At 38.4% G+C, this 252,222-nt stretch overlaps 2 protein-coding genes across 4 annotated transcripts; one reads left to right on the top strand and one right to left on the bottom strand.

Annotated features, from left to right (window-relative positions):
- Positions 1 to 69,125: 69,125 nt before the first annotated feature.
- Positions 69,126 to 109,462, bottom strand: PURG (purine rich element binding protein G). Its single transcript, XM_003412549.3, has 2 exons — positions 108,514 to 109,462; positions 69,126 to 71,444 (listed from the first exon to the last, which is right to left on the bottom strand). Exons 1-2 carry the CDS (start codon positions 109,375 to 109,377, stop codon positions 71,307 to 71,309), a joined length of 1,002 nt encoding a protein of 333 aa, XP_003412597.2. The 5' UTR covers positions 109,378 to 109,462; the 3' UTR covers positions 69,126 to 71,306.
- Positions 109,463 to 110,350: 888 nt separating this feature from the next.
- WRN (WRN RecQ like helicase) lies at positions 110,351 to 235,106 on the top strand. Of its 3 annotated transcripts, none has more exons than XM_010592469.3 (35): positions 110,351 to 110,518; positions 141,968 to 142,075; positions 143,985 to 144,097; positions 145,989 to 146,134; positions 146,628 to 146,776; positions 147,509 to 147,658; positions 149,222 to 149,291; positions 151,965 to 152,079; positions 156,429 to 156,852; positions 160,153 to 160,233; positions 162,764 to 162,896; positions 163,965 to 164,040; positions 165,530 to 165,597; positions 166,004 to 166,112; positions 166,699 to 166,767; positions 167,570 to 167,652; positions 173,462 to 173,568; positions 184,533 to 184,720; positions 187,361 to 187,535; positions 192,176 to 192,357; positions 194,629 to 194,730; positions 195,015 to 195,107; positions 200,275 to 200,416; positions 207,275 to 207,445; positions 207,523 to 207,620; positions 208,171 to 208,246; positions 209,028 to 209,101; positions 210,709 to 210,796; positions 211,218 to 211,330; positions 213,390 to 213,504; positions 216,887 to 217,018; positions 219,325 to 219,487; positions 225,526 to 225,722; positions 229,005 to 229,130; positions 232,266 to 235,106. In XM_010592469.3, exons 2-35 carry the CDS (start codon positions 141,980 to 141,982, stop codon positions 232,383 to 232,385), a joined length of 4,344 nt encoding a protein of 1,447 aa, XP_010590771.2. In that variant the 5' UTR covers positions 110,351 to 110,518; positions 141,968 to 141,979; the 3' UTR covers positions 232,386 to 235,106. The 3 variants fall into 3 exon arrangements, with proteins under 3 accessions (XP_010590771.2, XP_010590770.2, XP_023406901.2); XM_010592468.3 differs by having other exon boundaries at positions 209,025 to 209,101; XM_023551133.2 differs by lacking the exons at positions 225,526 to 225,722; positions 232,266 to 235,106 and having other exon boundaries at positions 209,025 to 209,101; positions 229,005 to 229,114.
- The last annotated feature ends 17,116 nt before the right edge of the window (positions 235,107 to 252,222 follow it).

Below are 252,222 nucleotides of genomic sequence, written 5' to 3'. Positions count from 1 at the left end.
GTCTGCCCCAGTGTGTGCCTCTGTGTCTATTCTACTCTTTTTATAAGACACCAGTCAGAAGTGGTTAGGTTTAGGACCCACACTACTCTGTTATGACCACTTTAACATGACAAATGATCCCTGTTGGCACAGTGTTATGACCACTTTAACATGACAAATGATCCCTGGTGGTGCAGTGGTTAAGAGCTCGGCTGCTAACCAAAAGGTCTGCAGTTCAAATCCACCAGCTGCTCCTTGGAACCCTATGGGAAAGCTCTACTCTGTACTATAGGGTCGATCTGAGTCGAAATCAACACTACGGCAGCGGGTATAACATAGAAGCCCGTTATTTCCAAATAGGCTCATATTTACGGGTACAGGGTTAGGACTTCGATATAACTTTAAGTGACACAATTCAGTCTGTAACAGTCTGTCTTTTTTTTAATTACTTTATTTCTGGTAAATGATGGACCCTTTTGCCTACAGACAAAGGACTTTCCTGAGATTAGCAAAATTTTATTCTATGACAGTATTCGTTATAGCACGCATTCTGTTAGTTCTTGTTCAGGAAAAGATACGCGGATGTTTTTGTTCTTTGTCCTTCGTTTCTATTAGTTTCCTGGTTATCATTTTCTCTCTTTGTTCTGTTTTTCTGCGGTCTGGGAGATCTTTTCAAGTTTGTTTTCCATGCCCCTAAATCAGTTTTTATTATGTTTTAGTTTGACATTTCCATTTTGAAAAACATTTTTCCAACCTCAGAGAGGTTGCAAGAGAATACAGTGAAGTCCTGTATACTTTCGCCTGGATCCACCATTGAGACACGTTTGCTTTATCAGGGTGTATATCTAAATAGACATTATCAGCCCTGGTTTATTTCACTAAACATGATGTTTTCAAGGTTCTTCAAGGTGGCGGTGTGTATTTTTACAGCTGAATTTCTCTTTATAGCTGAATAATACTCCACTTGTATGTAGTTATCACATTCCGTTTATACATTCATCCGTTGGTGGATATTTGGATTGTTTCCTACTTTTGGCTATTGTGAATAACGCCGCAACAAACATCGGTGTACACGTGTTTGTCTGAGTCACTACTTTCAGTTCTTTTGAGTATATGCCTAGAAGTAGCGTTGCTGGGTGATATGGTATTTCAATGTTTAATTAACTTTAGGAACCTCCAAATTGTTTTCCACAGTAACTACGATTTTCCATTCCCACCAGCAGTGGACAAGTGTCCAGATAGCTCCACATCCTCTCCGACACTTGTCATTTTCCATGTTTTGATAACAGCCATCCTAGTGGGTGTGAAGTGGTATCTTGTGGTTTTGATTTGCATTTCCCTAATGAGTAATGATGTTGATTATCTTTGCATGTACTGTTAGCCACTTGTATATTTTCTTTGGAGAAAAGTGTATTCAAGTCCTATGCTCATTTTTTAAATGGGCTATTAGTCTTTTTGGTGTTGAGTTTTAAGAATTCTTTATATATTCTGGATATTAAACCCTTGTATGATAGGTGGTTTCCAAATATTTTCTCCCATTCTGTAGGTTGTCTTTTCAAGGAAGTCCAATTTGTCTATTTGTTCTCTTGTTGCTTGTGCTTTTGGTGTCACTTTTAAAAATCCATCCTTGTCCAAAAGAAGATCCTGAAGCTTCACCCCTATGTTTTCATCTAAGGGTTTTATGGTTTTAGCTCTTATATTCAAGTCATCGATCTGTTTTGAGTTAACGTTTGTGTACGGTGTGAGGTATGGGTTCAACTTCATTCTTCTGCATGTAGAAATCTAATATCAGCACCATTTGTTGAAGAGATTTTTCTTTTCCCATTGAGTAGATTTGGCACTCTTATAAAAAAAAAAAATCAATTGGCCGTAGATGTATGGGTTTACTTCTGGACTCTCAAGCTTATTCCATTGGTCTATATGTTGATCTTTATACTAGTACCACACTGTTTTTAATACTGTAGCTTTGTAGTATGTTTTGAAATCAGAAGTGTGAGTCCTCCTAATTTGTTCTTTTATTTCAAGATCATTTTGACTATTTGGGGCCCTTATAATTCTATATGAATTTGAGGATCAGCTTTTCCGTTTCTGCAAAAAAGGCTGCTGGAATTTTAATGAGAACTGCAGTGTATTTGTAGATCACTTTGGGTAGAATTGACATCTTAACAATATTAAGTCTTCCAATCCATCAACATGAAATATTTTTCCATTTATTTATATCTCCTTTAATTTCTTTCAGCAGTATTTTATAATTTTTAGTGTAAAGGTCTTTCATCTCTTTGGATAAATTAATTCCTAGCTATTTTATTCTTTTAGGTGTTATTTGAAAGGAATGGTTTTCTTAACTTCCTTTTTAGATTGTTCATTGCTGGTATATAGAAACACAACTGATTTTTGTGTGTTGATCTTGTATCCTGCAACTTTGCTGAACTTTTTTATTAGCTCCAGTAACTTTCTTGTGCATTCTTTGGGATTTTCTATTTATAGTCTCATGTCATCTGAGAAAAGAGATAATTTTATGTTCTTTTTCAAATTGGATGCCATTTATTTCTCTTTCTTGCCTAATTGCCCTGCCTAGTACTTCTTGTACACTGTTGAATAGCAGTGGTAAAAGCAGACATCCTTGTCTTGTTCCTAATCTTAGAGGGAAGGCTTTCTGTCTTTCATCATTAAGTATGGATGTTTTTCACACGTGCCTTGAGGAATTTTCCTTCTGTTTCTAGTTTGCAGAGTATTGCTATCATGAAATCGTGTTGAGTTTTGTCAAATGTCTTTTCTGTGTCAATTGAAATGATCATGTGGTTTTTTTCTCACATTCAATTAATGTGGTGTATTACATTGATTGATTTTTCTTATGTTGAACCACCCTTGCATTCCTGGGGTAAATCCACTTGGTCACGGTGTTCAATCCTGTTAATGTGCTATTTATTTAATATTATTAGTATTTTGTTGAGTATTTTTGCGTCTATATTCATAAGAGATGGTCTATAGTTTTCTTGTGGTGTCTTTACCTGGCTTTGGTATTTAGCTAATGCTCACCTCATAGAACGAGTTAGTAAGTATTTCCTCTTCTATTTTTTGGAAGAGTGTGAGAAGGATTCGTGCTAATTTTTCTTAAAATTCTTGGTATAATCTCCCAATGAATCCATCTGATCCTGGGCATCTCTTGGTTAGGAAGTTTTTGATTACTATTTAAGGCTTGTCACTTCGTATGGGTATGTTGAGATTTTCTGTTCGTGGTGAGCCAGAATGAAAAAAGGACTCATAGAGGGCTGTACCTCTCAGTAATTAATTGACATCACCCAGTATCAAGATCATAAGCTTTTATTTACTTACATAGTGGTTAGGACACAGGTATATTGGGTAAGATTCATCATGGGATTGGTCTTCCTCAGACTTCCATTCCTGAGTGAGTTGACATGGGAAATTTCTTTTGTACATGTAAGGCTCCAAGATTTACATTGCAGGTGAAAGACCATGAGGCAAAGGGGCCCAGGGGCTTTATAGCTCAGAGTATATGGGAACAGCGAAAAGGAGTAAGAAGGGGGGGACGGTTTAGCTGTACCTAGCCTGACTGTCCTGTTGCCAAGGTTTGTTTATGTTCAAATAGCATGGCAGTCCTGTGACCATGGGTGCATGACTGGAAAGAACATTTCTTCCCCACTAGCTACAAGATTAATTACATTACTACAATTACGTAGTCATAAGTAGTCACAGAGATAGAGAAAGTTACTGTGGGTTCAGAACAGGGAGGAACCTTTCTCTGACAAGAAGAGGGGGCTGGGAAGGAGACTCAGTTACCACCTTCCCTATCAGAGAATTCTCTGAGCCCAAGGACTCAGCTTAGGAAGCCTGGATGGGTATCATAAAGGCAGACCATCTTCCCAGAACTATTTCTTCTTGAGTCAATTTAGATAGTTTATATGTTTCTAGGAATCTATCTATTTCATCTACATTATCTTGTTTGTTCTTGAGAATACACTCAGCATTTTTTAAGCTGAAAGAACTGAAGAAAAATTCGAGCCTTGAGCTGCAAGAATATTGAAGAATTCTGTGGAGAAAAATTGAACAATGCAGGAAGCATCAAGAGAAAATGGAAGGAATACACAGAGTCACTGTACCAAAAAGAAGGTCTATGTTCAAGCATTTCAGGAGGTAGCATATGATCAAGAATCGATGGTATTGAAGGAAGAAGTCCAAGCTACCCTGAAGACATTGGCAAAACACAAGGCTCCAGAATAGACAGAATACCAATTGAGATGTTTCAACAAAAGGATGCAGTGCTGGAAGTGCTTACTCTTCTATACCAAGAAATTTGGAAGATAGCTACCTGGCCAACTGACTAGAAGAGATCCATATATGTGCCCATTCCAAAGAAAGGTGATCCAATGGAATGTGAAAATTATCAGACAATATCATTAATATCACATGCAAGTAAAATTTTGCTGAAGATCATTCAAAAGCCGTTACAGCAGTACATTGACAGGGAACTGCCTGAAATTTAAGCTGGATTCAGAGGAGGATATGAAATGAGGGATATCATTGCTGATGCCAGATGGATCTTGTCTGGAGGCAGGGAATACCAGAAAGAATTTCACCTGTGTTTTATTAACTAAGCAAAGGCATCTGACTGTGGATAAATGATGGATAACATTGTGAGAAATGGGAATTTCAGAACACTTAATTGTGCTCATGTGGAAACTATACATAGACCAAAAGGCAGCCATTGGAACAGAGCAAGTAGTGGTTTAAAATCAGAAAAGGTGTGTGCCAGGGTTGTATCCTTTTACCATGCTTATTCAATCTGTATGCTGAGCAAATAGGGATGTATGGAAGGTAATGAGTGACCAGGAGCAATTCCTAAATTGTGCCCTTCCCCACTTTCAAGATGAATGTATGTAGACAGCTGTGAAAAGTCAGCAGAAACACCCTCCTCCGTCATGTCCAGCTGCTTCGGTCAGGTGCCTTTCATATTTGTAGAGACTTGGAATGTCATTCCGAGCCTTGTTTGGCACTCCCTTGGACTTGCACCTGAGGGCAAGTATCCCTCTGTGCGCCCTAGCCCCCCCCGCCCCATGCCTCTGTGAGCAAATACTCCCAGAAGCTGGACTATATGAAGAATGCAGCATCAGGATTGGAGGAAAACTCATTAATAACCTGTGATATGCAGGTGATACAACCTTCCTAGCCGAAATTGAAGGGAACTTGAAGCACTTACTGTTGAAGATCAAAGACTGCACCCTTCAGTATGGATTATACCTCAACATAAAGAAAACAAAAATCTTCACAACTGGACCGATAAGCAATGTCATGATAAACAGAGAAAAGAATGAAATTGTCAGGGATTTCATTTTACTTGGATCCATAATCAGTGTCCCTGGAAGCAGCAGTCAACAGATCAAATGATGTATCACATTGAGAAAATCTGCTGCAAAGACCACTTCAAAGTGTAATAAGCAAAGAAGCCACTTTGAGGACTAAAGTGTGCCTGACTCAAGGCATGGAATTTTCAGTCATCTCATATGCGTACAAAAGCTGGACAAAGAATAAGGAAAACCAAAGAAGAATTTGCGCCCATGTATGGTATTGATGACGAATATTGACTATGTTATTGATTGCCAGAAGAACAAACAAATCTGTCTTGGAAGAAGTACAGCTACAATACTCGTTAGAAGTGAGGATGGCAAGACTTACTTCGAATGTGTCATCAGGAGTACTAGTCCCTGGAGAATTACATCATGCTTGGTAGAGGGTCAGTGAGAAAGAGGAAGACCTTCGAGATGGATTGACACGGTGGCTGCAACTATGGACTTAAACATAGCAATGATTGTGAGAATGGCACAGGACCGGGCAGTGTTCTGTTCTGTTGTACATAGGGTTACCATGAGTCGGAACCAACTCAAGGACACCTAACAACAACATCTAGTTTGTTGTCAAACAATTGTTCTTATAATCCTTTACATTTCTATCAGGCCGGTAGTAATATCACTCTTTCAGTTCTAATTTTAGCTCTTAGTGTATTCTCTCTTTTTTCCTTGTCTGTGTAGCTACAGCTTTGACAATTTTGTTGACCTTTACAAAGAACTGTCACTTGGGCGTTGATTCTATCTATTGTTCTTCTATCTTCTATTTTGTTTATCTCTGTTCTAATCTTTATTCTTGCTGGTTGCTTTGGGCTTCATTTGCTCTTTCTTTTCTAGTTTCTCAAGGTGTGAAGTTGACTTATTCATCTGGGCTCTTCTTTTTTAACACAGGCCTTTACCACTATAAATTTCCAAGTCTTGTCTTCACTGCATTCCATTAGGTTTTGGTATGTTGCGCTTTGATTTTTATTCAATTCTAAGTGTTTTCTGATTTCTCTTCTAATGGCTTATTTGATAGATTGATTAATTGTGTGTTGTTTAATTTCAACATTTTTGTGCAATTTGTATTTTTTCTTCTATTACTGATTTCTAGCTTCATTCCGCTATGGTTAGAGAAGGTACTTTGTGTGATTTCAATCTTTTTACATTTATTGAGGGTTGTTTTGTGATGTAACATATGTTCTCTCCTGGAGAATGATTCCTGTGCTCTGGAGAAAAATGTGTATCTTGCTTATTTGGGTGAAGTGTTCTAGAAAAGTCCGTTAGGTCTAGTTGGTTTATAGCGTTGTTTTGATTGTCATATATGCTGTACTTCACAGCACACCTTTTGTAGTTTTACCAGGACTTGAACTTCATCTGCCTTTTTTAAATTTAAACCTTTTTGATTAAGTTAGAAATGCCGGAATGGTAGAAATACTCTATCTCTCATTTGGCTAATACCGTTCTGTTGTCATAAACCTGCATTACTTAGAAGTAGGGCAGGTTCAGTAATGCAAGTTTTTTTCTTCATCCTCACTGATGTAGCCAGATTCTCTCTTCCTTTAGCCTTCCCCTCTTCTAAGATTGTTACCTTCAAATGGAAGAAGAGATTGATGTATTTCCTCTCCTCCCAAATTCCTGTATGTCACACCCAAGATATTTACGTCCGTAGAAGTGCATTTTCGATTGATTTTGATGTTGTCACTTGTTTCTAGGAATATTCGTAGAGGGTGGGATAGAATTAAGTGAATCTGAATCTGGGCAAGCATACTATAATGTTGTGAAAATGCAATTCAGAGTCAGGCTTGGAATGTCTTACACAGTTTCCTTAAAAGAAGAGCATGCCTAACATCAAGCAGAATACTTTGGACAGAATAAAATAAAATGTTCTCCTTAAGTCCTGCTGCTTTTCATCCTTCCATGTCTCTCTATTCTTCTTTTCTCTGAGAGGCAGATGGTACCAATTTTAAGGAGCTTCTTTTTCATACTTTCTAGATATTTGCTCATATTTAAGTTATCCCAAAACCCCAAACCAAACCCCAGTGCTGTTGAATCGATTGCGACTCATAGCGACCCTATAGGACAGGGTAGAACTGCCCAATAGAGAGTTTCCAAGGAGCACCTGGCAGATTTGAACTGCTGACTCTTTGCTTATCAGCCGTAGCACTTACCCACTACGCCACCAGGGTTTCCCATATTTAAGTTAGACACCTATAAAGTTCCCCCCCCCTCCCAATTTTTGGATTTTTGCACTTATCTGTAAGTTGTTTTTGTGGTTTTCTTTTTTCGGTCATTATTTTCTTTTCAGTTTGCATCTTCATCTTTGCCAATATTTTCAAAGCCTATAATCTCCTTTGAGTGTTGATTTTTTTTTTAAATCATAATACTCAAAGATAATTATTTGATCTGACTCCTTTTGCCATTTATTTATCTTGTTCAACTCATGAAATTGTTTTTCCTTTTTTCCCCACTCAATTAGCAGACCATCTTAGTTAGCTTCCAAAACAAGAAGTATCCTGCAGAGCTTTTTTTCTCTCTGAATCTCACTGGATATGGGTGAAATTTTCATGTTTTCTTCCAATCTCACTTGTGCAACCTGGAGTCTGCAGCTTTCCCATTTCTTGAGTTGGTACCTTGATTAATTAGTATGTTCCCTGGCTGAGAGCTCTTCAAACATTGCCAATTCATTCTTCTTCCAATTTAATAGGATGGCAATTTTTATTCCATATTTTAATATTAAATATGGAAATATTCTGAACTTCTATGCTAATCTTAAAGATACCACTTTAAAGACTAATTTCTGAAGTTAACACAGATTCCTTCCCCTAAGTATAACCAGCCCCCGGATGTCACCAATGTGAATACATTTTTATCAAAAGTTTAAGTCTAAGAAGAACTGGGTGGTGCCTGGCTATCATTACTGAACATTTTGATCATGGATTCTGTAGCAGAATCCTGATCCAAAGGGAAAAATTGTAGAACTTCAAATTCCCGTGGATTGCAGACTTTCTGGAGCCATGAAGGCTGCATGGACCCCTGAAGCTATTGTCTTGAGATAATCTTTAAAACCTTAAACCAAAAATATCCCCTGAAGTCTTCTTAAAATGAAACAATACTTTAGCTGAACTAGTAAAAAATGTCTGCCTTGAGCATTATGCTCTTTTAAGAACTATCTGTATGGGATCAATGTGACAATGGCACCCAGAAAGATTAGATAGAAACCTTAAGGGGCAGTGAGTTTATGTTAATGGGGGAGGAACAACTCAGAAAAGGAGGGTGAGAATGTAATCAAGAATATAACTCAAGGAATGTAATCAAGGTCACTGAATTGTACACATAGAAACTGTTGAATTGGTGTTATGTTTTGCTGTGTATATTTTCAAAATGAAAAAATTTTAAAAAGGTTGTCAGTCTAGTAATAAGAACAAGAGTTGAATAAAGTAATAAAACCAAAAAAACCAAACCCATTCCCATCGAGTCGATTCCAACTCATAGCGACCTTATGGGACAGAGTAGAACTGCCCCATAGAGCTTCCAAGGAGTGCCTGGTGGATTCAAACTGACAACCTTTTTGGTTAGTAGCCGTAGCCCTTAGCCACTACGCCACCAGGGTTTCCAAATATGGTAATGATGAACTGTAAATGCAATCTATAATTCAGGCATTAAAAGTCACGTGTTTTTAGAATTGGTAAGGACTTTAGAGATGCAGGAAACTGAGGTCCAGAATGTTAAGTAACTTGCAGAAAGTCACATAGCTATTATTTTATTAAATATGTATAAATAGATTATATTTCGTACTTCCTATGAAGGGATCTATTGCTCTCCACACAGTCAGTGTACTCCATTTTTAATGACATTGAAAAAGAATGAATATAGAAAGACAGTGTCTTCCTATACAGATACTAGGTTTTAGTTTCTGAATTGTTTTTGTTTTTGTTTTGTTCTGAATTTATTTAATTGTGTAACATCCTTATATTAAGACATATTGGTGTTCTTTTTGTCTGTGTGTCATGTATGTGTTTATGCAATCAGTTGCCTTCACAACTGCGTGTATGTGCGTGTGAGTCCATGTATTTCTCCACAGAGACAAGATAAAAGTAACTCATAATACTTTGAAAAAGTAGGTCAAGTTGATTTTCCATTGAAAAATTTCTAACTCCTGAGGACTGCAGTATATGTTTTTTTGGAGGACATTACTACTTTATATATGTTATCAGACACTGTGCCCTTTATATATATTAATCAATCCCCACAGCAGTCCTGAAAAGTGGCAGTACTGTCATTTCATAGTTGAAGACTCTGAGGCTCAGACACGATCATTTCCAAGCACACACAATTAAGTGGTAGAGCTAGAATTCAAACCTGAGGACTTTGGCTCTGAAACCAACTTCCTTAATACACTAAGTGAAGTTTGAAAAGAACAAGTAATTTTCTTAACCAAAGTCCAAAATTATAGAAAGTTTATTTGTCAAACCTTTAAACTCGTAACAAAGTGATAACAGTTGTAAGTTCAGTTCTTAGACATCTTTTAGGCTAATTACTGTAGTTCCAAGGCAGTGCTGGGCACATAAAAAGCGCCGCTCAACAAATGCCATTGATTTAAATCTAAGTAAATGATATCTTCTGTTGAATGATTAGCTAATGATTCATGTACTGGTGAGTTCCCAGTATCTTTTCTGAATAGTAAGTGATTGAGAAGGAATCGCTTGAGTGGTATGTAACTGAAAGTAAAAAATAATGCACCCAGTTTACTTGGGAAAGGGTGTAGTGGTAATCTTTTTTTTTTTTTTCCCTGTGACCTGAAAATGATTCACCTTCCAGTGTGAAAATATTGACACTGGGGGGAGAATGAGCAAACTTACTCTGTAACCAATGGGTGACCTTGACCTATTTTAGGGTCAAGTTAATTAGAAATTCTCTGATGAACTGAGATGGTCCCTTCTGGGGTGTGCTGGCAAGATATCTCCACTAAGGACTGTCAGGAATGAACACGCCATGAAGGAAGACATAGTCTGTTGATGATGGTCAGAACTGGTACTTAGCCTGGGCTAAGTGTAGAATCTCTTCCTGAACCAGCCAATCCAGTGAAGGTAATCCAGATGCTGTACCTTAAGGGAACAAACTTGGAATACAAGACTGGGAGAAAAGGTTCTTCTCCTTTGGGGAATCTCTGCGGCCTCTGTAGGAATCTAGACGGTCAGTGACTCTATCGCAAACATGAGCAAGGGTGTGGAGGTAATTACACCAGAACTGCTGTTTCAATGGTAAAATGGAGTGACGGTGGCAGTGACAGATGCATTGGCTGCAGAGAAGAAGAGTCCATTAGTGGACTGATCACTCCAGTTGTCTCTTGACATCTTTCAAAGTAAAACGAGCGCCTTGTATTGACTGGAGTTCTTTGATAATTCAGGCTTAGAGAGGTGCCTTCAAGTACAGTTGCCAGATTGAGCAAAAAATAAAAATACAAAATTCCCAGTTAAATTTGTATTTCAGGTAAACATCAAATCATTTTTTAGTTTAAGCATGTCCCATGCAATATTTATCTAAAATTCAAATTTAACTGGATATCTTGTATTTGACCTGTCAATCTGCTGAATTTCTGGATAGTTTTGTGAAGTGAGGTCTCAAACAGGGGTCATACCAAACAAGGGTCATACCAAACAGGGGCCAAAGTAGGCTATACATAGTGTGGTCTCTGTAATCCAATAGTCTACCACTATTACGGTACTTATCACTTTATGTTGTAATCAATCACCGATTTACTTATCAGCCTTCCCCAATTTTCTGTGAGCTATTTAAGGGCAAGCAGTATGCTCTCCCCTACTCTGTATTCCTGAAGCTTAGCACAGTGCCTGAGATGGTCAAGAGATACTTGTTGAATGCTAAAGGAATGTTTGAGTAAATTAATTCCAATACCAATGAACTTGGGCAAATTGTCATTCCATTCAGTAGAGGGCAGCTGTGCACACAGTACTATACAGAAAACTAAAAAAACAAAATCAAACCGGTTGCTATCCAGTCCATTCGGACTCATAGTGACCCTGTAGAACAGAGTAGAACTGCCCCATAGGGTTTCCAAGGCTGCAGAAGCAGACTGCCACATCTTTCTTCCCAGAGTGGCTGGTGGGTTTGAACTGCCAGCCTATCGATTAGCAGTTGAGGGCTCATTGTGCCACCAGGGCTCATTATACTACACAGAGCAATCAGCTCTCTGTATCAGGGCTGAGCAGAGCAGCATTTTGAACTTGAAAGAATCTATACCTCCAGCTCTGTACTTACAGGGGTCCCTCCCCCTACCTGCCCCATGCCTGGGCCAGTACGTACAGAATCAAGATCAGTCAGCCTGATCACATATCCCTCATAATTTCCAATTTTCTTTTGAAAAAACTCAATCAAAATCTCAACCAGTCCTTTCGTCTCTTTGGAAACACGAAACTCTCTTGCCTGAAAACATTTGAAACAAACAAAAAAGGGTCCATAGAGGTGATTTCTCTTTTTCTTTTACAATAGTAAAAAACCCCAGACCTATAATTTCAAAGTCAATTTGAAGATCAGTTTGACTCTTCTAAAGGACCTGGTTGGGTCCGTTATTTCTAAATCCTGTCTTTATGAGCAGTGTGGTGTATAGCTATGGAACATTTTCATAATCATAGTTCCAGATTTCAAACATCTTCAATTTATATATGACAGGTATAATGTTAAATTTCTTAAACCAAAAAATGGAAAATGACAAGTGTTGGCAAGGACGTGGAGAAATTGCAGCCCAAATGCATTACTGGTGGGAATGTAAAATGATAACAGCTGTTGTGAAAACATATAGTTCCTAGAAAATTAAACATAGAGTTACCATATGATCCAGCAATTCCACCCAAGAGAACTGAAGACGTATGTTTGGGCAAAAACGTGTACACCAATGTTCACAGTAGCATTATTCATAATAGCCAAAAAGTGGAAATAACCCAAACATCCATTAACTAATGAATGAATAAAACTAATAGTGTGGCGTATTTTTTGAAGCAGCCAGTCATGGAAGTGTTATCAACCATTGCATAATAGTTGTTTTTCAGAAAAGTCTACTTTTGCTACATTTTTATTACACTTTCATAGCACTTCACCATGATTGGTCGAATCCCCAGGTTTCTTCTCCCTCCTGGCAGGAGGCCGAGGCACAGGCACAGTGACTGTGAATCTACCCACTATAGGACCCTCCTGGAGTGGTAGTAGCAAGCCATTGCCTTTTGGGGGGGCTGTGTGCAGTATTTTTAGAGCCGTGCACAAAAACTCATTCACTAAAATTATGCGGACTGCACACGCCTCACAAGACTAAAGATCCTCCCCTCACTGTCATGCATATGTATGTCACTCCCTATAAAAGGAGCAAATCCGCCCTGGTTCAGGGAGCTGGCAGCCTTAGGTCACAAGACCCTGCCTGTTTGCAAACTGTGAATAAACCTTTCTGCTCTTCCACCCCTGTGTCTGACTGACTTCAATTCGCTAGTCTGCTTTACAAGAACCTGTTAACTGACGGCTTCATATTTATACAATGAAATATTATTCAGCCATAAAAGGGAATGAAGTATTGATACATGCTACCACATGGATGAGCATTGAAAACGTTACATTAAATGAAAGAACCCAGGCACAAAAAGGTGTATATTATATGATTTCATTTGAATGAAATGTCTGGAATAGGCAAATCCATAGAGATAGAAAGTAGATCAGTGGTTGCCAGTGGCTGAAGGGGAGGAAGGAATGGTAACTGTTAATGGGTACAGGCTTCTTTTTGGGATGATGAAAGTGTTCTGGAATTAGATGGTGGTGATGGCTGTACAATCCTGAGAATATACTAAAGGTCATTGAGTGTACAGCTTAAAAGGGTGGATTTTATGGTATGTGAATTATATCTCAATTAAAAAAATAGTCCTCCTCAAAAAAGTCAGATTTCTTAGTTCTTAAGTATATCTTAATAACCTAGAAAATGATGATACAGTAATACAAAGGCCCGCTAAGATTTTAGGACAAGATTTATTTTTTCATAGGGTCGTTCTTCACCTGTTTGAATAGAGACCTACTTGTACTGGTGCTGCCAGCTGAAAGTTTTGTTATCCAGAGTTCTGATCATGTACTTGGCACTCAATAATTATTTTGATTGATCGATTGATTCTTTAATCCTTACTCTTAACCCATAAATTACTAAAAAAAAATGTATCAGACCTTACAGCTAAGAAGCCAGAGACTTGAAACACATGTCAGCTAAGTAGAAGATAGGTGATACCCAGTGGAGGTATCCTTCTGTAGCTGACTCTGTAAGCTTTAACTGGCTCTGCTGTGGTGCAAATTCTTCAAGTTAAAGGTGAAACTCAAAGGTAGATCTCACACTGAAACGCCTTAGAAAACAAGGTGCTGACTCAATGTCATTTCTGTTCCTGTCCTGAAAAGCAATTTAGTTTGCCCCAGCACCAGCTTCTCTGACTCAGAGTTTGGATTCTTACCCTTAAACTCAGAATAACATAGTCAGATTTTGTTTACACTCAGTTATTAAATGGGTGTGAAATGCTGTGCCTAGTCCTTTTATCTCCTCAGAATTTCTTTTGGTTGAAGTGATAATGACTGTTGTGAAATATATGTATATATACATCTGTATTTTTTTTTTTATATACTATACGGAGCCCTGGTAGCCCAGTGGTTAAGAGCTCGGTTGCTAACCAAAAGGTCGGCAGTTCGAATCTACCAGCCACTCCTTGGAACTCCTATGGGGCAGTCCTACTCTGTCCTATAGGGTTGCTATGAGTCAGAATCAAGTCGATGGCACTGGGTTTGGTTTTTGGTTTTACACTAATCCTGCCTCATTAATGTAACAAAGACAACCCATTCCCAAATGGAACTATAACCACAGGCATAAAAAAAAAAAAAAAAAAACCCAGTGCCATGGAGTCGATTCCGACTCATAGCGACCCTATAGGACAGAGTAGAACTGCCCCATAGAGTTTCCAAGGAGTGCCTGGCGGATTCGAACCGCTGACCCTTTGGTTAGCAGCCATAGCACTTAACCACTACACCACCAGGGTTTCCACCCACAGGCATAGAGGTTAGGATTTAAAACAAATATTGGGGGACACAATTCAATCCATCAGAGTCATCATGATGGTCACCCTGGTCAAATCCTTCTGTAAAGTGAAGCTGTTGCACTGGGTTATGGACCTCCAAGCTTCCTTCCAGCTCCTTGTCACTCATCCCAAGGAGGAGGCTGAGTAACCAGAGGATCTAGTTTTGTTAATATCTGGGGCCTCTAAATTGTTCATGCACATTTTTCAATAACAGATTAGATTGCACAGCACAAAAGCTGGCCTGGGTTACCTCCACAGTCTGTTCCATGATAGCTTTTCTCATGAATAGGAGAGTGGGCAGGGAGATGCTGACAGACCGGATTCCTTTCAGAATGAATGCAGAGTGCTCAGGTGGGAAATGCCCAGCTAAGCCCAGGCTCCTCCCTTGCTGCAGTAAGGCGGACTTAATGTCTCTGCAGAGTGCTATAGTGTGTTTCATCCCTGCTTTTTGCTTTGCTTCCTTTATTCCTTTGTGTCTGCTCTGGAGCTCTAAAGTCACGTTGGGTTTTGTTCTACTCTTTCTTGAATGCCAGTGCTTTCTCTGGCCGTCTTCCAATTTATTTAGAAATTTGTTTTCATTATACCTGACTTGGGTGCAAATGTCTCAGCCAGGTATTCTGTTTACAAACAGTACAATTAATTATCTCATTTGATGACTCATCCCAACTCCAAGTCACTGTCTACTTGTGGATCCTCCTAGAAACCACTGGGGAGACTGGCACTCAGCTATGCATCCACTATTTTTGGTTGTAGATTTCTTACTTACAGTTTCTCCATCAGGCAAAGAATTTCCTTTTATGTACTTTCTGTCATTGCAATGCGATTTTGACAGGTGTGAGAGATAAACACATCTGTTCAGGCTACCATCCTGAATGAGTTAAGATGCAAGTTTTACATTTTCAAAGATGTTGTCAAAGTCATCCTTCCAAAATAAAATTTGAACCAGTTTACACTTCTACCAACAGTGGATGAGACTGCCAATTTCCCGATTCCTATGCCAGCTCTGGAGCCTTGGTGGCTCAGTGGTTAAATGCTCATTTGCTAACCAAAAGGTCAGCAGTTTGAATCCACCAACCACTCTTTGGAGACCCTACGGGGGCAGTTCTACTCTGTCCTACAGTGTCACTATGAGTCGGAATCGACAGCAACAGGTTTAGTTTTTGGCTTATGTCAGCTCTGGGTGTAATCGCTCCTTGAAATCTTTTTTAGCCTCATAAATTAAAAATGTATTTTTTTTAATTTAAATTTCTTTGATTGTTAGTGCAGTTATGTGTCTTTTTATCTGTGTAATAGCTTCCTAGTTTGTTTCTGTGAATTTTTGTTTAATCTCCTGTCCATGTTTCTATTCAAGTATTTGTTCATTTTTATTGGCTTGAAAGATATTGTATATACCAAGTGTATGAATTATATTTCTGCCATATGTTGCATATATCTTTCCCAGTTTGTCATTTCTATTTTATTTACGTCTTTGTGCTCTCGAAGTTTAAAAATAAGTTTTATAATCAAATCTGTCAATGTTTACCTGTATAGTTTCTGATTTCAGTGTAATAATTGCATTTCTTTATCCTGCTTTCTTTATTTGTGCTTTTTTTTGTTGTTTCTTGAGATAAGTGTTTAATCGATCAAATTTTTATTTTTCTTGTTTCTTAATAAAATATGTATAACTTTGAAGTTTTTTCTTAATATGGTTTTAGCTATATCCCAATAGTCTTGTGGTGCAATTTTATTTCTATTTTCTAAATCATCTATAGCTTCAGTATTAATTTCTCTTTTATCCAAGAGTTTTTTAGAGGTGCTGTTTAATATTTCCAGGCAATTACTTTTTTTAGCTGTCTTTTTGTTGATGGTTTCTATTTTTTGTCAAAGATTTCTGTATAGCAAAATTTGTGTGTTTTTTGACAATATGACCCCTTCATCTCTATACAGTTGCAATTTTTTTGAAAAACTCATCTTTAACCATCCTCAGGAATCAGTCACACAAGTCATTATTGCTATTCACACATCAGGTCTTTCTAACCTCACCTGAACTACTTTTTGGTTCTTGCTGGCTTCTCTCTCTTCAGAATTACTCTTCTTCTGTATTTTTTTTTTCATTTCTAGAAACATCTGTGTGAATTTTTCTGAGGCATGTAGAAAAAGGTCTTTTGTGCATTTGTACAGTCATATTAGGGATCCCAACTACAGCTGATGGGAGGTTTAGATAGAGACCAAGATTTAGACAAGGTGGTATGGATCCAGAAACCCTGGTGGTGTAGTGGTTAAGTGCTATTGCTAACCAAAGGGTTGGCAGTTCGAATGTGCCAGCTGCTCTTTGGAAACTCTGTGGGGCAGTTCTACTCTGTCCTATAGGGTCTCTATGAGTCGGAATCGACTCGATGGCCCTGGGTTTGGTTTTTTTGGTTTAGTATGGATCCTGCGATGGAAAATATAACAGCATCTGAGCAGTGGGAAGAAGTTCAGACCAGCAGGGAGACCAAAGCTTTTAGAAGACCTGGAAAACCCAATAGGCACTCTTTTGGCAATTATTTTAGGATAATCCAAAGCAGCGTAATGAGTGTTTTAAGAGGCTTGTGGAACAAAGTCAGGTGTCTAAAAAAAAATCACAAATTTTGCATTACAAAAACAAAGAATTCTCTTATCCGTAGCACCGTAGGTCAGCTTGTTAAATGTTAAAAATCTATGCACTGTAATGCATAAATTAGTTTTCACTATCCTTTAAATTATAACAAACCTTTAGAAATAGCTTGCTTTGTTTCACATAACTGTTTCTAGGTGATCAGGCTCGCTGAAACCAAAGAGGCTGGTTTCATTATTTATTAAGTCTCACTTGACACTTGTTCTTTCAGAATAGTCAAGATTAATGAACATATCCTGTTTTTAAAACTTCAGGGGTCTTGTAACCATGTCTTCTGATCTTATAGTTGTTTAGCAAAGTTTTTATTTAAACTTTAATAATGTTTGAACAGAAACCCTGGTGGCATAGTGGTAAAGTGCTAGGCTGCTAACCAAGAGGTCGGCAGTTTGAATCTGCCTGGTGCTCCTTGGAAACTCTACAGGGCAGTTCTACTCTGTCCTATAGGGTCGCTATGAGTCGGAATCGAATCGACGGCAGTGAGTTTAATATTTGAACACACACTATTTTTTAATGTAAATGTCAATCAATCAAAAATTTTGTTCAAAGTTCCTGATAACATTATATATAAACACTTTCAAATCCTAAGTAATCAGAGTGTTGATTTACTCAGTAAGGACCTGTCACCCAATTTAAAAATTGACTACTAAACCTGCACAGCAATTTATTAATAGTGTTCTGAGTTGTTTTTTTTTGACAGAAATTATCTCCCTGAATGCATATAGAATGGCTGCTTGGAATAAACTCTATGTTTTAATTTCTTTTTTTTCCACAAGTGTATTCTGGAGGCAGTGGAAATCAGGGATTCAAGTAGTTAGAAAGCCGGAGAGGCCAACCACTGGAATCAGCAACTAAGAAGAATTCAGATCCCCAGTTATAAGAAGATCAGGGACCTGGAAGGTGACTAATATTCGAATCAGGACCATGGAACAAGGTAGAAGAACACTAATAATCACCATAGCTCAAGTACAGTATCGGTGGTGGGAAAACAGTAAGTTCAATACTCTTGGGTTAGAACCCCTTCAATGCCTTCTTCCTAAGATTGGAATTGACCTCAAAGATGAAGCGTCTCCTGATTTAGGGTAGGGGGTTGGTAGCTGCAGAAGAGATACCAGGCAGAATCTGCTGTAACATATGGAAAATTCATTTATCCCATTATCAGTTTCCCTCTGTTAATGGGTCTACACAATAAGACATTATGTTCAATGCACACATTCAAAGAAATTGGTAACAGAACTGATAATATTATCTTAGCATTTCCCCTAAATATCAAGTAAATATTAACATAGTTATCTTTTTACCAAGTAAAAACTAGAATATTTCTAAAGATACAATACAAAATATAAATGAAAATTCCAGAGCCTAGTACATTTAAGAGCCCTTAATAAGTATTTTTGAATGAATGAATGAGTAAATGAATTGCAGTATAATTTGTAAGAGCAAAAAATGGGAGTAAACTGACCACCTATTAGTAGGGGAATAGAAAATTATAGTACGTTCACACTCTGTAATACTATATAATCATAAAAAAATCAGATGGGACTTTATGTACTCACTCACATTAAAGGATGTTTAAGATACATGTATATATATGTATATAAGCTCAGAGGTAAAGAATAATAAACCCTATGTATCTATTTTCCAACTTCAATTACCCGCATTTTACAACTCTCAATTTAGGTATCCTCTTTTGTTTGGAGCCCTGGTGGCGCAATGGTTAAGAGCTCGGCTGCTAACCAAAAGATCGCAGTTCAAATCTACCAGGTGTTCCTTGGAAACCCTATGGGGCAGTTCTACTCTGTCCTATAGGGCTGCTATGAGTTGGGAATTGACTCAGTGGCAATGGGTTTGGTTTGGTTTCCTCTTTTGTTTATGATGTATTCGAGGACTGAAGCACACACACACAGTATCATCCAATTTTTGTTAAATAAGTAACTAAATGTCTCTCTGTGTATATACAAATACGCGCATACACAAATACTATGTGTATGTATTTAGTAAAAGAGTTGGAGGAAAATACGTCAGACTGTTAACAGTGATTATTGCTAGTGTATGGGAGTGAGATAGGTAAGGATACGATAGGTGTGTAAGATTTTAACTTTTTACTTTTACTCTTGGTTTTTTTTTTTTCTTTTTTAACAACAACATGTATTACTTTGGTAGCTAAAAATTTTTAATGAAAAAGCTCTTTATGTAAAGAGCTTAACAAAATTAATCAACATTATTATTGCTAGGAGCTTCAAATTAATGGCAGAAATTTCATCCAGAATTTACCTATATGCTTAGTAATAATACCAATGATCAACTATCTGTTACTGTCATTTTTACAGGCTGTCAACGTGAGCATATGCAGACAACTTGCGGCGATGCTGAAAAGAAGAGAAAAACTTTGACAACAATGCCTGAGCAAAATTCTGAGTAAGGTTGGGAGCTGTTAGTAAATGATTTGGCCAGTGCAGGCTGCATCATCATGAGAAAATGACCAGTGGCCGAATGCCCTGTATTTGCATTTTATACAGACTAGGAGGTGAATTCAGGTATGGCATGCTTCCTGGAGGCTGATAAGCCCCTAACTCACACGAGGCACAGTGTGGTAGCACAGCTGTTACCCAGGCAACTATTCTTTGTTGCTTCTCTCCTGTGAGCATACTAGACAACTTTCTAGAAAGGAAGTCAGGATAGTACAACACATGATACTGAAAAAAGCAGAGGACGTGGCTCAGCAACTTTCTTTAAGTGCCTCTTCTTAGTGAACCCAGATCCTCTGCTGTCCTTTTAAAAAAGAATTCAACTCAACCTTCTGGTCTCCATCTCTGGTTCTCAATCTCTCTTTCTGTTTCCCTTACTCCCTCTGTCTTGCCATTTTTATATTGCTGGTTGTCATTAAAATATAATCTTGTGCTCTTTAGATAAGAAATTGAGGAAAATGTAGTACAATGTGATTTTGCTCTTTGGAAACTAAGATAGCCGGCTAAGAAAAATATAGCTTGTAACTCTGGTTTAGAATGAACACATTTTCCAAACGCTTTTGCACCGTTTTCTTTGTATTTTATATATTAACTTTATTCATCTGAAACAAATGAAAAAATGCCGAGAGACAGGGAGAGAGGGAAACTTGGTGACGCAGTGGTTAAGCGCTCTACTGCTAACTGAAAGGTCAGTGGTTGGAGTCCAACAGCCACTTCTCTGGAGAAAGATGTGGCAGTCTGCTTCCATAAAGATTACAGCCTTGGAAATCCTATGGGGCAGTTCTGCTCTGTCCTGTAGGCTCGCTATGAGTCAGAATCGGCTGGATGGCGATGGGTTTGGTTTTTTTGGAGATATATCTATATCCATCCATCTATAATTTTTTTTTTTTTTTGTAAATCTCATAAGGAAAGCAAATCCCTGGGTGGTGCAAGTGGTTAACAAACTCGGCTTCTAACCTTAAGTTTAGAGTTTCGAATCCACCAAGAGGTGTCTGGAAAGAAAGCCCTGGAGAAGCTTCTGGAAAATCAGTCACCATTGAACCTATGGAGCACACCTTTACTCTGACACACATGAAGTTGCCATGAGTCTAAATCGACTCGATAGCAACTGTGTTTTTTTTTTTTTCTTTTTTTTATAAGGAAACAATTGCATCTTAAATATTGATAAATGTTTGTTACATTAATTTTAACTGTGTATATACTAATTCTCAAAATTCTCACAGGTTGGCAATAAACTCAACTTAAGAGATAAAAGATCCAACTGAATGTATTAATTACACATTAAATGCTATACTATACATCTAGTAATTCATTTTCAGTCATAATTTGCTGTATGACCTTTGGCAAGTCACTTAGCTTCTGGGATGGTTTTCTTGTCTGTAAAGAGAGAATATCCACTGTTACTGTTTGTGTTTTTCCCTTAGACGTGTGGTTCAGAGAACAAGTTGAGAGCCACTGGGCAGGATGATCTTTAAGATCCCTTCACGTCCTAACATTCTCTCACTCTGTGGTCAGGAGGAGCTATGTCATAACTCCCAGTCCGAGTGAATGGCCTCCTGGGACATTCCAACAAGCAGGCACAGTGAACTAGGGCCAGAAGGGGGTGGTGCTGTGGAGAAACCAGCAGGGGCATTAACTCCCCCTGAGGAAAAGGTGTGCAGACAGATCACCAAGTCCATGGAGCTGTGGCAAACTCCAGGTGAATCTAGGTCAGCAGTACCGTCCAAGAGGGGGAACTTGACCCAGAGGAATGGCCATGTCACTGTGTGCAGGATTTCTGGACGGCAGTGATTCTCAGCATGGGGTGGGTTTCCAGGATCATAGATCAGGGAGGAGTGTCAGAGTCATTGTAAGGAGTACCAAGAACAAAGCCCAGTCCCAAAGGGAAGAGGATGGAATAAACAAAGTGGAGGAGATCTCGGCTATAGCTCCCAAGTGGGGCTTCAAGACCAAGCTCTGCTTCCAGTGGTTCAGAAGCTACATAGGGGAAGAGAGCCCTGGTAGATAATCAGGAAGACTGACTGTCCTTGAAAGTAGTGAGTGTGAGTGTGCATGCGTGTGTGTGTGTGTGTGTGTGTAAGAGAGAGAGACTGTTTCCTGGGGGTGAATAAAATAGGTCTGCTGCTCAGTGCTGACACAGACTTCCGGGGCTCTCTTCACCTTTGGCATATCAATTATTTCCATACCCAGTCACTAGTGGGGAGAGCTTCTCCTGTCTTGCTATACTCAGTTTTCATGGGTTCCAGAACTGGACAGGGCTGAACCTGCAAAGGGCAGGGCGTGAGCAAGCAATGACTGACACTTGGGGAAGAGGGATCAGACTTATCCTGGCCCATTTCAGAGACGGGAACGAGGACCAAATGGTGGAAGTCAGAGCAGGCAGAGAAGGGTATGTTAATTAGAGCTGTCCAGGAAAGAATTCTTTATCACATAAGTATTGGGTAATGTTTGTCTGAAGATCTATGAGGGGTGTATTGAAGGAATTCCTGTGTTGGGTAGAAATATTGGACCAGAAAATCAGAGCGAGTGAGGTCAACTGTGTACTTTCTACCCCTTTCTGGCTACTTTCAATGAATCAAATTAACCCACATGTAAGGTACCCAAGTCGGTAAAAACCAGCTTCAGGCATCGGCCTCTCCTGAAAGTTTAATTCGTTGATTACTTCTCTCTCTCTTTTTTCTTTCTTTTTTTGACCAATTTTGATCAGATGTTCCTCACTTTGAGCTTGAGGAATGTGTTGGTTTCTGCCTTCCTCTTAGCTCAGGTCCTTGAATTCTGATTTTTGCCATAAGTATCACTGATCTGACATCCCATTTTAGATAATATTAATCCAGCCAAATTTTCCTGGACACAATTCTGTTGTTCATTTCCCTGTTGCTGACAAGTTGATTGCAACTCATAGCAACCTTATATACACCTCAAATCATCATCAAATGGAACACTGCCTCTGCCCCAGGGATGTGTTAATTCCGGACTAAAACGAGTCTGTTTTCAACTCAGCTTTACTGCCAGGAGAGGGAATCTGGACAGCACTCTCCATTATCATGTCCTTCCTCCATGCAGATTCCAAATGAGGCAGGAAGTGACCTAAGCTAAATGTGTTTCCTAAGCTACACCTTTCAAGAAGGGAGCATTTGAGGAGAAAAATAAAATTAAAGGGATGAAAGAGAAAAATGGGCTATTTTTGAACAGTGACTGTTGATGTACTTGAGAAGGGAGGTAACTGCATTTAGTTTGAGTCCCCAGAAGCAGAACCCGTGTCAAGGATTCATGTGCAAGTCATTTATTAATGCTTTCATGAACCAATTATCTTCTGCTTTGGATTTTTTTTTGTTGTTGTTGTCCTTTAAATTAAAGTTTACAGATCAAGTCAGTCTCTCATACAAAGCTTATACACACCTTGCTGTGTTCTCCTAGCTGCTCTCCCCTTAATGAGACAGCACACTCCTCCTCTGCACCCTGTATTCCCCGTGTGCATTCAGCCATCTCCTTTCCCCCTCTGCCTTCTCATCTCGCCTCCAGACAGGAGCTGCCCACATAGTCTCATGTGTCTACTTGAGCCAAGAACTCACTTCTCACCAGTATGATTTTCTGGCTTATAGTCCAGTCCAATCCCTGTCTAAAGAGTTGGCTTCGGGAATGGTTCTAGTCTTGGGCTAACAGAGGGTCGGGGGGCCGTGACCTCTGGGGTCTCTCTAGTCTCATTCAGACCATTAAGTCTGGTCTTTTTACGAGAATTCGAGATTGGCATCCCACTGTTTTCCTGCTCTATCAGGGATTCACTGTTGTGTTCCCTTTCAGATCAGTCACTGGTGGTATCTGCTTTGAATTTTTTTGTTGAAACCATGTGTTTTTACTAAGGGAAGCATGCTGAATCATTAAGTATGTCTGAATTTTTGGTATGTAGTGTGGATTTTTTTTCCTTGCTCCTTCTCACTAAGTGTTTAGTGGTACATAGAAGTATCGCTAATTATACTCCAGAGTCCCCACTGGGGCCTGCTGGTATATATTGGTCTATTCTGTTTTTCCTACCAAAAATTGAGATGCCTTTTACCGTGTAAAAACAGTAATTTGCAGCACACACCCATTTCTTCGGTTTCAAACAGTCTTAAAGGCCCCTGCCTGTGGCAACACGCATTGTCAGCGATGGAGCAGCTTCCCAATAAGCCTTCAGAGGCAGAAAAAGTACTTGGCTCAGGATGAACTGGTAAGAGAATGGGGGAAACAGGACAGGAAATGGAAGGAAGCTGAGCAAAATTGAGAACTCAGGGAAAGCATTAATTTCCTACTGCTTTCTAACAAACTTACCACAGGCTTAGTGGCTTAAAACAACTCCCATGTGTTCTCACAGTTTCTGTGAGTCAGAAGGCCAGACATGGTGCATCCGGATCCTTTGCTCAGGGTTGCAAAAGGCTGCAATCAAGGTGTCACCTGGGGCCGGTGTCTTATTTGAGTCTCAGGGTCCTCTTCTGAGGTCACAAATGGCAGAATTCACTTCCTTGCAGCTGTAGAACACTTAGAGGCCCAGAAAGGCCTAAGCCTGCTTTTAAGGGCTCACCTGATTAGGTCAGGCCCACCCAGGATAATCTCTCTTTTTATTAACTCAGAGCCAACAGATTAGAGAGCTTAATTATGTCTGCAAAATCCTTTCACCTTTGCCATGTAAGGTAACATAATCACAGGAGTAATATCCTTTCATATTCACAGGTCCTCCGTATACTCAAACAACAACAACAACAACAACAACAATAAAATCAGTTACTGTCATGTCGACCCCAACTCATGATGACCTGATGTGTTTCAGAGTAGGATTGTCATCAATCATGTTTCCAATGACTGATTTTGTTGGAAGTAGATCTCTATGTCTTTCTTCCGAGGTGCCTCTGCATGGACTTGAACCTCCAACCTTTCATTTAACAGCCGAACGTGTTAACTGTTCACAGGACCCAGGGATCCAAGGGCTCATCTAGTATCTAATGATCAAAATAGGATTCCTCATAATAAAGCTTCAGACCAAAGGGCCCACTTAACAGCCCAGGAGTCACAGCACTGTCCCCATGACCACAGATCTGGTCAAACCACACTCTGTGTTACCCAAGATCTGCTGGCCTGATTGAGCATTGGGATGCTCATAAAGACACAGCTATGGAACCAGCTGGGAGATGATATTCTGCAAGGTGAGGCCACTGTCGTTTAAGAGGTGGTATATATCTTCGAGTGGCTTTTATAATGAGGTTGTGCCCCCCCATAAGTAGAACAGAGGGACCCAGAAGCTGAGGGGTGGAAACAGAAGTGGCATTGTCCACTGTCACTTCCAATGACCCAGTTGTGGGAGTTTCTCCTTCCTTTCTCCATAACTTTAGGTTCATTGTGTCTAGATATCCTGGTTGCCCTTATCCAGCTTAACATATTGCCCCCAGTCTGGTCCAGCACCCTCAAGATCCGCTCCCAGACCTTTTAGCCAGGTGTAGAAGTGCCTTTATTGAATCCTCCCTTTCTTTCCTTGGCGGGAGCAGTACTTCTCCAATCAGGAGATTTGTCCCTAGTTATTTATTGGTCTAGGGACCAGGAGAGAAGGTAGGGGCAGAACTTGATGAGGGTAAGTATTATCCTGAAGTGTACAAGGAATTTACTCATTTGAGGTTCCTGCATAGTGTTCATGCAAGGGTTGGGTCACTGTCTCCTTGTTATGGATTGAATTGTTTCCCCCCAAAATATGTGTCAACTTGACTAGGCCATGATTCGCAGTACTGTGTGGTTGTCCACCATTTTGTGATCTGATGTGAATATCCTATGTGTTGTAAATCCTAACCTCTGTGATATTAATGAGGCAGGATTAGAGACAGTTATGTTAATGAGGCAGGGCTTAATTTACAGGATTAGGTTGTATTTTGAGTCAATCTGTTTTGAGATATAAAAGAGAGAAGTGAGCAAGAAGGAGAGAGACCTCATGCCATCAAGAAAGGAGTGCCGGGAGCAGAGCATGTCCTTTAGACCCAGGGTCCCTGTGCTGAGAAGCTCCTAGAACAGGGAAAGATTGACGACAAAGGTATTCTCCTGGAACCAAAAAAGAGAGAAAGCCATCCCTGGGAGCCGGAGCCCTGAATTCAGACTTCCAGCCTCCTAGACTGTGAGATACTAAATTTCTATTTGTTAAAGCCATCCACTTGTAGTATTTCTGTTATAGCAGCACTAGGTGACTAAGACACCCCTAAAAAGGGGAAGTGGCCACTAATACAGGCTCAAAGCGTTCAAGCTTCTCAAGTCTAAACGTTGCCACCCCAGTCTCAGGGTCCACACTCTCTCCCGATCAAAGCCCTAACTCTGGCATAGGAGACTTGGCTAAGGTTGCAGATTCAGCCTGGTCAGAAGTTCTGCTGCTCTTGGAATTAGATCCTGGCCTGGTCTTTAGCACTCTGTGCCCCCTGGTTGCTGGAAACGAAATTGTCTCTAAATGCTGCTACGGAGGCCTTCTGACTTTCACACCTGAGCCTGCCATATTCAATGCATCAGTGATGCCCAGAAATAACTCAGCCAATTTCACAGTCCTTGTAATTACCATTTTCCTCATATTTCCCAAACAATAGAGAAATTACACAAGTCAGTGTACCTCATCCCACTTTGTCCTATCCCAGCTCACCACAGGTGGGAGCCAGTGATTGCAATTCTGTGGTATGACAGTGGCTGTCACCACTCCACTTACCACCAGCGAGGGAGTCCTAGTTGCCATCTGGCTGGAGCTTCTAGGACCACTTTCAGCACCAACTGTCTTAGGCTGAGCTTCCCAAAAGCAGATGCAGAGACAAGGATTTGTGAGCAGGTGATTTAATACCAGGGTGCTCCCAGGAGAAACCTGTAAGGAAATAGGGAAGCAGGACAGGGAAGGGGAAGGAGCCAAGCAAGTGTGCAAGTTTGGGGCCAAGTCTCAGCTTCGACACAATCCTATTGGGAGGTCTGGAGTGTAAATTATCTTAGAAGTTTGACCCACTCAAGATAAGGCAGATGGGTCTTCAGATATGCACACAAATCAGTCATTGGCTGAGGGTCCCTCCAGGGAGCAGTAAGCTCCCAGGTACATCTGGCTTTCTGCAAGGGCGGGGGCTGGTAGCCTGGGGTAGTCCTCTGAAAAGAGTCGCTGGTGTGGGCTGTTAAAAGCAAGAGAACACAGAAAGGAATCAGAAGGAATCTGGGTGGAGACCCAAACAAGTCAGCCATAGCGATCAAGGAGGGTGACTCTTAAGTGGTGTAGCTGCTAAGAGACAATCCTGATTAACGGAGTAGTTGGGCCTCTGGGTGAGGGAGGAGAAAAAGTCACAGGCAATGGACACCGGCAGTGCCAAGCCAGTAGGTCTTGTCTTTGTGTCTACTGAGCTGGAGTAATGGGGATTCTGTGGGGGGCTGTGTGCATGTGCATGCGTTAATTCTTATTTGGATAATTTCTAAGAGTTATTTCTCTTAGAAGAGATCATTTCTCTTAAGAGATAATTTCTAAAAGACCTTTGCTTTTTTTTTTTTTTTTTTTAGCTATGGTGATATGTGAAGGCATCTGAGGTGCCTGTAATCATGCCTTAAACTAGATTGTTGTTCGTTCATTCTCAGATCTGTATCTACTGCTCTGTTTGCTATGTGTTTCTCTAAATAGCCATGGTGTGGAAACATCCACAGTGAAGCCAAGGACGGGACTAGCCACATCCTTCCTTTATACCACTAATATTGGAATGTGGGCACATTAATCCTGATTGCAATTAAACAGCAGGAACAGCCATTTATTCAGCAAACTTGCACGCTTATTATATGCCAGGCCTTTTGTTAGGTGGGAAGTATGCAGTGATGAATAAGTCTTACTCACAGTCCTTCTCCTTGAGTTTACAAATTCATGAAGGAAACACACAGAGATACAACAATATATACATGCAATATACAGTTGTGTTGTGTGCAAAAATAGAGGTATATATACACAGGTTCAAATGAGGTGTGGCGTAAAGCTGCCTAAAGGATGCCTTGTTGCAGTCTCAGGAATACCTGGTAAAACTATGATTAAAAAAGACAGACCACAGGGTCAACGCTTTTTCCTCAACCAGGAATGAGGAAAGCATAGAAAGGAGTATTACATTGCATCTGCTTCTCTCTGCCTCCTGGGGCTTGATTATGACACAAAGGAGAAGAAAAACTTAATCGCGGCTCCTAGTCAATAACTTAACTCTTGAAGGAACTGTCACCATCACCACCAACAAATATTTATTTGCATCCACTATGCAAGGTGCCGCAACAGATGCTGTAGGAAGATAAGGAGCTTATAGGGCCATCTCCTTTATGAAGATGGAACCCTGGTAGCACAGCAGTTAAGAGCTCAGGCTGCTAACCAAAAGGTTGGCAGTTCAAATCCACCAGCCGCTCCTTGGAAACCCTATGGGGCATTTCTACTCTGTCCTATAGGGTTGCTATGAGTTGGAATTGACTCGACAGCAATGGGTTTTGGGGTTCTTACTTCCTACAGCATCTCTCATGTTATATATTATATGACAACTTTTAAAAAGTCAATCTTGTATTTATTTCTCTAACTCCAGTGTCAGTTTTTTGGATGGAGAGACTGTGTCTCATTTATCCTTGGCTCCCTAATAGCACTTATCAGCTTACATATAGCAGGCTTTTCCTAAATGTTTGTGGATAAGTAAAAACTCACTACAATGGAGTTGGGAAGATAGATTTTGTGCGCCTGACAAAGTAAGTTCAGTATTACAGGTACAGGTCACCAGTAATAGAGTTGGAACAATAAGGAAATGCTTTGCAGCTGTACCACCAAGGATGGGTATAATTGAAAAAAAGAAGGAAGGCTTTCCAGAATAGTAAGTATGTACATGGATAGGTAGATAGATAGATAAGACAGGCAGATAAAATGAATTGAGCATGTACTGTGTCAGGGTCTGAAGATACAAGAGCGAAGACTGATGTGGTCCTGCCGCTTATGAGCGATAGATACCAGCTTAAAGTGTGTACAAGTAATCATATAATTACAATTGTTCTAATATTACAAAGGAAAAGTGTAGTATGCAATGAAGTTGTGCATTAGGAGGACATCATTTGAGTTCAGGGAAGGCATCCCTGAAGAAGTAACATTTAGGCTGAGACTTGGGGGGTGAGGGTTAGCCAGGTGAATGGATATTCTGGAGGAAAGAAAGGAGCAGAGGCTTCTACAAAGAAACAATGTTTGGAGACCCTGTTATAGCAATAACCTTGGAAGCAAGGAAGTAGGGAAAAAAATTCCAAAAAATCCTAACGGAAAATTGTTTTTTATCCTAGAATTCTATAGGAGCCCTGGTGGCTCAGTGGTTAAGCACTCAGCTGCTAACTGAAAGGTCGGCAGGTCAGACCCAGGTAAACTACCAAAAGAGTCTGACAGGAGAATAAAGATATTTTAAGACACAAAATTTTACCTCCCAAGCAGTCTTTCTCAGGAAGTTTCTGCATGGTGTATTCTGTAAAAATGAGGAAGTAACCAAGATGGAGGAAGACATGAGATCTAGGACACAGGGGATCCAACATAAAAGGGAGGTAAAGAGAATTCCCAAGACAATAACAAAAGAGAGTCCTGGGATAACAGTTTGTCAGAGATCAACCTGTTCATACAGTAGTAGAAGACAAGAAGGCTCTAAAAACAAACAACGACAACAACAAAAAACCGAAGCATTTTATCACGCGAAAAATTACGTTAAGTGGGTTTTATAATTCCGTAAAAATTTGAGAAGAAGAGGTTATAAGCACATCATTTACACTAAGCAAAGAAATGAAAGAAGCGATTATTAACTCTAAGTAAAAGAAAAAGTTACACCAGAAACAAAATGTAATCAAATTACATTTTTGACTTAACAGTAATTAATCATTAGTCACAGTAAAGAAAACACAATACCGATTTATAAAAAAAGTTCTGATACAACTAAATTGTCAGTATTATCAGGGGAGAAGGAGTGTTAGGAGAGATGGTATATGAACGCAAAATCCTTGTCTTCCATTGTAAGAAATTAACAGATAATATCTAAAATTAATAAATTAAATAAATTAATAGTATTTGGAGATACCAAAAGAAACACTTAAAAGAGCTGCAAGTCATTGTTTCAGTGAAGTAGAACTGTAGAATAAGTTTGGAACTATTGTTTTGTATTTTTAAAACTTGTGGTACTGTTTGACTTTTTTAAAAATGGTAAAGCCTTGTTTTCCTTACTTTAAAAAAAATTAATCAAATTTTATAAGGCCAAAGTAGCTGAAGCGTAGTGAGCGAGAATGAGGTCACCTGAGATAAAGCTGGAGTTAGGCGGGTTTAGAGAATATGTATGACAACATGCAAATAAAACACACACACAAAGTATAGCCAGGTGACAAATTGTATGAGTACCTTTCATTTGTATAATGCGTTATAAAACGTAGTCACATAATAATTCAGTATGTAGAGAATAATAAGAATTCAATAGGTAGAGAACATGGCGAAGTAAGTAGGTCAGAAACAACCAGCCACACAGGAACACAGATTTACAGATTCATTTATTCATTTACGGTATGTTGTTTAGTTTCCGTTGAGTCATCTCCAACTCATGGCGACCCCATGTACAAGAGAATGAAATGTTTCAAGGTCTTGCTCCATCTCCCTGATCATTGGTACGCTCAAGTCCATTGTTGTGGCCACGGTTTGAGTGGCTGCCAACGTAGGGGGCTCATCCTCCAACACCATATTGTACAATATTCTTTTCTGAGCTATAGGGTCTTCATTGGTGAATTTTCATTTACCAGGCCTTTCTTCTTTGTCTTAGTCTGGAAGCTCTGCTGAAACCTGTCAAACATGGGTGACCCTGCTGGTATTTGAAATATTGTTGGTGTAGCTTCCAGCATCATTAAAAAAAAAAAAAAAAAAAACCCAAACTTATTGTGGTCGAGTTGATTCCAACTCATAGCGACCCTACAGGACAGAGTAGAACTACCCCACAGGGTTTCCAAGGCTGTAATCTTTATGGAAGCAGACTGCCACACCTTTCTCCTGTGGAGCAGCTGGGTGGGTTCAAACCGCTGACCTTTTGGTTAGTAGCCAAACGCTTAACCATTGCACCACCACAGCCCCTCCAGTATCATAGCAACACAACAATCCACTGTAGTACAAGATACTGGCAGAAGGGTGGTAGATTTACCAGGTTATAATGATGACCAAAGCAGACATGATCCCTGACTTGAAGGGCTTATAAACGGGAAGGAAGACATTAAATTAAAAAGTCATAAAAAATATATACCTACCAGGAAAACATTAATCCAAAAGACTAATGGGCCACATGAGCTCAGAAGAACTAGATGGTGTCCAGCTACCACCATTGACCCCTCTGACAGGGATCACAATAGAGGGTCCCAGACAGAACAGGAGAGAAATGTAGAACAAAATTCAAATTCACCAAAAAAGACCAGACTTACTGGTCTGACAGAGACTGGATGAATCCCTAGACTATGGACCCCAGACATCCTGCTAACTCAGAACTGAAGCCACTCCCAAAAACCACTTTCAGCCAAAGATTAGACAGGCCTATAAAATTAACAATAACACACATGAGGATTGTGCTTCTTAGTTCAATCAAGTATAGGAAAGCAAATGGGCAATACCTGCCCAAAAGCAAAGATGAGAAGGCTGGAAAGGACAGAAAGACTGGACGAAGGGACACGGGAACCCAGAGTAGGAAGGAAAAGGGGGAGAATGCTGACACACTGTGGGGATTGCAACTAACATCACAAAACAGTTTGCGTATAAATTTTTGAATGAAACACTAATTTGCACTGTCAACTTTGACAGAGAGAGCCCTCTTTTAGAGAAAATGAAAGCAGACCAGGGTGCTCAGAGCAGAGAGGGATGGGGAAAGAGGCACAAAATGAGACTGGAGAGTGCAGGCAGGCCAGATCGTGCAGGGCTTGCTGGGATAGAATCAGGACTTCATCCTTTTTCTAACTGAAGCTGGAAATACTGAACAGTTTTATACAGGGGAGTGATGAGACCAGATTTTTGTTGTCAAAAGAACACTTGATGCCATTTCCATTATTTTTAACAGTGTACACACATATGCGTTTGTATATGCACACTATATCCAGCAAATCAGTTCTGAACGACCAATAATGAGTGCCTCTGGAGTGAGGCTCAGGGGGCCTGGAGACTTGCTTTACACTCTTTGTACCTTTTGTATTCAGTGCCAAGTACTTGTATGTAGAGGAGAATTTTTAGGCTAGAAAAGAATTTATCTAAGGTCACAAGCTTACTAGCGGCAAAAAGGAACTAAGTTAGGTCTTGTGAACTGTAAGCTTAATGCCCTTTTCACTATCCCACCCTAAGATGCACAAGGGAAGAAAGTTACAAGTGATGCAGATGGTAGCAAGAGAGAGGGAATGGAAAGGTCCTTGTGGTCAGATCAGGAGCGGGCTAAGCAGAGTGCCAGCTAAGTGGTGTGGACGTCGTCTTGCAGACCATAGAATGCTGTTGAGGTTTTAGCGGGGAGAGATTTGAGCAAAGCAATATGAAGGGCTTTATTCCTCTCTCCTTTGACCACTGCTCAGAATCTGTCCAGTCAGGTTTCACAAAGGAAGAATTAGGAGGAAGAGGTAATCTGTAAGAATCGAAAAAGTTAAGATTTAGAATGATTCTCTTTTAATAGAAGCAGGGAGCTCATTTAAATAAGCCTCAAAGGGCTCCAGGAGTGATGGAAACTCAGGAAATGACAGAGGGACAGGCTTGATAGGTAGCTGAGGAGACGGAGTACACATAACCAACAAGCAATTAGGAGGCCAGGAAGGTGGGGGGCGGGGGGCGGGGGAAGCATAAGAAGCAGCTTGAATGTTCCTGCTACCTTTCACACTGACTGCTTTTTTTTTCCTCTTGGACTAAAAAATGGAGGAAGGTATGCTCAGCTTAGAATTACTTCTCAGTGTTGTGAAAGAATCCAGGCTCTGAAAGTCATTGCATTTTTACATGTAAGCCTAGCTATAGTGCAATAATTTGCATTTATATAGCAGCATTCATCTAAGGCAGGAGTGTGTTTCCCCAGCATTAACTCATTAATCCTCACAATGTCTTTGAGAAGGAGCCAGCCAGCGTGATTATCTCCATTTCACAAATAAGAAAAATGGAGCCACTGAAAGCGTAGGTGATTTGGGTGCAAATAGGTTGAGTCTGTATAGGGAATTAATATTACTACAAATCAGTTGGGAATGAGTTACAAATGATGGTTCGACACACTGTGGAGAACATATTCCTCAAAATTTTGTAATAAACGAATGTCCTACTTTGGCTTTATAGCCAATAGAATCTGATTATTACTCAGATTCTATTCACCCTGGCAGATGAGTTACAATATTTGCCTCGTGGGATTCAAAGTCAACTTTCTCTCTAACTAATAACTTTAGAGCCACAGGGTCACAGACCCTATGAAAGGAATAACAAGCTCAGGGTGATAATAAGAGAAAGTCTTTTGGTTTAATAGGTTATTAGGAATTGATTTTAGTTTGGGAATCCCCCCAAAAGCCAATTTTAAGTGAACGATTTGAAGGCAAGTAGTTTATTTGGGTCTCTTTTATGAGTCGGAATCGACTCTATGGCACAAAACAACAGCAAGAGTTTATTGGGGAGGTTATCCCAGAAATGAAAAAGTGGGGAAATTAGACAGGAAAGGGAGGAAAGTCAATAAGTGGCTCCTTAATGAGTAGATTGGAGTCCCTGTGTTGTGTAGCTAATGCACTTGGCTGCTAATCGAAAGGCCTGGCAATCTACTTCCGAAAAATCAGCCATTAAAAACCCTATGGAGCCCAGTTCTACTCTCACACACATGGGGTTGCCATGAGTTGGAGATGACCCCACCCTAACTGGTACTGGTAACTAGTAGATTATAGCTGTGGGTAATGGACTCAGGTCTCTGCCAGACTGCGTAGACCATACCTCAGAATTCTCTCTCCCAGGAGTAAAGAAGTTGTAGTTGTTTTAAATCCACCACCTCTTATCCCTGTTTATTTGAGAGTTATTTCTGTGATACTTCTGGTCTGTTCTGTGCCCAGGCAGAACTGCTCCTGCAGCTGGAGAAAGCCGTTCAGCAGAGAAATGCCGGAAGCCTTCAGCAAGTACCGGGTATCACACCTGAAGCTGCTGGTGACTTAAGGGTGGGCCAAGAGGATAACTTCAAGGCCCTGACTGCATCTGTTACAATAGTTGACTATTCCACACTTTCTGAATACCTACTATGTGCCTGCCACTTTGCTAGGTCTAAAACCCAAAACCCATTGCCAACAAGGCAATTCCGACTCACAGCAACCCTAAAGAGATACAAAATAATCTACATTTCTAAATAACAGAAATTTAGATTTCTCTAAAACATAAATTCTGATCATACCATTCTTCAGAACCACCCTCCAATAGTTGAGACGTACTTCAAACTGCTACAATACTCAAAAATATTATTAAAAAGTCAGAGACTTCGGAAGCTTGGGATGGAAAAAATGTTGCAAAGCCTGATGGTATTTTATTCAATTTGGTTTGACTGAAAAACGGAGTGGTATTTCTCCTATCCCTTCCCAATAGCTAAGGCATAGGGCTTTGGCTTCATGCTAGAGCATACCAGAATCTTCTTGCTTTATTAACCCCCTCTTAGCCACTTTTCAATATTTTCTCCATTTAGCATGATGTAGCTTATTGGTTCTGTTGTGAGGATCTTTGTTTTCTTTATGTTGAGGTATAATCCATACTGAAGGCTGTAGTCTTTGAATTTCATAGTAAATGTTTCAAGTCCTCTTGGCTTTCAGCAAACAAGATTGTGTCATCTGCATATCGTAGGTTGTTAATGAGTCTTCTTCCAGTACTGATGCCACGTTCTTCTTCATATAGCCCATTTTCTCAGATTATTTGCCCAGCATACAGATTGAATAAGTATAGTAAAAGGATACAACCCCAACACACACCTTTCCTGATTTTAAACCACCCTTGTTCTGTTTGAATGGCTGCTTCTTGATCTTTTGTACAGGTTCCACATAAGCACAAAGCAGTGCTCTGGAATTCCCATTCTTAGAAATGTTATTCATAATTTCTTATGATCCACAGAGTTGAACGCCTTCACATCATCAATGAAACAAAGGTAAGCATTTTTCTGGTATTCTCTATTTCAGCTAAGATACATCTGATATCAACAATGATGTCAATGCCCATGGAATCAGAAGTCAAGAAATCAACTGACATGTTGCATTGGGCAAATTTGCTGCAAAAGTTCTCTTTAAAGTGTTAAAAAGCAAAGATGTCACTTTGAGGACTAAGGTGCACATGACTAAAAAAAAAAAAAAAAAAAACTCAAGCCATGGTATTTTCGATCTCCTCATATATGTGTGAAACCTGGACAATGAATAAGGAAGCCCAAAGAAGAATCGATGCCTTTCAGTTATGGTGCTGGTGAAGAATTTTGAATATACCATAGACTGCCAGAAGAACAAACAAATCTGCCTTGGAAGAAGTACAGCCAGAACGTTCCTTAGAAGTGAGGATGGTGAGACTTCATCTCACATGCTTTGGACATGTTATCAGGAGGTACCAGCCCCTGCAGAAGGACATCATGCTTGGTAAAGTAGAGGGTCAGAGAAAAAGAAGAAGACCCTCCACGAGATGGATTGACACAGTGGCTGCAACAATGGGCTTGAACATAGCAACAATTGTGAAAATGGTGCAGGACCAGGCAGTGTTTTGTTCTGTTGTACACAGGGTCATTATGAGTTGGAACCAACTCAATGGCACTTAACACCAACAACAACAATGACAAGCCACATTTCAGTTACTTCTCTAATAGGCATAATGTCTATTTGACTTCAGTTTCCTTCATCTCAGCTAGAATTTAACTACAAATAAAATCACTTGACACCCCATGTATGTCAGAGTAGAACGGTGCTCCAAAGGGTTTTCAGTGGCAGCCGAGCACAGCTAAAAACCAAAACCCTGTCGCCATCAAGTCAATTCTGACTCACAGTGACCCTATAAGACAGAGTAGAACTGCCTCACAGGATTTCCAAGGAGTGCTTGGTGGATTCGAACTCTGGACCTTTTGGTTAGCAGCCAACCTCTTAACTACTGTACCACCAGGGCTCCATATACCAGCCATTCTCCTGTTAACTAGTATCCTATTAACAATTTTGCCCGCTTTTTCACTTTCTAATGAATGTGAAGTCATTTGGGGCTTTTCCTCCTGATTCCAATACCTTTATAACTACTACCCCTCCCTGATACTCTGGTCTCACTTTAAACCTAATAAAATCCTAAAATTTTATACTCTTTTCTGATTTCCAAAGTGCAGCTAGGTGAACTTTTCCTTGGATTAGTAGATTGCTAATGAGAAAAGACAAGCCCTGTTCACTTGACCTCACTAAGACAACCCAGGTAGCATGTTTGTATTTTAGACATGGCTCTCAGGAGTCAGCCTTCACCTTTCTGACCATTGTTTGACCCAATGGAATAATAGTGACAAGATCCTCACCTTAATGTGGAGGCCAAAGTGATATGCTATCTAAACACAAAGCCATTTGTGCTCGGTACTTAAATTATGTGTATTGTATTTCCAGATAGTTTGTGAAGAAGGGAAACGAAGTAATTCTGGGTGATGGGGAGGATTCAAGTCATATCACTGATAACTATGTGGTTAGTGTCTGCTCTTACTGTCTGTTGTGCAACTCTGCTCTTGGCCATCTGTGTGCTTTCTGGTCAAGGTCAGACACTAAGAAGTGTATGTAAGTGTCTGTTCAGTGATAATCCAAAGACAAGCTCAAACAAGCCTGGATTGTGTTAGCTGTCTTGCATTATGAGAATAACTTTTAGGAACTCCAAAAGCTAAGAGTTAATGCCGGGTTTGAACAAGTTAAACCAAAAAAACAACAAAAAACCAAACCCACTGCCGTCGAGTCGATTCCGAGTAGAACTGCCTTGTAGGGTTTTAAAGGCTGTAAATCTTTACAGAAGCAGGCCATCGTATCTTTCTCCCACTGAGTGGCTGGTGGGTTGGAACCGCCGACATTTCAGTTAACAGTCAAGCACTTTAACAACTGCACCACTAGGGCTCAAAAGGCACCAAAAAAAACCCCCAAAACCAAGCCTGTTGCTGTCCAGTCGATTTAAACTCATAGTGACCCTACAGGACAGAGTAGAACTGCCCCATAAGGTTTCCAAGGGGCAGTTGGTGGATTCAAACTGCTGACCTTTTGGCACCTTAACCACTGTACCACCAGGGGTCCAAGAAAAGACACAGAAAGTATAATTATGCAATTCTAGTCAGTGAAAGTTCACTACCTCCTGTATCCATAGAAACAGTCTGAGGAGGTGATGAAGAATGGGGCCAAGGAGACACAGGTTTGATCTATAACACATGCTGAGCATTCTGTTAACTTTGGAGGGCGGTGGGAGAATGGAGACAGGGAGTGGGGATATAGCCCTTTTAATCACTTAAGGAAGCAGTTCTAAATGGAAATAACAAAGGTACATCTGTCTTTTCAGGATATTGGTCAAAAAAGAAAGGAGAGAGATACAGAGTAGTGACTATCAAGAAATGCAGGGTCAAAAAAAAAAAAAAAACCTAGCAAGCAGGCAAACAAGCAAGCAAGCAAACATCTCATCCTAACAGGATATCGACAAATAAAGTTAGGAACTTTTGTCTCTGTCTTTAGTATCTACGTATTTCCGTTAGTTTTTGTTTTTTGGCAAACATGTCCCAGTCTCTCCTCTGTACTCTTGGTGGACATCATCTATGGTTTCTGTCTATCCAATGTCCGTTCTCAATTTTGGGGTAACAGCACCAGGTTGCCAAGGGAGCCACCCTCGCCCCCCACTCTCAGTCCATGTGGTTTAGGTGGCACTGACTCTATCTCCATGATCTGGAGGTAAGAATGTGTTCCGTGCCTGGGCAATCAGAGCACTCCATCCCCCTAGACATGGGAATCGACCCAGGAATTGGCCCTGATCCAAGCCAGGCCAATGAAATCAGCCTCAGGAATTTTATGGAAACTATTGGGAGAATCACTTTTTCTACTGTGGTTGCTAAGGTGAGATAAAATTTAAGCCTGGAGCTTCCCGTAGCCATTTTTCCCATCATCTGGGGAGAATCTGCACGAGAATCAAACTACTAACATAGAGGAGAGCACATCCTAGAGATGGAAACAGAGGCTATGACGTTGAATATTTGCGTCCAGCCACGCCTGAAATAAAAAATTTTTTCTTGACTTTTCAATTACATTTTCTTTCTTGCACAGCCAAATTTGAATTGCCTTTCTTGCACTTGAGAACCAAAGAGTTCTTCTGCCTAATATAACCTTTTCTCGATGGGCGGTTTCTTCTTCGCATTGCACTATTTGGCTTGTTTGTGTATTTTTAATACAAGCTTAGCCTTTAAAAAAAATACAAGATTTCAGATAAATTTTCTTGTTTATAATTTATTTCCTAAGAGGTCTAGTCAATTATAGTAATGCTGGATCAAAACCATTACTTGAAATTAACTTATAAAAGCAACGCTTGCAGGGACAAAGAAATAAACCATTCACAGCTCACAAAGGAGCTATTTCTCCCAAATACATATTGAGTGGACACAATTTTGTTGTACTCTGAATACCTCTTAGTCTAATGTTAGTATCATAGAAAGGCCCAGAATGAGAAACTAGATTAAGACTCAAAATCAGAGATACAAATGGATATATAGACACTGTTGGATTCCCACTGGCGAATCAAACCACTCTAAGTCCTGCATTCTATGATTTGCAGTCTTCTACCATTCTGAGCCCTAAAAAAAAAATTTTTTTTTTAAACATTCTAAAACTTGTAGTAGTGGGGAATACAAGGCACTAAAATGAACTATTGATGGGAAATACACATCAGAATATAGTAAGATGGCCTCTTGGTGTGTGTGCAACAGGAATGGAAATGAGTAACATTTAGAGAAAGCTGGTAAGGATACCAGCTCGGGTTACATCTGGGTAGACCAGAAGTGGTCTTCATAGAGACTCCTACGGGAATTTTTGGAGGCAGTCTCTCACTTCCCATCCTTCAAATACGCTCCTTTGTTTCCTTTCTCTCTATAGGCCTTCTTCTCTTGTCTGACCAACTTTCTCTTCCACGTGTCTCCTTTTCTCTTTTTCTCTTTCCTTTGCCTCAATCCTGCACTCAATACCAGAGGCAGTGGCAAGTACCACTTAAGCGTATTCTAAAAGCCCCTCAAAACTGCAAAGTGAGTCTATTCAGGTCATGAATTGCCTTGATTTTTTTTTCTATTTCTAAATTTATTAAGTAAGATAGCATAAATACAATCCTCAGAACAGCACTTGACCCATAACCAAACCCAAACCGAACCCGTTGCTGCCGAGTCAATTCCAACTCATAGTGACCCTATAGGACAGAGTATAACTGCCCCATAGTGTTCCCAAGGAGTGGCTGGTGGATTTGACTTGCCAACATTTTGGTTAGCAGCCAAGCTCTTAACCGCTGAGCCACCAGGGCTCCCTCCACTTGACCTATAAACCCACTGTCGTCGAGTCGATTCCGACTCATAGCGACCTATAGGACAGAGTAGAACTGCCCCATAGAGTTTCTAAGGAGAGCCTGGTGGATTCAAACTGTCGACCTTTTGGATAGCAGCCATAGCTCATAACCACTATGGCACCAGGGTTTCCATTTGACCTGTAGCAAGTATCTTTTCTCTGACAACTCATGTTTATCTGGACTGTTAGGATTGCCTCCTTAACTGGTTCAACTGCCAACTCAAATTGCTTTGGAAAATGGTAACTTTCTAGTGATAAAGAGCACCAAACTCATTGCTTGTTTAGACAAGTATCTATTATAAAAATTTGACAGTAAACAGATGATATGAATTGCTTTATTCAAAGTAAAAAAAAAAATTCTGTATTCAAAGTGTGGAAAGCCAATACATTATGATCTTTTTATTCCACGAGCAATTTAGTTTTCAAGTATTTTCAGTAATACATTTCCTCTTGTCAGTATAGAAGAGCCCAATTTACACAATAATAGATATACTCAGAATTGCTGAAACATGAGCTGTAACTTTTTGAAAGCTTGGTTGTAGAAACAGTTTACATTTTACATGTGTATTAAGGACAAAAATAATCTTGAAGGCTATTTTTATTAGTTTTAATTGTACTAATAGCTTTTTTAAATACATAATTTAATTTATTTTGTTGTCGTTCTTTAGAATATACACAGCAAAACACACACCAATTTAACAGTTTCTACATGTACCATTCAGTGACATTGATTACACTCGCATGTAACGATTCTCACCCTCCTTTTCTGGGTTGTTCCTCTACCAGTAACATAAATTTACTGCCCCCTGAGGTCCCTATCTAATCTTTCGGGTTGCTGTTATCAATATGATCCCATATAGATAGTTCTCAAAAGAGTGCATGTTCAAGGCAGACATTTTTAACTAGTTAAGCTATTGTTTGGTTGTAAGAAGACTTCAGGCTTAAAGTTTAAAGATTATCTCAGGGCAATAATTTCGGGGGTTCATCCAACCATCACGGCTTCAGGAAGTCTGGTGTCCATGAGAATTTGAAATTCTGTCTGCATTTTCCCTCTTTTGATCAGGATTCTTTTAAGAAAACTTTGATCAAAATGTTCAGTAATGGTAGCCGGCCACCATCCAGTTCTTCTGGTTTCACCATAAAGGAGGCAGTTGTTCATGGAAGCAATTAGCCACAAATCCCACACCCTCCTCCTTTTCCTGGCTCTCTTTCTTCTTCTGTGGCTCTGGGTGAATAGAAACCAATTGTTGTGCCTCAGATGGCCACTTGCAAATTTTAAGACTCCAGGCACTCAGCAAAATGTGGTACATACAAACAGTGGAATACTATTCAGCTGGTAGGAGAAATGAAGTCTTGATGCATGCTACAACATGGATGGAGCTGGAAGACATTATGCTGAGTGAAATAAGTTAATCTCAAAAGGACAAATATTGTATGACCTCACTTATATAAAAAGACAAAAAAAAAAAAAGGGCAAGTGTACAGTCAGTAAAGTTTATTAGCGGTTACCAAGGGCAGGAGCGAGGGTTAACAGTGATGAAAAAATCACATTGATTAAGAGTGATTAAGGGTTGCACAGCTGATTATTGTAATTGCTGTCAATAAGTTGTACACCTGTAAAAGGTTGAAGCGGCAAGAGTTGCGTGACAGGCATATTTACAACAACGACCAAAAAAAAGAATAGCTGCTGAGGCTGCTTACGTACAACCTCCAAACCTTAGTTTGGAGGTTTAGGGTCGTGCTTTCCTGGGACATCCAAGTGAATTGGCCTAGTAACATGTTCAGTGCTTCTGTTTCACCTCCTAGTTTGAATTGCCTTGATTTTTCAGAGAAACGCAGTATTTTCCCTGTTCTCCTGGATAGCTGCGTGGGAGTTCAGAAGTCAGCTGCCTGTTAGATGTGGATGAAATGTCCTTGTAGATACAGGATTATGGCTACTTCAAGAGTTCTGATATCTCACGCCCTGTATCCTGAAGATGCAGGAGTAATGACCACAGTGCAGCCAAGGGTTCTTATTAAAAGTGAATATAATGTAAGTATATGGAGCCCTGGTGGTACAGTGGTTAAGAGTTCAGCTGATAACCAAAAGGTCAGCAGTTTGAATCTACCTGCTGCTCCTTGAAAACCCTACGGGGCAGTTCTTCTCTGTCCTGTAGGGTCACTTAGAGTTGGAATCCCCTTGACAGCAATGGGTTTGGTTGTCAAGTCTTAACTGGGGACAATAGAAGGAATTGGTGGCCAAAGGCAATTAAGAGTAGCTCACAATGGTGGAAATATTTGCCCTGCTTGCTACTCTAGGTGCAAATCTTCTGTGATGTTGGAGTTACCGTGTGGAGTTCTGATTTGGTTAACGTGTTGCAGATGTTGGGGAATACCACACCTTTGCAAATAGGGTAGAGTGTTTTCTCCGATGGAATCAATTATTGCTGTTGTCAGTTATCCAACTGGCCCTAGCTCAATAAACCAGAACTTAGAAAGTATAAATAGGAAACACATGAATCTTTCTGGGCTTTGTTCTTTTTAGGGGTAGATTTTAAAGAGGGTTTTCAGGGAGGTGAGTGTCTTGGTATGGTTTCCTGGGTAAAGGATACAAAGACAGTGTTACGGATTGAATTGTGTCCCCCCAAAAGTGTGTTGGAAATCCTAACCCCTATACTTGTGGTTATAATCTCATTTTGGAATGGGTTTCTTTGTTATGTTAATGAAGCAGTATTGGTGTTGGATGTGTTTTAAATCAATCTCTTTCGAGATATAAAAGAGCAGATTAAGAAAGCAAGCAAGGGTGCAAATGGAGGGGAAGATCCAAGCCACCTGATTGCCAAGGAACGTAGGAACAGAAGCTGAAGATGAGGATCTTCCCTCAGAGCAGACGGAGAGAGCTTCCCCTTAGAGCCAGTGCTCTGATTTCACTAGCCTCCTAAACTGTGAGAAAATAAATTTATTTTCTGTTTGTTCAAGCCCACCACTTGTGGTATTTCTGTTATAGCAGCAGTAGATAACTAAGACAATAGTATCCGTAGTAAATTGGCAATCACTGCTTTCCTATCTGCAGTGCTTTTTCAAGATATTGCTCTATCCACAGCGTCTGGAATATACCATGTGACTCACCCTCCCCAGCACAGCTCTAGGACAAGTTGTGAATACCCAATCCTAGGTGAACAAATTAGATTTTTGCTTTTGAGAAACTGGAATTGTGACAATGAGAGTCTGAATCAGTCAGGTGATTATGGGTGTTTGAGCTAAAAAGTCATGTACATTCAGGGCTGAAGTTTACTTTCAGACAGAGCAAATCCATTTTCTAGCCAAAATGATTGGAAACTGAGAGAGCTGGTCTTCAGAGACAAGCAGGAGAATGGCATAGCAATGCAGGCAATAACAGACCAAAGATCATATAGCACCCCTGATTAGTCAGAGCAGCTAAAACTAGCTGCTATAATAGGTAAAGTCCAGTAGTTTGATAGATCCATTTCAGTGGTCTAACACAATTGAAGTTTATTTCTAGCTACATAAAGTCCAGTTAGGTGCTCTGGGTTGATGGGTGGCCTTCCACTTAATCAATCATTCAGGGATCTAAGGTCCTTCCCTCTTGAGGCTCTGGTCTCTTCTAGTGGCTCATAATTTAAAGTTTTGGTACCAAATTACTATATTAGTTAGAGTAAATAATGTTCTGTAACAGGTAAAGCCTCGAACCTCTTGGTTTCACAAGAGTAATTTAATTCTGGCTCATATAAAGCCCAACTGAGGGTTCCTGGTTTCAGAACAGTCATCCACGTGGTCATTCTGGAACCCAGAATCCTTCTGTCTTGTGGTTCCTGCCCCCCTCTGAGGCCTTAGAGTCCTCTGTATTCAGTGATAAAATGGGGGAAAGAGAGGAGGATTATGTAAGGGTAGGTTTTATAGGTTATGTCCTAAAGAGGTGAGTATCACGTCTGCTCATAGTCCATTGATCAGAGCTTATTCACTTGGCCACCAGGTAACTTCAGGTTGGGAATGTAATCTAGCTATGTGCCCAGGAGGAAAAGGAGGGTAGGTTTAGGGAGCAGACAACCAATCTTTATCACAAAAAACCACTCCAACACTTTGTTTTCTTTTTCTTCCATAACATTTAAGATCATGCGAAACACTATAGATTTCACTTGTTTATTTTGTTTACTGTCCATCTTTACCACTATAATGTAAACTCCGTGAAAGAAGGTGTGTTCAGGGAAATTTTTTACTGCTGTATTTGCGTCACTCAGAACAGTGTCCAGTTCATTGAAAAATGCTCAGTAAATATTTGTTGAATGAATGAATATGATTCAGAACTTATTTTTTCCAATTTCCATTTAGTTTAATCATCTGTGCTCTGTTTCCAGTCTGTGGATACGTTTAGGTTGTCTGTTGTGTACTCTCTTTAAAAAAAAAAAAAGTCACTTGAGCTAATTTGACTGTGGTACTTCTTTTCTCTGACGACTATGAAGAGCCTAGATTGAGACAATACCTGCTTTGTGAAATAGACTAGGAAATGGAAAGAGGTGGAGCCTGAGGGTTTCAGTAAGTAAACTCCATCTTGTAGGACAGATTATTCTGTGGTATACTATATACCATTTCTTTCTCTTTTGCTATCCCCAAGTATATAGTCCTATCTAACATTCCAGCCATGTTTTAGGTGTGTTTAGGATAATTAAGAATGATGTATATGTATCTGGCCACCACCTGTCTGTTTGTCATACTGTGGTGGCTTGCATGTTGGTATGGTATTTCAAATATCGTCAGGATCACACATGGTGGACAGGTTTCAGTGGAGTTTCCAGACTAAGACAGTCTAGGAAGAAAGGTCTGGTTATCTTCTGAAGATTAACCAATGAAAACCTTATGAATCACAACAGAACATTGTCCAACTTGCTTGCTTTGGACCTGTCATCAGGAGGAATCAATCACTGGAGGATGACATCATGTTTGGTGAAATAGGGGCCAGCAAGTGTGAGGGAGACCCTCAGTGAGATATAATGGCAGAATATGCTGCAACAATAGATTGAAACCTACCGACAATTGTTAGGATTATGCAGAACTGGGCAACATTTTGTTCTGTTGAACATAAGGTTGCCATGAGTTAGAGCTGACATTGACAGCAGCTACGTTTGCCTGTCTGTCTGTCTATCATCTCTCTAATTCTGGAGTAATATTAACGAGATTGCTAAGTGTCAAACAAAATCCATTCTCTCCTTCTTCCATAATGAAAGAGCTGTGCTGTTCCATAGTTGCACAGCTAGTCACGACATTTCTCAGCCTCCCTTGTAGGTAGGTACAGCCATGTGACTAAGCTCCCCCAGTGGAATAAGAGCAGAAGTGGTCTGTGCAACTTCCTTCTCACTTGTTTATGAGGAAATCCCCAGCCTTGGATAACCATTCTTTCTTCCTGCTAGTTGCCTAGGATGGTGAAGACCAGAACATCCATGGAAACCACCCATTGAGTTACAGGGAGGCTCTCAGTCCATTCCTGAAGGGTTGTGTGGACAGGCTTGCTTACCAGTCTGGATGAACGTTCATCCTAGGCTTCTGTGACCGAGAACAATAAACTTTTTTTTAATGCTATTTCATGTTTTGGTATCTTGAAACATCAGATGAATGACAGATTCCAAAGGGAAAGTGAGTCTTGGGATGTCCCACTGGCCCCTGCACCAATACAGCAAAGTGATCAAAATCACAGACTTTGGGATCAAACTGCCTGGGTGTAGAGGGTGGCTTCTCCACTTACTAGTTCCAATTTAGCAGAAAAAAAAAAAATTTTTTTTTTTTGGGCAATTTATTTAATTTCTCTCGGCCTCAGTTTTCTGTTTTGCTATATGAAGATATGAACAATACTATTTCAGAAGGTTATTGTGGGGATTCAATGAGATAATGTATATAAAGTACTTAGCAAAGTGCCTAGCATATGGTAAGAAACATTAGCAATTAAGATTTTTATTCTAGGAATTTTTCCTCCGTTGTCAACATTGGGGTACAGAGATTTGAGGTAGAGAGATTGTGGATTTCCTCATAAGGCACAGCTTTGGTTTCTTGAGTCGACCGTGGGTGGACTCAATGCTTTTGATTCCTGATTCTTCCAAAACATAAGGACATTCTCACCTTTTAAATTTTAAATATAATTACATACAATAAAATAAATCTCAACTGTACGTTTCCATAAGCTTTGAAAGACATATACACCCGTGTAACATGCCCGTAACTCCAGAAAGATCACTTAGGCCCTTTCCAATCAATTCCACTCCCAGGGACAATCACTGTCCTGCTTTCTATCACCATAGTTTAATTTTGCCTGCTTCAGAATTTTATTTAAATGGAATCATACAATGTATGGCTTCTTTCACTCAAGGTTTTTGAGATTCATCTACAAAACTAAGCCGAAGACAAAATTAACAAAGGCTCTTTATTCATCAGCTTGCAGCAAGGGAACCTGTTTACTATCACTGTCGTTTCAGCTGGGGTCCAGGAGTGTTAGAAAGGAGAGTAAGTTAGTGCAAAAGAGGAAACACTGAGGTTTCTGATTGGCAAGCCGTTCTATCAAGATGGGATTTTTGGAAGCAGAAGAGACTTTCTAATTGGTCTTCAAGTACATTTGACAGTGCTTGGCTGCAAGGGAGCAAGCAAGCAGCTTGGGACATTTCAAAAGAGGAAGGTATGTTTAAATTGAGGGGCAGAGGGTTTTGTGGCTGGTCGATTTGTGGATTAGGTGGGAGTTGATAGGGTGCTTTCTTGCGGTCAAACTGCTCTGGCGGTCCTCATGGGGAAGGCTGCCTTGGCAGTCAGTTCCTCAATCAGTAGTTCCTTTCCCTGGCTGAATAGTATTCCATTGTATGAATATACCACAATTTGTTTATCCTCTGATGAATTCTCCTGTAAGAAAACCCAATATACTGCCAATAAATTTGCCAAACTGTTGAGTTGTTGCGTGTCATCGAGTTGATTCCAACTCATAGCGACCCTGTATGACAGAGAACTGCCCCGTAGGGTTTCCTAGGATGTCATCTTCATAAGAACTGATTGCTAGGTCTTTTTTCCGAAGAAATATCTAGGAGGTTTGTACCATCAACCTTTTGGTTAGCAGCCCAGTGCTTAACCATTGCGCCACCTGGGTTCCTTAGGAGGCTATTACTCATATCAAAAAGAATTCTTCAATTTCAAAAAGAGTTTCCCCCTGCAATTCTTTAACTAGGAGCAACCCTAACCAAAACCAAACCCAATGCCACCAAGTGGATTCCAACTCATAACGACCCTATAGGACAGAGTAGAACTGCCCCATAAAGTTTCCAAGGCTGTAATCTTTATGGGAACAGACTGCCACATCTTTCTCCTGTCCAGCGGCTGGTGGGTTCGAACCGCCAGCCTTTCTGTCAACAGCCAAGAGGTTAAACAGCACCACCAGGGCTCCTGGAACAACCCTAGTAGCCCTTAAAATGCCCACCTGTATACAGAAAATCAATTTACACTTTTTAATGTAAAGATTTTACCCATATATTAGGATTCTATTTCAGAGGACCATTGGTAAAATTCCTTTTTGAAGTCTGGAAGCTTACTGACACTCACCATACATTTAATGGTTTTCCCCCTATTGGGGAAAAACAAGAAACACAAAACTGCAACTGTTAACTAGGCTTCTCAATCAAATCTCACCAGGATCCATGTGCACTTTTCTTGGAAAACAAGATTTCACATTATCACCACAAATACAACATGTGAAGCTCCTACAAGTTCCTATGAGAAATCTCTGTACAAAGCTGTGCCTTCTTGCTGTTTAATAACAGTACGAAGGAAAAGAGAGGGAAGCACCCACTGAACCCTCCTTAACTGAGGGAATACAAACATAATTAGATGTCACTATTGCCCGCCGTCTTTTCTGTCTCAGACTAGGCTTACAAAGGGCCAGGACACTTTCCTTCTTTCAGGAAGATGCTCTATTGCAAGTAAGAACCACGGGGCTCACCTACCCTTTAGATAAATGCTGCTTCATTTTAGTTTGGTTATGTAGTAAGTATCGGTTGCTGTAGACTTGATTTCGACTCATAGCAACCCTGTAGGACAGAGAACTGTCCCATAGGGTTTCGGCTGGTGGATTCTAACTGCTGACCTTTTGATTAGCAGCCGTAGCTCTTAACCACTACATAATAAATAGGTATTAAAAATACTTTTTACTAGCCTGTGAGTCTTTGGGCATTTTTAAACTTTTTCCTATAATTTATTTAAAAGGACCAAAATGAGGCCTAGCCCAGAAAAACGGAGTCATCTCTGATTGTAGCAAGTGTTTAGCATACGTGCTGATTAATCTTCCACATTTGTCTCTAATAAATCATGACCCCTCCTGAGCAAGAGGAAGAGTGGTAATTTGTGAGATTGTTTTGTCTACTTACAAGTACTCAAGTAAAGTGACTTCTCAGAATTCTCTTTGACTAAGTGCCTATATTTTAAACACCTTTCTTTTAAAAAGTAAGAAATCACTCAGCATTATTATTTTCGTGTAACAAATACTTACGTGCTAGGTGTTAGGAACACAGTAGTAAAAAATCAACAAGGTTATCTTGAAAACACTGACAATGAATAATTTTCAAGCCAAAAATTTGTCAAGTTGAGATTTTTGCTTTTGGGGAACGGATACAGAGAAGTAAGAAATAAAGACATAAGGTGAGACTTCTTAAGGAATGGCATTCACCCTTACCGTCATCAAACCAAAAAAAACCAAACCCAGTGCTGTTGAGTTGATTCCGACTCATAGCGACCCTATAGAACAGAGCAGAACTGCCCCATAGAGTTTCCAAGGAGCGCCTGGCGGATTCGAACTGCTGACCCTTTGGTTAGCAGCCATAGCACTTAACCACTACGCCACCATTACTCTCACAAGATTGGGAAATTGGGACGTTTTCTGGTTTAGAAGCTGAGGTTTGGGACTAAAATTCTCATCATTTAAGATGGTCCCTATTCCTTGAACCCCAACAAAGAACATTACTTAGAAGATATAACACGCACAGGGTGTCATTCTTTAAATTTAAAAGAGAGATGAAAGATGTAGTTTGGATTTTGTGTAAGAAACCCATAGAACATACCAGTGAAATAGCAAAACGAGCATGCTTTATCTTCACAGAAAATGTGAATGTTGTTTGAAAGGACCCTTTCAAGGTAAAAATGAGCAGAAACTCAATCTCGAAGACATGTATTTTTATTTGCAATGACTGAATTTGCTTTGCTCAACAACTTTCTACCTTTTAGTGATGAGAGTGAGAGAAGCCTCTGATACAGAAGGCTGAGCGCACACACTGACCTGTTTCTACTGCTATGTAATCAGCGGGCTGCATGTCCAGAACAGAGGGGGATTGCCCTGAAAGACAAAAGCTACCCCTTGCTGCTTAAGTGACTATTCATGCTGGCAGCAATTTTCACAAAGAGAGAAAACACTGGCTGGAAGGGAAAAAAAGTTCCTTTCCACTGTCTATGCCTCTATAATGCCCAAAGTAATCTTCTGAAAGGCAAACAACTGGTACTTTTCCTGTGCCAGGTCAAATGATCTATATATATATAGAGAGAGAGAGAGAGTATGTGTGTGTGAATTGACTACAGTGAGGGATTGTTTCTGAATTTGGTAGGAACAGTTCAAGACTTACCAACTAACAGATTCGGTGGTAATGGTGGTGGAGGTGGTGATGGTGGTGTTGTTATTAGGTGCCCGCATGATAGAATTTTGCAAGACCAACAACTTATTCATTGGAAATACCTTTTTCAACAACATAAATGGCGACTATACATATGGAATACACAGGAATCAAACCAACTACATCTGTGGAAAGAGACAACGGAGAAGCTCAGTAACATCAGTCAGAACAACGCCACATGTCAACTGTGGAACAGACCATTAATTGCTCATATGCCAGTGCAGGTTGAAGATGAAGAAAATTAAAACAAGTCCAAAGAGCCAAAGTACAACCTTGAGTATATCCTACCTGAATTGAGAGGCCATCTCAAGAATAGATTTGACACACTGAACACTAATGACTAAAGGCCAGACGAGTTGTGGGATGACATCAAGGACATCATATCTGAAGAAAGCAAAAGGTCATTAAAAAGAGAGGAAAGAAAGAAAAGACCAAAAAGGATGTCAGAAGAGACTCTGGAACGTGCTCTTGAATGTATAGTAGCTTAAGTGAATGAAAGAAATGATGAAGTGAAAGAGCTGAACAAACGATTTAAAAGGGCCGCTCAAGAAGACAAATTAAAGTGTTATAATGAAATGGGCAAAAGGGATGAGTAACTTCAGTAACCTGGAGCTAGAAAACCAAAAGAGATGAACATGCTTAGCATTTCTTGAGCTGAAAGAACTGGGGAAAGAAAAAAATCAAGCCTTGAGTTGCAATATTGAAGGATTTATGGGCAAAAAAATTGAATGATGCAGGACGAATCAAAAGATGGAAGGAATACACAGAGCCACTATGCCAAAAATAACTGGTCGATGTTCAACCATTTTAGAAAGTAGTATATGATCAGGAACTGATGGTATTGAAGGAAGACATCCAAGCTACACTGAAGGCATTGGTGAAAAACAAGGTTTCAGAAATTGACAGAATATCTATTGAAATGTTTCAACGAATGGATGCAATGCTGGAAGTGCTCACTCTTTTATGACAAAAAATTTGGAAGGCAGCTACCTGGCTAACCGAATGGAAGAGATCCATACCTGTGCCCCTTTCAAAGAAAGGTGATGATGGTAAAACAAAACAAAACAAAACAAAAAACAAAAAACCAAACCCATTGCCGTCAAGTCAACTCCAACTCATAGTGACCCTCTAGGACAGAGTGGAACTGCCCCATAGGGTTTCCAGGGAGTGACTGGTGGATTCCAACTGCCAACCTTTTGGTTAACAGCCGAGCTCTTAACCACTGTATCTCCAGGGCTCCAGGTGATGATAGAGCCATTATTCACTGAGTGTTTACTATGTGCCAGGCATTATTCTGCACATCATTTAATCCCTGCAATAACCTAATGAAGTAGGCACTATTTCTGTCTTCATGTACAAAGAGGAAATGAGGCTGAGATAGGTACTTTGTCCAAGGTCACACAGCTAATAGGCACAAGAGCTGAAATACTATCCCAGGTTGGTGAGCTCCTAAGCCACGTGTAGAACATGGAATAGAAAAGCTCATCATTTTGGAACTTGAATTCGTACATGCCCAGGAAGACATGTGGCTTGATATTAAAAACCTCATATTAATAGTTAAAAATTACCTTGGATTTACATATTGCTCTTTCCCTCAAATAGTCACCTTTAGAAAAGTCACTGTTTTATACCACAGTCATTTCATTTTGATGAGACCACAGAGGCCAATTTTTATTGTTGTTGTTGTTGAGAATATACACAGCAAAACACACCAATTCAACCATTTCTACATGTACAATTCAGTGACATTCTTTGAGTTGTGCATCCATTCTCACCTTCCTTTTCTGAGTTTTTCCTTCCTCATTAACATAAATTCTTTGCCTCCTAAGGTTCCTATCTAATTTTTCAAGTTGCTATTGTCACTTGGGTCCCATATACATAGTTCTTAAAAGAGCATAATGCACAAGGCAGACATTGTTTATTAGTTAAGCGAGACTATTGTTTGCTTTTAGAAGACTTTAGGGGATATTTTTGGTATAAGGCTTAAAAATGATCTCAGGGCGATAGTTTCAGGGGTTTATCCATGGAAGGCAATTTTTATGTTGGAAAGCTTCTAAAAATCAAAAGTGCTATCCATCCATTTGTGCAGTCATTCACAGCATCTGTAACTAATACTTCTGGATGATTATGTGATGGAGCTGGGCATGGGGTATGAAAAGAAAATAAATATGTTTGGAATGAGACTTAAAAGTAAGGTGTCTGATAATAAATTTTGGTTGAACCAACCCACTGATCAAAATCAAAAAGAACATTTCAAGATCAACCCTGAAGTACAACGCTGTCAGTGATAGGATAATATCCATAGGCCTACAAGGAAGACCAGTTAATATGACTATTATTCAAATTTATGCACCAACTGATAATACCATAGATGAAGAAATGGAAGATTTTTACCACTTTCTGTGGCCTGAAAGTGATCAAACATGCAATCAAATGCATTGATAATTACTGGCTGGCGATTGGAATGCAAAAGTTGGAAACAATTAAGATCAGTAGTTGGAAAATGCGGCCTTGGTGATAGAATTGATGCTGGAGATTGCATGACAGAATTTTGCAAGACCAACAATTTGTTCATTGCAAATACCTTTTTTTCAACAACATAAATGGCGACTATACATGTGAACCTCACCAGATGGAAAACACAGAAATCAAACCTACATCTGTGGAAAGAGAGGATGGAAAAGCTCAATAGCTCAATATCATTGCTCAAAACAAGGCCAGGGGCTGACTGCTCACGTGCAAGTTCATGTTGAAGCCTAAGAAAATTAGAAACAAGTTCATGAGAGCCAAAACACAACCTTGAGTATATCTCACCTGAATTTAGAGACCATGTCAAGGATAGATTTGACCAAATACCATGTTATTATGTCTGTCATTTGCTTTATGATAATTCGGCATAGACTGGGTGTTCTCACGTGTTACTCAGGTTAAGCTACAGCGGAAGTGCAGTTGGTTAACATCCTGATTAGAGAGGCACTAGCGATGGCTACCACAGGTGTTTCTGTGATTACCTGGCTCTTGATCCCCTTATAGTCTACTATATTTAGCATGGAGATCTAGTGGCTCAGTGGTTAAGAGCTCGGCTACTAACCATAAAGGTCGCCAGTTTGAATTTATCAGCTGCTCCGTGGAAACCCTAGAGGATAGCTCTGCTCTGTCCTATAGTGTCGCTGTGAGTGGAATCTACTCGAAATCAACGGGATTGATTGACTATTTAGCAGAGTGAATGTCAAAAATGGTTTTCTTACTGGTGAATTAGTGGCTTGTTAAATAGCATGCATGAAGTTAGAAATGGGTAATTGTATTCAGGATATGTTGACTGGTAAAAGTATTTTAGAGACACTCCCACACTTGGATGACCCAGGTATAAGAATCAAAGGAAACCTGTAGCTTGTATTCTTAGGATCCAACCTTAACCCAAAACCCGCTGCTGTGCAGTTGATTCTGACTCATAGCAACCTTAGGCTCAGAGAATCCTTGTTCCTTATCATCCTAGCTTGTCTGCTTAGAGTGGTTACAGCACCAGGTGGGTGGAGGGGGGAAACAGAGCAAGGATTTCATTTGCACTACAGAATAATAATAATAAAAAAATAGTATGAATTGTTTTTGCACTTGCCTGCTTAATCAATGTTTAGATAGTAAATGTCTGCACATGCAGCAGAATGTGATCTGAGGGGCTCCTTTCCTTCTACCCAAGCACAACGTTGGGGTAGAGTGCTAATCTTCATTCCAGGCACATTTCTTAGGCAGCTCCTAGCATTTTTCCAAAAGGAACAAAGTGGTGTGCGTACCAAAGTGGCTTAGGTCACTTCACAACACCTACCATTTTGTGATACAAAATAAAAGCAATATGAAATTGTAAAAAGTGTAAGGAAGTACAGTTAACTTTAAATGTATAACAGGAAAACTACTAGGTGGTATTTTTTGAAAAATACATAATTGTTTTTATTTTTCCTCATTTGGGGGTCATCCCTGATTTGCTGAGTCCCTAGCCAAAGCTCAATTTGCCTATTGCACTGCCCAGTTTGATGTTGCCTCTTTAGGTTTCTGGAGAAGAAAAAGTCCCTTGGGCATTTAGTGTCTGGTTACTTGAGTTATCCTTCTCCATGCAAGGTGTTCCTGATAGGACAGCAGATCAAGGATAGGGAGGGAAGGCAACTGAAAGTCAAAGGAAGGTAAGAGCAAAGGACTGTGAAGGGACCTATGAAAAGCTGAGAGGAGTTGGGGTGAATTGCTGAAAGACATTATTGCTGCCTGGTGCCCTAAGAGCAGCTGACAATTGGCATGATATTTTTCATATTCCTTTACACAGTGGAAAACCCATGACCTTGTTTTGTTTATGAGGCAACTGAATATTCTTACTCTAAAATGAGCTTTCAGACCTCTGTTTGGTGTTTGATTAATGGAAAGCAAACTATTGGTTTTCACGCACCCCATTTTTTTCAGGCTTTCAAATTCTTTTTGTTGTTGTTGTTGTGAATGCTTCAAAATGATTATCTTTTCACGATATCTATGAATTTGCAGAAATGGAGAACTATATCACCAAATTTAAGGTATAAAAACTACTCACTTTAGCCTTTCTCTTTAGTTATCATTCTAGGAAATTACATAGCTGTCTATCAAAATGTGCAAATAAAAAACCCCTACCTAGACACAATAAAAATAAGATATTTTGGTATATAGCTATATTTACTTTCAATATGCTTTATTCATTACCTGACAAAAATTTATTTGTATGTTGGATATTAAAGAAACAACCCTTCTTTATAAATGATGTAGTGATTCGTGCTACAACTTGACAACACAGATGAGCCCTGATTTCATCTATAGGAATGTCCACAATAGGCAAATCTATAGAGACAACAAGTAGATCAGTGTTTGTTGAGGGCTGGTGGGTGGGGTTAAAGAGGAATGGCGAGCGAAAGCTAGTGGGCATGGGGTTTCTTTTAGGAGGAATGAAGATGTTCTAAAATTAGATTGTGGCAATGTTTGCACATCCCTATGAATATACTAAAAGCCACTGAGTTATTAACTTTAAGTGTATGTGTTATGTCTTTATACAGCTGTTAAAAAACTTTATATCAGATTAATCATCCTTCTGTTTTATTTTCCTTTAAATCCCAACACATTTGCACCAAGGAGTACATACCACTTTAAGTACTGACATAGTGAAATCACATAATTGCATTCGGAGTTATTTAGTGGTGAGACACACTACTGCTTAGACCTCGTTTTTCACAAAATTGGAGTGTGGCCAAACCAAAAAACCCAAATCCATTGCGTGGAGTCGATTCCAACTCATAATGATCCTAAAGGACAGGGTAGAATTGCTCCAAAGGGTTTCCAAGGAGCAACTGGTGGACTTGAACTGCCAACCTTTTGGTTAGCAGCCCAACTCTTAACCACTGAAGCACCAGGGCTCCAGAGTGCAGCCTATGATTTCAAGTCTGTATACAGAGTACCATGTGTTCCCGTGCAATTAACAAGTGAGTATTTAAATGACTGATGCTATCTATGTATCTAGCTTTAGCTCAACCATAAAACTTTCTCTTAAAACCAGGAACCACAACATAAACAAAAATTATATTTAAATAACAATGCTTCTTCTGTAGAAAAATCAAAGCCGATTACACTAACCCTTCATTTTCTCTATGTCTTCATTGTTGAGGACCCAGGCAAGTCAAGGGGATAATTTGTTTGTTAGAATCATTTTTTCCTGCTACCAGTTGTATAATGAATGAATATATGCACAGAAAAAGAGATACGTTGAAGGAGATCACATAAGTGAAAGAAAATAACACAGTGTCTAGCATATGGTGGGTATGTGACAAATAAATGATATAGTAGTTTCTTAATAAGTACTATGGGAGTTGTATTCTGTTAAAGAGAAATCAGGGTTCAACTTGAAGCTCTTCAGCAATACATAATTACTATTTTACTATACGAAAGATCCAGAATAAAATTCGTAATTTTCAGTATTTAGACCTTTGCTTATTGGGGCAGGGGTAAGAGGATAGAACATAGGAAGATGATCTACTCTTTGTTAGGACCTACATTCTTTAGGAGCCCTGGTGGTGCAGTGGTCAAGAGTTTGAATCCACCAGTGCTCTCTGGACACCTTATGGCGTAGTTCTACTCTCTCCTAACTTCCTTAGTATGGGCAGTAGGGGCATGAATATTTAACCTGTTTGGTGGTGTTGGTGTTTTTAATCTTTCACTCCCTGGTCTCCTACAAGAACTGTCAGTAAAATTTCTAATTTTCACTCTTCTGCTTTGAGACCTATGAATCAAGAAATTGTAGAAGTAGTGCCCTGAGAGACCAGTATACTTTCCAACTTCGCAGCCCCAGCCTTTAAGTTGATTTGCAGGAGGTGTTGAGTGCACAGACACCATGCCAGATTGCTTTGACCTGCAATAGTAATGGAAGACAGAGAGATTAGAGAATTCAGAGTAAACATGCAGAGAGCCACCTCTGCAATTTCATTAAATATCCCCACAGTGGGTGTACATCTAACAACATGTTCCTCCTGCCAGGAGTGGGGAATTTCCAAATCACCTCCAGGGGAGTGCTAAAAATAGACCTAGGGGCTGTCACCTTCCTAAAATCTATTTGGTAGTGACAGCATTTAAGTTGCATAGAAAAAATGAGCTGACTTCCTCTAGGCAGACTGTATCAATCATTAATTTATTCGCCAACTTCATTCTTTCATTTAGTTCAATAAATACTGAGTGTAAAATATGCACTGGGTTTTGTTTTAGGTGCTGGAGATACTCTATTAAATCAAGCCATTAAAAATTGATAATTATGCTGTTATGGACTGAATTGTGTCCCCTCAAAATGTATGTTAACTTGGCTAGGCCACAATTCCCAGGTCATGGTTGTCCACCATTTTGTGATCTGATGTGATTATCCTTTGTGTTGTAAATCCTAACTTCTGTGATGTTAATGAGGCAGGATTAGAGGCAGTTATGTTAATAAGGCAGGACTCAATCTACAGGATTAGGTTGTATCTCCAGTCAACCTCTTTTGAGATATAAAAGAAAGAATCGAGCAGAGAGGAAAAGGATATCCTACAGCCAAGAATGGAGAGCCGGGAGCAAAGTGTGCCCTTTGGACCCAGGATCTCTGTGCCAGAAGCTCCTAGACTAGGGGAAAATTGATGACAAGGGCCTTCCCCCAGAACCGACAAAGAGGGAAAGCCTTCCACTGGAGCTGGTGCCCAAAATTCAGACTTCTAGCCTCCTAAACGGCAAGAGAATAAATTTCTGTTTGTTAAAGCCATCTGCTTGTGGTATTTTTGTTAAAGCAGCACTGGATAACCAAGACAGGCGCTAAAAAGGAGATGCAAAGAGTAGAAAAGAGAAATATATTAAAGTATATTTATTTCTAGTCTTTCTCCTCTTACTTCCTAAGAAGCAGCAGCCTGGGTTGTTACTGATCCAACTTAATGAGGATAACGGGCAAAGCGGAAGGAGAAAACTGGGCAATAGTGGGAGATTAGTGGGAATGCATCAAAAGAAAGCAAGCTTTATAGGAAGAAGAAAAAGAATATTCTTTTAACTAGATAAAAGAAATAATGAGGGAAAGAGAAGTACTTGTATAAGCAGAGTTTGCCTGAAATTAATTTTGAAAATCTTGAAGATGAATAGATGAAGGCTTTTGTGGCAACTTCTGTGAATATGGAAATTAGAAAAAGAAAGTTTAAAGAGGGGAAAAAAGGACAAAAATTTTGTTTGACGCTAGCAAGTGGCCATTTAAGATGCATCAATTGATCTCAACCCACCTGGAGCAAAGGAGCATGAAGAATACGAGAAACACAAAGTAATTATGAGCCCAAGAGACAGAAAGGGCCACATAAACCAGAGACTACATCAGCCTGAGACGAGAAGAACTAGATGGTGCCTGGCTACCACTAATGACTGCCCTGACAGGGAACACAACAAAGAATCCCTGATGGAGCAGAAGAGCAGTGGGATGCAGGCCTCAAATTCTCGTAAAAAGACCAGACTTAATGGTCTGACTGAAACTAGAAGGCCCCCGGAGGTCATAGTCCCCAGACCTTCTTCTAGCCCAAGACTGTAAACATTCCCAAAGCCAACCCTTCAGACAGGGAATGGACTGGATTAAAAGGTAGAAAATGATACTGGTGAAGAGTGAGCTTCTTGGCTGAAGTAGACACAAGAGACTATGTGGGCAGCTCCTGTCTGGAAGGGAGATGAGAAGGCAGAGGGGTACAGAAGCTGGCTGAATGGACACAGGGAATACAGGGTAGAGAGAAGGAGTGTGCTGTCTCATTAGGGGGAGAGTAACTAGGAGTACATAAAAAAATAGCAAGGTGTATATAAATTTTTGTATGAGAGATTGACTTGATTTGTAAACTTTTACTTAAAGCACGATAAAAAAATCTTTTTTTTTGTTTGAATGGCATAAGTGACTCCCTTTTTCTTTTTGGTCAAACTTATTTTTTCTAGTTTATTTTTGAATTTATAATACATAGTTAAAAAAAAAGTAAGTATGAATACAGAGAAAATGTCTCTTTCCTAATCTCTCACACAGTTCCTCTCCCCTAAGGCAATAATTGTTATTCGTTTCCTGCATGTATGTCCAGAGATATTTTGTGCATATAAAAGCAAATATGAGTATATAATATTTTCTCATTTTTTAACCACACTGTGTATACAGAGGGAAAATACAAAAACTCTCCTGAGATCAGATTTATAATTTAGGGGAAAATGCACTGTTCGGTATTGAATACAATCACATAAAACCCAAAACTTGTGTACTTGTGGTATGTCATCTTGTGGTATGTCACGTTCCTTGGGAATAAATCTCTGAGATGCTGAGATTTGTATATGGGTGATTCTAGTGACTTGTTTTTTTAAATTTTATTTTTTATTGTGCTTTAAGTGGGAGTTTCTAATTCAAGTCAGTTTCTCATACAAAAACTTATACACACATTGCTATGTGACCCTAGTTGCTGTCCCTATAATGAGACAGCATACTCCTCCTCTCCACTCTGTATTCCCTATGTTCATTCAACCAGTTCCTGTCCCCCTCTGGCTTCTCATCTCACCTCCAAACAGGGGCTGCCCACATAATCTCATGTGTCTAAGGAGCACACTCCTCACCAGTATCGTTTTATGTCTTCTAGTCCAGTCTAATCTTTGTCTGAAGAGTTGGCTTCAGAAATGGTGTTAGTTTTGGGGTAACAGAGAGTCCGGGGGCCATAGGTCCCTCCAGTCTCACTCAGACCATTAAGTCTGGTCTTCTGACTAGAATGTGAGGTCTGCATCCCACTTTTCTCATGCTCCATCAGGGATTCTCTGTTGTGTTCCTTGACAGGGCAGTCATTAGTGGTAGCCAGGCACCGTCTAGTTCTTCTGGTCTCATGGAGTCTCTGGTTTATGTGGCCCTGTCTCTCGGGCTCATATTTTCCTTGTGTCCCTGGTATTCTTCATTCTCCTTTGCTCCAGGTATAGCTAATTGTTTTTTCAGAGCCTCCTTTTTGGCAGATGTTGACATGAAATACAAAGACCGTTGCAGTCTTACCGACTCCCACATGTCCATCTTCAGCCCTCTTCCCCACGCCTCTTTGTCCCCAGTCTTGCAATCCTTTTCTTTCCAAGGTCTTGAAAAGCAGCCAAACCATTTGCCACTGCCCTCAAGTCTATATCCAAACTCTTACCTTGGGCCACTTTACTTTCACACAAAGTGGATGAGCAGGTACACCACCTGAAGCTCGCCTGTTGGGAGGATTTTCCTTCACCACCGGTCTTCAGAACCATCCGGTTTTGGCTTATACCCTCGTACTGAGCTCACTCATCCATGACCCAAGCCCTGTCTTCTTCCATCTCTGTGAGCTCTTCACAAGGCCTTCCCCATGTAGCCATAGGTGTAAGCTGGGGGCAAGGTACTAGTGAAACAGTGCTGAAGGACACGGTGGGCTGGACCACCCAGGGGCAAAAGTAGCTTACTTTTGCTCTGTCTCTGCTTTTGCTGGATCCCAGGTGTGGCACTTGGTTTACATTGGAATGTTGCTGAACTCACCTGACGTCATAACTTTGAGGGTCTGACAGAACCCAGTTCGTGATGGGCAGTTATGGATGCAAGGGCACTTGATGGTCCATAGTTGGGCATTCTATATCTACCAGAAACTAATAAGATACCAGGACCTGTCTTTCAAATGGCTTATAATTACCAGCTGTAGATGGTATGATCTTACTCTAGAACCCTAAGGATCTACGTTGTGATTTTTTGTTTAGGCTTGCCATAAAATCCACATGGTGCCTTTTCCTACCACAGATACCTCTAATACCATAGGGTCTATTGGGTCAAATGGTCCAAGTGGGCAGGGTTGCTTGTACTGCAGTCTGGACCTGCTGTAGAGCCCTTCACTACTCTGGGCCTTACTCAAAGATGGAAGCCTTACTTGTCACATGGTAATGTGGAGCAGAACAGTATTCTCAACTGTAGAACATGGTGCCCCTAGAACCTGGAGATCCCTACTAAATGTTGTGCTTCTGTCTTAGTAGTGGGAAGTGTGAGATACACTAATTTGTCCCTCACTTTGAAGGGGATATTCCATCATGTCCCAGGCCTTGGATCCTTTATATCGTTGCTGATGAGACAGTCCTTGAATCTTTGCTGGGTTTATTTCTCAGTGTCTGGAATGTATGTGTCTTACCAGGGCCTAGGAACATACTTGCCACCTTTTGTTCATCAGGTCCAATCAACACTGGATTGGATATAATGGATCAATGTGATATTCTGCAGAATGTTCAGAGAGTTCAGTTCCCTTTGGGCCATATTTTGACAGAGGATGAACACAGGACAAAAGAGTAATTGTATACTGTAATCTGGTCCAAATGGATGGAAACTTTTCTGATCTGTCTTCCTGATAGGGATGGAAAAGAATGTACGGGCAGTTTAATTGCCACATACCATGTACTGGAGGAAGTGTTAATCTGCTCTAACAAAGATACCACATCTGATACCGCAGCTGCAGTTTGGGCTATTATTTGGATGAGTTTGAGGTAGTCCACTGACATCTTCAAAGGTCTAATTTTTGTAGAAGCCAGATTGAAGAATGCATGAAGTAGACCACTAATCCCCACATCCTTTGGGTCTTTAAGGGTAGAATTACCTCTGTCATTCCCCATAGGGTTTCCAAGGAACAGCTGGTGGATTTCAACTGCTGATTTTTTGGTTAGCAGCTGAGCTTTTAATCACTGTGCCACCAGGCTCCTGTCATTCCTAGTTGGTGATATTGTTTTTGACTTAGTATCTTTGCTGGGGGATGGAACAGTTTCAGACACTTTCACTCACCCTTTCTCACTTGGATAAATTTTATCCTACAAGCCAAGGAACCAATGTGAGGAATTCTGCCAACTATTAAATTTGTCTACTTCAACTATACATATACAAGTTTACAGAATACAAAATATAAAAATATTGTATACAAAAATCAACTTCATTCTGATAGATTAGCAACTATCTAGTCTCTGAAATTACAAAAACATGATTTATAATAATACTACATACTTAAGGATAATTTCAAAAAAAAAAAAGAAGAACAAGACCTGTGTGTTAAAAACTACAATTCATGAGAGAAATTAAAGATGAGCTAAATAAATGGAGAGATATAGCATGCTCATGGGTCAGGAGAGCCAATATTGTTAGGAAGTCATTTCTCCCCAAATGGATGTACAGATTGAATGCAATCCCATCAAAATCCCAGTAGGCTTTACTACAAAAATTGAGAAACTGATTCTTAAATTCATTTGGGAATGTTAATCTGCTCTAACAAAGATACCACATCTGATACCATAGCTGCAATTTGGGCTATTATTTGGGTGAATTTAGCCAAAGCAATTTAATAAAAAGTAAGAAAGTTGGGAGACTAAAATTTCCGGATTTCAAGTCTTATTACAGTAATCAAGGCAGTGTGGTATTGGCACATTGAGATAGACAAATATATCAGTGGAACAGAACAGAGAATCCAGAAATAGATCCACAAATACATGGACAATTGATCTTTCAACAAAGGTGCAGGAGTACCAAAAGCCCAACTCGCTGCCATCGAGTCAATTCTAGCTCATGGCGACCCCACGTGTTACAGAGTAGAGCTGCTCCACAGGGTTTTCTTGGCTATACTCTTTATGGAAGCAGATTGCCAGGCCTTTCTTCTGTAGTGCCTCTGGGTGGGTCTGAACCACCAACCTTCAGGTTAGTAGTTGAGTGCAAACCGTTCGTGCCACCCAGGACCCTTCGTACAAGAGTTAAGTCAGTAGGGGCGGGGGGAAGTCTTTTCAATAAATGCTGGAACAACTGGGTGTCCATATGTAATAAAATGAACTTGGACCACATCCTATACAAAAATTAACTCAGATTGATGACAGCCTTCAATGTAACACATAATATTATAAAACTTCTGAAAGGAAACTTTGGAGAAAAATTTTTTAAAAATAATTTTTATTGTGCTTTAAGTGAAAGTTTACAGATCAATTCAGCCTCTCACATAAAAACTTATATACACCTTGCTACATATTCCCAATTACTCTCCCCCCCAGGAGACAGCCCGCTCCCTCCTTCCACTCTCTCTTTTCATGACCATTTTGCCAACTTCTAAGCCCCTCTACCCTCGCATCTCCCCTCCAGGCAGGAGATGCCAACATAGTCTCAAGTGTCCACCTGAACCAAATAGCTCACTCCTCACCAGCATCCCTCTCCAACCCATTGTCCGGTCCAATCCATGTCTGACAAGTTGGCTTCGGGGATGGTTCCTGTCGTGGGCCAACAGAAGGTCTGGGGGTCTTGATCACCGGGGTCCTTCTAGTCTCAGTCAGACCATTAAGTCTGGTCTTTTTATGAGAATTTGGGGTCTGCATCCCACTGTTCTCCTGCTCCCTCAGGGGTTCTCTGTTGTGCTCCCTGTCAGGGCAGTCATCGGTTGTGGCCAGGCACCATCTAGTTCTTCTGGTCTCAGGATGATGTAGTCTCTGGTTCATGCACTCCTTTCTGTCTCTTGGGCTCATTATTATCTTGTGTGGAGAAAATTTTTATGCTTTTGGGCTAGGCTTAGAGTTCTTAGATATGGGACCAAAAGCACAATTTATAAAAGGAAAAAAAAAAGTGATAAATTGGACTTTATCAAAATTAAAAGTTTGTGTTTTTTGACACTGTTAAGAGGATGAAATGCCAAGTTACAGAACAGTAGAAAATACCTGCAAATTATATATGTCTGATAGAGGACTTATATAAAAAACTCTTAAAATTCAAACAAGGCAATCAAAAAATGGGCAAATCAAAAATGGACAAAGATTTGATACTTCATCAGAGAAGCTATATGGATGGTAAAAAAGCTTATGAAAAGTGCTCAATATCACTAGTCACTAAGGAAAGGCACACCAAGCCACAATGAGGTATCCCTTCATACCTATTTGAATGGAAAAATTAAGAAGACTTGACCATACCAAATGTTGGGCGAAGATGTGGAGGAGCTGCTGGTGGGAATTTAAAATGGAACAACCACTTTAGAAAACAATTTAGCAGTTTTCTTAAAAAGTTAAACATACACTGACCGTATAATACAGTCATTCCAATTCCTACTTATTTTCCAAACAGAAAGCAAATGTACATAAAAAGACTTGCACGCAAATTTTCACAGCAGCTTTATTTTTAACAGCCCAAAACTGGGAACAACCCAAATGCCCAACAATAGATGAATACATAAACAAAATTTGGTATATCCAGACAATGGAATACTATTCAGCAACAGGAAGAAATAAACTACTGATATACATATATATATAGATATATATATATATCTATATATATATATAGATATATAAAACAATGGGAATGAATTGCAAAATAATTATGCTCAGTAAAAGAAGCCAGACCCCCCCCCAAAAGTACATATTGTATGATTCAGCTTATACAAAACCATTCAAAATTCAAACCAATCTATACTGATGGAAAACAGATCAGCGGTTGCCTGAGGCTGGGGAAGAGGCTGAGAACGGGTAAGCGGGAGGGAGGGAAAGTTCTGTTGGTGGTGAGTATGCTTATTTTCTTGATTGTAGTAACAATTTCATGGCTGTATACATGATCAGTGCTTAAACTCTACCCTTGAAATATGTGCAGGGCATTGTATGTCAATTCTGTACCTCAGTACAATAATTAAAACATGCATCTCTTTTAACCTAGTAACTTAGCTTGTTAAGATATGTGTAAAATATGTTTAATACAGCACTGAGATTGTAAAAAAAAGCTGAAAACAATGCCATATCCATTATTAAGGGATTAATTAAATAAATCTTGATGCCCCATACAATGGAATACTAAGCAGTCATTAAAATAATTTTATTAATGTCTACAGAAAGATGTTCAAGATGTTTTAAGAATAAATAATAATTTGCTTACTGGTGGGAATGGCAAATGGTGCAGCTGCTGTGGAAAACAGTTTGGCAGTTCCTCAAAAAAAGTTAAACATAGGGTTACCATGTAATCCAGCAATTCTACCCCTCGGTACCTACCCAAGAGAGTTGAGAACATGTGTTCATGCAAAAGCTTGTACATGAGTGCTCATGCAGCGTTGTTCATAGACGTTCAAAACTGGGAACAACCCAAATGTCCGTCAGTTAATCAATGGGTATGCAAAATGTGGTCTGGCCATGCAATGAAATATTATTTGGCTATAAAAAGGAATAAAGTATTGATACACACTATATGCATAGGCCTTGAAAACATTATGCCAGGTGAATTAAGGCACACAAAGTCACATATTGTGTTATTCTGTTTATATGAAATGTCCAGAATAGACAAGAGACAAAAGGTAGGTTAGCGGTTGCCAGGAACTGGGGGAGTGGAAAATTGGTATTAACTGCTAATACATATGAGATTTCTTTTGGGGGGGGGGGATGAAAACATTCTGGAACTAGATAGTGGCGATGGTGGCAGGACATTGTCAATATACTAAAAACCACTGAAGTATACACTTCAAAATGGTCAGTTCTATGTTACGGGAAAAGTATCTCGATTTTTAGAAAAAAAAAAATTGAGAAATACTATATAAATGGAGCCCTGGTGGTGTCGTGGTTAAGAGCTTAGGCTGCTAATCAAAAGTTTCACGGTTCAAATCCACCAGCCACTCCTTGGAAACCCTATGGGGCAGTTCTACTCTGTTATACAGGGTTGCTATGAGTCAGCATCGACTCGATGGCACACAACAACAACAACTATAAAAAGCCCGTGAGGAGTAAAAAGTAGAATGGTAAAAAAAAGTAACTTGCTAAATGATAAAAATATATATATATAGTAAAATATATTTTGTTTAAAAATTACATGCATATGTTAATATATTCATATAAATAAATTTGAAGGACTATTCACTGAGCTGTTAACAGATTTCTCTGAGGAGTGAACTTATGGAGGGCTTTTTCTAAGCAATATATTTATGTGCAATTCGATTCTTTTAAAAAATAACAAACATTATTTTTGTGATTAGGTAAAATCAAAGTCTTTCAAACGATTAAAGAAATATGCTAGCAGAGTTTGCTATTAAATACATCATATAGCAAATCTTTTTAAAAAACAATCTTTTGATTAAGTGGGAATCACTCTGTATTTCCTTTTTGTACAAAAAGAATATTTTTTTTTCAATTTATAGGATAATACATATATATAATAGCTAAGAAATATTTATATATTGAAGTAATTGTTTTTCAAAGTTTTAAAGTATTTGATTTTTTCGCAGTTGAAAATTGACAGCTGAGCTTGAGAGTACTTGCTAGGGCTTCAATATTAAAGTTTATTACTCACGGTCAGTTCAGATCCCAACCAGGGTAATCCTTCTCCCTGAATTTTGAGCGTAAGGATCAAAATTATCCCTTTCTCAAGCTGAGCAAAATAAGCATCAACATTTCATCAGTGACTGAGAACAGCTACTTGTGACTACACACCTTTCTATGCCATGGTGTGGCAGCCATGAGAATGTGCCTTTCAGATTTCCTACCTCAGAGAGGATAATTAACCAAAGGCACCAACTACTTCACTCTGACTTCCATCACTGTGTTCACACCAAGGCCACACTTCCCCTGGACTGTTCCCAGTGACTCAGCATGGGATACTAAGACAGGCCCATTCCTTGGAGACACAAAAACCAAAAAAACCAAACCTGTGGCCATTGAGTTGATTCCGACTCATAGTGACCCTATAGAACTGAGTAGAACTGTACCACAGGGTTTCCAAGGAGCTGCGACCTTTTGTTTAGCAGCCATAGCTCTTAACCAGTGTGCCACCAGGGCTCCTTGGAGACATAGGGCTCCTCTAAATGGTGCCTTTAGCTTGAGGATTCCCTGTTGGCCTTGCCCAAACTTCTGCGGAACAGCACTGCAGTCTAAGACCTTCCCTTTATCCTTCACAGGGATCAGACCTGCATTAGTTTGATGGCTCTCCCAACCTCCTCCACCACCCTCCCCATTTTCCCTCACCATCATTTCTCACAATGTGTCTCTTGTACATCCAACCCTATCTTGGATTTTGCTTTTCAGAGGACCTAGATTGGCCCAAGTATTACCACAAATGATCTAAGAAAACAGGAGGAAAGATGGGAATTTGGGACTGACTCACTTATATTCCAGTGGACAAAGAGGATGTCTACCAAGTTGGCAGGTGGGGCCTGGACAGCCTCTGGCATGAGGTGGTGGCTCCATTGCTAAAGATTTCATTGATGATGTCCTGGGGAAATGTGCTGGTTGAGGGGAATGTTGTTGCAGGCGTGATGATACAGGCACTTGAAAGCTAAGGATAAAACAAATTTCTCAAAGACGGCAGAGTTGGCTGATGACTGCAAAATTGTACTGATAGCAGCAGAGGAATAATGAGAGGCCCAGAGCCATTAACAGCCTGTGAAAAATCATCTGTGAGAGCCAGAGGGTCTCTTTCGTAGCTTACAAAGAGGCACCTTTCTTACAGTGGAGAAGCAGACACAGTTGAACAGAATAAAGATCAAATAGTTAGAATTGCAGAGATCCCTAGATGTTTGAACGTTCAGCCAAGTAATGTTTGTTATACTAAGGCCAGGACATTGATGGGGAAAACCTGGGACCCTGAAAATTGGAGCGAGGACATGTAGACAATATACCTGTTATGGATTGAATTATGTCCCCTCAAAATACATGTCAACTTGGCTAGGCCATGATTCCTAGTATTGTGTGATTGTCCACCATTTTGTCATCTGATGTGATTTTTCTATGTGCTGTAAATCCTATCTCTATGATGTTAATGAAGCAAGATTAGAGGCAGTTATGTTAATGGAACAGGACCCAATCTATAAGATTAAGTTTTGTCTTAAGTCAATCTCTTCTGAGATATAAAAGAGAGAAGCAAACAGAGAGACAAGGGGCCATCATACCACCAAGGAAGCAGTGCTGGGAACAAAGCATGTCCTTTGCAATACTCTGAAAGCATGGGATGCCAGCCTTCAAGATGTAGTATGTGCATTAAATCAGAGACCTCTGTATAGTGCTGTGTCCTCAACAAAAGAATACATGAGTTCCAGAAACCAACAGGTGGGAGCAGAGGATGCTCCATCAATCATCATTACCACATACCCACTGGGATATTTTGTTCTTCTTGTACCTGAGGCTCTGAGGTCCTGGTCACATCCTTGACAAAAGACATAGCAAAGATCTCACTGAACTACAAGTTATAGCTGCTGCCTGGGCCATTTGGACTCTTTACGCTCAGGAATCAGCAGGCAAGGAGTCACCCAACTGGCAGGAGTAATTGACCCTGATCCTCAGAGAGCAAGCACTATATGTGGAGCCCACTTGATCTACTTAGGAGGCCTTAGAGTACTTCTTTGTACTCCACTGAAATTGTGAAAGGAACTGTGAAGCACCCACATCCTGAGAAGGGTATGATGGCACCAGTTCACACTGCTCAGGAATGAAAGTCTGAATCGCACAACCAGATAAGCCATTGAGACCTGCCAAAGTGAGAAGTAATTTACAATGGAAGGTGGAAGAGGGACAAAGAGTTCCAGTTGTGGCCCTGAGATCAAAAGCTGCAATGGGGGCTATAGTTTATCCCACTGATTTTCCTATTCTCAGTTTTCCTGCAGGAAGAAAGACCTGTGGAATACATGGAGAAGCCACTCCTCCCACTTAAGTGGAGAAGTAAATCTGTGTGCATGCAAATGGTAGCCTGTGGTGCCCATGACAGTGCACCTCTCAGATCTACTGCAGGTAGAATGACTGACTCATGGGCCAGGCTGCTGAGCTCTGAGATCTATCACCGTATTTGTACTATGGCCATGCTTTTCCGCTTTGTTCCTTCTTCCTTCTCTTCCTCCCTCTTCTCCTTCACAGGGGGCAGAACTACACCAAAGTCCAGCACCTCTACCAGCTCCTCCATTTTCCCTTACTGACATTTCTTCTAATAAATCTTTTGCACATCTAATCCCCTCTTGGTCTTTGTTTCTTGGAGAACTCAGACTAACACAGATAGCCTCTATACATGCTGGTTAGTGTCTAAGGCAAAATGGAAAATATGCCAATCTCGTATGCTTGGTACTGGCTTCCAGAAATGCTGAGAAAAACTCTGAATCTGTATTTGACCCATTGCAATGAGTGCCATGATCTATGGGCAAGGTCTGCCATGAGGGCAAAGTGTCTGTCTTTCACTAGTTGCTGTTGTTGAGTTCGGATGTTAGCAAAGCCTTAGGGAGGCTCACAGTCAGTCAGAGAGGTACTGTATGCAACCCTTCTGTTGATGATGAATGATATTCATAATGACAATGAATGATTACTGATAATAAAGACTAATAATGATTTCCATTAATGATATGATTATATATAAGTCAGAATCGACTTGATGGCAATGGTACTTTTTTTAATACGTGATTAATGGTAATACTTAATAATGAATGATAATTATAAAATGGCATTATCTCATTATGGAGCCTAAAGTGATACTAAGCATAATAGATAATATGTGATTTAATTATATAAGCAATAATAGTTTCACACTGAAAGATGGTGAGTCAATGGAATCTAGGAAAAAAGATTCAAAGCTTAAGGATTTGTTAGTGGTCTCCAACTCTGACCTGGGGTGACTGTGTTCTGATGGGCTGATGTGATTCTTGTTTCCTTGGTGTGTCTGTCTGCATCATGGAGTCCATCATAATATGATGCTATTCATTGGTATTACTCATTTCCCTTTATCTGGTTTTATACTTGCCAAGCAACATCCTGACTTAATTAAGTTTTATAAGTAGGTTTCCTTACTGGAAAGAGAATGTGCTGACCCACTCACTGATACAGGTATTCTAACCTACCTAACATTTATTTCTGTCCTTTAAAAAGTCATTTTTAAAGTTATAAAAATAAGACAAGCTTAACATAAAAGTATAATTTTATAAATTATAAAAACAAAATGTCAAAGTCCACGTCTTATGCAAAGTCTTCTTCCAATGCTAGGAGCTAGGAATAACACTTACGTTTTGTTGTAACTTAATCAGTTTCTCCATTGGGTATCTGATGCTTAAGGTGTTTTCTTTTTGACCTTGTATAAAAGGATTCTCTTGTGAATTCATCCAGAATGAACTAACAAAGCTGAGTTTCTAAATACACAAAACTGACGGTCAACCCTTGGAGTCCTTTTTACATTCATTAGCGAGTCTTTCACGATAGCAAACACTATGCTTTGCAAGAACAAGCTTTATCTACAACTCAAGGAATATAAAAGGCTCATCTGGGATACTGCGTAGTGCCGCACTCACTGCATTCAGTGGCTTATTCAGTCTTACGGGCTATCTATCACTTACTTGTTTTTGTGTGAATTGTATTGCTTTTTAGTTATTTTCTAGGAGACATCTCACCCCCCAAGCATAAAATGGGAGGTAAGAAAAGTAGCTTTAGTCCAAGTGTGAATTCAGTATGCACCTGTTTCAAGATTTTTTAAAAGAATTCATGAAGACAAGTTTGAAATTATATAGATTTGCTCTTTTTTCTTTCAAATTAAAAGCAATTCCCATAAGAATTAGTTCCTGAAGATGTATGAGGGTACATAAATTTTATGTCAAAGGATGTTCCGCAACAGAGAACATCTGAATCTCTTTTGAAATTGCTTTTATACAAAGACCTACAAGACGATAGATACTGTGAGCATATAATAAGTTGCTGCCTTTTCTTTCCCTTGGAAATTATTGTTTTAGGGAAAGAAAAGACAACAGCTTGCCAAAATAATGCTGATAAAAGTGTGAAGACAGATATAATTGTGTACCTTTTTCAAAACTTAAAGTGAAGGCTTCACTTAAAGAAGGAGAGACTACATTATTTTCACAAATGAACCAAACTTTCAAAGTGCACTCATTTTATTTAGGTCTGTATAAGAAACAATTTCATACAGAATAAGCTAATAGAAAAATGTTGTGAGAATAATTTTTTAGATGGGAAAAATATTACGAACGATAATACATAAGTCTGGTTGACTGTGGGAGTAAAAATTAGAGATGTTTTCATGTAGATTAAAAAGATTTCTCTTTCCAAAAAGCAAGTCATTTATTCTCTCATCTTTCCATAAAATTAGAATGAGTTTTTCTTCTCACAGGCGAGATATCTCCACAGGAATGAAGTTCTTCTAAAATGTTCATAGACTCTTTTGTTCATTAAAGAAAACCTGGAATTATTTTGCAGCATGTTTATTATTCACTAGTTTTCACAAAATGAAATGCTGTAAAAGTAGTTACAAAAATATATAGTAGAAGTATCTTTGGGAAAACCAGTTGCCACTGAGTAGACCCTGACTCCTGGCGACAGCACATGTGTCAGAGTAAAACTGGGCTCCACAGGATTTTCAATGGCTGACCTTTTTTTTTTTTTCCCCAAGGACTTTTGGGGAAACTTTGAAGAAACAAAGGCGCCTCTGGGTGGACTTGAACCTCCAACCTTTCAGTTAGCAGCCAAGTGTGTTAACTGTTTACACCGCCCGGGGACTCCATCTTTGGGGAGTGGCTGTCATTTAGTAAATTCTGCATTCATTCAAGATAGTCGCAAAGAATCAAGCCCAGTGTTCTCACTGGCTCTATTCTCCAAACGTCATTTTCGGGTAGCAGAATTTAGGCAATATTTAATAACTACTCGAGGTAATTACCGTACTTAAGCTCTTTATATAATAAAGCATCATTGGAATTTATGAATGTCATTTCAGGGACGCATTAGATTGGGGTTCCATCAACTATTTTAAGATAAATGTTTGCTATTCCAGGGGCTTTACTAAATGACACTTTGGACTTTATTTTTTTATAATTTAAAGTTACCCATGATCAAGCAAAACACTAAGTTTGGAATACAATTTTTTTTGCACACGGCCTCAATACTGACTTTATCTCTGCCTTAGGAGAAACAGACCTTTGCTCTCACGAAGACATTAGCACCTTCGCTTGTCCCAATGCTGCAATTCTTAGTGCAGATGCTCAAAAGTCCAACAAAGCGGTTGCATAAGCTTTCCTATATGATGTCAGCTTCTCCCAAAAAACTCCAGCTTAAATGTTTTTGTCACTATTTTCATACATATGGAGTGGAACTTACACTTAAATTGTCAGTATACAGGTCCAGTTTTTATAGATCCCACCTAAACAAACTTGATTTTAGAAGCCAGGTCAACTGGATTTAAATTCCTAAAGATACCACAAATTTTGGGGGCACAAATAACTAAATAAATACATGATACAATATGAGGGCCCACTGCAAGTGAGCTGCTTTCTGAAAAATAATTAAGAATCCAAAGTAATCACACATATAAACCAGTTTATTAGATTGTCAGTGATACTTTGAGACAAATTCAAGTGATTTTATTTTACTTCATATAAACAGAGGATGGGAGGAACGTTTTAAACTTCAAGCTTCGTTTAGCATGTATGCAGTTAGCATCCACGAGAGCACCATTGGGTATGGAAGAATTAGCACCACAGAATTTTAGGACCTAACTGTTAACATGCATCAATGAGAAACTTGGAACGTGAAAACTGAAGTAGTACATGATATGGTCTATTATAAACAATACAAGGCAATTTATGATTTGTTTTTATACAGTACAATACAACCACCAATCAATGAGAACCTTTTAAATACAATACAGGACAAAAAACACCTTGTACCCTGTTAACACTAAAGCAGTCACAGATTTAAAAAAATGTTTCCTGTAAGAGGCAGTGGGTTGAAATGATCCACCCGTCCTCAATTTTTAAATTCAGAGTTATATAGTTACATGATCTCTTAAGAAAGTATTTTCAAATCTTTCTGTTTCTCGACCTCAAAGCTGACAAATGGCAGTTTGAAAACTGAAAGGTTTGATTAATTAAAAAAGAGAACAAAGACCTGATAGAATCCAGTGTGGTGGAAGGTATTCCACACCAAGTCAGTTTGCAAATGGCGCCAGTGGCATTGATACTTGTCTTCCCTTCTGTGGAGCAATGTCAAGTACAGAAGCTTTGCATTCGTGATGAACTTTGGTTCATTTCTTTCACCGAATGTCTTTATTCTGGAGTGTGACATAAGAGACTTATCCCTGATTCCTCAACCGTGTTTGTGGTGTCATGGGGCTGTTCCTTATGCTCGATTTGACAACAGTGAAAAGGGTTGATATTCTCTCTGGATTTAGGGCAAATTGTGAGCTAAAGAAAAAATATTAATTTAAATTTAGCAAATATGAAATTTTAAAGGGGTTTTACTATTTTCACAGTTCTATACAAACCCATGATTCCCATCATTGAAAACCTTTCTGTTAGAAAGCATGTAACAAACCCTCAATTTTAAGTTATGTATAGTCCAATTTTGGCATATTAGAAGATACTGTCTAAGAAATGTACAATAAAAATAGATAGATACAGGTATATTCAGATCTCAATGCACTGATGCCGAGGAAAATGCAGTTTTACTCACCAAGAGAAGAATATACCTTGAAGCATCTATGCAAACACATGGATCAACCATGTATCTGCCCAGCTTCTAATTCTGGAATAGTGATAACAGGGTCCTTTAGGAAAAAGTACTCAATTACAGTACAGCAGCAATTTTATGTTATCTATATTTAACAGCAAAACATTTTTTGAAAATAGAATCAGTACTATACGGTAAGTTGACAATTAGTTCACCATTTCTATACTCGTAATACATGCGTTTATTCGTTTCCCCCGGTTTTTATAAAAATCCCGCTAGGACCAACATCTTTCAGAACAACAATCTAACATTAAACAAAACGTTCTAAGGAAAATATTTAGCATCACATAGATATGAGAAAAGTCAGTTTTACTCAGCACCACAAAATACTCGATAGGTCTACATTTAGGATTGTTCATGCCATGACGGTAACACACCTTTGGGTTAATATATTTTACTTTAAAAAGAAAACAAAGAAACAAACCACAGGATTGACAGGGGGTTTGTCTTAATCTCTCCCTGATGGGGGCAGACTTCTGACAAACTTGACAACCTTCCTGTGTGATGACGACTGTGCTGTGAAGCCGCATTCGCGTTTAGTAAAGCATCTAGACCTACCGACGGAAAACATTCACCTTAAAGGATTAAAGATAGTAAGTTAAATTACAGAAAAATTTTTTTTTAAAAAAAAACAACTACCCTCAAACAGAAAAGAAAACAAAGTTTGTTCACGGTGAAATAGTCTTCTGCTGAAAAACATTATTGGATAAAAGTTAGCTTATCCTTATAAATGTTAGAAAGCGATATGAATGTTAATTTGAGTGCTGAACCCAAAAGTGATTTAAAAAAATTGTCCTATGCTTTTTCTGTTGAATCGAATTCACTGTATACATCAATTACTAGTTTTCTGAAGAGCAAACAGCTAGACATATCAGCACACCCACTGTGTTGATTTAAATTTGAGAGTTCACTGAGCATGACTGACTTGAACACAGAAGAAGGAAAACTGTCTTCTTAACGTTTTAGGGCTACGTTAAAATCTGAACTAAAACAAAATTGAATCATGATGGACTAGCTTAATAATTTTGATTGCCCTTAGGTTTGATCAACATTTCAAGACAAGGCAGTGCCAACTAAAAATAAGATTAAAAAAAATGATAACTGTCTAAAAATTGTTACCACCACAAAAAGCCTTCAAATTTTACATTTTTTCAGCTTCAAATGATCGCACAGTATTTAGACTAACAGTTTTGCTATTATCACAGACACTTCTGTCACTCTAGTTTTATTTCTGTATTGTTTATTGTTTAGGTCATGTAACACAATTTTATGTTAAGTTAAAATAGGTTGAATTGTTACATTATACTACAAGAGGCTTTAGAAACAAACATAAGTGGGATAAGTTTAGAAAAGGATAAAGAACATTTTAAGGGATTTTAGACAAATTCTGTACAGACAAAGTTCTAGTTCAAGGTAATAAAGTGCCTTCTTTTCCAGGTTAATTTTTCACGAAAATATTTTAAGGCTTTATAACAAACTCAACAGCATCGGAAGTTGTCAGTACATGGGGTTCTATAATCATCTAGCATTCTTTTGTGGGTCTTATTTCATTTAACCTTTCAATTCATATCAAGTAATTTTTAATAATTAGCAGTTTAAAATTACAACTTCGAACTGTAAATTCTGAATTCATTTTGTAGGAAAAGAGAAAGATGTATAATGTCTAAATGCCGTGATCTGTGTACATAAGACTCACACGTTGCCTGTGAAAAATCTATTTCATGCCATAATGTACAGCACCCAATGCCCCTCAAAAAACTCAACAGAGTGTTTAATCCTATGGCAACTATAGGGCCCCCGTTTCATTCATTCATATAGTCTGTTGTCTTCACATTAAAATGATTGTGCAGCCTTAAATGAGACCGGCTAGAGAAAATCTAAAGTGAATCTTCAGATATAGGCACAATGAATATCTTTTATTGCAACATTTTATGCATAATCTGCATTGATGCCAGCATCTTATGTTAAAGCATTTATGTTAGTTTTTGTTTTGCTTCTATAACCCATGGGTATATCACAGTAAAACACTGGTAACCACCTAACAGAAGTGTATACATCCATAATAGCCAGAACCACACAGAGTTCTGCTTCTTTTAAGCCTTGCCATTTCTCTTTGGGGAACATGGGTATGTTTTCAGCACACCTGTGTGCTTGGTTGTCTTGGCAGCTCTGGATTTTAGGATGAATCATGACTGTATGGACATGAACTACTCAATTGATTATAACTAATAAAAATTACTTGAAATGTCTGAATATTCTTTTTTCAGGGATTTAGTTATTTTTTTCAGAAAATTACTGTCATATAAATTAACTGGTCATGATACCTCAAATGCTTTTCTGATTACCACTGGACTAATCTAAAATATTCCTTAAAATAAAGCTTTCTGAGGTTAAGATGGAGGAAGAAGCTAAAACTTATTGCAAAGAATGGCTTAATACAAATGCTCTACATAACTAGGACAAAAAAAAAAGGAATTCCTAGTAGAAAAAAGTGCTAACCTGGGTTTGGTTTCAAATCTAAAGCCTAGTAAGAGTAATTCCTGGGAATTTAAAATAAAATTAAAATAGTATAAACCTTTATAATTGCACATTCCTTTACCAAAGTGCCACAAGTTACCAAATATTTTCCTAAAATGTACACACAGTGCTACTTTTTGAAATCTAAGTACATATATAGTTTTACCTTTTTCATATTAGATCAGTACAGCTTTACAAACTTAACACAAATATAACCAGGAAGATGAATTACAACTTCCTAAAATAGTATAGCTTTTTTTTTTTTTCTTTGAATAACTCTTAAGAACCTTGGTCATTATGAAGGTTCAAATCCAAGTATAGTCAAAGCATTCCCGTAACACCTGAAAGTATCATTTGAGTTTGTTTAGGCAAATTTTATGAATACTCTGCCATGCAATGGATAGAAGTCATAAGGTTCTTTAAAAAAACAAAAAACGTTAATTATCCTGACTGTACGGAATACTTGATAGGCTCTTCAGTCACTGAAGCAACGATAAATGTTATAACCAAGTTTTGAAAGCAGTATTAAGCACTGAGGTTTCTAACCTTAACTCTTCACTTCTAGTAAGTATTGCAAAAACGTCTGATGCATGGGTTATTAATTTTCATGCTTCTATCTATTCTAGATAGGAACACTAAATGGAAATGTATACCAATAACATAAGGACTAAAGTCATTAGGAGATCAAAGCACTGATACACGGAACAAATAATAAGCAACTGTATGGAAGTTCTCCATATTATTGAATTTTGTAAACCAGGGTAAGACAATAAAAAAGGCCTCTTTATTATATAATAATCATATTAATATATATTATTCAAATAAATAGAATGTATATTTATTTTGAATATTTTTGTTGTTTCTGCATGTGATGAAGTTAAACTAGAGAGTTGCTTCATTATAAACTGAGACAAAAAAAAAAAAAAGATACCATTCAGAGGAAAGAGAGAACGTGAGATCGTGATTCTCAGCTATAGGTCTTTTACCACTGGTTAAACACTGGTGTAGTATCCCATTTAATATGGGGAAAATACTGATAAAAACATAATAAGAGTGCTAATGTTAAAATGAAGATTAGTTCATAGCCACAGAACATTAAATGACTCTCAAAAAAGGACCTTTTCCTCTTCCTACAGTTTGAGAATTTCAGTCTTGGGTATAAGAATGACAATATAAAAGCACATGAAAGAAATACTGCATTTGGTAAATTCCTCACCGTTTGGGGTTGTAGAATAGGATGTAAACTGGTATCCTAGTCCTCTGAGAGAATTAATATGCTTTTAAAACATAAGTAAAATGAAAAAGGATCAGGCATAATAAATCACTGATGAGAACGCGTACACAATATACAGATGGGTTAATCCTATTTAATGTAATGAACCTTCTCATAGTTTCTGAGTATGAGAAAATAATTTTTTGTTAGTAAACAATAATCTTGGATGGTTTCAGCATTTAAATGTTTTTAGAGAAATACTTCAAATAAACATTGAAATGGAGAAGATTCTTAAGAGAAGCTGCAGACTTGTATGGAAACTCCAAACTATATGGGATAGTTCAACTATATTAAGCTCATGTAATACCCGCCAAAAATACAAAGTTCCACAATCTCTCTCACTTATACACACAGATTTTTTTTTGACTTTGCAAAAGCTAGGCAATTGTATTCATCCTTGGTAGCTGGGTAGCAGTCACATAGTGTGGACATAAACACTGAATATACCTATGAGAACTGCTCCTACTATATTATTTTTTCTATTAATCAGCTTTTTTATGGCAGTTTTCATTTCCAAAAATGCCTTACAACTAGTTATAATCACCATCTCTCATTGTATCACTATGAAGAAAGCGGAACTGATAAATTGCCACTGCAGTGGTGAAGCTACGTAGGGTTTGTAAAGTTCCTGGGTAATGTCACTGCTCTATAGACAGTTACCTAGCATTACTCATCATTGTGTAATCTGTATCATATGCTTCCTGGGGTCAAAGAGGGTCTTCTTGTCTGTTGTATATCCAGAGCCTAACAGAGTGTTTAGCTCACACGGACATAAAATAAATATCTGTTGATTTAATGAATGAGAAAGGAGACCGAGAAAACAGAACAAACAACCTCAACATTATCCCCCTGAGTCCCAATCCTGGAAAGCTGTGCTGGCCCACTTTTGCCTCTCCACCAAACTAGGTTAGTAGTCATGCCTACCCATTGTTGTCCAGTCAAGTCTGACTCACAGTGACCCTATAGGACAGAGCAGAGCTACCCTGATAGGGTCTGTAGTAAGTGGTTGGTGGATTCAAACTGCTGACCTTTTGGTTAGCAGCCAAGCTCTTAACTACTTTGCCACCAGGGATCCAGGGTAGTAGTACTCTTAAATCTCTACAGTAAAGGCCTTATCTTAGGTGTTCTTCAGAGTACCAACGACATGATTGGCAGTTATCCGAACTACACCTAAAACTTTGAATTAATCATCTTTCCTTCTGTCAATAATTTAAAGTTGTGCTTCTGCATTCAATAGACTATTTTTTTCTTAAGCTAATTTAGGCAAATCAATCAAGGAAATAATCATCACAGCTGCCATTATTAGCATGAATATGGAGAATATCAGAATGGAAAGGGAAGACAGTTACATATATACAGCAAAGGGGATCACTGGGGACTAGGTTCTTCGATTTTCTGGAAATTAGGGCAAGAACACTAAGACCCTTGAAAAGAGAGTGATTTTATTGAACTAGATGAATGCTGAGGAGTTGGACTAGATGACATCTAAAGTCTTTTCTAGCTCTAAAATTCTATAGGGTGCTAACTGGTTTCTTCTCTGGTAAGAGCGGCAATATGTTGAGTATTCAAAGTATATTTTATTTAAAGAAAAAAAGGATAGTTAAATTTGAAAAGTTTGATGTTTTGGCATTCTCTCTAATAATTGCATTAAATGTATTTTAAAAAAATCAGCATTATTCTGTCTGTTACAACAGTAGCATGTAAAGCCTTCTAAATTCTGAATAAATCTACTTAAAAGTACATCAATATAATGTGGATATTATAATTTCTTATACTGTCAGCAAAACTACAGGTAAGGAGCTTGTTCATATATTCTCATTGCTTGACATGAGCTTGTCCTTTAAAGAATTAAAAAACAAAAAACAAACTGTTGCCGTTGATTCAAATCTTATCAATTAAGCAGAATTCAAGGCCTCATTTCCAATTTCAAAGAAAGGAAGGAGAAAATATTTCTTGTAAAAAATTAGAGTTGCAGTGTTAAATTACATCAGCGGGAAAAACAAATCGTTTCGTTACGTTTGAATCTCTAATTTAAATTGTACGTGTTCATAAAAAGCACTATTACTGTTCAACATTTTGACTAAGACACAACAAAAATATCATTAATTCTAAAACTCGGAAGCAAAAACCTAATTATTATTTAATAAAACCATGAATACGTGGATGGAGGAAAGATCATTTACTATCAGCTTTTACTTCTACTAAACTAGGACTTTCCAAGTCCTTCAAGCAGAGCGTGCTCACTGACAAAGCTGATTTATAATTCTTGATTTCACAACCCAAGGCCTGTTTAATTTATCCTTCTAGCATTAAACTGATAATCATTACTCATACTCAACTGGGAATGACGGCTATATCCTCATTTTTCTGTTCACCAACAAACATTATTGACAGTTAATTAAAATTAATCATTGCAACTAAAATGATGATGAACTATTTAGTGAATTCACACATACTGCTCAAAAGCAGTTACCAGCCTTTATAGTTTGTAATCTACATCCTTGAGGGCTTAGTCTGACAGAACTGCAAGTCCTCGTTACAGATTAAATGACACTAATGACAGTCTTCTGGCGATCCAAATGTGACCATCTTTTTTAAGAGTAATAAGATTTAGGCAAAATTCTACACTAAAGTAAGTCACGTTAAAAGAAAGTTCTATTTTAGTCTTTTTTGGAAGTATCATAATGAAATGTGAAGTGGTAAAATAATCTAGGAACCCTAAGGAGAAAAGTAAGCATGGAGGAAAAAAGGAAGGTGTGTGTATTTAGGGGTAGACAGAAAGGTGAAAAGAAATGGACACAAGTGGAAGAGAGAGATTTAGAGGAGGGGAATAATCTGAAATTTTATTAGTATTTTCTCAGTAATCTGGCTAAGCTGCATATTTCATTTGAGTTTCTTTTCCCATAGAACTGATATGAGCACTGTATGGCTATTCCTTCCCTTGCTAAATAGCTGTATAAACATCGAAAACGATGTACTTACTAACTTCCCACTAAAGTTAAGAAAGTGCCTGTTGTGTATGTTGTTAGCATGGGACTTGGTGTTCTGGGATATCTTCACCTTCCTGCAGCTCCTTATTGTAGAGCCTTGAGGGTGGAGATGGTAAGTATGGAAATACTCAAGCCTCTTTTATTTAGTTATGTCAAAATTCAACCTCTTTTTTGGTAAGAATAGTAAAAATTCACCCTTTTGATCTCTTGGTACATGATTTATTATGGCTTCTTATAATCACAGTGTATAATCTTTGCTTAAATTTATTACTGTTCCCCAGAATCTCAAAGAATCTTCACTTAAAATGGCAAAATTTAGTTAAGTTTAATTGGGAATTTCAGAAACACAAAAAATCTGGATATTGCTCTCATTGTATATATTCTACTTTGATTTATATAATCTTTGCTAGGAATTACGGATCAAAGGGAATTCCTGATAATAAAGCTGAGCCCATAAAGTTTATGTTATATAATTTTAAAAGTGCATAAAAGCTACCATGACACCTTCACGTGGACAAACAACAAAGCATTACTTTCAGTGTGTTTTGATAATAGAGATACTATAACAAATACCTCCTCACCTGCAATTATTTTTCATATTTACTTTCTGAAGTTAAAGGAGAACCATAAGGTGAAGGAAACAATAGTTCTATGGCGACTAATTGTTCAAGTGTACTTGCCCAGTATCTCTCCGTTCTTTGCAGCATAATTTAGAGTATCCCGAAAGAGTACCTCTTAATGCATATGACATTACACTAACTAAGGTGGGGGAACTGTTTGCAGGTTAGGAGTACTGACATTTAGTATTAATATTAGAGGTTATTTTGCTCCCCTGTATTTCTACTACAGGTTGTTTCCTACCACGATTATAAGCATAGTTACGTGGCAATAAAGAAACTCAAGGGACCAAAAAAGCCAAACCCATCACCGTCAAGTGGATTCCAACTCATAGTGACACTACAGGACAGAGCAGAACTGCCCCATAGGGTTTCCAGGAACAGCTGCTGGATTCAAAATGCCAACGTTTTGGTTAGCAGCTGAGCTCTTAACCACTGCGCCACCTTATTTTGTTCTTTTTTTTAACGTGCCATCAGCAATGAAAAGAAACTACCAATATCTATTGGTAAACCCAACAAACTGGATGATTTCAAAATGATTAAGTTGAGTAAAAGAAGCCAAATACAAAACAAACAAAAAAATTGCTTCATTTATATGAAATTCCAGAATAGACAAAAGTAACTTGTAACAGAATTCAGATCAGTGGTTGCTTTTAGAAGTCAGGATGGGGGTAGAAGCTGGGTGTTGACTGGGAAGGGGTACAAGGAAACTTTCTGGAATGACAGAAATGTTGTGTCTTGATAGTCATCAAAGCTACCTGAACGGTATACTTCAGATCTGAACATTTCACTGTGTGTAAATTATACCTTAATAAAAAATGTTTAAAAGCATTCCTGCTACACACAATATTTTTGCTGAAGCAGAAGAAGCTGGCTGGCATTTTTTTCACTTCAAAACTTCTCCCTTTAAACTGTCCCACAGATACCAATATGACCTAGAATGGGATCCATGACTAATATTCCGAGGAAGACAGGGATTTTATATCAGGGATACTGAACCAAAATAAGTTTCTTTTATGGACGATAGTTATCAAATGCTACTTAAAAGTGATCATGGCAGTATGGCCTTCAATCTCCTTTGGTTCCCTCAGGAGGAGTGAATACTGGCGTAGTAGTACGTAACTAGTGTAGAAAGCAGACTGATTAACTTAAAACATTTAAGTGGAAAGGAGACAAGATTTTACCTTATGGTATTCGGTGTATAAACAATCGTATATATGGTATGTCACATTTTTAAACCAAATTTTTTGAATGCCAGTGGTTGAGCCTAATGTATAATGATTACCTCACCACTTCAATCTAAAGGGCCACAAGTATTTATCAGCTTTAAAGAGGCTACATTCAGAGTCAAAATAGCCAGTGAATTCTCAATTTCCAATGGAAATAACCTTGGTGTATTAGCAGACAATTCCAACAATAAGCGAGAAAACTCCATTGGTTTTGAGAACAAAATAGTAATATCCTGAATGGAATTTATCCGTGAGTGATGCCAAGGACTCATCTGCAACATTAAAACTGTTATCACAAGCAAGCCAGACAATTACTTTTGCAGTTTATTTCTTTTTGTAACCCAATTCAAACCCATCGAAGGCTTATACTGTCCCAAATCCATGTATGTCAAAGACATCCAAAATATTAATTTTGCTACTCATTATCATCTTCACTTGAGATGAGAAGGAAAAAAAATGAAAAACATAAGCAATTTCCCTAGCACAATGCTTGGCCCATGGGAGGAACTCAGTATTTGTTGAATAAATGAATGAATGCTCTCATTTCCCTTGAATCACCGTTTCTTACCTCATATACTGTCTTGGTACTCTACATTATGAATTTCTTATGATTAAAGGAGAAAAACAAAGGTACATACTTAGTTTAAAAAAAAAAAAAGCAGTGATCTGAAATCCCTAAGCCACGTCGTTATTACTGCTACTCCTATTGCTAAGATAAAAATCACTTAAAAATAAACTGGCACAATTGTAGAATAACCACCACCACTACCAAGGGCTAAAGTGTACATCGACTTTTAAAAGCTACTCTCTTTACAGCCAAAATGACTCACAAACATGTATAGTCATAATCTTGTAATAGTTTCAACTTTAAAATAAATAGGTGAGAAAACTCTTCTAATTGAGAGAAGACAACGGTAATATTCTCAATGAATCACACATGCTGTCTCCCATTGATTGTGAAGCAAAGTAATAGAGAACAAGGCATCGGAGAGTGAAAGAACCACTGAATAAATGATTTTGAATAAGTCATAAAACATCATCAGTACTTCTCGTACCTGCTATAAAATGAGTGTGTTATATTACCACAAAGACTCCAGGCAAAAAAAAAAAAAAAATGTATTAACGGTAGATTTTGACAAAATCTTAGGTTGAGTCCCTATGGGTACCTATGCCAATCCCAGGGCATAGATTTGCGTAATCCTTTAGTTCTGGAGCAACTGGTTCCCAAATCATGCAGACTGCCTCGTCATCATCTTTAAAAAACAGAAACTGGAAACAAAGCAATTCTGACTTCCTCCAGTAATTAAAACTATGTTTTGATATTTCCAAATCTGTGGACAGTGTACTCATTTTCATGGTGTCCTTTGATAAGCAGAAAGTTTTCATTCTGATGAAGTCCAATTTACAATTTTTTTATTGTTTCTGTTTCCTGTCCAAAACAATTTTGCTCCCCCAATTGTGCACTTTCATATTTGATTGAAGACAGCTTCAAGAGCTTGTAACTGGGGCAGCTTCCCCACCACTGCTATACCTGAGAGTTCCTGTGGTAAGGGAAGTCTTCCTTCCAACCGTGCACAATTTTTAAAATATATTCTAGGGAACCATCCTTTTTATGGGTTCAGAAGAATTAGTAATGACTTTAATTAATTAATGTTTATTAAATGCTTATTATGTGACAAACTTTGCTAACAAGCTTCATGTACCTTATATGACACTGAATTTTCTTTGAGAGAATTCTGGTTGCTGGTGGACTCTAGGAGGGCAAGGAGTCGTATCTATTTTGTTATTGTTTCAACCCTTGCGCCTTGAAGATTGTCCAGCAACAGTGGGTGATCAGTAAGTATTAGTTTGTGGAACGAATGCTCACAATTCTAAAGTTAGGTACTTTGCCCAATAAGTGACAGAATTCAAACTTGAGCTCAGGGCTGGCTGACACCAAAGTCTATGCTATTTACTACTCTTTACCAGGCCACTTACACTGCCTGAGCACTCTGTGGGGACCTGTTACTAAAAATACAGCTGGAATTACTGCATTGCTTAACGGGGTAGAAGAAATGCATTAAAATTATTGTTGTTTTATTCCTCTTACAGCAAAAAGCAAATATGGAGCTTCTACTAAGCTCCTCCCTAACGTGGAACTTCTATTAAGCTCCTCCTCAACGGGGAATTTCTATTAAGCTCCTCCTCAACGTGGAACTTCCATTAAGCTCCTCCCAAACGTGGACCTTCTACTAAGCTCCTCCCAGATGTGGAACTTCTACTAAGCTCCTCCCAAACATGGAGCTTCTACTAAGCTCCTCCCAAACATGGAACTTCTATTAAGGTCCTCCCAAACGTGGAACTTCTATTAAGCTCCTCCCAAACATGAACTTCTATTAAGCTCCTCCCAAAAGTGGCGCTTCTATTAAGCTCCTCCTTGATAATTCTAGGCATACCAATCCAACTTTGTGCAGATGGAGCCAACATGAAACTTTTATGGCCACAGAGACTAATGGACAGATAAATTGAATCTGCATGTATTAATTTAGAATTTTGCTTTCTAATTCCTCAGTGATGCTATAAAACTATAGTTAACAGTTAATGTCAGGGAAGCGATGCCATTTATTTAATGGAATTTCCTAGGTAACAGAGCTTGAGCCACAGTGCTTTTAATCCTATTGAAATATTTCTAATACCTATTATCTTTATTTTCAGCTGTAATAAATACAACATAATGTATATGATTAAACTCTGTGTGTGTGAAAAAGAATATTGCAGCACTCTAGAGTTGTCAGAAACCCTGCTGGCGTAGCGGTTAAGTGCTACTGCTGCCAACCAAGAGGTCAGCAGTTCGAATCCACCAGATGCTCCTTGGAAACTCTATTTGGCAGTTCTACCCTGCCCTATTGGGTCGCTATGAGTTGGAATTGACTCGGCGGCAGTGGAATTGGATCTAGAGTTGTCATTGTTAACTACTACCCTGTAATGACGTAAATGAAGACGTGGGTTTTTGAGTTACTGTGATAAAACCTTGGAACATCCCTTTCAAACAGGTTTTTGAAAAAGCTTGCGTCCAACTTTTTAATGTGGTCATTCATCTCTCTTTCATAAGAGTGTGGGGAAAGCATTCACAAGTTGATTTTTAATTAAGTTAATGGATCTTACTATGTAAATCAAGTAGTTTTATCTCTTAAATTCTCTAAACAATAATTTTTTTTGGTTTCTCTCTTAAATTCTCCAAGTAACAATTTTTTTAAGGGCTCCTCTGCAATGCAGATGTCATGACAAGGCTGTTGTAACAGGACAGGAAGGGATCTGTATTCTTGTCTTCACGATCAAGTTCTGGAAGTTTAGCTAATGTGGGAAGTCCATGCAGTGAGACTAAAGAATAGAGGGTCAAAGCCTCAAGAACTAGAAGGCAAAGAGGCTAACGTAGAGGGTTAGAATCTAGGCAGGTGGTTTGTGTACACATATAAGCACCAAAATGCTGACCTGGTAAGTTTTCTGACTGGGCCAGAATCGACAGTAAATCTATTACAGGTTTAAGCCTAAAGGTGTGATGAAAACAGGGAAGTACCTACAATCCATTTGTAAAAACTATTTAAATTAGCCATAAAAATGCATTTACTTCTGACAAACTTTTAATTTTACCATTTAATATATCTATAGTGTTACTGGAAACCTTGGTGGTTTAGTGGTTAAGAGTTATGTCTGCTCACCAAAAGGTCAGCGGTTTGAACCCACCAGGCTCTCCTTGTGCTCTGTGGGGTAGTTCTGCTCTGTTCTAGAGGGTCGCTATGAGTCAGAACTGACTCGATGACAATGGGTTTGGGTTGGGTTTTATAGTGTTACTATGCAGGCTTCCACGAATAGTCACCTCATTATAAACCCTGGTATTTTACTTGGTAGCTAAGTGATCTACAGCAAATCTTTTAGCCTGTTGGGCCTTGGTTTTCTCCATTTGTTATGCGCGGGTAGTGAAAACTGAACTAAACTTACCTGAGTATTTTCATCAGTACAAAATGGTGTACAACATGTAAAAGAAATTGGAAAACTAAAATCATATCTAAATTACTATACTGTGAAATTCTATATTTTTTACACCTAATCAGAAAATATTTCAGAATTAATAACCAGTTATGGGAAAGCTTTCAGGAAAAATGTATCTTTTATCCCCTTAATTAACTGAATTTATGTTCATAGTGCTTCGTTACAATGCCTCTACAATAAAAATCATTACAACTGCTGATTTACTAGCAGAACCAGGGTAGAACTGAGCTTATTTCATTTGGCTAAGACACTGGTGAGATATTCACCATAGCTGAGAATGTTGATGGATTTTTGTAAACCCAGGCAGAGGGAGAGTAAAATAAAACTTCAGTGAGGATGAATATAAAAGCCTAATGGGGAGAAGGCAAATATGTGATATTTATACCACTACTCCTTAACCTCCTCACTGGCTCCCCAACTCAACCTGCATGCACACAGCAGAAATCACAGCAGCCTTTTACGATGAGCCTGGATGGGAATTCACAATCATCTCCAACCTAGGGCTCAGGAAGTCATTACCATTTGAACACAGTGGGCACCTGAGATGAAAGAGAATTGTTATTTTCATTCTAGGACATCAATAGAGATTTGGAAGGAGGAACACAGAATTTATGTTTCAAATAGTATTATCGTATTTCTCTAAATATGCATCAATGGGATATATTTTGAACAGTAACTATCAGAATATAGATAACCAATCATATTTAAAGGATAAACAGTTAAAGGGAAAATAACATACAGCATTTTGTAACAGACAGCTTCAAACACACTTCTCATATATACCAACACACTGCCTGGCATGTGGCAGGTGCTCAAATGACTATCTGTTGAATAAAAAATGCCAGTTTGATTAGGCTCCAAAAGCTGCTCTGAATCAAATAATTTTAGACATGGCACACCTACAGCTAATGGCAGTGAAATGCTTGTCTTCGGCAGATTGTTGTATCACTAGGCCCTAGCACAGGCCTGACACAGAGCTGCCACTCACCTCCGTTTGATGAACAGGAGGAGGGCATCATTTATCTACTAAGCAAGCTAAAGAATATTTCTGAAGTAAAATTTAGGATGTACAGGAAACAAAAATCCCATATTCTACTACACCCTAACAACTAGCGAGCCAATTTTTGAAATAAAAATTACATAGTATTTCTTGTCAGGTTTTAAAATCATCACTTTCATTACCACTTGTTGCCAATTTGATTCGTCCATTACATCCTGTGATTCTGACGCAACAAGGTTTCAAAGGCTAACAGGAAGGGCCATGATTAAGTGAAGAGAGATGATTTCAGTAATCGGCACAGTTTTATGTGTAAAAGAGAACACAAAAAGGGCAAGAACAGGCTGCTTTTAAACTTAAATTCAAGTTTAGTAGACAGGGCATTTATATGGGAGACTAAGTGTAAAATATAGACTTATTCAAATTTTAGGCTGTGTGTCTAAACATCTTTGGAAACTGGAGGAATTGCCTATTTCAAGATTTGCTCTACATGGTCAAAAGATGTCTTACTGATAAGACATAATTACATAGTACGATAAAAAATGGAACTGGGCAAGCTAGACAGAAAGAGCACGCTGCAACATTGTTAAAAAGAAAAAAAAAAAAAAAAGAACTAAATTTGAAGGGTACCAAGAAGGAAAGGATGGTTAATAAATGTCAGATGAAACAAAGAGGAGCTAGAGAAAAATGAGAAAACGCCATAGAAGGAAGTCAAAGGTAACTTTAAGAGCAGTTTCACGGACTCCAGGGATACAGAAATTGAAAGGGTTCTTGGAAAGAGATCATTTACTCTGACCCAATCTCCTCAATTTATGGATAAGCAAGCTGGGGCCGACAGAGGTTAAATGACTAGCCTGAAGCCCAGCTAGGAAGCACAGAGCCAGAGCTTCTCACTGCTAAGACAGTGCCTTTATCTATCTATATACCACACTGCTGGACGTGGGAGCAACGTTGAGCCTGTAAGGACTCTGAATTCCATGAATGCTTGAAAGAACAGTCCAAATAATATGCAACTAATTTTTTGGCTTTATTAATTATAGCACAGACAATAATTTAGCATTCACATTTATTTCACCTAGAAGGTACTTTGTAACAAATTTTCTAATGTCCTATTTAGAATTGATTTACGGAAAATCTAGCTTAAGAATCAAGTTCTGTGTTCACCTAAGATTAATTTTTCCACATAAAATATAAACATTTTCCACCAAATACAGACTTTATGTAATATGTCTCAAGTCAGATGCAAATCATTTTAATGAAAAATACTGCCTGAAACACAACTTGGTATATCATCAAATGTAATATTTGGGTCTTTTAAAAAAAAATGAGCCAAGCAATAAATGGTGATTAACAAACCAAATTGCACAGTAGCCTAATACCCAATACAAAACAAAACAAAAATCCAAACCCCACTGCCATCGAGTCAGTTCCAACTCCTAGTGACCCTACAGGACAGAGTGGAACTGTCCCATAGGGTTTCCAAGGCTGTAATCTTTAGGGAAGCAGATTGGCACATATTTCCCCTGCAGAGCAGCTGGTGGGTTCAAAGCTTTGACCTTTTGTTCACAGCTGAGCGCTTTAACCACCATGCCACCAGGGCTCCTTAACCTCATACCCAAAGGCTCTCTTAAATAGGCATACAGTTAAGTAATGCTTGAAGAACTATAATTAAGCTAAATTTAGCTAATCTAAATCCTAGAGGCATTCTTCATTCTAAGTAAATTCGATATTATAAGTGATAAAGTAGGTAAGTATTGATCAAATAAAGGCTCAGAACTTGGGGAATTTTCAGACTGGAGTTCACTATATTAGACAAAAGTCCCTACTGGCAAAAACTATCAGAGCTTAGCTTATGTTAGAAACTACAAACGGCGGGGAGGTTACGTTGCGGGTGCTGGTAGTGTGTGCAGAGAGAACTGCACTAAACGCATTTCTGTGACTTGGGGAGGATAACAGTGAGCAAAGAAGACAGTTGTTCTTACATAGTGAGAGGAACACTGCAAGGAAAAAAAGTAATTTCTTAAGTATGTTACTGAACCAGTTGCACAGCTCCTTTGCTGAATCTTTTCAACTTAAAAATTTTCTTTTCTCTTACTGGGAAAACATTTATAATTTTATAATGGAAACCAAAGGAGAAATGAGAATCAGTTTTATAAAGACTTTTTTTTAAGAAAGCATTACTGATATCCCAGCAGACCATTAAAGAAAAACCAGGGTATTACAAAAACCACAAGATTATTAAAAAATTTTCTAAATAGTACTTATCTGAAAAAAATCATAAGACAGTATTGCTATTATAAATTCTTAAATTCATAAAATGAATAATCAGTTATCATTAATACATGTTATCCAAGATTCACCATCAACTAGGCTTCATGTTAGTTTCAAGAAAATTTAGGCCATAGTGCCCAGCTACCGCCACCGACCGCTCTGACAGGGATCACAATAGAGGATCCCATACAGAGCTGGATAAAAATGTAGAAAAAACTCTAACTCAGAAAAAAAGACCAGATTTACTGGCCTGACAGGGACTACAGAAACCCTGATAGTATGGCCCCCAGACACCTTTTTAGCTCAGTAATGAAGTCACTGCTGAGGTTCACCCTTCAAAAACATTAGACAGGCCCATAAAACAAAACAAGACTAAAGGGGCACAACAGCCCAGCAGCAAGGACTAGAAGGCAGGAGGGAGCAGGAAAGTTGGTAACAGGGAACCCAAAGTTGAGAAAGGGAGAGTGTTGACATGTTGTGGGGTTGTTAACCAAGGTCATAAAACAATATGTGTACTAATTGTTTAATGAGAAATTAGTTTGTTCTATAAATCTTCCTCCAAAGTACAATTAAAAAAAAAAAATTCAGGCCAGGAAAACACAGATTTTCTTTTATGTCAAGATCATAAGCAGTATAAGCACAGCATTTTTGGTAATTTAGATGGATACTGCTTACAGTATTTTAAATTTGATTTCTTTGAGAATTGTTAGTAACGGGAGAAAATAAAACTTTTGAATAAAAACTTTTGAAGAATAAGAGTTTTTAAAATGTGTTTTGGGATGGGTTTTTTCTTACTGCCAGTGATTTTTAAAATAAGATTTGAAACAGTTCATTTGCAAAAAAATACATTTTATTTTATACCTATTCCCTTCCGAATTATGCTTCTAATACAGCTGTTTAAAGCTAAACAGTTTACTGTACTATACAAAGATTTTGAAATCATTTAGTGAACGTTGTCAAATTCGAGAAAAATTTTCAATCTAGTATTATATTTGCCTTATGTTCAGCAAAAGCCACTGAAATTCCAGAATCTAGGACTAATTGCCCCAGCAACTCTAACCTCAACCCTTCAGCCGACCAACAAACACACACACTGTCCATCTGGAGTCCCTAGGCCTCAGGAGGAATAAAGGCTTATCCTTCCCAGTAAACCAAAGGCAAGCTTCCAGGATAAAATCTCCTTAATTTGTAGACATCCAAGGACTATAAGGACCTGTTATCCTAATATAAGCACAACTGTTTTGTAACTGTAAATCTTTTTTGCATGTGAGAACTGTAACAATAGAGGAGATAAGGAATATAATTGGAGAACTAAATGGCTATAAATAAAAAAAAATAGATACCCAATATTTACAGAAGAAGAGTTAATAAAAATGTCTTGCTTAATAAAAACTATTGTGAAAACTCATTCCACACTTAGAGGGTCAACTTGTAAGAGACTGAAAAAGAAATCACCTATGGAATTGATTCAGGTTGGAAAAGACTCAGTGTTTGGTTGTAAAATCTGGGGATTATGCAACCAGTGTTTAGATTTTAAGTAAAAAGTTTGAATTCAGGAGGTAGGGGAGAAATCAGCAATCCCAGCGATCAATACCCAGAGAGCTAGCCAATGTGACAGTATGAAATCTTAACCACCTGGATTTATGTATTCAGTTTCTCTGTGTTAAAGTTAGCCCTATATATTACTTGTTAATAGTGTAACCAAAAATTCAGCATCCCATGGTGCTATGGCTGGCAGCATTAAAACTTAAGTAATTTCAGCTGGAAAAGAAGACCTGGAAGAAAGTATGCAAGTCTTAGCTCCAGAGTCTAGATTCAAGAGAAAGAATGGCCTTCACTTGTATCAGAATATGCCAAATGCCAGTTAAAATGCCATTTCCGAACCCCACTCGGGACCAACTAAAGCAGAATTTCTGAGGATGGAGACCAGAATCTGCATTTTTAACAAGCTATGCACACTAATGTTTGGGAATCACTGGACTAAATTTTAAAGGGAGCAACTGCTGTCATTTTAATGGAAGTTAGAACACATTAGAGGTAAATATAGAGTTTAATGTTTAAAGATATCCTTGATGACATCATCATGACTATGGTCATTCCAATTCCTCAGAGGCAGAGTGGAGACTGTCTGCTGTTTTAAAGGGTGGACTACTAGATTAAAACAAGCTCTTGGAAGTATTAGAAAAGAGACATCCTTAGGTGAGTCATATTTGTGCTGCAAATGCCAGCTAAGCTTGAAATTTTGAGAGCTACAATGACAGGGTTTATAGCTCTAAAGCAGGGACGATGGCAAATATTTGGCATGAATGTTGTTCTGTCTTCCCATCCAGATGCAGACTTCAATTTATCAACATAGTACCTTAGGGCAGCCAATCAACTGACAAACAAAATGGAACCAATTAGCCATTACTTCTCCAGGGGCACGGAAGGAGTGGACAGGATTGGGCTCTTTTTATAATTATTAATTATATACATATATGTATGTATGTATGTATGTATACATATATTACTGGTGTTGTGTGTAATATTTGTGAGGTGGAGTAAGACTTGCTTAGTTAAATATCTAGGCTCGTATAACACATAGTTTATAGACTTTGGTGTAATATATTTCAGCTTACTCAGATCTCTCTATAAAATGCATAATTATTTGCCCACCTCAGATTTGGAAATGTTACAGTAACACAAGAAAGCCAAGATGACTGGAAGAACTGACAAGAAAAAAGTGGACCATGAAAATGAGAACTGAGTTTCATGTTGGTTCACACCAGGTCCCGAATTTAGATCTCACCGCCACAGCTACTCTTGTGACCTTTACAAACCATGGAAACTCCCCAGGGGAGAAACACACATACTATTTGCAACAATAATCAACTTACTTGGAAAATTTGTTCTCTGAAATGTAAAACTGAAGAGGAAATTAGCACACTATGTTGTTCCTTTCCATTTTATGTTAAATAAATAGTGCAAGAAAAAATGAAGATTGAAAGTATTATAGAGGTGATTGTTAAGGAGATTATTATTCAATTTTTAAATAGAATTTAATCTGGTTTTTTTTTTTTAAAGAAAAATTTTATTCAGTAATATACAATAATTTGATTTTCCAACTTAACCTACTATTACTTATGTCTTTCCATAAAACTACTTGTAACAGGTAGTTCTGAAATAGTAATACAAATATTAAATTTATTCCTTCATATAATTCTTTCTGAAAAAAGAAGTAAAAAATTTCTTAAGAAAATAATAAAAACGACTTAATTTTGTGCAATGGTTAAGCACTTGGTTGTCTGCTGAAAGGTTTGTGCTTCAAACCCACCCAGCAGCTCTGCAGGAGAAAGACCTGGCTATCTGCTCCCATAAAGATTACCAGAAAAAACAAATCTGCCACAGAGTTGATTTCCACTCATAGCCGACCCCATAGAACAGAGTAGAACTGCCCCATAGTGTTTCCAAGGACCCACTGGTGGATTTGAGCTGCTAACCTTTTCGTTAGTGGCCAAGCTCTTAACCACTACTTAAAGATTACAGCCTAGAAAACCCTATGGGGCAGTTCTACTCTGTCACATGGGGCTGCTGTGAGTCAAAATCAACTCAAGGGTATTTAAGACCAACAACTTAATTTTGCAAGGAAAGTTTCATGAAACCTATCTTAACTAATTTATTTTAGTAAAGCTTCATGAAAATTTGAAACTTAGTTCTTATATTGTTTTGCAATAACAAAGGGTGGGAGGAAAGGCTAAGTTTTTTCTTAATATGTTTTCAGAATAACACTAGAAAAATTGAAATCACACTTCATCCAACCTAGTAACTTAACGCAAGAATTGAATACAAAAGCTCCCAGTATTATTACTAATAAATTTTGAGTCTCTCAGAGATGAAAAGAATCTTTGAAGTAATAACAAGCCAACTCTTTTCTGATTTATTGATTCCCTTCATGTATCCTACATAAAGTGAGAGCTTTAAATAATTCCAGTTACAGGGAAGTAACTCACTCCTTCTTGAAGTCTGCTTACGTTGAGCTCAATCCACTACAAATCTACTGTAAATCTCTATTCTGCCCAAAGTGTAAGATACAATTCTAAGACTAAAAAATATTTAACCTAAAATTTAAATTATAGCCATACTACAAATGGGATAGAGAATTAAAAAAAAAGAGTTACACTGCCTGTAATGAGTCTTTTGAGTTCATGATTATCTCTGTTATATTAGCAGATAATTTATCTTTTTCACAATAAGGAACTCATTCAATGTTACGGAACACTAATCATGGAAGGGTGGTAAACGGAAAAGTGAAGTTAATGAACTTGCAGAACTGCCAAATGTCTATGTCTGACCTAATTTAATATTTCCAGTAGGATATGATCCACTACAATAGCATTTAATAGGAGGTTCATGTATAGATATATATGAAAATTGTATAGCTTTAGACATAAAATATGGTTTCATTAATTTTTATAAACATAATAGTTGTATTACAGAATAGCCACAGGTTGGAAAATCTATGACAAATTATTTTCAAATATGTTACTTATGCTTTCAAATAACATACTTAATGAGTTTTCAGGTGAAGTACCTCTAAGCCTAATGCAATGGGTCCAACTGCTGATGTGAAAAAAGCTCTGTAAATGCACTGTGTAGTTCCTCTGTGCTACACATACAGACAGGCTACATACGCTTTCAGAAGAAATTAGGGTATTTCTTACCTCTTGTATATCTTAAGAGACAATCAACTTAGTTTGAGTCTTTTTCCTTCTACTTAGCCTACTGTAGAACATAAACCATTTGAGCTACATGATGTATAAGTCATAAAGTGTAAAATTAAGGGACTAAAGTAATTCCAAGGTCCCTTCAAGTCCTAATATTTAATAGTCATGAAAAATTGTGTTAACAATTCTTGAGTAAAGAAATCATTCAACTACTTTCCTTTTCTAAGATTTATACACCAGAATTATTCAATAAATTAAAAATACGCTGCAGTTTGAAAGCTTCCTTACAGTTAATTCGTATCAGAATTATTTCAAGATAGCCGTCAAAAATCAGAGGGAATCAGAAAGGTTAGTAAACATAATGAAAAGATAAAAAATGAAGAAAATAACTTTTTACCTAAATGCTAGTCAATTTATTTTAAAAAGTTGCTTGTCAAGCAGTACCTGGAATAGCAAAAATATTTTCTCTTAAATGTCCAGTTTTCAACAAAAATTAAGAAACATATAGAGCTTGGGAAATTTGACTCATTTATAGGAAAAAAATGCAGGTAACAGAAGCCGCTTTTCAGGGGACCCAAATGTTGGAACTGAGAACTAAGGAGAACGAGAGCAAACAATTTAATTTATAACATGAGGATGTTGCTGTTGTTGGTTTGTTACTAGTTGCCACGGAGTTGAGATACCCTGTGTGCAGAGCAGACCTGGTCCGTAGGTTTTTTTAAGAAAGTAGATCACCAGGCCTGTTTTCTGAGGCACCTCTGGGAGGGTTCTAACCAACAACCTTTTCGCTAGTAGTCGAGCACTTAACTGTCTGCATCACCTAGGGGTTCCTAATGTGAGGATACACCCAGGCACCGGTATCAGAAGGAAACTCAAAATAACTTATCAAACATTAGGAAGCAGCCAGAGTAGTATCATTACTGGAGCAAACTCTTCAAGAATCCTGAGTGGTGGTCATTAATGAATCACAGAACATTTGCCAAAGACCTGATCTCTTGGATCAGATGCTCTGCTAACCTCCACTTATACTGAAAGAAATCTTAAATACCCGCTGTTTCTAATTTTATTTTTTAAGGATGAAATGAAGGTACCTGGGAGATAAAAGCCATGGGAAGGCTTTGAGCATTGCACAGAGCTGATTCTTAATACAGGCAAAGATTCAGAACATACTGCGTGCTGTACATTCTCTCGGACGCAAAGATGAGGAAGTGATTTGAAAATTGTAAAGGCACGACACGAAGGAGTGGTGGGGGAAAATACTCTTGTTCTTCAGAAGCATAACACTGCCTTCATATACTTTGACCTACAAACATCCACGTAAAGATACAAACCATCAGACCTTAATGAAAAGGTGAGAAACATCTTACTTCCGACTTCAGACATCAATTGTGTGAGATAGTTTAACACATATTTTCTGCAAATAGTGTAATCACTATGTAACACAAGCAATAAATATTGAAATCTCTTTAAAAAAAAAGTTGCTTTTAGGATTTGTAAACTTCTCAAGGCAGAATGAGTAGCACTGAGTCTTCTAAGATACTACTGTTGTTTTGACATTTCTCCTTCACTCTTTGTAGCTGAGGTAAAAACCCACTAACCCAGAACCATGGTTCTGAAAGTGTGGTCCTCAGAAGACAGCATCCTTTTCACCTCGGGAATGTGTTAGAAAGGCAGTCCCTCCCCAGACTTATTGAACAGAAACTCTGGGGATGTGTGCCAGCAAGGTGTGCTTTAACAGATACTCCAGGTGTTCTTATTCACACTAAACTGGAACAGATTCGAACCCCTGCTAAAAATTTGCATTTCCACCCCAGATATACTGTATCAGAATCTACAGTTTAACAATATCTCCAGGTGATTCTTACACATAATAAAATTTGAAAACCACTGCTGTCCTAGGGGTTCTCAGAACTGGTCCCTAACCAGCAGCATTAGCTTCCCTAGGGAACTCGCTAGAAATGCAAATTCTCAGCAGGGATTTGAACCAGAACGAACAGGTTCGAAGCCCTGGTTTGAAAGCCACTGGCTTAGAAAATCAAATCAAACGTGCTGCCATCGAGCTGATTCCGACTCATGAGTGATGGAGAACAATCTGTAAATACAGTGGTCACCTCACTTTATCCCCCTGGACTTAAGGGAAAGAAGAGGAAACACAGTGATTCAACATAAAATGAAAAGTAATAGAACAGTGTAAGGATATAAGATGGCAGGAAAAAGCTGTAAAAAATCAATAAAGCTCTCACTAATAATTTATAAGATTTATTTCCAGACTAATTTAACACAGCCAGTTGTTTTTGGTTCATGAAAATGAAATTGGAGACCCATAATGAACAGTAATTTGTCTCCTCTCTGCCCTTAAGGGTTGAAACCTCTAAAACATTATAAGAAAATGTGGAAAATAAGAGGATTGCCGTGAGGATTAGAAATAGTAGTGGCAAGGAGCCTAGCAGTGCTTTATATCTGGTGGGCATTCAATAAACAATAGTTATTAGTACTCATAATCTTGATCGGTTCTTCCTTTTATTACTACAGTCTCTTTAAAAATGGTGATGACACAACTTTTCTAGAGGCTAAATTCTTTCCTGAAATTACCTGTCAGTTATGCCGGCAAAAAATTTTTCTGAAGATGCCCTGTGTACTGAGAAGTTGCAATAACTGTGCTTTCAGTCCATATCATTCCAAGTGAAATCTGTTTTCTACTCACCCTAAACTGTTTTATAGAAATATGGTGAGAGTGTTGAAATTAGGTGAGCAAAGGAGTAGTCTTTAAATCTATTAAAAAAAAAAAAAAGTCTATAGATCAAGCTAATCAGGCAACTTCCAAATTTTCAGAGTAGCTCTGTTCTTTTGTTGTATTTTAATTGTCATTTGAACAAATAAATAGGATGGAGCAGGGCCACGCTGGTGGTGAGAGAAATTAATGCTCTTATCCTTTTCCAAAAGGGTACAGTGTAAGCGAGGAAAAAATAGAAGGTAAGAAGAATGAGCTATGAATTTTAGAATTCTATTTTTATACCTGGATTGTACCACGGATCAGTCCCTGGAGAAGGACACCATGCTTGGCAGAGTACAGGGTCAGCGGAAAAGAGGAAGACCCTTAACGAGGTGGATTGACACAGTGGCTGCAACAATGAGCTCAAGCATAACAACGATTGTAGGGATGGTGCAGGAACGGGCAGTGTTTCGTTCTGTTGTGCATACGGTCGCTTTTGAGTCGGAACCGACTCGACGGGACCTAACAACAACAAGAACATACCCTTTATGGAGTGTTTACCAAGCAGCAATAGATAAAATTCCATAATGAACTTATTTTGAAGGTTCATTTTAACCTTCAAAATATTTTGTCCTGCTGAAATTCTAGGCTGACAAGTATTGGTATAAATCACATTGCTAGCCTCAAGAACCTGGAAATAAAATACGGCAGACTCTGACATACATTAGAAAAGAGTAAAGGAATGGGAATGGGTGGGAATGACACACGGGGGATAGGTGGGCAGGAGAAGGGTAAGGGAGGAAGGGAGAGTGAGGTAAGAAACCAAAACATTTAAGTGTTTTGTAAGTATTCTTATCTTTACTCCTAAATATTTTACGGTTCTGTTTTTTTTTTTTTTTTTTTAATTTTGCTGGGCAGTTTTGGCACTTAGGTCTGTTCTTTTGGTAAAGTTGCTCAGAATGTGTGAAATGGAAAGCTAAGGAAAATTTCTACCCAACGGCAAGGGCAAAGAACTGCCATCCTCAACCATTCTCTCACGTCCCACCTAGAATTCAAACATGGAAGACGAAGCAATCAAGAACCCAAAAAGTATCTGTTATTTTGAGAAGAAGAAGGAGAAAAGAGAGCAGAAAATTCCCTATAACAGCTAACTCACTGTATAGAATTACTGAAAACAAACTAACCAGATTGCTATTGTGAACCAGGCAGGCCAAAGATTCTTTTTTAATCGTAAGGAATGTTTCTTCAATGGAATTTCACTTGCATCAATTTTTTATAACAAAATATCCACTGCATACGCACTTTAAAATATAGGTGGCACAAAGGGTTAAGTGCTCAACTATTAGCTGAAAGGTTGGTGGATTCAACTCACCTAGAGTCTGGTCACACCCTTGACGACCCTGTGGAGCAGTTCTACTCCGCATACGTGGGGTTGTCCTAAGTCAGAATCTACTTGACAGCAACTAACAACTCTTAAAACACCATCTTTGGTAAGCAAACAGGCACCAACGGAAAGGTCTGGTGTCACTCTTTAAATTCTGCTGGCAGTGGTGGTGGCACTGCATAGTGGAAGATCAGAGTAAATGTCTGTAGGACAAAAATCTTGAGTGTTGCTGCTCTTCCCCTGCAATCATCAAGCTTGGCCGTTTTTCAAGGCTTAAAAAACAAAAAAACCCCAACAACCCCTAGTAGCTATCAAAAAAAAAAAAAAAAAAGCCAAACCCATTGCCGTCAAGTTGATCCCGACTCATAGCAACCCTATGGGATAGAGCAGACTGCCCCATAGAGTTTCCAAGGAGCGCCTGGCGGACTCGAACTGCCGACCCTTTGGTTAGCAGCCATAGCACTTAACCACTATGCCACCAGGGTTTAGGTCCTCTAAAACAGAACCACACTGTTCAGAAGTCAGTGACCTGCCTGCTTTTCTTTATTAAAACCAAACAAAAAACCAAACCCGTTGCTGTCGAGTCGAATCCGACGTGTAGCAACCCTACAGGACAGAGCAGAACTACCCCAAAGGGTTTCCAAGGAGTGGCTGGCGGATTCGAACTGCTGACCTTTTGGTTAGCCGTCTGAGCTCGTAACCACTGCGCCATCAGGGCTCGCTTTTCCTTATTAAACGTGATTATTTATAACACAGGAAGTTCAACAGGATCAAGAAAGAGGAGTGAAAGGCAGTACTTGATTCTCAGGGACTACTGAAAGGATAGTTTTTCACATTTATCTTAGGAACGATGACATTTCAGGAAGTGATGTTAGTTTTTAAAATTCCTTTGTGATGCGGAATATAAGAAATGATTACAGAATATGTAGAAATAACTTCCTATAAAACCAAAACTCATTGCTGTTGAGTCGATTCTGACTCATAGCGACCCTATAGGACAGATTAGAACTGCCTCATAGGGTTTCCAAGGAGCAGCTGGTAGATTCAAACTGCCAACCTTTTGGTTACCAGCTGAGTGCTTAACCAGTGCGCCACCAGTGCTCCGAGACTTCCTATAGATAAAAAATATTTCTTTAAAAACTTAAAGCATAGTATAGTTATATAATTAGTGTATAATTTGGTCCTAATAAGGATGAGGAACAAAATTGTATTTTGTGCGTCTAAAGAGATATATACTATGTTAAAAATTAACATTTCTGCATTGCTGCTTTGGGTATCATCACAAGTTGCTACATTATCATAGTTGTTTTTAATATTTACAGAAAACCCCTTACTCATACTTGCCAATTGTGGTACTCTCCATCTAATTTTTCCCTTCACACTCCCCTGATAAAGAATACAAAGTTTTAGAAGAGGAGGGATTCTTAGCTTCTAGCACAACTTTGTTCATTTTTACTATGAGGAAACTATTCAGGAGAAATTAAATGACTCCCTCAGGGTAAGGCCATGAACTGGCAGAATTAGGTCTTATTATTCTTTCTCAACTGCTCTTTTAAAACCTAAATAGAGACTTAATTTTGAAAATGACTTATTTCTCTCCTTTCTGTTTGATTTCTTTCATTACAGGCAAGGAAAATAATCAGCTACTACTTTTCTCTTCTCCATTTCTTCTCTTTTTGCTACCTGTAGACAACAACCTCTTTTTTCAGACAACAACCTTATCAAGTCCATATCAAATAGTTTACCAAAAAAAAAAAAGAGACCCTGAAGGGAGAGTATTATCCTACAGAACCATTTTCTCTAAGAATAAAATACTAAACATTTTTGAATACAGAAGTATCAGATAAAAGAAATCCTGACTTAGATCAAATAAAATACTCAGATTTATGCCAGTATTTTCATAAAGACAAAAACCAACAAAAGCCTTTTTTTCCCCAATCGTACTCTTCGGGCAACTCAAACTTTTAAATACTATAAACACTTTTATTAGAAAGGGATTATGTCCCCTTTCTTTTACCTCTATTATTTCCTAGGAACAATGAGAACTTTGAAAAGAACAACTCTTGCAGAAACCACAATAAAGTGGCAACTGCTATGCAATCCTTGAAATAAGTCAACAACATTAAAGAAGAAACCATATATTCCAATTTAAATGAGTTATTTAACATTTATTCCAATTTAAATGAGTTATTTTCTTTATACCCATATTGCAAAGTAACTTCACTGCAGCAGCACTAGTTCATTATTAGTAAGTTTTTATTTACTGGTGGACCCAATGGCCTCAACGAGAATGCGTAACTTCTCACAAGGGATATTTAAAAAAGGAAAAGCCTGGGAAATATAACTTTCAGAAAGAAAAAGCGCTAACATGGGAAACTTCTTGATTATAGATGGAAAATTAACCTTTTTTTGCCTAAATTTGAGTAAAACTCTATTCCTGAAGGTAAATTTACCTTCCTTTTGACCCTCTCTTTAAGTAGCAGAAATAGATAAAGAGCCATTTTAAGCTTAAACGAGTAAATGACTCTTTTATGCTTTTAAAATACATGCTTAATAACAAAGCTTATTAAGAAAATGTTCTGCATCCCACTTGGATGAGTGGCATCTGGGGTCTTAAAAGCTGGCGAGCGGCCATCTGAGATGCATCGACTAGTTCCAACCCGCCTGGAGCAAAGAAGAATGAGGAACACCAAAGACACAGGCAAAACATTATCCCAAGAGACAAAAGGGGGCACATAAACCACAGACTCCATCAGTCTGAGACCAAAAGAACTAGATGGTGCCTGGCTACCGCCAATGACCGCCTTGACACAGAACACAATAGAGAGTCCCTGATGGAGCAGGATAAAAGTGGGGTGCAGAACTCAAATTCTAGTAAAAAGATCAGACTTAATGTCTGGCTGAGACTGGAAGAACCCAGAAGACATAGTCCCCAGACTCTCTGTTAACCCAGAACTAAAACCCTTCCCGAAGTCAACTCTTCAAAGATTAGACTGTACTATAAGAAATGAAATGATACTCACGAAGAGTGTGCTTCTTAGTTAAAGAAGATACACGAGGCTAAATGGGTAGCTCCTGTCCAGAGGTGAGATGAGAAGGCAGAGAGGGATGGGAGCTGGTTGAATGGACACAGGAAACCCAGGGTGGAAAGGAGGAATATGCTATTACATTATAGGGATGGCAACTAGGGTCACATAACAATGTGTGTATAAATTTTTGTATGAAAAACTAACTTCAGCTGTACAACAAAAGAAAAGAAAAAATCCATGCGTAAGAGGCTCCTATCCTCTACCACCACCTCACTCACTTCACACATTATGCCAATTAGGGAGATATTATTATGAGGTTTAAAGCAATGTTTTTTTATTTTTAAACCATTTAACATTTTCATAAAATTTACAGATGCCAGTCCATTTAAAAAAAGTCTCCCTCATGGTTAAATAATTTGTGGTATATCCATACAATGGAATACTACGTGTCGTTAAAGAACAGTGACGAATCTGTGAAACATTTCATAACATGGAGGAACCTGGAAGGCATTATGCTGAGCGAAATTAGTCAGAGGCAAAAGGACAAATATTGTATAAGACCACTATTATAAGATCTTGAGAAACAGTATAAACTGAGAGGAACACATACTTTTGTGGTTACAAGGGGGTGAGGGAGGGAGGGTGGGAGAGGGTTTTTTACTGATTAATTAGTAGATAAGAACTGTTTTAGGTGAAGGGAAGGAGAGTACTCAATACATGGAAGGTCAGCTCAACTGGACTGGATCAAAAGCAAAGAAGTTTCCGGGATAAACTGAATGCTTCAAAGGTCAGCGGAGCAAGGGCAGGGGTTTGGGGACCATGGTTTAAGGGGAATTCTAAGTCAATTGGCAAAATAATTCTATTATGAAAACATTCTGCATCCTACTTTGAAATGTGGCATCTGGGGTCTTAAATGCTAACAAGCGGCCATCTAAGATGCATCAATTGATCTCAACCCACCTGGATCAAAGGAGAATGAAGAACACCAAGGTCACACGATAACTAAGAGCCCAAGACACAAAAAGGGCCACATGAACCAGAGACCTACATCATCCTGAGACCAGAAGACCTAGTTGGTGCCCGGCCACAATCGATGACTGCCCTGTCAGGGAGCACAACAGAGAACCCCTGAGGGAGCAGGAGATCAGTGGGATGCAGACCCCAAATTCTCATAAAAAGACCAGACTTAATGGTCTGACTGAGACTAGAGGAATCCCGGCAGTCATGGTCCCCAAACCTTCTGTTGGCCCAGGACAGGAACCATTCCCGAAGACAACTCATCAGACATGAAAGGGACTGGACAGTGGGTAGGAGACAGATGCTGATGAAGAGTGAGCTAATTATATCAGGTAGACACTTGAGGCTGTGTTGGCATCTCCTGTCTGGAGGGGGGATGGGAGGATAAAGAGAGTTGGAAGCTGGCAAAATTGTCACTAAAGGAGAGACTGGAAGGGCTGACTCATTAGGGGGAGAGCAAGTGAGAGTATGGAGTAAGGTGTATGTGACAGTCTGACTTGATTTGTAAACGTTCACTTGAGGCTCAATAAAAGTTAATAAAAAAGAAAAGTTTATATAAAAAAAAAAAGTCTCCCTCAACCCACATATTTTTTAAGATATCTGTAACAGTATTGGGTCATTTACTCTGTGTACTTTATAATTAGATAGTATCTTTTAAAGCTTCAAGTATGGAAAGTTCATGTTTTCAGAGAATGTTCTTTCTTAGTGGTTGTTAAAAAAGTGATCTTAAAATGTACCCTAGATGGGAATGAAAAGAGAATTATGATTTTGGGGGGGGGGGTGGGGAAACTATTAAGGCAGCTTTCCTTATATTTTCAGTAAGAGTTAAAATGCTAACTTCATTTATAAACAATTCTATTTACTATCTTAAATAATAAGTAGCAGAGGACAGAGAGTGGCTTATTTGTACTTCTAACTTCTTAACTCCCAATGTTCTACTCTTTCCCCAAATCATCATGGTACCTTCTGGTCCCAAGGGCTTTTGAGGGACTCTGGGTCCTTCAATGGGGACTCAGTACTCTAAACAATCAGGCCTAGCGTTATCGCTTTGGTTAGACTTGGATTTGACTAAGTTGCCAAATGAATTACTCATTAATAACCATATACTGTTCTCATCATAAAGATACCGGCTTCATGTTAGTAAATCAGCAATTTCAGTAGATTCATAACAAAACCTTTTACTATAGCTCTGTACTCATTTGCTTTTATAACGGCAAGGTCTTTGGATAAAAATAATAGTAATAGAATTCATAAAAAGAAAGACAAACGTAAACGCTAGCAAGAAGCCATCCAAAGAGGCATCAATTGGTTTCAACCCACCTGCAACAAAGGAGAATGAAGAACACCAAAGACACAAGGTAACTATGAACCCAAGAGACAGAAATGGCCACATAAATCAGACACTACATCAGCCTGAGACCAGAAGAATTAGACGGTGCCCAGCTATAATCGATGACTCCCCCGACAGGGAACACAACAGAGAACCCCTGAGGGAGCAGGAGAGCAGTAGGATGCAGACCTCAAATTCTCGTAAAAAGACCAGACTTAAGGGTCTGACTGAGACTAGAAGGACCCCGGAGGTCATGGTCCCCAGACCTTCCGTTAGCCCAAGACAGGAAACATTCCCAAAGCCAACTTTTCAGACAGGGATTGGACTGAACTATAAGATAGAAAATGATATTGGTGAGGAGTGAGCTTCTTGGATCAAGTAGACCCATGAGACTATGTGGGCAGCTCCTGTCTGGAGGGGAGATGAGAGGGCACAGGGGGACAGGAGCTGGCCAAACGGACATGAAAATAGAGCATGGAGAGAAGGAGTGTGCTGTCTCATTAGGGAGAGAGCAAGTAGGAGCATACAGCAAGGTACATATAAATTTTTGTATGAGGGACTGACTTGATTTGTAAACTTTCACTTAAAGCACAACAAAAACTAAAAAAAAAAAGGAAGAAAGGCTAAAAGTGATAACTTGTTGAAGCTTTTAAGATGGGTGTGCTTCATTAGAGGACACAGGTAATCTAAAATAACACTTGGTTAAATTATCTTATAGCTTGCCACTCCTAAATTGTATCATTTCTGTAAAAAGACCAATAGCTTTTTGAGGGAGGGAAGAAGATAGAGAGACAGGGTGCTTTGGGAAAAGAAAGGGAAAGCTGTAGGATAAACAAAATATTGGTGTATTTAAAAAGCAATATATATATTTGCATTTTAAGTAAACACTCAGGGAATTTATTACAAAATTTCCTTGATGATCCCTTGGTGTAATAATATAGTTCAAATCAAAGATGGTGACTAGAGAGCATGATATCTAAGTACAAGAAAAAAATTCACTTGAAGTGGAAGCTCTAAAATCGGAACTACTAGGTACAGGAGAGTGTACACCGAATATAGTATGCTTTCATCTGTATTTTTTAAAAAGAATATACGTCTATACACATATGCTTGTATATGCAGAGTAATTCTAGGCTACACACAACACTGAGAACATCAGTTGCTACTTTTCACTGTCTATCCATGTGTAGCTTTTACATTTTCTACTATGTGCACGTTTTCCCTACACAGACAGTGATTACAAAACTACTAAAACAAATTTAAATGATTTTAAAAATCATATCAAATTAAGAAAAATGACTGATTTTTTTGACATCAGACGAGAAAACATATTAACACATACATTGTTTTTCTACGCTTCACCTACATAAATTTGGGTATATTTACTTTACGACAGAGTAACTGTAATCTAAAATTCCACATGACATTAGATTGGAAGAAAAAAATTCTTCCCTGGACCTCATTGCTACAGCATTGGGGATTATGGATTGAAACAGCAAGCTAATATTGTTATAGTTCTCCTCTGATGGGCTAGCCATTAGTCACCATTTCTCTCTGAAATTCAAAAAAACATTTCAGGAAATTCAAAAGGGATTTTAAGACTCTTGTTTGGCAGCAATAAATATTACACCAGTTTATTCTGTAGCCATAGAATCAATTTTAACTTCTCTTTGTGGTTTACTTTAGATTTTATCCTGCCAAAGACATTTGGTGTTTTGGTAAAGACAAATTTCAAAATACATGGTGACTAAGCAAAGCCCTTATATAAACGTTGGAATAGGGTTTCATGAATAGTTCCAATGAAAGACTTTGGAAATAAGCAGGAAAAAAAAATAATCCCACACTTATTTTCAGAAAACCACGTAAAAATTTAAAATTAAGTCCTGCTCATTTAAAAACTAGACTAGAAAGCAAAGTTTAAAGAAATGGTAATACATACATAGCTTTCAATGAAGCTGCTTATTAAACATGAGTATCTGAGGCTGTATTCCAACCTTCTTCAAATTGTGCAGCTCAGATAAATGTTTACGGAGAATATTTGCAAGATTACAATATAAATACACGATTTTATTAAGATGACTATATATAATGTATTCTTACCCATAGATATAAAATGACTGCAGTAAATATAGCACACTCCTGATGAATTGTTAGTACACAGTGTTTCTCAGTGAAGTACATACAACCTATTATTAAGCAACAATTACCTAGTTTTCAAATGTACATCTTAGGAAATTTTTAGGATGGAAGGATATGCTGAATCCCCCAATACCCTTTTTGGTTGGTGAAGGTCAGTATGTCTGCAATTCGGAAATAAAATATTTATCTGCGCAAATGTTCTTAGGCTCTAGCATTTCCTTAATTAAAACTTTGCTTCTTTAGTCTGGATATTAATAAGGCCATTTCAGCTAACCATACTTTTAATTCTAGTACAGTATCATATACTATTTTTTCCATTAGTTACTCAAATACACAGCAAGAGTGAAACAAAATCATTAGAAACACTTTTTTGTCTGAAAAAATTCCCAAAGTTAACTTTCAAGGTATCCTGGGGAGCCTCAACTATATATATAGTCTCAACTGCTATACTAATCTGGGCTAGAAATTGTTCTTTATTGGTTTTAGTTCTTTAAGAGTACAAATATGAACTCGAAAGTTCTTTGTTAAATGTATTGGGATTTGTTTCAAAAGCATCTTCTACTCTTTTCCATCATACCAATTTAGTGGATACCTGTTACCACAACAGTTCCAACACAAACATGCATGCAAGGGATCACTCTACAGTTTCTAACTACACAGTTACTGAATACATCCTACCTGTCAAATGGCATCAATGTACATTTGTTATATACAAAAGGTAAAGTGCATTATTAAATTAGTGAACTGACAGATTGTCTGGCTGGACCGTATAGCTTTCAAAGAGACAAATGTGAAATTCTCCCATCAGAACCAATTATTTCAAGAGGTTCCAACTAGCTTTTCCACCCTGTCATTTATTTTTTGGCCATGCTCTTTAGTGCAAATAGGCTTGTGTTTGACTCAAGTTTAAGGGACATGGCAGTTTGGGGCTTTAACAAGACAAACCATAAAATGTGGCAGAACTTTAATACCTTTACAATACATTGCATCTTTTGCATATAAGCAACAGATTAGTGCTGCTTGCAATTGCTAGAAGAACACCGCCAACTATTACAAGGAACCCGTTTCCAAATTTCATACTACTAGCTTGTATTATTACAGTTTTACGTCTGTACCACATTATGCTTGGATTATTATGTGCAAACACCATCAGTGTTTTAGAAGTATACAGTGAACTAGTAATTTTGGTTACTAACTTTAATGTTCAATTTTTTAACTTCTAACATCCAGTTGCCTTAGGAGTTTAACATCGTCAAGGCAGGGATCCTATTACTTTGAAGAATATCATGTACAGTTGCAGCTTCATTATGCTACAAACGACAATAAATAAAATATATATTGCACAGGTAAGAATAGTAGCTTATTTTATAAGATACATGGCATTACATGCTCTAATACCGGCGTTTGGAACTGGACCTTCTTCATTAGATTATGGCTAATGAATTCTTGGGATTTTAAGTACCAAAAAATCATAGCATCATTTCATTTTTTTTTCACTGAATTATACATGAACTATGGAAAATGAAACAAAAGGACTGGCAGATGGCTTATTGATTCTAGAGTATATTTGATTGCCGGTATACATGCATCTATTCGATCTGCAGCTTTGAGATGTTAAAAACTTTGAAGTATATATATAAGGTAGAAAATTTGGCTGTTTAACTAATTCTTAAATACTTAACGAAAAATTAAACAAATCATATTTATATACAATGAATTAAAGATATCTATCTTTAAGTCATATTATATATGTGCATATATACTATATGTGTATATATATAGAGGCATATGTATATCATGAATGCACTGAGATCTTACCAGACTAAAGACCCCAAAAGAAATCATTTAGACCTAATAGGCATAAATATTTTAGAAAGGAAGGTTTTAAGAGAGAATACACAGTCATAGGAACAGTGATGGGAACAATCGAATACTGGAATATTCACAGTTCCAGTTTGCCAAAATCTGACAGGTTATTATTAGTAGGCACTATGATGGACAGCAATAACAATCAGTAGTACAGTAATTCAAGTGCATACCACTCCTTCAGACACCGAAAGCTACTTTTTAGTAACCCTACATAGTTATTTTACATTTGGACTGCTTAAAAATCCTTGCTATTTTTAGTCTCAACACCCACCATGTGCCATTAACTCTAGTACTAACACTATCTTCTAACCTCCAGTTGTTCCCTAGTGATCCAGATGGCCCACAATTACAATGAACTAATGAGATTCCTTCATACTACTTGAGGAAAGGTGAAATACAATCTGCACACCAACGCCAACATATATGTCTGGATTACTGACTGTTCTTAGGTAACATAAGCTAATGAAGTTAATTTGCTTAATTCATACCATGAAGTTTTCTCATTGACCTTACTTAAATGGATCTGGGAATAAACCTCTGGAGAAAAAATACTGTTAAAATAATTTTGAATTAGTTATCCCATAAACCCATTGCCGTTGAGTCAATTCAGACTCACAGCGACACTATTAGGACAGAGTAGAGCTGCCCCATAGGGTTTCCAAGGCTGTAGTCTTTACTACCACAGGAGAAAGATGGGGCAGGCTGCTTCTGTAAAGACTTACAGCCTTGGAAACCCTATGGGACAGTTTTACTCCATCCTGTAGGGTCTCTATGAGTCGGAATCAACTCCATAGCAATGGGTTTGGTCTGGTTTTGGAAACTTTACAGAAGCAGACTGCCCCATCTTTCTCCTGCACAGTGGCTGGTGGGTTTAACTGTCGACCTTACGATTAGCAGTCAAGGAAGAGCTACGTTCTGATCTCAATCCATGCAGCCAACTCTCATCAATGAGAGCTATATTTGGGGACTGAAATCAGTGTCTGGCTCTTAAACATGATAATAGGGGCTTATTATGTGGGAGATGAAGAAAACAAGATAAAAACACAATAATTGTCATTTAGAATAAAATGTAGGTCAAGAGATGAAATTTCAGTCAATCACTAGAGGGTGGGTTGGTCGACATATATCCACTTGTTTTAACAATTGCTTAGGTGTTGAAAAATCTGCTGTGACACTTCCTGGAAAGGAATGTGTAACACAGGTAAATGGGTAAGTTTTGTATAATGTAAACCTCTTTATATATTATAAAGAGCACCCTGGAAAATGTCTGAATTTTCCTTTCAAACATATTTATAACCAATCTTCAAATAATATTTTTCCTAGACTGAAAATTCATATTCTAAATTTTTCTCTTTAAGGAAAAAAAAAATGCTTTTTCTGGAATTATAACATCTGCTGAAGTCAGGTTAACACTGGAAGTGTTGACATCATTTTAGGGGTAGCAATTGCAAAAGTGCTACCAAAATGTATTATTACAGATGTATTTTTATATCAGTTAACTGGTGCACCAACCCCTCTGAAATAGTCTTAAAGAAGCAGCTTGAAAACACCTTGAGTCTATGATACATTTGGGTGTGGGGGGGGGAAGCCTCTCACAACCTTCAAATAAGCACAAAAACTAAAAACCAGGATTTCCATAGCAAAGTCATAGGATGAAGCCTCCCACTCAACAGTGACATAAAAGTAATTCCTGAAACTTTGAGATGTCAGTAAAAAATAAGGTACAATAAGTAGCGATGAAGATGGACTTGTAACTCAGAATAACCAACTAAAACTCTTCCACGGCTTTGATAACGGCAATTATAAACTGTAGGGTTACCACGAAATTAGAAATTATAGACTACTATGATAATTCTTAAGAAATATTATAACTATTTTTACAGTTTCTTTAGCTAGTAAGATTTGATCCTTTTGTGGTACTGTTTAATATTCAGTTATCCAATGGACAGTTAAGATATTTTTACTTTTATTTTTATAAATAAATATATTTACACTATGCTTAAGGTCAATTTCTGTTTCTGTGGTAACTGTCCTACAGCAAAGCTTAGCAGTTTTTAATGAAGTAGGAATGGAATTCTTTTTTGGGACCTTGTGAAATAGAAATTCACACTTCCAATACTAAGTATGTATCTTTTTTCAGGATTATGTCGTAGTGCAATGTAATTCTTATAGTATTTAGAAGGTCAGATGTCATATTTTGTGCTGATTTTCATACTTCAATAGTCTGCAGCAGTTGAAGCAGCTAAACTATTTAGCTCTGGGAAGGGTAGAATTCCCCTAAGAATTATAGTGATCTATGTATAACATGACAATCAGACTCCTTGAAGTATAAACTGCTAGAGGTATTACTAATAACGAAGGGCCAAAAAAGAGGAAAAGCTTCTTCAAATGACTACGGATCAGTACGTCTAGCCAATTTATGATTTTAAATTTTGCCTGATGGAGTTCAAATTCACTCTAGTCGAGGCATTCTTGCTCTTCACCACTGGCCCTTCTGCCATCCATTCTCTTTTCTTTATGGCTGTTGCAAATTTTCCTCATCTCTTCTTCATACTTGATAAAATTTTCCCCAAACCTTGTCCATGCTTTGAATGGGACAGTAATAGTATTACGGTAAGGTGGTCTCACCTCACTTACCTTCAGGAAAATGCCATATTTATTAGAGCCCACATCAAAGTAGAACCTTTTATTGTCCACTCTGAAAGAAGTCCCCTCTGGGAGTTCCACCGGGTCATCGTCTCCGCCTCTTCGTTCTTCTATGTCCCCTTCGCCATAGTCTTCAATTAGCTGAACCAAGGCATCACGGAACTCAATCATGCCTTGTGCTGGGAGGACAATGGTCTGTTCCTGGCCCAAAGTGTGGCCAAAATAACCTATCATGCCAGTGCCCCGCATCATGGTTTGCCTAATCCTCAGGAAGCGGCCCCGCTGATTTTCCTTTAGGTCTAGGTAGTATTTCCTATTGTCCCTTTCTATATAGTCCGTCTTGAGGACACTGTGGGGGTGTTCTTCAGACCCCACCGAGACAGGTGGGGAGGGGGCCGCGTGCTTCTGTCTTCTCCTGGAGCTTTGCTCTTTGCCGTGGCCCTGCTCCTGCCGGTGGCCTTTCAGGCCCAGGTGGGCGTAGTGCTCGATGAAGTCCCCTAGACAGTCCTTCAGCTCCGCGGCCACCGACAGGGAGAGGGTCAGTTTACTCTTTCTGATATTGTCCTGCCGGCCTCTCCCTATCCAGACTTCGGCTATCTTTAGGAACCGGCCCCGGGAGCTCTGCTTCACGTCCAGGTAAAACCTCTTCTTCTGGATATCCACTCGCTTGGAGGCCAGCTCCTGGATTTCGGTGGCGCCTCCAGCCTGATTAGGGGCGGCTGAAGCCCCGTAGTGGGGGTAATGGGAGTGCTGGGCCTGGGGATAGAGTCTACTCTTGCTTAGGCCAGAGCCCCCTACATTCTTGCCTCCGCGGCCGCGACCGCCGCCGCCTCCCCTTCGCCTGGCTCTTTCCATCTTCAGCTGCAAGTGACAAACAGACACACGGGTGGGGGAGAGGGGTGTTGAGAACAATCGCAGGCGCCCCTCGGCCGGCGCTGCCCCGCCGCCGCCCGGGACCCCCAACCGGGCCCCGCTCGCTGGCCGGCTCCCCGGCTCGCGGGCTCCGCGGCTCGCGGGCTCCCCGGCTCGCTCGCTCGCTCGCTCGCTCGGCGGCGCCGCAGCGCTCGGCTCCCGCCCTCTGCCGGCCGGCCAGCCGGCCGGCGGCGTCTGGCTCCGCACCGCGCACACCGCAGCCCTCCGCCTCCCTGGCCTCCCGCCTGGGGCTCGGCAGCCCCGGGGCCCCAGCCGCAGACACTCACATCAGCTCGGCCATCACCGCCGCCGCTGCCCTTCACGGCCGCCGCCGCCAGCTCTCGGCCCCGCCGCCGCCGCCCCCCGCCTCCTCCCCCGCCCCGGAGCGGCCGGGCAGGGGCATCGCCTGTGGCGCCCACCGCCGCCTCCGCTCGGGCGCCCGCCCGACACCCCGAGCAGGGGAGGGGGAGGCGGCGGGGCCGGGGGCGGGAAGTGGACCCCGCCTCCCCCACGCAGCCGGCTGACGGGAGGCGGCGGGGGTCTCGGCTTCTCGCTCCAGGCGCGCTCCGGCGGAAGGCCGGCGCGTGAGGATGGAGGTGCGTGTGAGGTGACCAGGCAGGTGTGAGGTGGAGATAAGGACCAGGGTGGGGGCAGCGTTCTGACTTCCCCAGATTCCGTGGGGATGTAGGACTCCGGCGGCCCCCCGGCACGCGCACAGAGACTACACTTCCCGAGGTGCTCAGCGGCAGCGAGGGGGCCCTGCGCATGCGTCTCGCGTCTCGCTGGCCCGCGCCTGACGGGCTGTGGTGGGTGGGCTGAAGCGCTGAGCGCAGGACATGCGGAGGGCGGGGGCGGGGCCGGGACGGAGGGGGGCGGGGCCAGGGAGGAGAGGCGTGGGTGTCGGTCTCCGCCAGCTGATGCGTACACTGTGCGCCGCTGACGCTGCGGCGTGCGCTCTGCGGCGGGGGAGTGAAGTGTCTAGACGGGTGTCCCACCTGGATGCTTGAGTTCCAGGCTCTGCTGTGAGGCGCCCCACAAGTCGTCCAGCTGAAGGGAAACACCCGCTGGACCGGCTCTTCTCAGGGTAACGTGTCTCCCCCGCTCCTGCTTCCCCGTCCCGCCTCCTGAGCATCCACGAGGGCGAGCGCACGCCGGGCGTCGCGGACCCTGGAGCTACTCAGTCCGGCCTGCAGGCCTCTGGGCGGGAGGGGAGGTCCCTCCGGACAGACAGGCCCGTCTGCCCCGAGCTCTCACAAGCGGGGCCCAGGCGGCCCGCAGGCCCGTTCCAAGCTCCCCTCGGCCAAAAAAGCGTGCTTCCCCGCGCCTCCGGTCCAGCCTGCGGGACTGCTCGCCTCTCCTGTGCGCTTAGGTGTCTGTCCTTCGGATACGGCCTTTGGCGGCCGCGGAAGCTCGACCCTTCCGCACTTACACGGCAGAGTCCGGGGAAAGAACCTCTTATAATTCCGCACGTTATGTTGGATTCGTGAGTTCACATCTCTCCATCTTTAATGACTTTTCGCCTAGCCCGGTCAGAGTTGTTTCCTGGACAGGTTTGAGTATGTAAAAATACTACTCCCTTTTAAAAAGGATGATGAAATTCGTAAGATGCTAATTTTAGGAGTTTTTAAGTCTGAGTACTTAAGGCTTTGTATAGTTTGGTCTGTTAATTTTCTAGAGATTGAAGGTTGTGCTGGTTAGGGCAATTTGGATTTTGGTGTCGTTGAATAGATTGGTTGAAGTTAAAAAACAAAACCCATTGCCACTGAGTCAATTCCGACTCATACCGACCCTAGAGGACAAAGTAGGACTCACCCATAGGGTTTCCAAGGAGTGCCTGGTGGATTGGAATTGCCGACCGTTTGGTTAGCAGCCCGGCTCTTTACCACTGCGCCAGGCTGAAGTTAACTGGTGTTTATTAATTCAACATATATTTATCGATCACTGCTCTAGGCACTGGGGCTACCAACAGGGGACAAAACAGACAAAAACCTTTCTGCTTTTGAAGCTTACCTTTCAGTGGAGGGAAACCCTAGTAGCATAGTGGGTAAGAGTTTGGCTGCTAAAAGGTAGGAAGCGAGAATCCATCAGCGGCACCTTGAAAACACTATGGGGCAGTTCTACTCTGTCCTGTAGGGTCGCTATGAGTCACAATCGACTAGAAGGCAATGGGTTTGGTTTTTTTCAGTGGAGGGAGATAGACATCCAGTCAGGTGTCAGAAGGTGAAAACCCTATAAAGAATAAAAATGGAAAAGAGATGTGAAGGGTGTGGGGAGCGGAGGTTTTACTATACGATGATTAAGGAAGGCTCCACTGAGAAGGTAACTCTTGAGTAAAAGCGGAAGGAAGTGAGTGCAGAGGCCCTGAGGGAGCCTGTCTGGTGTAATCAAAGAACAGCCAAAGAGACCAGAGAGCTAGAGCAGACTGAGATTGGAGGGGAAGAGTAGCAAGGGTTGAGATCAGAGGTAAGGGCCAGGTACAGATTGTGCAGGAACTTGTAGGCTTTTACTCTGAGGGAGATGGGAAGCTATTAGAGTTTTGTCAGGGAAGGGACTTGATCTGAATTATCTTTTAAACAAAATTACTCTGTCTCCTGAGTTAAGAATAGGCTATAGGGGCAAGCTGGTGTGAGGTTATGGTGACTTGAACCAGGGTTGTAGCAGTGGAAGTGGTGAGAAGAGGTAAGATTTTGACTATATGTATAAAAATATATATATATATATATTAAGTAATTTTTGTTGTGCTTTAAGTGAAAGTTTACAGATCAAGTCAGTCTCTCACACAAAAACCCATATACACCTTGCTACACACTCCCAGTTACTCTCCCCCTAATGAGACAGCCTGCTCTCTCCCTCCACTCTCTCTTTTCATGTCCTTTTCACCAGCTTCTAACTGCCTCCACCCTCTGATCTCCCCTCCAGACAGGAGATGCCAACATAGTCTCAAGCGTCCATCTGATCCAAGAAGCTCACTCCTCACCAGCATCCCTTTCCAACCCTTTGTCCAGTCCAAACCATGTCTGAAGAGTTGGCTTCGGGAATGGTTCCTGTCCTGGGCCAACAGAAGGTCTGGGGGCCATGACCACCGGGGTCCTTCCAGTCTCAGTCAGACCATTAAGTCTAGTCTTATGAGAATTTGGGGTCTGCATCCCACTCCTCTCCTGCTCCCTCAGGGGTTCTCTGTTGTGTTCCCTGTCAGGGCCGTCATCTGTTGTAGCTGGGCACCATCTAGTTCTTCTGGTCTCAGGATGATGTAGTCGCTGGTTCATGTGACCCTTTCTGTCTCTTGGGCTCATAATCACCTTGTGTCCTTGGTGTTCTTCATTTTCCTTTGATCCAGGTGGGTCGAGACCAATTGATGCATCTTAGATGGCTGCTTGCTAGCGTTTAAGACCCCAGATGCCACTCTCCAAAGTGGGATGCAGAATGTTTTCTTAATAGATTTTATTATGCCAGTTGACTTAGATGTCCCCTGAAATCATGGTCCCCGGACCCCTGCCCCTGCTACGCTGGCCTTCGAAGCATTCAGTTTATTCAGGAAACTTCTTTGCTTTTGGTTTAGTCCAATTGTGCTGACCTTCCCTGTACTGTGTGCTGTCTTTCCCTTCACCCAAAGTAGTTCTTATCTACTATTTAATTAGTGAATACCCCTCTCCTACCCCCCTCCCTCCCCCCTCTCGTAACCACAGAAGAATGTTTTCTTCTCAGTTTAAACTATTTCTCAAGTTCTTATAATAGTGGTCTTATACAATATTTGTCCTTTTGCAACTAATTTCACTCAGCATAATGCCTTCCAGGTTCCTCCATGTTATGAAATGTTTCACAGATTCCTCACTGTTCTTTATCGATGCGTAGTATTCCATTGTATGAATACACTATAATTTATTCATTCATTCATCCGTTGATGGGCACCTTGGTTGCTTCCATGTTTTTGTTATTGTAAACAGTGCTGCAGCGAACATGGGTGTGCATATATCTGTTCGTGTAAAGGCTCTTATTTCTCTAGGATATATTCCAAGGAGTAGGATTGCTGGATCGTATGGTAGTTCTATTTCTAGCTTTTTAAGGAAGCGCCAAATTGATTTCCAAAGTGGTTGTACCATTTGACATTCTCACCAGCAGTGTAGAAGTGTTCCGATCTCTCCACAGCCTCTCCAACATTTATTATTTTGTGTTTTTTTTTGATTAATGCCAGCCTTGTTGGAGTGAGATGAAATCCCATTGTAGTTCTGGTCTGTATTTCTGTAGTAGCTAATGATCGTGAACTTTTCCTCATATATCTGTTAGCTATCTGAATGTCTTCTTTAGTAAAGTGTCTATTCATATCTTTTGCCCATTTTTTAATTGGGGTATTTGTCTTTTTGCAGTTGAGTTTTTGCAGTATTATGTAGATTTTAGGGAAGGGTTTTGACTATATTTTGAAGGCAGAGCAAACTATTTGCTGATAGATTGGACATAGGGTATGGAAGGAGAGTAGTCAGTGGTAACTCCAAGGTTCTTGACCTGAGAAGAAGAATGAAGATGCACTTACTGAGATGAGAAGTTTGTAGAAGGAGTAGTTTGGGAGAATTTTATACCTATCGAGTGTAATATAAGCACTAGATATTAAAGTGCCTAGGAAATATTTGGATATACAAGTTTGAAGTTCAGAGGAGCGGTCTAGGCTGTTGATGTAAATTTGGAAGCCATCAGTCTACTGTAGATGCTTTGAAAGCCAACAGACTGAATGTCTCCAAGGGAGTGCAGATGGAGAAGAGGAAAGGTCTCTGAATTGAATGAATCCTGGAGCACTGTGATGTTTAGAGATTGAAGAGGTGGGGAAGGACCAGCAAAGGGCATTGATGTAGTTGGAGAATCAAGAGAGTATTGTCACAGAAGCCTAATAAAGTGTGGCAAGAAGGAGGGTGTAATTAATTGTGTCATATGTTGCTGATATATTGGGTCAAATTTGGACTGAGGATTGGCGCCAGGATTTGACAACATGAAGGCCGTTGGTAACCTTGACGAGAGCACTTTTGTTGGGGTGGAGTGTTTACTGTGGTTTCAAGAGAGGATGGAAGGAATGGAAATGGAAACACTAATATTGTAGACTCTAGAGGAGTTTTGCTGTAAAGGGGAGAAGAATGGGGGCAGTTAGCTAGAGAGTTTTTTTTTTTTTTTTTAAGATGGGAGAAATTATACATGCTTATATATTGATTGGAGCTCTGATGGCACAGTGGTTAAGTGCTACAGCTGTTAACCAAAAGGTCAGCACTTTGAATCCACCAGCTGCTCCTTGGGAACCCTATGGGGTAGCTCTACTCTATCTTGTGGGGCTGCTGTGAGTCAGAATTGACCCAACAGCAATGGCTTCTTCTTCTTCTTTTTTTTTTTTTATATATTGGTTAGGGAGCCATGGTGGTGCAGTGGTTAAAACACTGGGCTGCTAACTGAAAGGTCGGCAGTTCAGAGCCACCAGGTGATCCAATGGGGAAAGATTTGGCAGCCTGCTTCCGTAAAGATTATAGCATTGGAAACCCCATGGGGCAGTTCTGCTCCATCCTGTAGGGTCACCATGAGTAGGAACTGACTGGATGGCAGTGAGTTTTATATACTGGTTGGAATGTTTTGGTAGACTCATACAGAGGGAAAAATGGATAAAGCAGGAGCGCATTGGGAAAAAAAAATGCTAGAGCATTGTCCTTGAGTAGATGAAAGAGTAGTGAATCTAGTGTACATGTGGAGGGGCTGGATTTAGGGGCATAGATAGTTCTCCTAAATAGTCCATCCATTCTTACAGAAGGGAAGGTAGAGTAGATGGGCACAGATGGAATATTTGTGTTTGCTTCTACTCTTTAAGTAAAATCTGAAGCAGGGGTATCAGTGGACAGTGACAATTGGGGAGGTGACATGACAGGCTTAAGTCAAGAGAAGAAGATATGAAATAGTTATCTTAGGAAGGTAGGATAGTAAATGGCTTAGGGAAGGGTTGTAGGTCTTGAGTTTGGTGGTCACAGATTTAAAGTGAAACCAGTTAACTTCCCACCTGCTGCATTCATTTAGCTGCACAGGCAGGTGCAGGCACAGAGTAGGCAGATAATATATTTTATTCAGGATTGGAGTTTTGCCAGAAGAGAGGGGCAAGAGATATTAAGGGGATATATACAGGAAGTAATTATGATCTTGAAATTTAAACTGGTTATGGAGAGAAGTAAGGACTGTCTAGGGGGTGAGGAGAGTGAAAAGATAGTAGAATAATTGGATTATAGGTCCAGTTGGGTCAAAAGATTGTTGGAATTAGATTTCTAGAGGAAATGAGCTTGAAAAATAGTTGGTGTTGGTTGGAAGGTGGGATGCTTGGAATTGAGATTATGGAGGGTTGAGTCACTGGAAGTGGCATGGTGTCCTCATTGGGTAAATGGCTGGAGCAGAGTGCAGGCAAGATCATTGGAGGAAAAGGTGTCAGAAAACTGAGAGGCCCTGTTTCCCTCAAAGGAATATTATCCATCAACGGTTGTGACCCCCTGGACTAATAGAGGAGGAAAGAAATATAGGATGTAGGTATACATAGCTATAGATACTGATAGTTATGGTGATGATGACCACCCATTAACACCTAACTCAAATACCGTAAACTTGATCTGTATCTAATGCCCAAAAGTTAGGTTGTTGAGTTACATGTGGTTATATTGTAACACATAGTTAAACTTTAAGCCCTTCATGGACTTCTGTTCTTTGCCAAAGTGTTCTTGTAGTTGTAGGCATGGTAGGTGACATGAGGCATCTTTTCTTAGTTGTCATTTTGAAATCAACTCCCTTCATCAAGGGTTTGTTAGAACCCAGCTACTGCAGAAGTTTTTCTTGGCTTTCTATGCATGCTTCTTTGGCTAGTCCTACCTTTAGGGGTTTGCAGACTGTTGTGAATAATTTATTGGTGAGAAGGCAGGCAGAGAAGTAGGAGTGTTATATAACTCAGGAATTTCACATCTAGAAACCTTTTCTATAGAAATAATAACATGAATGCTTAAAGGTACACACACACACACACACGTCTGCCTGGGTGTTCACTGAACATTACTTGTGATAAAATTTGCAAGCAACCCAAATGTCATCAATAAGGGGAATAGTTAAATAACTCATGATGGATAAAGAAAATGGGCTTTTATACAGCATTAAAAAAATGAGATGAAAAGTGATACTAGGTTTTAGATATCCCATCCTGTCAATTAGAATGCTTTCAGCTGCAAATAAGCAAAAAACGAAAATGAAATTGGCACCCACAATAAAAGGTTATCTATTGGCCTACTTTTTTTTTTGTGACACATCCTAAGGTAGCGTGACCTTCAGGCAAGTTCAGTCAGGGCTCTGACTTTTCCTGGCCCTGTGCTTGGCCCTCTTCTATGTGTTGGCTTTAACTTCAGGATGGTTTTTTAAAAGGTTGTAAGATGACTGCCTGCCTCAGCCATGACTGCATGTTTCTTCCTTCACATCCGGCAGGAGTAAAAGCATTTTTTCAACAATTATAGAAGGAGAGTCCTGAGCTTTGCCCCAGTTGGGCCGCCTTGGAACCGATAATTATCGCCAAGAGGTGGAGGCCAGAGAACTGAGACCGGGGTTACAGTTCCTATTCCTGAATTAATTGTATGGCAGTGGTAATGAGGTCTTCCATTTGGCCTTAGGACAACTGAATTTCCCTCCTGGCACTGGTGATGTCCTCAGTCCTCTTAAAAAGCTTTGCTGTTACATATTGCGGGGGTGGGAAGGGCTAAATGGAAATTGAGGAGGCTAATAAAATTTTATTGTTTACAGTCACTTTGTTACCCTCTTCTTTCTTAGTATTAAGATAATCAACTTCTTTTTGCTCCTCTCATTTTTTATTTTACCCGAACCGTGAGACCATGTTTATCTGCAGGATCCAAATTTTAAAAAATATACACCACTACTGACTTCATTATTTTCAGAGACCCTTCATAGTCCTTTCAGATTGTAAAGAGGGAAAAAAAGAGAGACACACCTACCATCCTTGTTGAGAAACAAACTATGGCTTAGTGAACTGTCTCCTTCACACACCTGGCTTTAATTCCATTCTGTTCCCTGTGAGGGCCATAATTAACTGATAGGAGTCCTCTTCAATTGTTTTAGCGTTTACGTACACCCAGAGTTTCATTGCAGCTACTCTGTTTCACTTAGCACGTATCTTAGAGAACTTGTTATCTTGATACATACAATTCTATTTTTTCCTATTATTTCCTGCTTGTCGTTGTTAGCTGCCAATGGGTTAGCCTTCCACTCCTGGCAGCCCCACACGTAATGGAATGAAATACTGTCTGGTCCTGCACCATCCCTCTGATTGGTTACAGAATAGGACAGTTGTGATCCGTGGCGTTTTCATTGGCTGATTGAAGTAGATTGCCAGGCTTTTCTTCCTAGTTGTCTTAGTCTGGAAGCTCCGCTGAAAACTGTTCATCGTCATAGCAACACACAAACCACCCCAGGTGGTGGCTTGACAGACAGATGGTAGCTGTGCGTGAGGTGTGTCGGTCTGGAATGAAACGCAGGTCTCCCCCATGGAAGGTGAGAATGCTACCACTGAACCGCCAGCGTCCTCAGTATCTGCTGCTTGATCAGTGTTACGGATAAATCATCGTTAACTTACCCTACTAGCTGCATCCAGGGTTTTTTCTGTTATGAATTGCTATAATGAGCATCCTTTACACAACCTTTGTGTATATGTATTTCCACAGGATGGAAAGAATTGCTGACTTGAGGGATCAGGATTGATAACTTCTGCAAAATGTCCTTCAAAATGGTGACACCAGCTTCTTCTGTCTTGCAAATACTGCAAATGATTTATCTTTTAAATTTTTGCCGGTGATGGCATATCAAAATTGTAGCCAGTTTTGTTGGTTTTATTTATTGAATAATTTGTTCTTTTCTGTTATGTCAGATTGCTATATTTACATGGATCTGTTTCTGGACATGGTGGTGTTTTGTTTCCTTGATATATTTTTCTAGTTTTACACCAGTTCCACCTTATTTTAATTACTGTAGTTTTGTACTGTTTGATGTTTCGTAGAGTGAGTTTCCTGTTATTGGTCATATTTAAAAAAAAAATACACACACACACACACACATTTCCTGCTCTTGAGCGTTTTCTCTTGCCAGTGAATTTTTGATATAAACTAGTGTGGTTTGGTGAAAAATCCTCCTGGCGTTTTTTTCTTGGTGTTGCTTCTTGAATGCATTGATTTAATTAATATATTTACAATTTTGAATCTGGCCATCTAGGAAAGTAGTGTAGTTTCTCCAGACCTTATTTGATATCTTAGTAAATTTTCCTTTTTTTTTTTTTTTTTAATGAGTCTTATATATTCTATGTTAGGTTTATTCCTAGGTAGGTTGTAGTTTTTGCTGTTACCGAGTTTGGATTCTTTTTATAAACTGTATTTTCTACTTAGTTCTTGCCTATCTGTGGAAAACTGTTTAATTTGCATTAAATCTGGTCACCGTAAGTGTGCTTGTTCCTACTAAACAAATGGATAAATTATCTGCCTTCGAGGAGATACCTGGGGAAAATTATTTCAGGAGACTGGCTTTTTGGTAAAGTTGATCTCTTGTAAAATCTGGTCAGTAGTACCATAAAAATTCAGAGACAAGAATACTGGGATCAGAAAGAAACAAGCCTTGAAAGTAGGCTCAGGAGGGAACGCCATTATTCCACTTTTTTTTTTTGAAAATGTGAAATTATTCTAATTCATTATTTCCCCATGAAAAAAATGTTCACAAACCATCTGTCTTAATCCTCCCTCATATAACCATTTTATTTAAAGAAAGGAATGAAATAACCTTTAAAAAAGCCTAACTGCTGGTTGTTGTTGTTAATTGTGTTGCTGTTAGTTGCTGTCCAGTCGACTTGGACTCATTGTGACCTTAGGTATAATGGAACAAAAGGGTGCCCAGTCCTGCACTGTCTTCATGATTGTTGATATGTTTGAGACCATTGTTGTGGCTAAAATGTCAGTGCATCTCATTGAGAGTTTCCCTCACTTGCAGTGACCCTCTGCTTTACCGAATGTCATGTCCTTTTCTAGTGATTGGTCGGTCTCTCTAGATGATCTGTCCAAAGTGACCTGAAGTCTCACTGTTCTCAGATCTAAGAAATATTCTGGATGTATTTCTTCTAAGACTGATTTGTTTGTTCTTCTGGCAGTCCACAGTGTGTTTAATATTCTTCACCAACACTACAATTTGAGTACATCAGTTCTTCTGTCTTCCTTTTTCATTGTGCAGCTGTCCCATGCCTGTGAGGCAACTGAAAAGACTGTAGCTTGGTTCAGGCCCACCTCAGCCATCAGAGTGACATCTTTGCTTTTTCAGACTTTAAAGAGCTCTTTTGCAGCAGATTTGCCCAATGCAGTAATAATAATAAAAAAAATACATTGTTTAATTTCTTGACTGCTGCTTCCATAGACATTGGTTGTTCATCCAAGTAGAATGGAATCATTGACAGCTTCAATTTTTTCTGCATTTATTATGATGCTTTTTATCAATCCATTTGTGCAGCTTTTTCTTCATGTCCAGGCATAAGCCATACTGAAAGCTGTGGTCTTTGACATTCATCAGTAAGTGCTTCAAGTAGTCTTTATTTTTGGAAAGCAAGGTTGTGCCACAGCCGTCACATAATGGCACCTGATCTGTTTTTGCTGCTCATTCATAAAACTGAGGACTGTATAGCACTGTGGAAAAGAAAATTGTACCGAAAGGTAACTTTTTCATTCTAGAAAGTAGACAATCACAAAATTGCTGATTTTTTCCTCTTATTCATATTATATAAATCTACACTGCCTGAGACTATATTTGAAGTTCTTATGAAAGACTTGCTTTGGGTAAATTTATGGTTGTTTACGAAATTGTGTATTTTCTCGTTTCTTTTCCACTCTGTCTCTCTTTTTGTTTTTTTTCCTCCTGCGTGTTAACTGATACTATTGTGAGATTTATGCAGTTTTGTTCCGTCTGGCAATGCTGAGTTTTAACCCAGTGCGGACATTCTCACACTAACGTTAATCCCTTTACTTAAGTTATGATTTTCTGCTGCATCGTGACTGAAACACTTTTATTCTACTCTGATTACAAAATTTTTTTTTGAAACTTTCTCTTTATGAAGTTAGAAATTTTGGTACTGTTCTTTCGTTTTGTTTATCCTTGTAACTTATTTTTATTTAAGGGATTAAAGAAGGAAAAAGCTTGGCCAAATAATTTTATTTTCCATTATGTATGTATATTAGTTAGAAGACAAGTACAGAAAACTTGATTCAAACAGCCTTAAGAAATATGTTTATTGTTAAAATGTACCTGGAAGGCCAGAGATTGGGCTGACTTGAGGATTGACTTGGTCAGTAGACTGTGGCTCCATTTCTCTGTGTGTTGGTTTTGTCCCTACGCTGGCTTTGTCCTTAAACTGACTTCCATCGTGGTAGCAAAATGGCTGTAGAAGGTCTGGGCTTCGTATTCTCAAACAGAGAGTATCTTTTCTGGGGACTTTCTTATAAGGTCAAGAAAATGGTATTCTCAGACACCTCCCTACAGACTTCCTCTTTTGGCCCACTTGCCTGAATTAAGTTATACACAGTAATCTTGTGAAAGCCGGAACCTGTGTAAGGCGGAAACCTGTCAGAGAAGGAAAACTCAAATATTTTCCACTAAAAGGAATGATAGAAAAGTGGTGAGACTGCACCCTGTCAAAGGTGGAAAACGTGAGAGACCAGGAAATACAAAGCCGTCTTGTGGAGTTCTGGCTCTCACAGGTTTCACTGTGTTTTATTCTTGAACCAAATCTTATAGCCTTGACTTTGGGCTTGAGTTCCTGAATCATCATTGTGTTGGGAATGTGATTACCTTCAGATCAGTTGGGTCTACCATGGAGGCTGGGTGGGGCAGCAGCTTTCCTGAAACACGTTGACTTTGTGGGTGACTAGTCATTATCTGAATTAAATTTATGATACGGGTGCGGGGTACAATGGATGCTGGGTAGGCAGCCATCGTTGGCCATTTAGTAATGATTCCTATAAAATTTCCTCTCAGGCCATATGAAGTAACAGTAATAAATATAAAAGGAAAAATAGACAGCCTAAGCAAGTTTTAAATCGACTCCCTTGAAAACTTTCTCTGCAGCTTCTCAGTTTAAAGTGGTTGATTTCAGCTGACTGGCTATAGCTACTTACAGAACAGAGGAAATTCATTAAACATAATGAATTATTCAGTTGGATAGTATAATTCAGTTATAAAGTCCTTCACTGTGCCATGGATTCATTTCAGGTCAAGTCATGTTCCTGGTATTTGGGCATCGTGGATTTCTGACTATGACGCAGCATATAGAGAGGGGTTTATCCTTTTCCCCTGTTGCTAACATTTTAATGGCATTTTATTCTATTTATTTGAGTGGTTCTATTTACACTTTAATCCTATGTATTTGATTGGTTCCAGTTACGCTTTATTTCACTCATTGACTTATACATAACTGTAATTTATCTAAAATTTGACAGTTATAAAAGTTGGGCAGGTAGCTGTAAAGAAAAGATCTCTCAAAAAAATATCATCCTATCACCTTTTAAAATTGTAGTGACTTACTATAACCTAGCCAAATGCTAATGATAGCTTTATTTAGCTTTTCCGGTTTGCTTGTTTGGACTATTTGGAGGGAAATAAAGATTAGCGGAATCCAATAATAGATTAATGAAAGTCTTAAAAGCCACTTTAATTAGGGATTTTAATGAGGGCTTTGTTGTGGATTCTTTGATTCCTTTATCTTTTCCTCCATATCCTCTATTCCTATTAGTGAATAGAGAAAGGCAATTTCAAAAACAATACAGAATACCTTGTAAATTATATCTTCAGCAGTATATTATAGATTGCATGTGTGTGTGTGTGTGTGTGTGTGTGTGTGTGTCTGGTTTGTCAGTTGCCCTGGAGTCAACTCCGACTAATGATGGCCTTATATATAATAGAATAAAATGTTGCCTGGCCCTGTGTCACCTTCATGCTTGTTGGTGTATTTGAGTTCATTGTTGTAGCTGTTTATGTAAGTCTCTGTATGTGTGATGGAGTCCTGCTGACACAGTGGTTAAGGACTCCGCTGCTAACCTAAGCTGGACGGTTCCAACCCGCTAGCCACTCCTTGGGAGAAAGATGTAGCAGTCTGCTTCTGTAAAGGTGACAGCCTTGGAAACTCTATGGGACAGTGGTACTCTGTCCTATAGGGTCGCTGAGTCAGAATTGACTCAGCTGTGTACAACATGTTATGTATATGTGTATATATGTGGAAACCCTGGTGGCATAGTGGTTAAGAGGTACAGCTGCTAACCAAAAGGTTGGCAGTTCGAATCCACCAGATGCTCCTTGGAAACCCTATGAGGCAGTTCTACTCTGCCCTATAGGGGAGTTATGAGCTGGAATCAACTCTACGGCCATGGGTTTTTGGTGTATATATGTATGTGTGTGTATATATATATGTATTCACGAACACATTAACTTATTGCTAGTATATTGATAACTGAAATGGTAACTCAAAGTGCAAGGTCACACTTTCAGAAAATATGTAATGAAAGAAATCGAGCCCAGAATTTTTAAAGTTCATTTCAGCGTTGATTGGAAACCCTGGTGGCATAGTGGTTCGGAGCTACGGCTGCTCTAACCAAAAGGTTGGCAGTTCGAATCCACCATGCGCTCCTTAGAAACCCTATGGGGCGATTCTGCTCTGTCCTATACGGTCACTATGAGTCGGAATCAACTCGATGGCAGTAGGTTCAGCGTTGATTAACTCAGAATGGCTTTTTGACTGGAAGCTGCCTCACATAGTAAAAATAACTGTATAGGTGAAACCTAAAGGATCTAACCAAAATTAGGGCATTGATGATTAAATTGAATTGCTGAAATGTTTAAACTGCTTTGGTTTTATAAACTCTCTGGGTTAAGTTTTTTGAAAACATTTGTTAATCCATTCTTCTGGGTTATTAAGTCATTGAAATTTCTTCTTTTTCTATATTCCTTTCTCTACAGTCCATGAAATGTTAGATGAGTATATGAACAGGACTGTTGTAATTTAAACTGTAGTTGGGAAGGCCCTAAATTCAGTTTGTGGGGTTAGCTAAAGAGGCAGAAAAATAGATGCATGTTGAAATTCGATAATCCTTGGGTCAGGTCCCTTGGTTAATAATGAAGTATTATATTGGATAAATGAATTCATTTTCTCTTCTCTGTTTGAAGTTATCATTTAAAAGAAGCATATACTACCTATGAAGCATGGAGGTCTGTAGTTAACTTTGGTGAATTTATGTACCTTGTCTAATGTGTATGGCTTTGTTATCTCCATCTGCACCAACAGATTGTTGATGCCTCTCAGTACACTGTAGGGAATGAGGAATAAAAAAGATCTATCAGTACTATCAATATTGAACTCCTGTGTATAATTACAGTTTAAAAGATAAGGCATCATGTTTATCACTGTTTATCTTCACATCAGCCCTGGGCTCAATACCAACAAAACAAAACAAAGAACAAAGAAAAGCAAAGGTATTACCGTTGAGTGGATTCTGATTCATAGTGACCCTATAGGACAGAGTAGAACTGCCCCATAGGGTTTCTGGGGAGTGGCTGGTGGATTGGAACTGCTGACCTTTTGGTTAGCAGCAGAGCTCTTAACCACTGTACTATCAGGGCTCCGTGGTCAATAAGGCAAGTATTATATTCCCATTTTACAAATGAAGAAATGGAAGTTTAGAAGAGTTAAGTAACTTGCTGAGGGTCACACTGATATTAAGTGACCAGGTGTCAAAGCATGCTTTCCAAAAAATTAAAGACATGATTCTCATAAATGAATTATATTATTCAGTTTATTAATGAACTAGTAGGGTGGTCAAGCTGGTTCAGAGAGGAACAGGGATTATACAGACATTGGAAAAAGAAGGTTGGAATATGATTGCTAGATTAGATACAAACCTGTCTGTCTTACATACAGAGCAATAAAATCAGTAGTTTTGGGGTTATGTTTTCTACTGGACAGGATTCAATTGTATCTCTGTGAGACAAAAATTTACTAGTTAACATGTAACTTCATAGAGTGAGTTTTTAATCAGTAACAAATGACAAGCCAAAAAAAAAAAAGGTACATTACCCAGTGAAATAATTCTCTGGTGGGCTTGTGCTCCTATATATGACGTTGAAAGGACATAATGTCTTCAAAGTTTTGAATAATTTTTCTTGATACAAAGTGCCATTGGAATCTAGTTTTCTGATTCCAATTTCAGATTTATGTTTCCTGCTGCTTCATACTGTGATTCTCAGTACTGGAGCAGTTTGCTTACTGTAAAATCAGCTAGCCTTTTTGTTCTTTGTTCTCACTTTTCCTTTCTATACCATCATGGTGATAGTTTTCTTCCTTGGAGAAACGTGGTGAAGCTTTTAATGGATATTTTTAAAAATTTGCCTAAATACCCATAGTGAGCAACGGAAATTATAGCTGAAGTCATGACTACTCCTTTATGATATTTTGTTAGTAAATTTCAGAGTAATCATAAACATTTCTGTAATTTTTGTTAACTAATCGGTGCTTATAAAACAGCGTATCTTATCGGATTAACCTTTACATATTTTGAACAAAATAGAATTGAAGCTTTTTAGGTAGTAAGTGAAAATTTGTCAGCATTTTTTTTTATAGTTAAGCATTGAACTATTTACTAATAGTTTTTTCCCGGACATGAAATGGTTATCTGTATGTGCTGTTTAACTTAACAGTGTGCACATTTTTTTTTCCCCTAATGCTTTTCGAAAAACTTGGGATACTTTATTCAGTTTAGTCCTCAAGCGATTAGGCAGGTCAGTTACCATGGTAACAATAGGTATTAATTTCTTTACCGTAGTTAGAAGTTTCAGGAACAAAGAAATCTCTGAGCTCATTCACTGAAGCCCAACTTTCTCTTGAGACTGTCATTAAGTCTGTCCGCTCTCTAGAAGATGACACAATTCTAAGTGGAAAAATGTGCTCTTAAGATGAATTTCTACTCTGTCAGACCGAAGTAGATGGAGTATAATTTAAAAGGTGATTAAATGTAGGTAACTTGGAATGTGATTGATCTTAATTTTCCTAAATTTGTTCTAACTTAAAATTATTTTATTGGTGTGCTTTCTATTGACAAACTATAAGTGGCTTCAAGGAGCCCTGATGGCACAGTGGTTAAGTACTTCACTGCTACCCGAAAGGTTGTTGTTAGAACCCAACAGCCGTTCCAGGGTAGAAGGATGTGGCAATCTGCCTTGAAAACCCCATTGGGGAGTTCTCCTCTGTCCTGAAGGGTCGCTGTAGGTCGGAATCTACTGATCAACACAAAATAACAGAAGTGCCTTCAGCAGACAACACGTCCTGCCATCTAATTGCTGTCAGATAGAATCACTTCAGATGAATTTCTTTCAAAACATAACTAATGATTTTGGCAGATAGTCTCTAATATTTAAATGGCTAATATTATCAACCTTATACAGTAAGTCAACCCATTTAGCTATCATGAGGTCCATTTTGCAATTAATTTATCAAACAGGACTTCACCATTAAGTTGCATTCTTATTAGATATTTTATGAATGCATTATGGAGATTAAAAATATATATAAACCCATTGCTGTCAAGTCGATTCTGACTACAGTGACTGTATGTAGTGGATTGTTGATACACCAGTCTTAGCACATTTTGTCTCTGTTGTATTATCAGAGTCGGATGGCCTATGGGCAACATTTGACCTGCTGCTTATGTTTATACTTCCTGTGAGCTAATGGTTTTCACATTCTTAAATGGTTGGAAAAGATCAAAAGAAGAATATTATTTCATGAAATTGGTTTGAAATTCAGACGTCAGTGTCAACAGATAAAGTTTTATTGGAACAAAGCCACACTCACTTGTTTATGTATTATTTTATGGCTTTTGTACCAGAAAGGCAGAGTTCAGTAGTTGTAACAGAGACCATATGGCCATGAAGCCTAAAATATTTACTCTCTGACCCTTTAGAGAAAAAGTTTGCCGACCTCTCTTCAATAGTATAAAAAAGTATAGCCTTGATTGTTCATTTAAAAAAAAGACCTTCCTCCTTTTATTATTGTACTTTTTTCTCTCCAGATTGTAAAAAGTAGCATATGTTCTTGTAGAAAATTTGGAAAAGAAGAAAAGAACTTGAAAACCATCTGTAGTTCTAGGATAACCACTAATATTTTGGTATACGTTACTCCAGGCATTTTGTCTATGTGTATCTCTGTCTGTTTACATACACATGTATATACACATGTATGGATTTACATATATGAATTTATATACATATACACAAATATACACATTTTTTATTTTATAAAATTAGAGTCTAATTTTCTGATTTGCTGTTTTTCAGTTGATAAATTATAAGAACATTGATTTCAGTGACTGGATAGTGTTCTATTTTATGGAGGTGCCATAATTTATTATTTAGCCACTTTTATCATTGTTGGACATGTATTCTGTTTTTAATTTTTTATTATTAAAATATATTACATTATATAGTATATATTATCAACAACAAGGATTACTATCCTTGTATATAAATCTTTCTTGGGAATGCTAGCTATTTTTATTCGAATGAAAACTAGAAAAGCATTTTGAGGAAGGTAATTTGACATTGCATGAGAATACTTCTTTGGCCCTCCTTCAAGCGAAGATGGCTTGTCCTCCATTTAGCCTAGATTCCAGTCAGATAGATTAAATTTCACACTAGAACATTAAACCAGACCATTAAATAACTGGACTGTTAAAGTATATGATTGACACTGATAGTTGATGGACTGGAGTAACTGGCCCAGTATCCTTCTTGGGGTTCACAGATTTTTCTCACAGTCTGTAGCTTGGGAAAGTAAATGATTTGCTGTGTGGGAGCTTCTAGCCTGATTATTAAAGACAGATAAAAATGGGGTGATGCCTCAGGCCACTTCGAGTTGACTTAGTACACTCAGAACAACAACAACGAAAAAGCCCCTCTGCCCTGAAGTCAGTTCTAACTCACAGCTACCCTACAGGGTTTCCAAGGCTGTGAAGTCATTCCAACTCATAGCAACACTCTGTACAACAGAACAAAACACTGCCCAGTCCTGTACCATCCTCATGATTGTTGCTATGTTTGAGCCGATTGTTGCAGCCATTGTGTTAATCCAGCTCGTTGAGGGACTTCCTCTTTTTTTCATTGACGCTCCATTTTACCAAGCATGATGTCCTTTGTGAGTACATGTTAATATATATTTCCCATGGTCATTGCATATTTTAATTGAGTTAATTCAAATGCTCAAAACGTAAGTTAAGGATGTCATTTTTTGAAGCCTATAATGACACTTTAACAAATCTGCAAAGTAAGAATTACTTACATGGAATAACTTCAAATCTTCCTTTTAGCTTATAAAAATTTACTTTGGACTGTCAACACGCTTCAATAATGAAACAGCTAATCACATCCCCTCACCTAAAGCTGAAAACCAAGTATTGTAGCAGCTTAGATTTCATTAGGCTCACCACTTTTATGACATAACTTAATGTGAAATTCAGAACTACAAGCAAATTTAACATACAAGAGCTTCCCCATGAATAAAACAAAGAATGACTTGAATCTCAGGTTTTTGTTTTGTCTTGTTTTGTTTTTATTGTGCTTTAGGTGAAAGTTTACAGCTCAAGTTAATTTCTCATTCAAAAATTTATTACACATACCGTTTTGTGGCATTGGCTTTAATCCCTGCAATGTGACAGCACGCTACCCCGGGTTCAATCTCAAGTTTGTTAGGCCAAATTTAACTTTGTAAAGCCTTTCTGTTATCAACCCCTCAGGATCATCTTTCAAACTTCCGTTGTGTTTCCATACTTGTCTCGGAGCATTCATTTATCACTTTGAATATTTCATCCCCACTTGGTTTTGGAGCTTCTTTGCCAAACAAGTAATGTCCTTCTAGGCATTTTTCTTTGGGGATTCTGTCCAGCCTGCTAACTGAGGACCATTACCAGTGTTCATGGATTCACATCTGCAGTGAACACTTTCTTGGTTAGATAATCTTCTGGGTGTATGTTCTCTGTGTCGTCTGACAGGTCCTCAGTGTAACTTCTAATAGAATAACTGAAAATGACAACTTTGCTTTTGCCTTCAAGGAACGAGTTGTCAAGTCCATTCCAGCTTATGGCAACCCCACGTGTTTCAGAGCGGGACTGTGCTCCAAAGGGTTTTCAATGGCTGTGACCTTTTGAAAGTAGATCACCAGGCCATCCTTCTAAGGCATCCCTGGGTAGATATGAACTGCCAACCTTTTGACTGGTAGCTGAACACTTAATATTTTGTGCCACCTAGGCGGCCTTTCCTTTGCCTCACTTATTCCAAACTGACTCAGTTTCCTAGTGCTGTAGTAACAGAAATAGTACAGATGTATGGAAAGAACAGAAACCTATTTTCTTACAGTTTAGGAGGTGAGAAACTCAAGTGCAGGGCATGGCTCACTCTCTGTCAGCCCTGGGGAAAGATCCTTGTCCCCTCTGGCTTGGTGATCTTTATGGAGCATCAGCCTCGCATTCGTGTTTCTCCTGTGTCTAATCTGCTCTTTTTATAATGCAGAAGTGATTAGATTGGGACAGACTACACTGACATGGTCTCAGTAAGGTGACAAAGAAAACCCTATTCATAAATGGGATTATATCCACAGGTATAGGGGTTAGGATTCCAACACATATTTTTGTGGGACACAGTTCAGTCCAAAACACAAAGTTAGCATTCCACACAAGCAGGAAAAAGGGTGGAGTCAGCAATCCAGTGAGGTGTTTGGGCCTTATCTATCTATTAATTGTACAATCCTGTAACTAGCTTCTTGAACTCAATCTGATAATCACTCTTATTAAACTCATTAAAGAACTTTGCTTCTTCTTTTGTGCCAAAAAATGCTTTCAAACGTTCAAATCTAAAATAGATGTTTTATGAAAGGTAGAAGAGTTATTTGTTCAGTACCTATACTTCACTTGATTTAGGCAGAAAAAGTGAAGAATTATGGGGACACAAAATCCAATTTTGAGATAATCCTTTAGTTTATTGCCTATTTAGTGATTAGATTTTTACAGTTAAGTTTAATTCACGAAACAGATGTATTTCCAGCTTTAATCAATTAATTATACATTACAGTGAGAAAGTAAATATCAGGAAACATTAACACTATTTTAATATAAAATACTTCAAAACTGTAGGTCCTTATTTCTTAGGATAAAAGTTGGAGGTTTTTTCCCAATGTTTTAGCTTGTCTACAATCTTATGAATTTAAAAAAAAATTTTATTGTGCTTTAAGTGGATGTTTACATATCAAGTCAGTTGCTCACGTGAAAACTTATATATACCTTGCTACATACTCCTGGTTGCTCTCCTCCTAATGAGACAGCCCACTCCCTCCCTCCACTCTTTCTTTTCCTGTCCGTTTCACCAGCTTCTAACCCCCTCTACTCTCTCATCTCTCCTCCAGGCAGGAGATGCCAACATAGTCTCAAGTGTGCACATGATCCAAGAAGCTCACTCCTCCCCTGCATCGCTCTCCAACCCATTGTCCAGTCTAATCCATGTGTGAAGAGTCGGCTTTGGGAATGGTTCCTGTCCTGGGCCAACAGAAGGCCTGGGGGCCATGACTACTGGGGTCCTTCTAGTCTCAGTCAGACCAGTAAGTCTGGTCTTTTTATGAGAATTTGGGGTCTGCATCCCACTGCTCTCCTGCTCCCTCAGGGGTTCTCTGTTGTGTTCCCTGTCAGGGCCGTCATCGGTTGTAGCCGGGCACCATCTAGTTCTTCTGGTCTCACGCTGATGTAGTCTCTGGTTCATGTGGCCCTTTCTGTCTCTTGGGCTCGTAATTACCTTGTGTCCTTGGTGTGATCTTATAAATATTTCTAATGAATTTTATTTAAAAAAAGACATTAAACGATACTTGTGAAGAGAATGCTTCTTAGCTCAAGTAGCTACGTGAGACTAAATGGGAAGCTTCTGTCTGGAGGCAAGATGAGAAGGCAAAAAGGGACAGGAGCTGGTTGAATGGATACGGGAAATCCGGGGTAGAAAGGAGGAGTGTGCTGTCACATTATAGGGAGAGCAACTAGGGTCACATAACAATGTGTGTATAAATTTTTGTATAAGAAAATAATTTGAACTGTAAGTTTTCATTTAATGTACAATAAAAAATAATTAAAAAAAGGAAACAGTAAAATAAAAACTGGAAGTATTGAAATATTTTTTTTTTTTTTGTTTAATAACATTTTAAAAGTAAACAAAATATACTTCTGTGTAATTAAAACTATTTGTAAACTGGTGTTTCTGAAGCTATAGAGGCCTGTATTCTCTTTAATGAATCAACTGAGCTACGTATGTTAAATAAAATATTATTTTTAGATACAAGCACTGTTTCTTTAAATTCTAAGGACATATTGTAAAATTCCATCAAAATCAGAATTTGACAAATTGTCAATATCAAAAGCCAATAATAAATAAATAATAATCAAGAAACTTAACAACATCAATTGTATAATTTTAGGGAACACTGAATACCAGAAAATAATAATTAGGTAACAGTCATGTTATTTTCTGTTAGCGGTAAAATTATGAACATTAGGGACAAATAAAATTCAAAGAGTTTGATGTACACAAACACACATCACCATCCCAATGACTAAATAACATACATATTATTAAAGTAATACTTAGATGAGATTTTTGCAGAACTCTCTGGGCATGTACTATCATTTACGTATAGTGAATGTCACTAGCATGTTTACTAAGCACATCCATATGTATTAATTGAACACATGTAGTGTACAGAACGGAGCCCTGGTAGTACAATGGTTAAGTGTTCCACTGCTAACTGAAGGTTAGCAGTTCAAACCTCCCCAGTAGCTCTGTGAGAGAAAGACCTGTCGATCTGCTTCCATAAAGATTACAGCCAAGAAAACCCTATGTTGTTGGTGTTGTCAGGTGCTGTTGAGTCAGTTCCAATTCATAGCAACTCTTTGTATACCAGAACAAAGCACTGCCTGGTCCTGCGCCATCTTCGGAATCGTTGTTATGCTTGAGCCGATTGTTGCAGCTAATCTATCAATCTGGTTAATGGTGAAAAAGGAGCATTCAGTCAGTTGGAGCATTGGCTTCACTTCCGCAATTGACTGCCAATTACTTGGGCTAACAAAGAAGCTTTTGTTCACGAAAGCAAGTTTAGGGTTCTTATTTGAAAAGTTTTAAAATTATAATTCTATAAAGAATCTGTAATAAAAATTTTGCAAAATTCCAAATTCACATTCCCAGATGCCCTTTTCAGTATGCCAGAAAAACATCCTTTTCTGAATGTTCCATATATTGGCAACGTTGCTGAGCCTGGTGTATGTAGACCTTCATTTATAAATGAAGTAGACAGTAATCACGTATTTAAGGAAAATCAACAGATGCCAACCTGAGTGAGCTGAATCATCTACCCTTAAAGAAAAATAACTTATGAAACAAAAAAGAATTTAGGGTCCCTGTAAGTATCATCAGATGGATTCAACAGGAAATTGTATTAAAAAAGACCTGAAATTTGTGGAAAAGGAATATTGGAAAATAAGAAAGGCATTAAAACATAATTCCCTAACTAAGATAAAAAAGATACTCAATAGAATTACTGTGGTAAAACAAATATGGCTGAAAATGAAATAGATGTCTGTTGAATGAACCGAACCACTCGTTGGTCCTAGGAAGACCTGCTTGATGTTTGCTGTCGTGGAGGAGTTCCTAAAGAGTTGTACTGAGGGATTTAGTGTTCTCAAGGGCTAGATCTTGAAGTTATAACTTTGGAAACCTGTGAACAGAGTAGATGCCTTCTAATGCGTCAGTAGAAGACTTGTAGTCATCTGGTTCCTTGTCTACAGCTGCCTAAGGGACCCTAAGAGCCTATGACTGCAAATGGTAAATAGAGTCATACAGGCAAATGAAATAACAGTTCGCCAGAGAGATCAGCATCAGTGCAAGGAAGACACAATAGAACAAACAGGAAACTCTTACTCAAACTGATCTTTGAAAGAGACAGATTATAACATTTACAAAAAAATAAGTCATAAGCACATATTAGGAGACTCCATTAGAGCACAAAAAGACTTTCTGGAACTAACAATCAAGATTCTAAAATTGTAAGAATTCAGTAGACAACTGAGAGAGGGAGGTCACTGTTGAGAGCAAAATTAGCATCTTGGTAGTCAAGTGGAAGAAGTATCTTAAAATACAGAACAAAATTTAAAAGGTGGTAGTTATGAGGGAAAAATAAAGACTAGGAGAAATCCAGGAAAGCTAATGTGTGGATAAATGCTATAGAAGGAGAAGAAAGGAATAAACTAAAACCAAACCCATTGCCATCGAGTCGATTCAGACTCATTGCAACCCTATAGGGCAGGGTGTAGAACTGCCAGAAAGGTACAGATACAATAATTAATAGCTAATAATATAGGATTTTTTTTTTTTTCTGGTCTTAAGACTTGGAAAGGAGTCCTCACAGACTTACTGATCCCAGAGAGGATTAATACAGAAAGAGTTACACTTAGGGCCTTTAAATCATAAAAATCCCTGAAAGTATTTTGAATTTCCAGATAGGAAACAAAGATTACTTAAAAAGGAAAAAAAAATTAGAAAAAAGTAGATTTCTCACATGCAATACTGAAAGGTAGAAGACAGTAAAAAACATCTGCAGACTTTGAGAGACTCCTATACTCAGCCAATTCATTCATCTATCAGCATTCATCGGTAAGGCTGAAAAAAATGCATTTTCACATATGCATACTTTCAGAGTATATTACCTATATATTTTACCTGAAGAAAATAGAAGAAGTTTCCTAAACCAGCAATTGAGCCAGGACAGAAATTCAAGATAGGGTAGATGAAGAGGAAACTGTAGTAAGCAATATATACATTTAAATATATTCCAGTGTATATGGAAATGGTGATGAAATTTATAAATGAAAGTAAGGACTTTTGAAATAGAAGAGCACCACCGAGAGAAAGCTAATAATCATTAACTAGAACCATATCCTTCCAGCAAAAAACTGTAGCTACGAGGCTGGCATCAAGAATGGGGAAGTAAAAACTTTCTGAATTTGTCTTGCTGAGTGGGGAGGAGTGCAGATGTAGGACCTTGTGGGGAAGGGTGTGTTCTTTAGCTGAACTAATACAGTGTTAATAGGGGACAGGGCTGGAGTACCCAGTAAGCAAGGTAATCACGGGCATACTTGTGCTTGTTTACTGATCTGTACTGCACAGTTTCACCTGTTTTTTACCATGTCAAAGATGGGGTGAAACCCACGTGAAATTGTGCACTACAGATTAGTAAGTAAACAGAAGTAAGCCCCTGAGTACCTCGTTTAATGTAAGCCTATGCTATATCTCGCTTACTCATTAATCTGCCTCTGATAGGGTGGGAAAATAGTGAAAAAGGGAATGAATGAGAATTTCACCAAGGCAGAAGATACTAAAAAAGAGGAAACTACAAGAATGTAAAATAGAAATACTAATCAAAGTAATGTAAAAGAAAACTCAGGCTCTTCGAGTAACTGTGAATGAGATGAATTTCCGTATTGACAGACATACATGAACAGGTTGCGCTATTCGAAATAAAAGCAGAACAAAAAAAAAAACAAAAAAAAATAAGCTGCAAAAATCCCAGGTGTATGTTGTTTCAAAGACAGCATTTTAAAGTGATAATAGGTTGATAGGTGGTAAATAGGCAAGGTGATCCTAGTAAAATCCAAATCAAAGAAAACCAGAATACAATATTTATATCGTAGAGGAGTTAAGATACGTCAATGGTATAATGCTCTTTTTTCCCCTTGTAAGCAATCTCTTCTACGTGAAGCATTACATAATGATAGAAGATGTGATTTTTTTTTCCCTTTGCGAGAAATCTCTTTTACGTGAAGTGTTATGTAATGATAGATGACGGGATTTTAGAAAAAGATGTGTCAAAGCTGTTCATACTCATCAGCATAGCAGCTAAGTATAAAAAACAAAAAATTCTTAAGGAGATTGTGATTCTATGACTTTGATCCCTTCAGAGAATAACCTTTCTCTCATCAGCAGTGAAAATGCTCGTGTATGTTAAAGGGTTTTCCTATTGCAAATTGTTTCACCACGTTAATTTCCCGTATGCTTTTTATGTATCCCAAGGTCTTTGACTCAGGTGCTAGATTTGTAAAGAAGTTTACTTTCAAATTCCTTGCCTGCATTTTGAGAGAATTCTATTTGCAAGAGACTCATGTCGAAAAATTAGGCATTTCAGATCACAGTGGTTTTAGTGGTATAGGTGGCTGTAGGGAAGAGTTATTGAAGTTTATTTCTGTGTTGGAGTGTGAATGAATTACAGAATTCTGAGGCTTTTGTAGTTGTTTTTATAGAGTTTGTGTATTTGCAGAAACATCAATTTTCTGACATTTTTGCCAATAATCTACTCTGGATGTAGCAAAACTATGTTTTCCAACTTTATAAAAATGTATTTTAAGGTTAAGAACAGATTTCATATATACCATTTGGGATCAACTTCTGACTTCTCCTGTCAAGCGTTTTTAATTTGTGGCAAACATAAACATATTAATAACCATTAACATAAGGAGCCCTGGTGGCATAGTGGTTAAGAGCTCAGCTGTTACCAAAAGATCAGCCCTTCAAATCCACCAGTTGCTCCTTGGAAACCCTGTGGGGCAGTTCTTTTCTGTCCTATAGGATTGCTATGAGTCAAAACCGACTCGACGGCACCTAACAACAACATTTGTAAAGTGCTTTACAGTTAACAAAGCATATATGTTTTATGACTATTATCTTAATATTTACAATGAGTTATTAATTCTGATTCAGTAAATTATAGATCTTAATCAGCGCCATACTTTACAAATGATTCAAGAGTGTGGGCAACCACCAAGCACAGATGGAACATCTTTTTCTGGAGGAGCCCCAAACTGTCAGACACATGCTCTAAAAACGCTCCCTTTCCCCCTATCAGGACACATTATGGATTAACAGACTCATTTTGAGCAATGTGTGAAGAAACGTTCACAGAGGACGTTGTTTTGGTTTTGGAACTCTTTTGTATTCTGCTGATTGCACAGCTTACTCGGCTATCCCATATTTTCTAGTCATAAATTCATAAATCTGTAATTCTAGTCTTATTTACAATAAGCAATCTAGATAGTTTAACTATATCCTGGTAGTGACATTTTCTAAACCAGAACTATGGTATTTTTCTGCTAGTCAGTGCCATTAATAGTAGTCCCTAGGTGGTGCAAATGGTTTGAACCCCTCACCTCCCCCCCCCATGCATCTCAGAAGAATGGCCTGGTGGTATGCTTCTGAAAGGCCACAGCCATGAAAATGCTATGGAGGGCAGTTCTACTCTGAAACACACGGGGTCACCATGAGTCGGAATCAGTGGCAATCGTATTTTTTTTTCCTAGTTAAATTCTGTTAATAGGTTTACAAGGCTACCTGGTTTGAGGCCGTTAGTTGAGGTCTTTCTTTCTCCCCTCCCATCCCCAGTGGGGAAAGAGTGAATTACATTCCTGCTCTCCTTCCAACGCATAAAAGTGATGGAGTTCGTTCCACATAGAGAATTTGTATGCTAAAGTCATCTTTTAAAATTTTTTGTTCCATAAATTATCAGTATTCTCAAATTTTGATTTATCCTTGAGAAAATGAGCAATTAAAATGAATACATGCTGAATAATACCGTGTAGTTTCTTCAGAGATTATATTGCTAAGTATTAGATGTAACCGTAAGCAGTGGCTATGATTATTTCACATTGACACCATATTTAAAAAAAAAAATGAAACATTGTGTTTCATCATGAGACTCCTTGGGTAAATATGCAGAACTACTGCTGTCTTAACTAGAAATTTGAAGGTCTAAGAACCAGGGTTGGGTATTGAGAAATTCATTAAGAACTTGAGGATACTTCAGTTTAGTCTGAAGGTCCTTTCAGAGTATGAGTTCACTTTGTCATTAACAAAAAGCATGTCATGGATCTCCTATTCATTGTGTTTACTGTAACCATACTTGAAGTTCATTTTATGTTGATAAGAACCCTAAAAGCTAGTAATCAAATGCTCTAATTTCCTTTTTTAAATCCTTTAAGAAATTTATTCTTAGGGAAACTTTTTCACTTACTAGGCCAAGAATTTAATAAATGTTCCTTAATAAAGAAAATCTGTTATCATCTTCAGAATTTATCTTCAAGTGGACTTGTAAACAAATCTAACAGCGTTGTTGAGTTTGCTTAGATGATAAGCATACAGAAGATTAAAGATGTTGATAACCTTACAACAGTTTATATACTTAAAGATTTTCGTTGTTCGCGAGGTTAAGATTATTCTTTGAAGGGATCAAAGTTGTAGAATAATAGAATATTGAAACTATTACAACCTGAGAACTCAATTAAACTGTTTCAATTGTTTTAAAAGCAAGAAACACTAAAGGTATAGTTACTGTTGTTGCAAGGTGCTGTGGACTCAGTTCTGCTCATAGTGACCCTAGGTACAGCAGAGTGAAAGGCTGCCTGCTCCTGCATCGTCCTCACAGTCGGTCATTGCTCTGTTTCAGCACATTGTTGAAACCACTGTATCAATCCATCTTGTTGAGGGCCGTCCTCTTTTTCACTGACCTTACCAAGTATGATGTCTTTCTCCAGGGACTGAATGCATGTCCAAAGTACTTGAGGTGAAGTCTTGCCATCCTCGCTTCTAAGGAGCATTCTGGCTGTACCTCTTCCAAGACCCGTAATCCAAGACAGATTTGTTTTTTCTTCTGCAGTCCATGGCGTGTTCACTATTCTTTGTCAACATCATAATTCAAAGGTGTCAATTCCTCTTTGATCTTCCTTATTCATTGTCCAGCTTTCTCATGCATATTAGGTGATGGAAAATACCATGGCTTGAGTCAAGTACACTTCAGTCCTTAGAGTGGCATCTTTGCTTTTAAACACTTTAAAGAGGTCTTATGCAGCAGATTTGCCCAGTGCAATATGTCGTTTGATTTCTTAACTGTTTCTTCTATGGGCATTGATTGTGAATTCAAGTAAAATGAAATCCTTGACAGCTTGAATGTTTTCTCCATTTATCATGATGTTGCTTATTGGTTCAGTTGTGAGGATTTTTGTTTTGTGTTGAGGTGTAATCCATACTGAAGGCTGTAGTCTTTGATCTACATCAGTAAGTGCTTTAAGTCCTCTTCACTTTCAGCAGACAAGGTTCTACCATTTGCATATCGCAGGCTGTTTGATGAGTCTTCCTCCAATCCTGTTGCCGCATTCTTCTTCTTATAGTCCAGTTTCTTAGATTATTTGCTCAGCATACAGATTGAATAAGTATGGTGAAAGGATACAACACTGATATACATCTTTCCTGGTTGAAACCACGCAGTATCCCCTTGTTCTGTTTGAATGACTGCCTCTTGGTCTATTTACATGTTCTGCATGAGCACAATTAAGTGTTCTGGAATTCCAGTTCTTTGCAGTCTTATCCATAATTTGTTATGATCCACACAGTCAAATGCCTTTGCATAGTCAAAGAAGAACAGGTAAACATCTTTCTGGTATTCTCTGCCTTCAGCCAAGATTTGACTGACATCAGCAGTGATAACCCTCCTTTCATATCCTCTTCTGAACCTGGCTTGAACTTCTGGCAGTTCCCTGTCGGATATACTGCTGCAACTGCTTTTGAATGACCTTCAGCAAAATTTTACTTGCATGTGATATAATGATAATTGTTAGATAATTTCCACGTTCTGTTGGATCACCTTTCTTTGGAATAGGCACAGATATGGATCTTTTCCGGTCAGTTGGCCAGGTAGCTGTCCTCCAGATTTCTTGGCCTTGTTTTTCACCAGTGCCTTTAGTCCAGCTTGGACTTCTTTCTTCAGTACCATTGGTTCTTGATCATATGCTGCCTCCTGAAATGGGTAAATGTGGACCAATTCTTTTTGGTACAGTGACATTGTATTCCATCCATCTTCTTTTGATGCTTCCTGCCTCATTCAATATTTTGCCCATAGAATCCTTCAATATTGCAACTCGAGGACTGAATTTTTTCTTCAGTTCTTTCAGCTTGAGAAATGCCGAGTGTTTTCTTCTTTGTGGTTTTCTAACTCCAGGTGTTTGCACTTTTCATTATAACACTTTGTCTTCTTGAGCCACCCTTTGAGATGTTCAGCTTTTTTAATTCATTATTTCATCTATTCGCTTTAGCTACTTGACCTTCAAGAGCAAGCCTCAGAGTCTCTTCTGACATTCATTTTGGTATTTTCTTTCTTCTTTGTCTTTTTAATGACGTTTTGCTTTCTTTATGTATGATGTCCTTGATGTCATTCCACAACTCATCTATTCTTTGGTCACAGCGTTCAATGTGTCGAATCTGTTTTTGAGATGGTCTCTACATTCAGGTGAGTTATACCCAAGGTCATCTATTGGCTCTGGTGGGCTTTTAATTTTCTTCATTTAACTTGAACTTGCGTATGAGCAGTTGATGGTGAGCTCAGCACTTGGCCCCTGGCCTTGTTCTGAGTAATGATACTGAGTTTCTCCATCATCTCTTTCCATAGATGTAGTCAATTTGAATCCTTTGTATTCCATCTGACAAGGTCCTTGTGTGTAGTCGCTGTTTATGTTGTTGAAAAAAGGTATTTCCAATGAATAGGTGGTTGGTTTTATAAAATTCTGTCATGGGATCTCCAGTGTTGTTTCTATCACCAAAGTCATATTTTCCAGCTACTGATCATTCTTCTTGATTGCATGTTTGAACAATTTGAAATTGCAGAAGTTGGTGAAAATATTCAATTTCTTCATCTTTGGCGTCAGTGGTTGGTGTGTAAATTTGAATAACACAGTTGTATTAACTGGTCTTTCTTGGAGGCATATGGATATTATCCTATCACTAACATCGTTGTACTTCAGGATAGATCTTGAAATTTGCTATTCCTGGTGTAGTAACCCTGGTGGTGTAGTGGTTAAGTGCTACAGCTGTTAACCAAAAGGCCAGTAGTTCGAATCCGCCAGGTGCTCCTTGAAAACTTGCCGGGGGCCAGCCTCAGCAATGAACAGGGTTACCAGAGGAGGGGTAGAGTTCGGCGAAAAAGAATGAGAGGTAGTGTGTCTTATATTTTCATTTTGCAGAAAAAGAAGGCTCCGCTCTTTATTTTTTACATGGTCTTTTATATCATAAGCTTACAAAAGCATAACATCGCATGATCAATAAAGGGGCAGTACAAGATATAATCATAAACATCATTTCCCAGAGACATAATTTTCCAAGTGACACATAGTACAGTTCCGCATACACACACAAGTACAATGAGTTTTTGTTTAATTGAAGAGAATATTTTGTTGATATATTTTTACACAAAGTAACAATTGACTTCATACTGCTTTACACTTTATGCTTAATCTTGCAATTCCTTCCACAGTTTTTATAATAATTAATCTTTTTGCAAAAACTGTTGCCACATAGGCTTTGTCCATTTTGTCCAGGGTGGCCAAATTTTTGAAGTCCAGCCACTTTGGGTTATGTCATATTGTCCACGATTATGCCAAGGACAATTAGCCCAATCTCTATACCCAAAGACCAGTCAAGCGCAGCAGTGAGCGGGGTAGACGAGAAGGTTGACCTGTAATTGGCTGAGAAATTGGCTGAGAGAACTCACTGCCTTTTGTTTTTCCACTTTTATGGGATCATGTGTGGGTGGTGGTTTAATCACAAAAAGGCCTCGGTAAATACCAGGATTCCACCATCCTGTTTTTGTTTTCCATAGTCGAGCTATTTGTTTTTCCCTTAAGACAACTTCATGTTGACCCCCAAGTAATACACGGGCTGTCCCTACCCGGGATTTCACCAGGGGATTATGAGTAGGACGCCCCCCGTCCAAAGGTCCCTAAATCTATAATGGAATTTTATGCTTATACATTCTGCTATACACAGGCTGAAAATGAAACAGACACATAACACAGATGACAGAGATATTCCTGACTTTTCAGGAATTCTTCGATGTTTTATGCTAGGGGCAGTGGGTGCAGAGAGGCTGCCCTTGCAGCCTGGCTCTTCCTGACTTTTCAGGAATTCTTCAATGTTTATGCTGGGGGCAGTGGGTGCAGAGAGGCTGCCCTTGCAGCCTGGCTCCTCCTGACTTTTCAGGGATTCTTTGATGTTTATGCTGGGGGCAGTGGGTGCAGAGGGGCCGCCCTTGCAGCCTGGCTCCCAGCAAAAACTCTATGGGGCAGTTCTACTCTGTCCTATAGGGTCGCCATGAGTCGGAATCGACTCGACGGCAGTGGGTTTTTTTTGGTTTGGTGTAGTAAACCCCTTGCCGTCGAGTCAATTCTGACTCATATGAACCCTGTAGGACAGTAGAAGTACCCCATAGAGTTTCCAAGGAGTCCTGGTGGATTCGAACTGCCGACCTTTTGGTTACCAGCTGTTGCTCTTAACCATTACACTACCAAGTTTTCACCCGGTATAGTAGAACATATGATTATCTGATTCAGAATGGCCAATATCAGTCCGTTTCAGCTTACCAACGCCTAGGATATCAATCTTCAAGTGTTGCATTTTGTTTTTGATGACTTCCAATTTTCCTAGAGTCATATTTTGTACATTTCACGTTCCGATTGTTAATGAATTGTTTGCAGCTCTTTCTTCTCATTTTGAGTCATGCCACATCAGCAAATGAAGGTCCTAAAAGCTTGACTGCATCCACTCCATTAAGGTCGACTTTACTTTGAGGAGGCTACTCTTCCCCAGTTGTATTTTGAGTGCCTGCGAATCGGAGGGGCTCCTCTTCTAGCACTATATCAGGCAATGTTCGCTGCTATTCCTAAGGTTTTTCCTGGCCAGTTTTTTAAGAAGTAGATTGCCAGGTCCTTCTTCCTAGTCTCTTTTAACCTGGAAGCTCTGCTGAAACCTGTCCCCCATGGGCGACCCTGCTGGTATTTGAAATACTGGTGGCATAGCTTCCAGCATCACAGCGACACAGAAGCTGCTACACTCGGACAAACTGACAGTGGTAGTTTATAGTTATTGGAACATATTGTACATTTATTTTTCTTTGGCACCTCCGGCTCTTATATCCTGTACTTGGTCTAATTGCCGTTTGTTGTTAGTTGCTATCGAGTTGGCTCAGACTCTCAGCGACCTTGTGTGTAACAGAAGGAAGTGGTGCCCAGTCCTGCGCCATCTTCCTGATCGTTGCTGTGTCTGAGTCCACTGTTGTAGCTATCGTGTCCGTCCATCTCCTCAAGGGCTTCCCTCATTTTTGCCAACTTTTATAGCAAACATGATCTTTTCTGGTGATTGATCTTTCCTCATAATGTGTCCAAAGTAAGCAAGCCTAAGAACTTATGTTAAATATATATGTTTAGTTCTTCAAGCATGTAGACATGGTATCTCAGATTTTTCCTTCAAAAATTATGTTGTATTTACTAACAGAGTCACTGATTTTTGATTTTGCAACTAGGGCATTTTAAAGATGACTGACAAAAATTTGGAAACAACTTCACTGCAGCGGAAACTTCCTGAATGGATGTCTGTGCAGAATAAGAGGCGTGCCATGGAAGAAAGAAAGGTGTGTTGTTATTGGTTATTCTTATAGCTAGGAAATTTAATTTAAATTTGACTGTATAAGAGGTCAGCCCTCTCGTGTAAAGTTCAGGTTATTATTTAAGTCAGAGTTGCTGTTGTGTGAATGAACCAGAATCTATTCATTGAATGGATGTTGATTTATATCCATTTTTTTTTTTGTCCTTACACAATGTCGACGTATTTCAATAAGTAGTGACCTTTGTTAGTTTAATAAGTGGTACATCTACATGATAATTTGGAATAAGTGATTTGAGTTTCAGTTTTTTCATCATAATATTGGAGAGATTGGATCACTTCACTAAGTCCAAGTATGTTCCATATGATATTAATAGGTATTATGACCGAAACCAATTCCTTTTTGTTTGATAGATAAGGTTAACTGTGTTAAACAAAGTTAAAGACGTTTCTTTAATATTGAAAGTCTGTAGAGTCTCTGACATACTAATTTGAAGTGAGAATCTTCCGCAGGGACTGTAATTTCCCAAACTGAACTGAGTGTGGAGCCCTCTTTTCTCAGAGCGTGGTGTTAAGTTTCACAGAGTGCGTACTGAGAAATTCAGCCTATGTGATCTGTAAGGTTCCTTAACATTAACGTTTCTGTGTTGTAACTAATTCCCCAAAGCCATTTAATTTGTCCCTTTCTTCTAGGCAGCACTGGATAGTTTGATACAATGTTGGGCTAAACGATTCGTGAGGGGCCACTTGTGATTTTTAGGCCTGGAAAAGATGTACTTTGTAGGTGAAAACAATTTACATACAGATTTAAATGGGGTACTAATACACTTGAAGGAGCCCTGGTGGCGCAGTGGTTAAGAGCTCAGGCTGCTAATCAAAAGGTCAGCAGTTTGAATCTGCCCGCTGCTCCTTGGAAACCCTATGGGCCAGTTCTACTCTGTCCTATAAGGTTGTTATGAGTCAGAATTGACTGATGGCAGCGGGTTTTATACACTTGAAAATAAAACATACCCTGTAGATCTATGGAAAAAAAAAAAAAAAAGGAAACCTTGGTGACGTAGTGGTGAAGAGCAATGGCTGCTAACTGGAAGGCTGGCAGTTTGAATCCACCAGGCGCTACTTGGAAACTCTATGGGGCAGTTCTACTCTGCCCTATAGAGTCACTATGGTCGGAATCAACTCAACGGAATTGGTTTTTTTTTTTTTTTTTAAATAGATCTGTGAGAAACGGGAGTTGACTTCTTTTTTTTTGACTGGTATGATTTTATATTTAATCTCAGATATAAGCAGTGGCCAACGTCCTGCTCATTTGCTCTTTATTTTGAAGTTTATTGTAGTGACCCTAAAAATGCCTTGTATATTTAGGAATCTTTATAGAAGTTCCATTTTATTTTCCTAGTTTTCCTCCTTTTTTTTTTTTTTTTTAATGAGTTAGAAGGAACACCCACTTAAGTATTCCTGTGGAATAAATTTTAGTTGGGTTTCTAAAATGAAAATTCTTACCGTAAACTTTCCATTTCTATCTAGTTTGCAAGGTTGATCTTACTAGTTTCTTCCAATTCAAGTAATAATTTAGACAGTGTTTTAGTTTGGTGAATTTTTATGGTTACTTCAGTTTAAGTCCTTGTAAATTTAAGATCCACCAACCAGTCTTCAGGATCATAAGGCAATATTACATCTAGAATACTAATATAATTATCATTATTAGAAAATAACTCAGTAAAATGCTTTTATAAAAATAGAATAAGTTTGAAACTAAACTTGTTAGAAGAGATAATTTTATGGTGGGATAATTTTATTTCTGTTACATTGTCTTTATGAATTCACTAGTTTATAAAGCGTTAATTGGTAAAATTTATAACTGTAATTTGAATGCTTCAATGTATGTTATAATGTGAACTTTATTTGTACCTTTTCTGAATTTTATTTAACTCAAGTCATCTATTCAGAAGAGTGTTTTTGAAGATGAACTGCCCTTCTTAGAATTCACTGGAACTATTGTGTACAGCTGTGAAGCTAGTGACTGCTCTTTCCTATCAGAAGATATTCGGTAAGAGATTTGAATTACCTAGTCTTAAATTTGCACTCTTAAGATATAATAGCTATTACAGTAATTGGAAACCCTGCTGGCATAGTGGTTAAATGTTACAGCTGCTAACCAAAAGATCAGCGGTTCAAATCCACCAGGCGCTCTTTGGAAACTTTATGGGGCAGTTCTACTCTGTTCTGTAGAGTCGCTGTGAATTGTAATCTACTCAATGGCCATGGGTTTGGTTTTTTCAGTTTGGCATTATAGTAATTAGTATTTTTAAGTATACTGAGTTTTACAGTTGAAGTGTAGTCAATAGATAACTATTTTTTCTTTATGTAGAAGATCAACGATAACTTCTAATTCTACTTTTTAAATAAAATCATTGAATTAAATTCGTAATGTACCTGCTTGTTCACTCATAAGTCATACTGTTACTTTAGCTTTTTTTTTTACTTTTGGTAGATGTTATATATAGAACTACTGAACAATTTGTTTATTTCATCATCTTAGGAAATAAAGCAAGAATTATTCACCCCCTAAACGCACCAAGCCCTGGTGGCACAGTAGTTAAGTGCTTGGCTGCTAACTAAAAGGTTGGTGGGTTCGAACCCACCAGCCACTCTGTGGGAGAAAGACCTGGTGATCTGCTTATGTAAAGTTTACAGCCTTGGAAACTGTGGGGCAGTTCTGCTGTCTTTAGGGGCACTATGTGTCAGTCAGTTTGACAGCTGTGTGTTTGGTTTTTTGATTGTAATGGCTAAGAGACGTCCCTAGATGGTGCAAATGATTAAGCACTCAGTTACTAACCAAATGTTGAAGATTTCAACCGACCCAGAAGTGCCTTGGAAGATAGGCATGTGATCTGCTTCCGAAAAGTCACAGCCTTGAAACCTACGGAGCAGTTCTATTCTGCACGCGTTGGGTTGCCGTGAGCTGGAATTGACTTGATGGCAACTAACAACAGTAGCAGCTGATGATGTTGAGCATCTTCTCATGTGCTTGTTAGTCATTTGTATATCTTATTTGGTGAAATGTCTATTCTAGCCTGTTGCCTGTTTTTTAAATATATATAATTTATTTTACTTTTGTTGCTATTGAGAATATACACAGAATATTTACCAGTTTAACAATTCTTACATATATAATTCAGTGACATTGATTCCATTCAAGTTGTACAACCATTCTCACCCTCCTTTTTCGTGTTGTTCCTCCTCCATTAACATAAACTCACTGCCGCCTTAGTTTCCTGTCTGATCTTTTGAGTTGCTGTTGTCAGTTTGCTCCCATATAGATAATTCTGGAAAGATCATAATACTCAAGGTAGGCTTTTTTTTTTAACTAGTTAATCTAAACTATTGTTTGTTTTTAAGATGACTTCAGGGGATATTTTTGGTTTAAGGTTTAACGATTATCTTAGGGCAAGAGTTTTGGGGGTTCATCCACCTTCCATTGCTCCAGAAAGTCCAGAGTCTATGAGAATTTAAAATTCTGTTCTGCATTTTCCCCGTTTTGACCAGGATTCTTCTAAGGGATCTTTGATGAAAATATTCAGTAATGGTAGCCGGGTACCATCCATTTCTTCTGGTCTCATGGCAAAGGTGGCAGTTGTTCATGGAGGCAGTTAGCCACACATTCTGTATCCTCCTCCTATTGCTGACCTGATTACATTCTTCAACTTGTGCACCCATTCCCACCCTCCTTTTCCAAATTGTTCCCCATTAACATAAACTCACTACCCCATGAGTTTCCTATGTAATCTTCCGAGTTGTGGTTGTCAATTTCATCCCGTATAGATAGTTGTTAAAACAGCACAATGTTCAAGGCAGATATTCTTTATTAGTTAAGCTACACTATTGTTCTGAAGCTTAGAATTTTAATGTAATTAATTTAGCTGTTTATTTTCCTTTAGCATGAGCCTGTCTGATGGAGATGTGATAGGATTTGACATGGAATGGCCACCAGTGTACAGTAATGCGAAGCTGAGCAGAGTCGCTCTAATTCAGTTGTGTGTGTCGGAGAGCAGGTGTTACTTGTTCCACATTTCTTCTATGTCAGGTTGGTATCTCTTTTCTTTGTCTTATTTTTATGTGATTGATAATTTTATTATGTCAACCTTTCCTCTAGAATATAAATCTTTTTCGATTGCTGACACTTCTCTCACTACCTATATTTATTTAGGTATTTATATTCCATTTGTTCTACTCACAGCTCCTGTTACATTTAATTTTTACGACATTCCGGTCAGGCATGTGACATTGGTATTACTCCTGTTTTAGAGAGAAGAGAACTATAGTTTAGAGGGGCTAAATGACTAGGAATATATTGCTGTTTTTAGTGCATGTGGCACTCATACTAGTTGTTTTTTTCTTGTCATTTATCCATTAATATGTTTTGCTTCAGGTTAGAAAAGAAATACTCAAGGTGAATGTGTTTCTGTATGTAAACTTAACACGAACACAAATTTAAATATAAACTTTTAATGTGAGAGTAGTAGAAAATAAATCCATCGTACTTGATTGAACCTTGGAATAACGATAAAATGTTATAGTTTTCCCTCAGGGATTAAAAATGTTACTTGAAAATGAAGCAATTAAAAAGGCAGGTGTAGGAATTGAAGGTGACCAGTGGAAACTTCTACGTGACTTTGACATCAAATTGAAGAGTTTTGTGGAACTGACAGATGTTGCCAACGAAAAGGTGGTATACATATATTTTTTTCATATATAATTTTATGTTTCACAGAATGTCCCTTCTATCTGAATGTTAGATTTTGAAAAAATAAGCTATGTTATGGTTCTGTATCACAAAAGAAGTTCCAAATGAGTGTTCCGTAATGAAAACCTACAGTTTTAATCCTTTGTTTTGGCATACAATTTAAGTATTCCCTTCCCCCATTTCATGGCACTATTTTACTTTGTTTCTTTCATTTGCATATTTTAAATGTCATATTTCAAGTTCATCTCAATAATCCATTTGTATCAGTAATAACTTTTATTTTCATTTTATTTTTAGGGACAGTATAATGTAGCTCTTGTGATATAATCTCAGTGGAAGTTTGACAATCGATTCCATCATTCATATTTCACATATCTTATTAATGTAGCCGTTCGATCCCCATAGTCAGCCACGTATTCATTTGGCTGGGAAGTAGAAAGCTTATTAACTATTTAACTTTTTTCCATGAACAATACTTTTGTAGTCCAAGAATTTTAATACTTACATTGGGGAAATTCCAGAATTAAATTCTTACCAATGTGGACCATAAATGAGGTTTTTAGTGACAGTAAATGTCTTGAGGAATACGTCTGGGTTAAGTTTTGGTACAACATTTCTAATTTTATTTGTGACGTGGTCATTTATTGGTATTTAGGAACGTCTGAAAGTAGGAGAAAGTGATTTCTGCCATGTTGTTTTTTTTCATTCTTCTAGCTGAAATGTACGGAGACCTGGAGCCTCAATGGTCTGGTTAAACACCTCTTAAATAAACAGCTTCTGAAAGACAAGTCTATCCGCTGTAGCAACTGGAATAATTTTCCTCTCACTGAGGACCAGAAACTGTACGCAGCCACTGATGCTTATGTAGGTACTTGACGATCTTTAGTCTCTGATATATTTTTAAAACATCATTGTAAATTCTTTAAGAAAAATTTTATTGTGGTAGTGGCACAAATACAACTAAAATATTTTAAATTAGTTTGGCGTTAAAAATGCTTCAGGAAACATTTAGTGACCCGGTGAATATTCAGGATTAATTAGCAAGTACCAATCAACAGATTATTCAGTGCTAGTTATTTTCATCTTCATGAAGCCAAAATAATATCCAATTTTGTGTGTCAGAAATGTTAACTCTATGAAAACATGAAAGACTAGTAATAAATCCAGGCTGAGCAAGCACGAATGGCATTAATGATATATTTGATTTGTAAGCAACTTAAGAATACCAATAATTACAAGACAGTTTCTATATTGAAACTAGCCTTATTTCCCGTATTTATATTTAAACTGCAGTGAAAATTTAGAAAAATTGCCTCCATATTTAGCTTGCCACTGCTGTTAGCCAGAAGTATTTTCATATTTAGCATATTTGTACAAGCTGAAATTTATGTTTAGGTTTCTATATAGCACTAGTGTGTATTTTTTCATTAAGAGATGTATTTTATGCCCTGATGGGTTTCTTTTCCCCCTAATTCATAAATTTATCTGTAGATGACTATCTTATTGTTTCACACTTTGTAAATCATTTCAGGAGTGGAAACTCCTTTGGCCTGCTACTTGAAAAAAATGATTTTTATCAAGGAAATAGGGTGATCATTTTCTTTATGTTCTGTTTTTAAAAATCACAAAACTTATTAATAACTAATATGGGCTCTATAGCATTTTTCTTAATGAAAAAATCAATATGAGCTGTTTGCTGCTGTTAACAGTACCCAGAAGGGGAGGACTGTTCATATACCAAGTAACATTCTCAGCTGATTTAATGAAATAAGAGAGGTGGGTACCTGTAGTCAAAAAAGATTTCTTTTACTTGATGAGGTCTTGTTACCCATTGCTGTCGAATTGATTCTGACTCATAACGACCCTATAGGACAGAGTAGAATTGCCCATAGTGTTTCCAGGGGAGGAGCCCTGGTGGCACAGTGGTTAAGAGCTTGGCTACTAACTGGAAGATCTGCAGTTCGAACCCTCCAGCTGCTCCGTGGGAGAAAGCTTAATGGCCTGCTTACATAACGATTTCAGCTTTGGAAACCCTATGGGGCATCTCTGCTCTGCCCTGTAGGGTCCCTGTGAATCAGAATTGGCTTGACAGCAACAAGTTTGGGTGTTCTGGTTTACTCTTTATGGAAGCAGACTGCCACTTGCTAGAGTCCTTTTACAAGTTACTGATTTGAATGCTTGCTTTATAATATTAGGTGTTAAAAAGTGAAAATTTAGACTTTTACTTTAAGGCCTAGGCAGCTTACTTTCTCAGTGTCCACAACTGGTGTGGTGAGTAAATGAAGATACATAGATCTTTGCATAATATGATAGGTTGGATTCAGCTTTTTGCATACCTTCAGAATCATTCTTTTGTTTTTTTCTGAAGATGGAGAGAGTTTTATGTTGGCTGTCTCTAGCATTTTCTTTTTATTTTTTGTTGTTTAGGCTGGTCTCATCATTTATCGAAAATTAGAAAAATTGGGTGATGGTGTGCAAGTGTTCGCTTTAAGTAAAGGTAAGCTGTGACGTTAAATAAGAGATACGTGGTTTTCCTCTTTTGTGAGGTTTATCTCCAAAAAGACAGTGTTCACACATGTGCAAAGCATTTAATACTATTATAACTTCTCAAGTGCAACATTAGGTTGGAATCCATCTGACCAAAGATGAGGGTGTCAGGCGTGTTACTCCTGGAAAAGCAGGACTTAGCACCTCCGCTTTGTGGCAGTGCTGTTTATTAGGCTTCTGGAGATGGGGCTTTGTGACTTTGAGAATGTCAGTGATGAAACTGTCTCCTAGTCTGAGATTGTACCTCCTTGTTATAAATACTTAAAATGTATTAGATAGTTTATAGTGGACTGGTTACATTTCTGAATTTTCTCCAACGTAGAATAACTCTGCTCTTGAATCTACAAAAAGGGTGACCACCTCCTTCAACTTCGGTGCCTTTCTCAGATACCTTGCTAGGTCAGTGATCGCAGGAAGGGCCACGTCGTGGGGGGAAGAGCACTTGCTTAGGAGTCACGTAGACCAAGGGTGGCATCTCAGCCATGTGACTTGGGATTTACCAGTTTCCTCACATTTGGAATGTGGATAATAACATGACATCTTTTTCACAGAATAATTGTGAGCGTTAGAAGGGCCGAGATATTCGAAGCACTTCCATTGGTCTCTGTGGTAGTTGCTATTAGTGTTCTTGTTATAGTTTCCTTTTGGACGTTCCAGGTAATTATGTTTGAAAATATATTAATTAAATCAGACGCTTTTGCTAAATAAACTTAGAAATATGGCATGACCTCCTCATATAATATTCTTTGTAATTGTCTTTGCTGTCAACAGGAGTAGAAAAGTGGGTAGCCCAGGGTAAGAAATGAAGTAATTACAGTATGTCTGTATGCTCACAGGAATGATCCAGTAGAAAAGGGAAATGTGGTAATATGGGAGAGAAAAAAGATAAGTGCAGGATTAAGTCCTGGGGTGGGAGAGAGTAATTGGGTTCCAGTGTATAAACGTGAGGGGTTGGTCTTAGGTAGATGCAGGGACAGTTCATCCTTTGTAATGTGGGAATGCAGGATATACTTGTCCAGACTATTAAGTAGGTTATGGGTGGGAAGCTGAGATACTTCTTTTTGTTACTATTAGTGAAATAAGAAGGGAAGTTGTTCCCTGAAAATAAAAAGTGGGGACAAGCAAGTGTTGGAGTCTTGAGGAGAAAGGAGAAGGTGTGACCTAGTCATCCTGAGAGTGGAAAAGCGGGAAATATGAAGAATTAACAGTCAGTACTGAGGGCCCATTGGTGACCTGGGTCATGAATTTAAAGTGAGATCAATCTTTTTTATTTTGAACTATATTACTTGGGTATACACATTAAGTAGATAAAAGAGCTGGGTTTTAATTAGGATAGGGAAGAAGGATCAAAGCATTCGATGGTACATTGAAGGAAATACAGGTAAGAAAAGAAAGTAAGACATGATAGAAAGTGTGAACGGGAATGCTAATGGGTAAGAAGAAAGTGGTAGGGTCAGTGGATTTGGTTCTGAACGTGTCGAAGAATTGTTCTATTGGGGCACGCATGCTGGAGAGAAAGATAGCATGCTGGTGCTCAGAGGGTGGAATGTTTACAATTGATGTTTGGAGATGGTGACCTTATTGTTAATTGCAAGGTAAAGGGTCTGACCACAGGAATGGGTGGCTGAGGTCAGTTGAGGTAAAGATTGTTGGAGAGGCCAAGGAACTGAAAGACCACACTTTTGATGCATCATCTGTGTGGGTATTGAAGACACAGGAATAACCACAGAAGTAGTGATGGAGGGAAAGACAATGAGTGAACCAGGTGCTAAAATCTTCAGTGAGTGAGGGCATGTGATTTTGAGGTTAAACAATAACCGTAGCAATAACGAGTACCGAACTGAACCAAACCCATTGCTATTGAGTCAATTCCAACTCATAGTGACCCTGTAGGACAGAGTCGAACTGCCCCATAGGGTTTCCAAGGAGTGGTTGGTGGATTCGAACTGCTGACCTTTTGGCTAGCAGCCATAGCTGTTAACTACTTTGCCACCAGTGAGGAGTAGCAGATGGTATAGTCCTGTGGTTCAGAGGAGTTGGGGTTTCTGAAGGATAAGAGAAGTACTAATGAAGTGTGAGAAATACCGAGTAGGCGAAAGGCCTAGGAAAGGGGGGACGGCTGTGTGGTGGTGACAGAGAATGACGTACGAGACAAAATGGAGTCGAGAGCTTAGATGATGATCACTGACTAGAAAGGCTTGTATTTTATTTTTGTGGTGACTGGTATGAGTAGGAAAATAGAGGAAATGCTGTGAATATGTTTACTAAACTGTATTTATTCAGTGGCAGCCCACATGGTGTTATTGATTTCTGACTTTGAAATAGGAAAGATGGGTTCAGGTTCTCATTTCTACCTTCTTCTGCCTAGTTCAGTAGTTGCGGAGTTATAATATATATGAATGCAGATTATTTGTAATTTCTTCTAAAATTTCAATAGCCACATTTTGAAAGAGAAGTAAAGTGATTAAGGTGATTTTGGGGTAGGATAAGGAAATCTTTCTGTTGGAATTTATATAAAGAAAGAAAATGAAAATCTGAGCCCTAATACTGTTTAATGAAAGGGCTAAATAAATATCTCTGCTTTTTGGTTTGAAGATTAATATTGATTTTTTTTTTCCCGTAGAGGAGAAAATACTACCTAGTGATGTGAAAAAACAGTTGACTTCAATCTCTGAAGAGATGATGGATCTAGCTAAACATCTTCCTGACGCTGTGAGAAAACTGGAAAATCCACAGAGGTTAAATATTACCTGTTTTTGTCAATTCTGTTTGTTTTTATTACATTTTTCTATATATGAAGTATTGATGTTCATTAAGGTAGACTCATGGGAATTTGCTTGAATACACACACACACACACACACACACACACACACACACAGAGACTGCTTTATAAATGAGAAATACCTTTCAGCTGTGAAATAGTACATCAAAAGCTTTAAGGTTTTTTCTTTTGCTTTTTAGGATGTTTTATGAATGAAAGAAATATGATATGAGCTACATTTTTATGGTATTTTCTTGTCAAAATAAAATTCATAAATACACATCAAGGAAGATACTTAAATTTAAACCTGTCATTTTCTTTCTGTTTATAGGCATCTTTTATTACATTTCTTCAATTGAAATCTATAAATAAAAGTAGGTTTTATACTTAGTAGCTTCATTTTTCTGGTTCTTATCTGAGTAAGAAGTCTACCTAATTCGTAGACTAATTAGAACAAAAGGCATTCAGATTTGAAAGATCATTTTATAGCCGAAGTATTACATAGTTAGAGATATTTGAGTAAAATGTTTACGGATTAATAAACTTTGGGGTATAGGGGCTGCATAGCTAACTCTTTTTGGGTCTAGCCTCTTCCCTGGCCCTAATTGCTGATTAGCGTCCCTGATTAATCTCTAAAGTGGGAGCACTCTTGAACAGTGAATGGTTACCATTTGGTAATAAAATTTTGAGGCCAAAGATACTTTACAAGAAATGTAAAGCAGCTAGTTGGAATTGAAAGAATTCTGCCTCTGACAAAATGTAATGTTAATGTATTCTTTTTGGATTGAATTTGTAATAGATTTTGATTGATGGATTTAAAAATAAGATGTAGGAATTCAGCATTTTTTTTTTTTTTTTTTGGCCTTTTACCCCCAAGCAATGTGTTTTAGCAGTTTTTATGTAACTGAGAGTTTCTGAAAGATGTAAATTTCAGATGGGATGGAGGATACCAAAAAAGCCATTTCTTACTAATTTTTACATTTTTCCCACCATGAAAGAAAAACTACCTTTTGAGTAATTTTTACATTTATTTTAGGTTTTTGTTCTAGCAGTTAAAATACCTATTGAATGTAAATTACATATGCTTTGTAATATGAAAGCTAAGTAAGTTTTCTTAAAACTTGGGAATGGGAAATGATGAGATTTCGTTTGTAGTAAAGATGGATCTTGTAAAGTTTCAGTATCAAAACAAGCACTAGTTGCATCTGTTTTATGTTCTTTGTGATGAGTTTGCAGTAATGCCTGGCTTAAGGGAACAAAAAAGGCTTCTGAGCAGTCAAAACCCATGACATAATCAGTGTATTCAGGCTCACTTACTGTAATTCCCAGAGGTGTCACATTTGCTTTTTTATAGGTAGTTTGACAAGTCTGGATATCTAGTTTCTAGTGTACAAAGTGGACTAAAAAAGAAAAATAGATATGAATGAAGTATGGTCTGCACATAGCAACAGCAGGAAGTGACAGTTGGCAATCTCTGAAAGAGTGGACAGAACTAAAAGCTAAAAATGAGATCTTAAACGTATAGCAGTTTAAGGTTTGTTACAAAAGAGAACAGTTTTATGCTTCAGGGGACCCTGAAGGTAGTGGTATTATTTTAGTACTGCTTAGTTGTTGTTAGCTGCTGCCGAGTTGGTTCCGACTCATGGAGACCCCACGTGTGTCAGGGTAGGACTGCTGCATACGGTTTTCAGGGCTGTGACCTTTTGGAAGCAGACAGCCAGGCCTCTCTTTTGAGGTGCTTCTGGGTGAATTTCAGCCGCCACCCTTTCATCAGTAGTTGATCACTTAACTGTTTGTGGCACTCGGGGACTGAGTAGTGCCTAGTAACTGATTTAAATTCAGTCCGTATCTATTGTACTTCTGTTACGCATTTGACGTTCTTCTGGTGCTGAGGCTGTCTGTAGTCGTCTAACAGGCGTGATATCAGTCCTTACAAAGAAGGAAAAGTACACTGTGCCTTACTGAAGAAGTCAGGAGAGCCTTTGGTATTTATTAGAGTAAATATTAGTTACTATCTTACATGAAACGTGACGTTCTCTGATGCAGGGCAGGATAAATGAGACCTTACAGTCTTCGTCAGTTAATCTGTGCCGCTGCTGCCGTGTTTATATGGTCACAGTATTTCCTGGGCATATAACAAACTATATTACATACCTGTTCCTACTAAAGTATTTATTCATAAACAGTTCCTATATTTGAATAGCCATGTTTAATGCTAAATATTCTTCATAAGGTTTGAAGAATTTTAGAGTATAATGAATTTTATTTCCCGAATTTAACCTTGCTTTTGGTTTTGTTTGTGTTGATGTAGACTTTGTCACCTTAAACTTGAGCCCAACTGGTAATGGTGCTAATCCCAGTGAGGAGATAAACTCACAAAATAACTCAGCACTTTTTTTTTTTTTTTAATGTTTATATCAGCTTTATTTATAATTGGGAACCCTCATGGTGTAGTGGTTGAGCTACGACCGCTGACCCAGATGCTGGCAGTTCAAATCCTTGGAAACTCTATGGGGCAGTTCTACTCTGTCCTATAGGGTCACTATGAGTCGGAATCAACTCAACGGCAATGGATTTGGTTTTTTTGGTTTTTACTTATAATCACCAAAAACTAGAAGCAAACAAGATGTCCCTCCATAGGTGAATGGATAAACAAACAATGAGGTGTCCATAGGAGAGAACACTACTCAGCAAAAAGAACAAAACAAAAAAAAGAGCTATCAATCCATGCAACGTCATGGAAGAATCTTGAATGTATCCCACAAGCTTTCTCCCCCTCCAACACATTTTTTTTTATTGTGCCTTAAGTGAAAGTTTATAATTCAAGTCAGTCTCTTATACAAAAACTTATATACACATTATTATATGACCCTAGTTTCTCTTCCTACAATGTGACAGCACACTCCTTCCCTCCACCTTGTATTTTCCATGTTCATTCAGCCAACCCCTGTCACCCTCTGCCTTCTCATCTCCCCTCCAGACAGGAACTGCCCACGTAATCTCATATGTCTACTTGAGCTAAGAAGCACACTTCTCACCCGTATCATTTTATGTCTTATAGTCCAGTCTAATCTTTGTCTGAAGAGTTGGATTCAGGAATGGTTTTAGTTTTGGGCTAACAGTCCAGGGGCCATGCCTCAGTCAGACTAACTCAGCACTTTTGATACCTTATTCATGTGAAAGATCAAACCTTTATTTGAGTCATCAGTATAAAACTTTAAAAGGCATGCCAGATTTTATTAAGTATTGATTTTAAATACAGAAAAATTAGAAAAGCTAAACCAAAGTGCTAATTAGGTAACGGAGCAAATATGCCTCTTTGATGACCATACTCCCTCTAAACAAACAAACAAAAAAACCAAGCCTGCTGCATAAGCACTGCCACCTGTTGCAGCTGGGACTAGTAATTGATCAGTGATTTCAGAAAGCTAGATTAAATATGGAATCACAAAAAATGTTCTTTTGTCATATTAACGCACATTTGGTTACTATCTTTGGTATATGTCAAGGCTTTTTCATTAGATAGTCCTGCAGTTTGGGGTTCTACAGAGTATTTTTTGTTTAATCTACACTCATAATGGATCATCTATACCTTCCAGTTTCAGTCTTTTTTAAGTTGAGTGAAAACTTAAGAAACTTGAAGCAGTTTGAGTACAGATCCTAGAAATTTTTATGATTTCCCCCCCAAACTTTAAAAATTACTTTGACCCTAGTTAATCAAACTGATTAAAAATGAAAAAGAAATTTGCCAAGCCATTCCACATATTGAACATAAAAAAAAAAAAAGTATTCAATAAAATAGTTTTGATTTTTGAGGTCATGTGTCATTGGTTTACTTCACATTTAATTGTTATAGAAGGTATAACTGTCATAAACAAGTTTAGGAGCAAACAGTGCTGATTCTTGATAAGCATACAAGTCAACTGTTGGATCCAGAAGTGCCTACCTGAACTAGAGAGTAGCCTATTAGCTGTAAGCATATAGTGAGAGCTAGGATACGAAGAACAACTTATATCCAGTGGGTTCTTTAAGTGATGGTCACTGGAAGAGAGCTTCTACCCTTGCCAGTTGCCTTTGAATCATTTCTAACGCATGGTGATCCTATGTGTGTTAGAGCAGAGCTATGCTTTAGAGGGTGTTCAATGGTGATTTTTCAGAAGTAGATCACTAGGCCTTTCTTCTGAGATGCCTCTGGGTGGACTCAAACCGCCAGCCTTTTGGTTAACAGCCAAGTGTGTTAACCGTACCACTCATGGACTCCAAAACTTCTGCTTATACCTATTGCAATTAGAGTTAAATTAACCTTTCTTAATTTTTTTCATAGGGTTTCTATACTATTGAAGGATATTTCAGAAAATCTTTATTCATTGAGGAATATAATATTTGGTTCTACCAGCACTGAGACAGAACTGAAGCCAAGCGGTGATTTTAACTTACTGGAAGATCCAGCTGCTGGTGTAAGACAACAGAAGGAAATTAGAGAAAACAAAATTTTTGCTGAAGTTGAAGATGAGACGTGGGACATACCACTTGATAACTTAATTAAACATGATGGAGAAAATGTACTTGAAAATGAAGTGAAACAAGAAGAAGATGGGCTTGAAGATGGAATAGAAAACGATAAATTGAAAGAAAATCGGGAAAGAGTTTGTTTGATGTCATTAGATATTACGGAAAGTGAACTTCAACTCTTGGAGCAGCAGGCTCTGGAAGAAAATCTTTGTGATGTTACTTACACATCTTCTGAGGTACTAAAGAGAGAAAACAATCTTTATTCACTAGAGTAGGCGTTGGCAGAATTTTTTTGTAAAGGGACCAGTAGTAAGTATTTTAGGCCTTGCGAGCTGTACAGTCTCTTCTGCAACTACTCAGCTCTGCCATCATAGTTTGGAAACAGCCCTAAACAAATGTAAATGGATGAGTATGTCTGTTATCCTATAAAACTTTATTTACAAAACCAGGCGTTGGGCTGGATTTGGCCTCTAGGTCACAGCGTGGCCCTCCCGTCTTAAGACATGAGCAGCATGGTTGAGTGGAAAGATTTTATGTCAATAGACATTTGTTATAATTTGCTTTTTTAGCATTTCTCATGTTTTTGGCGTAATAGATATCTCTTCTTTTTGTGTATTTCCTACATATCTACTAGTGTTTACTCTTCTAAACTTGATTTTTGGGGGTAGTTTTTATTTTCTTACACAGAATTTCTTTGCTTGCTGTCTTGAGAGGGCTGCTAATTAACTCCTGGTATTCTTCTTGACACTAACCTTTACTGTCATCTGGAGAGTCTATAACTTATACATTTTTTTTCCCTTAACAGATTATTGCTAAAAAATTTATATTCTTCCTCAACTGAATGGCTAGATTTCTGATTATGTTCTAATTAAATTAATTGGATTCGTGAGACTGTTTTGTACCTTCTGAGTTAACTTTATATTTTGAAATACTGAAATCGTAATAGAGGAATCAGTTTCTTTTATTATAAAGACAGATCATATAAAGAGAAATCATAAAGCAGTACAGTTTTACCTCACTTGTTTTTCATTCGTTTTTAAAATTAAGATATCCGAATTTTATACATTTTTGCAATAAATAAATTGTTTAAAAACTAGCTTTGAGTCTTTTAATAGGGTTATTTTCCCTTCAGTTTTCTGACAATAAAAGTCTCAGTATTATGAGAAATTCACTTTGTTTTTGGTAGCCCTTTAGTAATCACCTCTGTTAGTATATAAATGCATTTTATTTAAAAATTAAATAAAAACTGTTCTCATGCCAACTATTTGTAAAGTAGGTTCACTCTTTGGGAGATGTTATCTTTTGCTTACATCTGCATCACCTTTAATTTCCTAGTGTACTTTTAAGTACACATTTCAAAATGATGTTTCTATCTAGGCTTGGAATCAGTTTGAACTAGTTCTGTCATGGCCAATGAAGCAAAACTGGAAAAGGCCTGAATTTTTACAATTTGAGTGATTTGGTGTGGTACCTGGTACGGGAAATATTACTGGGTCAAAGCCCTGGAGGAAGCATACTGAGCTTTTGTAGGAGCCTGATGCGTGAGATTGGATTATTGGCAGGGCTTTGGAGAGCGACACACATTCAAGGTGGCATGTTTGGCTGCCGTCTTTGAGTGGGGTGCCGCCATCTTTGAGCAGGGCAACGCTGTTTCTGACTCTGCTCAAAATCCTGCATGCCAGAGATTTGGTTGCTGTGCAGCGTTTACACTGCCCTTATAATCTAATAGGGAGATTAAGTTTCTAGCAGGGCTTTGACCTGTAGTTTTTCCTGTTCCAGTTATCATTCTGGTTCACCCAAATTTTAAAAATTTGAGTCTGTTTCATGTGGCTTCCTCGGTCATGACTGAACCAGGAAGAAGTGGTTCAAACCCCTGGTTTCTCTAATGTTTTGAAATTATGATCAGGATTTAATAATCTGACTGTGACTAGGGTTTGCCATTTTAAAATAATTATTAGTTGAGGCGAAATTCATATAATGTACAATTAACCATTTTAAAGTGTTTAATGCAGTGGCATTTAGTATATTCACAATGCGGTGCCACCACCATCTCTCTCTAGTTTCAGAACTTTTTCATCACCTCAGAAGAATACCCTGTACCCTTTAAGGTACCCTTTAAGTAACTACTTCCCATACCCCTCTCCCCCCATCCTCTGGCAACCACTAATCTGCTTTCTGTCTGTGGATTTGCCTATTCTGGATTTTTCATGTAAAAGGAATCATACACTATATGACCCTTTGAATTTGTCTTCTTTCACATAGTATGTTTTCCAGGCTCATCCAAGCTGTAGCATCTATCAGTACTTTGTTTCTTTTTATGGGTGAATAATGTTCTGTGTATGTATATATCACATTTTGTGTATCCATTCATCTGCTGAGGCTCATTTGGATTTTCATGTTTTGGCTATTGTGAATAATGCTGGTCTCGACATTTGTGTACAATTTTTAGTGTAGACATATATTTCTGTTTCACAGTGTATATATTTAGGAGTGGAATTTCTAGGTCATACGAGTTTCTATGTTCAACTTTTTGAGGAATCACCAAATTATTCTCCTGCCGTTTTTTATTGTGTGATAATTATTACCATTGTTTCCTTTGTTCATTAAAGACCCCATTTAAAAAGTAGAAGTAATTTTACTGTCCTAGTATAAACTCGGAAACCCTGGTGGCATAATAGTTAAGAGCTATGACCACTAACCAAAAGATCGGCAGTTCGAATCCACCAGGCGCTCCTTGGAAACCCTATGGGGCAGTTCTACTCTGTCCTATAGGGTCACTATGAGTAGGGATTGACTCAGTGGCAACGGGTTTAGTTTTTTTGGTTAGTATAAACTTATTTTAAACTTTTTTTTTTTCTTTACTTAAATTTTGAAGGTTAACTAAGGCTATACTTCCTTTCCCAACTTCTATTTTAATAATTAGGCATTTTTGTTAGGGTTTTTCTTTTATATTTCTTTTGTGGGTTTCTTCTGGGTGGATTTCCAAGCTGTTGGACACTTGATTCCTGGGCGCTGCCAGATTATAGTAAATGTTCCACAAATTCAAACATTGGCAGTAAACTAAATAAACAGCATACCTGACACTTTTTCAGATATATGTAGATGCTATTTGTAAAACACTGATTTATTTAAAGGCATTATAATCATAGTAGCTTTTTGTTATATATTTTTAGTTGGTAGATTAAAAAAAAAAAAACCAGGTTCCTTGCTTTGACCTTGAAATTATTCCATATGTACCAAGAAAATTGGGGAAAACCGGTTTGACATTGTTTAACCAAAGTTGGTTTGTTACTTTGTATCTCATTTAGATTGTGCGATTTTATTTCAATATGTTTATCTGTTTTGTCTTCCTCTGCCTGCCTGTCTAGCTAGCTACCTGTCTGTCTATGCCATTTATCTATCATGTAAACATATAAGTATATATTATATATTTATTTAAAGAAGAGAAAGTTGTCTAGGAACTTTATTTTGTAGAAAAGAGGGTATGGAGTCCATCATACTGAAAATTAATGTTTGAATCCTTTTTTTTGTTGAAGCATTTATCTTCCAAAGATAATGAAGAAGATATATCTTATGTAATTGAAAGTGATGAAGATTTAGAAACAGAGATGCTTAAGGTATGTTTAAAAAAATTTTTTTTATTGTACTTTAGATGAAGGTTTACACAGCAAACTAGTTTCTCATTAAACAATTAATACACATATTGTTTTTTTGACATTGGTTGTCAACCCCATGACATGTCAGCGCTCTCCCCTTCTTGACCTCAGGTTCCCCATTACCAACTTTTCTGTCCCCTTCTGCCTTCTCATCCTTGCTTCTGAACTGGTGTGCCCGTTTAGTCTCATTTTGTTTTATGGGCGTGTCTAATCTTTGGCTGAAGGGTGAACCTCAGGAGTGACTTCAGTACTGAGCTAAAAGGGTATCTGGGGGCCATACTCTCAGGGTTTCTCCAGTCTCTGTCAGACCAGTAAGCCTGGTCTTTTTTTTTCCCTCTTTTTTGTGAGTTAGAATTTTGTTCTAAACGTATCTCCAGCTCTGTCCGGGACCCTCTATTGTGATCCTGTCAGAGCAGTTGGTGGCATGTTTAAAACAAGTTACTTCAAGTTACTTCATGTTCTTTCCAGATGATATTTGAGTAAAATATCGCCTATTTTAAAACCAGATCCAAGCACAATGAGATTATGTAACATTAGATTTTATGTTTTCTGATCTGTATTTCTTTATATCTTTATAAAAAAGGGCAAACCAAACCTGTTGTCTGTCAAGTCAAGTTTGACTCATAGTGACCCTATAGGACAGAGTAGAGCTGCCCCATTGGGTTTCTGAGGAGTGGCTGATGGATTCAAACCGCCAACCTGTTGGCTAGCAGCTGAGCTCTTAACCAGTGCGCCACCAGAGCTGCTTATATCTTTATAAGGTGTATAAATACTATTTGAGAAGTAGTATACTAATTTATTTTTATGTTGTCTGTGTTCTCTCTTATGTCACTTTCTTTTAAGCTTTTCTTGGAATGTGGATAAGGATTAAGCTCTCCAGTATTGAAATAGATTCGTCTTTCTTTCCCATCCCTGTGTATTCCCTTTTTATTTGTAAGTTCTATTTTTATAGATTCAATATTCTTTTCTACTTTTTTTGTCTTATTTGCTGTAAATATTTTACATTTATTTCATGTAATTTTCTGGAGTTATAAATGGTTCGGTTTTACCCTTTTATTATCAAAGTTGAAAGTAGTGTTTTATAACATATATTTTTCAACCTGTCAGCCAGCCTCCAGCTTCTTTGAACAATAAGAAAGGAAAGCCAATTTGACTAAATTAGAGGAAGAAAAATGCAGACATTCACCCTTATGCATATTTTTTATTCCTCATCTTTATTTAGGTTGATGTGATTTTTCTTTTCTGTGAAATGAGACTAACTTTTTGATTCCTTAATTTTGGGGCAGAGCGATGGGTAGTGATAAGAATGTGATGTCTTAATTCAGATGTGGGTTTGAATCCCAGCTTCTGAATTTATTTGTATAACTATGGGCAAGTTTCTTAATCTCTTTGATACTCAGTTAATGGTTTTAATTATTTTATGTAAGCTATTGCTTGAGAAGAGCTTAGCGCAGGACCCGTCATTTAGTAAGTGTTTAATAAATATTAGCTAATAATAATAATAGAACATATACAAAATCATGTTCCTTGATTGAGTAACTGCTTCTCTGAGGTGTGATTTCAAGGAGTGCATTTCTGGGATCCTTGTGGACTTTCACAGACATGGATATTGACCCTCTTAGAAGGCAACCCGGGTGCCCATGTCAGAGAACTTTATTTTTTAATTGCTTTTCTAAGTATGTTTGTAGACTTGAATCAAAAAACAGAAACAGTCTTCCCAACCCCCACCCCCCCTTTTTTTCCCTCTTTTCCCGGCATGCAGTGAGTACCTTTTTTTAAAATTAACCTTTGAAATCAAATTCATTAAGTGGAAAGTTTAATGAAAAGGGAAAAAGAGCTGTAGTTTAATAATTTCTGTCACTTCTCAGTAATAGAATTTACAACTGAGATAATTTTAGTACATTCTATCCTGCTTGGAATAGTCTTCATTTAGCTGGGGAAATCAAATATTGCCAAGCCAAAATAAAAACAAATAGCTTTATTCCACAGTTGTAATATTCTTTTCCTAAATTTTTTTGAAGCTTTTTTTGTCTATTTGACAATTCCAAAGCACATTTTCAGCCGGCTTATAGTTTAAACCTTGTCCTTACTCAAAAAGAATGTGACTGATATGCAATATAGAGAAACTTATTACAAAAATAACATTAAACCCCCCATTACAGCTTGCAAATTGAAAAATTTTTAATAAATAAAAATGTTTTAAATTATCTAAGTATAAAATTTACAATAGCTTTCCCCAGGGACAGTTCATAATATGCTATTAATGAACTCTGTTTATGCTGGAAATATCCATCTTTGGCCTCGTGCCTTAGAAACTATTCTTGAGCACGTATTTCAAATGGAGCACACGTGTTCTTTTGTGGTATTGCTTGCACATCTGCTGGTTTTGAACAAAATTGTAGGCTCTGTTAATAATACCCCTTTTGTGTTTGGTGGAAAAGATGCGACAATGTCTGTGGTTTTGCTTTTAAAATTTCTTTTAAACTTTCAGTCTTTAGAAAACCTAAAGAGTGACACGGTAGATCCAATTCATCCTAAATGCTTAGAAATGGAAAGAAATCTGGATCTCCCTATTGATGATGATGAAAATGAAGATACTGAAGAGGAAGAAGAAGATGAGGAGGGTAAGTATGTCTGTATGTTTGAAATGACTCACCTCTAATACCAGTTTTTAAAGATTTTGTGGCATATAATTCATTACTAGGGCATAAAAACTTATGTTTAAGTCCCTTGGTTCTGTGATCTCCATAAAGCACAATCTTACTGTTTGTAAAAATAGGGTAATAGAAATATATCTTTTGGTGAATTGTGGTGATGTGAAACTTTTCATCCTGAATTTTATATTTTGTTTGTGTCTTAATGGAAGTCCTAAAAACGTCATTTATTAATCACTTATATTAAGTATCACTGCAGATGATATAGATGACATAGTATCTGTCCTTCAGGAGCTTACAATTTAAGACAAGTAAAACAGTGTCATTGTGTGCGGATGTATTTTCAGACTGTATTAATGGGGTAATGGGGTTTATGGTAGCAATAGTAAAGGATCTACTAAATGAATCTCCTATTATTGAAGCATAAATGACAGTATTCATTATGGCAAGTCATGAGGCCTCTCAAAGTAGAACTGGCACTAGAGCTAGATTTTATCAGTGATATAATATGGAAATTTCTAAAGCACATTTTGTAGATGAAAAGTAAATACAAATATGTTAAAAATTTTTCCCCTTGTATTAAATATAGACATAATTTATCGAAATCAATTTAATTTTATAGTTAATAAAACTGAGAAGTGTAATGGACTTTTTATTTGTTTAGTAATATGCTGTCTGAGTTCTTTGCTTTGCCTCTTCTTGGCTACTCGTGAACCCTTCACCTAAGTGTGGACAGTAGAATCAGTTGGCTAAAACTAACATAATTCTGTTGTGCTATGTATTTAGCCAGTGAAATAACACTTTTCTTCCCTCTAATCTAGTGGAGCCCTGGTGGTGCAGTGGTTAAGAGATTGACTACTAACCAAAAGGTTGAAAGTTGGAATCCACCAGCCGCTCCTTGGAAACCCTATGGGGCAGTCCTCCTCTGTCCTATAGCATTCCTGTGGGTTGGAATTGATTCAGTGGCAGTGGGTTTGGTTTTTTGGTTTAATCTAGTGCGCTTCTTAAACCTAAATGCCTGTTTTATTTTGTTTTAAGACTACTCGGTACCAGAACCCAATGAAAAACAAGTTATTTGTCTTAAGACCTACTTTGGCCATTCCAGTTTTAAGCCGTGAGTATGATCTTAGTTAATTAAATTATGTATTTACTGTTCGTTTCACAAAAGGCAAAGAATTCGCCCATTTAAAAGTGCAGCTTCACTGTAATTTACCCATGCTGTGTTGTATTTCCTATAAGTGACTACAGAGTTATTTTAAAGCAATTTTATATAAGATTCATTTCTGTGAATTGTTTGTATAAATGAGAAAGAATGGTTTTCCTTTAGCATGTAGATACTCTCTGTAGACACTAGTTTAAATACATTAACAAGTGAATTTTAATGGTGACTTGTTTTTTGTTAAATAAGTGTCTTGTGCGTTGTGTATTGACCAAAGCATGCTGGTGTAATAGGTCATAAGATAACAGTTTTAAGAACAGTGATAATTTTATCTACTCAAATACTCAAATATATTGGAGGGCCACATTAATAAATATTAAAATGAGATTTAAAAAAGTTGAGATAAGGAACAACTATAATAAGAATATAAAACTCTTGACTGGATTTTTCCTATTCTGAGAAATTTAAAATTTAATCCACTGAAGCATTTTTCTTTTGATCTTAAAATTTTTTTTCCAAAGTGTATCTGACAGAGAAGTGCACCTGAATGTACAGATGAATGAGTTTTCACAAGCTGAGTACCACGTGTAACCAGCACTTAGATTGAGAATAGATCATTATCAGTACAAAAAGACCTCTTTTCTGTTCGATATTTTCCTCAAAATTTTACTGAGAAAATTTTCAAAGATAGTGAAGTTGATTTTTTTTTTTCATTATTACTTTCAATGCCTGTATACCCACCACCTAGATTCTACCATTAACATTGCACTACACTTGTGGTATATATTATCACAAATCCATCTGTCCATTTCTTTTTCTCTTCATTAATCCACCTAATTTTTCAAAAGCATTTCAAAGTAAATTACAAACATTTTTATACTTCCCACTGAGCACTTCAACATACAGATCATTAATTAGTGTTCAATATTTGTTTGTAGGTTTTTCTTTTGATGTAAAATATACATACAATGAAATGTACAAACTTGAAGTGTACATTCGCAGATCTTAAGTGCACACACAAGTGCACCCATGTAATCATAACGTTTATCAAGCTATGGAACTTTACCATCACTCCAGAACGTTCCCTCATTTCCCTTCTTAGTCAGTCCCGGCCCCTGGAGCACTTCTCACTTCTTTTACATCATTGGTTCTATTGGATACCCAGTATGAAGCTTGGATTTTATTTTATACTCCAGATATAAGTAATAAAATTGAAGAAATAATGTCAAATGGAAACTCCTGGTTTTTTAGGCAGCTTGAATGGATGGTCGATCAAATGGAGATGTTTGTTTTAAAATTCTGGGATTTGTACATGTTTATATATGAAGCTCAAAAACGTCAAAGAAATTCTATTGGAGGAAGTGAAAAAATTAAATGGGTTTCAACTTGTCCTTTGGGTTTCTTACTAGTAAAATAAAATAGATTTTTGGTTTTTACCCTCAAGGGTTCAGTGGAAAGTGATTCGTTCTGTTTTGGAAGAAAGAAGAGATAATGTTGTTGTCATGGCAACTGGTGAGTTGTACTAAGCAAATAACCTAATCCTTAAAAAAATAAAACTTGAACGTTTAGAAATGTTTAATATTTCACTGAACTCTCAAAATACGAATACAAGTGGTATAAAACATAGGCGAGATTAAACAATGTTGCTGTTAGGTGCCGTCGAGTCGGTTCCAACTCATAGCGATCCTAGGTACAACGGAATGAAACGCTGCCCGGTCCTGCACCAACCTCACAATCATTGCTATGTTTGAGCCCATTGTTTTGAGAATAGATACTCAAACTTCTGTATGAATTAGCTCCTTGGAAGATAGCATATTAGTAGTGAATGAACATTCAGCCCTTACGAGCATATTGTGTGAAGAAATTATGGTGTGTAGGGTTTATTTTTATTTCTATTAACATGTATTTTTACTTTAAGGATATGGAAAGAGTTTGTGCTTCCAGTATCCACCCGTATATGCAGACAAGATTGGCCTTGTCATTTCTCCTCTTATTTCATTGATGGAGGACCAAGTGCGCCAGCTTGAGTAAGTAATGTTTTCAATCCCTCCTTATTATCCTCCTCTTTTTATTTCTTCTCTGAGTGAAACATCTGATCTATCATATGTGTTAAAATCTGCTTCCCAATGACACATTCCTGTAAGTGGTGCTTTGTCTTTATTAGTAATAAATGGGCACTTTCATGGAAGAGCTTACCCTCTTGCATAAGTTCTCTGTAATTCTAGGCTACCAGATGGCCCTCAATGAACTTTTTTCTGGCATTATTGCTTTATGCCCATTCACATTAAATATCTCAAAATTCTTTTCTCTTTCCTGTACCCTTGCTCTTAACTTGATATGAAGTATGTACATGGAAGGATATTTTTTAACGTGAAAAAGAGTTAAACTTTTTCAGTGTGAGCCTGCAGTCTTTCTGAAAGATCTACCTAAGAACCTGCCTTCTAATATGGTACTTGAAGGAACTTGTTTATTACATTAGTGAGTTACAAAAACAGAGAGAGAATTGGAAAGAGGGGGAATACACATTACAGTATTTCTTTATTTTCATTTAAGTGTGAAGTTGATATCTGCAATGGGTAAAATGTCCCAGAATATTTGTTTTTCTTTTTACAGAGTGTCCAACATTCCGGCGTGTTTCCTTGGATCAGGACAGTCCAAAAATGTTCTAAAGGATATTAAATTGTGAGTAATTTATGTGGTTTTTGCATGCAGAATTTTGTACACATAAAATTTATCTAATGCATAGACAAAATGTTCATGATTTAAAAATGCACTTTTATTTTATGGTACTTTTTGGGAACACATATTTTAAAATCTTTCAAACTTAAGAAAATCTATTTTTCTTAGTTTTTGATCTGTAAGTTGAGCATTATGATCATAGAATTGTAAAATTTGATATTGGAAGGACACTTAGTGTCTGCATTTCCTACTGCTGCGCCACACACACACACGCCATATACCACAAGTAGGCAGCTTTAAGGAGGAAAAATTAATTTTCTCACAGTTGGGAGGCTAGAAGTCTGAATTCAGGGCCTCAGCTCTAGGGGAAGGTTGTTCTTCATCTCTTTCAGCTTCTAGTACCTGCAAGCAGTCGTTGGTGTTTCAGGGCTTATAGATGTGCCTGCCTTCCCCTTTGGTGTGTGTTTCTGTGTCTGTCCTGAGTGGTGTCTTACAAACAGAGCTAGTTAGGGGCTAGACTGCCTGAAATTAGAACCTGGCTTCTGATGTCAGCCTAGTGTTGCATACTGCCTCATAGGCATTGTCACTTTGTATTTTGACATGCTAAAGAGAAACCAGAGAACTAATATATGTGAATATACATACACACGCATACCACAGATTTAGTTCTTAGTAAATGGCATAATGTGTTATTTAAAAATTTACCAGACATGATTTTAGGTTGTAATTCATTGAGGCAATTGTTTTCTTGTTTTATTTGTAGTATACTTCCTTTCCTGTTTCTTTTGTTTGATTGTTTTTACAGAGGCAAATATCGAATTATATACGTAACTCCAGAATTCTGTTCAGGTAACTTGAACCTCCTCCAGCAACTTGAGGCTAATATTGGTGAGTCATTAAGTAGGATCTTTATGAACATTTTTTTAATTACCTCTTAATATTTAACCTGTGGATGGATACCAAAACCCAAAACCAAACCTGTTGCAATTGAGTTGATTCCTACTCATAGTGACCTTGTACGACAGAGTAGAACTGCCCTGTAGGGTTTCCAAGGAGTGGCTGGTAGATTTGAATTGCTGACCCTTTGGTTAGCAACCGAGTTCTTAACCAGTGTGCTGCACCAGGGTTCCTGTGGATGGATACTAGTTTTTTCCCCCTTTTCCTGTAACTTCTTTAGTGTTTATCTCAAAAATCTCCTTTAGAATATCTTCTCTTAACTCTCCAAGTTGGTGTCTCTCCTGTTTTATCCAGTAGCCCATTGCCGTTGAGTCTATTCTGACTCAGAACAACCCTATAGGACAGAGTAGAACCGCCCACAGGGTTTCCAAGGCTGAGATCTTTACAGAAGCAGACTGCCACGTCTTTCTTCTGCAGAGTGACTCGTGGGTTTGAACCACGTTTCTGTTAGCAGATGAGCTCTTAATCCCTGCGCCACCAAGGCTCCTTTGTTACGCAGTAGTACTCTATATTTCCTTCTGCTTTATATATCTGTTTTCTTTCTCCTTCTAGACTGTAAACTTTTTAAGGAGAAAATACCATTTTTATTTATTCGTATTTCCTTAGCGTAGTGCCTGGCACCTAGTAGGCAGTTAAGTGTATTGAATGAATATTGAATCCTACATTCTATGAAATTATAATTTACTATCATTTCATATTTTGATTATAAATTTATTAATGTAATAGTTCTCCACCCTTGTTGCTCATGAGAATCACCTTTGAAACTTTAAAAAAATCTAGGTAACTAGCCTCCAGCCTTCAAAATTCTGATTTGACAGATATGGGGTAGGACCCTGGCAGCTGTAAGTTGTTCACAGGTGATTCCATAGCGTAGCCAAGGTTGGGAAGCACAGTACTTTTATTAGTTGCCACCACTGAGTATCATTAATTAAAAAAAAATTAAAAACAAATGTAAATACAGAAATATTCAAAAGCTGATACCATTTTTTTGTAGTTAAAATAAATTTTGTTTGTTTCTTCATGTTGTTGGACTCAGCTATCCAAGTTGTATGCAGTCCTAGCTTCTATTACAAATGCCCATATTTCAGACACAATTGAACTAACCAAACTGAGTTTTCCAATGTTACATAATCTCTGTATGTAATTATGTGTTAAAATAATTCCAGATAGATTAAATTTTCAACATTGCAACATCTCATTTAATGGTTATTTGCAAATAACTCTGGGAAAGCATTTAACATGTTTTCTAACTCTGTGTGAAAGTAAAATTGTATCTTTTAGTATGTGTTAAACACCCACAAAAGAATGAGAGCAGAAATTAACATTTGAAAGTATGTTATCAAAGATAACCTTATCAAAGAGTGTGTTCATTGGCTATTAAAACTCCCTTATTGGCATATTATACTTTTGTCTTTAATGAAAAACAAAAAATGGTGTGTCTTCTGTTAGATAGTATGAAGTTCTTGTAAGTATTTCATTTTGGATTAAGCATAAATACTTGATGTATAAATTCCTTGGTTTTATTGCAAAAGCTAAACTATCTGTCCATAATCTGGGCATGTTTTGTTCCATTTTAGTATTTGCTTTGTTTTTGTAGGAAGTTAAGTAGATAATTAGCTTAAATATTTATTTAGATCCTTTTGAGAGATAGTTATAACTCTTTGTTTTTATTTTTTTGCAGTGGATTAATTATGAACACCAGAACTAATAGAGCATAGTACTGTGTATGTGATAGATGAAATATGTTCTCTTTTGTAGACTCTCGGTGTTGAATAATAGTGATAAATGAAATGAAAATTATTCTTGAAATATTTTCCTCTGGCTTTTTTTGTTTGCAGGGAATTGTAAAATGTTCACAAAAATGAATATACTCAGAATGCTATTTGTATAGTAGTCTGACATTTATCTCAAATTTTATCGTTTTTATGGTAAATGTTAAATTATTTAAGTACTCTGGGTTTATAACAGAAACAGCAAACATAAGTTTGTATAGAGACTCTGTAAAACCAACCACAGTTAGAATTGTCTTTCACATTTGCAAATAAGGCTTGAATGACAGGCATGCCACAATGAAATATGTATGGGGCCTAGGCAGACACTTAGACCTTGACACGTAAAGTCAATGTTGACAAAGCTTGCCTAAACTCACTGTGAGGAACAAAGCTTAGCTCCAGGTTAAATGGCAGGTTGCTAATCTTGTAACTAAAGCTTTTAAAAGAAAGGGGAGTTTTAAAGTAAAAGAGGGGCTGTTATCTTTTTTTAAAACCTATTTAACTTTAAAGTCTGAATGATTTATTTTTTAAAGCCAGAGTAAGTATAGTGGCAACATTGATTTTTTTTTCCAGCCACTCAATATTTAGTAGTTTTTTTTTTTTTGCTGGCTTCCTTCTTTGTGCTCTCTTAGGACTCTGTTAACGCTGGTAATCTCACTGAATAGTAATTATTTATTTGCATGTCTACCTCTTCTTTTAGAATTGTGAGCTCTCAAGGTCACGGATTATATTTTATTATCTTTTTATTCCTATAAAACTGTCTAGGTCATAAGCTAAAGCCAAACCTGTTGCCATTGAGTCAATTTTGACTCATGGTGACCTCATGTGTTACAGGGTTGAACTGCTCCATAGGATTTTATTGGATATAATCTTTTTTTATGGAAGCAAATCACCAGGCCTTTCTTCTGTGGTGCTGTGGGCTGGGTTTGAACTGCCACTCTTTGTAGACAAGTGCAAACTGTTTGTGCTACCCAGGGACCTTATATATATCAAGGGAGAGATTTATTTCAAGGGATTGGATCTTAGTGGGTATTTAATAGCCATAGTAATTGTCGTAGTGGGTTTTTTGTTGTTGTTGTTTGTTTTTGTTTTAGTTGAACTCTTTTCTGAGCCGGACACTATGTTAGCATTTTATGTGAATTATCTAATCTTCAGAGTAACTAAAAGCTTTTAGGTGCCATTATTATGTATATTTCACTTGTGAGAAAAATGGAGATTTTTACCCCTTCCTGCCTTTTCATCTTTGCTTTTGGGCAAATATTCCTCATTGGATCTTGTATAATTGATTGTTCTAAAGAGCACTTCCTCTCAGGTGTTATTGTTTATTTTAAGGGCTTGTCTATTGTTTGGCTGGAAGGTGGTCTCCAGGAATGGCTTCAGTTCCAGGTTAGAAGGGTGTTTTAGGGCCATAGTCTCAGGGGTTCCTCCAGTCTCTGTCAGACCAGTAAGTCTGGGCTTTTTTGTGAATTTGATTTTTCGTTCTACACTTTTCTCCTGCTTTGTCTGAGACCCTCTGTTGTGATCCTAGTCAGAGAAGTTGGTAGTGTTAGCCGGGCACCATCTAGTTCTTCTGGTCTTGGGGTCATGTAGGCCATAGTTCATGTGGTCCATTAGTCCTTCAGACTAATTGCTCCCTTGAATCTTTGGTTTTCTTCACTCTCCTTTGCCCTGGACGGATCGAGATCGATAGTTGTATCTTAGGTGGCCGCTCGCAAGTGTTTAAGACCCCAGATGCTACTCACCAAAGTGGGATGCAGAATAATGTCTTTATGAACTAAGTTGTGCCATTCGACGCACCTTTCCCTCAAGCCTGTGGTCCTTCTCACCTTCGAGCCTAGGAATTTCATCCCATGAGCTGTTTGGTTGTATCTAAAAGGTTCCCCTGACTGTGCCCCTTGTGTGCTCTCTTGTCTCTATTAACATTTGAAGAGCGCCTACAGTCATGTATGTAGAAACATCCCCCACCAAACCCTTATCTACTAGGCGTAAGTAACTTGCTCAGGGTTATACAACTGTTCGTGGTGGAGCCAGATCAGCGTCTAGGTGGTCTGACTCCAGGGCATGTGTTTTTAATCACCCCACTAGTGAAAGAACATTATTAATACTTAGGTAAGTATCAAGTACTGATCATTGCCATTGAAGGAAAAATTATTTTTGTCTTAAGTATTAATTTGGTAATCAAAGACAAAAGCAGCAGTGTCATTACTTTGAATACCTGAATGTTAATGGTTGGTTGTACAATGAAGCCTTTTCCTGAAATACAGTACTATACGCTATTGATTTAGTTTTTATGTGTGTGTGAATTGGGGGTGCAACAGAGGGATCAGGAGGGGAAGAAAGAACAAATTTTATTTCTTTTTATCTACTTTATGTATAATGAGATTTAGTTCTTCCATTACCATTTTACATTAGAAAATGTGGATAATATCCTGTGTTCCAATACTGGCATTTCAGAGGGGCCCTCTACAATATAGTATGTGATCAGTCATGGATAGCAGTGCACGCAGTCTCAGTAGAAATGTGCTGATTCTTTGTCTTTTAATAGCTAATCAACGCAATAAATTGAAGGTATTATGCAGGAAAAATAGAACAGCCCTTTTTTTATTGCAGACAGTTCGTGAGTAATAGCATTGAGGACAAAGTAATACTAAGCAGTTTATTTCTCAGAGGAATAATGATGAAAGCTGAAATTCAATAAACAGGTTGTGTGAATTAATGTATAAATGCAGCATCGTTAATATATAAGTGAACCAAACCAAAACCAAACCCAGTGCCGTCGAGTCGATTCCGATTCACAGCGACCCTAAAGGACAGAGTAGAACTGCCCCATAGAGTTTCCAAGGAGTGCCTGGCAAATTCGAACTGCCAACCCTTTGGTTAGCAGCCATAGCACTTAACCACTAGGCCACCAGGGTTTCCATATAAGTGTAGACTTATTAATAACCTGTGATATGCAGATAACACTACCTTGCTTGCTGAAAGTGAAGAGGACTTGCAGCACTTACTGATGAAGATCAAAGACCACAGCCTTCACTATGAATTACACCTCAACATAGAGAAAACAAAAATCCTCACAGCTGGATCGGTAAACAACATCATGATAAACAGAAAAAGTATTGAAGTCGTCAAGGACTTCATTTTACTTGAATCCACAGTCAATACCCATGGGAGCAGCAATCAGGAAATCAAATGCTCTATTGCATTGGGCAAATCTACTGCAAAAGACTTTTGCAAAGATGTCCCTTTGAGAACTAAGGTGCGCCTGACCCAAGCCATGGTGTTTTCAGTCGCCTCATATGCATGCAAAAGCTGGACAGTGAATGAGGAAGACCAAAGAGGAGTTGACGCCTTTCAATTGTGGTGTTGGCAAGGAATATTGAATATACCATGGACTGCCAGAAGAATGAACAAATCTGTCTTAGAAGAAGTGCAGCCGGGATGCTCCTTAGAAGCAAGGACAGCAAGACTTCATCTAACATACTTTGGCCGTGTTGTCAGGAGGGAGCAATCCCTGGAGAAGAACATCATGCTTGGTAGGGTGGAGGGTCAACGAAAAAGAGGAAGACCTTCGATGAGATGGACTGACACAGTGGCTGCAACAATGGCCTCAAACATAGTAACGATTATGAGAATGGCACAGGACCTGGCTCTGTTCCATTGTGTTCTACAGAGAGGGTCATTATGAGTCCAGAGTAACTTGATGGCACCTAAACAACAGCAACATTTCCTTTTACCCGTGTGCCTTTTATCCATTTATTTCCTCCTTTTTTTTTTTATTCCTGATAATGATTTCTGGTGTTATTTGATATAATTTATGTTTATACTTGCCTCTGAACTAAATACTTGGATTTGAATTATTTGTTCCCCTTTTTGTAGTTTTTATATAAGTGAAGAAGTTGATATTTAGATTAATTTATATTGCTTTTTGAAATTTATTTTTCTGATTTGTGTGCTTTTTCCTTTTATAGGTATCACACTTATTGCTGTGGATGAGGCTCACTGCCTTTCAGAGTGGGGACATGATTTTAGAAATTCATTTAGGGCTTTGAGTTCTCTAAAGTCAACACTCCCGATGGTAAGCTTTGCCAAGTCTAATGTCTTGAAGTGACATTTTTTCCAAGGGAGGGTACAGATTTGGGAAATAGCCAAAAAGCTGAAGACTTCTCCATGAAAGGGCAAATGGATGATGTAAGCTGAGGAAGGAGTTTTTTGTTTTTTAATTGTAACCTTGGCATGTAATATATTGAGGGATGTTATAAAATAGGGGTCAGCAACTTTTTCTGTAAAGGACCAGGTAATAAATACTTCAGGCTTTATAGGGCACATATAGTCTCTGTCACATATTTTTCTTAATTTTTTTTTCTTTTTCTGACAACCTTTGAAAACACGAAAGTCATTCTTAGCTTGTGGGCTGTAGCAAAGCAGACTGTAGGCAAGATTTGGCCTGTGAGCCAGTTTGCTATAGAACTGTGGTTAGACTCCCATATCTTGTGAGTTATTTTACTCTAGGATGCTAGAGGAAACCGTGGTGGCGTAGTGGTTAAGTGCTACGGCCACTAAGCAAAAGGTCAGCTGTTCAAATCCACCAGGCGCTCCTTGGAAACTCTATGGGGCAGTTCTACTCTGTCCTATGGGGTCGCTATGAGTCGGAATCGATGCGATGGCAATGAGTTTTTTAGGATGCTAGAAAACCTGTAAAAACGGATTGCGAGCTGTGTCTGACTTTCTCCAACCCCACAAGGGAGAATGAGAACCAAGATCAACATCCCAAGGCTGATTCCTATGAAGTGGAGGTCAGACGCACCTCCTTTCTCTACTGTCTTTATCAATTCTTACGGCAACTGTCCCTCCCACAGCATTCTTTACTGGGTTCACTTATTCATTGCAGTAGCCACCCAGAGCTCACAGACCATGCCCACAATTATAGGGTTTATTAGGGAAGTAACAGTTACTACTTAGGCTCAAAAACTTAGGACACAGTTCTTACCTCAGGATAGCCTCTTCCCAGCTGTGCTTCAGGCACGCCTCTCCCTGGGCCTAGGCCTCTTGCTAAAGGGACTCAGCTTTCTCTCTCTGTGGGCCAGGAAGCCTACCATGCCATTTCCTGTTGCCAGGACTCTCCTGCCACTGCTTCTCACCATGTTCAGGGTTACAGGTCTACCTCTGTCTCCTGCTCCCAGGAGCCCCCCAGCTCTGGCTTCTGGCTGTTCTTCCTTAGTGGTGGTGGGATCTTCCTCTCTGCTCTGGAATTGGCTTTCTTTTAAGGCAAAACTGACCAATCCCCTTGGTAGCTCAGAACCCTATCACACAGTCCTGAGACTACGAACATTCATTTACTACTTTAAGGTCCTTAAGTAGGTAAATGGTCAAACAAACTGTGAAGCTAAGTTTTCATTTCTCTGGGATAAATGCTCAGAGGTGCAAATGTTGGGGCCTATGATAAGTGTGTATTAGGTTTTTAAGAAACTGCCAAATGGTCTTCCAGAAACTCTTTTACATTCCCACCAGTAATGTTTGAGTGATGCAGTTTCTTGGCATCCTTGCTGTTTTTTAATTTAGCCACCTTGATGGGCGTGTAGTGATCTCATTGTGTTTTTAGCTTGCATTTCCCTAACGGTTAATAATGCTGAACATCTTTTCATGTGCTCATTTGTCTCTTTGGTGAAATGCCTGTTCCTGCTTTTGTCCAAATTCTAATTGGATGATTTATTTTAACTGTTAAGTTTTAAGAGGTTTTTTTTTTTCTTCCTTTTAAATATATTGTAAATATGAGTACCTGGTCAGATATATGGTTGGCAGATATTTTATTCCAGCTTGTAGTTTGTTTTTCCTCCTCTTCACAGGATCCTTTGCAGAGCAAACATTTTCAATTTTGACGAGGTCCAATTTCTAAATTTTTCCTTTTGTGCATTGTGCTTGTCACCTAGTCCTAGATCTTGGACATTGTCTTCTGTTTTTTCCTAAAAGTTTTATGTTTTACGTTTAAGCCTTTGATCCATTTTGAGTTCATTTTTGTATTAGGTGTATGGTTTAGATTGAATTTCATTTTTTTTTTTTTTTTGGCCTGTTGATGTCCAATTGCTCCAGCACCGTTTGTTGAAAAGGCCATCCTTCCCGTGTTTAATTGCTTTTGCACCTTTGTTAAAAATCAGTTGGGTATATTTGCGTGGGTTTGTTTTTGGGTTATTTAGTATATTGTATTGATTTTGAATGACTAAACAAGGTCTGTTATGTTTTCCTGGTTAGTAGTGAGCTGTGATGTCTTCTGAGCCCAAAATTTAACAGCTATCTGAGTAAACTTTAAGAAAAAGTGCTAGGAATTGCTTGTTATTCTTTTCGCAGGTTGTCTAATTCAATTTCAGTGCTCATTGTGAAAAGTGGCATGGGGGTGGCATCTGACCTTCTCTTACTTCATGAAGGGAAAGGAGAATCAAGATCAGCAGCCCAAGGCTGATTCCTATGAGGCGGAGTTCAGACGTGCCTCCTCTTTCCACCATCTTTACTAATTCTGACACCAGCCATCCCTCCCACAGCACTCCCTACTTCTCTGCTGAGTTTGATAATTCGTTGCAGTGATCACACAGAACTCACAAACAGTTCTCACGATTGTGGAGTTTATTAGGGAAGTTTTTTTTTCTTTTTTAATGGTTACAGCTCAGGCTCAGGAACACTCAGAATACAGTTCTTCTATGAGGACAGCCTCTTCCCAGCTGTGCTCTCAGGCAAGCCTCCCCTGGCCCACTGTGTCTGCCCAAAGGCACTCAGCTTTCTCGCTCTGTGGGCTGGGAACCCCAATGTGCTGTCTCCTACGGGTCTCTCCTTCCTTGGTGTGGTGGTGGGCTCTTCTCTTTTCCGCCTCTGAGGTCGTTCATGTCAAGCTCAGCGAGATGGCAAAACCCATCAGTCCCTTTGGTGGGCCACAAGTGCCCTATCACGCAGTCCTGCCCAGCCTTGGGTGGGAGTTACAAGACCATGGCAAGAAAGGCCACTCAAAAGCAATCCATCATACCACACTCATTAATCTTGTTTATGGATAGAAAATTGAGAGCTATCTTAAAAGTAGTTCGTTTTTATTTGCTCTTCTCAAAGATTTGGTTGGAACACATGTGAAATAAAAGAAAACAACAAAAAACTTGGATGTACCATTTAACAAGTATATATTGAGGGAGAATCAGACTAATATGAATTGAACCCCAGCTATGTGATTGGCCTTGGGTCAGATGCTTTTATATTGTATAACCTTCATAACAATTCAGAAAGGCAGCTATTAATATCCTCATATTTTCCTTGAAACAATTATTCACTTGGCACATTGAGCACCCCCTTTCCTAGTTTTCTTTCTTTCTTACTGGCTCTTCTCATTTTCAGTCTCCTCTGCTGGTCTCTTCTGACCTCTCTGCCTGTTTAAAGTCAGCATACCTGAAAGGACTTCTCTTTTCTTTCTGCACTCACTTCCTTGGTCATCTTAGCCTGTCATGTTTTAAATACCATCTGTATGTTGACAGGAGCCCTGGTGGCATAATGGTTAAGAGCTACAGCAAGCTACGGCTGCTAACCAAAAAGTCGGCAGTTAGAATCCACCAGTCGCTTCTTGGAAACCTTATGAGGCAGTTGTACTCTGTCCTGTAGGGTTGCTATGAGTCAGAATCAACTCGATGGCAGTGGGTTTGGTTTTTTATATGTTGACAGTGCCCCAATTTATATTGCCATTCTGAACGGTTACCCTGAATTTTAAACTTACATATCGACTGTCTATTCAGCATCTTGACTTGGATGCCTAATTAAACAAACAAAAAAAACCATTGCCATTGAGTCTATTAGGACAGAGCAGAACTGCCCTATAGGGTTTCCAAAGAAACAGCATACCTTTTGGTTAGCAGCCAAGCCCTTAACCACTATACCACCAGAGCTCGAAGGCTGATAGGTATCTAAAACTTAACCTATCTGAAACTGAGTTCTTGAGTTCTTCCCTCAATCTCCAGCAGTTCGTCCTTCTAGCTGCTTAAGCCAGAAACTTTAAAATTTTCTTCAGCTCTTCTCTTTTTCTCACACTTCACCCCACATTTAAACATTAAGGAAATTTTGTGAGGTCTTTAGAATGTATACACAATTAAATCACTTCGCTCTTGATCGTTGCCACTTCTCTGGTACAAGCTACCATCTTTCACGTGGACTTCTATAATAGTTTCCGAGTTGGTCTTCCTGCTTTCATTTTTCCTTTTTTTTATTTCAATACAGCATCCAGAGTGATATTTTGAAAATATTAATCAGATAGATCATGTCTTCTGCTCAGAGCCCTCTAGTGGCATACCATTTCACTCTGAATAGTGGAAAGTCATTATAATGTCTTTTGTATCTAGTCTCCCGTTTTCTCTTTGACTTCGTCTACTACTTGCCATCCTCCTTTGCTGGGTTCCAGCCACATTGTTTTCCCTGATGTTCTTCAGCATGCCAGGCATGCTCCTACAATGGCTTTGCTCCTCTCTTCCCTCTCTCTGAATACTTCTCACCCACATGATTCCCACGATATGCTCCCTTACTCCTCTGAGGTCTTTGCTAAAATATTACTTTCTCATTTAGTCGTCCTGGGTTACCATATTCAAAAATTCAAATTAAAACACCAACATTCCCCATCTTCCTTTACTGTGTTTTTTTTAATAGCACTTACCACCATCTGACTTACAATATTACATTTTATCTATTGTCTGTGAGCCTCTAGTGGAATATTCTTTGGGGGCGATTTTTGATTATTTGGTTTATAAAACTTAAAACAGCTTCTGACACACACATAGTAGTTGGTCAGTAGGTGGATGAATAAAGAATGAATTCTGATGAAAAAGCTGAGAAGCAGAGAAATCACTTTCCCACATATGTAGTGAGCGGCAGAGCTGGGCAATAACTACATGGTAGGACACTGTGCTAGTTTCTAAAGCAAATGATTTGAGATGTAAAACATAGTTTCTGCCCTCAAGTTGTTGTTGTTAGGTGCTGTTGAGTCAGTTCCAACTCATGGCGACCCTGTGGACAACAGAACGAAACACTGCCCGGTCCTGCACCATCTTTACAATCGTCGCTATGCTTGAGCTCGTTGCAGCCACTGTGTCAGTCCACCTTGTTGAGAGTCTTCCTCTTTTCCGCTGAATCTGTACTTTGCCAAGCATGATGCCCTTCTCCAGGACTGATCCCTCCTGATAACACGTCCAAAGTATGTAAGATGTAGTTTTGCCATCCTTGCTTCCAAGGAGCATTCGGTTGTACTTCTTCCAAGACAGATTTGTTCATTCTTTCAGCAGTCCATGGTATATTAAATATTCTTCACCAACACCACAATTCAAGGGCATCAATTCTTCTTCGGTCTTCCTTATTCATTGTCCAGCGTTCACATGCATATGATGCAATTGAAAATACCCTGGCTTGGGTCAGGTGCATCTTAGCCTCCAAGGTGACATCTTTGCTTTTCAACACTTAAAGAGGTCCTTTGTAGCAGATTTACCCAGTGCAGTGCGTCGTTTGATTTCTTGATGGCTGCTTCCATGGATGTTGATTGTGGATCCAAGCAAAATGAAATCCTTGACAGCTTCAATCTTTTCTCCGTTTATCATGACGTTGCTCATTGGTCCAGTTGTGAAGACTTCTGTTTTCTTTATGTTGAGGTGCAATCCATACTGAAGGTTGTGGTCTTTGATCTTCATTAGTAAGTGCTTCACATCTTTATCACTTTCAGCGATCAGTGTTGTGTCATCTGCATAACACAGGTTGTTAATGAGTCTTCCTCCAATCCTGATACCCCGTTCTTCTTCATAAAGTCCAGCTTCTCAGATTATTTGCTCAGCATACAGATTGAATACGTATGGTGAAAAGATACAACCCGGACCCACACCTTTCCTGATTTTAAATCACTCAGTATCCCCTTGTTCTATCCGAACAACTGCCTCTTGATCTATGAGCATACTCAAGTGTTCTGGAATTCCCATTCTTTGCAGTGTTATCCATAATTTGTTATGATCCACACAGTCGAATGCCTTTGCCTAGTCAATAAAACAGGTAAACACCCTTCTGGTAGTCTCTGCTTTCAGCCAGGATGCATCTGACATTAGCAATGATATCCTTGGGTCCACGTCCTCTTCTGAAACCAGCCTGAATTTCTGGTAGTTCCCTGTTGATATACTGCTGCAGCCGCTTTTGAATGATCTTCAGCAAAACTTTGTTTGCATTTGATATTGTTCTACAAGAGGAATGGTGTTGCGTTCATCGTCAAAAAGAACATTTCAAGATCTATCGTGAAGTACAGTGCTGTCAGTGCTAGGATAATATCCATACGCCTGCAAGGAAGACCAGTTAATACGACTATTTTTCAAATTTACACACCAACCGCTAAGGTCAAAGATGAAGAAATAGAAGATTTTTATCAGCTGCTGCAGTCTGAAGTTGATCGACATGCAGTCAGGATGCATTGGTAATTACTGGTGATTGGAATGTGAAAGTTGGAAACAAAGAAGAAGGATTGGTAGTTGGAAAATATGGCCTTGGTGATAGAAATAATGCCAGAGATCGAATGATAGAGTTTTGCAAGACCAACGACTTCTTCATTGTAAATACCTTTTTTCACCAACATAGACGGCAACTATACACACGGAACTTACCAGATGGGACACAGGAATCAAATTGACTACATCTGTGGAAAGAGACAATGGGAAAACTCAATATCATCAGTCAGAATAAGGCCAGGGGCCGACTGTGGAACAGACCATCAATTGCTCATATGCAAGTTCGATCTGAAACTGAAGAAAACCAGAGCAAATCCACGAGAGCCAAAATATTTCCTTGAGTGTATCCCACCTGAATTTAGAGACCATCTGAAGAATAGATTTGACACATTCAACGCTAGTGACCGAAGACCAGACAGACGAGTTGTGGGATGACATCAAGCACATCGTACATGAAGAAAGCAAGAGGTCATTGAAAAGACAGGAAAGAAAGAAAAGACCAAGACGGATGTCAGAGGAGACTCTGAAACTTGAGTGTTGAGCAGCTAAAGCAAAAGGAAGAATTGAAGTAAAAGAACTGAACAGAAAATTTCAAAGGGCGGCTGGAAAAGACAAAGTAAAGTAGTATAATGACATGCCCTCAGGTAGCTCATAGTATAGTAAAGGACTTTAGGTTCATACCTATGAATAGTGGGAACGATAGTAACAAACGGTAAATGTGATATATGGAGTGATACAAATAATATCAAAAGATTAATAGCGTTCGTAGTGCAGATCATAGAGAAAGAAGGGATTTTTCTGTGATGGAAGTCAGTAGGCACAGTGTAACTTGAGGACTGATTAATTTAGGATGCTTTCAAGTAAGCTTTTGGGAACTAGGGAGATTGCTTTCTGTAATCCTTTCCTAGCCTTTTAATCCTAAGATTGTGTTAAAGGAATTTTAAATATTTTATGCAGTTCTTAAACAGTTTTCAGTGTTGAATTAAGTCTTTTATTATGTCTGGCTGTGGTCTTTTTATCTCTTTCGTGTCTTGGGGTGGTTAAATACAGCCGTTCCTTCTGTTGAGCCTCCTGCTATTTTCCTGAATCCTCTTTTTTAGGTAAATGATGAGAAACGCCACTTGCTGGTGGTAGGGCAGCTATTTTTCACACTGTTCTTATTGTTTTTTTTTTTCCCCTTCCAATTACGTTGTAACAACTGGTGTAAATCTGGAATGTTTCATACTATCTTATTTCATTAAGTTCAAAAATAGCAAAGAAATCACTAACCATTTGGCACAGAGATTTTCATTTGGAGGGAATCAGTCAAAATGAGTCCAGGGAAAGAGCAGCCAGGCAGAAAGCTCCACATCGATATTAAAATTCAGTGAAATTTAAATAAGAAGAGCTGCGAAATCTGTGGAACATGTTGCTTCTTTTCACTACTTTCTCCCCAGTGCCTGTCATAAAGCTTAGCACATAGTAGACACTCAGTAACTCTTTGGAGTGAATGAATGAATGAAGCGCGATGTTATGGAGTACAGAGTTAGAATTGAAAATTTAGAAACAGATGGAATAGTTCCAGCTCTCTGAATCTCTGGGTGCTACATTATTGAAGTGGGTGGCTAAGTCATTACTGAATTTATAAAATTACAGGATTAATTTATATTTTGTGGCTTGTGTTAACAAAACTTGGTGCCTCTTACAAAGGAAATCAAGACTTGCCAACTGAAAAAATAAGAGTTTCATGAGTTAAGAACGTGATACAACTAGGTAACAGTATAATTTATCATCCTTTGAAATAAAAGAGTATAAAAAACCCATTGCCGTCGAGTCTTTTCTGACTCATTGGACCTTGTAGGACAGAGTAGAATTTCCCCCACACGGTTTCCAAGGAGCAGTTGGTAGATCCAAATTGCTGACCTTTTTGGTTAGGAGCCGTAACCCTTAGCCACTGTGCCACCAGGGCTCCAAAAGGGTAAAAAAAAGGCTGTGACCACACACATAGACTGAGAATGTCCCAGGCAAACCAGATGTACGGCCATCCTCTTATAGCCTGCCTTTGTGTTGTTTTTATGCTTCACACTAGTTTGTAAATTTGAAACGTTATAAAACGCCCCAAACTTATCAGAGAAAAGATTCTGTTTCTGAAGTGAAAGTAAATAACTATTGTCTCTTTAATTCTAATATTTTCTATTACTTTATTCTGTTTTTTGAACATGGAAGCAATATTCTTAACTGTGACTTTCTATAATGGTGGAGGCAAAAGAGTGAATCTGTAGTGATTTTCAGTTAGTAGGTCACTGGAATAGGGAGTTTCTGGGTAGCCTAGTCATAGAAGTTTTCAGTTGAAAGAAGGTGCCCACCGCATCTCATGTTTTGATGAGAAAGCTGAGACCCAGAGAAGATTGCCCTTACGGAAGGCCAGTGGCAAATCTGAGAGTAGAGCCTATGTCTCAGGAGTGTTTGACTAGAATCTTTTCAGTTGTTAAAACAACACTATGAATAATAACTGAAACCTACTCAGTGCTTATTGAGTGCCGTCCATTACACTAAGCACTTTACATGTTTTATCTCATTTGATCCTCCTAGCAACATTACAGATTGGTGCTGTTACTAAAACTGTTTTATAGATGCGGAAACCGAAGCTCAGAGAGTTAAACAAGTTGCTCAGGATCTCACAGCTAGTTAGTAGTAAGGCAGGATTTAAATTCAGGTAATCAGATTTCTAAGTGAAATTTTTTTTTTATTACTCTGCTTCTGTTTTTCCTGAACTTTCTGTTAATTTCTTGGAAATGTAGCATGTTTCATGCTTATTTTCCTACTGTCATACATGGCATTGCCATTCACTCATACATTGTATTGCTTGGAAACAAATCAAACTCTTTTCTCATAGGCTCTGTTGAGAAATCGTTAACTACCTGCACAAGTAGTTAATTATTTTATTCGTGCATTTATAAATTGTTTGATTAAAGCACTTAAATTGATGAAAATGCTGTGTCGTGAGAGTGAGAATGTACATGGCCTAAGGACCTGTAATTTTTTAAACTTCCCTTAATTCTCCTCCTTAGATTTGTTAGCACCTGCGTATTTGCACAGATATATCTTTATTAAGGCCTTTTTAGAGAACCTAATAATTGTATGAAATTTAAGAATAGAGAATGCAGAAATCATGCCAGTAACCTGGTCACACTGTTTTTGATTTAACTTTTTTTTTACATTTTAAAAAACTATCTCTGGATTTAATTGATGATGTTTTCCACATAAATTTTTGATCAAATTTTTAATTCAGTATAGCTGTATTAATTTCAATAAATTGTGTCTTGTTTTAATTTTGAGTCGAACGCTGCAATTCCTTGCAAATGGGCAAACGGCACATAAATTTTCACTTACTCATAAGATACTTGGCTTAAGCAGGTTTGTGAGGTGGAAGCAGTGTCTCTAAAGAGCTGTTTTGCGATGATTCAAAAAATATTTTAAAGAAAGTTATATTTTTGGAGATAGAACTGCTAAGGATTGAGGGATGACTTTAAGACAGTCCATTTTTTTCTGATTATGAAATAATAGCATCAGTGATGACAATGCTTTATGATAATAGGGACAAAAATATGAAATCTAGTTTTATGGGAGGTGCTCTGTTGAAGCTTGCGTATTCATGTTTTTCATGGTACCTGCTGTGCCTCCTCCTTTGTTAATCCAATCAAGAGGTATTTGCTAGACTGAAAATAGAACATGATTTGTTTCCTCAACGGATTAATTAAAAACATGTTTCATTTTATACATTTATATATAGCATGCCACGATTAACGTAGGAGCACTAGAGAGAGGTTTTCCAGGTCATTAGGAGCCTTGCTTCTGGATCTGAGAAGCCATAGACTAATATAGAAATTCCAAAACCCCAAACCCATTGCTGCCGAGTCCACTCTGACTCATGGCAACCCCAGTGTTACAAGGTAGAACTGCCCCACAGGGTTGCCTTGGCCATAGTACTTACAGGAGCAGATCTGACAGGCCTGTCGTCTGCAGTGCCTCCGAGCTGGTTTGAACCACCAACCTTCAGGTTAGTCGAGTGCAACCCATTGTACCACCCAGGGACCATCATATTTAATATAAGAGGTAAAAAAAAAAAAAAAAGACTCATTGTTTTATATATTTAGATTTTCAGTGAATTTAGGGTTTATAATTTTTTATAGATTAATAAAAAAATAAGGCATAGCATACCACTGTTTATATCAGCATGGGTTACAAATGTAATGTTAAAAAAAAAACAAATAGAGAAAGGTGACTAAGCAAGCTTAATTTAATAAGACAAGGTGGATTACTTTTGGGAACCCTTAATTTAGTGTATTATTTCAATGATTTTTAATTTTTTTAAAAAGTAAATATTGTATTCAGAAGACTGAAAACAAGTAAGTAGGAAATTCTTTTTCTTATTTATAAAAGAATAATTTTAAGGTTACATTTTGGCACTGTACCTCTGGTAGTTTTATCAGTCTCTTCTTAAGAAGGCAGTAGAAATGTGGGGAATTAATGAGCCCTCTTCTGTTTTAAACATCAATTTTACTTAATTCAGGTTCCAATTGTTGCACTCACTGCTACTGCAAGTTCTTCAATCCGGGAAGACATTGTATCTTGCTTAAAACTGAAGAACCCCCAGATTACATGTACTGGTTTTGATCGACCAAACTTGTACTTGGAAGTTGGACGAAAAACAGGAAATATCCTTCAGGACCTGATACAATTTCTTATAAAAAAGACAAGGTAAAGGTTTAATGGTTGATGAATTTTAGTAACTATTTCCTTCTTTTTAGAAATTTATTTTTGACTCTTTCCTTCAGTACATACATATTTAGCATATTTCAAAATCTACCTAGCTTTTGTTCAAGTGAAGTGTGATGTTATATAATCAGTTAGTGACTAAGGAAAAAGAATCTTTAGATGAAGGTTTACAGAACAAATTAGTTTCTCATTAAACAACTAATACACATATTGTTTTGTGACATTAGTTGTGAATCCCACGACATGTCAACACTCTCCCCTTCTTGACCTTGGGTTCCTCATTACTAGCTTTCCTGTCCCCCCTTGCCTTCTTGTCCTTACTCCTAGGCTGGTGTGCCCACTTAGCCTCATTTTGTTTTATGTGCTGTTACTTAAACTGTTTTATAGATGAGGAAACCGAAGCTCAGAGAGTTAAACAAGTTGCTCAGGATCTCACAGCTAGTTAGTAGTAAGGCAGGATTTAAATTCAGGTAATCAGATTTCTAAGTGAAAATTTTTTTTATTATTCTGCTTCTGTTTTTCCTGAATTTTCTGTTAACTTCTTGAAGATGTAACATGTTTCATGCTTATTTTCTTACTGTCATACATGCATTGCCATTCACTCATACACTGTATTGCTTGGAAACAAATCAAACTCTTTTCTCACAGGCTCTGTCTGAGAAATCGTTAACTACCTACACGTGTAGTTAAGTATTTGTGCATTTCCAAATTCATTGAGCTGATGTGAGTTTATTTTGTTTGTATATTCACAACAGAAATTAAATTAGACCGGTAAACCTCTCTTGTTTATCTCCTTTAATGATTAGATAGATTTTTTCCTCAGAAAATTGCAAGGAAATAACAGTCTTTAGTAAATCACTTGGCAAAGTAGTGAATCCTTTTGTAATAGGAAATTTTACTCCTGTGATATGTATATATATGGCCCAAAACCCAAACCCAAACCCAAACCCAAACCCAAACCCAAACCCAAACCCGTTGCTTTTCAGTCAATTCTGTCTCATAGCAACCCTGTAGGACAGAGTAGAACTACCCTATAGGGTCTCTAAGGAGTGCCTGGTAGATTCGAAATGCCGACCTTTTGGTTAGCAGCCATAGCTCTTAACCACTACATCACCAGGGTTTCCAATATATATGGTATATAAGTTCAAGTTTTGGTATATTTTCTACCTTTTTTTAATTTAAAAAGTGATACATAGTCTTAGTAACCATGAAAACAACACAGATGCATATAAATTAGAAAGTACTTCTGTCTTCCAATTCAATTCCTCAGTTATAATCAATGTTGATATTTTTTAAATATAATAGACTTTTTTCAGACTATACTGTGTAGATACACTCTCCTAGTTTTTTGTTGTTGTTGTTAAGTTTATATAGAAATCGTTTCATACTATATCCATTTTTTCTGAAGCTACTTTCATTTAAAGTATTTTTGCTCTCTACCCATGTGTTTTGTTTTCCTAGAGTCTTAATACATAGGCCAGCACAGTATTCAGATTTTGGTGAGCAATTTTTCTTTGAAAATCTGGTTTAAAAATAAGGTTTTTGCACATTAAAAAATAGTTCGTATTTTTTTCCGTACTCTACGAAGTTATCTACTGTTGGTTTTAAATATTGGAAGCCCATTTGGTCATTATAAAAAATAGCTGTGAGTAAATTACTTAATATGACTCTTGCAGTCAGTCTTGCCTAATTTTTCCCCATTTGAGTTTTCAGTGACTCCTATTGCCATTATCCTTCTTAATGATTTTGCCAAATATTTAATTTTTTTGGTGTTGGCTCAGTCTTCCATAATATGAATGTACATAATGATGAAAATTTGGATTACTTTTTACTATTACACTGCAAATATTGGTGCATGTATATCTTTGGCAATTATGCAGTAATTTTTGTAGACGAGATTACTAAAATCAAAATTGGATCAAAGGCCGTCTGCATTTAAAATCAAATAAAGTAACTTTCTCTGAATTTAAGATAGTGCGGTGTTTTTATATTGAGTAATTCAGTATAAATGAATGTATTTATGTAAATGATATATTAAGCAATTAGATAAATATTCTATGGAAATCCTTTCTATTTTTAAGTAAATAAGCACAGGTTGCCAACAGACATTCTAACATGTCATTTTCTGTAACATTCATAGTCTCAATATTATTAAGTACTTATTTGATATACAAGTAACCTTTCAATATTTTGAGAAAGCTTTTTGGCTTTTTTAGTAAACAGATATAGAAACTCAACTTATGATCTCAGGACAAGATAAGAACATTAACAATTTTATGCATAATATGTGTAAACATTAGCTTTCCCCTCTTACGTAAATTAGGACTAATAGTTAACCTAGTGCTTTTCATGCCTAAAAGCTTTTGTATCAGTAATTTATAACTTTAACTGAAATTTTAACCTTAATGAAACCAAAGGTTTTTGGAGCTTCAATTTTATTTCCATATTTGACTCTTTATAAAGCTTTAGATTTTTAGTGCAGTTCAGTATATCTTTTTTTTTTTTTTTTAATGCTTTCTCTTTTTGGTCTTTTACTTAGAAAGTAGAAAGGGGAAATTAAGCATAAAACCCAGACTGGTCTAAAGCCTACATATGTATGTTTGTTCTTTTTTTTTCCTTCAGTTCTTCCTGGGAGTTTGAAGGTCCAACTATCATCTACTGTCCTTCCAGAAAAATGACAGAGCAAGTTACAGCTGAACTTAAGAAACTGAACTTAGCCTGTGGAACGTACCATGCAGGCATGGGCATTAAATCGAGGACAGAGATTCATCATAGGTTCATGAGAGATGAAATTCAGGTGTGAGGACTGAGCATCATTACTCTCTGTAGTGATATTTACCAAATCTTTATTGAATACTTTTTATATGTTGGGCGTAAGTAGTCCATCTGATCAAGGAAATCAATGTAATGTGGAGATTGGTATGTGAACAAACTATTGCAGACTAGTAGAAATGGTAGCCTCTCCATAATGCTTCAGGTGCACAGAGGAGGGACCACTTGCACTGTCAAAGTAGGTTGTGGAATGGGTATAGTCTTTCCAGGAAGATGCAATTTGAGTTGAGTCTGAACATGTGAATAGAAATTTATCAGGTATGCAAGGCCAGTGAGTGATGAGGAAAAAGGAATTCAACCTGGAATTCAGGAACAAGGACCAGCATGTGCAGAGGCACTGTGATGTAAGAGTGCATGCCGGGTTGAGGAAATTGTGAGTAGTTTGGAATGGTTGGAGAGACAAGGAGTATGCGAATGGCATGTAGTGTGGGTAAGGAGGCAGGAAGGAATTGTCAGAGGCTCCTAGGGAAAACATTGATTGGGTTGGTTGAATAGATTATAAACACAAACCAAACCTGTTGCCATCTAGTTGATTGCGACTCAGGAACAGATTTTAGAGGGCCTTCAATCTTTGGAAGAGGCAGGCTGGGGCCATTGTGGTATACCTGTAGTTTTTTCAGACTATTTTAGCCTTAGAATATTTTATTTAAATGAAATTTCATCTAACAGGTGAACGGGATTTAAAGTTGAACAATTCTGGTTGAAGTTGATGTGAGGGAGATGTGAGAGATAGGTAGAACCTCCCTATCTCCGAGACAGGTCCTGTGGAGGCCTTATAATCCTTAGAGCTCTACAGATAGAGTTTGGAAAGCACCATGATTGACTACTCTCTGTTCTTGAGCAAGAGAGTAGTACGGTAGACACAGCATTAAGTAGGATTGATCAGAAAGAGAAAAACTGAGGATGGGAAGGCTATTTATGAAATTATTGTGAAGTGCTAGACCTGAGATTTCTGTAATGATTGGTGTAATCCAATAGGTGTTACTTAAAATATTTAGAAGGAATTTAAATTCCAGCCATATGAGTAGGGTTAAATCAAGAATTTAATACCGTCAACACTGTGTCCATACTCTGATACTGGGAGTCAGTGGGATAAATCTTTTCTCAACTTGAGATGAACTTAACTTCAGCTCTGACATTTTCTGCTCAAATAGGTCATCCAATCCAGCCTTCCTATCGTATTAGTTGTTTACCACCCAAGCCAACAACTTATCTGTTAACTATGGCTTGTATGTACTGTTTATAAAGTGTACTATGCGTAGTCATGCTATGATACATACCTGCCTGAAAGCATCTATTCTTTATATTCTCCTTCTGTCCAAAGGTGGAAACAGCTATCCCAGTACCCAGATTAGAAGTTTCATCCAAATTCTTGAGTATATATTTTTTTATTCTGTTATCTCAGTTGTCAGATAAAATTTATTAGCTATTATTAGTGAATCTTAACAATTGATGTTTGAGCCATTTACTGGCCAGTGGTTTCTTCTGTTTTGATGTATTACTAATTATCTTTTTAAATTGAAATATCCAAACATCCCCCAAAGACATGAGAGAGTACAAACTTTATCCGTTTATGTTGTGACGGGAGACTTTGTTGGATGCATCTGGTTTTCCTTCCAATATACAGCTTTATTAAAACATTAATGTTTTCAAATATAGCTTTAAATATAATCATTAATTACATACACCTCATACTTAGAAGGGTATATGTTTTGTGCTACAAATATTCATCTAGATTAAGAAAATTAATAATTAATATTGATTGTGTCACTCTAGGCTGACATCAACTTTTCTGTTTTACCTGCAGTGGGCTCGTGTACTCCTGCTTTGCAATTATAAATAATTTGGAAGCTTTAAATTTGCACTGAAGGTTCTCAGACACCTTCTCAAGTGATGAAAATACATTTCATCATCTGTGTAGAAGAGTCTGATACTGTTGGAGTTGATTCCTTGCCATTGAGTATTTACTGAGTGAATGCATAAATATATAGACTCAGAAGTAGAACTAGCCTCTCTAGATCTTAATATCTTGAATTAAGAGATGCTTAGAATCTTAATTATTTAGATTTTATAATTAAAATATTTTTTTCTTTTACTCATATCCAAATCTAACCATATTTGAGTGTAGATTTGCAGTTGCAGTCTGTGACCATTCATTCTTTCTTTTATTCCTGACTTAGTTTTATGTGCTTTTCTATTTTGCTTGCCTTTTCAAGATACCTTGAATGCCTTTTCTTTCTGAAATGAGATTGTGAATAAATTAATTGATAAAATATTTTTATTTCTAAGAGTTTGTGAGGTTATTTTGAGAATCACGATCTGGTGTAAAAGCAGTATTATAGGATGAAGGTTACAGTTACTATCATGTAGCTTATTTTATTCATTCTTGAATATGGCAAAGTTGGCTAGCCTTATTCACCCAGGGCTTTTTCTTAATATTGTATTCATTCCTGCATTTATTTTTCTCTTCTTTTTAAGTTGTCATACTTCCTTTAAGTTGTTCTTCCTTCCCTTCCACCCTCCTTCTCTTCTCGCCCTTGTTCCGTTCCTCTCTTCTTTTCTTCCTTCCGTTCTTTACCTTCTTTCCTTCCTTCCCTCACCTTCCTTCCTTTCCTCCCTGTTTGTCTGTCTTTTTTTTTTTTTTTGCTACTCTTGGTCCATCTTAGAACATATCTTAATTTTTTTAATGGAACTCCAATTTTTATTTATGCATGCACATAACTTAACCAAATAATTCCAGAATACTGACTGACAATGAAAAGTATCATTCATTCACTCCTTCCCGACTCCTGTTTCCCACTCCCAACTCTTAGCTCATTCTTGTGTGTTTACCGCTGTATCTTTCAGTAATTTGCTTGTACTGCAACAACCTGATTTTTGTATATTTGTATATTTATTTTAGGCATTATCTCTTGACTTCCCACTGTGGAACGTGAAGGTTTAGCTTTCCTTTACTTCTCTTCCTGCCCTTCTCATCACTCTACACATGCATTTCTAACCCAAATATATTTATATCAAAATGTCAGTTAGATCAATACACAGTACTTAAATAATTATTACTCTGTGAATGCTCTAAGCCATGTAGTATAGTATTATGATTACTTTTCTTGCACACCTTTTTTATTCTCTATTTACTACTTTTTAAAATTTGTTCAGTTTTTTGTGTGCTTTTCACTAATTCTTCCTTAAGTTTTCTCCTCATCATGTAAATCTCATCTCAGTATGTTCACGCATATTATTTATTCTGCCAGTTTTATCTTCTTTAAGATGCAGAAATAAATCCATGTTTCATTCTACCATCTTTACTGGGTATATGAGCCCAGGAGTCCTTTTACTTTTCTTGTATGGATTCAGCTCGGGTGTCCAGGTAGTCAGTCACCAAGTGTGTGATGCAGGCTCTCATCTACAGTCCTAGATGGGCAGGGGTGATTGGAGTAGACACAGGTACCAGCTGAGTAGGGGTCATGCATTGAGCAAGGCAGGGGCTGACAGCTGACCCTGAGTGGAAGAAAAGTGCATCCCTATTCCCTAGGGGTTTTGCAGCCTGACTGTGGGCACCCAGTGCTGTTGGCTGTAAGCACTGGGGGACACCACTTATTCTTAGACCGCTGTCGCAGGTGGCTAGGTGGGAGGGGGTCACCAGTCCTCAGGCCTCTGTCACGAATCTGCCACTCCCCCTTACAGCTGATAGAGTTGAAGTTAGGCTTCAGGTACATACCCTGTTGTGCTGTACTGATGAGGGCCTATGGTGTTGAAATGGTCCCACATAGGTCTGTACAGGGGAAAAAGGCATTTAAAGTCCATGGACCCCTTATGCCTGTTTCTAGGCAAAGGGGCTGTGCCTGCCCTGAGTTCCTGGCCTAGAGGAGCTGGCGGATTATTTTTTCATGTTTGTTAATTTGTTCCCTCTCCAAAGCTGGGAGAATGGCTCAGGGCGCGTAGCGGGCCCCACTTCTGTCTGATTGAGTGCCGCTTCTCACTGGTTCTGGAGGTTAAAGCCATCTCTCTGCCGCTCGGTCTCTCCCGATATGGAAAATGCATCCGGACCGCCACTTCCTGGCCTCACCGCGTACACCAGCTGATCCAGCCTGCAGGGTGCCAATTCCTGCCAGGTCAGACCTGACAACTCTTCGCTGCTTCTGAATTGGACTGCTGCTCAGTCTGATTCCTCATCTTTGCCCTTGATGTTCAGAGCTCCTAGATTGTCATATATAATCGATTCACTTGTTTTTTTCGGGTCTTTGTTTAAGAGGGACCACAGGAAGCATCTGGCTACTGCACCATCTTGGCCCCGCCTCCATTCTACCATCTTTAATGAGAAGCTTCCACCTTCGAATAATTGTAGAAAATATTAAGATACTGTGCAGTCAGATAAAGACACCTGAAACTTTATAATAATATAAAAGTTTCATTTAATTTAATCATTATTTTTTACAGCCTCTTTTGTGCCTCATAGGTGTTTTGAGAAACTACTTTATTCAGTACTTTTTACAGGAAGTGAACAAAATGTTCTGAATGAACACAGTGTTCTTCATCACAAGGTATAAATGTAAGGTTTCGGTTCTGCTAAATATGTCCGTCAAACTTCATTGTTATTATTTTCAGTGTGTCGTAGCTACCATAGCTTTTGGAATGGGAATTAATAAAGCTGACATTCGCAAAGTCATTCATTATGGTGCTCCTAAGGAAATGGAGTCATACTACCAGGAGATTGGTAGAGCTGGCCGTGATGGGCTTCCAAGTTCTTGTCACCTGCTCTGGGCTCCAGTAGACCTTAACTTAAATAGGTAAGAACATTTATTGGCTTTACCCTTACAGATTTCTTTCTTTCTTTCCGTATGAGTTTTGAAAGTATTTGAGGCAGCCAAATTTAAAGTAATTTGTAAAAATGCATTTAAAGCCAAAGCAACACAGAAGACACCTAAGAAGAAAATTTGTGGTAAACGTTGCCAAACAGAGCAGATGACCCAACTGCAACCATATCCCATTTAGCATGAGGAATGAAATAAATCAGGTCTATATTTGGGCATGTAACATAGATTTTAAGGAATACATGCCTAGTTTTTTACATTAGTGACCTTTTTTTTTTCTTTTCTCTTCAGATTGTTTCAAGTTGTGATATGCCTTCAGCTGTAGTTATTTTAGATACTGTTTATTTTGTTATTGGTTCTTTCTTCCCAGTCTCTGATGGTGCTTATTCCAAAAGAGTGCAACCAGTCCCTGTCAGACTGCTGTTCTTTACCATTCATTTCCTTGGTTAGTTTTGTGGGCGCATGCCAGCTCTCATTGACTCTGTGTGAATAATCACGTTGCACTGTGTGAAAGTGCTGGCAATGAGATAGCTATTAAGTATGTAGCATTTAAATACAGAAAAACTTCACCGTAAATACTAAACAAGTATTTTGTTGGCACTTAAGTCCTGTGAGATTTATATTGGAAAGAAAAACATCATCTCATGAAATTTCAGGGACAGAATTTATCAACTGATTCCCTAACCCAAAGAATAAAAATCTTAGAAAGAAACCTGTGTGTAATAAATGATGGGCCTGCCGAAATTAGGTTTTTGCAAGATACACCTCTGAGTACCTATCCAATACAGTTGCTGTTTTTGTTGATTAGTCAACATTTTTTTTTTTTTTTTTTGAATGCTCACTATGTTCCAAGCACCATGCTATATGCTGGGGATATGATGGTGAGTTAAAACAGGCGTGAGACCTGCTTTCATAGAGCTTACAGTATAATGAGGATGGCAGATCTTAATCAGAGAAGCATGCAACTATAGGAAGACAATGTTCATTTTACTGTTGTCACTTTGTGTGTGTTTGAAAATTTCAACAATAAGTTTTTTAAGGATTATGCAAGTATGTGTAAAGCACTATGAAAGAAAGTTACAATGAGTGGTGAGAATATATGATGGGGGCTTTGATGGTGTTTACAGAGTTAAAAAAATCAAATAAGGCTTCCTTGAGGAAGTGATGAGTAAACTAAGACCCGAAAGAATAGGAATTAATTAGGCAAAACGTTTGCTATACAGTCTAAGCTCTTCTCTCTAGGCGTGTCAGTAGCTTTTGCTTCTTAGCACAGTAACAATAAAACCATCCTCTTCTTGTAGACAGTAGTCCATGCCTGCCTTATGACACTGGTGTCTGTGTCAAGATGTACACCTATAAAAAGTTGAATTGACAGAAATTGTGTGATAGATACATTTACAACAATGCCAAAAAAAAAAAAAAATAGCTCCCGAGGCTGCTTATGTATAACCAAATACCTCATGGGACTTGGTTGCTTGGTTTGGAGGTTTAGGGTCATGGTTTCATGGAACATCACAGTTAATTGGCCTAATAACGTGTTTAGTGCTTCTGTCCTATCTCATTCGTTGCATAGTGTCTCGGGTCTTAAAAGCTCACAGGCAGCCATCCAGGACACAACAATTGGTCTCTGTTCACCTGGAGCAGCAGAGTTATAATTGCTTGAGGAAGGAATTAATTCTGACAGTGGTGTTCGATAATGTGCTTGTTTCTGCATGGGGCCATCAGTGTTTTCTCTGTGAGCCCTTAGTATAAGATTGCTCTGTGGGATTGTAAAGAAACAGAAGTCTTTGGAAGAGCTAATAGGGATAAAGGCTTATTTTTGGATTGTTAACCTCTTTTAGTATTCTTTACATAGATGCTTTTAGTTTCTCACATAAAAAATAAACTTTTAAGAGGAAAAGGTAAACTCTATAGTAGTAGGCTTGCTAGAAGCCAAAAAGCATGTCGCATGTAAATCCAAATGAAAAACCTTGGGGTATTTATAATAATTTTTCAAAGGCAGCTACAGAGTTGCTGTTTGGATCTGGGTAGAATTCATTCAAAAGCAGTTTTCATGAAAATCAGAAAAACGCTTGCCTCTTGTGGAGGACATTGACTGGGAAGGGACGAAAGGGAGCTTTCTAGGGTCATTGAAATGCTCTTTATCTTGATGGGAGTGTGGGTTATACAAGTTATGCAAAATAAAATTTAAGCATCAAAATTGCTAATATATTTCTTACATATTGCTGTGGTATTTTTAATTGACAGGAAGCTCCTTTGCACGATATACAATGAAAAATTTCGATTATACAAATTAAAGATGCTGGCAAAGATGGAAAAATATCTGCATTCCAGTAGGTGTAGACGACAGTATGTATTATTTATTTTATATTGATAAAATGGATTTATAGATGATGATCCTTTAAGAAAAAACCTTAGGTAAACAGTTATGCATATTTTGAAGAACTATCCTGTTGGTGTTATTTATGTGCTAGATTTTTAATGCAACCATCTTTGAGCATGAATAACCTGAAGCCAAATAATGAGGTCCCAGGTTAATCGATTAATGATGATTTCACCTCATTATTTTCAGCAATGAATTTAACATATACATTTTTGTTCTTTTATTTAATTTTGAATTTTCTCTTGGGTAGAATCATCTTGTCTCATTTTGAAGATAAGCAACTACGAAAGGCCTCCTCAAGTATTATGGGAAGTGAAAAATGCTGTGATAACTGCAGGTCCAGGTAAAGATTCCATCTCATAGATGGATATTCTGAAAGTCTTTGTTTCTCTTCCTTTTCAGATAATTTCCTGATTGGATTTTTGTTGAGTGATATATATTTCAGTTTTTTTAAACAAAATATTGAATTTATTTAATTAAATGAAAGACAAAGCAAACAATATCAAAGTATTTTACTTTTTGAATAAGTAAACAATAAAATGGCAGACCTAAATCCAAACATATTATATCTACATTAAATGCAAATGGTCTGAAAACACCAATTAAAAGACAGAGATTATCCGAAAAGGTTTAAAAACATGGCCCAACTATATACTGTCCACAAGAAGCCCACTACAAATATAATAATAGAGGTAGATTAAAAATAAAAGGATAAAAAGCACTATCCTATGCAAATACTAATCATAAGAAAGCTAAAGTTGTTATTTTGATATTAGACAATCTGGTCTTCAGAGCAAAGCACATTACCAGGGATAGAAAAGGACATTGCATAATGGTGTAAGGGTTAATTCACCCAGAAGACATAACAGTCCTCAAAGTATATACTGTTAACGAAAGAACAGACAGAAATTAAAGAAGTAGGCAAATCTGTGCTTATAGTTGTTGACTGTAATACTCTTCTCTCAGTATCAGTAGAAGAAAACCTGTTGCTGTTGAGCCGATTCTGACTCATAGTGACCCTATGGGAAAGAGTAGAACTACCCCATAGGGTTTCCAAGAGCACCTGGTGGATTCGAACTGCTGACCTTTTGGTTAGTAGCCGTAGTGCTTAACCACTATGCCACACAGGGTTTCTTTTGATAGAACTAGTAGACATAAAATCACTAAGAAGATGTAAGAACTGAGTTGCACCACTGTTACGGATTGAATTGTGTGTCCCCCAAAAATATGTATTGTAAATCCTACTAAGCCTGTGGCTGTAATCACATTTGGGAATGGATTGTCTTTGTTATATTAATGTGGCAGAATTAGTGTAGGGTGTGTCTTGAGTCAGTCTCTTCGGAGATATAAAAGAGATTAAACAACCAAGAGAAGTAGAGATGGGTGAAGGGAGAGGCCAAGTCACCCTGATGATTGCCCAGGAACAGGAGCTCAAAAGAGACTAGGACCTTCCTCCAGAGCCAACAGAGAGAGAGCCTTCCCCTAGACCTGGCACCCTGAATTTGGAATTCCAGCCTCCTAAACTGTGAGAAAGTAAATTTCTGTTTGTTAAAGCTACCCATTTGTGGTATTTCTGCTACAGCAGCACTGTATAAAACAACTACCCACCAGCTGGATTGAATTGACTTATAGAACATTCTTTGAAGTGCACAGGAAATGCTCATCAAGTTATGCCATATTCCAGGTCAAAAAGCAAACTTTAACAAATTTAAAAGAATTGAATTCATGCAAACTATTTTTTTCTGACTATAATAGAATTAAAGTGGAAATCAGTAACAGAAAGATAACAGGAAAATCTTCAAACACTTGAAAATTAAATAACGCACGTCTAAATAATCCGTGAGTCAAAGAGCAAGTCTCGAGGCAAATCAGAAAATATATTGAACTGAACGAAATGAAAATACAGCATATCAAAAAATGTGGGGTGGAGCTCAAGCATTACCGAGAGGGAAATTTATATCACTAAATGCTTATAAAAGAGGAAGGGTTTAAAATCAATAATGGAATTTCTTCTACCTTAAGAAACAAGTAAATAAGAGCAAAATAAACCAAAAGCAGCAGAAGGAAGGAAATATTAAAGATGAGAACATAAATCAATGAAAGAGAAAATAGAAAGCTTTCATGGGACATCCCATTCATTACTGGTCTAATAATGCATTTAGGGCTTCTGTTCTACATCCTGGTTCATGGCATAGTGCCTGGGGTCTTAAAAGTTTGCAGTTTGCCATCTAAGGCACCACAATTGGTCTCTATTTACCTGGATCAACAGAGGAAGAAGGAGGAATAAGAGGAGGGTATTGAATGTATGGCTAATTCTCTCCATGAACAACTGCCTCCTTTGCCGTGAGACCAGAATAACTGCATGGTGCCTGCTTACCATTACTGAACATTTTAATCAAAGATTCCATAGAAGAATCCTGATCAAGAAGGGGAAAATGCAGAACAGAATTTCAAATGCTAATGGATTCCAGACTTTCTGGGGCTGAGGGGGCAGATGAACCCCTGAAACTATTGCCCTGGGATAATCTTGAAACCTCAAACAAAAAATATCCCCTGAAGTCTTCTTAAAACCAAATAATAGTTTAGCTTAACTAGTAAAAATGGTCTGTCTTGAGCATTATGCACTTTTAAGAACTATCTATATGGGATCAAAGTGACAACAGCAACTTAAAAGATAGGAACCTTAGGAGGTGGTGAGTTTATGTTAACGGGGGAAGAATGACTCAGAAAAGACAATGGTTGTACAACTTGAAAAATGTACTCAGTGTCACTGAATTGTACATGTAGAAATTCCTGAATTGGTGTATGATTTGCTGTGTGTATTTCCAACAACAACAAAATAAAATTAAGAAGAAAAGGAAAATAGGCAATAGAGAAAATCATTGAACTCAAAAACCCTTACTTTGAAAAGGTCAATGAAAGTGATGTAAACTTCTAACAAAACTGACAAAGTAAAAAAGAGAGGAAACACAGATTACTGATAACAGGAATGAGAGAAGTAATTTCACTACAGGCATCGTAGACACCAAAAGGATAATGAGGAAATAACTAGGAACAGTTCGATATTTGAAAATGAAACAGTTTAGATGACGTGAGCCAATTCCTCTGTAACGGAAAACAAAACACAAACAATGAGATGGATAACCTGAATAATCCTAAAGCTATTAAAGAGGTTGAATTCCTAGTTAAAAGCTCCCCAAAATTAAATTCCCTAGCCCAAATGGTTTCAACGACAAATTCTACAAAACATTTAAAAGAAGAGCTAACACCAATTCTACGGTGTGATTCCGCAGTACAGTGAATTAATATGACCCTTCTAGCTGTAGTCTTTATAACTCCCACCAAATGACTGGGCGGGGCTATGCAAATGAGATGTATGGGACCCTAATGAGGGGATTGGTCAGTTTTGCCATCCTGCTAAGTGTAAAGGCAGACACAGAGAGAGAGCAGGAGCTGTAACATGGAAGACAGAGGAAGAGCCCTAATACCAGAGCCTGTGAGAAACAGTAGCAGAGAAAAGGGCATTAGCAGAACCAGGAGACTGTGGGAGATGGTGCAGTGGGCTTCTAAGCCCATGAAGTGAGAAGGCTGAGCCCCTACAGGCAGGAGGCTTGGTGGCAGAGGAGGGTGTCTCTGGGCGCTTGGTGGAGCTGGGTTTGCTGACCCATGAAGCTAGAGCTGAGTGCCTTCGAGCCAAGGCTTACTGGTGTAGTAGGGCACCTCTAGGCACTTACAGGCAGAGCTAAAACAGTTTTGTAACACTTGCCCAAGCAGGGCAGAGGCCAAGCCAAGTGGCTGAATGGCCAAGGGCCAGGGAGAGACCTACCTGCAGGCATGGCTGAGAACAGGCTGTTCTGATAGAAGAACTGTATCCTGAGTGTTCCTGAAACTGAATTGTAACCTGTTACTTCTCTACTAAACCCCATAATCATGAGTATGGTCTGTGAGTTCCGTGTGGCCATGGCAGTGAATTATCCAACTCAGCAGAGGAGTAGAGTACACCGTGGGAGGGACAGATGGTGTCAGAACTGGTAACAAGGGCTGGTGAGAGGAGGTATTTCTGACTTCTGCCTCATAGAAATCAGTCTTAGGTTGTTGATCTTGATTCTCCTTCTCCTTGTGAAGTTAGAAAAGGTCAGACACTGCCCCCAGCATGCCGTTTTTACAGATTCCACGTATATTCTTTCAAATATAAGACTGTAGTATAAAGATGAACTGATCAGTGGTTCTCAGAGGCTAGGGGAAGGGTATGATTAGAAAGCAATAATAGCACCAGAGAGTGTTTTGGAGTGAGGGATTTGCTGTATGTCCTGATTGTGGTGGTGATTATGTGAATTAAAGAATGTGTTAATATTCATAAAACACACATACATTCACAAAATCAGTTTATCTGTATGCTGATTTAAAAAATAAAGACAAATGACACACCTAATTGGGTTAGCTGTATACCTAGGTGGAGTAGCTGTATTTATATTAGACAAAAGAAGCTTCTTAGGGATGGAGGTTGTCTTAGTTTGGGTTTTCTAGAGAAGCAAAACCAGTGAGGGAGAGAATGAGCTTTGCCAGAACATCCGTATATATTTCGGAGGCAGGCCACACTCCAAGGAAACACCCCTTTCAATGGATTGGCTGATCACATCAGATCACATCATGGAAGATAATTACATTACATTATGTAAGAGCAACCAGTCCATTGTCTGCCAAAACACTGAGAATCATAGCCTAGCCAAGAAGACACATAACATTAACCATCTCAAAGGTGGTTTCTATATGATGGCAAATGGGTCTCTCAACAAAAAGATAGGATGGTTCTATGCACCTTAAAAAAAAAAACCCTCCACCTGTATAAAGCACAAATTGACAGAACACCTGGAAGAAATCAACAGGTCCGCTGTTAAAGTGGCAGAGTTTGAGAGGTTAAGCGGTCCTTTTGTTCTCCATCTACTTGAAGAATTCTCATTTCTATCAATGACATTTTCAGATCTACCTAAAGGCTGCTTAGAAATTTATTTGTAAAAAGACTTAAAGGCTTTTAATCTTTGTATAATATTTCATAGTTGTTTGAATTTAAACTGATTTGTTGCATAGATTTTTTTTGAGTAAAAAAAAATTTTTTTTTTTTGCAGTGAACCTTGTCTTCCAGTAAAACCTAACACATAAGCCCAATATTTATATAATGGACTAAGTGGCACTGTCCTAGCTGTAACCCTGCAGTTCTGCTCGTGCAGTCTTTTTCCTCCTCTTCTGCCTATGGCCCCAGGCGCCTCTAGTGAAACTCTTGGATTCTAGGGCGCTGGAATTGAGAACTGTCAGCATAACGTACCTATGATGCTGTATAATATTTTTTTTTCTTCATATTTTAGGTACTTGCTCTTGGAAGTGTTCAACTTTATGTGTAGCTTCTGAGGCAGTTGGCAAGTTTGAGATAGTTTTTCATGGGCTAACTATTATGGTGTTTTTGTTTCTAACAGCACGTGCCTTGGCTGAGCTTTCATATCTTTCTCGTTTAGATTGAATTCTTACTGTTCCATTGAAGATTCAGATGACACGTCACAGGACTTTGGCCCACAAGCATTCCAGCTGCTCTCTGCTGTGGCCGCTTTAGGAGAAAAGTTTGGCATTGGGCTTCCCATTTTATTTCTCCGAGGGTCTGTAAGTATATGTCTTAATCACCAGCATAGTTCTTCTTTTACTCATATTACCGTTTTCCTTAGAGGTTTGCTGTTGTTATGATTGTAACTTAGGCTTTAGATAAGTTGTTAGAAACCCAGCGAGTCGTATTAAGTTCCGTGTAAGCAGCATTTATTACTTTTGACAAAACCTGTGTGTATCACCTGTACCGTCTTCATGTCCCAAGCTGATGCTCAGCCCTGAACCTCAGTCTGGAAGCACCGTATTGGTTTATTACCTTGCACTTGGGTCGCTCCCTAGACTGGTCTTTCTTAGGATAATTAAGGAAAGTTAACTTTCCGTGTGTCAAGGGGCAGATGGAACAGAATTCTCTATTTTGGTGCCCTGGCAGCTATTAAGCAAACTTACAGTGACTATTTTGAGCAAAACTTACAGTGATCATTTTGTAAATGTCTAAGTTCAGTAACAATATTTGGCACTATATTTTTTCCTTTCATTCTGTTTCCTGTCAGAAGTATTTACAATTCTAAGGAAGTTGTTTTTTGCTTTATCGATAATCAATTCAGTTCAACTTTTTTTGTTATTAATGTACCAGCATTATGTTAACAACTGCAGGTACAAATAGGAACATCAGAGTTTCTTTGTAGTCCTTTTGTTTATGGGATTTTATTCCTGATTTCCAAGTCTGTGAAGCAAAGCTAAATATGTATTGATACGAGCTTATATACTTAAAAGTAGAGATTAAAAATATCATTTTGTATGTACAGTTTTTTTCACCATTTAGGTAAATATTTATTTGTTAAATACTCATAAATGCCTCATTTAAATATTTTCTGAGTTTTTATTTTGGAAAGGAACATATTAATCAGTTCTGAAATATTTTTAGTGATCTGTATTGAAAAACTTATGTTAACTTTTCAGGCATTGATGATTTTAGATTGTGATTGGAGTTTTTTGTTTTTCAATCACAAATTTGGAAATTAAATAGTAGAAGTGTTGCCTAAGGTACTTTGTTTTAAATGCTGTGAGTGATACTATATTTTTTATAAAAAGAATTGAAGTTGCAAAGGACAGTAAATATAATTGAGTCCTATGAAAAATTTCTTCTGTCTCTGTCACCTTCAAAATCTGTATATCCCAGTTGAATGTATAATTTATAAAAATTATCCTTGTTTTAATTTGGTATAACCCAGCCATATCCAATATCAACAAATAAGTGTAAGTGGGCTCCTAGACAAACTTGAACTGGCCACAAGAGGGATCAGATTTCACCTATTATTTGAAAACCAAGTCAGACCGTTTGTATGGCAGTCTCTTCTGGGAGTCCTCAAATTAAGAAGTTTATCCTAGGTGAAATTTTATACCACCCTTGCTAGATAAAAGTCTAAAACTTTTTAAAAAGTGCTACTTTAAAATTTATAGACACTAACTGTGGTGAAATTCAGGGAAATTTTTTTCCCCCTCCATTTCAGTGATCCTGGTGTCTACTGGGATATTGTTTAAAAGATTTTATTCTAATCCTAATCCCCTTGAGAATTTAGTAACTCATCCACCTTAACTAATTATAGGAATAATTAATGTCTTTGTTGATAATTTTGATCTGTAAAATAAGAAAGGTCTTAAATCGGAACTATTGGAGTTTATTTAAAGAGAGAAGATCTGTAAATATATAACAAATATAATTTCAGTGGCAGTCTTACACAAGAATATTCAAAATTGTGTGAATGGTTATGCATCCTGACCCAAGATCTCAGTATTTTGCCCACCATATAGAAATCTTTGAACACCTTTTTGTGAATAAAAAAAAGAAGTGATAGGATATACAGCGATCTTAATTTTATAGGTTGGAAAACAGAAGCACGGTCATTAATTTGCATAACTAGGTTAAGTGAAACCTCTTTCCTGATCGTATTATCAAAGTGCTAAATATTATCACCGCTCCAGAATTAGATCACACTTCTGATACTTTGACTCTAGGCAGCCGTTGGAACTGTTGAAAGTTTTAATCCTCTCTCATAATTATCAAACTAACAGGAGATCGTCCATTTAATTATCTGGAGAAGCTGTTTCATCTGATTGAGAGAAATTCCTAGAGATAATTATTGTTATTTTTGTTGTTGTTTTGTTTCACTCATTGAGTATCAGCTCAAGAAATGACTTTCTCAAACCCTGTAGTGGTAGTTGTGACATTCTTTGGCTTGTAGGAACTGGGAGACATGCAAAAAAAAAAAAAAAAAATTAAAATGCTTAACAGAAGCTATGGACTTGTTTTGTACTTTTAAGAACATAGGGATTTAAAGCTTCTTGAGTTAAATTTTGTAACTATTTGCTACACTAGTAATGAACATCTATTTTGTATAAAGTACTATACTATGTTTTTTGAGGGAGAAGCTCCAAATTTGAATTAGACATAGATTTATCGTCCAGTATGGAAGGTGTTAGCTGGGAAGAAATACATATAATGTAGCATGGAAAGAGATAGAGGACATATGAATAGGTGTCAAGTATTACTGAAGTTTTGAAAGAAGATTGTAAATCACTGGAGAAATTAGAGAAGTCTGCGCAGATGTGTCACTGAAGATTGCTATGTTGTGGAGGATAGCGGAGATTTTAGCAAGATGTAGTGGGCTTAGACATTCTAAGATGGAATGAGGGAAAAGAATGAAAGGAAATATGGCATTCCAGGCACATAAAATTGCCACAAAAAACAATTGTGGTGTTTAAAGAAGTTAACTAACGGAAGTGTCAGAATTTTTTTTTTTGTTTCCTCTCTCAGGTACTGGGTTTGATCAGGTATTGGTGCAAAGATTTTGACTTTAACAGTAACTGCTACTTTGGGACTCATACTCTGGCCAGTAGTTAAAATTTTCTGCTCTTCTTTATCCGAACACATATCAATCAATTAGTAAGTTTCTGTGTTCTATGATATGTCACTTATTTTTACCCCTTATTTTTCTAACCTAATTTTTAAAGAGTAAGAGTGAGATGAAAATTTCCCTTTTTGAAACTGGGTCCCATAGACTCTTGGAACTAGAACTGGCAAAAAGACTATTGAATCCTACCACTTTATTTTACAGCTGTGAAAACTTAGTCCCAGAACCATAAATGAATTGGCTCTAGGTTATACTGTTACTTTGTGCCAGAATCAGGATGAAAAAACAGCTTTCATGACTACTAGTCTAGTGTATTTTTGTTTATTGTACTGTTCACATACAGTTTTAAATTTGTACTTACAGATTGAATGATCTAGAGATACTAGATTCAAGATTTCTGGTTGGTGAGGAATGTGTGTGCATGCGTGTCGGTGTGTGTAGAACTGTGTGTGCCCTCTTGAAAATCCATGGCCAAGTCCTTTATCCCCTATAACAGCATCCTCATCCCCGGAAGTTTTACTCCACAAGCGGGTTAACCCGGAACGTTAACACGTAAGCGATTAGTGGAGGAAGCCTTGCTCCGAGTGAGGAATTGTTAAACATCTGTTATTGAACATTCTTATCGTATTCAGTTTTAATTCTCTTTTTAAACACTTTTTACATGGTTAACTTTGGGTTTCTAGTTGAAAAGGGAATATGCTTTCTTTAAGAGAAAGGTGCTCATTATCAGAGAGCAGAGATACTTCATTCTATGCATGATGCTTGCCATGGAAACATGACAGTGTGAATTTTCTCACATGGTGCACGGTATCCGCAGTGATTATTGATCGTGAGAGGAAGAGATGATTGCTCCCTACTGATGAGAAGAATCTCATTGCTTTGGACTAGTCAGTGTGCTCATTCATGTCAGGTTTTTCTGCTTAGGAAAGGAACTAGTAGAGCGATTTTTAGTGCATAGAGAGCTAGTAAGCGCTAATTAGGGAACTTAATCCTTTGGTGTTATTAGTTTGTAAGCAATAGAGTCTCTTCCTACGAAGGTAAGCCCCTAGCAGATGTAGAGAGCCATAAGCCAGTGTTCCAGGGAAAACTGACTAGAGATTAAGTCATGGCTTTACTTTTAAGTTAAGGCATTCAGGTTGAGTAAAAGGATCAGCTATTAACTAATAAAAAGAAATGTCATGTTATTGAGACAGGCTCTTTCCTGGTTACTCATTTAGTCTTTACAGCATCCCCAAGAGATAAAGACTATAACTGTATAGCAGATGAGTCGCAATTGATGGCAATGGGTTTGGTTCAGGGTTTTTTTTTTTTTTTATAGCAGATGAGGAAATACAGCACAGATAAGTAGCTTACCCAAAATAAAAAAGCTAGTATATACCAGAGCTATAACCCAGGTAATCTAGCTCCAGAGCCTACACTCACTATAGTCAGTATAATGTGTATGTGTGTATGAGGGTGTATGTGTGTACATCCATGGTATCCATTAAAAAAATTAAATAATCCATTGCTATCGAGTCAATTCCGACTCATAGGGACCCTATGGAACAGAGTAGAACTGCTCCATAGGGTTTCCAAGGAGTGCCTGGTGAATTCGAACTGCCAGCCTTTTGGTTAGTAGCTCTTAACCGCTACGCCACCAGGGTTTCCATCCGTGGTATAGTAATAAAAAATTAGAACTAGCAGCCAGGAGGCCTGTGTTTTAGTCCCAACTCTGGTACAAATGGAGTCCCTGGGTGGTGCAAATAGCTAACGTGCTTGGCTGCTAGCTGAGAGGATGGAGGCTCCAGTCCACCCAGAGGCACCTTGAAAGAAAGACCTGGCCACCTAGCTCTGAAAAATCAGCTGTTGAAAACCCTATGGAGTACAGTTCTACTGGGACACACACGAGGTCACCATGGGCCGGAATTGACTCAATGGCAACCAGTTCTAGTACAAATACATGGTGGAATTTGACATCTTCAAGCCTGTAATTAATTGTTAGCAATATGAGTAAAAATGAGTATGATAGGTCAAGTCATAGAGCTCCAGTGTTCCTTCCAACTCTGACATTCTAGGATGTTTTATTTAAAACATTCTAATCAAATCCACTTGCGGTCATGGTTAGCGTAGGCAGCGATTGTCAACAAGGAAAAAGGTACCACGTTGTGCCTGGGTGTTTATTTGTCCTCATCTGGCCTTAATAACATTTTTGCGGGTATAGTCATCATGATACTAAAATTTATACTTAGCTACTTTAATAAAAAAAACTATTTCTATTTTTATGTCTAAGATTTACTAGAAAGCATTTTACAGACTCTGTTAACTAACTTTGTTAACTTCTGATAGGTATGTCGGAAGCCTATGTTTTAAGCCCAGTATGTAGGCACAGCTGAATCTCAGATGGGAACGTAACCTGATTTCCTTTGTGGGAAAGGTCAACTTAATTTTCTAAATCTATACCTTAGAAGTAGTAGTAAATAACATAAGTTTATTAATATATACGATATGAATTTTGTTTTTCATCATAAACTTGGCAAGATCTTCTTATATCTTTGCATAAGTATTCATTCTTGTTCTATCCATTTTAGAAAACTTGTCTTACTAACATTTTTAACATTCTCATCAATTGAATAAAACCAATACATTTGTAACAGAAAGCCTTACAGTGCCTGAGTTATGTCTCCTGGAACTAACTCCGTATGTTCTTTTAGTTTTGGTTCCTGAATTTTTATATGCATTGCTTGGTAAACATTCATTAGAGTCTGGATTAAATGAAGAGATGTTGAATTATAGGCTATGCCTGTTTGAAAAATTTTAAATTGTATAAGGGATATGTGTTTTTGAGGGAGGAGTGTAACCTAAAATAGGTCAGAGTTAATTTAGAAAGCTCATAATTGCTCTAGCTAATTTAAACAGAAGGGTGAGTATTAAATGGCTTGCAGCATTGTTGAAAAAGTCACGTTGCAAAATAGTTCACCAGGGGAGCCGCTACCTCTTCTGTGATCAAGAAGCTTGTCTCTCCACTGGGAAAGCTGTCACTACAGCACCTGAGTAGGAAGCTGTAACACCCAGGGAGGCTCTTCTGCTTGCTCTGAGAACCACCATGTGCCTGCTCTAATCTTTATCAACAAAATAGGTGCCTCTTGATACTTACAAAGCTAAAAGTTGTATAGTGGGTTCTTTGCTAACACTTTCTTATAAAAAAACACCTTCACAATCATGCATGTCTGCAAAAATAGCAGAGGGCTAGCCTTTGCCTCACGTCCTGTTTGTACACATCATGGGAATAGGCATCTTATTAGTGGAACTTAAATCATATCCAGAACTCTAGCTGCAAGGGAGTTTGAGAAAAGGTATTTGTAACCTCCTAGATTCTGCAGTAAAGGCCACAGTGGACCTTTGAATTACAATTTGCCATATTCACCACAAATACATTAGAAAGAAGCTGCTTTCCCATAAAGTCCTATGTTCATATACTGGTAAATACATTTTAAAACAGCATTTAAGTACGTAGATAAATGAAAGTGATAGTAAAATGGGGAGTAAATAAGCAGAGTAAACGCAGTCACGCGGTGGGAACTGTGAGTTGTCCCGTTTCTACTCTCTGCTACTAGCTCATGGGTCATACTGTCTTTTAACACCTGCGAGCCTAGTCTTGAGCTGTAGGTTATGATCAGTATTTTCAAACAGTATTAAGGGGATGTGGATAGAAAGTCTAAACAGCAAAAGTTAAAGCTGTTCCGCATACATAACCAAACCAACACATCATGAAAGACATCTGCATTGTATCTGAAATTTCTTACCTTTATTTATAACACAAAAGGAACACTGTTTTGATTTATGTATATATATAGTGTGTGTGTGTGTGTGTGTGTGAGTATTCAGAACAAGCAGGATGAATATTAAATCTTGTAGATTTTTAAAGCTTCAATTTGGTGTAAGTTCAAAGAATCAATACGTAGCTTTGTGTCTTAAGCTGTGTAATTAAATAAGCAGTTTTAGATATTTATTTTATTCCTAATTTCAGCATTCTCAGCGTCTTCCAGATAGATACCGCAGCCACCGTTTCTTTGGCACTGGCAAGGATCAACCAGAGAGCTGGTGGAAGGCTTTTTCTCGTCACCTCATAACTGAGGGGTTCTTGGTAGAAGTTCCTGCACAGAACAAATATATAAAGATTTGCACCCTTACAAAAAAGGTAACCGTTGTAAAATTCTACCTGTTTGACTTAAATTTTTTCACTATACCTTAAAAGATTCTTCTTATGTTCTATAGGGTAGAAATTGGCTTGATGAAGCCAATAAAGAATCTCCTCAGAGTCTTATCCTTCAAGCTAATGAAGAATTGTGTCCAAGGAAATTTCTTCTGCCAAGGTTCATTTTTCAGTTTTTTTTTTTTTTTTTTTTTAATTCTTGACTTTTTGTTTTTGTTTATACAATTCAAACTATACTCCCAGTTTACGGGCCCCACACAGATAAAATGAAGATAAGTCTTTGCATACCTGTTATAGTTAGTTTAGAAATAAGGGTCAGTGGGAGAAAGATAAATCAAGACCGCTTTCTTGATCGCGTGGAAGTAGCTGGCCACAGTATTTAAAAAGCTTTATTCCATTGATTAAAGAAGCAGCACTGAGATCAATATGGAAGAAGCCACCGATTTAGTTATGCTTAGAAGGTGGAAAGGGAATATGCTTATTGCCTACTTTTTAGTACCTTTACTCGTTATTGATCATTTATCAGTTTCTTCCTGTTCAACTTCTTAAACCTTGCAGAGCTTTTCTAGAAAAAGTCATTAAAAAAAATTTTACAGTTCTAAAATGGTAATATAATCTCATCTGCCTTTCTGAGATAAGGGGTATGAAGAGTCATGAATTAGATAATTGCATTCTAACATTTAAGATAATTTAATCTCATTATTTTTCAGTTCTAAAGCTGTATCTTCAGCCATTGAACAGTATTCCTCTAATCAAGCACCAATTGAATTAACTGCAGAGAAGAAGGTTTGTTTTAAAAAAGTGGTTCTTTTTTATTGCATTCTTTTTATTGGCACAGTTCTTATTTTAAAGTTTTATGTTTTAGTTCCCTTCTAATTAAAGAGAAAAGTGGAATATGTAACAAGACATAAACTTTGGAAAGAGAAGTGATATGAACAGAATACAATATAAGGTGTATGATTTCTGGGCTTAAACGAATAGTCCAGAAGTATTTGAGGAAGTAATTTATTTTGATTCTTTTGAGCCTATTTTATGACTTGGAATTTTTAGATGTTATGATGCTTAGAGGTGATAGAAAAATAAATTTGATTCCTAAATGTTCTCATTAAGGCTATGCACACATGCACACATACCCTCTTACTTTGATTTTAGACCTTAGGTAACTATACAGATTAAATACTTACCCAGAGGCCGATGTAAGATCATTAGAACAGTCGGGTAATGGACAAATGTGCTGAATTCCATTTTTTGGTGAACTTTTTCTGCTTTACCAAATATAGTATGCAGAATATAATTGAATCATTTTCTAACTTTGGCTCTTACTGTGTCTCAGAGCATTCTGTATAGAGTTGGGAGTAATGGGCATTGGGTTACATTTTAATTGCCTTTAAAACCCTAAAATTAGGGATTTCAGGAGCTTATTTTCAGGTGGTTTATTTGATGACTTGGTTAGTCAGAGGAAAAAATGTCACCTTCAGCTTTGCATCTTGCTTCCTTCATACTTACAAGTTCTTTGAAACTTCTGATACTTTATGTTTTTAATGGGTCTTTATATGTTTAAAAGCAGTCTAATTTGGAGAAGATGTATTCTTACAAAGCACTTGATAAAGTATCTACTGGGAGTGACATTCCTAAAAAAAGGTACAGAGTTCACTGTTTATATTTTCTATGCTTACCTTAACAGCACTTTCTGTTTTTCTAAAGAGAGAGGACTGTCAGATGTGGGGCTATTTCTTTGGCAGAGCGAGTCCTATGAAATGATAGCATTAGTATTAATTTAATAGCTAACACTTACTATTACTGTATACCCGGCTCTGTGCTAAGTATTAGGCATTTTATACATATTATCTCAGTAACCTATGGGTTAAAAAAAAAACAAACCAAACCCATTGCCGTTGAGTCGATTCCGACTCATAGTGACCCTATAGGACAGAGTAGAACTGCCCCATAGGGTTTCCAAGGAGTGCCTGGTGCATTCAAACCGCCAACCTTTTGGTTAGCAGCCATAGCTCTTATAATGTAGTTTGTGAATTCTTGCAACAGAGAAATTAATAAACATTTCTTAAATATCAAACATGTTCGTTCTCTCCCCCACCTCCCACCACAAAGTAGGAATTTAATAAAATTTGGCATCTTTTATGTACGCCATTCTATGCAGTTTTTTTTTTAATTGTGGTAAATATATATGTAACATGAATGTGCCCTTTTGACAATGTTCATATGTACAGTTCAGCAACATTATGTTTATAATATCGTTCAACCATCACCATAACCCTTTTTAAAATTTTCCCATCACCCTTAACAGCAGCAGCTCAGTGTCCTCAAGTAGTGAGGCCCCCTTTTCTCCTCCCTCCTGCCCCTGTAATACCTGTTGCCATCAAGGTGACTCCGACTCAGGGAGACCCCTTGTGTGTCACAGTAGAACTGCACTCCAAGGAGTTTACAATGGTGGGTTTTTGGGAAGCAGATCACCAGGCCTCTCTTCTGAGGCACCTCTGGGTAGAATTGAACCTCCTATCTTTCGTACCACTTGGGAACTCCCCTGGAAACTACTAATAAACTTTGGTCCCTATATACTAGCCTGTTCTAGATATTTTCAGCATGTCATTTTTTAAACTTTTCTTATATGTCATTAATTTGCTAACAAGAAATACCTCTTCTAGAAATTGGCTTTTTTATCTAGTTTGGTGCCTATCACCTTTCACACCATATTGTTTACAGTTTGTGGGGTTTTTCTTCCCCCTCTTTTGGGGAATCAAATGCAAAATTACTTCGTTTGCCGACTTTTTGTTTGTTTTAGAAGAAAGTTTTGCATAATTTGATTAATCACATGTTCATGTCTCCTACCAACCAAAAAATCATTGCTGTCACAGAATGAATTATCATAGATTACATCCCTCTTGGTTAAAAAAAAAAAAAAAAAATGTTATCTTTCTTCAGTATGGATAAGGAGTATTTTTTTTTTCCCCAAAGCATTTTGGTTGAGGAGGAGGATGGAACAAATGTTGTTCTTCAGTTTTGTGATGAACTCAAACCGCAATTTTAAGTTTACCGTTAGAATCAGTGTGGTTGATCCAGAATGTTCAAAATCTGGGCTGCCATTTAAGTAACAAATTGTGTTACTTGTATTATGAAGGATAGATGTTAGTATTGACTTGGAAAGATAATCTTTATTTGGGGGCAAAATAAAAAGTGAACTAGGAGAAAGAAATTTTCTTTTATTATTTATTTTCCTTTAAATTTTTTAGTGTCATGGTGCCATCACCAGGAAAATATCTTCCTGCATCTTTTAAGTCCACAGAACCTGTTATTTCAACCCAAGAACAAGAGACTCAGGTAAGTCTTCTGTAAAACGGCAACTAGCTCATGAGACGATAGTTACGATTCTATAAAACCCACCAAAACCAAACCCACTGCCGTCGAGTCGATTCTGACTCATAGTGACCCTATAGGACAGAGTAGAACTGCCCCATAGAGTTTCCAAGGAGCACCTGGTGGATTCGAACTGCCGACCTCTTGGTTAGCAGCCATAGTACTTAACCACTACGCCACCAGGGTTTCTACACATTCTATGATTCTATACATGCTTAAAATTCTGGTGTTGATGTTTTAATAATTGTACTTTAGCTAAGAGCCTGGGATAGAGTTCTGTTTATTTTCAATTCAAGGGAAAATATAATCTGAAAGCTCTAAAATAAAAGACTGGATTTTTCTATGTATATTAAAAAAAGTGTTGTGTTTCTTGTGTTTTGTTCAGACTACATTATATGGCAAATTGGTAGAAGCCAGGCAGAAGCAGTCCAATAAAATGGACGTTCCTCCAGCTATCCTGGCGACAAATAAGATACTGCTGGATATGGCTAAAATAAGGTAAACAGTCCATTTGTAGATGTTATGATTTATTTTCTTCTAACATAATAACCCCCCCCAAAAAAACATAATAGATTTGTAAAATATATCATTATGTGATAATGACGGTAACTTCAACGATCACATCTGAGAGATGCTCCCAAATTTCCCATGCCCCTACCGCTATCTCTTTGCTGAGCTTGTGGCCTCACATTTCTGCTTGAATGAAAAACAGCTATCTTTTCAGTGACCAGATTCAGTATGTATAAAATCTAACTCATTCTCCACCCACCCTGCATGCACACATTCACCCAGGTACCAAAACTCCTGATCATACTACCGTGTCTCCACTCACACATGTTCAGAACCTCTGATACCATTTTTATTCTTGTAACATGTATCTCCTTCCACTTACTTAAACTGTTTTCAGACTTTCTCATTTAAAGGTTCCTTGTGTGTCTATGACTTCCTCCCTCTTTTCAGTAACGCCATGTTAGTTTAGGCCGTTCACCCTTGGACTAATGCAGAAGTCTCTTAACTAGTCACTCTTTCTTCAGTCTCTCCCCCTATTTCATCCAATATTTGAGTACCAAGGAGTCCCTGGGTGGTGCAAATGGTTAAGTGCTCAACTACTAACCAAAAAGTTGGTGGTTCGAATCTACCCAGAGGTGCCATGGAAGAAAGTCCTGGTGATCTCCTTCTGAACGAGCACAGCCATTGCACACCCTGTGGAGCACAGCTCTGCTCTAACACACGTGGGATTGCCATCAGTTGGAATCAGCTTGATGGAAACTGGTTTGGTTTTTTTGGTTAATGAGTACCAAATTAATCTTTCTTTTTATTTATGGACTTAAGCTTACTTTTCCGTCTAAGTCACAGAATTTTGAATGGTTTATGTTACCTTGGTCGTTGTTTATCATTTGTTGAAGACCCCTTTTCAGCTTCCACGTATGTATTTACAGTGTGGCCTCTGCCTTGTAGTTTCTTTCATTCTCCCAAAATCCTTCTATGAAACCCTTCTAGCTTTATTACTGCTTCCTACATGAAATCTTCCATGGTCTTATTAGGAAAGTAACTCCTCTCTCTCGAATTCATAAAGGCGTTTCAGATTTATTGCTTTTATATCACTTATCACACAAGGCTTTATTTCATTTTTTTGCCATTAAGGGTATACATGTATTTGTATACCATCTAGATTTTAAAGTCTGAATAAAGGTATATGTTCCTCATGTCTTTGTGTCTCCCACAGCATGTAGGACAAGGCCTAATAGATACTAAATGCTCAATAGATATTTAAGACAAGTATTTCCAAGAAGAATTGTTTGATAATTGTATTCATCTTGATGTTTCCTTTTAAAAAATTTGTCTCTGTCACTAAATTTAATCTAAGAGATGTTACTTTAGTGTGGATGTTTCTAATGATATTATATGGCGCTTAGATCCTATAATAATTATATCATTAAAAAATAAGTATTCTAGGACTACCCTTTAGTATTCAGAGAAGATATTTAAAGAAAAAAGAGTAATCATTAGATTGGCAGATTTTTAGGACAAAGACACTATACAGTCTCTTGGATATTAGACACATTAAGAACTATTGAGCTAAAAGCCTAAAGTAGTTTCCACTATATGGTTAACACTTTGTGGAAGAAAATAATGAATGAGACTTCCTTCTGAGAATTTCTTAGCCTCTTAGTTGTCCTTAGTTAGAGCCTAGTAGTTTTCGTTTCTGTAAACATAATAACAAGGTCAGTAATAGGGTACAGCAGTAGATGTTGGCCTGTTTCTTTGTGATACTGACCTGTTTACCACCTGGTACTGTGTTTTATAGTGATGGTTGTGGCGGTGTTTTTATTAAATTGCTTAAAGAGCAAATTTTGAAATGGTGGAAAGTACAGAAAGAAATTATAAAGCAGAATTACTTGTATTTCACATTGGTTTCTGTTTTTGAAAAAAATGAAATTAAGTGTGCAACAATTGTGTAAAAATGCACCACGTTTATTGAGAATCAAAATGTAGCCTATGTTGCAAGAGTGATATGTTTCATTGGTTTCTGGACTCTTTTTTTTCTTAACCACAGACCTACTACGGTGGAAAATGTGAAAAGGATTGATGGTGTTTCCGAAGGCAAAGCTACTATGTTGACCCCTCTGTTGGAAGTCATCAAACAATTCTGCCAAGTAAACAGTCTTCAGGTAAATTACTGTGGTTTTCAGGAGCTCTTAAAAAATAAACCTTTTCTGACCATTTCAGAAGCACGTCTGAGGAGCAACACCTTTTCCTTTTATTTGCTTTTCCTTATTAGACACCTAGAAGATGAATTCAGAGTATTTCTACAGTAAATCAGTTAGTGAAGGCCTGTTCGTTAGTTGCCTAATTTTTAAGCTGATACTGAAGTTGTTATCCAGGCTGCCCATGTCATTCTATTTTGTTGAACGTTTTGTCTTTAAACTTGAGTGAGTACTATATTTCGGGTTGAAAACTTCTTTCACTTTCAAATATGGTAGTTAGAAACTGAAGCTGCAGATACTTACTATCAACCGGTAGGGCTGTCAGCCGCTTTGTTTTTCTTATTGTTTGCATATTCCCCAACTACTTTCCCCTTCCAGTGATGCTGTCTTTTGCTATTAAGTAGATTTTATGGTATTCTCCTCAAGCTTAATAGTGTTTCTACATATCCTTGTATTACTTCTTGCTTACCATAAATGGCCATTTCCACAAGGATTGTTTGTGTTTGTTTCTTTAAACTTCACATGCAGCCTCTGTGCTGTGTACTCCAGCGCAGAACATGTGACAGGGAGAGGTGGTGCAAAGACTTGGACTGAAAGTCAGGGAATCAGGGTTTTCATTCTGCCATGGTTTACTAGATAAACCTGAATGTGTTCTTGAATTTCCTAGGGTCTCCATTTCCTTACCCTACACAGTGGAAATAATAGTTTCCCAACCCATATCAAGGAAGTCAAGGATGGAATTAGGAAGATTAAAGGCATGGGACACTTCCTAGAAGTTTAGAAGAATTAAAAATATGTTATGGCTGCTAACCAAAGAGTTGGTATTTCGAATCTGCCAGGCGCTCCTTGGAAACTCTGTGGGGCAGTTCTACCCTGTCCTATAGGGTCGGTGTGAGTTGGAATCGACTTGACGGCACTGGGGTTTTAAGGCAATATTAAGGGATCATTTTCTAATCCTAAATGGTCGTGGAAGCTTCGGGTAGACACATTTGGATCCCATTTTTGAAAAATCATTCTCCAACTACAAGTAGAAAACTCTTTTGCTTTTTATATGTAGTATTCTTTTCTCTGATAAAGAGCATTCTTGGCAAATTTTCTTTTCATACTCTTATACAAGATATCATGTGAAAATTCCTTATATTTCATATTGGATATTTTAGAAAATGAAATTACAGTGTCTTAATAAAGAATACCGTATCTACCAGCAGTAATTGAGTGAGATTCCTCTCTTTGGATGCTTGACAGTAGTATCTTCTCTCATGAATTGGTGGTATTATTTTATAATGAAAAAAATAATTCCTCCTAACCCTCACCCCTTAAAGAGAGGAAATTGAAGTAGGGCAAACTGTAAATGTGCCAAAGGGTAGCTGTGAAGCCTTTTTTAACCTTCTGGATAGAGAAAACAACTGCTAACTTTTGTAGTTCCAAATTATGTCTGGGCTGTTTCGCAAATTTAAACCACTTATTAAAGAAATTAATAAACTTTAATGTTTCATTTATTATTCACCACCTTAAGTTTTTTAATTTACTTAAAATTTTGAATTAAAACTAAAATACTATCATAATATCAATCAGAAGTTACAAATATAAGGATATGGGTATTAAATCCATTACAATAGCCATTTGGGAAAAATTACGTTAAAAATAATTTTATAGACACACTAGCCCAGGGGCAAGGACAAGAAGGCAGGAGGAGACAGGGTCGGGAAGGAGAGAGTGTTGACATGTTGTGGGGTTGGCAACCAATGTCACAAACCAGTATGTGTACTAGTTTGTAATGAGAAGCTAGTTTTTTCTGTAAACCTTCATCTAAAGTACAATAAAAAAAAATTATTGAGATATATTTTATGAAAATGGTAATGTTTTTGAAGTATCCCCCCCCCACCAAAGATGAATTTATAGTTGGCAGCTACTTAGCAAAGTATAAAAAGTGGTAGACAACTCTTTTTTTAACCACACATAAAAGATAGATTATAACTATAATGCATTAAAACATTGCAGTCACAATGAAACCTGTAACAAAGTAATTTAATAAGTTAAAGTGCCTGGTCCCTTGAGGAATAATATTGGTATCATTTTGATAAGGTTATTTATCGTTGTTGTCCATTGTGTATATGTGTGTGAGGAAGAATGTTTATGAGCTTTTCTTTGGGAAAGACATTTAGAGGTTTTTTCCATACTTTGCCGCTTAGGGATTTTGATAAAAAATTATATTGGTTGAGTATTGGTGAGGAATATAAATGTTCTGTTTGACTTTTTCCATGTCATATGTGTGTCACCTAATTTTAGAACTTGAATTATCTGATCCAAAGCACTAAAATATGTTTTCCAAACCTTTTTTTTTGAGACTTCACCTTGCATGTGAAAGAATATCAGATTATACTCACATGTCAACACAAAATAAAATTCCAGCCAAATAACCCTAGGGGTCGGGGTCTGGTGTTGGAAGCTTATAACTGGCCCAGAACAGAGCTGACTGTTAAATGTTTCCGTTTCTGTTTGAAAGCTTCAGAATAGCTGCGTACTGCAGTTTTTAGAAGGTATGCATCGAGACAGAGTAGGTGTTTGTGACGAAGCCTAGCAGGCTGCTCAGACAGGTCCCCCCACTGTGGCATTTGCCATGGGCTAGGCTAGGTTTTTTTTTTTTTTAGTCCTCATTCTTTCAAGCTTCAATGTCTAACGTGTGTTGTCATGCAGAGCAGTTGTGTTTTGGGGAGTAGAGTTGCGTTATCCATCTCTGTGAACTTGGTTTTATGTTTATATGTGTGTGCATATAAATATAAGGAATGCAGCTTCATTAATTTATAGTGAGGAATACATTGGAAAGTTTCACTTGGCCCAACCAGTGTATTCTCTCCTGTAGAAGCCTTATTGGGAAGCCACTTATCTGAGAGTTGTTGAGCAAGCCTGGACTATAACAAGTGAAGTTCTGATAGTGTCTTAAGTAGTATCTCAGCAAGAAAGATAAGTTAAGGGGTTCTCATCCACTAGAGGGTTCTACTTGCTAAGTAAACCACAATATTCACATCTGGTTGGCAAGATTTCCGTCTGAATAGTGCTTGGGTATGCATGCCTACCTTTGTCCCTCTGCCTTTTCTGTTAGTTTCTGTAATTGACTACTCTGTGTTCATACAGTGCTTTATCTACATAAAACCCCACTGCCCGCAGGTTGATTCCAAATCTTGGTGACCCTGTCTCCTCATAATAAGGGAAATCTTGGACTGTTGTTTAGACTTATTATTTCTGTTGTCTTTTTTCTAAGAGCTAATGATTGTATTGATGTTATATAGATTCTTATATTGATATTATTGATCATTTGTGCTGGGCTACATTTAACTCTTTGTAGACTGACATTTTCTCAAGTACAAAACCTCAAGAAGAACAGAAGAAAAGCCTGGCCATGAAAAATGAAGAATTCTCACTTTCACAATCTGTAGTCATCACTTACTCTTTATTCCAAGAAAAGAAGATGTCTTTAGTAAGTGTTTTTTTCAAGTTGGAGGGAATTTTTTATTTTACCTAAACTCATGTTTTATCACCTTTTCAGTATTAAAATTCCTTCTAAACCAATAATAAATCTCATTTTATCTTTAATTTTAGATCACAGTATCATTTTCTTTTTCTGCTAAACCTAGCTTTGTCAGTTCAATAACAACATCTAGTTCAGTCATAATTCTTTTATAGACGTTGTATTGGGGTACGACAAACACATTTATAGCTCAGAGATATTGCAACAGCCATATTTTAAGACTTTTAAAAAGTAAGTAATACTCTAAAAACTATTAGTATATGCACTGATAAGAAACAATCTCTAAGATACATTGTTAAAAAAGGAAGGTGCAAAAAAAAAAAGGAAGGTGCAGAGCAATTTGAAAAGCATAAATGTATATGTGTGCCTATTCACATATTCTTAAATGTATAAACAAAAAAGCTTGGAATACCACTGGAAGACGTCCAAGAAACTGAAAATAGCTTCATAGAAAACTTACTTTTCACTCTGTATCCTCAAATGCTGTTCAATTTATTTTTTAACCATGCCTAATGCCCTTTGAATCAGAATCAACTTGACAGCAACAGGTTTGGTATTTAATGCCCTTTGGAAAAAAAATCTAATTGCTATAAAAAATGGCCATGCTTAATCTTTATTCATTGTTACGGCATAAATCCTTAAGGTTTTTTTTTTTTTTTAATACAAAATGGAGAGTATATCTTACTGGAATATAGACAGAATGAGCCTTCCAGTTAAATTAAATTTTCTTGAATTCCTTTCCCTTCTGACATTAAATTATAGGGAATAGGCTAGATGGTTCAATGCCTATTTTTCCTGTTCTCTATGTCTCCACCCACTAGGTTGTATTACACACTTTTTATTCTGGTTAAGGTCCAATATAAATGAGAATAAACAGTTCATAGCTTGTCTTAATAACTTAATAGATGTTCTAATTAGACAAGTTCCTTAATTAAAAGTATGAAAGCCATTACGTGAGAAACCAAATAATTCCTTTGTACTAATTTTGAAATAAAATACATGGTAAATAGGAATTTTAAGTTCAAACTCTTATGTAAACAGTAACTTACATCTATATGTTAAATATGCCCGTGTTTGCATAATTTGACCATGGATGTATGTAGAACTGAAGTTAGTTACTAAGAAAATTTGATTATGGGCTTCAAATCTTCTGAATAAAGTACATTCTCGTTCTCAGCCGTGATATGAGATTTCACGTACTATATAGTTTTATGGTTAAGGATATGAAGAGTGGTATATCTTCATTTATGTCTTTTGCTATTATTTGGTTGTATGTTATTGCATAATATGATGGTGTAATCAGCTGTATCTCCCAGGAGCCTGAGAGGGTCTTGCCAGTTAACCACAGATTAAACATGCCTGAGGACTAATTAATCAGGACCAGTAATACAATTAGTTTTAGGTAATTTGATGCCCTGTATCAAATAACCCTGATGTTATGCACACATGGTGCACACTGTCTAGAAGAAAAGGGTGGATATTTAATGAAAGCGATTTAAAACCTGCCTTTGAAGGATGAGAACGTTGCTTTAAATCCCCTTTCTGTGAATGTATCAACATTCTTGAAAATACAGCCCAAATTTAGAGTTCCGGTACATTAGTGCTGAGTGACTAAACTTTCTGAGCGCTTAAAGAATGTTTTACATAATACACATCTTAAATGTTTGCAGCCACATTGGTTTAAAAATATTTATAAATACATAACACTGTTCTTAAATTTCACATAATTCATGTCAAGTTCAGTAGTAGAAAATCAAGTGACCGCTCTTGTTTAATTGCACTTATTTTATGAGTGGGGCCAATTTTAAGTACCCATTAAAATCTTCTCAAGAATCCTTTATAAATGGAACTGGAGCCTGTGTTATCACTAAGCATTTAGGATTTATGTTTTTAGAAATGTGTATAACCAAACACCGTGTGTTACTTCAATTATATAAAGTATTGAATTCATTAACTGTTTTCTCAGAAGCTATTGCGTTAATTAGAATGACTGCTCTTTGAAGATTGAATTCTTAGCTAAAGCTGGGTAATTTTGTTGTAGTCAATATAGTCAGTATAACAAGTAGCACTTGTGGAGTTCTATAACGTGGGTACTTTTTTAAAGAAACAGTTAAAATGAAATTTTTAAGGGAAGGCTTAGTCCACTGTTTATTTCTGAGTGAAAATTTAGTACCTGAAGGTCTTGGACATTTTATTTCCATACATTATGGTGTACGTTTAAAAACTCACTGGTCGTTTTACTGTTGTTTCTCTAGAAGAGTATAGCTCAGAGCAGGACTCTGCCTCTCACATCAGTTGGCATGCACTTAGCCCAGGCGGTGAAAGCTGGCTACCCACTCGATATGGAGCGAGCAGGCCTGACTCCAGAGGTTCAGAAGATTATTGCTGATGTTATCCGAAACCCTCCCATCAACTCAGGTGATAAGCGTGGCCCTAGTCTGCAGCCTTAATGACTTAAGTCACTGAACCCAGATGAAGTAAACAAGCAACCCATTAATAGTTTTGTTTGAACTGCATTAACCCTTCGTGCTATGATAAAAACCTTAATTTTGTAATGCTTTCTGTTGTTCTAGAAAATCAATCTTTCTTGCCCATTATCACTGAAAAATTCTTATTCTCCTTTGCAGTTTCACATTACAGTTTTCCCACCCATCCCAAAACAGTACACTTCCACCCTTTTCTAATTTTTATCTCATCACTTGAAGAAACAAATTTAATGCATCCATTTTTTATTTGTGGTCAGTCGTTTACAGAAGATGTACAAATGTACAAATATAAACTGGGTGTTATAACCCAATAAATCTTTTTTTTTTATAGCCCAATAAATCTGATAAAGTTTTTAGATGGTTAGGCCAGGGCAGTGATCATACCAAAAGTCTGGTCTCCAAAGCTGCAGTGCAAATAATTACTTTTTATTGCCTCAAATATTTTCCCAATTGGGAACAACCCTGGTGGTATAGTGGTTAAGAGCTCAGCTGCTAACCAAAAGGTCAGCAGTTCAAATCCATCAGCCGCTCCTTGGAAACCCTATGGGGCATCTCTACTCTGTCCTATGGGGTTGCTATGAGTCGGAAACGACTTGAGGGCACCTGACAACAACAACAACAACAAGGTTCCCTCCAAGAGTTTGGAAATAAGAGAAAAAAAGATTATCTCCTGAAAGCAAAATCAATATTATACTTAATTAATCAGAGCAAAGATACGCAAATCACTTTAAAAGGCAGCACTATTCCTAGGCTACTTTCCTTACATCCTGAAGATTGATGATGGTGTAGCCTAGTCAGTAAGAGCAAAGACTATCAACAGGAGACCTGTGTTCAAATCTTATCTCTATCATTTCAGAACTATGTGATCTTGGGGAAAATTATCCAATCTTCTTAAGCCTCAGTTTTCTCGTCTATAAAATGTTGTTGTTGTCGTTAGGTGTCGTTGAGTCGATTCTGATTCACAGTGACCCTGTGTATAACAGAACAACACACTACCTGGTCCTGTGCCTTCCTCACAGTTGTTGTTATGCTTGAGCCCATTGTTGCAGCCACTGTGTCAGTCCATCTCACTGAGGTCTTCCTCTTTTTTGCTGACCCTCTACTTTATCAAGCATGATGTCCTTCTCCAGGGACTGGTCCCTCCTGATAACTTGTTCAAAGTCTGTGAGATGAAATCTCACCATCCTCACTTCTAAGGAACATTCTGACTACTCTTCCAAGATTTGTTTGTTCTTCTGGCAGTTCATGGCATATTCATTTCTTTACCAACACCATAATTCAAAGGCATGAATTCTTCCATCTTCTTCATTCATTGTCCAGCTTTCATATGCATATGAGGCAATTGAAAACACCACAGCTTGGGTCAGGCACACCTTAGTCCTGTAGAATAGGAAGGTTTAATGTTTCTTCTCTGACAGATTTGTGAGGAATAAATTAGATTTTGTACACAGAGCCCTGGGGTGTGTATTTAAAAAATGGTGATAGTGGTGGGAATGAACATGATACTGAAGGTTGAAAAAGTCAGATGGTAAGGTCTTCCTGCGTCTTAAAAAATGCCCTCTAACTATGATTTATTTTATACTCTACCCTTTAAAGTAGCTAATTAAGAAAATACAAAGCCACTAAATAAGTATACATAAAGGAAGGTTAAAAAAAACTACATTTTGTAGAAATATACAACTTTAAGAATTCAAGGAGATTCTAATTATCTTTTTTAAGCTACTAAAGATTTGATTTCTTTGGGAAATATTCTTGAATCACATAAAATAGATATTCTCATCTCAACTGTTCCCAAGGGAAGATAGTAGAGGAAGATCTAAGGTTATACTATTCAGCCGCGTTTTGGCGCCGTCTATTTTATTTGCGTCTTATTTGTATATGGTGAAAAAAATCAAGTTGCTGCTAGTTTGCTTTCTAAATCATGTAGTCCTGAAGTTAGATTTGGTAAACAAATTGGAAATCATTAAATTTTCCCCTTCCCGCTTCCACCTGTTTCACAGATAGGAACCTGAGGCCTAGGGAGTTGAAATAATTTCTCTAATATCGTGTCTGTGGTTAATGGCTGAGCAAGTTTTTCTTTTTACTGTACCACGTTAGGGAAAGCTGTATTGCCAGCTAACTTAAAGAAATAACGCAATTTCGGATCCTGGTAGAGGATTAGGGTTTATATACCTCTAACTTGCTGAATAAAATAGATTTACTTATAGTCAGCTTAATGCCTTTGTAATTTTAGTATCTTTAAGGAAGCTTTACATTCTGACCATAGCAGTTTCAATTTCTGATGTTAGATAACTTTTTTAAATTATGAAATATTAAAACCAGAGTATATAAACATGAAAAATTCTCTATTAATAATTGTACAAGCTGACTCTACCATGATATGAAAAATATTTGGTAATCATTAGTAACTAAACAGCATTTGCAAGATTTGTCTTCACTGTCACACACAGAGTATAGCATTAAATAAATTTTCATTCAGAGATGAGCGCTAAATTGAAATTCCAAACAACCTCGGAGATCACTTTTGAACATTTATTTCGTCTTTCTGTCAATACACCGAATGTAGGTAGTACATATAGTTTGAAAAAGTATATTATCCTAGCCTACTCCCAAAGCCAAAATAGAGGTTAAGAAGATTGTAAACAACCACATGCTCTGAATTTTATTTCTTTTGATAGTGTATTTATAATCCGTAAGATAGTATCTATCGATGTGAGATTTTGTTTTTGAGTTGGTTTTCCTTAATAAAACACTATTACATTTGCTTTCTTATTGGAGAACATATTGTTGAGTTGTAAATGATAACAAGAAATGAAGATACACAGACAGTACTAATTATTCAGAGTTTTAAAATTTAACTGTATCCAGATCACATAATTTTGTGTTTTAATGAACACATTTGATTGAAATATAAATTTTGCACAATTCTGAGCTGAGGAATTTTCTCTATTTTATTATGACATACTCTTAATACCTAAAAATAGAATATGAATTGAAAAAAATTATTTTCGTATTGTCTTATTTGCTAAATAGGTTTTTTCCTTGTAACTCTTAATGAAAAGAATTCAGTGCCTTTTCATCCTTTTAGTATTCTAGTTTATCTTTTTCCCCATGTTTACATAATTTTAAGCTTCTTTTATGGAGTTGAGATTCTAACTACACTTAATAGTAATTAAGCAAGGTATTTACTGAGGTATCTAGATAACATCTTTAACAACTTCATTCTCCTATTCTTTACATGCATAGCTTCCAAGGGACCGTCCACAAAAGTAGGGGTAATATGATCTCTTTTGAAACACTGAAGGAGTGTAGCCAGTGTTCATCTTTTAATTCTCCAGTTTGTATTTCCAACACTTAATCACATGGAAAGTTAGGGCAGGATAGATTATATTTTTAAAGCTAGATGGCACTTAGTCACGTATGTGTAACTTAGGCTGACTTTAGGAGAAATGTAAAGGGTACTTATAGAAATATGTAAGTAAATATATGAATTTTCTAATGTTATAGAGAAATTATATTCTAATTACATTATAGTAGCTTTATATATTTATTAAATCAATTGTGGTTTAACACCATAGACAAATGCTTATACATCATGATTTTATAAAAAGAAGACATTCTAATTTTAGAAGTAGCTTAATTCAAAATGGAATAAAATACCTCTGACATCTTTCCTCCTTAACATAATTCGTTTAGCCCATGATACTACTGTAATTCAAGATTTTGTGAATTTTTTCCTAATAAATTGGTTTGTAAATATTACATTTACAGAGCAATGAAATCTAAAAAGTATAGTTTATTTATCCGATGTTAAATACCTGCAGAAGAAAGTGAATTTAATACAACACAGTTGTATTAATTGCCTACAGTATGGGAAAATTGTATGCTTTTTCTAGCACAATGCTGTACAATAGAAATATAATGTGAGTCACAGAGACAATTTTGAATTTTCTAGTAGTAACATTAAAAACACTAATAATAACACGTGCCATTAATTTTAGTCATATTTTATTTAGCCCAGTCTATAAAAAATTGCATCATTTCAACATGTGATCAGTACAAAAAGATACTAGTAAGATATTTTACATTTTTTGTACTAAGCCTTCAAAACTGGTATGTATTTTACATCGTACCCCAATTCAGATGCTAAATTTTAATTTGAAACACTTGATCTGTGTTTAGAATTCATAAAATTCACAGTTGAAAAACGTAGATTCGCATCCCCGAGTTGTTCCAGATATGTTTAAAGGTTTTCCAGTAACTGAATGGAGCATCAGTTTTTTTTAATTAAATTAATTAGGAACTCAGTTCCTCAGTCACATTAGCCACATTTCAAGAGTTTAGTATCTACATGTGCTGACCTCTTACTGTATTGGTTAGCATAATTCCAGAGGTAGTTTGGCAGATATATCAAAATATAAAATGTGTCTAACCTTTGAACTAGTAATCTCACTTCTAGGGATCTAGAAGTATGGAAAGATACATGAAATGTGTTCATCAGGGCATTTTATTTCAGTGAAAGCTTGAAGACAAATGAAAGGGAACTCGTAAGGTACATTCTGATGCATACATACCACAGGTTACTCTTCAGCCATTAAAAAATGGTGAAGTAGTAAAACTGGGGGAATTTCAATGGCGTTAGGATGGTATAATACCTAAGGAGGAGTCACTGAGTGGTGCAAATGGTTAATATGTTCTACTGGTGACTGAAAAGTTAGAGGTGCAAGTCTTTCTAGAGGAGCCTCGGAAGAAAGGCCTGGTGACCTCCTTCTGAGAAGGCAGCCATTGAAAACCCCGTGGAGCACAGCTCCCCTCTGGCACACACGGGGCACCCTGAGTTGGGGCCAGCTCGGTGGCGACTGGTGGTGGCGGTGAAGTGACCAAGGGACAATGAACATTTAATGCCCTTGACAGATGCCATGGTCTCATTGCTGATTTCATTACAGACAGAGGTAATCTTGTCTGTCCAGGACCTTGATTAGCACCAGTCTTACATTTTAAAACTTTCATCGAAGTTCAGTTTTACAGTTTAGGGAAAGCGTACAGGCTACTTATAGCCTCCTGTCCTAATTCCTTATTAGCTGTGTAACCTCTTCCTGACTCTTTGTCGTTGTTGTTGACTGCAGTGTTTTTAGGAAGTCCTGGAGTAACGAGATAAGGCCTTGGGAAGAAAGGAGTAATGTAAACCTGAGAACTATAATAAACTGAAGATTACCATTTCAGGTGCCATTTAAAAATATTTGGCCTCTGATTGGGAATTTGAATTCAGTGTCAGAAATGTTTGATACCAGTTCTGTAAATTACATGAAGATGAGTGAATAGGCTCTAAGCTGCTTACCCTGCCACAGAGATTGCAGATGAGTGTGATGCTGGAAGGAAGTGCTTGAAACATAAATAGTGGTCTGTAGTGAGATTGCCGCATAATTTATAAAGATGCGAAGAAACCAGCAGCAGCCAGAATCAGTTCACTGAGTTACAAAAAACTCAAAGTTCCTTGATTCTGAAAACAGAGCATATCTTTCCCAGAAATGCTCATCTAGCTACTGTGCATTTTAAATAATTGATGTCTTTTGTCATGCCATAGTATCTATTGAAAGGATCCCTTCTATTAGCATCTTAGGCTAATAAGCTTCTATTTTAAGAATGAATTCTTTTCAAAATTTTAATTTGTCTTTCATATTTGGACTTTAAAGCACATTTTCCTTTAGGAACAGTTCTGTGAATGGCTGTCTTGATTCTCAGAGCAGCCCACAAAAGACGGTTTGAAACATAATTTATGCCAAGTCAGTAGTGAAGCAGTGAGGGGACACCTTTCCACTCCATTTTTATTCTCTAGGGGTGTAGGCATTTGGAAGGTGGGAAAATTCCTTTCCTACAAATATTTTACCATTTCCAGTTCATAGGATTTCTAAAATGTTCTGCAAGTTTATTTTAAATGCTTTTTTTTTTTTTTTAATTTTGTCTTTACAGACATGAATAAGATTAAACAAATTAGAACGCTGGTTCCTTTAAACATTGACACATATCTTATCCATATGGCAGTTAAAGTCCTGGAAAAAGATGATGACGGCAAACTGCCGTGCCAGCTTTCATGTGATTCCAGCAAAAAGAGATGTTTGCCCAGTTCCGAAGAGAGCCGTTTAGGCTCCAAGAGAATCAAGGAGGAAGTGGGTACCAATACCAAGATGTTAGTTATATGCAGAATTTTTTATACGGTTTTGGTTGCTCAGTTTGCATACCCTAATACTAGAATATTTTTTGAATTGTTACAAATTCTGATGTATGTTTACTTCTTTATCTGTATGCTAGACTTTCTTTGCTTTTCATTAATCTGATGTGAGTTTTTTTTTTTTTTTTAAAGTAAAAGGATTATTATGTGGAATGTCAGCTTAAATTTTACTTCTGCCTCATATGTACTAAAAAATATATATAAATATATATGGGTATAGATAGATACAGATTATAGATATAGATATATACCTTGGCAAATTCTTTTTCTTTCAGAGATGTGGATAATATTGGCTTTAAACATATGGCACCTAGTGTGATTAATGAAAATGAAAACAAATTATCTTATAAATACCCACAAATTGATTGGTCCATCATTCTGTCATTGGAAACTGTCTGTTACTGTTACATGGACTGTCTAGAGCACGATGGTAATTGCTGCTCGTGGTCCTGAGCATAGCATACCGTGCCTTCTGTGTGGTCAGAGAATGACCACGAGTTCAATATTATTTTAGGTGGCATATTTTATTAAAGTAGCATATTTTGGAAATTATTGCTCTGTGTGTGGGGTGAAATCAATAAATAGTAATTAGAGAATAAATGTTCTTTACCAGCTGACTCTATTAAAAAGATTTTTTAAATTTGAAAAGTTGACCTCTGGTGTCTTCCCAATCTAAAATGACATGACTTTATCATAAAACTTCATGAAAACTAATAATTAACTTAAAAAAGATTTTTTTAGCTCCTAGACAATAAATGCAGTGTGGTATTAGGTGGTTTTTAATATTTATATTAGTGGATTATATTACTATTTCAATTCTAAGGTACTCATAGGATTTCCAACAATTAAACTACTTTTTTGTCCAACAACTTAAAATTGAGAGAAACTGACCTTTCTTAAGTCTATACTTCAGTTAAGTTTGTATATAATCATGTCCTAGATAACTGAAGAAAGCTCAGTTCATTGGAATTCTTCACATTATTTTGATAATTGATAATTGCTGTAAAAAGGGCATTAAAAAAAATCTGGGTGAAGTGAGTGAAATTTGACTCCTATTCTCTGCTTTTATTTCTGTAATCTGTACCAGGCCTAAGGCGACCTGTTTTTCCCCAGTTTTTACCTTGTCAGTACAGGAGATGGTGTAACTTGTTATTTTTCCTGAATGTTGGAACACATTTAGAGTAAAATATGATTCTAACCATATATTAGCATTGTTGCTTTTCCCCTATTGAAGTAACATTAGGTGCTGACAAGAGAGTAGGGAGACCTTGGGTGGGGGAAGTGGGTGGAAATCATACTAGGTCTTCTGCCTTCTGAAGTGTATGTGTAATGGAGGCCTATTTCCCATTTAGGGAAACGGAGGTGTTGGGGCCGGGAAGTAGGTTAGAAGGTCAGTGAGCCATCCAGAGCATCTTGCCTACATCTGCCTCCTGGTATAGAAAGCTACTATGATTACAGTAGAACAACTGGCAATTGAGTCTGTGGAGGTCTTGTTTCAAGATCTTTCACTTATTACCATCCATCTTCTCTACTGATCCAGGATGTAGCCCTCCATCTGTTTTGTCCTTAATTATGCAGCTTCTGATAAAGAATAATGTCATTAGAAGAAATTATTTTTATTAGTGATGCATCATTATGTTTACACCTATTATGTCTGCTATTAAGATAGAAACACGGTTATACCCATGTTTAACGGAAGAAGATTACACCTCGGTAGTTCTGGTTGATATATGTAGGTACACAGTGGGTTTTTAAAATATATTGCTTTTTGTATTTCTGGAAAGCTTTCTTATAGTTTTTAAGATGTTTATTTATTTCAGGAAGGTTTTCTTAAATTTTACAGTATTTTTGTTCCCTTTTATTTTGTTCTTCAGGAACTCCTACATCAGTGTGTTGGATCTTCTTTGCCTACCTTCAGTATTTGTTGCTTCTCATGAATTCTTTTAATTTCTTAATTTCTATTTTTTAACCTTCTGTTTCTCTTTTGTCACAATCTGCTGTATTTGTTGCTCTTATGTTCCTCATAATTTAGTATTCATTTTTTCTCTTATTTCTAATTCTTTTCTGGTTTTTCTCTCAAGTTTTGAGGTTTTCTGGTTTTGATTTATATTATTTATGTGTTGAATCATTTTCTTATTTTTTTTTTTTACCTTATTTTGAGAGGTTATCGTTTTATTCTGTACTTAAGCACATTTTTCTGATGTATGGCATTTAACTTTGATACTTTTCTGTTGCTTGTATTCATGTAAAATTAGTCTTCTTGCACTTTGAAAACAAAGCAAGGTTCAGGTTAGCTTTTCCAGCTTCACAAAGTGTCTTCTGTTGTTTTTATGTAATGTTCAAAATATGGAGACTTCGTTTATGAGATATGCTTCTCCACCACTTTTATGTAGACTTTTGCCTCTGTTTTCTCTGTCTTGCTGGCTTTTGCTATAATTCCAACACTGTCCCTGAGCAGGGGACCTTCTCCTGGAAGGCAGTCTTGTCTAGTCAGTAAGTTCATAGGAGCCATCTGCTATTGCGTTGGGTAAAAGCTTTCGCATTTCCAAATGCTGTTCTCACATTGGTCTCTCATGCTTTCTAACTTATGTCTGTGGGCTCTTTTGTGGTTTTCCTGTTCTCAGGTCCATCTTCTGTTTTGGGGTTCTCCTGTTTTCAGATTCCCCTGTTCGCCCTTGCTTTCTCCTATACAGATGCTATTACCATGAAGGTTTTTTGGCTGTTGGTGTTCCTTTTCTTTGCCTAGATTCAAACCATGCTTGTAGTTTGGGTTTCCTGAGGATACCTTTAAAGTTAGTTTCATTTTAAATGTAGACCATGGATTTTTGGTTTTGCTATCTAGTCGTTCTAGCTATTTTAATGATGGAATTCAGAGAGATTAAAAAAATATGCTCCTGCTGACACGATATTCTCAGAATCCTCTCCACCTATATCACTTTTCTTCTCTTTTTCCTGACTGCATAGAAGCAGGGGAGTGATATTTCCTGCCCTGCTCTTGGGTTTGATTATAAATTTAAAGTATACAATATAATTTCTAAACTGCTTTAAGATATTCAAAAAATGTTTTATGGGTAACATTATGGTTATTATTATTGCTAAAATTCAGGACTTTAGAATAATAAGAATTTTTTAAGCCTTGCTTTTTTAGGCAAGGTTTTTTTTTATTTATAAAAAATCAGTACATGGTATAACTAATTTTTATTCTATAAAAATTTTTAAGGTTGATAGAAAATATCCTGGTGATTTCTCAATGAAAAATGAGAGTCAAAGAAATGCAGTCACTTCTTGGAACCAGCCATCCAGCAGTTCAGAAACGGAAGATTTATTTACAGATTCTCATTCACAGGTAAAATTGATTTAGTCAAGTACTTCTCATCAAAACTACATCAGCTTTGATAACCAATATGTTTAGGTTTAGTTATAGATAAAATTAAATGTGAATATAGTGCACATATTTCTCTATTTGCCTACATATATACATGCACAAAGAATCAGCCAATGAATTGATGTTTTCTATTCTGAATTTCGTGGTGATAACTTATTAATGGAACTTGGAGTATCAAAAAGATGTAAACAGCCCTTTAAAGTTTATTAAGAGTGCTGGGAATTTTAGTCTTCTTCTGATGAAGGAAGTGGTCACTGGAAGGTATTATTTCTGTTTGGTGACTTAGACTTCATAACTGAAGTCTCTCCAGATACTTATTTTTGAGACTAAAAAGAGACACTCGATGTAAGTAACTGTTTTCTTCCTTTTCTCTGTGAAATAAGTTCATTATAATTACAGGGTAAATACTGAAGATTGTATTCTGTAGAACTGTTATAGAGGGTGAAAGACTTTAAACGATGTTAGCTGCCAATTCATGAGTACCAAAAATACATCAGGATGTGTGTTGTTATTTGTATATATTCTCATTTGACTCTCACAGCAATCCCGTGATGTTATGTATTATTACCCCAGCACGTGGATGAAGGAACTGAGGTTTGTATGACATGCCTACAGTCACGTATTTAACAAGTGGCTCAATTAGGATTGAAACCTAGTTCCGTCTGGTTTCAAATTCCATGCTTATTCTATTGTATTAGGAAGCTACAAGAAGACTTAGGGATTTTTCCTCTGCTCTGTTACCGTTCAGATGCCTTACTCTGTTTACAGTCTTAACTGGCTTCCTTGCCTCCAAGGGGCTCAAATGCTTAAATGCAAGCAACTGTAATTGTCTATGGCTGAAAAGATTTTTGATATTAAGATCTTTGGGAAGCGTAGATATTTCTGGGCGTATTTTATCTCTACCGAAATGCCCTGATTGCTGTGTCACCTTATATCCCTAATATTTTTGTTTCTAAGTCAAATATGCTACAGGAAACCCGTGAGAGCCAGAGCTCGTCGGGACTGCTTTGTTTTTCCAGGTCTCACAAGTTTTCTGCCTTTGACAGGTGCAGTCTTGACATTTTTCTGTTGTTCCCTGTTTGTGAAAAATATTTGAGTTTTCGTTCTGTGGCAGATTTCTGCCCTGCCCAGGTTCCAGTCTTCACGAGTTTTGCTGTAGTATCTTAGAGTATACAAAAATCTCATCTGTTCACCTGGCCTTCCCTTCTGTGGACGGAAATGGGTCCCTGGGAACCAAACTGCAATCTTAGCCAGTTTTTTTTTTTTTACTTTAGCTTTTGCTGACATACAAGTAGCTCATACTTCTTCATTGGATTTCTTTAATTAAGCTGTAACAGCTAACAATGTTTATCTTTTTTTTTTTAATTAAACTTTTACAGTTTTTTGCCAAGAATCTTTGGCTATTTTTCTACCCTTCAGTATTTTGAAACTCTTCTTAAATATAGAAAGCATAATAAAACGTATCAAGCAGTTGGCGAACAATGTGTACCTTAGGCTGACAGACACATTGTAACTTAGACAAACCCAAACCAAACCCATTGCTATCAAGTCGATTCTGACTCATGTCACCCCTACAGGACGGAGTAGAACTGCCCCCCAGAGTTCCCAGGGAGCACCTGGTGGACTCAGAGTGCAGACCCTTGGGTTAGCAGCTGTAGCTCTTAACCACTGCATCGCCAGGGTTTCTGTAACTTAGATGAGGCCCCCTTATAGTGTTGTTGTTAGTTGCTCTCCAGTCTTGGCTCAGACTCACAGCAGCCTTATGTATAAAATAGCAGAGCAAAATGTTGTCTGGTCCTGCCCCGTCTTCCTGATCGTTGGTATAAAGTCCTTCAGAGACTTACAATGACTAAATTACCTCTGCTGGAATCCAAGGGGAGCCCTGGTGGCTCAGTGGTTGAAAGCCTGATTGCTAATCTTGAAGGTTGGTGGTTCAAATTCACCAGCCACTCTTTGGAAACCCTATGGAGAAGTTCTACTCTGTCCTATAGGGTCACTATGAGTTGGAATCAACTCAATGGCAATGTTTTTTTTGGGTGGGGGGGTTTGTAGGGGACGTTTGGAGTCCAAGGTATACTCATGTTAGCATGATTTCTCTGTCATGTTGTTCTGAGGATCTGTTGCTCAAACCGAAGTAACACAGAATTATGCCATTTTAGGCCTATGGAAGGAACAATTACCTACCAAAAAATGTTTTATCTTTTTCACGTGCAGATGACGTAGTACGCAGCTACAGCTTTTGTCTGTCTTAAAAAAAAAAACGTCGTCAAGGATTTTCACCTAAGGGTCAGAGAGTTCATTTGGTGTGTCAGCCCCCAAAAATAGTATGCAAAGTACGGTGTGTGTGTACGTGTATCCTTTTTGCTGGGAGGTGGAGCTGTATTTTTTAGCAGATGCTCAAAGGAGTCTATGAGACAGAAAATTATTTCTTCACTTACTGAAAATATTTTGAGTGCTGATGAGCCACTCTTCCAGTCCATCATCCAGTGTAGACATTAGGAATTACATTCTTTTCACATACCTAATATAACACTAAGGAGCCCTGGTGGTACAGTGGTTAAGTGCTCGGCTGCTAACAGAAAGGTCAGTGGTTCGAACCCCCCAGCCGCTGTATGGGAGAAAGATGTGGCAATCTACCTCCGTAAAGATACAGCCTTGGAAACCCTATGGGGGCAGTTCTGCCTTGTCCTAGAGTTGGAATTTACTCAATGGCAACGGGTTTCTTAGGTTAATATAACACTGTGCATGTGTGTTTATATTCACAAGCAGATACCTTTCTCAGAACATTAAGTTCACCACTTTGGTGAATCCAGTACCAATTATATCCTGGAACATAGATTTAAAATAATCTCCAGTTCTTTCCTTCCCAAATACCTACACGTGAATTTCTAAGACTAGGTAATGGAATGGCATATGATATAGTGACTTCTCTTATTTATTGACCAAAAAATAAATTCTATAGACCTCACTATTTTGTTTTGTTTTATTTGGCAGAGCGGAGGCAGGGGAGGGTAGTATAGTCAGTAACTTGGCTTAGTTTTTGCAACTGACACATATTCTCAGTAGTAAAAAAAAAAAATTTCTTCTTTCCTACAGACTTCAGCTGAAACCTCAAGGAGAAGATTACCTGAATGGTTTGCCAAAGGAAAGGAGACGTTAGGTAATACCAACGAGAAGTCAACAGCCAAAACTAAAAAGAAGGGTCTTTTTAGTTAAGTTGGAAGTCCCGGAGGAATTATATGTGTCTTGCTGTGTTATAAAAGAAGAGCTGTGTTTCATTTCTGAAAAGAGTGGGGAGTCATATTTCAGTTTAAAAAATATTTCAATCCCAAAGTAAAAATTACCTATTTATTGAGGGACTGGCACCTTAGGTCAGCCTTCCACACAAAATACTTGGGCCTTCTGAGAGCCTGAGTGCATACATTCATAGACCAGAGTACTAAATTAGATTTCTTTTAAGATTGCTTTAAGAAACCATGTTATTGTCCTTTTTTCTAAATTTAGTGTGCCATGGTTTAGTATAATAACAGAATAGTAGTCATATGGTACTTGTGCAATGTGAAATATTTCTATCTCACTTAAATTGTGCTTTATAAACAAAGAAAGTGTAATCTGTAAATTGTCTTTACTCTTTTTGGAAGCTCTTACACACATTGTTAAATGGTACTGGTGGACCACACTAGTGAAGATTAAACGTAACATTTTATGTTTCATGTATGTAGGGAACAAGATTCCAACAAAGGGTACCAATTGCATTATGCAACTATGCACTTTGTATTTCATACACTATTTCTATTGTTTTTCAAGTAATAAACCAATTTCCTTCATACTGAATGTATAATACTTCCATTGAGTTGATTAATTGCCTGAGTACCTTTATTCTTGAGATGGTCAGGCTTTGGTTCTCCTTTCTCTTTATGTAGCACTTGTGACTTGGGTATCTGAAACCCATGGTCTGGCACAGAGTTGGGGAAACCAGAACTTTAAGTTTTATAAATACACTCCAAAGCCTTCAATTGCCTTTGTTAAAATAAAAATAACTGTTCTGAATAAAGAATTATGTTTGTTGTATGAAAACTAGAAAATCCGGGAAAGTAAAGAAAAATCACTCATAGTTCTGCCACTAGATAATCACAGCTCACCCCTTTTACATATCCTGCCAGAACTTTGTATATTCACTTCCATTCTTTATTAGATGAATATGAATAATACATGAATGAATTTCTATGGTTAAATATTCAGGCTACTCTTAAAACATCAACTAACCTGTTGTCAGTGCGGTGATTTCAACTCCTGGTGACCCCACGTGTGTCACAGGAGAACTGTGCCCCACAGGATTTTCAAGGGCTGATTTTTCAGAAGTAGATTGCCAGGACTTTCTTCAAAGGTGCTGTTACGTGGACTTGAACCTCCAACTTTTTGGTTAACAGCCAAGTGCGTTAAACTTTTGTACCACCCAGGACTCCTTAAAACATGAAAGTTCCCCTTACTCTCATTTTCCCACATCCCATTACCAGCCCCTGTCCAAGAGGTCACTCCTATTACTATTAAAAAAAAAAATTACTATTACCTTCTATTAAATATGTGATATGTAGTTCTCTAGTCATTTCTTGGAGCCCTGGTAAAAGGTTGGCAGTTTGAATCCACCAGCTGCTCCTTAGAAACCCTATGGGGCAGTTCTACTGTGTCCTGTAAGGTTGCTATGAGTCAGAATCGACTTGATGGCAAGTTTGGTCTTTTTCTTTTTTTTTTTGGAGTCATTTCTCTGTGTTTATATGTCTTTGTATCTTTATATGTATATATACATACATTCTTACTATATGTAATGTTCTTCAACAAATATTTTTTACTTAATGTATCATAAAGGCCTTTGCATGTCAGTACGTATTGATCTACCTCCTTTTTATACTGCCATATAGTATCCCGTTTTGTGAGTATACCATAATTTCTGTAACTGCTTTTCTGTTGGTGATTTCATCACTTTTTTTTCCATTTCATACAGTTCCTGGAAGTAGAATTACATAAACATACCATTTGTTACTTATTTTTACCAGAGTATATTTGAACATGTTTTTTCCATGTCATTAAACAGCCTCCCACAGAATTTTCTTTGTGGCTTAATATAGTACAGTGATTCTCAAAGTGTGGTCTGCAGACCTGTGGAGTCCCTGAGACCCTTTCAGGGGATCTGTGAAGTCAAAATTATTTTTCTGATAATAGCAAGATGTGTTATTTGCCCTTTGCAGTATGTTGACATTTACATTTAGAGTCAAAGCAAAGCAATAGTGAGGAAAACCACCGGCACCTTAGCACTAACCAAGGCGGTGGCACCATCTTGTTGATTTTATTAATTCTCAGTCTTTAAATACATAGACATCTCTGAAATAGTCTGTGTGATGAAATGGCAAGGACTCATAAGGCACTTTGGCTGCATACCAAGGTGTGATGCTAGTCTCAAAGAGAAACACGTTGGACTGACTGAGTTGTGAATTAACTGCTTTTTTCATGGAATACCACTTTTACTGAAAAGAATGACTGACAAACTGGGTATTTGGCCGGCGTTTTCGCAGAAATGAACAAAATGAGTCTCTCGCTTCAAGGAAAACAGTTGATGGTATTTTTTTTCCAACAATCAGAGTTGAGATTTCTAGAAAAATTTGTAATTTTGGAAAACTCGTGTTTGCTACAGGGAGCGTGACAGCTTCCCAGTACATTAAAACTTTTCTGATGAGATGTGTGGTAAATAAATTACATGTTGTATTACCTATTACATACTGTATTACAGTCATGTACTGCAAAACGTCCGTTCAGGCAACATCTGACCGCATGCACATCCGTGGTCCCTCAAGGCTGTAATAGAGCTCAGGAACCTCCACCTGAGAACCAGACATACGCACCAGGCATAAATGGAAGTAGCAAACGCAACAGCTTCCCGTACGTGACACGTGTATCTCATGTCTCTTGGATACAAAGAGATTGTGCTGCCAGACATGTGATGGTTCAGCACATATATAACCTGTAATACATATGTCTTGGCAATCATAATAAATACCTGTGTTACTGGTACTGTACTTTCTATCATGATTTTAATGTGAACTTACAAATAAAAAGTTTACTGTATAACAGTGTATGCTTCAACTCATAGGCAGCAGCGTGTCTCCTCAAAGGAGAAGTATTGACTTACAAGTGGAAAAAAAAAAAGGTTATTAAACAACAGGAAGGTGGAAAATCAGTGAATGTATTGCTCACGATTTAGGCATGTCGCAGTCCGCAATCACGACGATCCTTGAAAACAAAAAATTCTCCAAGCTGTTAAAGAAAGGATTGGCTCCACTGAAAGCTACAAGGCTAATGAAAATGGGAGAGGGACTTATATATCAGATATGGAGAAACTACTAACGATGCAGATTGCAGACCAAACACAGAAGCAAATTCCTCCCAGCCCACCGTCAAGCCCTGCTGAGGCATGAAGCTTCCCAAGGTGCTTGAAGAAAAAGCAGAACCAGACTACGATGCCGAGTTTAGTGCTAGCTCTGGGTGGATCAAGCACCTCAAACAATGTTTTTTGCTGCATGATGTGAAAGTGAGCAGTGAGTCTGTGAGTGCTGATGCGAAGGCAGCAGGAGAATTTGTTGGAGGCTTAGGTAAACTCGTTGTCCAAAAAAAAAAAAAAAAAAAAAGGGAGGTTGTTTGCTCCAGCAAATTTTTAATATGGACGAAACCTCCTTATTCTGGAAGCCAGTGCCTGAAAGGACCTTCATGCATAAGAAGGCCAAGTCAATGCCAGGCATTCAGGTGGTGACAGGGTTGTTAGGAAGCAGTGTTGTATATAATCTGGTGTTCACACAACGTCCAAATCACACAGCATCCTATTTTCACAGACTGTGTCGTGGACGTTAAGTAACACATGGTCAACGTTTAGAAGATTTGAATGAATTGTTTCCGAATGACTGTTTTAACCAATATATTCTGTATGAGTATTGCATGATATTACAAAATTATGCACGAGTAAAAGATCCACTGAAAGTACAAGATAGACCAATGGGCTTTAATGTCACAGAGTATGAAAAAATTCATTGATATGGTTGCAGGTTCGACACTGTAACCTTTAAGAAACTATCTCTTGTCCAGTTGTGGTATAGTTTCAAAGAAGAATGTCCGCAATAATCTGAGAAGACTATTAAAATACTCTTCCCTTTTCCAACTACATGCTGTGTGATCTAGACGTATACATATAAGAAAAGAAAAATTCTTTTCATATAGCTCAGCCAAAACAGTATATCAAAACATCCAACACAGAAGCAGATCAGAGGAGCTTGCTGCTTCTGTTAAGCCAGACAATAAGGAGATTTGCAAAAATGTAACAACAAAAAAAAAAAGCCATTCTTCCCACATTTTTCCCCCCAAAATGTATATTAACCTAATGGGTTTACTACTGCTATTTTTAAACAAACTAATAGATATTTTTAAAATTTCTAAGTTTTAATTTCTAAAATGATAAATAAATGTTAAACCCAAGTGTTTAGTAAACAAAAGTGTTTTTGAGTCCTCGATAATTTTTAAGAGTATAAAGAGGTCCTGAGTCCTGACAGTTTGAGAACTACTGACATATTCTTTTCTTGTATGGGTGCGCTATGTATTATTTGAGGTCCCTAGGTGGCGCAAATGATGAAATGCTCGACTACTAGCTGGAAGACTGTGGTTTGAGCCCACCCAGAGGCTCCTGAGAAGACAGGCCTGGCCATCTGCTTCCAAAAGGTCACGGCCTTGAAAACCCTGTGGAGTAGTTCTACTCTGCACACATGGGGTCTCCATGAGTCAGAATTGACTAATGGCAACAAACAACAACAGATGTATTATTTCACTGATTTCATACTTTTGGACATTAAAGTTACTTCCAATTTTTCTGCTATTTTACACACCACTGCTTTGAACATTCCTGAAACTAAATATAGTATAGTCTTATACCATACACATAGCCAAAGGAGGAGAGAATTGTTTTCTTTGTTTATCATATCTAGCATCTGTAGTGTACTTAATGCCTTCTGAGCAAAAATCTCTTTCTTCACTTTCTGTGGCTCTTGATTTCTGTTTGGTTTGGTTGTAGGCAGGATAATTCCAGTCTAGGTATAGGATTGGCACCTCTGACCTCATCTAAGCTAGCTCCTGGCTACAGTGATTGGATCCAAGGTAGGCGTGTGGCCTATCTCAGGATTTTTTTACGGAAATGGTGAAGCAAATATGTTCTGTTTTTCCCTGCTGTCACTGTGAGGAAGCATGCACCTTGGGAATGCCGGAGCAATTAAAGACCCTAAGAAACGGCCCTTCGTGAAGCTGACACTGAGGTGGGCAGAACAGAAGCATGGGAAGAAGCCAGGTTATTGGGGACATTGCTGAGCTGCTAGTTCATGGCTGTCTTGAAATCAGCCCTTTGAGTATTTCCAATGCATGGGACAATAAATTCCCTTTACCTAAGTCTGTTTGAGGTTGTTTTGTTGTTCTTGTTTTTAAATTCCACTTGTATGTAGTTGTAACAACGGTACAATTATGTGATTGATTAAAAGACCCCTGTCATGGATTGAATTGTGTCCCCCAAAAATATGTCAACTTGGCTAGGCCATGATTCCCAGTATTGTGTGATTGTCCACCATTTTATCATCTGATGTGATTTTCCTGTGTTGTAAATCCTACCTCTATCATGTTAATAAGGTGGGATTAGCAGCAGTTAGGTTAATGAGGCAGAACTCAATCTAGAGGATTAGGTTCTATTTTAAGCCAATCTCTGAGATATAAAAGAGAGAAGTGAACAGAGAAACATGAGGACCTCATACCACCAAGAAACAAGAGCTAGGAGAATAGCGCGTCCTTTGGACCTGGGGTTCCTGCACTGAGAAGCTTGTCGACCAGGGAAGATTGATGACAAGGACCTTCTCCCAGAGCCAGCAGAGAGGGAAAGCCTTGCCCTGGAGCTGGCTCCCTGAATTTAGACTTCTAGCCTCCTAGCCTGTGAGAGAATAAATTTCTCTTTGTTAAAGCCACCCACTTGTGGTATTTCTGTTACAGCAGCACTAGATAACTATAAGACAGCCCCCCAATGGACAAGGAGAATATAAAATTTCTTTATGGTACAGGTTACGGAATCTCATGGAGATGGTTAGACAAAGTAGAAGCAAAGGAGCGTGCTCCCAGATGGCTGTATAGGCTTTTTCTAGATCCTCCAAGTTCTCCATTAGTTACCCTGGGGTTTTCATATCCTCCCAATGCCCTCTCCCCACAATTCCCACTCCCTGAGTGTTTTGGAGGCCCTGATTATGTATAGGTACCTGACTACCAGATGCGAGTAACTAGTACAGAATGACCTCAGCATGTTACAGTGTATTTAAGAATACATGAACTACAGGTTAATTTTCCAGGTGTAGTGTAATCCCTCAGCAGTCCCAGACTTCAAGTTTACCTAAGGTTCATTCTTAAAAACAAGGTACTTCTTTTAGAGTATTTGTTCTTATGCTGTCTCCTCCAAAAAAAGTACTAACATGCTTTCTTTTCTGTGTTGTTGTTCAGCAATAGAACTCTGACCATAAAGTCAGATAAAGCCCTGACAGTTAACGTAGAATTCAAAAAAAGCTGTGCCCAACCAGATAGAATTAAGAACATAGGATTCCTTCTATTTCAAAGAGCTTGTAAGAATTAACCAAGAGTATGAAGAATCCAATGGCATGACCTTAAAGTAGTTTTAGAGCTAAACAGACATTTAACTTTCTTAATGGGGCCCTGGTGGCACAGCGGTTAGGCATTTGGCTGCTAACCCAAAGGTAAGCAGTTGGAATCCACCAGGCGCTCTTTGGTAAACCCAATGGCAGTTCTACTCGGTCCTATAGGGTTGCTATGAGTCGAAATTGACTCAACAGCAATGAGTTGTTTTGTTTCGTTTTGGTTATGGGAAGCAAAGAAATGCAAAACCAACAAGAACACTGAAGAAAATAGCTACAGTCTTAATGAGAGCTGCAAACTTAAGCAGCCTGAGCTATCCGACAAGGTATCCCCCAAATTTTGCGTGGTACCACTCATTTGGGATAATGTATTTGCTTCCTTACTGGATAAATGCATTTAAACTTTGGGAAAATTTAGGAATAAGTAGAATATGGAGTAAATTAAATCTTTGGAATTAATACTTTAAGGTTAAGGAATAATTACGTATTTGACATTTTAAGCATTTGTAATGCTTAAGGTAATTTATTACAATAACAGATTATCCTTGTGACTCCAGTTTGAAGTGTATAATTGAAAATTGAGTACTGTGAAACCTGTGAGAGCCTGAACTCGGCAGGACTGCCTTGTGTTTTTGGTCTCACAAGTTTTCTGCCTTTGACAAGGCACAGTCTTAACCATTTTTCTCTCGCTCTCTATTTAGTGGAAAATATTTGAGTTTTCCTTCTCTGACAGTTTTCCACCTTCCACAGCTTCTGGCTTTTGCAGGTTTTACTGTATATGCTTGTGATTTTAAAGTTAAATTTCTACCAAGGTTGAAGCATTATTGGAACATCTAATATGATTTTTTAAATTTGCTCTAGGTTTTTTTTTTTTTTTTTTTTGGTTTTTTATTGCATAGAACTATTCTCATAAACAAATTTCACTTCCAGTCAAAGAAAGAAGATCTGATATTAAGGTACATATTCATTAAACCCAGAGCTATATTTTTCAGAAAAATTAAACTTCAGTGTCATGTCCAGCTTCATTTTATAACTCAATTTAAAAAGATTCTTAAGAAGTATGTACTTAATTCTGTCTTCCTTCAATTAACATTTGCATTTATAGTATGTAATACAATACGCTGGCCTCATAAAAGATGGAATAAACAGAAGAAGAAACAAACCTCAGCCTGGATCCCATACTTAATGAAGGGAAGATTTACCCTGAAGAATCAATGGAAAAACATCTCACAAAAATACTTCCTACCGGACACTAGCAAGCGGCCATCTAAGATGCATCAATTGGTCTCAACCCACCTGGAGCAAAGGAGAATGAAGAACACCAAAACACAAGGTAATTACGAGCCCAAGAGACAGAAAGGGCCACATAAATCAGAGACTACATCAGCCAGAGCCCAGAAGAACTAGATGGTGCCCGGCTACAACTGATGACTGCCCCGACAGGGAACACAATAGATTACCCTTGAGGGAGCAGGAGAGCAGTAGGATGCAGACCTCAAATTCTCATAAAAAGACCCGACTTAATGGTCTGACTGAGATTAGAAGGACCCCGGAGGTCATGATCCCCAGACCTTCTGTTAGCCCAAGACAGGAACCATTCCCAAAGCCAACACTTCAGACAGGGATTGGACTGGATTATGGGATAGAAAATAATACTGGTGAAGAATGAGCTTCTTGGATCAAGTAGACACATGAGAATATGTGGGTGGCTCCTGTCTGGAGGGGAGATGAGAAGGCAGAGAGGAAGAGGAGCTGGCTGAAGGGACATGAAAATGGAGGGTGGAGAGGAGTGTGCTGTCTCGGGGAGAGCAACTAGGAGTGTATAGCAAGGTGTATATAAGTTTTTATATGAGAGACTGACTTGATTTATAAACTTTTGCTTAAAGCACAATAAAAAAAAACTATGGAATCATATTGATAAGAGCAACTCGAAAGATTAGAAAGGAATGTCAAGGGGCAGTGAATTGATATTAATGGAAGAGGAACAACTCAGAAAAGGATGAGAATGGCTACATAACAAATGTAATCAGTGCCACAAAATGGTACATCTAGAAACTGTTGAATTGCTGTATGTTTTGCTGTGTATAGTCTAAACAACAACAAAATAAAAATAAAAAATTTTTTTTCCTACTGGAAATAAACCTTTTAAAGGAAATGTTTATTTCATGTACTCAAAATATTAGAAAATAATGTGAAAGAAGCAAAAAAGGAGATCATATGAAAGAATTGTAATAGTAGTGGTCATGTTGTTGTCAGGTGCTGACGAGTTGGTCCTGACTCATAGCCATTTACAACTGAACGGAACACTGCCCAGTCCTGCGCCATCCTCACAATCGTTATGCTTGAGCCCATTGTTGCAACCACTGTGTTGATCCATCTTGTCATAGCAGTAACAGCAGTCATAGCTAATATTATTAAGCATTTCGCCATATGTCAGAGCCTGTGCAGTTAACCTTCAGAACAACCCCAGGAGTTAATGTAGTCGCCTGTCACTGTAAACAGGATACAAAAATGGGGAAAGAGATCACAATATGTGATTGTAACCAGGGGAGTTAGGGGCTAAGTGGAATTTTTCTTCTCTTAGAATTGAATGAAAGGTGCTAAATGCCCCAAATTCTGAATTCAGAGCACTTGAGATGTTCGTTTGATCGTGTCTTTTTAGCAAAACTGGCACTACGGCCTCTCCTCCACCCAGGGGCAGATTATTCAAAAAGCGAGATCACCTATAGTGGATAATTTCACATTTTTTCACCACATAAAAAATTCTGATTTGCGGTATGGCTGGCATCTGTCTCCCAACCCCACAGCACTGGCCTACACACGTAAAGCCTATTTTTAGTTTTACCATCCCTGATGGGCGGATGACCCAGTAAGCAAGGTAAGCATGGACTTACTTGTGCTTGCTTACTTACTAATCTGTAATGAAGCCATTCCTTACAGAGGATCTGGTAAGCACCATGCTTACCTGGCCTATTGGATAATCCACCCCCATCTCTACCCTCAGTCTATGTGAGAGGAGTCTTGGGTGGGGCGAAAGCTGACTCTGCAAGGGATCACAACTGGAGGAATGCAAAATAAAAATAAAAACCCTTCGCTCTCCCTTACTTATGAGAGAGAAGGCTTTTCACTTGGGTCTCGCATCCCCATTCCTCTAAGACTGAAGTTCTGGGACTGTACTCTTTCTGAAAGCTTCTGACCTGTGGGCCAGCACAGCACCTGATGCTGCCAGGAATCAGAGATGTGTGAGGCCTGAGAGTGTGGGTATCCAGGGCCACCGGCCTCCACCATTTGTCTCGACAAGGATGTGTGAGTTCCCTGTGGGCTAAGTGGACCTCTTGGAGGGAGCTCTTGAGGCCATCTTTATAGTACACTCAGGAAGTCCACCTGATGTGTGAGGGCACTCCAGCAGCAAGAGCACACTTGGCAAGAGTTCGGAGAAGGGTAATCCCCTTGGACCCTCTGAAGAGCCAACTAATGCACTCCCAAAGAGAGCCAGCATTTGTACACCTGCCAACAGACCGGACCGACCGCCAGTCACCCAGCCAGAGAAGCAACCACAACCAATAGAAAGGGGTGGCAACTTTACCACGCTCAGTCACCCTTCTCTATCCCAACTCCTTAGGGTAAGTGCACAGAAAAGGGAGGAGGTGGCACAGAGGTAGAACCATCATCCAGCATGAACTCAGGTGGGCCTGGGATGAGAGGAGAACTTAGAATCAGGTGTGAGATTGGAGCCTTAAAAGACGAAGTAAGACTGTTCTAACGTCTTGGAGTAACAGAAAACGATGGAATTGGACTGAGATATGAAGGGAATCGCTACCCAGGGGGGAAGAGGGATTTAATACTTGGTAGCATTTACATAAAGTAAAAGTTTTATGTCTCTTCCCACCAATTATGTTTATATGCCTGTGGGAGCATGAAGAAGGTGTAGACTGAAACACTCATGATTATTAACACTTGCTATTTCAGGGAAGTGGAATAGAGAGCATGGAAGGACCAGCTATTTAGGTTTTATAATCCCTATTTTTTAATTAAATCAGGATATATTGCTTTTAAAATGAGAAATAAAGCAGCCAGGGCATTCTGGAGTGATGGCAGGCTTATGTTTACCCCCCTCCATATCCTGGTTCAGCTTCCAGGAGTGGCTGGGACTGGCAGGTGAGCAGGAGTGGCTGGGACTGGCAGGTGAGCAGGCCTTGAGCGTGTTAGATGGGGGCTGTTACAGGTGGGATCTGCACTCGGAGACCAGCACAAAAGCCCCAGGGCAAGGATCTGGCTGTGGGGTATTCTAGGAGACTCCTTGGCCTCAAGGGGAAGGTTGATCTAGGTTTGCTGGGGCATGCCAGCTCTTCCTGTCCCCTAAAGAACTGAGGAAAGGCTGAACAGGTAGACTGAATTCTTCCCTGAAGGTAGGAGAACCCCATGACATGAGGGAGGCTTACCTTGGTGCCCTGACAGGGATCCGATGACCTGCCTCCTGCTAAACGCCTTAGCAGCTGAGCATTACAGAGGTGACGTCCCCTACCTTTTCCATGGGGTGAGATCCTTGGGGCCAAGAGGCCATGCTTGCTTGGAACCCACGCCCGTTCCCGTATTGTACACATGCTCCCAGTACATAACCCCATTGCCATTGAGCCAGTTCTGACTGAGGACAACCCCATGTGACAGTATAGAACAGCTCTGTAGGTTTTCTTGGCTGTAACCTTTAGGGAATCAGGGTGCCAGGACTTTCTTCCTGGATGCTGCTGAGTGGGTTCGAACAACCAACTTTTGGGTTAGTAGTCAAGTGCGAGCCATTAGTGCCACCCAGGGACTGTTCCCAGTGCATGTCGTTGTTGTGTGCCGTCAAGTCAATTCTGACTCATAGCGACCCTGTAGGCGCCTTGGCGGTGCAGTGATTAAATGCTTGACTGCTCAACAAAAGGTCAATAGTTCAAATCCACCAGTTGCTCTGTGGGAGAAAGATGTGGCAGTCTGCTTCCGTTAAGATGACCTCCTTGGAAACCTATGGGGCAGTTGTACTCTGTCCTGTAGGGTTGCTATGAGTCCCAGAACTCCTCGCCCAAACATCTCTGAAAACCCAGAATCTGCATGATAATGCTAAAATATGTTGGTACACCTTCCTGGGAGTGATACCCAGAGCTCTTACAGTGGCTTACAAGCCCTTGTGGGACCTCGTCTCGGTTACCCCTCTGACTTGTTCTCACTCCCTCTCCCCGCTGCAACCACAGGGCACCCTGTGCTGTTCCAGTCACACACCAGACACACTCCTGTGTTAGGCTGTGCTTTCCACCTGGAAGGCACTGCCCCCAGGTAACCTTCAGTTCCTCTGAGTGTGCTCGTATCAGCTCTACCCCGGCTAACCTACTTAAAATGTCAGTTCCCTGTCTCCTCTTTCCACTCACTGCCCCCATAGGACATCCCACCTTCCAGCACACTAAAAAATGTGCTTATTTATTATGTTTATGGATGCTCTCCCCCTGACAGACTATATAAGTCCCATTAGGGCAGGTATTTTTTGTTTTTGTTGTTTTGTTTTCAGTGCTCTATCTCTAGCACCTAGGCACACACCAGGAACTCAAAAAATATTTGTTGAAGGAATAAACACATGAACAAATAAATGAATGGGAGGCATCTAAGGACTCAGAATTCTGGCCAAAGCTCTGACATCTGGAGATGCAAGTGGGCCCTGGTCTTCTCCAGCTTTCCATGCAGGTATCTACAATTCCACCTGGTCCGTGGTCTTGGCTACCCTTCATGTTGGCACCTACTAAGATGTCTGGGTTACATCTGGTCTCCAGTCATATGGACCACACAGCTTCCCTTCATGACTAACCTCTGGGCCTCGACAGGTCAGCCACCATATTCAATAAAGTCCATTGCTCTGCCATTTACTAGCTGTGTGACTTTGGACAAATTACGCAGACACTCTGAATCTCATTTAAACAATTTGTAACAGGTAGAGATTATACACAGGGCAGGCAGACATTTAACAAAGGTTGGCACATATCGTTGGTGTTTGCATAGTTGTAGCTGTGGAAATTTCTAACAGAAAAGCTCAGAACCAGTGGCTGGCTTTCAGGAGGGACCAGGCAGGCTATCTCCCCTGTATGTTACTTGGCAGGACTAGTTGGTGAAGTCACCGCTGTCCAGTATGTGCTCTTCTCTGTACGAGGTTAGAAGTCCAGGCTGTCAGCACCCCGAGATGGATCCTTCTCGCAGAGGCAGATGCAGGCTCCCGTTTTCCAAGCGACTAAGGTATTCTTTCAGTTATTCATTCAACAAATATTCACTGAGTGCCTGCTATGTGCCAGGCACTGTTCTAGGCACTGGGGATACAGCAATGAACAAAAGAAGTAAAATGTTCTCCGTTGTGGTTACCTGCCGTTTGTAGCCTCCTGACTCATGGCAACCCTGTGTACAACTGAAGGAAATGCTGCCAGTCCTGTGCCATCCCCATGATCAGTTGCCAGTCAAGCTGTCGTGATCTGTAGGGTTTTCATTGGCTGATTTTTGGAAGGAGATGACCAGGCCTATCTTCCTAGCCTGTCTTAGTCTAGACGTTCTGCTGAGACCTGTTCAGCCTCATAACCCATTGCTGTCAAGTCAATTCCAACTCAGGGCAACCCTATAGGATAGAGTAGAACCACCCCATAGGGTTTCCAAGGAGCAGTTGGTGGATTTGAACTGCTGAACGTTTGGTTAGCAGCCGAGCTCTTAAGCCCTGCACCACCAGGGCTCTGCTCAGCATCGTAGCCACGTGCAAACCTGCACAGACTGGACAGATGGGTGGTGGCTGTACTTCAGGTGCATTGACTGGGAATTGAACCTGGGTCTCCCACATCAAGAGTGGAAAATTCTACCACTGAACCACCCCCTTCCTCACTGATTGTGATAAATGGTTGGAGAACAAAGTAGGAAGGGGGTAGGGAAGACCTCGCTGAGAGGTGAGCCTTGAGCTCTGAATCAGCCTGGGTTTGGCAACTCCTGACTGACCTTGAGCAAATCAATCCACACTATAAGCCTCTTTTATTAACCCCATCTTATAGAAACAGAGGCTTAGAGTAGTTGGGGAATTAAATAAAATACACCGTTTAGCACAGATCTTAGCACATGGTAGAAATAATGAACACTGGCTATTGTCATCCTTTGCCTACAGGAAAGCCACAGGGGAGCCAGCCACACAGACTGTAATCAGATGGATGCCTGGTGTCCTGGCCAGGCTAGGCTTCTGGATATATTTATCTCCAAGGTAATGCTTATTTTTCATTTAACAAATGATAAGACGAGATGGGCAGTCCAGAAACCTTCTTGAAAACCATCAAATATTTCAAAGTTGATGAAATATTCTGGTTCACGAATCTGGTTATCTGTTATTTAAGACACAGTCGTAATGGTTCTGAATACAAATTACTTGTAATTTCCTTTAAAGCTTATTATAGCTGATTGAGGGTAGGGATATTTAAGGTGGAAAGGAAGTGATGAGCAGGCAACATAATAAGGAATAAGGAGGGAGAAAAGGGTCTGCTGAAACTCTGGGCCTTAGAAATGTGGGACTTGACTGTTCCCCAGACCCTCTTTCTCAGGTCCGAAAAGGGGCAGTGTATTATTTTTACTGTCTACCTTTAATTTTATGCCTTTCTAAGCACCCACCAAGTGTATTTCTTTTGCTCCTTTGGTTAAGCATTTCCACACTGGGGGCCGGTAACTAAAGCAACATTTTCTCTCACTGGTTCAAGAGCACCACCTACTGGCCAAATTTGGTAAATTCAGGTTATATGGGAAAATCAAAGACCATATGGGTTTTGTTTGTTCTGAGTCAAGCTGCTTATCCATGCAGTTTTTTAGGTATAAAATTTTGTGGAAATTGGGGTAGGCTGTGGGGCACAGAGTGTGTTTTTCTGTCATGGAGGATGAGGAGCTCCTATCTTAAAACTTTAACACCAGCTAGATAGTTCAGGCACTTACTGAAGAGCAAACCTAACGGCCGGCACAAAGCCAGTGGGTCTGCGCTCTGTACCGTGCTGGGTATTCAGGTTGTAAAGACGGAGAAGTAGCTACTGTATCGGACAGTGCAGCTCTGTCTCCTTACCCGGCTGTTTCTCCCACTAGAATGTATTTCGATGAGGGTCAGGTTTGGACTGTCTTATTCACAGCTGTATGCCCACACCTAAAAACAGGTTTTATTTTGTCAAATGGGCAAATGAATGAATGCCCTGCTTGTACAATTTCAGTAGATAGTGGGTACAAACGAGGACACGATAAATGCTACAGTTGCGATGGCTCTGAACCCCACCTCACTCACTTCAGTAGCAGGAATTTAGTCGTTTTCAGACATCTCCTTCCCGAATATTTGCAGGCTGCGAGAAGGGCACACGTGGGTTTATCAGTCAGTTCTCATCTGCGGGGTCATAGGAGCCTGGTTTAAACCACTAGCCCTGGGGAAAAGAGAGGGGAAGGAGGAGTCACAGCTGTTGGTCCCAGCTGCTTCAAGTGCTGCACCAAGCGACTGCCGCCGTCGTGGTCACCACTGTCAGCCACTGTCGTGGTCACCACTGTCACCACTGTCCTGGTCACCACTGTCGTGGCCACCACTGTCAGCCACTTTCGTTGTCACCATTGTCCTGGTCACCACTGTCAGCCACTGTCCTGGTCACCACTGTCAGCCACTTTCGTGGTCACCATTGTCCTGGTCACCACTGTCAGCCACTGTCCTGGTCACCACTGTCGTGGTCACCACTGTCAGCCACTGTCCTGGTCACCACTGTCAGCCACTGTCCTGGTCACCATTGTCCTGGTCACCACTGTCAGCCACTGTCGTGGTCACCACTGTCAGCCACTGTCCTGGTCACCACTGTCAGCCACTTTCGTGGTCACCATTGTCCTGGTCACCACTGTCAGCCACTGTCGTTGTCACCACTGTCACCACTGTCCTGGTCACCACTGTCGTGGCCACCACTGTCAGCCACTTTCGTTGTCACCATTGTCCTGGTCACCACTGTCAGCCACTGTCCTGGTCACCACTGTCAGCCACTTTCGTGGTCACCATTGTCCTGGTCACCACTGTCAGCCACTGTCCTGGTCACCACTGTCGTGGTCACCACTGTCAGCCACTGTCCTGGTCACCACTGTCAGCCACTGTCCTGGTCACCATTGTCCTGGTCACCACTGTCAGCCACTGTCCTGGTCACCACTGTCAGCCACTGTCGTGGTCACCACTGTCAGCCACTGTCCTGGTCACCACTGTCAGCCACTTTCGTGGTCACCATTGTCCTGGTCACCACTGTCAGCCACTGTCCTGGTCACCACTGTCGTGGTCACCACTGTCAGCCACTGTCCTGGTCACCACTGTCATGGTCACCACTGTCAGCCACTGTCCTGGTCACCACTGTCAGCCACTGTCCTGGTCACCATTGTCCTGGTCACCACTGTCAGCCACTGTCCTGGTCACCACTGTCAGCCACTGTCCTGGTCACCATTGTCCTGGTCACCACTGTCAGCCACTGTCCTGGTCACCACTGTCGTGGTCACCACTGTCAGCCACTTTCGTGGTCACCATTGTCCTGGTCACCACTGTCAGCCACTGTCGTGGTCACCACTGTCACCACTGTCCTGGTCACCACTGTCGTGGCCACCACTGTCAGCCACTTTCGTTGTCACCATTGTCCTGGTCACCACTGTCAGCCACTGTCCTGGTCACCACTGTCAGCCACTTTCGTGGTCACCATTGTCCTGGTCACCACTGTCAGCCACTGTCCTGGTCACCACTGTCGTGGTCACCACTGTCAGCCACTGTCCTGGTCACCACTGTCAGCCACTGTCCTGGTCACCATTGTCCTGGTCACCACTGTCAGCCACTGTCCTGGTCACCACTGTCAGCCACTGTCGTGGTCACCACTGTCAGCCACTGTCCTGGTCACCACTGTCAGCCACTTTCGTGGTCACCATTGTCCTGGTCACCACTGTCAGCCACTGTCCTGGTCACCACTGTCGTGGTCACCACTGTCAGCCACTGTCCTGGTCACCACTGTCATGGTCACCACTGTCAGCCACTGTCCTGGTCACCACTGTCAGCCACTGTCCTGGTCACCATTGTCCTGGTCACCACTGTCAGCCACTGTCCTGGTCACCACTGTCGTGGTCACCACTGTCAGCCACTGTCCTGGTCACCACTGTCAGCCACTGTCCTGGTCACCGCTGTCACTTTCCAGTAAGCCGGACACTCTCTCCCATTCTTGATGACGCTGTTCCACTACGGCCTCAGTAATAGAGACGTTCAGTGACTTCTCAAGGCAAGGGATTGTGTGAGGTGAAGGAACTGCATCAGTCAAGCGTGTGCCCCACTCAGCAAAAAGGGGCGGGTCACATTATTAAAGTGACATTGATGAAGCTGGCCTGAGAGCTCGTCAGATCACGGCAGTGAAGTCTTAGGGGCCGCCAGGATGAATGCAGTGCTGGCTCCCCCTAGTGGCAGCTCTGGGAATCGTGCCCTTTTGTCTCCTCCCAAGGAAACCCTGGTGGCTCAGTGGTTAAGTGCTACAACTGCTAACCAGCTCATAGCGACCATATAGGACAGAGTAGAACGGCTTCATAGGGTTTCCAAAGAATGCCTGGTGGATTTAAACTGCCGACCTTCTGGTTAGCAGTTGTAACTCTTAACCACTATGGCACCAGGGTTTCCACAGGGATAGCATCAGAAAAAAAAAAGTCTACTTATTAGTTTGCTATATTTCAAAGAACAAATTGACAAATTGATGAAAATAATATAATAGAAATTTGCACGAACCCTTTCAATTACTGTCATGGTTACTACTGGCTTCAGCTGCCTGATTGGCGCAGTGGTTTCGTGTCTGACCGGGCCACTCACCGGGCTCCCGCTTGTGAAGCAGCCTCATAGATTGTCTGGGGTCGTCCTAGCAGACTGGGGACCTTTTCATGGTTTTGAGATGAAAACAGTAATTTTTTCCATTTTCAAGATTAAAACAGTACTTAATTTCTTAAGTAGACAGTATTTTCTGTAGTAGAGTTTCACACCTGACTGACACCAATGAGCCAAGGTGCATAATTTGGGAACATCTATACAAATTTATGTTAATGACGATATTTACTTTGTTTTGATAGTATTTTAGTCAAATTAACTTTTTGACACATTGAATTTGGCCCCACCCCCCCACATTAAGCCTAGCACCCCAAGTGGCAATTCGTATAGCCCACTCCTTAACCCGGCACTGGCACAGAACACAATAGAATTGACTTCTCTGTTCCCACTGGAAATATTTCTTTGACCAATACTGAGAAAATTCTGTGCCCACCGACACACATCCCAGAAAGGGGCTTCTTAAACTTTCTTCTCACTCCCTCAACACAGAGCGCCAATTCCGCACACACAGCCTAATAGAATGAGAGCAACGCTTAATCTTCATTTCACGATAATTGTGTCTAGTCTCACTAACTACATTCTGAGTGTCTGGAAGATAGATCTTCACTCCCTACGCAGAGCATCTGTGAGCCTCAGGGAGAGTATCCAGCATCACCAGACTGTGTACCATCCTGTCGTTAGCCACCGTGCAGTAAGGCCCCTAGACTCACAGGGGCCCTGGGCTGATTTTCAGAAGGAGATGACCAGGTCTTTCTTCCTAGCTCTTCTTAGTCTGGAAGTTCTGCTGAAACCTATTCAGAATCATAACAACACGCATAGATAGACAGGTAGTAGCTGGACACGAGGCGCATTGGCCAGGAATCAAAATGGGTCTCCTGCATGGAAGGTGAGAATTCTACCAGTGAACCACCGCTGCCTCCATGCTTACCATCCTAGGTGGGATCTTTCAGGTCAGCCTTCCCCGGATGTGATAATGCAGTCCCAGGATAACTCTGAGTCTCCACTGTTCAAATTCATCCTGAAAAACTGACTATGAAACAAACTTTTTTTTCTGACCAAATGCTCTTCGTTCACACACTCATTTTATACGTGCCTGCTGTTCTCTAGCGTGGGAAATCTAGCACAGGCCCATTGCTTCCCTCTTTAGACCTGCTTCGGGAGATGCTGAGCTCATCTTTACCAACGGAAAGTGGAATGGAGAGGAATCAAGCCAGCAGTAAGCTCCTTGATGTTGGGAAGTGCCCTGTCTGTGGTTTTAATGGCTGTAAGAACTCAAGACCTTTTGCAACTTGGAGCCAACCTTCTTTATATTAAACGTAAAAGCAAAGTTACAAATACGTATGTTCACTAAGAAAAATAGAAATACAAGTAGAAAAACAAAAAAACCAAACCCACTGCCATCAAGTCGATTCTGACTCATAGCGACCCTATAAGGCAGAGTAGAACTGCCTCATAGTTTCCAAGGAGCACCTGGTGGACTTGAACTGCCATCCTTTTGGTTAGCAGACGTAGCTCCTAAACACTACACCACAAGTAGAAAAATAAATTCCTATAATCTACCCACTCAGAATTAACCATTTTTTCAATTTCTTTTTCACTTTGTAATGCATCTTTGACATTTTGTCATGTCCACAACATCATTTTAAATAGTTGCATACCATTCGATTGTATGGTGTATCATAATTTATTTAACTAATCTCCGTATTTGGGTAGTTAGAATATTTCTATCTCGTTATTATAAATAATGCTGAAAAGGACATTTTAAATGATTTTAAAAAGGAAAATTCTTTTTGGGAAAATTCAGATGTAGATTTGAAGAGCCAAAACTTGCCATTTTAGGGCTGTTGATACATATTACTAACTATCCTCCGGAAATTGAGTGCTAGTATTATCATTCTCTTGCATTTTTGCCAACCTGGGAGGCCAAAATTATCTCCCACTATTGTACATAATTTTAATTGCTTTTATTATTAGTGAGAATCAAATACTAATTCATGAGTTTATTGCTAATTTGTATTTCTTTACTCATTAAAAATTGGATATTCCTGTTTTAAAAAAAATTCTCAAATCTTTTTTATAGGTTAGGGATATTAAGTTTTTATCTGTCATATTGATCTCCAAATTTTTTCCTAGTTTGTCACTTAATTTTTAATTCTGTGTTCATTTATTTTTCTACAAGTGAAATGAAAAATATATGCATTACAAACATTTATTAAGCTCCATTTAGAATTATTTCCATTTTGAACTTATTTTGGAGTAAGGTGTGAGGTAGGGCTCTAGTTTTCCAAGGGATTAGCCAGTTGCCCCTGGACCAATTATTGAACAACTAATGCTTTTATAGTAATTAAAATTAAATTATAAAATTGAGTCTCTTTTAGACTTTCTATTTTGTTCCATTGATAGATGTCTGTCAATTCCTGTGCTCGTGTTATGCTATTTTAAATATGGCAGCTCTAAAATATGT

This window comes from Loxodonta africana, chromosome 19 (assembly GCF_030014295.1).
Source record: "Loxodonta africana isolate mLoxAfr1 chromosome 19, mLoxAfr1.hap2, whole genome shotgun sequence".
Classification (NCBI taxonomy): Eukaryota; Metazoa; Chordata; class Mammalia; order Proboscidea; family Elephantidae; genus Loxodonta; species Loxodonta africana.
The sequence above is the reverse complement of the archived record's forward strand: the minus strand, read 5'-3'. Positions and strand labels throughout refer to the sequence as shown.

Excerpts from the sequence above, each read along its gene's own strand:
- PURG (XM_003412549.3), bottom strand. The coding sequence starts at position 109,377 with ATGGAAAGAGCCAGGCGAAGGGGAGGCGGCGGCGGTCGCGGCCGCGGA. Across the intron at positions 71,445-108,513 it reads AATATGGCATTTTCCTGAAG|CTCACAATTTGCCCTAAATC; the intron begins GTAAGTGAGGTG and ends TTTTTTCTTTAG.
- WRN (XM_010592468.3), top strand. The coding sequence starts at position 141,980 with ATGACTGACAAAAATTTGGAAACAACTTCACTGCAGCGGAAACTTCCT. Across the intron at positions 147,659-149,221 it reads ACGCAGCCACTGATGCTTAT|GCTGGTCTCATCATTTATCG; the intron begins GTAGGTACTTGA and ends TTTGTTGTTTAG. Across the intron at positions 164,041-165,529 it reads GGCCATTCCAGTTTTAAGCC|GGTTCAGTGGAAAGTGATTC; the intron begins GTGAGTATGATC and ends TTTACCCTCAAG.